Here is a 272913-nt window from a genome sequence, read left to right on the forward strand (position 1 = left end):
TGGGGGGAGGGGGGGGGGGCTTACCAAAAATGGACGTAGTGCGAGGTTAGGTTGGGAATTAGGGGGGGGGTGGCTTCTCACCTCATGACCTCACAAGAGGAGAGAAATCTGACTGGGTTTACCGAAAGGTGGAGAAAAAAAGAAAAAGTTTTTTCCCTTATACTTTGGGAGTCTGAAGTCTAGACAACATTTATGGGAGCCATATTAATGTTGGAGAAAACGTGAAAAGCTATTGAAATTGTTTTGACATTAAGTATACTTGTTATCAACACAGTAGACTTAAATATGTGCAATATTTTATAATATAATTGATCTGCATCAGATTGACCCCCATCGTGGAGCTGTTGCCACCTCTACCTTCCTGCCAGCGCTGAAGCAGTTTACATGAGCAGCACTAGATGGCAGTAGTGCTCTTCTGCTCCCCTACTCTCTGCCTCAGCATCATTATAAAGAGAAAGATGCCTGCTGGAGCTCAACTCTCACCCACTCGCACCCCAGGACATTTGCCTATTATAAACCATTGCTGGTCATTGTGAAAAAAAAAATGGAACATTGAAGGACCAAGCGTGACATGAAAATTGAAGTGGAGGTTATTTTGGGAACACTCAGTCAATTGGCGATAGTGTTGAATGAGACATTTCTGCGGAGGTACATTGTAGTGGATAGGCCCACCACAAAAAGAGCTGCAGCTTCCTACAGTACAGTATGTTCCCCCGGGGCCTTCAGGGGCAACATGTGGGAGTTTGATCCACCACCCATCAACTGAAAACACATCCTGGCAACAACAAAAAAAACTGATGACCCATTTCCCTTCAAATCTTTACATTCCTTCCTGAATCGCCCGGTAATTGAATTTTCCATCCTGCCCGACAGACGTCCAGGCTTATACTGAGTGAGATACTCCAATCATCTCAAAGGATCAAGTCAGCGCCCATCTATACAGGCTTTGATGTTCATAATGAGCGCTTCCCTCTTTTGCTCAGCCCCGCAGCTCCGCACTGTATGTTTCTATAAAGGCTTTAGGATTTGAATGGCTGTGCGTGGGTTGCTGGTGTGGCACAGGGGAGGGGGAGCAGAACCAAATATGCTTTTCATTAAAGATGAAAGGGAGGGAGAGCTTTTAACTGTCTCAGACGTCTGTTTATGCTAAGTGTTAGGGTTAGTGTGTGTGTCTGTGTGTGTGTGTGTGTGTGCGTCCACATAAAAGCGAAGTTTGCCTTTGACCCCTGGTGATGTGTGGTTACCTGGAGGCTCCTCCATGCAGTGTGACTGCTACTGCATGTCTGGGGCCTTTTTTTTTTACTGCATCCACAACAAGGATATGAGACTCGATGCCGTGTCAAATTGCTTAGCACCTTCCATCCAGACGGATGTTAAAACGGAAATGTGTAAGACAATTTATGGGCTCAAATCCACTTGTCGCTTCTCTCTGTAAATCCGCTGCATCATGCATATTGAAGCTGCTCCAGGCTGTCTTTCACATATTCAGCTCAGCGGGTGAACAAATCCTATGATCTGATGTCTGTACCCTGTAGTGTATTGATTTAAAGCTCCAGCTATTAACATTTTCTATATTTATGACGCATAAAATATATTCTTTTTTAATACAGGAGCCTAATTGAGACTACGACATTTTAATGTCCTTTCTGAAAGTGTCACTCATGGTCCAACTGTTCAGTTCTTAAACATTCAGCACTTTGGCTTCAATTTGGTCAATGGTATTCCTTTTGGAGTTTTTGACCATGAGTGCCGCTATGGAGCAATGTTTTTACGAGCAGGTGATCCCGGTTTTGATTGTATCGGTCACACAAACAAGGATGCATGCACAAATGTGCGACTCTACACACATTCTGTCGCTGATGGTATTATGCATTTGTTTTTTTAATCAACAGTTGGTGGCAAAGACTTGCTACGTAGCTGCAAAAGGCAGGGAGGAAGAAAGGAAGATAGCACTACTACTATCTAACAAAAACCATAAAGGAAATGCATTCAACACATTTGTTAGGCCTCAAGCACACACACACACAATGGGTTTTTGGTAAGAATGAGGAGTTGGTGAAGACCAAACCAGAACGGAAAGTAGTGTGAAACTTGAACTTGACATTAATCTGGTGGACTGAAATACAACTTCTAACATTATGATATGACAAATAGTTCAATTAATGAAGCTTTAAAAGCATTCAGGAAGGTTTATAAGTAGAAGAGATGCGAGTGTGATTAAGCTACTAAGATCCAAAACTAATTTCTAGTAAACAAGATAAACAAGAAAGACCTACAGAGAAGGAACAGGCATTTGACCCTGAGAATAGACTTCCATGCATTGTCGGAACACTTGTCTGTGGTCATGGTGCTAGGTAGAGCCCCTCTCTAAAATTGAAGACGAGCTAGAAAGGGAGTTTTGAAAAAGCCAGAACGCAATCCACATTGATATATGACTGCGGTTCCATTGTGTTCAGTTTCAAGAGGAGACTTCCCACCAGCTGCCACAACCAACATCGGAATTCCATTTGGATAAACAGGTGGACCATGTCAGTCTGGTTCAGGATGTTTTTCCTCTGTAAAAGCCCAGCTGTGTGATTTAGGCCGACTGATGATGAGTGTACTTCATGTAAATCATGATACATCGTAGTTAGCCCACCATACGGGAATGTTCGGAATGTGCAGTTTGTCACATAATTCCAAATGAGGACATGTGCCGAACATTATATATACAGTACACACACACACACACACACACACACACACACACACACACACACACACACACACACACACACACACACACACACACACACACACACACACACACACACACACACACACACACACACACACACACACACACACAGATGCGTGCCGGTGGTTTTCAGCTGGAATTTGGGGCTCCAGGATATTATAGTGGAGAGTGAGAGAGCCAGATGACTATTTGGATGTGCTCCTCACAGCTGCACACAGTACTATAAACTGAGAGAAAACACAGACACACACACACACACACACACACACACACACACACACACACACACACACACACACACACACACACACACACACACAGTGATTAGATGGGGAAATTTGACCTGTAATGGAACTAAATCCTTCAGATAGTCAGGAAGAAAATACATGGTTGGGACCTTTGACAGTATCTCTTTCCTCTTTGTCCTGTATCATACATTCAGCAGACTGAGGCCCTGGAACTCTTCCTGGTTTCCCCCATCACCTGCCCATATATTCACACCTGCTTCCCCTGTCTCTTATCAGCCACACACTACATGTGGCAGACTCACTATTTTGTTCCTTGTCATTTCCCACTTCGTCATGGGTTGTTAGTTACCTTTGTACCTGCCTGTCAGCCAATTGACCAAGATCTGTATCTATGCCTGTATGTGCCTGTCTGCCAATGCCTGCCAGTAAGACATCTCTCCAATACATCTGTCTGTCTGCACTGGGGTCCAATCCCAGTTACCCTGCTCTAAAAAAAAAACATAACAGCAACAATGTGCCAGAAAGTTTATTCTTTTGGGCATTTTTTTTATGCTTTATTGATTGTGCAGAGAGACAGAGGTGAAATGGGGCAGAGAAGGGAGTGATATGCAGAGAACGACCGCGGATGGGAATCGAACCCGGGTCTGCTGCTGGGCCCGGCCCGGGAGGGGGACACCTTACCAACTGAGCTAAAGGCGCCCCCAGAAAGTTTATTCTTGACCTCTATTATAATTAAAGTGATTATATCTTACCTTTTCTGTTGATTCTAGCGCCCCCTATCTGACAAAAGCGATAGTGTTATTTTCATCACTGCCTCATGTCCTCAAGATATTTGCTAGCGTGTGTCGGCTGTGCGTGATATATAATATTGATAGTTATTTTTTGTCATTGGTGTGTTGCCGCTTAGCATTTCATACAGTGTGTTTCTAAATTGTTCATTTTGGTCGCCATTATGATAAGCTTCTGCTCAAAACTGCATTGCTCCTTCCTAGCAGTAGTATAGGTTATACAGTAACTGCTGCCCATTAGAAGTGAAGTGGCACACAGCCTGGTGTTACACAGTGCAAGCCTGTTAGCCTTGACTCGGGGCGACACACCCACACACATTTTAGAGGTTTCACTTATGGTGTGAGTATAGCTCATGGGTTGTATATAAAAGAGGTGTAGCTACAAGCTAAATACTAACACTTTTCACTCATTGGCCATATGTTTGTTTCTTGAGTATACCTGCCTATTTTTTAAATATAAATGCTATGGCACAGTTTTGTCCCATAGTAGTCTTTGCCTTGTGTAGAGAGTAGTGGTTGAATCAAATGTCTTTTAATAGTATTCAGAACAGACTTTGGGCTAAGAGGCTAAAACATGTGGGGACAGACTGACAGTATTTCCAGTGTGAGAGAATGCAGCTGTTCTCCAGTGAGTAAGTTGCTCCCTCTCTCTGTCCCACTCTCTTTCACCACCTTGTTTGCACCGGAGCTCAGTTTAACATTGCTGCAGGTTTCTCATGAACAGCATAGCGTTTCTTCATCCAGAAGAATGAGCACCTTGTGTTCGCGTGTTCGGGGCGAGGCTGACCGGACAGGAAGGCCAGGAGAGAGAGAGAGAAGGAGAGGTTACACGTGTACAAGAAGTGTGTGTGTGTGTGTGTGTGTGTGTGTGTGTGTGTGTGTGTGTGTGTGTGTGTGTGTGTGTGTGTGTGTGTGTGTGTGTGTGTGTGAGTGTGTGAGTGAGTGCAAGCATTGCGTGCGTGTGTCACTTATTTACCTATCCAACAGTGGACCTGGGTGTCCACTGCAGAAGTGAATGGAGTCCCATCTTTAATATGTATATATCACTCAGGGATTCAAGTCCCCTCTTGGCAACTTTAAAAGAAAACATTAATAATTAAAATGACCAGAAATAGTGGTCCACACTTGGTCAATGTAGACCAATAGTCCACTGTTGGTAACGAAGGAATGTGTGTTTGTGTGTGCGTGCGTGCGTGTGTGTTAATGAGAGAAAGAGAGAGATAGTCAAAAGAGAGGCAGAGGGAGGGGACCAGCAGCAGCCAGACAGTGTGTGTCAGCAGCCACATGGCTTTAGCCCAGTGTGTGTTGTGACAGCAAGAGTCTGTGAGTGCATGTGTGTGTGTGTGTGTTGAGGAGAGGCAGTGAGTGAGAGACCCTAACGACAGGCGAGACAGAGAGAGAGAGAGAGAGAGAAAGAGAGGAAACAAAGAAAGGAGCTTCCTCTTTGGATCCCACTCAGACTTTCTTTCCTTTGTGTTTTGGGAATTTTGTGAGACTGTGGCAGCATTTTACGCTCCCATCTGGTCTTAATGATCAGCAGCAGTCTGTGTGTGCTTAGTCCTGCCGTGTTACTGGAGCATCTCACCAACCAACCAACACTCACACACACCCAGCACTCCGTCAGGTAACGTAGAAGCTTCACATGTTTGAAGATTAAAAGGGAGATTCTGATTGTTTTCACACTGGCAGCCTTTTTTAATGATGCTGAGGTGTGTGTGTGTGTGTGTGTGTGTGTGTGTGTGTGTGTGTGTGTGTGTGTGTGTGTGTGTGTGTGTGTGTGTGTGTGTGTGTGTGTGTGTGTGTGTGTGTGTGTGAAACAAACCGTGTGCACGTGTCACACAGTTGGCGGGTGATTGTCTGCTTCTTCCTTTCATGTGCTTGACATGTAAACTGCAGTCTGATCTGAAAGAAGTTAAAGACTTGCATTTCATGTCCTGATTTGCAAACTATATTGAATCATTCTGAAATTATAGTAGTTTCCAAGCTGTTGATTCTGAGACAAATTACCAGAATTGAGTAGTAATGCACTAGATAACGTGACATTTCAAGTATAGGAATTCTTGACCTCATGGGTTGAAGTGGATTTAAGAGTGACATTTGGTTACATTTCCCAGTGATTGTTACATTGTGCGATACAGTGTGATATCTTTGAGCAATGCCAGTGACGTACAGTACTTCCCAAAGGGTTTTCATGAGCATGGGGTATAGTTTTGATTGGAGGACGCATATATGGCATATTTCCATGGTTGGGATAACATGTGTTTCTGTGTTTTTTAATGTGATGATAGCCTTATCCAAGAAAGCACAAAAACAACCTTGGTGCCAAACCTTATTAATGACCGGTTGCCTCATTGCAAATCATTACGTAGGAGATGTTTGCTTGTCTTAGCGTGGAATGTTGTGGCTGTTCCCTTGTCTGTAAGTTGAGTGTGTCCTTGGCTTATCGGCAGCACTAGACACAACTGCTGAAGCCCGACACATTCAAGGCAGGATTGATCAACATGTTGGATCACATACACAGTGCAATACGTTTTAAAATTGCGGTTTTGTGTTTGTTAAAGGGCTCACCCGTGGAGAATTATATTCAAGTCTCCAGAGTATCATTCACCTCATGGGTTTGGTTTGACGGCCCACAACTAAACTGTTTACTGCACTGTCACTGCTCTGTTAAATCTGGTTTCTAGCATCACAATTGATAGATCTTTGATAAACACGCACACGACCTACTCAGCACCAATATAGTGGATTTAAAATGATTTGGCGGAACACAAACCAAATTTCAAACAACATGTTATTATGTTTGTCATATCAACTCTATGATAGCATGTCGATTTTGTTTTGTTTTATAGCTTGTGTTACTGCCCATGTAACTAGAACATGCAAACCTCGGTTGCTTTTCAGTTTAATATATTACAGAATGGCAGCCATCATCTGCTTGGAATAACAGTGAATTGTTTTACTTTAGGGTTAGGCTATACAGAAAGGATATGTTAAATATAGCTTACCAATTCAACTCTTCATACGTAAGAGGAAGACTTTTGTTATTTCTATTTCAGAAGGTCACATAGTCTCACTTGAGCTGATCCAAATCACGTGCTTACATTTTGCCAAAAGCGGCCCTCGATCATCATGATATCTCCTGCCTTGATACAGTTGCTTGCTCCCGATGGTGGAGGGAACTTTTAAGCACTGATGGACTGTTGCTGTATACCTGAAGGATTGAAGGTAGAGATGGACAGGCTAAACAGCAGAGCCTTGGCCCCAGTCTCCTGGTCTTCCCAACCTATACCCTGCCCTAAAACACTGGCTGCTTTATAGGCCGATGGAGTGAGGGAGAGAGAACGAGAGAGCAACCTATACAGGGCTTGCTGTTGTTGTTTGAACCCCCCCGACCAAAGCAGAGCTGGAGAGGGACACACATTTTTCGGGGGGGCCTGGCAGAGAAAAAAAAAAACGGCTGTGCTCCCGAGTTCCCAGACCACAGCAACTCTCCTAGCTAGTGATGATAATAAATCCTTTGTTATGTGGTGAGCCCATTCTGTTGAGAGCATAATCAGGCCAGCACAGAGGCACTCTATCTAACCCCCCCCCCCCCTCCACCCTCAACCCCACACACTACATCCATCCAGTCCCCATTCTCTCGCTGCCTTTCCCCCTGTGTTGGCTCTTAATGCCTCCTCTGGGTGCTCTCTGTCTCTGTGTGAGCTCCGCTACACTGCTGTAAGCGGTACTGGTGGTGACCTTGAGTGTGATCATGCATTTATTTCTTTTTCGGTTCCAAGAAAGACCTTGATATTCCATCACCCGAGGACTTTAAGCTTATCGTTTCAGTGCAATCGTGGCATGCTGCTTAGTGGAAGGCCCGATGGGAAATACGCAAAATGTATGAAGGACAAATGAGGCCAGTGAAGGCAGTTGTTGGTTGGTTAGAACTTAGAAGTGTGGAGTGGGAGTCAGAGCATCATAACATGAAGGCAATTTATCACAAGAGCCTCTCATTTACAACCTCAGGGTCTGGATGGTGATTGTTGCTAAGCATGGAGCAGTTTGAGAGGTAATTGATCTCTGTGTGTAAACTGAAGTGGGGTGGGTCCACTTTGGGTCCACTCATTTCACCATGAAGGTGCAGTCAGCCGTGAGCAGCAGAATGAACAGAAAATGTAAAATAATAATCTCAAGTGATGGATGTCCAATCTACTAGATCTGATTTGATCATTTCTCTGATAGAGAAGATGTAAAAAATATTGTGCACTGAATATAAATGGTGTTACTACACAGCCTAGGTGCTGTAAACTGGTATGTAAATAAAGGGTAACAATGGGAGGCCACCGTAGCTGGCAACATGCCTGTTTACTAGAGCCCAGGCTGTGTATTAACACTGGGTTTCTTTCAATACACACTCAACAGGTACAGGTAGCAGATCCTGAGGAGATATTCACTGATTTTGACAAAAAGTGCAAAGCATGCACCCATCAATATCTTTATAATAACAACGTAACAAATGACTACATACATCAAGTAATGTGAGAGGTGAAGAGCCCACCCAGAGAATCACTGGTTCTCCTCAGTTCTACAGGGGTTCACAGCCTCTGTCTTGTTTCAGTATCACTGCTCTCGTTTCTTTCATCGGCAAGATGAAAGAAGCTCTGATTTAAAAAACCCAGCTGTGCACTACTTGCTCCGCACTAAACGGTGGGCCAACCATCCAGCTTGCGGACACAGTTGAGCATTTTGCAGTGATTATGGACTTTCTTTTTTCGGAGGGGAAGAAGTAGTGAGTATGAGCGCCTCACCAGGACATCAGAGGTTACTGTAGGTCAGAGCAGGGTTGCACACTTGTCCCATATACAGTTTACTGCTCACTCCACTTTGTTGTTCACACAAACAGCTGTACAATCTGCTGCCTCACCAACAGCTGCAAGCCAACACACAAACAGGCAGAATGCATGTCATCTGTAGAGACTTTATGACCTCTGAAGAATTTCTCTCCCTTTTCTTTTTTCCCCGTGTTATTTCCTCCCTTCATTGTCTTTGTCTTTTATCCACGGCATGCCTTCAGGACAGCGAATTACTCCTCACTCACACTCCGACGTTAACACTCTGAAGGAAAGTGAGACATTTTTGGCTTATCAATATTGCAATTTAAAACCATCCTACTATAGGGAATAGGCTGCAGCTGCACACACACACACACACACACACACACACACACACACACACACACACACACACACACACACACACACACACACACACACACACACACACACACACACACACACACACACACACACACGCAACAGTGTTTACTCTGAGGAGTTGCCCTGGTAACAAAGGATTTGGCAGAGGCAGCAGTCTGGCGAAGGGATGATCTCATGGTGTTTTGGCTGCTGCTCCCATCTTCACCTGGCTTATTTGGAAACACACACGCACGCACCCACACACACACACACACACACACACACACACACACACACACACACACACACACACACACACACACATACACACACACACACACACACACACACACACACACACACACACACACACACACACACACACACACACACACACACACTCTCACACACACACACACACACACACACACACACACACTCACACAGGCTCTTTGTGCTTGGCTGTTTGGATGGAAAAATCTGTGAGCAACACTGATTCACTATGGTGTGTCATTAAACCAATGATCCTTGCAAAACACCTAATACGCTACAGCCTAGAAAAGATAGGATATAAATAGCAAACCTGGCATTCAACAATGTATTACTGTGAATACTATCTCTGATAGAATATACTATTTTAAATCAAACAAAAACCTATAAGGGCAAATAAAGTGAAAGCAACAGTACACCAAATGCTGTACAATCAATCAAATATATAAAACAAAGAATTCTATGTAAAACAGAATTATGAAAAAAGCAGTAGAAAGTGAAGTGACATCATGCATCCTATAAACATGACAGAGAGAGAGAAAAAGAGAGAGAGAGAGAGTGCTGGCGAACACAGAGAATGTGTGTATTCTATTCAGAAGCGATATTATGCGTGTTTTCCAGTGATTGACCTCCGTGAAGGAACTTACATGCAGTATATGTTTCCAGAGGGCTGCTCAATGTCCTCACGGTGTAACCAGGCAGGGCTATAGTGACAGGACAATACAAAGAGACACACAGAGAGGGGCTGTTCCACTGTTTTGGCCTGTGAGCGAAACACGTCTGTTCTTTGGATCAGTCTTTCTATCTGACTATGACTCACTGGGATATCCCACGCTGCCTTCAGCAGCCTCCCCTTTAGTTTCCCTTCCTTCCCCCGTCCCCACCTCTTCCACCCTCACTCCATGAGAAACAAAGTTGACCACCACCAACGCTCATTACCCTCATAGGACTGATATGAACTGCTTGGGTTTTGGGAAGTATTAGAAAATGGACCCTTGATGGATTGTAAAGTGCATTCTTGGATGAGTAGATGGTGGTGAGACGGTCGGGAGAGCATCAAACTTAAGAGGAGAGAGAGAGAGAGTGGTGCGGTGAGTGACGTTTAGTGTGACTGTATAGTCGATGCGTTTTTTTTTGTATATCATGTATGGATGGAGGTAGGAGGAGATACGCATGCTGTCGTGTTTGTTCTCCACACAGGTATACTAGTGCCTTACCGGTGAACTAATAATACATGACATGAGGCTATATTAGCTTTTTATAATGCTGTTCAAGTCAGGTGTGATATGATATGAATTCATTTGTGACATTTATTGCTGAATTGATCAATATTGTAGTAGTTGTCTGATTCCCATGCACACAAACAAGCATTGGAGTTTCACAGGGGGAGTTTCATGTTTGTAGGACACTCATGAATACTGTTCATGATTGTGGAAGAGTCTCCCACTCAAAGATACTTGACAATTAATGAATAAGTTAGTTTTCCATTTTTAGCTTAATACTTAATTAAATGTACCGAATGCCAATCTCATTAAAATATGTGTACTGTATATGACAACAAAATATTCAAGCATGTTGACTGTCATCCTTGAATATTTTGTTGGCTTATCGTCATAACACACATAAGTGTAGTGATCTACTGTTTAATACTATAATATATTTTGGCATTCAAATCTAGTCTACAATATGTCAAACATCTTTACATGTTGTGGTGACAAATGTGAGATTAAGTGTACTGTCACTTTTTGATAAATCTTTAACCAAAACAATTCATAAGGTTAATCCACTGCCTCTAAATCGCCAAAAGAAACCATTTAGGCAGCTTAAAATAAACTAAGACCACTTTCACTAGTCACAAACATGTTTTTCAAACAAAATAATGTATTAAACATACAGATAAAAATCCCAGTATTGGTCTAACATATCGGTCTACCTTATGACCCCCACACATATGTTCCTCTCCCCTGCTCTGGTGTGTTGGCTCATGCAGAGTGAGTGAACCTTGGTGTGGGTCCATGTAGTCCTGTATGCAGCAGCAGCAGCAGCAGCAGCAGCAGCAGGCCAGCAGTGCTCCCACTCCTCCTCCTGAGGATTACTGATGTTGAAAGAGCTTCTTTGTCCTCGCCGAGCATGGAATGTCTGACCAGCTCCACGACTTTTGGAAACACTGAGCCAAAAGTCAACGGACGGAACCATCGAGCAAATGGAATACCACTGGAATACCACATTCCCAGTCAGTCAAACACCAGCCATTGGTTTCCATGTTCAATCCCCCATGCCCCAAAGTGAAAGTCACATATGACATTTACTCTCGATACTGTGTTCAAGGTGTTTTGATCTTCATTACTCTCTGAATGGGCCAACGCAAGTTCTGGTGGTCTGTGTGCTGCACTTCCATTCAGTCAGACATAACTTGGTTGAAAAATCAAATGGCCGTTAGAGGAACTGCTTTCTATTCAACCTTGAATGCTGGGCCTAAATTTGACAACTGTGGTGTCATTTGCAGGAACACAGTCAGATTCAGGAGCTCCCATTTTAGTATTAAGTGAGGTATAAATGCAAGGATTTCATACTTTGACTTATCTCTCTTCATAATGAATAGGTCTACACAATAAATCTGATCTTTTTAAATATGATATGGTCATGTTCTTCATCCTCTTCATTCTTATCACCATATTGTAAGTCTTGGCTCTGAGTGTTTGCTGGCGCAGCAGCCAATTGCCATTGTTGTTGGTCTTTAGTCTGGAGGTTAGATTTGTTTGAACACAGTGGAACTGGAAGAACACATCTGTGGAAATCTCCATCCATCATCCATCCATCCATCCATCCATCCATCCATCCATCCATCCATCCATCCATCCATCCATCCATCCATCCATCCATCCATCCATCAATCTTCTTCTGCTTATCCGGGGTTGTGTTGTAGGCACAACAGCTCTAGCAGGGGAACCCAAACTTCCCTTTCCTGGGCCACATGTACCAGCTCTGACTGGTACATGACTGGTACATGACTGTACCAGTCATGCTCTGACTGGGGGGCGTTTCCAGGCCAGTCTGGAGATATAATCTCTTCAGCTGGTCCTGGGTGATGGATTTGCCTGGAACACCTCCCTAGGTGGTGAGCGGCAGTGGCGAAGTGGGTAGGGAGGTCGCCTCTGGAGTGCAGGGACGGAGGTTGAATCCCCCGCCTACCCGCTAAATGTCGAAGTGTCCCTGGGCAAGACATTGAACCCCAAATTGCTCCCGATAGTTAGATTGCACCCTGCGTGGTAGCTGCTGCTATCGGTGTTTGAATGTGTGTGTGATTGGGTGAATGTGTACGAAACAATGTAAAGCGCTTTGAGTCTGTGAAAAACCAGGGAAAAGCGCTATATAAGTGGAGTCCATTTACCATTTAGGTAGGACCCAGAGGTACTTGAACTCCTTCTCTTGGGGTAAGGACTCCTGTGGACATGTTTCAAATATGAAATACTTAAAAGTCTACCTGAGATATTTGGAGGTGGCTCCCTCACAGAAGCCCACAAAGGCTTGCTGCTCAAACGATGGACTTTGTGCAGCATGTGGAAATAGTGAGCTAATCCGACCTGATTGAGTGGGGGGGAGGTGGTGATGAATCAAATTTTAAATAATTTACCGTTACAAGCAGAGGTGGCCTTTTAACAAAAAGTACAAAATTACATTTTACAGCTGTTTCCACTCTTATTCTTGAGTGAATAGGCAGCCAGAGAAACATTGAGTCACCTCAGCCTGCCACCACTGACTCCAGCTCCAAGTCTTTTAGTCACAGTTACCATTCTGCTGTGTTGGATCAGTGGTTATGAACACTGACAACAAGTATTCTTTAATGGAGACATTAAAGGTATCATTTTCACTGTCTGTCACTAGAGACCTTAATGCGATAATGACAGGCTCCCTGAACCTCAGAAGTGCTACGCTGCAGTTTCACACATCCCTCACAGCTTTGATAATTACAAACACACAACAACATAGAGTCAGCCAGCTGTTCATGCCGTGTCATTTGCTCTGTTGTCCCTCACTATTTATGTTTTAACCTGTCCTACGTAATCTGTGGAAAGTCAGTTGAGGATCATGCTATTTTACAGCCCAGTACAACCACACACTTCCACTGTTAGACAGTAAAAAACACCTATCAATAGTATTCATTGAGAAAGGTGAGAGTTAGCCTATATTTATTAAACGTCTCCACCAATTTTGTTCCATTCTTTCTTGGGTTCAACCACATTTTCGTAACCTCTCATCTCCTGCCACCCTGGTGTGTACAGTATGTTTGTTTGTGTGTGTGTGTGTGTGTGTGTGTGTGTGTGTGTGTGTGTGTGTGTGTGTGTGTGTGTGTGTGTGTGTTTGTATACCACTTTGGGGCAGATGGTGTGTTTAGCTGCCGGCTGATGATGGCGTCTCTCCAATACTTGGCGTTTCATGCCAAGACAATGAATCTGTGTTTACTCATGCCATCAGGCTACGAGGGATACGCCACTATCTCGCTGTGCATAGATCTGCATTTTAATGTGCGGTGGTAAGGCTGATAGTATTATCTGTGGAACAATGTTATAGCCTGCTGCTTTGAGGAAATCATTCAGAACAAAACGTGATTTGTTGTTCAAACCAATACATTTGAATGACCTGACTTTAGTGAAAGTCTTCGAGTGAAAAATGTTTAGCTCTTCAGCTGCTACATGTGTTAAAGCTTCAAACTGTGGACCGAAAACTATCACGATGAGCCAGCCAACATTGAACTGTTAGCTAAGGTCAGCATCAGAAACAGGAAAATATGACAAGCTGAGCTAACTAGCTTCTGGCGGTCACTTAATGTTTAACAGACAAAATTGAGAGTGGTATCAATCTCCTGATTTAAAATAGATGTGTTTTAGATATTGAAAGAACGTCAGTTAGTTTATCATGTACGTAGACAGACACATCTCACGAGAACAATAAATATATAAAAATAACACCAGAATCAGGTTGTTTCAAATAACAGTTTTGTGAAGATAAAAAGAAGGCCATCAGCTAGAGGTCATTTGTGTCTATCATTTTCTCTTAAGTACCAGTGCCACAATTTGCTGTAATCAGAACTCAACTAGTAAAATGTAGATGTCTGAGCAGATGTGATAATGACATAGTACATCAGTAGTGTTTATATGGTTGAGGCCAGTCCTTTCCCACAGCAGAGGCAACCCCTAACCTTGGCATCTGTCACTAACAGGAAACGGTCCCTGGCTCAGCTGGCTGTACAGGAAGTCTACATATAGTGATACTGAGAGTGCTGGATGAAGCCCCTCTCTATGTCATCTTCTTCCCATATCTGTCGCACACTTCCTCTTGTTTGGCCGGAACTCTTTCTCTCCGTCTGTCTTTGAGTCTAGCCAAGTGCCTGAGAACATAGCATTTGTGATGTATTTCTATATCACTTTGTTATGTACATTATTGCAAAAAAGCAAATGTATTCTTGTCAGGTTTTTGTCTTCCCTATAGAGTAAATAGTCTGAAACCAATCTTGATCATTTGACCCTGCTTTCATTCATTCTGATATGGATCCGAGATATGAGCTGTAAATTGCCTATTTACTCATTATTGTCTTCTTAGATAGTAGACATATTGTGGTTGTACAGTATATACAGGGCTGTACAGTGCGACAGTTTTGATCGCATTTGCTACTGAAATTGATCACGTGCGATGATGAATACAAGTCCAGTCGCACCAGTGCTAATGAGCAGATGCTGTCTGTTTGAGACACAGAGGAGCTATGCACAATACTGCTTAGAGGGCTCTACATTAACACTCTCCAAATGCGGGTGAATGTAGTCTTAGGCGAGTAAGTTATTAAGTCTACCCTCCACTTTGGCTGGTGAAAGATGTGTGCTCGGGATCTGTGCTTGTGCTGCGATTATAGCGTCTAACTTCACCAACGGTTAAAAACAGGAAGGAGACGGCTCTCTTTACATTAACGCAGTCAAGTTAGTGCGTGTGCAAACAGAACATTTCCTGTGCGCCTTCACAATAAAAGTCGGTTACTAGCCAAATGCGAGTTGACTCTTATTTTGAAGCAGGTAAGAACAGGAAGTTAGCGCTTCACAGCCCTGAAGTCAACCATGGACCTATAAAGAAAGCAGTCAACAGCAGTAACTATCTATGATTTAAACAAAGATTGACACAACCTATTTAACTTGGCCTAAATTGTATAACTATGTTTACTAATTTATTTAATAGGCTATATGTTCAATGTTTTAAAGTATGGTTTTCATTAAAAGAATGAAATGTTCTAAAAATGTTTGTTATTATTAGCCTAATATAATAATGATATGTTTATAAAAATATATAGGTATAGACGTTATTTTTATAGTTCTATGAGGGGGAAATAATTCTGAATCAGCAAAAAAATTGCCATTGGCAGGTTAGACTCTTTTGTCTAAATTGCAATCAGTGCATCCCTATTAATTTTTCTACAATTATTACTGCACACTAGGATATCATATTCATTGAGAATCTCAAATAAAACCAAGATGACATGCTCAAAGGTAATTAGAGCTAAATGCAAGGGTTAGGGTCATGCAAGTTTTCGATCATACTTTGTGTGCTACCAAATTTATTTTTGTGCTACTGAATTTTTTTGCTTGCTAGCACCAGTGCTACCACTTTAAAAAATAAGCGTACAGCCCTGATATACCTTATATTTCTCAATTCTTCAATTACACGTTTCTTGAACCTTATTTGATGGATGTGTATCAAGATGAGATGTTGAATCTCATAAAGGAAAAAGCTGTTGCTGTTGTTATTGTGGCATATGTTTCTCAAAGCCTTGACGCCACAACTGAGACCGCCACTAACCAGAGCTATTCAGGATCAGCCCATAACTCTTGTAAATGCTATGTTTAGGTCTGAATGCCACAACCGGAGCAGAGAATACATTGATGCCTATGCAGCCCGCTATATATTATGGGGTTGAAGGACATGATTAGTCCTCCGCAAACTCCCATAGATGGACTTCCTCCTGTGTCTCCCACCAAAAAGTTGTTGTGCTGCAGGGTTCCTATTGGATTCTGGAAGACTTCTAAAGTCCTTTCCTGGTTTTCCTTTGAATAAGATGTATATTTTATATTCCCTGACATCCCCTGTCTGGGTGCACCTGAAACATTCCATGAAATCAAGAAATTCCAAGACTAATGCTAAGAATGAGGGGTCTGTCCTCCGGTCAAGCAAGATGAATCAATGGTCAACTAAAGACCCACTTTGACGTTAGGTTCACGTTATGAACAAACCCTGAGGGTTGTGCGTACTTTTCTAGCGGATGAAGTCTGCCTGCTGGGTGTTGTCAGCTTGTGGTTTTCATACATATTTGTTGTGCCACCTCCTCAAAGACATAAATCCACTTTCAGCTCAGAGCTGTACAGTATGTCTGCCTGGCTCTGTGTTCCAGACTTCTTTAATTGATGTTGTGGTTTTTCCAGATTTTTTTAACTATCTTGCCATTGTTCCTCTGATGTTGCGTCTAAATCCATTACTTCATCTGGTTACTTTAGTTCACAACACTCAGCTGAGTCATGTATATTCAGCTGAAAGAAGCACTTATCTCAGAGAATCTTACATCTGTTATAGAGCCGTTTTAAAACACAAGTTTTATACACATCGTGTGTGAGGTATGTAGTGTTTGCCTGAAATGGAGACTATGGTGAATCCGCCCTTTTTCCCATGGCGTAGATTTACTGCATTTCTGTGGCTTGTGTCTAAAAACAGAATGTGTCATTTGGATCTGGCCGCCTCCATCACAGCAAAACAAAGTAACACCAAAGCACCCTAGACTGCAGTGTACGGACTGCAGAGAGCTAACCCGAAACTGACCAGCATCAATCTTCGAAGATCCGTCATTCGCAGATGATGATGACTACTAGAGGAACACTGATTCTACATCACACCTGAAATGTAGCTTGAGATGCGCCATTCAAAAATAACCACGTATAGCAAGTATTTCTCTGTTTTGTCCTTGAGTGTGAAAAAAAAGAAAGGCAAGAGGTTTGAGAGAATGCAGATAGAGGCCATGACATTGATAAGAGAATGGAAGACTTATGAAGAGAGAGAGAGAGAGACTAATGTAGTGAGATAAACAGAGAGACAGACAGAGAAATGTGCAAGGGATAGAGAGAGAAAGATGTGTCTGCAGAGGGAGGATTATCCAACGGGCTTCATTATCAGAACACCTGGAGAGTAGAGCAGTTTGGTGGTGGTGGCTGCAGCAGCTGTCTGGAGTAGATAGAAGCAAGACAGAAGGTATATATCAGCTCTCCCACTGCCTGCTGTCTGTCTTAATACCCCCCCTCCATCATCCTGCTATCATCCCTCTCTCTCTCAGCTGTGTAATGTAGTGTCCGTAACAGGGTCAATAATTAATGATGCCTGAATTCTATTGAGCGGCTTAGGTTTCAGGTTCCTGGTGTTTTTCGCTGTCACACTGTGTTGACTTACTTAGACACACGAATAGAAGCAAGAAATAAAGGTTGAGTTAGCTATTCTGCAGTATGTTTGTCTTCAAAATGGCCTTTTGTCAACATCAGTGAATATCTCCTTACAATCTGCTACCTGTATTGTACGTGCTCTGTGTGTGCCGCGAAAAAATCCTGTGTCACATAACAAGCGTTCTCCAGAATTGCTGACTGTACCTTTAATGTTAACATACGTGCATGTCTGTCCATGACAGGTCAGAGTAGGAGAGGAGGGAGTTTGTTTCATTATACACTTAATAAAGTTGATTAAAGTCAAAATGACAAGAAAGGGACAAAATACAATGTCAAAATTAAACTTGACAGTTAATGATTGCGGTAAAGCTGGAAAGATCTAGACAGATTCGAACTTCCAGTATCAATAACACACAAGTAAAATATTGTTAAAACACAAACTATGCATCTCCAACTGCCAAATTTACACCTCATAATTGTTTTTAATTGATCAACACAGACATTGCCTATAAGTGATTCAGCATTGAATGTTATATGTCACCTGTGTGTTATGGGCTGCAGTGATTTTGGACCAGGGCTTTATAAGGGATCAAGACTAGAAAGATATTTAAGGTTTCTCTTTCTCTACAAGTGGTGTTGTGTGCTCTGCTATTATTTGCACACACAGACCTCCATAAAGCAGCCAGGTGTGTTTGCGAGGGAGTTATTTGACGCACCTGAACAGCCTTTTGACGCCTCCTTCCTCCATTCATCTGAAGTAGGCCTACATCCTTATAGCTGTTGTCAAGTCTCAAACATTTTTCCGTTCATTGACAGAGTGCCTTGCCCGTGGCTACAGACTGCATCTATTCTCAGGTCAAACAACTAGAACACATGACTTTGTTCCTTAACTTCAAACAGTGACCCCTGACCTTTCAGGGATAGAGGGTATGGGCCCTGGGAACCCTTAATGCTACCAAGCGCTGATGTAGAAAGTAAGTTAGTGCATTTGATTTATTAAAACAATTTCCAAAAGGACTATATGCTGTACACTATGTCCGGTTAGAGGAAAAGATGAAACATATTGTTCAATGATTGGAAAAATGGAATAGAAATACAACAGCTATATGATTGGGACTATACCGAATGAAGACTGCGCCTTCTCTGAGCCATATGCAGGCCTATATATAATGTATTAGACATGAAAGGGATGGTAGTTGCACAATCTCCTCTGATCGGTATGAAATGATCCGTTCTTTTCACGCTCCTGATTATCCCACACACACACTCTTTTCCTAAGCCTTTCCAAATCACCAGCGTGTTGTCCCAGAGGCTGCCGCTGGACAGCACGGCAAACCTCTTCTACACACACACATACACACACACACACACACACACACACACACACACACACACACACACACACACACACACACACACACACACACACACAAACACACACACTTCGCCGAATAGTCTGGCACGCTGTCAATTGGTGGTTGCTCTGACCATCCAACATTTACATTGGTCTTGGGGAAGATATCTTTTCAACCACTGGACTTGATGATTAAGGTTAAGGTTAAAAATAAAAAAGATTAGGTTAGATTTGCTTTGAATATTCATGCTCCCCAGAGGAGATATGTTTTTCATTTTGGGGATGCGTTGACCTTTTGACCTTCTAGCACCACCACCATCTAGACAAAATGCTTATTTTGCATAATAGATATTTCGTAATCTAGCCACATTACAAAAAAAACTTTACCACTTGGAGATAACCCGGTTGAATTATTCTCACTCCACTGCTTTAGAGTTAATAGATAAACAAAGTGGGTTGTGTTGGTGAGATGAGTCATGTTTGTCTATGAAGATATACCCTACATATGACTTGTTTTTATACAGTCATATGAAAAAGTTTGGGAACCCCTCTCAGCCGGCATTATAATTGACTCTGCTTTCACACAAAAAAGATAAAAGTGGTATGTCTTTAATTTACCAGGAACAGTTAAGTACTGGGATGTTTTCCAAACTAAGATTTTTTGAAAAGCAGTATTTAGTTTTATGAAATTAAATAAAATGTGAAAAACTGGCTGTGCAAAAATATGGGAACCCCTGTGGTCTTGCTGATTTTAATGCATGTAACAGCATGTAAAACTGAGGACTTTAAACACAACATTGGTTGGATTATGTTGTTAAGCCTTGAACCTCATATAAATGTCTGTTTAATCATGAGAACATGTATTTTAGGTGCCCAAATGCAAGTTCCACTTCTCTTTGACTCTCTGCAGAAGTGAGACAGAATGCGATCATCAAAACAGCTACCAAAAGATCTTAAAAACAAAGATTATTCATTGTCATGGTTTAGGGGAAGGCTACAAGAAGCTTTCCCAAAGGTTTCAATTGTCAATTTCTACTGTAAGGAACGTTGTCAGGGAATGGAAGGACACAGGCACAGTTGCAGTTAAACCCAGGTCTAGCAGACCAAGAAAAGTACAAGAGCGGCATATGTGGCGGATTGTGAGAATGGTTGCACACAACCCAAAGATCACCTCCAAAGACCTGCAAGAACATCTGGCTGCAGGTTGTGTATCTGTACATGGTTCTACAATTCAGTGCAATTTGCACCAAAACATCTATATGGCCGGGTGATGAGAAGGAAGCCCTTTCTGCGCCCACGCCACAGGTACAGTTGCATGGAGTATGCAAAAGCTCATTTAGACAAGCCAGCTTCATATTGGAAGAAAATGCTTTGGACTGATGAGACAAAAATTAAGTTATTTGGTCTTTATAAAAAGCAGATGTTTTGGTGCAAATTGCGCTGAATTGTTGAACGATGTACAGATACACAATCTGCAGCCAGATGTTCATGCAGGTCTTTGGAGGTGATCTGTGGGTTGTGTGCAACCATTCTCACAATCCTCCACCTATGCCACTCCTGTTTTTTTCTTGGTCTGCCATGCCTGGGTTTAACTGCCACTATGCCTGTGTCCTTCCATTTCCTGACAACGTTCCCTACAGTCGAAATTGACAATTGAAACCTTTGGGAAAGCTTCTTGTAGCCTTCCCCTAAACCATGACAATGAACAATCTTTGTTTTTCAGATCTTTTGGGAGCTGTTTTGATGATCCCATTCTGTCTCACTTCAGCAGAGAGTCAAAGAGAAGTGCAACTTGCATTTAGGCACCTAAAATAAATGTTCTCATGATTAAACAGACATTTCTATGAGGTTCAAGGCTTAACAACATAATCCAACCAACTTTGTGTTTAAAGTCATCAGTTTTACATGCTGTTACAGGCATTAAAATCAACAAAAGCACAAGGGTTCCTATATTTTTGCACAGCCAGTTTTTCACATTTTATTTTATTTCATACAACCAAATACTGCTTTTCAAAAAATCTTTGTTTGGAAAACATCCCAGTACTTAGCTGTTCCTTGTAAATTAAAGACACACCACTTTTATATTTTTTTTGTGAAAGCAGAGTCAATTATAATGCCGGCTGAGAGGGGTTCCCAAACTTTTTCATATGACTGTAGCTTAATTCCCTCAAAAAAGTGATCGACGTCAAAGTGTAATTTCACCTTTAATTTCTCTTTCTATCCTTGACATTATTCATTCCATCTACATTCTTATTATCTATAGCTGTCGGGTCTTGTCTAGTTTTGCTCCGTGCCTCTACATTTTTCCATTCATAATCCCATAATAAAAAAACAACACAGGTTCCCTCATGTGTGAGGAGAGATGCTTGGCTGCCCAATGGAAAACAATGGCCGCCTTTCTGCCCTGGCATGAGAGGGAGAGAGAGAGAGAGAGAAAGAAATGGAGGGATTGAGACTTCTTTATGTGTCCGGTGAGAGTTTGTGGATCTGAGAGAAAGGAAAGCTGTTGCTGTCCTCCCCACAGTTTGACTTCAAAAGGCTTTGATGTGGTGGGAACCAGCACCCATAGTCACAGGAAGATACAGTATTGGAGTTCAGAAAATGAAATGCAACAGCAAAGAAGGAACTCTTTTCAAAACATAAAAAGTGAAACATGAATGAGGCTTTCCTCACTTTAGTATTTTTAAAAACTTTCAGAATCCGCCGGCTAGCTAACTAGCTTACTCAGATGGCTAATGTGGCTAGTTTGAGGTCAGAAGGTCAGCAAGGTTAAAGGTACAGTGTGTAGAATTTATTGGTGTTTTTTTTTCAGAACAGAGCTGGTAGAACTGGAATATAATGTCCATAAGTAGCCTATGCTTTAATTAGTGTATAATTGCTTGAAAGAAGTTGTTAATGTTATTACCTTGAGAATGAACCTTTTGGAGCAGGGCGATGAGGCCGCCATGTCACGTTTTTATCAATGTGTATCAATGTGTCTTTGACCCTGTTTCCACCTGGGATTAACATCTGCTTTTTTGAAACTGGTTACAAGTGGACAGCTCTCAGTCCGTGTGTTCCCACTTGTATTTTCAAATGTGACTTCTTTGTCTACTTGTGATCCGATTCCAAACGCGAGTTGACTTTTATTCTTAAGCAGATAAGAACAGGAAGTCGTTGCCTTGCAGCTCTCCAGTCAATAGCAGCGATTTCCGTGTTTTCAGATTTACGCAGTGAAATGAAAACAGAGGACAGAAAGCTTGTCATTTGCAATACTGGCGGGTGCAACTAACGTTCATGAGGCTTCTATAAAAGCTGCATTTTCAACATTTCCGCTCAGGCAGGGGGCGGCAGTTGAGTAGGAGGTCCCTAATGTGGATAAAAACCACATTGGTGTTCCCACTACCAAATGAATGCGGACACAACGGTCACAACGGACGTAAACCACCTCCGAATGTGGTTTTTGTGATCCGATCTCAATGCGTCTTGAGAGTGTTTTCACCTGTAGTTAGAGCTTTATTCATGTGATCCGATTACAAAAGTCAGATGTTAATGCCAAGTGGAAACGGGGTCTCAGGTCCTTGATGTTAGCTCATTTAGCTAACATGTTACAGGTTATAGGCTAATACTACTCACAGATTTTAGTTGTTCTTATTAGGTCATTGTGACAGTCTGGTGAGATTCTATTATGTTTCGCATTGTCCCATGAAAAGACCCAAACCAACAAAGAAAGTATCCAACATGCAAAAGCCCAATATAGCCTATATTGTTCCTCTGTACCATAGAGCTCCATTGTTTTGCAGATACATTACTTTATTGTATACAATTGTATGATTAATGATGTGATGCATCAGCAAGCGCCTATACTAAAAAAATCAACAAATGGGCATAGAAGACATGTTGCAGGTTATTCATAGTGGCTTGTTCAGTCAGCGATCATTGTTGTTGCACACCAGGGTGCGTATTTAGACTTCTCCTCCTTCCTCATTCAACATGCTCTCCATTTGAATTCTGTCCTTTATGTTACCAAAACCATTTCACTCATCACTCCCTCTTACTCCCTTCCTCTTTTCTTCTTCTTCTACTAGCTTTTGATCACAGCACACACACACACACACACACACACACACACACACACACACACACACACACACACACACACACACACACACACACACACACACACACACACACACACACACACACACACACACACACACAGGCGCATGCACATATGTCTCTCTGTTATCTGGGACTTTGGGGCTGCCAGTCAGGAATGTAGGTCTTAGTTTAGAGGAGCAAGCAGCAACAGGTCCACCTCCTGAATGGGGAGTTTGTGGTGGATAGGATCCTGCACCGGTAGCTTAAGACAAAGGGACAGAGATCAGGACAAAGAGGACAATTTCACTTGGAAAGAAGCGATTCATTTGAAAACACTGTAGTGCTGGATTTAATCTGCAGTCGTACAGGTGTCCTGGTCAATCGAGCTGGCTACATTGATAGGATTGGGTCGGTTTAAGCCTGGAGCTGCTATACAGCATTTGCCATGGAGGCTATGCATTTTCTGGACAACTGGAGAAAGGTAATGATCATATGTATATAGACAGCAGGGTGGGGGGGGGGGGGAGCAGTTTCTATAAATGACAGAGTTACTTATTGCACCAAAGTGTGATTCTCAACATTTATTTTTATTTTCTGGCTGTTTAGTGAATTACTATTTGAGGTTTTCCCCAGGCTCACTATGCCGAAAACTATTTTCAAAGCATCTGCCATGCAGGAGAGCAAATAATATGAGGATATTGCAGCGGTGTTTTGTTATCCTGAGGCTAGAACCTTATTCCCCCATCCCTGCTGCACAACATTGTTAGGCATGCAAATGACTCCGGGTATATACTCAGATTCCCTGCTATAACAGTGTGTTTTCTAACCTTTCCATGTGGTTTTTCTGTTATTCCTCACAGCCATATGTACACTTCTCAAATCTGATAGAATGACTTCAGAAGTGTTTTCTCTCACACGTATCTGGCCACTTACCGCACGTACCAATATAGACATGATGACATATATTTATAGCTGTTTGTTCGGTGCTGCCTTGATGGAAGAATACCCAAAAATGACCACGTAAGAAGTGAGGAATTTGTGCACACTGTGTATGTGTGAGAGAGAGAGAGTGTGTCTGTGTGTGTGAGAGATAGTGTGTGTGTGTGTGTGTGTGTGTGTGTGTGTGTGTGTGTGTGTGTTTGAGAGAGAGAGAGAGAGAGAGAGAGAGAGTGTGTGTGTGTGTGTGTGTGTGTGTGTTTGTGTGTTTTCATAGAGAATGAGAGACAAGAGAGCAGCCAACCAAGGTGGCTGATTTCCAGTGAATGCGTCAACTACCAAGAGATTTAAGTGTGTGTGTGTGTGTGTGTGTGTGTCACTTCCTCAGAGCGTGTTGTGCTAAATGCTGTCTACCATCTGTTCCGTGTGTCTGTGTTAACGGCATTAATCACACCTTGACACATCAGTGTGCACGGCAGAGAGAGTGGGAAGAGGGGGAATCCCACTAAATGTGATTGCATTCTCTGAAATGATTATTGAAAAAAGTTTGAGTTTGGGACATTTTTAAAAACTTTATCGCGTCATTCAGATGTGTCAGAACGCAAAAACAAAACACTCCAGATTTTGATACTGTAATGAGAATCTGAATCAGAATAGGAAATACTTTTACAGTTGCTACAATTAAGAATAGAAACACACGTAGAAAAAAACAAGTGTAAAGAATATGTGCTTAGTGCCCGAGTTATAGCCAACAATACAATCTAAATAATAAATCAATAAGAAGTAAATAAGTATGTACATATTTCTTCATTATGTACACAATGTTAGTAATGGAAATAACTTGAGTATATTATAGTTATGTAACGTGTATAAATATAGACATCAGAAAAGTGTAACAGTGTAAGTACTGGAAACTAACTAGCCGCTGTTTGTCATGCAGTGAGATGAGGTCATCCGTAGCAGGTTTTTGTTACACATGGCGTGGCTGATATCCATGTTCTCATTTCCTCCCTTAGGATCTTAATGTGTCGCAGGCAGACGTGGACATGGACCGTCTGAACAGGAACATGCCAGAGTACGGACGGCAGACCCACCAGGTGTTGCAGGTGAGTGAGTGTGTGTGTGTGTGTGTGTGTGTGTGTGTGTGTGTGTGTGTGTGTGTGTGTGTGTGTTGCTGTCTGTGTGTGTCCGTGTGTGTGTGTTTTGGGAAGGTTGGGGTGGGCTAAAGAGGGAGAAAGGGAACGAGAGCCTGAAAGAGACTCATTGTTTTAACTTGGCAAAGATCACAGAGAAACAGAGTCATCATTCCCTAGCTGTGTCACTTTTTGTTGCATGTTTCCAGCCTGAACCCATTCACACACACACACACACACACACACACACACACACACACACACACACACACACACACACACACACACACACACACACACACACACACACACACACACACACTCATACGGTGAGAAAGAGCGCTCTCTTCTTCTGACAACTGTATCCATTGATGTTAAATGTCACCACATGCACTATTTGTTGGCACCAAAACCTCTTGCATGGATGACATAGTTGCAGAGTTGAGGGCCGCAACAGAGTGGAGAGGGACGCGTCTTGACAGCACATGTCAGTGTGTTGTAAAGAGAGGAATCTTCAGCCTCAGCCAGTAATTAGACAGGGCCCGGAGATTGGACGTCTGCGTTTCCCACCTGCTGGGTTTGGGACAATCCTATCAGGCCATTTTTAAAGGGATGGGGCTGAGTGGGCGTTTGTTCTTGAGCATTTACACAGTATGGGATGTTAGAGAGAGGGAGCGAGAAATGGAAGCACACTGAAATGAAACTTTAATGATTCCTGTAGGGAAACTGGGGCGATTGCAGAAGACACCGCAAGCAAAAACAGGAGTATAAATAACAAAAAGAGAAAATTGGAGCTATTTAAATGTAATCGAGCACATTTCCAACAGTACCAAATGTGTATTGTAAACACATTGTTAATGGTGACACAAAGTTTTTCTCTGCGCTGGTTACAAAACCAACCACTAACAGTCAGACTTGCAAAACAAAGACATGTTATCTAAACATGTTAAACCTGCTGCGCTTAGTATATCATTTTTGTGTAAACATGTGTATATTCAAGTACAATATGCATCTATATTTTACCATATTTTATGTGAAAAACTGGCTCGGGAATGACTTTCATCTATGTTTTGGTAAAGTTTGGTAAATCAATCATTTTTCCCACCAATATTCTCTTAGCTTTACAATATAGAGTCTGCACAAATTGCGATCCACAATTTGGAACTACATTTTTAAACTATTCTACATAGCTGATCATAAGCATTAGCTTGCAGTAGGCAGTCATACAATTGAGACATATTTTTACTTATTTGTTTCTTCAAAACATTGTCCTTTAAACTGGCCTCTTGCTTTTGGGCTATAGCTATCTGTCGCATTGCTGGTTGTTTTCACACAGAGGCTCTATCTATGTGACGTAACTTCGGCTGCATATTGGATTGTGGGTGAGAATCGTCAAGAAATAATGCTGATATCCACCAATTTCCACACTAAGAATCACGACCAGATGTAGTGAGAAATCTTTGTTTGTTTGTTTTTAAGCATGCTGCATTTGGCCACATGTATTGTGACATCCTAAATCTTTTTCGGCTATACTAAATAACAGGGGGAGTATGGGGATTGGAACACAGTCTGAATGTTCAATTTAAGACAGGAAGTCGTGTGGCTTTGTCAAGCAATGAGTTGTAGATGTTTCATATTTTTTCCACTGTTAATTTTGCACCTAAACTGCCATTATATTTTCCTGCTCTTTCCACTTAATATTTCACTTTGTAAGTGACAAATAGTCAGTCCTGTTGTTGTCAAGGAAGAATACGTTTTTCAACTATCTACCTGGAACGAGAAAACAGCTAAAAAATGTATTTTTTTTTAAATTCACAAAATAATGATGCACAGCCTTAAAAAAGTAAAAACATACAATATACTGTGACAAAGAATAGGCCTATGTCAAATGTTCAAATGTAGAAAGACATCAGACCTGTGCATTAAATAACATTGCACGCTCTGTATGTAGACACGGAGAGGAGGCTGTTGCAGTGTGCACCACATGGGAGCAGCAGCACACAGCAGATGAGGCAGAATGAATCCTGCAGTGTTTGCCCCCCCTCTCCCCTCCCCCTCCCCCTCCCCCCCTCTCCCCCTCTCCGGCCCCTCCCCTCTCATCCCAGTGAGCCTCCCTGTGCCCCCCCCATAGACACTTGCTATATCTGAGCAATCCTCTTAGTCTTGACCCCACTCCACCGACAGCATCACCACAATCACATAATCCTATTAGGACCCACACAGCTATCTAACCAGCTAAGGGGACACAGTCAATGATGGCATACAGGTTGTCAATAAGAAATGTAAAGGCTCAAAAGTGGGAAGAAAAGATGCGGTTGGATTGCAGGGGTTTAAAAAAAATGCAAACCCATTGCTTGTCTTGCATCTGAGTTAATTTAACACTTCAGGTCTGGGTACTATCGGATAATTCATTTTTTCACATTGTATTGGTATGCACTTATATTTAATTTGTATTAATTTATTTTGAATCAACCAAATGCTAATGTGAAAAATACTGTCAATTCTACTAGCCCACTTGAAATGCCCTTGAAAATAAAATGTTAAATTATGCATCACTTGATATGTCACAACTCAAATTTTAGGCCCTGAAAACATGGTCAGTATGTTAAAGCTACTTGTGCAATTGTCTGTCTGACGAATAACAAAAGATATTTCCTGATGGCTGTCCTTGTGTACAGTTTTCTTTAAAATGCCACACTAAAATGATCCTATTCGCTCTTTGGTTTAATGGACGTTCCTCAGCAGGAGAAATAGGCCTTAATCCTTGTCTTTAGGGTCAAACCTAATAAAGTGAAACTCATGTGACAGAGAGAAAAAACCCAACAACATAACATATTTTCCTGCAGAACTCACCCCTACACTGGGAGCATAATTTAACAATGCGGAGATGACTATAAAGGCAGAATTGTCTTAGTAAATGTGGCACATAGTTGTGTTGAAAAGTGCTCATCACAAGTTGGCTCACTGAACACCCTCCAGGAGAGCTTCATGTTTCTTAATTGCGGAGTGCTGCTGTTGCCATGGAGACGTCCCCTTCCCCCTTTTACTGAGCCGAGTGCACATGGCGGCGCTTTAGGCAGAGCTACGAGGGGGGAATGACACACACACACACACACACACACACACACACACACACACACACACACACACACACACGTCCCTCAGTGTGTAGATGAACATGTACACAGCCAGAGCAGTCAAGCAATGGAAATGACCTGTTACAGTGACAGACAGACTGCTCTTCGTCTTCCCAGAGTGGAGAATGATCCTCTCCCTCTCTTTCTTTCTTTCTCTCTCTCTATCTATCTCTCTGCAGGTCTGATGCATTAGTGAAAGCTGAGTCTCATCTGTCCCCTGCTATGCCACCATATTCACGTTAGTGGTGTCATGCACAACCACTTAGTTCAGCTAATGGACAGCAAATGAGTGCTGATTAGGTCCCATTCACTGTGTGCAAATAGAGACAGCGGATGTGAGCCTCTTTCCGTTCAAAAGTGTACAGTAGATTACACACATACGTACGTCGCAATGTTTGGAGAGCTGCGATTGACATTTTCTCTGTGGAGGTTTTCAATGTAGCCTAAAGGTGTTCCCTGTCAATGTATGGCACTGGTAAAATAGGATAAGATGATCTTTTGTTTGGATCAACATTTTTACCGTCTTGGTTTTGTTTGTAATCTGTATCTGACATATGTTTAGTTGGCACAACTGTTATCGTTTGAAATTCTTAGTGTGTAAACATTTTGAGGTCTTCATACATAAGATAATAATAATCCAAAACTGCCATTAGTGGAACATTTCAAACAGTAAATGGTATTAAAATGGAAACAAAAACAAACCAAAAATGGCCTTTTTATAACCACCCTCATTACAGTCAAAAATCCCCTTCTGTGATTTTATGTGTACAACTTCTTCCATAAATGCTTTTTTTTTCGGGCAAAGGAAATGGAAAGGCCTGTCTGAATGGTATACACTAACACAAACCATGTTGTATTGATCCAGACCAAACCCTACTATTTGTTTTATGACCTTTGACCTCCTCCTCAGAGCACTCCGCTGGACCTGATTGAGACGGGGAAGGGGCTGAAGTTCCAGGCAGAGCGCCCCCACCTGGTCAGCCTGGGCAGTGGACGCCTGAGCACAGCCATCACCCTGCTGCCGCTGCCTGAGGGTGAGACACGGCACCTTCACACCACTTAACTGACTGTTTGATGCACTTTCTGTGTGTGTGTGTGTGTGTGTGTGTATCCATGTATGCGCCATTGCAGGCTGGTATACAGGGAGATTCCTCGATTAGAGTGTGATGTGTGATTTTCTGTCCAAGGATTGTATGTGTGAGTGTGTGTGTGTGTGTGTGTGTGTGTGTGTGTGTGTGTGTGTGTGTGTGTGCGTGTCTGTGTGTCTGTTTGTCTGTGTAAAAGTGTGTTTGTTTTTCACATACCGTATATTCCTGTCAAGTTTTCTGGGTCTAAACTAAACAATGACATGAAAGAAAAAGTGGAGGGTTAGGAGAAGAGTTATGTCCATATAAAATCCATAAATAATCAAAGACCTTGAGTGCCTGGACTTTGATTATTTATGACTGTTTTTTTGGTCATAACTCTTTCTTCTCTCCGTATCTAAAACCATGTTTCATCATTTTAATAATCATTGTTAACAATAAATGTATGACTGTAGTGTTATAACGGTCATGAATCTGTCTCAACTTCCCCCATAACCACCACTATAGTACTGATCCATTCCACAATATGAGCTGTACGTAATCAATCAGATCAATCAAATTATAACTATATTGTTATTGTTATTATATGTGTATGTATTTATGTATATACAGTATATATACTGCATATTTATATACATATATATTGTATGTATGTACATGTACATGTATGTGTATATATATATATTTATTAGAGGTGGGCATAGATTAATTTTTTTAATCTAGATTAATCTAGATTAATTTTGGAATTAATCTAGATTAATCTAGATTAAAATGTCTCATTTGAATTCATTCATAATATGTGTGTGCTCCTAAATAATGACTCAAAGTAAGTCTTTGAGAACGTGTTTCTCAAGCCAGGTGGCGCATCAGACCAGGGGCTCATCTGCTTGAGGAAGCTGTTCTACTATGATAATTGGTGATGAAAATAAATAATGTTCAACAAGATGTTACTTAGTAACGCGTTACCGGCATCGGACCTCTTTTTTCAGTAACGAGTAATCTAACGCGTTACTATCTCCAAACCAGTAATCAGATTAAAGTTACTCATCAAAGTCACTGTGCGTTACTTTTTCTGTAATTTTCCTTAGTGAAACATTTTACATAACTGCACAAATGACTGCGATTGCGATTTTATGTAAATAAATGTGCACGCATGTGTCTCTAAACGCTCCAACTGCTCCAACCGCTCCTCTCGTCTTTTTGGTAGCGCCCCTCTCTGACATGCAGCGTGTGTGTGTGCGCCTGTGTCTGTGTCTGTGTGTGTGTGTGTGTGTGTGTGCAGCAGCAGCATTACGGCCGAACTGTGGCGCAAAACAAAGTTTTCCCCCCGATGAAATATAGCGTCTGCTAAGGGGATATTTAGGATTCGGGTACGGTGACGTTGAAGAGATAGAAGTGTTTAAAACTTGGAAACTTATAGTCACGTGGCGACCGGTGGCCACACACACCCACCCTGCGTTCCAATACCCGATTGTGTCGTGGGCAAGTGATGGAGAGAGAGAGCGGCGGGTGTGTGAGAGAATAAAGGCTCCTCAAGTGTCAACAACGGCCCCCGGCTATTATTATCTCCCCTGAGCCGAACAGGAGGTGGAATAAGAGATTAACGGCGATATTTTTTTTATCGCCGATAAGAGTCTTGCGTTAACGCAGCACGTTAACGCCGATAACGGCCCACCACTAATATTTATATATATATATATAAATATATATATATATATTTGTCCTTTAAAGGTGTCCAATCACCCCTGATGCGTATGGACATGTGTATTGATTTGATGTGTGCTTATGTTTCCTCTGTCAGAGCACTTTGTATACTATTGTAAGGTCCTATACAAATAAAGTTATTATTATAATTACTAATGTATTATCAGAGGTGGAGCACCACCACATAACTTGTTACTAACTAACTCTTCTCTCTTTTCCCCCAGGGCGGACCACACTGGGTCATGGTCCTACAGACATTCACATTGCAGGCCCTGGGGTGGCTGCCCAGCACTGCTACATAGAGAACCGGTCAGGGGTCATCATGCTCAACCCCTGTGGGAACCTCTGTGCTATAGATGGCCTCCAGGTCACACAGCCCGTACGCCTCTCACAAGGTAGGAATCAGCTCAAAAACTTAGTACACTACACAGTTGTACCCAATGCTTTCTGTTGGTGCACTTTTATAGCACTTAACCTGTGAACCACTGTGCGCCCAGACTGTCAGAAACATTAAAATCAGCAATGTAGTTTGTGTTTAAGGTCACTTATAATGCTATAATTTTGAGGTTCAAAATTGTAATTTTGGTTTCAATACTGTTTTCATGGAGTAGTGTCCAAAAAAACAACCAGCCTATGGCTGAAATCCCGTGATGTGCTTATCACAGATGGAGGTAGTGCTAAGTTTGGTTGGTAATGAGGAGGTGTGGCTTCTCCCCTTATGATATCATGAGGGGAGATAATTCTGACTGGGGTTTTTGATCACAGGTTTTCAGAAAGGTTCAGGGTTGTTTTTGTCTTCTACTTTGAGAGTCCCATATTGATGTTGAAAAAGAATGAAATCATGCATTTTGCATAATAGGTGACCTTTAATAATTATATTGCTTCCGCTGTGTATAGATTTCCATTTTCTCCACTGTAGAACAAACCATTACGGGAAACCAATGACTAGATGTCCAATGATCTGTGGTTTGTGTGTAAGCACAGGCTGTGCTTTTAAATAGCCATCGATTGAAGAACAGCCTGAGGTCCCTCTGCTAATGAGTTAACAGAGAGAGCTTTTGCCATGCTCGGGCATACAGATATTGAAGGAACCGGAGGGAAAGATGAATTGATTTCAGATCCGCCACAGCCTGGGTAGATCTTAGATTTATGCACTGTGGAGAATTGAACAATTTCCATTTGCAGTGGGCACCTTAATATTGTATTAAAACTTGTGAACCTATACCTCAAAGGCTCAGTGTGTAGAATTGACTGGCATTTGTTTATGAGCAGACGTGGTAGAATATTAGCTATAAGTATGTTTTAATTAGTGTATAATCGCTTGAAAATACATATCACCTTAGAATGAGCCTTTTATATCTACAAAGGAGCGGGGTATGCCGCCATGTTGCAGTGCCATGTTCCTACAGTAGCACAGAACCAACAAACTTAACGGAGAAAGACTTAACGAAGAAGAAGTACGATAGAATAAATAACTAAATACCTCTTTACCTCATCACTTGAAATTGTGGAAAGACTTGAGGCAGTGGTGGATGATGCCATATTTAGTAACTAGCTTATTGTCCTTAACGGCCACTAGGGTTGCAAAATTCCGGGAATTTTCAAAGTTGGAAACTTTCCATGGGAATTAACGGGAATTTTGGGAATTAACGGGAATAAACGGGAATTTACTAAATTTAAAGCAGCCCAAATGCACTAAATTCTCCTACCTATGTTATTTCAGTCCTGGCAAACGTTCTAGACTGTAAAAAGCAGTTTTTTCAACTAAGTTTTAATATATTTATGAATATTTAATTTCAAATCAGATTTTTTTTTAAAGTTTATTGAGATACCCAACTTGATATCATAAATTGATTTTTACTAGACCAGGTTTACAGAGGCTTAAGCTTTGATTTTAAAGAGATCCTATTATACTACTTTTCTGGTCTTAATTTCTTGTTTTACACTGCTATAGAGCAACCTGACACGAATCACATCACAAAAAACTATGTAGATTTTCGGGAAGCTCTTTCTCTTATTTTGGCGATCCAGCACGTCCTGTCAACACTTGAGTGTGTGTGCTTCGGCAATCTCCGCTCACTCCGCCTGTGCTTAGGGGATCTCCGCTCCCCTCCCCCCCTCCTGCAAACCCCACTCCGTTGTGATTGGTTACCTTCCTTCCGGAACACTTTCAGTGGCGGGAAGCGCGAGCATGGACCTATAAGGGCGCGAGGCAGACGCGACCAGGGAAGTGACAGCATTACCATACATGGAAACATCCGCGTGGTGACGTCACGAAGTTACATGCGACGTCACGAAGTTACGGAAGGGTTGACCGCTCTGAACCGCTCTGAACACGTGACTTCTCGACTGGCTAGAATAGTGTTTAGTGCTCTGCACAGACACCCCAGACGGTCAGCAGGGAATACGTTGAAATGCATGTAAGTCATTATTTGATAATTTAGTATGGTTAAGCATGACTATGAATCATCATAACAACGTTTATAGGTCATAAAAGTCAAAAAGCATCATAGGTCCTCTTTAAATATAGTTGGGGACAATATATTTTAGCATAATCTTGACTAAAACAACCAGATTTTATGCAAGTACACTTGGCAAATTGCACATAGCACACATCCTACTACAGGGGTACTGAGGCCACGTCCCCTACATGCTCTGGGCATTCCTCCATCACATGGTGGGGGGGCATTTGACTTTATTTATTGAATGGGTGGGGTCAGACAGATGAGTAATAATTTACTCAACATTCATCTTTTTGTTGTTCAGTGAAATTATTGATTGTTCATAAAATAATCAACTTGATAAAGTTCTTTTTACAAATAAATCTGTTCAAATGTAATGTTTTTTGATTGTATTATTTTGCATGGATGTCTGCCTATGACCAAACATAGTGTTTAAAAGTTTAGATTTATGGTTGGTTATGAAAAAAAATCATTTAAATTACCGCCATTTTGTTAATTCCTATAATTTCCAATTTTGAATATTCCCAAAATTCCCGAGCGAAAGTTCCCGTGGAAAGTGTCTGGAAACTTTCCGGTAATTTACCGGAAACTTTCCACCCCTTTGCAACCCTAACGGCCACCATTGCTTCTTTAAACTCTCTGAAAGGGAGGGGTTAGCAAGGGAGCGTTGACATCTAGAATCTCACCTCTAGATGCTACTTAAATACTCCCAATGTTACACACTGTTCCTTTAAATCTGACAACATTTGTGTGGTAACTGCAATGGGCTTCTTTTGTTTCAAATTCAGTTGGACTCCATTGTAAACACGTATCACGTACAGTTGCTACGCCCCTTTTTCCCTACACTTCACCAAGTACAGTGTTATAATAATATAGACAGAAATGAGCTTGGGAGTGACTCGAGATATTTCATTATACACCAACATTTGTCCGAAAAAAATACTGTACATAACATAACTGTACAGAATACTGTACAGTTTGAAAAGGCAAACCCATTTCAATTTGCATCATAATCCTGTCAAGTGCCGCTCAAACAAATCAGAGAGGAAGTTCAACTGTAGAGCGTGCAACTGTTTTGATTTAGTCATGGAGATTTGAAGAAGTTTACATCAGAGCCTCAGTGTGTTATGAGAGTGAGTTAAAGGGACACTAGTCATCATTAGTCACAGGATGTGAACTCCCCTCTGCGCTGCTGTGTAAGCAAGCACACACTGTGGTGTTACACTGTCTGTCATTCACAATCTCATTCCTTTACCAAAGATGCTGTCTGCCCAAGCACTGTACACTATCCCTGCGCTCCAAATCACATACGCTTTTCTATTTTCTATTCGACATTCGATTTTTAAGCATGCTAAATCTGACCACAAGAATTGGGACATCCTAAAAAAAAAATTCTACCATATACTGAATAGCAGGGAAGTATGGGGTATTGGAACGCAAGGTTAATATTGACCAATACCATTCCTTTCTAAATGCTCTCTGCATCACATGTGTCCTGCATGACTTTGTGTTGTACAGTACATATGTGTCGTAGAACATGTGTGTTGTCTATCACTGTCCTCCCCTGTCTTTCTGGTATTTCAACCTGGACGCCATAGCTTTGGGTAACCTGAGTGGGGACATAAGGCTATTTATACTGGCCCTCCCACCACCAGACAGATCCTACTTTAGCCCCAGAGGGGGTTTCAGGTTGAAGAATGAGTGTCAGGGTAAATCACAGTTCACCGTCAGAGAATGAGTCCTGGAAGAGTTAGAACGTATACTGTTGGAAGAGTGGAAGTAGTTGTGGCAAGAAAAGGGTTGTTTTTCAGTGTTAATGGGAGATTTTGTAGAGAGCTTGTTGTCAAAACCAGTGAATATCTCCTCATGATCCGGCCTATTGTGTGTGTGCTAAAAATACATACACCAGCCTAGGCTCTGTAAACTGGTATGTTGCAAGCTACTGGTGGGCCCCCTTTGTTACATACCAGTTTACCAGCCTGTGTATTGATTTAACACTGGGGGTTTTTCAGCGCACAGTACAGGCAGTTAGCGGCTCATGAGGAGATAATCACTGATTTTGACAGTAATTTTGAATTCAAGCTGATTTCATTCAGGCTGATATGGATCTTATTTCAAAGCAGGAAGTGGAGCAGACATTATTGGTTACACAACATTTTTACATACCAATCCCATTAGTTCCTATGTTCATTATATGAGCAATCGTTGCATTACACTGTTGAATTACTGTATGGTCCACAGGATGCATCATAGACTAGACGCTGATGTGTGTCACAGGTATTCTACTGTCTGCAACCTGTATTTTTACTTTGCAAATATGTATTTTTTTATAGCTTCCACTTGAAAGCCTTACAATTTGTATAAGTAGCAACAAGTCAGCATTGTTATAAAAATGAAAAAATTCTGGATTGACAATATAAATGAGAAGAGATAGGCCATGTCAAGACTAAGCCAGTTTGTTCAAAGCGAGATGAGCCGATGTTTTAAAGGGATAAAGGTTGCTCTGCTTGGTTCAGCCTATCAGAGGGAATGCGAGGGGAAAGGGAGGGGCCTTAGCATTAATTGAAGAAGACATTAAGACCCGACCGTTTTTGGCTTAACATCTGAACCCATTTACACCAGGAGTAAAGTAACAACTGATGACACGATTAGTAGACACCATAAGGTACCTGACGATGCTAAATAAAATGTCCTGCGTATATACCATATTCAGAATAGTGGAACAAAAACAAAGTTGAATGTAACTTTTGCTACTTCAAAAAGTTTAAAGGTGCACTTCACCAATTTTACACATCAAATTCAGTTTACTCATCATCGCTCCAGGGGGCCTATTCAGCCTTATAGTGTAATGACTTCTGTGGCAGTGGAGGAGCTTTTCCAAACCCTGAAAATAACCCTGATGATGTTATAGTGATGTCAGCAGGGTTAAAGCAGCAGAGTTTAAAAGATGTGAGTATTTACCAGGCTGGGTAGGGTCATAGGAAAAAAGTACAGTCAAGATGTGTTTTACTTGATGGAAATATTTTTTATAAAATCACCAAGAGCACCTTTAATAGGGTGAATCATAGATCTGAAAATATTGGTGGTTGTGCTTTCTTTTTTTTTCTTTTTTTTACTAGTAACATCAATCAGGATTGGAAACAACCTATATCTAACAATATGTGTCATATTGGGTTCTCAAGATTGGTCAAATATTGTGTTTGAATAAATTTTTTTCTTTACTTGAGTATTTCAACTGATCGTCATTTTATACTATGTTTTACTTTGCATTTCATTTTTTCTGTATTTGAAACGTGTGCCGGTTATTTTGCTTATAAGAGATTTACAACCCTTTGTTTTATACCCTATAGATTAAGATCACCAGATGTTTACTTGTAATGCAGAATTTTAATTAAATGTGATTGATTGGAGGTTCCTAAAACCAGTAAGCAACAGGCTTAAAAGTATAATTTTGCTTATTTTGCTAAATCTTGAAACGTGAATTGTCAATTGAATTTGATTTAGCCCAGAGATAATACACAACATGCACACAAGCAGTGCACAGTGAGGTCAGTGCTTCAAACAAACAGACAAATCATACATGCCACGCAATCTATCTTGATATTCCTTTCTGAGGTTAATGTGCCTCAAGGGAACACTTATCGTGAATACTGCTTTGATCTATATTTTTATGGCTTCCAAATACAGGTCTGCTAATAGCTGTAAGGCTTCACCTTTGTTCTTTTATTACACAGATATAAAAGTAGGATGTGTGAGAGAGAGAGACACACCTTGACATGCTCTCTCTCACTCAGTCACAGGTCAGTGGATGTTAACCACAAGAGTAGCCTAATGCGTATATTCTATTCAGACCACAGTCTTCTCACATTTACATATTCAATAAACCAAGCACTATTATCGATCAATCAAGTTAATTTATTGTAGATTGAGATGTAGCCTATATGATTGTATGCTCTTCTCCAGTGCCTCCCCCACACACACCCTCCCTGGTTCTCTCTCTCTCTCTCTCTCTCTCTCTCTCTCTCTCTCTCTCTCACGCTCTCGCTCTCCACTATCAAAGACATGCAGACTTGCAGTGGAGGATCCTCCATGGGATGATTGCTATGTAAACTCCTTTGTGTTCATAATAGATGCTGTTGAGGACAATTGTCAGTTCTGTGGACAGAGAGAGAGACATTTGTTTCTCCCAGTTTCAGCATATTTCAGCTTTGTTTAGGTTTTTATTTATTTGTTTTTATTTTTTACAAACAGCTTTAACATTATGGAGAGGATTTTTTTAGGCTACAAATGTGTGTAGGCTATACAGGAAAAGAGCGGCAAATATTTCAAAAATACAAATCTCTCATTCATTGCACAGCTCTGACTCAGGATCCCCACCTTCTTTCTTCCTTTCTTCCTCCTGCTCCTCCTCCTCTCTGGTGTCTCTCGCTGACAGCCCTAGCTCTCTCTCTCTCTCTCTCTCTCTCTCTCTGACTGTGAGCCAGCTGTTTCTCTCACAGAGTCGTCACTATGAGATAGCGTCTCCACTTGCCTGACGTCGTGAATAGCGTGGGGAGAACTGGGAGGAGAGACACAATGGACAGCTCAATACAATGACTGTAGACTCCCGCACTGGTTTGAATGCAGTGGGATATACCAACGCATCAACGGACGAACGCGTGTTTTTTAAACAAGAAGTGGGCAAAGCAAGACAGCATATTGCCTTTGTGAACATTCAGATATCTGCAGCTCAGAATATATTAGGAGGAGTCCATGACGGGGTTATAGGATTATCATAACAATAGCGCGTCGCCCCGGGACAAAAACCCCATAAACGCTCAGTGTTGCTCGGACAATAATTCTTCACAGAAACGGGGAAAGAAACACACGTGGCTTTGGTTTTTTAAAGGAGCAGAGGCGATGAGCACAGCGGAGGGAGACAGGAGTTTCATTTACTGGAGTTAAAAGTAAGTTGGTTTGTCTTCTTCACTTGTTTTCTAGTGGGTGGCTGGCGTTTGCTCTCAGCACTTTGTTATTTATTATGGTGGTGATGGTGTCATTAAATGACGGACTGGGTGCTACAGGCTATTTATGTCACCAGTGATGTCTGCGTGTTTGGGGGCACCATCATGTGGAAATGACATATTCTTGTATGTTTATTTCGTTGTCCTGCGAGGTATTTTTGGTCCAAACGCAAGCTTTCGACAAATTCCAATTGAAATATCTGTCAAATGTGACATTTCCATGTCCATATTGGTAAAGTACGTGTTGTAGAGCATTACTAATGGTTTTACATGAATGAATATGAGGTTCTATTTAATTCGGCATGCAGACAAATACACATTATTACTCAAGCTTTTTGAAATATCTACTTTAATTGTGTTCTTCTCTGTTTTCCGTTCACTAAAATCACTTAGCCCGATGTGGCCATTAAACTGCGTTATCAAGTTAGCAAAGCTCTGATTTCAGTTATATAAAGAGCTTCTTCTGCTAATTTCTTACGCCGAATATATCAAAATGACCTTCTAACAATATTAAATTGTGTAGGTCTTCAAGACGTTTGCACATTTTTGCTTAATTGCGAGGAATGCCTTAAACCGCCACCTTTTTAAACGGTGTTTGGTGTGTTGCTCCACACACATGCAACATGAACACCTGCTCTAACTTTGCTGTCTCCAGCCGCTCAGTCCCCTGCCAGTAACTTCCCCCCTGACTCCACGTGAGTTCTGTTAATAGACTACAAACATATACAAGTCTGCCAGGTCTGCAGATACCCCCCATGCTGCCTGGCATGACCAGAACTCACTGTGTCTGTCTACTGTTACACACGCTATTCCTGGTTGTTCCAATGTGACCTAACCACCAGGGCTGCTAACTGGAATAGAATAGAACGGGGGCCGCAGGGTCCATGGGTTCTCTCAACAAGCAGTTTGATGGATTCGTGGCATACAGTATGAGTCAAAGAAAAGTTTCAATTGTACTGATGTCAGCCACATAACGAAACCATGACCTCATAGGTAGAGATGCACAAGATCCGATTCCAATATGTTTCGTGATCCTATCGGTAGATACTGATACTGTCTGATATCATAATTGTTATACATTTCTCTGTTGGTAGTGATGTCATGTGTAAGGTTGAGAAGGCTCAAGTAACACAGCAGTTCTGAACACATATAGAAAACTGCATGAAGGTTTAACCAAACTCTTACAGAAGAACACCAGAACTCAACTTTTGAATTGCTAAATTATTTTTAATGTGTGCTATATCACATGGTTATGGTCTTAAAACTAGTAATAAAGATAAAAACAGACTATAGAATTCGGATCGGTATCGGTACATGGATCGAAGTTGTCAGTCCGATATCCGTTAAGTGGATGTCAGCCGTATCGGACCCGATTCCCATATTGGATCTGATCGGTCCCAACCCCTATACATTTCCATCCTACATTCATTACTCTACAAGTGGTGTCATTCTCTGTCCTGCCTGTTCCACACCTCCTCCACATCTGTCATCTGTGACACATAGCGCTGACCCCATTGTAAAGAGAGGATGTGAGGAGCCCCCCTCTGCAAACAATCCACATCAGGCTGCAGTGAGTGTGATGTGGAGCTCCCAGTGGGACAGGCTGGAGAGCACAGGTCAGAAGTGTGTGTGTGTGTGTGTGTGTGTGTGTGTGTGTGTGTGTGTGTGTGTGTGTGTGTGTGTGTGTGTGTGTGTGAGAGTGTGAGCAGGGTGGGGGGACCTTGGCACACAGGGAAAGGGAAGAGACTGATAGCAGCTGGTGTGCATACGCCGGGCCGGTCTGGTGTGTGTGTTCCTGTGTGTTGTTGCTGACACGGTCTTTTACCATACACATCCTCCGACGACTACACCGAGGTCAAGGGGGATGTGTACGAATCGGACAGTGGTTAAATACTGCAGATATTAGTACAAGATTCCTGGGACCAAGGTTGTGTTCACACTGCAGGCCTTAAAGGGATAGTTCAGTACTACAGAAGTTGGGTTGTATGAGGTACTTACATATAAGGTACAGTTAATATGTTACCTTATGGAGATGGTGCAGTCACTATAAGGAGTTAATAGGAGATTTCACTGTAGCAGAAGTCAGCATTGTACTGTTTCAGACAGGGCCAGAAGAAACATTTTTTCTCTATACATTCAAGTATATAAATGCTAATATACAGTATGCATATATAAAGGAAAAAAAGTCTAAATTTATAACAATTTTCGTATTTAGTAAGTGGCCTGCTGTGTCTAAATGAATGTATCTGATTCTATTATTACACTGACAAAGAGTAGAATGAAGGAAAGTATTTGAAAGTGGACGGGTCACATAATCTGTATATGTGCTGCTGCTGGTACCTAACCAGGATGTTGTATCAGTGCTTCCCTGATTCAGATCTCAGCATATAATGTGTTTCTCAATGACTGGTTTTGTTCCATATCCAGTAGACTCTGTTTTTCAGACCAGGGCAGCAATCACAGACAAAAATTATAACTCTTAAGTTTAATGGTCAATGTTAGAATTTATATGGCGTCATTACTCTCTCAACATTAGCAACTACATTTTCGTATTGCTCTTTGGCAGATAGGGGTGGGAACGAACGATCCAGATTTCTGAGATTTCTCAAATTCCATAGTCCAGTTTTGAATGATTTTAAACATGGAAGAAAATTCACCCACCCTGGTGTTTTTCTGCCCGTTTAGAATTCTTGTGGCTGCATAGAAATAAAGGCTTATTAAAAGTTCAAAGCAGTTACATTTTTGCATTTTTATATATGTTTTGCTCTTTGAAATCAGAATTGCTGTATAATAATTATGATATCCGACGGACAATATCAGTATTGGCCCATATCTGGTCCAAAACCCAGATATCGGAATCAGATCAGAATTGAATCACTGCATCTCTTTAGACAGCCTTTACCACATTGTACTTAAAAAAGCAGAAATCTAATTGAATTATTTTGTATAAATGTATTTTTGAAGCATTGTTGCCTTTATTTGATAACATTGAACTGTCAGAATAGGAAATGTAAGGGTAAAGACAATAAAGGTCCCACCACGACAGGGACAATAGCTCTGTCTCTTTCTTTTCATTCTATAGTGCAATGGATTTGTCCCTAGGGAAGCCATGATAATGATATGGGTAGTTGTGCAGCTAGTTATAATTCAAAGCATTTTATTACATTTTTTGAAACCTGGACGTGCCTGAAGCCAGTAAGCAACAGGTTTGAACGTAGAATTATGCACATTTTGCTAAATCTTGAAATTTGAATAGCCAATTGCATTTCATTAAGCCTGATTATACTGTAATACATAACATGCACAATAAGGGAGCACTGGGAGAAAAGTAACACACCTTAATGTTCAGAAGCATCCAGAAACAAGAACAGACTTGGAAATGAACACCAAAAAAACTCTAATTAGGCCTATTGGAGCAACAGTCTACCACTTGTTTATAGCACAGTTTGGTTTAATATTGATTGATCCTGGGGCCTGCAGCCATCTGCCTCTGGGAGCATGTTTAACAGCAGGGTTAAAGTTGTTCTGACAAAAGGGGGAAAGGGAGGAGGGGGCAGGGAACATCTGTTCGGACAAGCGCTTACTAACAGGCCTATGACACGTTACTGTGGTGAGTGTCCACTAGAGACAGCAGCTGACAGCCTGCTACATCTGCCCTGTTTGAATGTGGACGCTGTGAGCATGGCAAAAAGTGTTTTAAAGGGGCACTACACACATTTTACACAATAAGTTCAGTGTAATCATAAGGGGAAGGGCGACTCAGACTGTGAAAGTAGCTGTATAATGTCTCCCGTGGCTCTAGAGTCTAGAGACAGAATAAGATAGTAACCTGTTGCATCATGGGAAATTAAGGAGTAAGGGGTTTTGAAAGCAGCTGTAGCAGTTTGAAACTATTGCATAACACTGTCAAAAATCTGAAATGTGAAATTTATTGTAAATTAATTAACAAATTTCACTGATTTATTAAATAAAACATATTTTTTCAAACCAAACTATTTATGTAAAATATGATGATATGGTCACAGTTTGTAAAATGTCCCCTTGGGACACATCCTATTTACTGGACTTTTGTATGAGAGTCAGACCCACATTTCAATTGAATTAGCGGCCCAACATGAACTCCAAATCATGTGTTTGTGAAGCTGCTGCCCAGAATCAACCGCTGTCTCCGGGTATGTTCCATCGTGGCCTCTCTCTGGCGTCGGACTGCTCTGCTTTGCACATGTGATCGCTTCTTCCCAAATCAATTCTTACAATCCTTTATTTGTTCGGACGGTTCTTCCCACATGACGGAATTGTAAGACCCCCTTTCCTCCCCTGTGTACTCCTTTAAAAAGCGCTCCCAGACCTTCCTCTGGTATGTGTGTGTCTGTGTTATATGGCCTCTAGAAGTCATTGATTAACTGGTGGGCTTGACTCCTTGGCCTTTTGCTGAGGCTGTAAAACCCATCAGCTTTTCCATAGCAACCTTCATCCATAGTTTTGGGCATCTCTTTGTCTGCGGCTCCTCTCTGCGCTCTAGTGACGTACCATGCTGCTGGTTAAAGAGCGCCGCCATTGTTTGTCAGTAAACAACAGTGAAATCACAAAATGAGCAAAGCTTTACCTCACACTTAACTAAAGAGTGAATCAAAAGTCGCAGTTCGTTGGTGGGGAGAATGCATTTGACTCATGGGATGAGTGAAGTCTAGCCAAGCCCCATGAATATAAATCTTTTAGGGTGATTCTCTGCTATTTGAATCACAGGATGCTCTCAACATGGTATCAAGTCAAAAGGGTTTACACTACCCAACTACAACTTTTTAAGCTGTTGTAGAAGAGCAGACTATACCGTATGTGCTGTAAATGACTTTGCATATACATTCTAAGCTCTTCTCAGATGGGTTATTGTGGAGCTGGTTGTTGATGGATGTAAAGGCACACTATGAGGAATGGCATTTTTTTCTTCTTTCAAATGAAAAGTGGAATTCTGAAGAAATAAAATCAAGCACTGCTCATTGCTCAATCCAACACACTCAGGGCTTGTGCTGCTACTGCCTCACTCGGCCTGGTAAGACCCAGGATCTTCTTGTGGCAAATTTAAGCTAATGTTAGCAAACTTGATATCAGACTGACTTTAGGATTTTGTACACGATATTCTAGCACGTCACAGATAAGTGGCTCTTCAGGAGGAGAGGAGTGGTTGTTCCTGTCTCTATGGTCCCTTTTTATTTGATATCTACAGTATCAGTCATGTTACCTCGTCATGAAGCGACTCAAGTCACTAACTCTCATTTTGTTTTCAAAAGTCAACGCATATGCATTTAGCAGTACACAGTAGGTTAACTAACCGTTTGTCATGTTGATCTAAGAAATGAGTGCAGATTTAGGAGTTATTATTTCTGTAAGCTGCCTTACATCAAATTGCACTACAGTATACAGTAACTGCTTCTGTCTCATCCATGATTAAAGTCCATTTTTTTGTGACCACACAGTGTTTGTTTCTCATATTTTTCCGGCTCTAGCACATGCAGGGTAGGATTTCTCAATTTTTACTCCCACCTACCAAGCCTATAATTAAATCTGTTGTTTTTCAACTCCAGACCTGTTTGAATGGCTAAACCAAACAGAGATATGGTCTGGATCCAGGCCAGTATACCGAAGATGATATCTCCTGATTTCCACTCTGTAAATGATAGAAAACAACATTGCAAGTTAGTGCGCTTTATTTGCTCCAACTGAACAAAAGCCATCCAGAACTCTCAGAATCTGGTTAAATTTTCCCTTGGAAAAACTTCATGAATAAATGAAGTTAATGATTGTGGTTAAGTTTGGAAATAAACGCAAGGACAAGATAGTTGGCATGGCTGGTTGTAGTAATCATCAACTTAAAAGAGAAGAGTGCTACCAATAGAACGGTCCTCAAAGAAAACAAGACTTGACAGTTCTGCACTCAATGCTTGAAAACCAATATTCTTCTTTTCCCCTCATGTCTGCGTGTTCTTTTTTGCACCTTTTTGCTCTGCTATCTGGATGACAACAGTCCTGTGAATAAAACACTCATGAGATGAAATATCACAGCTTCTGACAGGCCGGACGGCGCAGAGGGAATACAGCTTGACAGCGGTCATGAAGCTACAGTATAGCCCACTCATACTACCATGTATTCACTGAACAGCATTTCTTTGTCATATCACAACAACGTGCAAGCGTTATTTTTTTGTGTCACTCCGCCAATCAGCTGCTCGACTCAGAGCTATTGCAGAATATTCAAGAGGCACAAGGAAACAAAAGTAAACAGCTGTCTGGCGGCAAACTAAAGCTGTGGGGAAAAAATCTCAGTTTAGTGTTCAATTGAACCGATATTTATTGTTTAGGTAAGTATTTATATACGTGGAGAGAAAAACACCTTTTTCTTCTGGCCCTGTCTGCAACAGTACAATGCTAACTGCTACAGCGACATCTCCCCTAAACTCCTTATGGTGACTGCACTGACCGCCATCTCCATAAGGTAACATATTAACTATGCCTAAGTACCTTATACAACCCCACTTCAAAAATACTGAACTATCTCTCCTGACTGTGTGCATACACCATAGACTGCATAATAATGGCATGAACTCACTGTGCTAGTATGTGAAGCAGTCCTTTGGTCTGACCACCGCCGGTTCTTCCGATCTTAATCTTCTGGCCAATGTAGTTGAAGCTAAGCCGACACACTGGAAAGATTGAATGTGGTCGTATACCAGAGCGAGAGGGGGAGGGGGGGTGGGGGGGGGAGAACCCAAAGATGTTATTAGAGAAATGATGGAATATTGGCTCAGCACTCAAGACAAATATCAGATAGACTGAAAAGACCAGGGGCTGCTGCTAACCACTTCTCCTTTTAATGCCACACTATCCCTGGAGGCATGATTTGGCATTAACGCTGTTTGACCAAAGTGATCCCAAAGGAATACTCACAAGGGGCAAAATGATCAGTCCTGTTGCCTCTGGCGTTCAACAAATAGTTTCCCCCCTGATTTTAACTCCGATCTTCACCTTTTTGTTCATCTTCTTCAATAATGACTGCTGTAACACAGGCTTGCAAAAAAAACATCTCCTTAATGTACTACAGTATATCAAGAAAAAAATCGCTTTCATATTGAATTAATATCAAGACTTAAAGTAACTATGTGGCTGACAAAAGCAGCTTCTTTAACTGATAAAAGGTAAATCGGTGGAGTGGAGTGGCTTTAAGTTTCAGTTTACCATACACACACCTTTTCAAAATGACCTTTAGGAAGTATAGGAGCACATTCTTCTTGACTGGACTAATCTAGTGCATCAGTGAACAATTGATGGTGCAATGAGGTGATTTCTGATCAAATGAAAAAATAAAGTAAAGAAGGTTCCATACTCCGACCATGTTGTTTTGCGTTTCTTGGAGTTCATTAGTGCTGAAACCGGTAATTAATTGATCGCTAACTCATTTGTTAACTGACTATAGCTAATTCACCCCGAAGAGATTGACAATCAATTTCTTGTTTAAATAATGTATGAAGCAAGACAATGTAGGGCCTATTTAAATTGCTACTTTTGGCCTAAATATAATTTGGAAACCCAAAGACGATTTATTTTCACTTAGATTAATAAAGGACAAGTCATATTTGAGCAGCTGGAATCAGAGAATTTGACTTGAAAAAATTACTTATGGACTTAATTCTCACTTAGGCTACATTTATCCTCATTTACCAATTGATTATTTGGAAGAATAATTTACTGACGATGAAAGTTATAATTAGTTTAAGTCCCCTAGTCAAATTCTCCCACTACAAATGGGTTGAATTTAAACTGAAACAAAAGCAACACTATATTGTTCTATTTACGTACATTATACATCTTCGTCTATAGGCTACTGTAAGTACATCTCACCTTTAAGGACACAATGTAAAAAGGCCCTTGTGTTTTTGCTGACTTACTAAATAGTACTAAATATAGGTTTCCACCTTGGCTCAATCCTTGTTTTTGCATTACAGTATGAGCCACTGTAATCCACTTAGAGAATGGGGTTATGGTGTCCTTGGGGCGAAGGTATAGTGCCGATGACGTTTTCATATGGAAAGCTTTATGCAGATAAGAAAGGGCCGATACATTGCAGAACACACAGCATAGTGAATGATAGCTTGCAACTATTTTAATCTAGCCCTTTTTAAAGCATATTCCTTGGTCAAAGTAAAGGCGTTGTGGTGGCACAGTGTGGGGCGTAAAGATGCTGTTCTTGAAGCGATATACCCAAGAGTGCACTCACTGTGATGAAGGCAGTGATTAAACCAAGCCTAAGTTAAGGAGAGAAATCCTCCTCCTTCCCTAACACCGGTCAGGGAATCAATCTAGCTGATTAACTTGGGGGGAGGTGGGGGGTGCATTTTTACAGCAAACACACACACACACACACACACACACACACACCAACATTGACTGTCCTTCCTCCGTATGACTTCATTGCAATTATGAAAATGGCCGTGTGTCATATTTTCCCGTTGGAAGGCACAGCCCGTTGATTAAGCAGATCTCAGTTTCGCTGAGCTCAGCCCGGGAGGAAAGTAATCCTGGACCGCTGGTTCCTGGAAGAATTCTCACACACTTATCCCTGTATCCCTGTTGTTACGAGGAGAAGAGATACTGGTGTGTATCAAATGACTAAAGCCAACGTGGTAATGCCAGATGTTGAGCTGATATCTTTACTGCCACACTTGAAATTAAGCAGCAACCGCACTGAACCAAATCTCAGCTAATGAAAGGTTGTGAATATTAAATATATACAGTATATATAATAAATGTTAATAGTCCAGACCTTAACGTCAAAAATACAGGGATTCAGCATGCTTATTCGCTTAAACAGTCAACATTTTGGAAAATGTGTATTGTTTAAATGATCAGTGTTTGGAATGTATCAGCATTTTTCAAAACAGAATCGGTAGAAATGTGATATTATATCCATACTTTTTAAATTATTAAAACATGTGTATTACCCCAGAATGGGAATTTAATATCTACATTCTACATCTGCCATTATGCATCGCCATGTTTTTACAGTTACACAGAACGGACAAACCTAACAGCCTTACGTGTTTTATAGGTGTCCTGGGGGAATGCACCTGTTGGAAGACAAAGTACTATAGAATAGATAGCTAAATACATCTTCACATTATTAATTGATATTGTGGAAAGACTTGAGGCAGTGGTGGATGAGGCCATCTTTAGAAACTAGCTTCTTGTCCTTGAAAGCCACTGTAGCTACTCAAAATTCTCTGAAAGGAAGGGGTTAGCAAGGGAGCGTTGCAATCAATAGTATCACCACTATATGCCGCTAAATACTCCAATATTACACACTATACCTTTAATTTATTTATAGAACCCAAATCATAACAGTTTATCTTATGACCCTTCTCATATAGAAAGTCAATTTTAAATGTGCAGAGAGTTAACAAGAGCTTGGTGATGGCAGCCAGGGAAACTCCCCTTTAACGGGATAGAAATCTCACACAGAACCTCTGGGTGGTTGGCCGTCACCCTTGACTGGTTGGGTTGTCTGCATACTAATAAAACTTTAATATTTATTAGTAACACAAATTAAAGTCATGCTGTTTGTTGTTACTCTATATATACACTGGTATTTAAAGTTCCAGTTAAGTTTTGTTTTTAGAGCGTTTGCCTCTTAAATGTTAAAGGGGCATTCCAGCTATTTTAACACATCAAGTTCAGGTTAGTCGTCAAGTGGAGAACTACTCAGCCTGTGAAAAGGGTTATGTATAATGTAGTTCTGGAGAAGCTTAACAAAATTCTGAGATGCTGAAGTCTGAAATGCAGTAAATATAGCTGTGGGGTTTGAAAGTTTTGGGCAATTTGGAGGCAGTGTGGATAATTAACTATGCTGTTGATCATGGGAAACCAGTGTTACTGCTAGAATTTATTTTAGACCCGGTGGTAAGAGCTGATACAGAGTGGGCCTATAGTATGCACACATAAAAAAAATTCAGTAGAAATTTACCATTTGGGATGAGCCTCTTTTGACAGCGGCTTAAAAAGACTGCATTGGTTTATGCTTTAAATATCTGTTTTTTATTCTTATTTTATTGGAATCTGTAATAATATCTCTGCCTGTGGTAACAATCAGATGAAAAACTGCTTTCTGCTATCTAAACAGTATGAGTAATGGCACTCAAACTAATGTAGTAGATTGTTTCACATTTATTTGGAAATACACTGAATACCAAGTAGCTCAAAATATGAACATTTCATTTATTTTCACTGGGAACAGTTTGATGGATGCCTGGAGTAACGCAGTCAAGATGTGTGCTGTTGTGTAAGAGCTGGAGTTTTCAGGAGACTGTCAACAGAGGCAACAACAGAAGGAAGTTTAGCCGCGCTGTGACTCTCAGACGGTTAATGTGTTGAATTTAATGGACACCCTTTGAATCTATTGTCATGGTGTGATATTTCTTCCTGTCAGGTGATCGGTTTCATTAATTGGCCAGACACAGAAACACATGATGACACTTATTTTGTTGTTGCCTGTGAGCTGAGAAAAAAAAGCAAAGGACCTGCCTCATCAAATAATACGTTTCCCATTTAAACTTGTTTTAGCAATTGGCCAATACAAACTTCAAAGTTGCACTATTGCAACCCTGATTGTATGTAATGTGATCACACATATTGCCAAACAACTGACTCTTCTCTTTTCATGAAACATTTGAGCGTATTTCAGCTCCTTGTTCTTTGGCCCACAACTTGACTGCTTTGGTTGAGTCTTAAGGCTCTCATTAATCTGTTTCTAAGTAGCAATCGGCTGGTTTGAAACAACAATAAAACTCGAATTAAGCTACAGTTTTTGTATGAAAAGTGCTTAAAATTGCCACAGTAGAAAGCCACATGTTTCTCCCTGTAGTTGGTGGAGACCAAAAGCAGAGCTAAAAGGAAAATGTATAAAGGACTTGCATTCAACAGTTCGTCACTAATGCTTCACGTTAGCCATGTAAATATTATGCTGTCGTGATATGTCATTGTGGTGTTTTTAGTTTGCTCGTCTGGTCTGCCCCCAATTCTTCCTCACATTGATGGAAAAGAGAAAGAGGCCCATGACTCCAGTAAATCTGTGTTCCCACAGAGACCAAAATTGTCAGTTTCAGCATTAAGAAATTGAATAGAAACAGATTACACATGCTGATCTTAATCTGCAGAAACCCATTCTGTGGTATTCTGCAACATTTGTCCTTCATTTACCCCAAAGAAGGCTGTTAGCACTAGCATTCCATTCATTGAAACCAATGTTGCGAGCTGTAGCTCAAAAGTGCAAGTTTTGAAACACAATTTCCAAATGCCGAAGGGATCACCACCATCTTCCCAGCTTGGGGGAAAGTTGATCAGCAGGGAGTTGATCATCCATCCCCCCCTTGGGTTCACCTTACCTGCCACATCAGCTGATTAGCTTCTTATGATGACTGATCACCCTGGAGAACACATGACCTTTGAACAGGATGCCTCGCAGGTTTAAACCAGAGTTAGCCCAGACCACCTATGGAGACGTCTGCTCCATAGGGTAAAGGCGAAAGAATTTGTGTTGAGCGTCATTGTACTAACTAAGTGATGTCTGGACAGCTCAGGGTAGATCAACTCACAAAAAACCCAGTCAAGTTATGTAGATGTCGGAGAAGATTAAGTCATAAATGTATTGAGCAACAGTCAAGACATGCCAGAAAAACAGACTCATCCCAAACATATTTCACTGTAAGACCTTCCAGTCTAAATAAAGGACTTAGTGGTTTTGAGGTGTGGTTCATTTCTCTGCATGGTTAGGGTTCGGCATCTCTCTGGTCTCATAAACACGCCCCCGCCCTGCGCTCTGTTTAATATAAAAAATTACGTGTCTGCAGCAGATCTGCTCATATCTGGAGATAAGGTGGGAAACCCCCCATTTGTGTGTGTGTGTGTGTGTGTGTGTGTGTGTGTGTGTGAGGGGAGTGGTGTTTGAGAGAAGAAACAGATGCTATTTCCATTAACCCACACAATTGAGATAAGCTATTGACAAGCTCCTGTCCTGCCTGCTCCCTTTGCAGAACATTTTCATTTGGTGATCTTAAAATGTGTTGGAAATGTGCCATGGAGGACGTCTCTTCGTACATCAGTCACATCCCGTTTATTGACTTAACTCCAAGTGCGTTCATTAAATTACCTTTCATTCCCCGCAATTGCGAAATGAAGCACTGCAGTTATTCTATGTCAACACGGTGTGGGCTGCTCTATAATGAAAAAGGACATGATTTATGACCCTAACCAATCGCTTCCCCTCCCCACTGAATATGATACATGGCCCCGTTTAGAGCATCTCCATATCCCGGACAGTTCCAGGGACCTGGCTAAATGCTGGCGTGTCTCGTGAGATCATAAATCTACACAGATTTTGTGGTGCTCTATTGTCTGCCTCTCCCTGAAGTGTGTCACCTCGCTGCGGAGAGCATCCATCATGATAAGTAGCTGCGTGGGGTCGTAATGGGCTGAATTGACGAGTGCTAATTGGCATCAAGAGACTGCTCAGTAATGAATGCAAACGGCAGCGTTTCCCAGACAGCCTAAACCAGATGGATGTGTTCAGCTACACCCCCCCCCCCCATACATTGATGCTAATGGCATCGGCTTTGGTTTGTGATTCCAACACAAATGAGTTTTTCTTTTAAAGGTCAGTTTCCCTTGTACTTACTGCCTGTTTTCCTTGGAAATGTCACAATATGTGAGTTATTGTAAGTTATCAGTGAAAGGGCAAATATTCAAGAATGTTAAATGTTGAGATATGTTTAAGGACTGAAGATCAAAAGGGATGGAAAAAACGGATTCCTGGTCAGGTCAGGTCAGGCAAACCTACTCAACTTTAAAGTTTTAAATCATCCTTAAGATTTCAGTCTTGGTTGATGTGAAGCAGCTGCAGCAACAGTCATGCTCAGTTTGCATTAGCAGTAAATAGAATTCTTCTGACTTTTTCCCCCCTTGATACATCCCTGTCTTAAACCACTTGTCGCTACCTATTGATCTTCGCTATGTCCATAGTGTGCACTAATGCATCTGGAACGCCTTGTGTCCTGCTGTAGACAGACAAAAGTTTGAAGTCCGCAGGCACTGATGAACAGAGCGTGCATGTCCTTTTGAGTGCTTAGTTTTAATTGTCTCAAGCGTAACTCAACAGCCATGTTTACTATGATTTAGATACAAGAACTGTGAAGACAAAATTAATTATTTTTTATATGTTCAGAATAGAAATTATACATTTTTTAGTAATAAAAATAATCAGCACAAGGATCAATGATGAAAGTCATTGTTAGTTGTAGCTTTTGTGGAAATTAACGATTCCAAGCAAATTCGAATGTAAGTTTCTCAAAATGAGCCGATCTTAAATGTGTGAAGAGCTAATAGAATGCATACAAATATGAAAATAGGAAACTACTTTCTGTCACTGTTTCTGGATGAGCATGTGTTTTTGTATGTGGGTGTGTACAGTATGCGTGTGCCCTCTCCATCTCTAGTCACCATGTGCTGATCCCCTGTGGCCTCTTTTCTTCCAGTGCATACACACGCACACACACACACACACACACACACACACACACACACACACACACACACACACACACACACACACACACACACACACACACACACACACACACACACACACACAGAGGCCGCCGAAGTGTAGGGTCAGGATCCCTATAGGGCAATGAGTGTCAGCTGCCAGGAGCGGTTTGTGCAGCGAGAGCGGTGTAGAGAAGTAGTGATGTCTTCCCTCATCCATCAGCCTACAGCAACCTTTGCACTGCTAGGGCCTGCATGTCCACACAGTAGCACGACATGGAACAATGCTGTTTGTGCTGGCTGTGATTTACTGACAGATACACTACATGATACTGTATATGTTAGTCCAGTGCCTTCATGAACGCACCCTCCTAGAAGTTCAGTCACCACAAATACTGTACATGTGGTGTGATAATGCAATGATCCGTTTCTTGGGGTCAGCCCTATGTTACCAGTTCGATGGTCCCACAGCCCTATGGTTCCACAGCCCTATGTTCCTGAAATTGGCGATAAATTTCAGGAATTACAGCTTGGGGTTTAGTGCAAGAAGACCGGGAGAGGTTTGAATAGGAGTGTGAGTGATACCGACACACAAACACAGACAAACATACTATGCTCAATTATATAGTTGGATTACTTAAAAATGTGGGACTATCGGGCTGTAGGACCATTGGGCTTTGGGAACATAGACACACTCCGGTTCACTACAACAACTACATCATTAACTGAAAATAGCTTGGCGACTTAAATGTAAGAGGAAGCAATGTGATACGACAAAAGAGTGCAAGTACAACTAATACAGCTTTACATTAGTTGACTTATGATCTGCATTGGATCCTAAACAGGCCCATAATGGCCATTGTTATCCCTCTACGAGACACGTTTGTTGTTTGACAGAACAGCTGAATAAAAATGACGCAGCGTGCAACAGAGCCGCCAGCAAAAAAAAACCCCACTGAGCTCAGAGTAAAGAGTTTGTCATGGCTGTGCCAGTTTTGCGTTGCTTGAAGCTACGTTTCTTTTAACCAGCATTTTAGTTAGAAGTGACTGAATTGATCCCCAGCCTGGGAGATCATGTTCCTGCAAGTCAGACAGGCAGGAGTGTGCAGCGTGAGTCAAGGAGGTACAGGAAGGAATCCAGAGGAAACAGGAGCTAGGTGAAGGAGTCAGATGACTGCATGTAGACACATAGGCTGAGCTGACGTGGCTCTGCGGACCACAGTATTAACATCCTGATGACTGCTCTCATATATTCTATTCAGCAACTTTTTATTTTGATTTTTTTTTCCTTTCATGACCAGACTGATGGCGCGCTCATTTTTCCAAATATCGACAGAAAAAAAAAAAAAAAATCTACTTTTGGAAAATACCAACCAAAGTTATGTTGAGGATGGTCTCGTAAACCACTGAAAAGAACGCTGATGGAAATTTAAGAAAAAGGACTCTCCATTTCACTCCACACACAGAAACTGACGGTGAATAAGAACAACTAATGCAAATAAGGAAAATGCTGCATTTGGACAACTCATGTAGGCATGTGGCATTTATTTTACCAATATCAAGTATCAATTTAACTGGTATTTAGCACCACCACTGTACTAGTCAGCAGTTCTTCATTAGCTGATGAAGTCCTAACTTGTGTGCAGAATGCGCAACTGTTTGCACAGGATTGCAGAAAGAGATTGGAGATGTCTGTTAAACATCATATGTTGTTCCAAAGGCCTTTGCTTGTGTCCAGCATCAAATTGTTCAGATACTTTTCTCAGTAGGAGAACCACACTTTTAAACCTTTATTCGGAGAGCCATGATAAAACCAGTCTTCATGCTGGGGTGGCACGTCACACACCAATGGAAGTTCTGAGCAGCTTTAGATTCCTCCCCAGTCCAAAGACATGCATGCATTTTAGTTGAACTGACGGCTTTAAACTCTTTCTAATTGTGAATGTGAGTTAATGGTTGCCACTTAATGTGTCAGCCCTGACTGCCAATCTGCCCTAGATGTATCACCCAATGTCAGTAGGGATAGGCCTGCACACTATAGGTGGATACAGATAATGGATGCACTGGTGTGAGTAAAATATTAGTACATATTTAAAGAAGAAATAGAGGAACACATACTTCATTCACAAACCGGTCTGTGAGCTGAAGCACGTCAAAATGGATCACCAATTTTTCCACCGTTGTTGCTGAGCCATGCCCTTGCTCACATCTTGTGATTAAATCAGGTGGTTTCTCTCAGGGCTGGTAGTGTGTATCTGTCCAAAATAAAGAAGGCTGTCTGCCTCTCTGTGTGTCTTTGTTCGCACATCACCGTAGCCTCTTGTGTAATAGGAACATTTCCATCTAGGCTGTACCTTTTATAGGCCTTGTGTTCTCCGTTGACGACAGACAGGGATCTTATCTCTGGCGCGGGCCGGAAGACCTTTCCCTACCTAATCGTAGCAGGACAATGCTGCTGTATTGAGAAAGCAATAAACATCAGATTGCTCGTCTGTTATCGAGCTCATGGCACCCGAGGGGGGGGGGGGGGGGGGGGCTGGATTAGTTTGTTATGTGCATTATGTGCTTTGACATTTCAAACCAGGATGGTAAGTGGATGCGATTGATGCTACCATGATAGAGAACGAGTGCGTTTGTTCACTCTGAGCAGCACCATGTAAGTGAATACAGGGCCTGATCACCGTGACCATCAACTCTGTCAGCTCATCACTTATGGCTGTAGTAATAATCTGTGCTGGCTGCTTTACGCTTACGCTTACCTGTTATTCAAAATGCACTTTTCCATGGTTTGTCAACATTAAAGGTGAAGTAAGTGATTTATTTATGTTAATATAAGTGTTAAATCGCTCTTTATTCATACAGTGATCACTTACATAATGTGCGCGTTTCATAAAGCCAATCTCTCAGTCAGCTGCTCTGCATGTAATCGGCAAATAAACTTATTGGAGGATCCCGAAATTTTTATCCAATCACAAGAGAGAACGCTACAAACGCACACCCGTCTCAGTCATGGTCTCACGGTGCACGCCAGAGCGACAGATGGGTGAATGTTTATGCGCCCACAATGGCGGAGCAGGTAGAAATCCTTCCCAATGTCTGTTTTGAAGGTTTTTATCATGTTTTATCACACTTATGGATCTGAGAGGATGCTAGATAACTCGCTGCTTGAAGACCGCAGTGCATTAATGTGGTGACGTATAGGGACGAGCGAGGGGACTGCTAACTGCAGTAACTGACAGAAAGTTAGCTAAAAAAAACATTCCGCTTACAGCACCTTTAATATGGGACCTCTGTGTGATAAGAGGAAAAACAACCCCTTTCTCTTTTACCCCATCTCCACCTTTCTGTGTTCAAAAACCCCCAGTCAGATTTCTCTCCCCTCATTTTATCATACGAGGGGAGAAGCCAGACCCCCTCATTACCAACCTAAGCACTACCTCCACCTGTGATAAGCCACACACCCAGATACACCTGTATCTGTCTGGCAGTTAGATTCAGGGCTGGCTGGGCTTTTTGGAAGGTGGGGCTTGGAGGAGAAAGACACTTAATATTGAATATTGATTCGTGAAGCTTTGAAGAGGTATAAGTGGCCTGAATTGAGGCGGCATCAGCCTGACGAGTGATGATGATAAGTGAGATGATGTTTCCCCCGAAACCCTACGCGGAGTTACGGTGTATGCTGTAGCCCAGAGACTGACACATTTGCCAAAGCTAACGGACATGTAACTGAATGTCCTTTAAATAGAAGATTGAGTCCGTCATCACTTTGTTTACCTACATTTTAAATACCTACCCAGACAGCACTTTTAAAGCATCTTATCTCCTTAATTGGATGGATTTCCTGTAGAAGCAGGATGTCAGGGCGAGCCACCATCAGATCCCACTGGGTCGGTAAACCCAATGGGGATTTCATTAAACATGAGACGACAGACTTATTTGATGTTAGGGGGCATTTTGCTAATTAAAATACAATTTACACTTCCGATGGAGTTTCCTTCTTTCCAGAAAGGGAAGAATATCTTGAAGTGCATCTACAAAAGTGTGTTTTCATGCACAAATTTGGTTTCATTTTTTTTTTTCTTTATACAATACAACAAAAAACGCCTTACACACAATAGACTTACAACAAAAACTGAATACAAAAAAAGGAAACATACTAGCTTGATGGTGGATTGCCTGAACATAAAAAAGTTGGGTTTTCAAAATGATAATTATTTCATATTAGTTTGAAGCCGATCTCAAAGGTCTTCCATATCGGATGTAATTTTCCTCCTTTCAGTTTATCAGCTCAGAATGTCATCCATCATTCCTTTGACACAGTGTCAAGGGCCTGTGTGCCCCCGTGCTCTGTTTTGTGGCGTGGCTGTGTCGATGATGGATTTGCCTGACTCAGCACAGCCTCTTTGTCTTGTTTGAGCACTTTGCACTGATTTCCCCTCTGACGCTGTCACAACGGCTCTGACGCCTGTTTATTCACCTTGTTTACCTCTCTGTCCGCTGTTAATGACTGTCATCTGCGTCAATGCTTTGAAAGAGCCACACACACACAGTTGTTGGATCATTATTCCATTGGGCAACGTAAAGAGAAGAGTTTGACATTTTGAACGTTTTTGTATTCACTTTGTTTTTCTGAGATCTGAATGAGAAGATTGATACCACTCTCAATGCACCTGTTGGAAGAAGAAGAAGTACCATAACTAAATATATATTCACCTTGTCACTTGATATCATGGAAAGACTTGAGGCAGTGGTGGATGATGCCATCTTTAGAAACTATCTTCTTGTCCTCGAAGGCCACCGTAGCTTCTGAAATCTCTCAGAATGGGAGGGATATATCAATCTAGAACTTTAACAACAAGATAACGGCAAAATACTGCAAAATTACACACTGCACCTTTAAGCTTAGCTAATTGCTTTCTGGCGTTAACTTCATATGTAGCACACAGACATGAAAGTAGCATCAACCTTGTCATCTCACGCAGCGTACATACTCTCGGCTAACATACACTCTCAATGAATCTCACAAAGGTGGTTCATTCCTTGAAGTTGTCTTTCCTTTGTAAGTTCCCGTGGGTTCTGTATAACACAATGCTTATAAATTCTTCATGTGCTGTGTTTTGCAGGCTGTATGCTGTGTCTTGGCCAGTCAGCGTTTTTCCGCTTCAACCACCCTGAAGAAGCCTTCAGGATGAAGAGCATGGTGCCCCAGGGAGGAAGTGTCTCCACCAGGGACTACAGACTGTGTGCAGGTACGGTATGACCATAGCTGCTCGCATTACACCACCTATTTTAGCCGACTGTATTTTCAGCCCGGTTTCCACTCAACACTGCTAACCTAAACATCATGTCAGGGTTTTCTTCCGTCCACCAACATGGGCCCTGTGTGGGTGAATACACACTGATCTTTTGTCAGGTAGTAATAGTAAAGGCCTAAAAAAAGACCATTTCCCTCCTGAAGTTACTACAGCCGGGCCTGTTATGTGTGAATGAATGGGCCGGATTGTTACAGAGCCCAACAGAGGCAGTTTATTTTACAGGTGGATGTTTGCATAGCGGTAAACCAAACATTTTTTCTCTTTTTTTTTAATAGCCTAGCAAGGGTTGGGGAGGGAGTCTAGATACACAATGTGGTACTAGAACAGTATATTCACTTGTTGGTACAATACTAGGCCAATTTATTGTTCTGATAAGCTGCAATGCAACTAGATTTTCTAGGCAAATTAAATGTTTTCCCCTCATTACTTTAACGACAATAGGTTTCCTTTACTATTTCATTAAGACCTGTAAAGCCCCTTAAACAAAATGACAGAGTTGGTTTCTATGACGTTTCCACTCTGACAATATAACATGATATTATTTTGAACACAATTGCATTCAATTCAGGCGTATATTGCTTATTATGCCTGTTAGCAGCTCAGTTAAAGGACAGTATAAGCATTTAGAAAGCAAGCAGTACCATTTAAACCCTGCGGCCCTGGATGGTGCCCAGTGGGGTGGGGGGTGGGGGGAGTTCACACCATGCAAGTTTTATGAGCATCTCATTCCTCCGCGTCTCCAGGCAAAGTTTTCAGCGGCTGAGTATGTGTGTGTGTGTGTGTGTGTGTGTGTGTTTTTGTGTGTGTGTGTGTGTTCCGCCCGGAAGCCACACAACTGCAAGTGTACCTTTTCTTGGCCAGCTCTTGACTGCTACCATGGATGTGTCATAGCATCTTGTTATTTCCCCTCCTGTTGACAGTGCCCTGTCACTGGGGGATAAGTATAGCACCACACAGGCACGCTGGCTGGCTTCCTGATCCAGTAATGAAAGCTTTCCGTTGTTTAGAAACCTACCAATTTCCCTCCAATTATGCATTCCAGAATTGCATTCAGATGAAAAACCTGCTTATACCACTCCCCATGATAATCGTGGGCATATCTGTCATATCTACTTTGAAAGAGTACAAATTACATTTGTTGTTATCTGTGTATGAATTTCAGGCGCAGGGGCTATTATGGAGGGCAAACCCAGCTTAAACCAGTTGACCTCCTTATGTACTATGGAAAGACATCTTCCAGCTTTACTGTTTGAAGTGAAAAGGATATCAGTTTATAGTAGGCCTACATGTATACATCTTGGAGGAACAATGTGCTTTTTTTGAGCTTCCTTTTTTCGCCAAGTTGACTAGAATTAAATATTTTGGAGTACACACGCTTGTCACTGTGTGTAGTGCCAGGGATGTATAAAGCAAAGTGGATAGCATTTTTCATGGACAAGTTCCAAAGAAAGTTGCTTACTGGGGTAAAAAAGAGGAAAACATTGCACAAACTTTTTCAGCTTCAATGTGAATTTCATATTTTTTTTGAGAAATCACACTATAGCTGCCTGGCTGCAATAAAAAAAATTATGATAAACATAACCATAAAATACAACTCAGTGCTCTTTCTTCCAATATAAATCTGTATCTCTGTAATAATACAGAATTACCTTTACACGTGCCACAATGTACAACAATGATATAACTCTTAGAGGATGAGAACTAAGCTGTATTAATTGGTGGATTATCAGGGCTTAATTGCGGTGTTTAATTCCATCTCACCTGAATAAAGAGACTCTCAGTTAACATCAAAGGGGACAATTACATTTTCATGAAATGTAATATTAGGCTTATTGAGCTCCTGTATATTAAAAAGAATGCACTTGATAAAAATGATAAAAACACACTACATTTTGAAAAAGTCAGTGGAGCAGCTTGTTGTAAAAAAATTTTTATGTTAGCAAAGGAGAAGATCAACAAGCAAATTAATTTGCCCTGATGGGATGTTTGTGAATAGTGCTCACTGCACCTACTACCTGACTGTAATGTAAAATGTACATTTTAGGATACTTACTGTGTACTAGTATTTTAGTAACTTTTGGTAGAGGCTAAGTTATTTTATTAACTAGTGCTTAGTTCTTTTGTATCATTTTATAAAAATCATTGAGTTGGAAGAAACTGACATTTTGAAATCAGTCTGAAAAGGACCAGTTGTCTTTCAATAGTTGCACCCGTTAGATTTGAATGAAACTAGACTTTTTTATTTATTTATTTATTACAAATGTTTGTTTCTTCACCTTACTCCATAGGCATTAATAATGTCAATGTTTCTGTTTTTGATCACTTGAAACACGGCATGCTGTGCTGTATCTTTGGGATGCCGGTCACATCCACCTGTGTGTTTTGTGTATTTCTTGTGAGCTTTGGCGCGCTCAGTGACGCTCCACTGACCAGCTGTCTCAGGCCCAGACATCTTTCAGCTCTCCCACCTCTTCGCTGATTGGACGTTTCCTGCTCCCTCATTGCCAGGCCAGCAGACGGGCTTTGTGACTCTGAGCTGCTTACACTTAAAGTGGCCCACCACGGCTGGAGTTACAGTATCTCTTTTCAGGGACTATTTATAAAGCTCTGGTTCCATTCTGCTGTCCGTCTGTCTGCCATCCCTGCACCCTCCATCTCCTGGGTTCCCCCCCCCCCCCCCTCTGGTCTCTTCCTACACCCCACCTCACTGCCCTCTATCTATGTGTTAGCCTAGCTTTTTCAATGAAAGGCCTTCATCTCCCTGTGATTTGGCAGCTCTATTTGTCACTGGCTGCTTGACAGTCTGCAAACAGGCCTGGACGCTTGTTGTTGCAGTATGGCACCACCACATGTTGAATCAATGATGTTGAAATGATTTTTTATTTTTTATTATGCAATAACATCAATTTTTAATCATAAAATAGGGCTAGACCATTTTGGACAACAAACAGAGGCTCTTTTTAACAATTAAAGCAGTCAGCACCTCTTTGCTAATGCCTGAGTGTACTCACTTTTTATTTTCATAGTAATAAACCCTATTGGATCACTGAGACAGAGAGCATTTGGCATGTTACCTATTAAATATCAGTGGGTTCTGTTTAAGTTTTCCTTTCCAAAGTTCTTTGTATTGATTGTTTTTTACACTACTAACGTTAAACAGCACCTATGACTGTGCAAGTACTTCAAAACTGCATAGGTTGTATTATAGCCTATTATTAATACACATAATCAAATTTAAATAGACCTTTGTTTTGAACATTAGAATACTCTAATACATTTATACTATTTCAATATTGCTACGTACTCAGGATCTGAATACTTATTCTGGCTTATTTTCTACAGAACTATAAAATAATAATTTATATCAAAAAATAAATTCTAATCAAAAACCCCATCATTGCAACTGGATGACAACATTCTCTATTCTTTTGATCGCTCCATAATCAAATTATTTCAGAATCCTTGTGTTTCATGCATAGACATTGTATAAAAATATCACCATAGTTATAGTGCCAAAATGTGTCGTCCACAAGGGTAATTTTATCCGTTGAGTTATTTTCCCCTGTCTCATCTAAAAGTGACACAATCCGGATCATAGAAATAATAACAAGGACAGGCCATAAAATCCACCGCTGTGACTCTTTGGAACAGCACTGTAAATCAGTAGTAGTTCTCACATCACGCGAAGGAAGAAAGTGTAAAGTTAGCCATAACACGGGAAATAAGACGGTTTCACCTTCAAAATAAAAATATGGGAGCTGTGATTTGGCATAATGAAGACTAATTCACAGTAAATATGTCCACAATGACGTGACATTACAACGTAATGAGTATTTGCTCTTTTTGCTGTGACAGAATATCATCGAATTGTTATCTACTTTGACTTTGAATAAGTTGTGATTTTATTGTGAAAGTCTGCGACCGGCAAGTCGTGTTTCTGTACTATTGAATTGACACCAGAGGTACCGGAGGAAGCAGCGGTGCCTAGCACCCCAACACCCCGGCTGAAATATCACCTCGGTGGTGAATCTTTATACCTCCCGCTGTGTGTGTGGAGCCTGGCACGGCACGGCTCCGTCACACCAGGTCTGTAACCGGTGTCCGGAAGATGTGGGCTACAGTGTGTGTCAATTAGCAGGTGAAAATTGACCGGGTCGCAGTTTTATTCCTTCATGTGAGTAGCCCTAATGCTTGAACAGGTCTCACGCCAAACCTCATTAAGAAAACTGTCTTTTTAACGTTCATTTGCTTTTCCGGGAAAGTGCACACATCGTAGAACATTACTGCACACCAAATGCGATTCATTGGAATTTCAGTCCTTACTCAGCTTCCTTGTGATGAATGAATATCTCTGTTATTCGGAGGAAAAAAATATAATTTTTCGCCCGGGTCACAATATCACAATGTCTTCTGATAAGGGGGAATTTAGGGAATGACAGATGGACCAAACGTATGTTTAAGCAACAAGAGCTTATTGACGATGGAATCGTGCCGAATTGCAGATGTCCTCACATGAAATACAATGTCTTAAGTCATATCATAATAGACGGATAGTTTTACCCGGCACACAGGCTGACATTAAATTCCCAGATATTTAAATGAAGCGTGGCATGGGTTACTCAAGGCGATCGTCTCTACTCTATCTCATGACATCATTGCATGGGCTTTCTCTCAGCAAACGGTCGCTTTTATTTCTGTCACCCCCCCCCCCCCCCCTTGATTTCGACCATACGAATCAAGCCAGTTTCTTGTGTGTTTGTGAGACACAGACACGACATTGACATGCGTGCGGTGCTCACCGAATAGCCTATAATGTATGATTGTGAGTGACAGCCTGCGGACCTCCATGCTGTAGTAGCCTATTTGCATGAGCATGTTTTGAGATTTAATTGTTGCCTGGCTGTCATGAAGGCATCAGAGCTTCATTGTATGGCAGAGTCATTACAGGGGGGTGGACAGGGGGGGGGGGGGGACGGACAGGCAGGAAGCTGCTCCCATCTCTGTTGAACAAGCACAGCCAATGCATTATTTGTGACGCTTCTATATTTTAAAGCAGTTTTGCTATTGGGACATGTTTTGCTGATATCATCTTTACCAAGATAGAAAACTAAATTATTTGTATCATTCCTTCTCTGTTCTATGTCATCATTTCCCCCATCCGTCATTTTCTTTTTGATTTCTAATGTTATTGGACTTGCCATCTCCATCCTTCTGTTGTCCTCTTTTACCTATTGTGTTTTCACTGTTGACTCCACACTGCAATTATATTGGTTTCCATTCAAACAGACACCAAGTCCATTTAAACAAATGTCAATTAGCATTAATAAAGCATGATCTGTGCTTTGATCCCTGCCTCAAGGCCAAGCTGCCGATTCTCCCACGTGTGTTTCTGTTGTAATAATCTACTATGCTGACATCAGAGAGAGATGGTTAAGATTAGATTACTCGGCCTGTGTCCTACGTTGCTTTCGGGGCACACACAGTAATTGGGTTATGTAGGCACATTTTCTCCTGATCCCTATCTATGCACAGGCCTGCCTGTCTGTTCATCTCCACTGCTGTGTCCTCCTCACGAATATTCCCTCATTTGAATGGCTTCTATGGAAAACTTGGTTTTGATGTTCATTTTGATCAAATCTCAAATTTTAGGCGAGAGAGAAGGTTTCGACTGGATTGAGAAATACATACTGTATCATAAGGTTTTGAGGACATTTGTTAAATTATCTGAAGAGGTGAGGGACTTTTACAATGTATTTAGAATTGTCTTAAGAATAACAGATGTTGATGTTCAGCCTGACCTGATGGGGAATCCAGAATGTCAACCAATACATTTCCCGCACAAAAACGCATACTAACCAAAACAGCACGGAAAGAACATTTTCCGTCATGAAAACACCACAAATTAGTTATGGAAAGTCATGAACAAGTCATCAAGGTCAGTGCTTTTTTAGGAAAAACCCAACCATTTATTAAAAAGATCTGAAAATGTGAAGCACCACCTTAAAGAGCAAAGGATTGTACTGTTTGTTTTTTGTTGCTTAAGATACAGGTCCATGAGTTTTAAGGTTTATGGGATGCCATGACATTAATGCTTTGAGACAGCATTTATGAATGGTGAAAAGTTATCACCAAAATAATCTTGTCGGTTTGAAGAGCATTTATATTGCAAATTTGAACTTGGGTGCACAAGAGATTAATCACTGTATTCTATTTTGTAGCCATGGTCATTTTGGTTTCATAAGACATGTTTTATAAGATGTTTTTCTGTCTTCTTTCCGTCAGACACAGAGAGCTTGGTCAATGGGAATCACCGGGCGGGTCCAGCACAGTCTCCCCCAGCTGCTGGAGACAGAGCTCAGTCTGAGCACAGTGCCATCGTCAGCTCTATTGAGAAGGACCTCCAGGACATCATGGACTCCCTAGTCATGGATGACCCTCAGCCTTCATCCTCGGAGGGCAGAAACCCTCCTGGAGGCCAGCCCATTCCCTACTCCCCTCTGTCGCCCATGGTGAATGGAGGGGGCCACTATCTGCTGTCCCCTCCTACCAGCCCAGGGGCCATGTCCGTGGGTTCCAGCTACGAGAACAATTCCCCTCCCTTCTCTCCGCTCTCCTCCCCCTCTGCGGCCAGCAGTGGAAGCTATACCGCCCTGTCTCCTACTGGAGGACCCCTTGACCAGAGCTCTTCTCTGCCACCAGTGCCTGTACGCTCCTCTAGCTACAACTTCACCGCCCAGCCTCTACCCGTACCCCAGCCACGGACCGTACTGCCTCACTTCGGCACTGGTGGTCTGGGCCAGAAGGTTCAGGAAAGCCCCAGGCTGCAGAGGAAGGTCTTAACGGAGGCTCCTTCCAGCCCCAAGCCAAGTCGTAGAGGACTGGGCCACGATGGATCCGAGAGCCACCGACAGAACCTTCTGTCCTCCAATGAATCTCTCAGTAGTAGAAACATTGTGCCAAGTAGCCCCAGACTCACACCCAAATTCCCTACTTGTCTATCCTCGTCACCTTCCAATCCAAGGACCAAGACAACCACAGTGCTCCAGGAAAGGCCTGCTAGCCCTTTCAGAGAGCAGACCAGTTTTGCCGATGGCTCTCTATCCTCCAGCCCCTCCAGGCAGCTTTCCCAACCCAACAGAGCCTTCCAGCCGCCCCTGGACCCCATCGTCCACATCATCCAAGGATCGCCACTCCAGCAGCATCCACGGTCGCTGCAGCCCCCTGAAAGTCCTCGCATGGCCAGGAGAAACATGGAGCTGAACGGTGGCGGTGGTGGAGGAGGGGGCAGCAGTATGAGAGAGCTGCCACCTCTGAGCCCCTCCATGGCTCGGAGAGGGGTCCCGGTACTCCCCGGGGCGCTCCCTGGGACCATCCCCAGCCTGAGGACTCCGGATAGTCCCTCGGGTCTGGCAAAGTTTGTCCCAGAGAGTCCAAGGCTCCGACGCAGGTCCGGATCCACGTCCGAGGAGCCGCTGTGCAGCAGGGGGGTCCGGGCCCGCAGTCCCTCACCTACCTCCATGATGATGGAGGGTGGTGGTGGTGGGGGTGGAGGAGCACGGAAGGCCAGCTTTGGGAACACTCTGTCCCCTGCTTACAGTCTGGGTTCCCTGCCCGGCTCCTCCCCAGTGTCCAGCCCCAGGACACACAGGAAGATGTCTTCAGGCCGACCTCACCCCGGCATGAGGGAGAGGAAGAACAGCATCACAGAGATCAGCGACAACGAGGACGAGCTAGTGGAGTACCACCGCCGACAGAGAGAGGAGAGGCTCCGAGAGCAGGAGATGGAGAGACTGGTGAGTACTGGGCACTGCTGTCGTGTCAATTACAGCTATTTTCTTTTTACTAGGGACTAGGACTTAGGGTCAAATGTACAATTGATTTCTTTTGACCCTAATCTATCTCCTATAAGAGTTTTTCAGGTTTAAAGGCGCACTATGTGGTTTCAGGGATAGTGCAAACTGTGTACATTTGCAGAGCCCGGAATTAGTTTACAAAACATATTTTCTCGACGTGTCATTCATAATATTGAATAATTCTATCTAGGGCTGTCAAGCGATTAAAAAAAATTATCTAATTAATTACAGGCTCTGTGATTAATTCATCTAAATTAATCGCATACTTATATGACACCTTTATGCCTGTTTATAAACAACTGTAGGCCTATAGGCGACCGTTTGTTTCTTTCTCTCTATCTCTCTCAATCTGTCTCTGTCTCTGTCTCTGTCTCTGTCTCTGTCTCTGTCTATGTCTCTGTCTCTCTCTCTCTGTCTCTCGTAACTTCTGTCTCCTCCCCTCAGCCAGGTTTCTATATGAAATACATTTCGGAACTACTAGCGCCGAAAAAACCCCACAAAAAAACAAGCAGACTAAATGACGCACACACTCACACACACACAAAGGAGGAAAAAAGACAGGCATATCTAGGAAGAGTGAGAGGGGGCGGTAGTCAGTTTGCGTGAGACGATCGCAGAGCAAACAAGAGTGAGACACGAAGGAAGATTGAGAGATAGGCTTACTGTTTTGAACCTACATTGTTAATTAGGCACCCACTAAATCAATAATGCACAGACACTGCGGAGAATAACATAAGACGTATTCCTACCTTCATGCTTATTTGCCCGGAGCAGCCCATAACACATCCATAGAGCCCTCGGCCCCTTTCCCCTGCTTCTTTCCTTACTCTTTAATCCTGTGCGGGCCGTCCCCACAAGCTACAGATTCAGCTCCGCTATCGTATCACCTCTTTTGCACCGGGTCAAAGGGCAATATAGAAGTGCCATTGACTGCAGTCATTTTTTTAATCGTGTTAATTTTTCTGTGATTAATTAATCGAAATTAACGCGTTAATTTGACAGCCCTAATTCTATCATCATAAATCAAAATACAATTATTTTGAGGCACCTGGGACCAAACCTAAGTCTAGAATTTGTTTGTAAATAAAACTGTGGGCCCCGCGGCTGTAAACAACAACATAATGACTCCTTTGAGATGAGTTTGATGACATGATTATATATTTCATTTGTCAAAGAAAAATGTTCCATAGTGATGTGTGGGAGGATTCCACAGAGTATTGTCAGGCAACTGATTGCCTCACGCACTTTCTTAACCATTTAAAAATATTTCATTCTTTTGATAATAATAACAATAAAATAAAGGCTTCAGTGTAATTTAAATCTGTATACTGATCTGGAGTTTGAGAACCTCCCAATGGTTGCAGTATCTTTATGTCTGTTTGGAAAAAGAGGAGTAACCTATCCCAGTGAACTGTCTGTAACTTGGCTGTCTGACATGAGGTCTCTGGGTGCCCAGATGAGTCCATAGCAACGGCATTGTTTGTTGTTTCCTAACTGAACAGGGTGTGGGGGGGGGGGGGCAAGACATCTTGAACGTGTCTGCCGGTCTGAATGAAAACCGTTGAGACAAAGTCCCTTTTAAAAAAGCCTTTATAGGACTCTGTGGCTGCGTGAGAAGGTGTTTGTCCACCCAGCTTGTAATTACAAAATGGGTGTTTTTGAAAAAGTGTGGTACTGACTGAGTGAAGGCAGCTCAGTTGGATAGAACTGACACGACATGCCCTCTGTCTCTGTGTACTAGGCCATGTTCTGGTGCCTCCTTTAGAGAGGCATGCTAGTTAAACACTGTGTCAGGTCCAAACACACACTGTGTACACAGTGGACACAAAGAGACTTAGTGGTGTTATCAAGAAAGCTAGGTCTATGGATCAAAATAAATAGCACAGTTATATTTTTTCCTCGGACATAAGCAGTTATTGGCAAATGTATTTATTTTTTTAAATGCTAGTCAGCTCACCACAGATGCAGGTAGCCAAAAGGGAACCCATATCAGAGATAACCTGGAGTTAGGTTAGGATATGGTCCAACTACAAGGATGTACTGTAGATTGTGGGTTTTAAGGGTTAAGTGCCTAATTTCGGAACTCTACTCTGTGCATTACTCAGAGGTCTCATAGCATATCCAATCAAAATGTCTTAATGTCATTTTTTACATACAGTATAGTTTACATCTCCATTGTTTTTTCTGTTATCCAACAGAGGTCCACTGCCTCCCGAGAATGATACAAGTTTTTCCTCGAAATATTGGATTGATTTCACCCCTGTTATTCTGCTCAAATAGTCGACACAAAAACACCATACAACCTGCTGCTGCATAACAAGGCCACTATTGGAGCTAGATTCAGGGTTAAGGTAATGGAAAACAGACCTTGACATGTGGCAAATCTGAACTTTAGGTGTTTATTTCACAAGTAAGTAAACCTCAGAATTACACTGACATGTTGAAATAGGGCAAATACAACACAACATTTTTCGCTTCATATTTGTCACTACATAACATTTTTTGATTAACTTAATATTGTTTATCTTATATTTCATTTTTTTTCAGTGGCTTTTAAAGAACACAATTGACCACAAACCCAAGACCATTAGGAGTTAAACATAGACAAGACATTACAACCAAAACGTTAAAAAGATGGCATTAGTAGAAAGTGTTGTTGTGTAAATAATATACACACACTTCCACAATAGAAACATTTCAAGGAAGTTATTTTACGCTACGTAATTCTTGTTCAGCAAATTAAGAAAAGTTCAACAAACTCTTCAGTTGTTACGTGTTGTTCTGTTAATCTTAACATATCAATGGTAAACACCTGAAGCATTTTAATTTTTCCTGATCATCCATATAAAGTAACTATTAAGTTATAGGAACAAATTAAAGTGCTAGGCCGCAGACTCAAGCTCTATTACTGTGTAAAACCTGCTTTTACACTGCCAAAGAACCTAAATAGATGTCATCAGGACAGGTTCAGCACAGAGTTTATGTCTCTTCCTATGTTCTGCAAACATTTTCACCTTTACATCATTAACCCAGGCAGCAAAAAAACAAAACAATAAGTTGTCATTTCTTTGAGTGATATGGAATAAATTCTATTTGCACCTCTGCTGCCCATATTGGCCTTCACATACCTCAGTCTCAGTCAAACTGTGACATCTATTGTTCCTGTTGAAAGGTTATTAGTCAAAACAACCTTTGGACTCGTACAAGTTAAGGGAAAATATTGACACAAGTTATGTGCAAATAGCTTCTTGGCGCATAAGGTTCACGAACACATTTGTTTGGAGTAAATAATAAAGGCGTTCAGGGCCAGGAGAAAGAGGGCACACACATGCGCACAGTACACACACACACACACACACACACACACACACACACACACACACACACACACACACACACACACACACACACACACACACACACACACACACACACACACACACACACACACACAGGCAGGAATCCTTAGCAGCAGCCAGTTTTGCTGTTGTAAAAAGAAAATCGGAGGTGGAAAACTCTTGTAGGAGGAAGGCAGGGTGTGGAGCTGCAGGGCCTTGTAATTAGGCACACAGTTGACTCACTGTCATGACAGAGTTTTTTTTCTTGCCCCGGAGCGGTCTGCGTTTTAAATCGTTTCACACACACACACACACACACACACACACACACACACACACACACACACACACACACACACACACACACACACACACACACACACACACACACACACACACACACACACACACACACACACACACACACACACACACACACACACACACACACACACACACACACACACACACAGCCTACTGCTACTCATTCACACAACTGATTACCCCAAAAAACAAAGTTATGTGAACAGCGACTCTGCGAGAAGTTTATTATTCGGGAAAGAAGAAGAGTTTTATTTTGAAATCTACAAGGAGTTACACAACTCAGAGGCATATAGTATAGACAGGCTCACTGAATAGTATGAGGCTGATATTAAGCTTTAGATGGTGTTTAGCCTGTTGCTTTTGTTTTGAATGCAGTTTAAAGACCTTGTATAATTGATTGATACCCTTTTGGCTTTATAGTGCTTCACCTGAAATATTGATTTTGTTGCATTCAGCCGTTTTGACACTTGGGGACACATTCACATTTAACACAAAGAAACAATAGTATCTTATCTGATTTATCTGCATTAAGCTTATATTGGCTGGTCCAACGCTTAAGTGGACCATGATGGGAGATTTCTTCTTTGATTGTTGGTGCCTGGCTGCTAGTATTTGTATTTAGTTTTTTCTTGCAAATCCATCATGAATGGTTGTGCTGCTGAAACACACACACTATGCAGCAGGAGACTTAACAGTGTCAGTCAGAAGAGGCTCGAGAGCTCTTCAGCCCTTACGTGTTTTAAAGTGAAGTTCTTTATCCTCAGTACATAAAGCAAAGTGCAGACCAAGGCTGAATGGAGATGGTTGAGTAGTATTATTTTGAACTCCAACTCCACTCCTGCTTCACAATAATACGACAGCTGAGTGCTTTTGAAATAAAACATTGCATTGAACTGTTACTGGATTTTTTATCTTATTTTGACTGGTTGACTCGTGTTTTTCTAGTCCAGCTAACTTCAGGGACACAGTGGTGTATGGATGGAGCCAATTCTTTGTTCATTCCGAAAAAAAATCAAATAAAAAATAAAGAAACTTAAATTCCAAGTTTTGATCTTTGAACTTTGAAAAATCTAACACTGTTTTGAAAATAATAAGATGGGTCGGAAAAAAACCTTTTCAAGTTATATTCAGTGAAAAAAATATTTTTTTTTCCTACTCTTCTTATTATTTTGGTTAAAGTTTAGAAAAGTGCACGATCATCATCTGCAAAGCGCCCTGTGAGCTCTTTACTGTAACACTGTCTGTGTCTGGTGACGTGGCTCCTTGTCCTATGAAGATACGGTTGATAGTGATTATTTGTGTTCACTGGACATGTCAAGTGACACATGCTATAAAGATGCACTATTAAAAAGTGTGTGGTCCACCAGTTTGCAGATATATCAGAGGGCAGTGTTGACAGTGCTGTGAGTGCACACTGCACATGAAAAATGGAAAAGCTAATGTCAGCATGGCTGGGCATTCATGTTATAAATGCTGTCTGCATATTGCACACAATAAATATGTAGAATAACTGCTCTTTCTTTTTCCCCGGGGTTATTTTTAGCTGGGCTTGGTTTGTAGTCAAAGCAACCAACTGCAATGAAATGCATCAACATATTTAGTAAGGGGAAACAAATAACATCATAAGTCTGCTGCAGTGTAGACTCTTAGCTAATGTTGTGTCACAGATAGAAACGGCGTGCATTGTTAAAGTTGATCTGAAAGCATTGGATTGTGGCCGACACTTTACTTCTATGGCAACCTGCACGTCAGCCAGCGTCGCTTACCAAGTCTTTTAAAATGTCACTTTCCCCAAAGGTCAGTTGATTGTCCACTTAGTTATGATTGCAGCCAGGTGTGACTAAGCTGCTTACTTCATTATTCAAATGCCTTAAAGGAATAGCTCAAAAATTTAAATTTTTATCTGACCTTTGCCCATTTCTGCTTAAAAAAATACACGCACACTTACAGGATCGGTTTCTTTCGCCTTTTCCTTGAGCCTGAGAGTGATGCAAAAAGCTAAAAATTTTAAATGTTGAACTATTCCTTTTAAAACTGTCATGAAAAAATGAAATCTAATGTGACCTCAAGCAATACAGCAATAACATCCCCAAGCTCTCTGATTCTTGTTAATGTCGTGGTTTCAGGGACTACCCCTTAAACAGCTTTTTAAATGATGCTTCATTGGTTCTTTGAATCCTGGAGGTGAGCCCTCTGTCTACTGTGTTTCCCTGTGTCCATCTGATCCAAGCTGCCCGGCCTGGCACTGCTCTCTCCACATGGCCGTCTGACTGACACGCTGGCTTGGCAAACCAAGCTTGGCAAATGAAGCCAGTCGCCGCGTGCTACGTCTGTGGCACACACACACGCACTCACACACACACACACACACACACACACACACACACACACACACACACACACACACACACACACACACACACACACACACACACACACACACACACACACACACACACACACACACACACACACACACACACACACACACACACACACACACACACACACACACTTGACCTCATCTTTCCTATGCCGTTCAGTTAAGATTACACCATTGTTTTTTTAATGAGCAGGTTATGTGTAATTCTCTGTAACAGATTGGATCACCAATACAGTTTGTGCTGTGAAGAGGCACACAGGGAGTTTGCCTTCTCTCCAAAAGCACAGGGCTACATTATGTCTTTGTAAAGGACTCCTGTTTGACTCCCTCACTCTAATGAGCTAGCTGGAGTGGTCTGTGTGTGTGTGTGAGTGTGTGTGAGTGTCTGTGTGTGTGTGTGTGTGTGTGTGTGTGTGAGTGTCTGTGTGTGTGGCTGGGAGTAGGGAGTTATGTGGACAAGGAGTTCTGTTGTTGCGATCCCCGCTGGCTGCTGCTGCTGGAGGTTGCTGAAGGTCACAGATTGCTTAGTACATCTTTCATAAAGGCTTTTTCCCAGACACTCCAGTCTCTTTAGAGTCATGTCAGTTTTTGTTGTTGGTAGAATTGCTCTTGAAATATCCGTTATAAATAGTAAGCCTTAGGCAGAGGTTTCATACTGGCAATTTAACTCTATAAGACCTTTACCCTCTAGAACCTAAGCATTGTTTTAAAACTTCACCAAACATGGGATATATCTGTAAAACTGCTCAGCCTCTGTAGCAGATGAAGACATGACTTTAAAAACATTAAAAAGCCTAATCCTTGGCTTCAACTGTGAATCACTGGCTTTGCCCTTAATTCATTAAGAATAAAAGAAATCAATAAACCATAACATTTTTTATAACATCAAATTTCTAAGCCTCTGTAGCCCATAAGAATGTGATTTGAAAGCCAAACCCTGTGCCTTCACATCTTTTTTTAAGATCAATAAACAACAACAAACAAACTATAAAATATTACTAACTGTGTAGCTGTAAATCATTGCCTTTCCCCGATTTCACCGGTCTTAAAGGTATACACGCTCTAACATTGCATCCAGACTGAATGGGTTACAATTCAAACTCTGGCCTTTATCATCATCATCATCATCATTGTTCAGCAGTCCACCACCATCAACATGACTCAGAACAGCCTCTCAGGGTTGGAATCTTTTTGCTACTGTCCATGTGGATCAGCAGACCAACTATAACCTCCAACAGAACACCGTACACTTACAGGCAATCTTTACAGAACACCACCAAATATACCCCTCTACTGTGGGACACTGAAACCTGCCCACCTAGGCTGACAAATATATCCTCCTGCACCTACACTTGGGAAAACCCACTGACCCAGGGGGCCGAAGTTTATTCATACCGAAGGGGAGCCTTTGCAACTTCTTTTCTATAAGGAAAAAGCCAATTCATTCATTTATATAACCACATGCTCCACCGGCTGCGCATCTTCGTGCATCGTGCACTAGTGGCTACAATAATTTGCATGCAGATTACAATATGATTTCTCCAGGGTTTTGGTTTAGCACTAGACAAACTGGAGTGGACAAGACACTTGAGTTGACTCTCTGGCTCTTTTTTTTTTTTTTAAATATCTGGGACAGTGAAATTTGCCCAGTAATTCAGTCTTGAGACAGCACCAACAAATATGCCACGTGTGGATTTTTTTCCACCCAACACCAGTGTCAGATTAGGAGCCAGCACTGTTGCTTTTATTCCATGCTTCATGAATGTTGAATCGATCATCAGAGAACATACAGCAGTTGTTTGAAGCTTTTAGGCCGATCATATTATGTTCATATTTTCAATAGTAGTAATCATTGTGCTGTTTTGTGACCTCTCCACTAGAGGGGGTCCTTTAACTGTGTCCTCCTCACCGCTTATGGCTTTACACGCAATGCAACTAGTAGGATGAAACTTTCATAGAGAGTAAATGAAGCAAAAATATTAGAAACATCCTTGAACATACTGTCCTCTCTTTCATTTATGTATTTCTTAAAAGTACTTTTTGTAAGTAGTTCTGTTTGTAGTTACACATTGTATATTTTCATATCTGAATAAACAAAATGAACAATATACTGTTTTACTGTTGTTTTACAGTTATGCTTACAAACACTAGTCCAAAGTTGGGTACCAGATGACTCAAAATAACTTAGTTTTGATTTCGGATGATAGCATGATTCCACACTAAGAATGACATGTAGAGTAAATATGTTTTGTGAACTAACTGCACTCCTGACATTGTATAGTACACCTTTAAGTGTTCTTCCATCATCTAAACTAAATTGATTATAACATGTATTTATTATTGCTTCCAAAGTAAATTTCAAAGTCCCGACTTAAATGTTATCAGGGTAAGCCAAACCTTTTTTTGTCAGCTGCCTGCTTCCTGTTGTATGGGTCAATATCCCTGTAGGGTGCCTTTTGGTGTCCCATGCACAAACTAGTGAATTACTGTCTTAATTCAGCTTAAAAATAATATGAAAGAGGTTTGTTGTACTGGACAATGGTTTTCCATCCTTGACAAAACATTATTTGGCTCTTCAGATACATATTTTAGATTTTATTCAGTTTTGTAAAAGAGGATATGTGCTATTTTCCCTTGTCCCTCGCAGTGAACATTAATTTACAATTCAAGTAAAATGTGGTCTAATCATACAAATTATCTTTTTTTTTCATACAATTATATACAATAGTAATAATATTCAACTAAGGTGTATTTATAGTTTGAACACACATTTCTAATTTTAATTTATTTAAAAAAAAGAAGAAGTTTGTTTGTGTCCCTTAAACATTGTCCACCCTGTCATGTTGGAGAATCCGTCCAATTAAGAAAAGGTCATCCACTCCAGGAACACCACAACACCAGTGATGAATGCATTTCATTGATGGGGAATGTAAAAGGCTGAGTTTAGTGTTTAGATTACTTTCCTACATACACATTTTCTTTGTAAAAGTTTGCTTAAAGGTTTGTCCGAAGCTTAACATGTCAACCCTGTCGGCATGAAATACACCATAACTGTTGATAATTCAATAGTTTAAAAATGTGTATGTTTAACTATAGACATTTCTCTTCAACAACCATACCAGCCAGTTATACAATCTTAGTTAGTTATTAGCTTACATGCAAATTTAAGATCAAAATGTCCACCCTGTCATCATCCTCAATTGTCCACCCTGTCATGTCTTGCATTGGGTAAAGTGGCGACAGGGTGGACATTCCCATGACAGGGTGGACATATCAATCATTTTAAATGGGAATTGTAAATGATGATACATGCAAGACAATTGTGTGGACACAAACACATATACAAGCTAGGTCATTATTCTATATTATTGCTTATTCCTGGTTGGATCTCACTGTATCATTGCCTTTATCATTTGGTCACATTGAATTATTGCAATTTGCACAAATTGCTCGCAGTCATGTGATTGTCCACCCTGTCATCTTGACATTTTTAGATTAAAAATCAGTCATACTGTAAAATATAATAATATTTAATCCAGTGTATAACAGCTAAGTGAGGGATGGGATAATGTGCACAAAAAAAACTTAACAAAATATCACATTTACTTTCCAAATCAAAGAAATCCAGTTGCGACTTGTATGTGTTTCTTTGAAAACGAAGGGATCACATACATTAAAAAAATAATAATTATAATATGAAATCAAACAAAGTCCTTGTGTAGGAAAGGGACATCATACCTTTTATAAAATGTAGTTTTCATCTTAAAATTCAAATAAAAAACATGTTTAGCAGTAATGTACATTTCCACGACAGGGTGGACATATCTTACACTCATTCCTCTGAAAACAGGTCATAATTAACTAAAAATAGGTGTGGGAGCTCCGTAAATATATATTTACACAACTTCAGAGTCCACTATTTATGATAAAGCATAAGGGATATGGAAATTTAGGACTAAAATTTTAAAGTAATGTGAGGGTGGAAAGGCACCCTACAGCGATATTGACCCGTATATCAGTTTTTTACTGGCTCCTGGAAAGCCCCCGACACTAGTTGAGTTGACTATAGTTGTCTGCGGTTCTCTTTTAAATGCATCACAAAAACACTTCAAAGGGTTGCCTTCTATCAGCTGCGTTATGAAACAGTCAAATAATGACTCAGTTTTATTCAGCAAACTTTGTCTAACTTAAATTAACAGTCAAGGCGGTTATCTTGCACTTTGAAGTTTCCCTGCAATTGAACAGCGGAAACCCAAGTCACTAGACCTTTTTGTGCCCGGGATTACATTTATCAGCCTATTTTAAAGCAAAGCCCAGCAGCAGCCAATCCAATGCATTCAGTGTAAAGTTCTACTTATGTCGTATGTGTGAAGTTAGCAACTCCTTTTTGCTTTTCTAAGAAGCAAACCAGAAAGCCACCTCCCACTTGACAAAATGCCTTCTTACATTATGATCTCTAACTCCGCCCCTTTCTAACACAAGAGGGTCCTGGGGTAGGGTGGGCTGAGGTGAGGCTTGTGTGTGTGTGTGTGTGTGTGTGTGTGTGTGTGTGTGTGGGGCCCTCCGTCCGTCCCAAAGTAGCACAGCCACAGTTGTGAAATCACTCTTACAGTACAGGAGTAGCCGCACGGAAGCAACATCTTCCAGTCCTTATACAGTTGAGTGTTTGTGTGTGCGAGTCTGTGTGTGTGTCATGGAGCGGTATTATCTGCTGGGCGCTGGTGGGACCGTACCGGTGCTGAGGCGAGGTGTGAGCAGGGAGCAGGCCGCGGTCTATCTACTCACTCTGGCTGAAGAAAAGCCTGCACTTCTAAACAGCGTGGCAGCACTCATGAAGGTAACCAATGCTGCTGCTAATATTAAGAAAAAAACTCTGCCGGTTGGATTAGAATAGGCCTATGATGGGGGTCTTTTGGTTTGGATTTTGATAATACATTATACTGTACTGTGTGCAAAAAGGCCTGTTGCCTTCATGTGATGCTGCGGTTACTAGCTTTGTGAGCTGGCTCGGTCGTTAACAAGGGGAGCTTTCAACCACGCAGGCTGCTGCTTTTTTTTACATGGGAGATTTTTAACGAGGCGGGCTTGAGAAATATAGTAGCCTATGTAACGTGTTTTTACAGGTAGGTGGAAAACTTGCAGTGTAGTTGTATGGTAAAGGCAATCAGTAGAATTCTGTGATATTTGATAAATGACAAAAAAATTATTTTAAGCTTCTTTCCAAATCAATATATTAACATATTTCACACATATGCTACAGACATAGTTAATAAAGTGCCAGAGGGTTGATCACGGAGCTGGTTCACTTAGCAAAGATTGAGCTTATGGCAGAGAGAGGTCAAGTGGCTGTTTCAGTGCTTACAGAATACCATAGTAAAAATTCAGCCAAATCCATTTACAAAAACTCTTTGTAGATTCGTCTAAAATATACTTTTCTTGTCAAATGTAGTTGTGCCTTCAATTGTTCTAATAATACAATAGTTTACATAGAGCTCCTTGGATAGTAACTTGGCTGCTGTTTAGCATCCAGCACTCTGACAGTTGGGCCTGTGTTTGCTTGGTACGGCTGTTTACTCTGGCTGTTAAGTGTATGCTCTCTGAATCTCCTCGGGCTAAACATGGATATACACACAACAGTACAGCAGTTCACTACTGTACCAAGCAGCTATTGAGTCATTGCATTGGGGGGATATTGATAGCTAAAGGGTAGAGTCAGCCATTCTGGAGAACGCTTGTTGCCAAAATCACTTTTTGTCAAAATCAGTGAATCTCCTCATCACTATCTGCTACCTGTCCGTACTGTACTGTTGTGTGCGCGCTGTAAACATATCATACACAGCCTGATCTCCGTAAACGTGCATGTTTCAAGCTTCGGTGGGCCGGTCCTAGCCCATTTGTTGTTTACACACCCTTTGTTTACCTACCAGTTTACAGAGCCTAGGCTGTGTATTAACACCTTTAGTTTTTTTCAGTGCTGCATACACAGTGCGGACAGGTAGCAGATTCAGAGGAGATATTCCCTAAGTTTGACAAAAAAAGTGATTTTGACAACAAGCGTTCTCCAGAATCATTGCCTGCTACCTTTTAATCTCATAATATCTCACACACTGCAAATTGCTTCGCTTGACGAAGCTGACGCAACTGACTGCACATCTTGCAGTCTTTGGTGGTATCTCTATCTCTTTCCTTTTAACAATAATCAAACCCTATAAGCCCCTCTCTTTATCGTGAGCGCCAGTGTTTTGGAGAATGTCAAAATAGGACTCCCATCTACATACATCTAGCCTTTTAATCACTAAGTCTACTATAGTCTTTGATGCTCTCTTCTGTCTTAACGCTGGCAGTGTTTGTCATGGAGACTGGAACACTTTGAGAGGGATGCCTCAGGGGGGCTTGTTGGATCCCAGTTGAAAAGAGGATTCAGTGGGTTTTAAATGCCAGCGTGCGCACGCACACACACACACACACACACACACACACACACACACACACACACACACACACACACACACACACGCGCAACCACTCCCCAGTTTTCATGTTGAGATCAGTGAGAGTGCCTGATCGACATCAACGGTGGACGACCACCACCGCGGCTTATTCTACAGAGAGGTCGTGCTACCGCTAGAGAGATAGCTTGTCCTAGTCCCCCACTGCCATATGCTTTGATGCCTATGTGCTCCACAGGGGTGGGGGGAGGGGTGGAGGGTAGAAAAAAGAAAATACAAGTATTTCTTGTTAGGAATTATCTGTTTGTTCCTCCTCTGGGACCTGCACTACCCCCTCCCTCCAGAGACTCCCCGCTTCTGATCATGAATGGGATTTGTTTTTTGCCGTTAACGGGAGGAGCGCTCGCAGATGTGGAGAGATATAAGGGCTTTGTTGAACTTTTTAGTTTAGTGTGTTGGAGACTTGTTGTTTACGCCTGTGAACGCGGCAGAAGTAAAAAAAAAATATAAAAAATACAGCTGCACCGCACACAATAAAATAACTGCTCTGATCAAAGGTACACACGCACACACACACACACACACACACAGGAATTGGCCCCCAGGGGAGTGGGACATTAAAGGGCATGAGAGAAAAACAGGAGACACTGGGAGGACTGCTGACTGCTGGGAGGAGAATTATAAGGAGAGTAAAGAGAGTGTGGAGAGTGTTCTGACTAAATGAGGACAAACTCTGGCAGAGAGAGGAGTGAGATGTAGCTAGGCCGGTGTCACATTAGAATAACTGTCTGTAGTGCATACTGTACATAGCAGAATGAATGAATGGGATTACTCCTAATGGCTGCACGCGGGTCGTAGAAAATATTGTGTTTAACAAAACAAAATGTTTGCATTATCTAAAATACTACAAAGAGGAGACAGCAGTTGGCTCAGTCATACGCCATAATGGTTCTAAAGCAACAGTCTTCTTACAGATTCAAGGTTTAACTTGTAAGCAGTTAAACTTAAAATAACATTGTCCTTTATTCGTCACTTGTGGGCTTTTATTATAAATCTTATCTTTGTGAGGTTTTGGTTTCATATGCAATGTTTTTATTTGTTAATTTTTTTTCCCGTATGCATTGCCTGTTAAATTGGTTTTGCTAGGCGGGCAGTTGAGCAACAAGTTGTCTGCTGGGACCTCTGCATGACTTGCATCTCTTTAGTTGTTACAGTCCACTACTATGTTACATTCCCAAAACATTTCTTAATTTTCTATTGCATATCCATTGAATGTGTAGCAATGCAACTCGATTAATTAGACTTTCCTTCGCTTTTCTCAGTTGCCTAAAACATGTAGTACACTTATTTCTAAGAAAAAGAATCGAGGTGTTAATTTTTTTAAACACAGGGTTGCCAAATTCTGAACTATTCATCATAAATGGTGGCAGCTTTAACCTCCAAGATGTCTGTATCTAGCCCAGTTGTCATGAGAGCCACCCACACTAGGTGAGACGTGCAGGGCTGTGGAATGTGTGAACTGGTGTCTGGGGGCGGGTGCCCTGGGAACCAGGCATTCCTCCACAAACCCGCGGTTGTCTGGAAGTATCACCCCCCCCCCCCACACACACACACACCCCAGTGTAGAGGACTTTGCCCCCTGCACTAAAATCTTTTCATAAATTCTTACATGCATGGGATTTACACTAGCCCTTATGTGACCTACTGGCTGTGGGGTTTCATTGTTTTACTTTTCAAAAATATATAGCGAATACACTGTATATATAGATAGTGTGGAATAAAAAGACACACTTGTAGGACACACTCAAATAGCAAATATGATGGTCCTATTATATAGAGGCAAACGCTGAGTCAGTTGGTGCTATTTAAAATCTGTACTGAAAAGCTGACATTATAAAAATGGGTCTGAGGAAAGTTTGTGTGTGTGTGAAATATGACTTGAGTGTAGGACTATACTACTGCTTTGCCAGAGGTGTTTGGCAAACACAGCTAAACTAAGCTCTGTGTGTTTGTGTGTATCCCATTGCTGGTGGTTTCAGAACTTGTGACTTGGCTTTTCTCAGAATGCCCTGGTGATACAGCAGAGATACAGATCACTTTCCCTCAGAGCAAAACATTACATCAGGTGGACAAGGACACTCTCTCAAACAGTGCAGTACATGAAGATGCATATTGATTCCTAGATTTCATACTTCTAAAAAGTCAGTAACCCACATGCACCATGGTTAAACACAGGTAAGGTCACATATTATGCTCATTTTCAAGTTCAAAATAGCAATTTTGGTTTCTACTAGAAAAGGTTTTCATGGTGTAGTGTCTAAAAGAAACCTTTTTATTTTCTCAGTGCCATTGCTGAATCTCCTATTTTCAGCCTCTGTCTGAAACTCAACTTTTTCGAGCCTGTCTCTTTAAGCCCCACCTTCCAAAAAGACCAGTCTGCTCTGATTGGCCCTGAAGCTAACTGCTGGTTTGATCCAACTGCCAGTTACTGAGGGTGGAGGTTACAGTGCTAAGTAAGGATGCTAATGAGGGGGCTGGTTTTTTCTCCTTATGATGTCAGAAGGGGAGATAAATCGGACCGAGGGTTTTTGAACCAAGGTTTTCAGAAAGGTTAAGGTGGAGAAAAAGAGATATGTTTTTTTTTTCTCATAATTTGGGAGTCTCTAGTCACACCAGGGACCCATGTTAATGTTGAAAAATACAAAAAATTGCATTTTAAATTATCCTATAACATTAGATATGCTGTTTTTCCAACTTTTCCCAGCAGTTTCCCCTACGACACCTTAATGAAGTTCACAAATGACTCGCAGCATGCACCCTAGCCTATTTTGGCCACAGTCTTCTTGTCAATGTAAAACCTGTTTGTTTAGCAAACGGTAAGGGAAGATAGCAGTGTCTAACCATGGAAAGAAGCTTAGATATGAATCTGTATTAAGCCTCTGGTTCGAATGGGAGAAGCTCCTTTGAACTGCAGTTGATTGAATGTTGCCATGGAGCTCCGTCACTGTCACCCTGTTCCCCGCCCAGAGGAGGGGGGTTTGTTGTTATGGTGGTGTCATGGAGGTGGAGGAGTCTGTCTGTGTGTGTGTGTGGGGGGGTGGGGGGGGGGGGATTCTGGCTTTTAAGGGCCAGTATTTGTTCAACTGTCTTTTTGCCAAGCTGTCTTCTTGGCTTGCATGTGTGTGTGCTTCATTTCAACGTTTGAGCTGTTCAACCACATTGTCCATCATGAGAGTGAGTAAACCCACATTTTCAATCTTTATTCCAGTGCAGAAGAAAATGACTTACAACAGATTTTCGGCAAATGATAACCTAAAGTTAAGGCTAGACCACAGGTAAAGTTGATACTTTTGAAGATTTTTGGCTATTTTGCTTCCATAATATGTCTTTCTTCATACTAGTATAAATCAGAGGTCTCAACCTTGTCTGTTTGCGTCTTTATATTTCTCCTATACAACCAACAGCATTTATCTCAACATTAGTTTTTTTTCTCCAATACTCTGAACCAAAAATCTCAACTTCTAAAGCACTTACATCAACTAAACTTTCCATAAGCACTCTAGCACTATTTCTGAGGGTTATTAGAGAAGGATTTCTGTATATCTTGTCAATTGTATGATTTATGATTCTTTTTCTTCAAGAAAAAAATTATGCAGAAAATGCAATTTTAAGACCTGTACATAATCCTTTTTTAATTTATAAAATGAAAAAAGGCTGTTTACAAAATCTGTTCTTTAAAAACCGTGGACACTTACATGTGTTGGAAAATGAAATAAAGATTTGAACTCTAGCTTAATCAGATATCTAGATTTTTGGTTTTTTAAAAGCTGCAAATATAGCCTATGCATAATCAGTTAAATATTGCCATATCTGCATCTTTATTCAAACAGTTCTTACATAATTGTAATAAAAGTAATCAACTGGCAACGTTGCATTTAGATACAGTCATATGAAAAAGTTTGGGAACCCCTCTCAGCCGGCATTATAATTGACTCTGCTTTCACAAAAAAAATATAAAAGTGGTATGTCTTTAATTTACTAGGAACAGCTAAGTACTGGGATGTTTTCCAAACAAAGATTTTTTGAAAAGCAGTATTTGGTTGTATGAAATAAAATAAAATGTGAAAAACTGGCTGTGCAAAAATATAGGAACCCTTGTGGTTTTGTTGATTTTAATGCCTGTAACAGCATGTAAAACTGATGACTTTAAACACAAAGTTGGTTGGATTATGTTGTTAAGCCTTGAACCTCATAGAAATGTCTGTTTAATCATGAGAAAATGTATTTTAGGTGCCTAAATGCAAGTTGCACTTCTCTTTGACTCTCTGCTGAAGTGAGACAGAATGGGATCATCAAAACAGCTCCCAAAAGATCTGAAAAACAAAGATTATTCATTGTCATGGTTTAGGGGAAGGCTACAAGAAGCTTTCCCAAAGGTTTCAATTGTCAATTTCGACTGTAGGGAACGTTGTCAGGAAATGGAAGGACACAGGCATAGTGGCAGTTAAACCCAGGCATGGCAGACCAAGACAAAAACAGGAGCGGCATAGGTGGAGGATTGTGAGAATGGTTGCACACAACCCACAGATCACCTCCAAAGACCTGCAAGAACATCTGGCTGCAGATTGTGTATCTGTACATCGTTCAACAATTCAGCGCAATTTGCACCAAAACATCTGCTTTTTATAAAGACCAAATAACTTAATTTTTGTCTCATCAGTCCAAAGCATTTTCTTCCAATATGAAGCTGGCATGTCTAAATGAGCTTTTGCATACTCCATGCAACTGTATCTGTGGCGTGGGCGCAGAAAAGGCTTCCTTCTCATCACCCGGCCATACAGATGTTTTGGTGCAAATTGCACTGAATTGTAGAACCATGTACAGATACACAATCTGCAGCCAGATGTTCTTGCAGGTCTTTGGAGGTGATCTTTGGGTTGTGTGCAACCATTCTCACAATCCGCCGCATATGCCGCTCTTGTACTTTTCTTGGTCTGCTAGACCTGGGTTTAACTGCAACTGTGCCTGTGTCCTTCCATTCCCTGACAACGTTCCTTACAGTAGAAATTGACAATTGAAACCTTTGGGAAAGCTTCTTGTAGCCTTCCCCTAAACCATGACAATGAATAATCTTTGTTTTTAAGATTTTTTGGGAGCTGTTTTGATGATCACATTCTGTCTCACTTCTGCAGAGAGTCAAAGAGAAGTGGAACTCGCATTTAGGCACCTAAAATACCTTTTATCATGATTAAACAGACCTTTATATGAGGTTCAAGGCTTAACAACATAATCCAACCAACTTTGTGTTTAAAGTCCTCAGTTTTACATGCTGTTACATGCATTAAAATCAGCAAGACCACAAGGGTTCCCATATTTTTGCACAGCCAGTTTTTCACATTTTATTTAATTTCATAAAACTAAATACTGCTTTTCAAAAAATCTTTGTTTGGAAAACATCCCAGTACTTAGCTGTTCCTGGTAAATTAAAGACATACCACTTTTATCTTTTTTGTGTGAAAGCAGAGTCATTTATAATGCCGGCTGAGAGGGGTTCCCAAACTTTTTCATATGACTGTATCTAATGTTAAAGCTTGTAGGCTACACTATTGACCTGCTGTGTCTCGCCTTCATTTAAAAAAAAGAGACGCTATTTGCTTTATTCTAGGAAATATTTCTCAGTCACTCACCAGGCCAAACCAGAAATGCTTACATATTTGCAGAGACTCATTGAACTGTGTGATTTATTAGACCATGTTGTTTAAGTCAAAAATCCTTCCAACTGGGACAAGGAAGCTTGGCATCTAGTAAAAAGGTTTGGATTAACACACTGACCAGTTGTGCCACTTTATTGCTCTCATAGCCTAGAACACCTACTGTAATACTAAAGGATACTTAGTGCCTTTTTTCCAGAAAACCCCCAACAGCATTTTAAAATACCCCTTTGAGAAATCATAGAAAATATAGGATTTACACAAATCTGTCAACATGCAGTTACTTGGGAGCATAATTTGATCACGGTTTGCACATGTCAGGCGTCAAATGTGATTTATGTTGTGGCAAAAAAAACACATTTGATGTTATGAAATGTGTCTGCGGTCCTGCTCCCCATCCATCCTTCATACAGGTTGGTTAGCCTTAAAGGCTGTCTGGAAAAATCAAATGAGACAATGACGGTAGGCGGCTTTCAGTCAGCTTTTCTTGACAAAGGCGAGACCAGCTCTCTAATCTGTGTGTGTGTTTGGGAGCAGATGTTAGGTGGGAGGACCTGCAGTGGGTGTAGTTGAAAACTTGCCAGCAAATGTTTGAAGTTTTTTTTTTTTTTTTTTCACTCTTTTCTCATGAATATCCAGCAATGTTCCTCAGCCCAAAGGGGGTCTTTTACTCCCACCCACTCAGTTAAAAAGCGGTCCCCAGATTACAGGTTAAGAGAGCTAATGGTGGGGCTGTAGCTCCTAATCACACAGATGCTCTCTGCAGTGGGAAAGCTGTGCTGAGATGATCCACCATGCAGGGCATTTAGACAGCATGTGGGTGAGAAACTATCTGGCTGCCAAGTGTTCCCACACCACCACAAACAGATTGGGCCCCAACTAGAACACAAGAGCATGAAGTAACACAGTGTTTCTTTGGTTCCTTCGTTTTGTTGACAAAAAGCAAAACTCAATGTTTTAATAGAGAGGGTGTCTGATGAGTTATAGTTCAAGGGACATAGTCAAAGCTGATTCTGACGTATTTGGTGTGAATCGCCAGTTGTGTGAGCACAGTATTTGTTTAAATTTGACTGTTTTATACCAGATAAGTTACAAAAACGATGGATGGATGGATAAGTTCATCTTGATGGTAAAAAAGCTGACACTAAGTTCACAATCCAACTGTGTTTTAGCATTGACCATTATAAAGTTTGAAGTCATTTTGCTGACTGAACCGCTTCTTGACATTTTTATTAACACTTATTACAGACCATCTGCGTAATGTTCATATAGGCAGCAACAGTATCAGTAGCTCCTGCCTGCCTGTTCAAAACTGTGCTTTATCTTACATTATTCATGATCATTTTAACAGCCTCTTGCAGATATATGCATTTGAATCAATGTACAGTGTACAGTACAGGAGCCAGTGATTTCTGTATTGTATGTCTGTAATGTAGGCTGACCAGTGAGAGCATCTCCCTAGCACTAGTTTAAGTCTTTAAGGGCCAGCAGTGCCTAAGAGACACTGTGTCTGCAGCACACTGGTACAGCCGCACACAGCAGCTGACACTCACAGTTCAGAGTTCACCCTGTAGGCCCGGTCTGCCAGGGCCCCCCATAGGTGGTCTGACCCTCTCACTGTGACAGCTGGACAAGCAGTCACCCAGGCCGAGTCCCACACAGCACCCAGGGGAGAGAAAGCACAAGGGGGAGAGAGAGAGAGAGCACAAGGGGGAGAGAGAGAGAGAGCACAGGGGGAGGGGGGGGGGGAGGAGAGAGAGAGAGCACGGGGGGCATGTACTACTCTTACTGAAACCTAGGCTGGGTAGCAAATATATATCCTGCAAATCATACTCACTTCATCACAGTGCTAGATCACCGTATGGGGTTTCATACTGGCATTAATGTTGGTGTGGTTATCTACCAGAGAGAGAGAGAGAGAGAGAGAGAGAGAGTCTCCCCACCAACCAGCACACAGACATGAGTTAGCAGGGATGCTTTCCTCTGTTTTACGGATGTGCAGATTTTGGCCGTTTCACCTTATGTGAGATGGGTGTGTAAATGTTTTTTTTGCACCATGTTCACTGCAAACAATATGAGCCTATATTTTTCATAATTTGTAATTCATAGAATAGGATTTGTGCATCTGCGGTAAAGGACTTGGAAAGGTGTAACTGTATTGGTTTTGTGAAAGGTTACACGTTTTCAACTACTAAACCAGTCTATGAATTGATACTGTAAGACATGTGTGACTAGTTTTCTTCAACTACAAATTAGTTATCTTCCAAATGTACCTCCATACAAGTCAAAAGAAATAGGTAAAAGAGAGTGATCTATCAAATCCAACTCTGATGTCCCTCTTTGCTTGTGTTTTTTCCACTAGGAGAGACAGCGACTGGAGACCATTCTGAACCTGTGCGCTGAATACAACAAAGGAGATAGCCCAGGCCTGGATCCTCTGGGCCCGGGCAGGGCAGGCTTCCCTGGGGGGCAGAGTGATGGACTGGGGAGGAGGCCTTCCATGGAGAACGTGCTGGGTGGAGGGAGCCAGCTGTCCGCGGCCGCGCTGCGTATGGCCCAGAGGCAGAGAGAGAGTGATGAGGAGAACCTGAAGGAGGAGTGTAGCAGCACAGAGAGCACGCATCAGGAGGTGAGGACATCTCCAGCTACCGGCAAAACAGCAGCAGCAGCACTGCTCAATGGAGACAGACAGGTCAGAGGGAACAACGCTAAACTTCCCCCAGCCAAGCCACGCAGTCTCTCATTCTCTCTGCATGCCACTGTAAGAGCAGCATGTGCAAATAACGTGCCTGGCTTTGCTTAATCGGTGGTTTCTCAAAGTGAGGTTCAGGGACCGGCAGTTGGTCAGAGACAGTGACTGCATACATTTTCAGCGGATCTAGTTCCAGAAGTAAACTTACCCATTCAAAGCCTCCAGTTCAACAATTCTTTACATCAATATTTTTAATCATGGCACAGTATTATATTTGTAAAAAAGTTGTTCCATCTATTTGTGTCAACACGGGACATACATTTCATTGATAGATTATGTCACAATCCATTAAAGTTTGAGTCAGCGATTCTGGAAAATGTTTGTTGACAAAATCACTTTTAGTCAAATCAGTGAATATCACCTCACAATCTGCTACCTATCCGTACTGTGTGTGTGCTGCAAAAAGAAATCAAGTGTTAATACACAGCCTAGGCACTTAAAACTGGTATGTAAACAAAGGTAATGTAATCAAAGGGGGACCACTGTAGAAAGCAACATGCCCTTTTACAGAGCCTAGGCTGTGTATTAACACCAGATTTCCTTTCAGTGGGTTCAGCGCACACACAACACGGACAGATACCAGATTGGGAGGAGATATTCTCTGATTTTGACAAGGGATTTTTTCAGAATCACCATTAATGCACCCATTCCTTTTACTGCAGAACTGTTGAGACTTAATACATTACACAGTGAAGTGTGGGCCAAGTAATCGAATGATGGATCTGCTGTTAGTTAACATTACTGGCTGGATATTTAAAGTGTCCTTTGCTCCGCACTCCGTTTGTCAAGTCATGAAAAACAACAGTACACGAACATCAAGAGAAGCTGTTAGTGTTTCAGAATGGAAGTTTGCTTTTTCATATACAGTATGTACTGTCAGTATGCGCAGATCTATTGTTTGGAATACAGGTTCACATGCATGCATGCATGCAATGTGAACCTCATGCATGCTATTTGGTGTTACATGTCAGTGTTCCTGCATGACCAGAAACAAAACAAGCTTCAGGGGTGAAGAAGATGATGTACAATGGTGTACAAGAGTTCAGAAATATAAGATGTTGTCAAAGACTTAGCTTGCACAGTGGTGATAGGCCAATGACGGTAAAAAAAACAAAAGCTGGGAGGTTGTGTCAAAGCTTAGCTCAGTAGCTTAGTATATGTTGGATACATACATGTCATTTAATTTGCCGAAACATAGGGTTTGTATTTTTTCAACATTGCACCCTGTTTTGTCCCACTTCTCAGGAATCACTGACATGTGTTAAGGTGGAGTCAGCAATTCTGTAGAATGCTTCTTGTCAAAGCACTTTTTGTCAAAATCGGTGAATAACTCCTCACCTTTAGCTACGTCTGTACTGTGTGTGGTCTGTAAAATATATCCAGTGTTCTACACAGCTTAGCCACTGTTAACTTGTTTGTAATAAAAAAGAAGGTATATAAACAACGGGGCCCACCATAGCTATAAACATGCTTGCCTAGAACTTTCTTTCTTAAACCCATGTCCTCTGTCCTCGCAGCATGAGGACTCTTCCGGTCCAGGCAGCGCAGCAGGCCGGGTGGAGCTTGGTTACCTGGAGGACGAGCGTGTTCGCGTTCTCTCTCGCATCGACGAGCTGAAAACACGGCTGACTGAGCTGGAGCAACAGTTCCAGGAGTCCAAACAAGAGGTATGGGGCACAGAAAGCAGCTGCTAATGGAAGGATGTTTGCCTTTCATTGTAAACCCAGCCTACACTCAAGTTAAACATCTCCGTTTGCTTATTGACGTTAGACTTCCATGTGTCCACAGCAGCAGTAAAAGCTCGACAACACGGTGCAGGTCACAGCATCCTTACTATGTGGTTCTGTTAATAATATCTTTAAAAAAATAAAAAAGAGCTTTCAAAAACAAGTTACAATGAGATTCACATTCATTTGAAAGAACAATGAGCCAACAGTCAATATATTGAGAAAAAAAGAGTTTAGCTGTGGAAAGTTTGACGCAATCTAGTTATTGATGTCTTCAATGCACAAGTGGATGGGCGCTTTAGTGATTGGTGTCATTAGACTAAGTGGAAATATGTAATTGCGTGTCATCGGCGTAAAAAGGACAGTTGATATTGTGTTTCCTAATAATTTGACCAAGCGGAAGCATGAAAATAGAGAATAGCAATGGCCCAAGAACGGAACCCTGTGGAACTCCGTATTGTAATGATTGGGATTTTCAAATTTCCACACAGAAAATACCTTTTAATATAGACAGCCTGTGGAGGCCCTGGAGCTCAGGCTTATGCAATGGTCTCTCGGTTCACCTATTGCACTGTGTGACTTTGTGTGGTGTGCTCTTCCAGGCAGAGATGGAGCGCGCCTTGCTGCAGGGCGAGAGGCAGGCGGAGCTGGACCAGATGGAGGCAGAAAATGACATCATCACTCAGCTGCAGCACAAGCTGGACGAGCTGGAGAGCGCCATCCAGAGGGAGAAAGACAAGGTACAAGGAGCAGCTCACATTGGGAATCCAACAATTACATTCATGTATGCGGGATTCAAATGTTTGCTGAGGTTATGTATACTTCTTTTTATGAAAAGAGAGAAAACACACACATACACTCACTGCCTGTGCTTGTACAGTCTCCTAAACAATCTTCTCTGGTTCCCCTCTGGTTCGTCACTGTCGGTGTCTTTACATGAGTCGACCTTCCTGTCTCTCCAACAAGCGTCCTTGACTCGGAGAACTGATATGTTCTGTTATTTTATACAAAGGATTACATTTAGCTCCTTGGGTATTCTCTCGCATGTTTTCACCTTGGCGCTTTGCCCTGTGGTCACCTACCATCTCTTTTTCCTCCTTAGTCGGACTGCAGCTCACTAACAGACAACCAATAACACGTAATCCTTTCTCTGCTTCCTCAGCACTCACACTTCCTGTATCTCTGACCCACTTTTCTTCACTGATTCGCATGACAGACCCTGCGGACCAGGAAACCCTGTTCGGGCTCTGTAGTCTTTGGTTCTGTAGTTCCGCAAGATACTTTGAATAAGGTGTTACTGTGTTATGTGATGGGAGGAACTCTGAGCATGTTCTCTGTAGTGGTTTTAGGGGGCTTTTTCTTCTTTTTACCTACATGCACCACATTTAAACATAGTAAGGAATTGGGACACTTAGCAGCTTAGTTTCTTGACTCTTGGTTGTTAAAGTGTTGTTTTAAATGGGGTCTTGTAAAAGTTTTTGTATGCAAGTTCCCCAACAAACTGTAAAGGTGTCACTCAGGCTTGTTTTATTGGAGGGTTAAGTCATTGAGCCAGTGGCCCATGAAGGACTGCTTTGATCCAGTATCTCAGCTTTACCTTCCCCTCCTACTACACCATAAACCTGGGTTGGAACTTTGTGTCCTAGAACACAGGTTATCATCGTTTGGAATGGAAATGAGGGGGAATCCCAGGCATTGGAAGAAAATGAGAGGATAAATTCCCCCTGAGCCTGTGGTTCTACTACTGACGATTAGATTTGACGGCATTAAGGTGTAAAAAAAGAGCGGCGTCTCTTAGAACTACTCAAAGCTTCACCTAAGCTTCCCCTCGACTGTGAAAAGACAGACAGAAACCCTGCTTGGTACGTTAAAGAGAAACTCCTAAAAGACATGGCCCCCTTTTCAGGTTAACACGCACTACAATATATACACAGCAGGAGAGCGCCTGTCTATGCTGTCAGATTAACATTGCTCAGGATAATTGTAATTGATCTATTAAACTTTCTGGGGCCATTAAATGTAGCTCATTTGGGGATATTTACTGTTAATAGCAGTCAGTGGCACACATAATGATTATAGCATCATACAGTCAACTAGAAATAGAAGTATCTATTGCTTATGTAGAGATAAGGGTTGTTAGAGATGGCTGTATAGGAGAAATATACAGACACAAACAGACTAGGTCTAGTCAAATAAACACCTAACTGTACATTTTGGACCTTTTGTCTACTTTATACTAGTATGACGTGTTAGGGAAGCAAAATTAGACAGAAATCCCAAAATTGACTAGTTCTCTGAAAACATTATGTTTTTTTTGCTTGCAGAATCTCACATTAAATTATATTTAATTGAAATGTATGCATGTTAGGAAAATCTGAGAGTTTAAATAATCTTTTCTTGCTAATTTAATTTGTGAATCCCAGACCGTGCAGTTGTAACATCCCAACAAATTCAGCAACTACTTCCTGTGCCCTGCCAAGCCATTCAAAAAAATTCTTGTCACGTGTCTGTTGCTAACACCTCACAGCTTTTTTACATTTTATTTGCACGGTGTGGATTTTGAGCAGTGTGTTTCTCTCTCTTTCTCTCTCTCTCTCCCCTGGTCCATCCATCCATGTGTGTTGGGTGTGTGTCGTGTCTTTTCCAGGAGAGGGCTAATGTTGAGGCCGAGCGGCGGGCCCTGCAGAGCCTCCAGGAGGGCTACTCTGAGTTGAAGAACCAGCTTCATAACTGTCCCGAGTCCCTGCGCGAACAGTTGCAGGAACAGCTCAAAAGGGTGGGTCGTCAGTCCAAACAGAAGCACCTAGACCAAACAACTACTCATTCTGCTGTAGCCCCCCCTCCCCCTTGAAACTACAAAACCTCATCCAAACTATCACCACACACGCCTTCCCAGAAATCCCTGGCACCATCCGCCCGGCTCACAAAAGCACCACATTTAAGTTAAGAATCTGTAATATATAGTGTTTTTAAAAATTAGAGATTATTTTTTTATCAAATCGTGTCAAGCCCATATTGTTTGCATTCCTCTAACTATGCGCTGTATACTGCCCTACTACTGTATGTGCCATAGATTAAAATAGGCAAACGGGCAGCTAACAAGAGCGGAATATATAGGGAAGTATTATATGCCAGCGCGCAGCACATGCACATAGTGCTACTGTCACCTTTTAACCCTTTAGCAGTGGCCCACTATATATGATTTACTCAAACACATACACAGGGTATTTATGAGAAGCCCCATCAGTTTAGGAACTTTCCCACCTCCACACCACACCTCCATGCTACTGATGCCCTCAGGTCAACACAGGAGCACACTAATGACTCCAGGCCACTTAAGCTGCTGGTGATGCATTCTGGTCAACTGAGTGTCATGTTATAACGTTTTGGCGTGGCGCTGCATGTGTGAATCTGATCTGCATCTCTTCTGTGTTTTATCCTGGCTGTCATCACTTGTGTATCTGCTCACTAATCAATTAACATAGGCCCTGACTAGACCCATTCTCTGCCTTCCCTCACTCTCATCCTGTGACTCTTTTAAAAGGAAGACATTTTTGTTTGGTTTACCACTTAGAAAAAGGAACCGCTTTCATCTTCTATCTTTTTGTTTGACTCTTATTTATCTAAGTTTGATGCGATATATATATTGCAGGTATTTTATGTTGAACAGGTAGTATGTCAGATGCTCTGTCTGCAGAACAGTTTGTTCACTCCAATCTTGGGTAATAACAAGTAGATTATGGTCAAACTATGTAAATTGCTTCCAAGGTGTATGACTTGATTTAACACTTATGTTTGATATTATTCATTTTCCTTCCCATATTACGTGGGACTGCATGTTGAATTGAAATGGCAGGCTATCGGCTCCTGCACAAGTGCTACAAAGACTCTCAAGAGCCTTCAAACTCAAACACTCTTCTCCCAAGTGTTGTGCAACTTAAACCTGTCAGCAACTACAAAGTGACGTAGCAACAATAGGAAGAAACTAACACATGAGATAAACCGAGGAATACAGAGTAGTTTAAATATTTACATTAATGCCAGCACAGTTCTTATATCAGTATTTTAATTATAGATATATTACAAATATTTTGCATTTAAAAATGTATTTTTCATTAGGTTTTTGTACTATAACTTTTTAGAAGTGCATTTTTTAGTTGCATGGTCTTTACTATTTAAGTAGAACAATAGAAGTAAAGTAATGGAGGGAGAAGTCAAGCGACATTAAGTTAAAATAGGTCTTCCAGTTTAATGTTTTTTCTATTTTTATTTAAAGGTGATGTCAAGGATTCTGGAGAATGCTTGTTGTCAAAATCAGTGAATATCTCCTCAGTGCACACACAGTAAGGGCAGGTAGCGAATTATGAAGATACACTGATATTCTCTGATTTTGACCAAAAATTATTTTGACAACAAGCATTTCTCCATAACGATCCCTTGCCTCCTGTGTCCTTGTACATCTAATCACACACTCACACACACACACACACACACACACACACACACACACACACACACACACACACACACACACACACACACACACACACACACACCAGTAACTGTGCTGCAGTGGAAGCATGTTTTCCATGGCTGTCTGCTTGACTTAGCACGGTGTTTTCCCCAAAAAGAGCTTCGGCCACGCCAGGGAAAATGTTCTTGACTATTTCCACTTGAAAAGAAATCAAAATGTTTTTTTGCTTTGCTGTCAGCGACTATGCTCTGCCTGAGAATAAATGGATGGCTTTTAAAATGAGCGAAAATGTACACAGCGAGTTGTTGTTGTTGTTGTTGTTGTTGTTGTTTGTGATGTAACCACTGGTGTTGTGTGTATGTGGATCAGGATGGAGAGGCGTTGGAAGCAGGAACCAAAAAGTTTGAGGACCTGGAGTTTCAGCAGCTTGAGAGAGAGAGCAGCCTGGAGGAGGAGAGAGAGACCATCAGTCAACAACTGCTCCAGGAGAGAGCAGAGTACCACAGCAGTGTAGCCAAGAGAAAGGTGAGCTAACACATGACTGTACTATGAGAGCCAAGAATATACTTATCATGGTTTGAAGAAGATGTTTTGTGTGTGTGTGTGTGTGTGTGTGTGTAGGAGTTGTAAGGAGCCTGTGGCAAATATTTGACCGTGTAAGCAATGTTGAGCTTCAGAATCATGCAGAATGGAAATACAGTGTACACTCAACTCACACAGCCTCAGCCATCTGGAGACAGTTTGCTATAGGTTCTGACTGAGGCAACACCAGTCAAGGAATTCAATAATTCCATTATTTACACCCACACAATGCCACCACAGGCTATTCTGTTTTTTCCACCACATGGACGTTTTTAAAGTCTGTGGAGCTGAAGTCATGGTGTTTCGTAAAAGTAATACTTTAGGCCCAATCCCCATAAGGTTTGCGCAAAGTTGACCAATTCCTATACAAAAAAAGCCTTGTTGTAAATAGCACGTAATTCACAAAGACCAGCACTAATTGCCACAGGCAGTTATAGTGGTGCTATTGTAGTCCCTTGTATTATCTAGGTGCAATTTCTCTCTCCATTTTGAAATGAAGCAGTTATGATGGAGCTCAGGATTATTCATCAAGTGCTGCTTGATTATAACAATGTCACCGTATAAACCTGTGATCTGTGTGTAACAGCCCACCTGTGTGGATGTGAGGCAGATTATAAACATTGATCACATCAGATTCTGGTTCATGGTCTTAATGAATCATCCGCGGCACGGTGCGTTCAAGCGCACAATGCTGCCTGAAACACTGGGAAAATATTTGCTTAACACAGAAGTAGGACAAACCGCCACACTTCATGGGTTGGATTAAGGAGTGCATATTATTGTTAAGGTGCTAAAACGGGGCTGATTGCGGGTGATATTTCTCTGCACATCATGGAACTAATAGCACGTGCAATCCATTCTTTGTGGATTTGGCCCTTTGTATGCTATTGTCAAAGCTTGCATTCTTACTATGGTATGTTGTCTTATTCAGGACAAGGTGTCTGCACTAGAGAACCAGGCCAGTCAGCTGGGCCTGCAGTCATCTCAGGAGTGTGAGCGTCTGGCCAAAGACAGGACCCTCACTCTGCAAATGCTACAAAAGGTAAAACCACTATCCACTTCAAGTACACACTTTGTTGTATAAAATGTGTGATTTTTTTTTGTAAGGAAATTAACAGCTACGAGTACTTTCAGAAATCTTTGCCATTGCTGCCCCAACCCTCTGGAACTCCCTCCCCCCAAACTCTATAAACTCATTCAAAAGCCAACTCAAAACTCACCTCTTCAAGAAAGCATACGACCCCTGACTCCACCCATACCACACCTGACTCTATTTAATTTGTTTTTGTGTTTTTTTTCTTTTCTTTTATGTATATTCTATGCAATGTAAAGCGTCTTTGAGTGACCTCCAAAAAAGCGCTATATAAAACCTATCAATTATTATTATTATCTATCAATGTGCAGTTTACAATTGTAGTGATTTTGGCCCTTTAAGGGTTGCTCCCCGAAAACAACTCACAAATGTCTTTACTTTCCAGGAGAAGGAGAGGCTGTCGGCCCTGGAGAAGAGATACCACAGTCTGACGGGTGGAAAGAGCTTCCCCAAAACCTCCACTGCAATGAGAGAGGTGAGGGATCTACTGACCACTCTGTGTGTGTGTGTGCGTTTGTGTGTGTGTGTGTGTGTGTGTGTGTGCGTGCGCCTAGGGGAGCTTTGATGACTCATAGCTTGTTCCTCACGCCATTTATCCCTTTAACTGGCAGTGACTTGGTCTGAATGTTTAACTATGTCCATCCATTGAACAGGCCTAGTGTAATCACACCAATCTAAAGCTTTTGACTGCTATGTGACAAAACTAATCTTATAATGGTCATGACGTTAGTTGACTATACGTGTGTAACTCAAACATGTTGTCAGTCGTGGACAACCTACCATAGTAAAAGCTGTAACAGAGGGAGGCAAATTGAAAGAACAAATGCTTCACACTTTCCCTTTATAGTTCACATATTGTGCTGATTTTCAGGTTCAAATCCCTTTAATATTTCTCACAGTGCCTTTGCTGAATCTTAATCTAACTGCCGGTTTGAATCTAACTGCCAGTCAGATTATATGGGGGTATCTGGGGGTGTGGCTTATCACAGGTGAAGGTTATGCAAACTTGGCTTCTTATGACATCATAAGGGGAGACAAAAATCTGTCTGGGGTTTTTGATGAACATGTTTACAGATAGGTGGAGGAAAAAAAGGAGAGGGGTTTGTTTTTCATTTTGCATAGTAGGTGACCTTTAACTTGTACCTAGTGTCTTCTGTAGGCATTACAACGCCCTTATTATTATTCCTGAATGGTCAAATACAGGGTTTGCTCCATATCAGCGAGGGCGAGCTGTTGTTGGGGGATGTCTTCTCCTCCCAGAATTCCCTCTGTCCAGCCTCTCCTCCTTCCTACTCACACTCCTCCCCTCCCTGTCAGTTGGTCCCCAGCAGCCCCACAGAGGTAACCAGAACTAATAACTGTCCCTGCATGAAGCCCAATGCTACTGCCCTCTGTTCGTCTGTGTGACTCACCCCTAAAGGCCACCCGTTGCACTGTTAGCTAACCCTTACCCACTCTGCCTACCACTTATTTTTTTCCAATAGCACATAGTTTTTCTATAACTACTGTATGTTAAAGGCCTACTTCACCGGTTTGAATATGAAGGTGTATTGAATTCTGAGATCCTATGTAGTATAAATGTGCGAAAAAAATTGAAATCGGTTCATCCTAGCCTGAGAAAAGGCAGAAAGAGTGTTTTTTTAACCCTATATTTCTCTTTCTCGTGACATCACAGAAAGAGAAATATAGGGTTAAAAAAAAACTTACTTTGTAAATATTACTGTGATGTCTTTTACTGTGACATCACAGTAATATTTACAAAGTATGTTTTTTTTTAACCCTATATTTCTCTTTCTGTGATGTCACGAGAAAGAGAAATATAGGGTTAAAAAAACACTCTTTCTGCCTTTTCTCAGGCTAGGATGAACCGATTTCAATTTTTTTTGCACATTTATACTACATAGGATCTCAGAATTCAATACACCTTCATATTCAAACCGGTGAAGTAGGCCTTTAAAGGACGAGTCAGCACAGTAGCTTTCAGTTCAAGTTTGGGTTTGTCTGTCCCCCAGCCCAGGGATGTAGTGGAAGATGCATTAAACCTAGATCAAATCCCAAGATGCTGTCTTATACATTTTTGTTCCAATCCGATTCTGAATTTGGATATCTGTCGATACTGATAATGAATCTGATATAAGAGCCATTTTTTCTTGATTATTAATTGTATCATAATATTTTGTATTTGTTGTTTGGTATTATGTGCAAGGTTACATGAGGACCTAGTAAAACACACCAGCAGTTGTTCCTGGGTGAGCTTACCCGGACAAAGGCATTAAGAAATACTATATCAATATAGAATTCCTTGCACCGATGGTCTTGTTTGCTGTTACCTGTCATTTATGATTATCATAGAAAGAAAAAAAAACTTTCAGAATTATTTAAATGTTCCTCGTAGCTACTTTAACAGGTGTAATGACATCATTTCAAATGCAAGAGCAAATTGGCAACTCTGTGGTGAAAAGAGATTGACCTGATCAGACTATGGAATATGGATCGGTGAAGTCGGTCCCATATCCGACAAGTGAAATACGGCCCGGCTTCTGTCAATCCAGGGTACATATGGTTATCTCAATGCTTTTCAGAGGTTGTTTATTATACCATTGTATGATGATTACCAGCCAGAAGTCACAATTTCATCTTCTCATTTACCACTACATCACTGGTTGTTGTAACAGCCAACACAAGCACCTGTATTTGTGTGTGTGTGTGTGTGTGTGTCAGCTAGTTGTAATGCTAAAGTTGCACTCCCTATTGCTTGGTGTGTTCTTGTTTGTGTGTCAACGTGGGCAGTTTGCACTTTTAGGCTTTAGACAGGTTAAATACGGGCACCTGTATGCGTGTGTGCGTGCACATAAGAACTATGGAACAGTGTTGTGCTCATGGCCCTCTCATCCTGTGTGAATGTTGTTGCCTGGCGTGCTGGCTCTCAGGAGTACATGAAGCTGTCGGATGTCTATAAGCTGTACGGCCACCATGACGGCGGCAGCAGCAGCAAAACCACCAATCACAGCCGCTCCTTTGCCGTAGATGCTGCATTAGCTGGCGAAGGCGAGGTACCATCACTTTCTGTCTGTCTCTCTATCCTTATTGGTTTCTGTCTGTCTATATACTCTCTCTCTCTCTCTCTCTCTCTCCTTCCATTTCCATGTCATGTTGCTCCCTCTGCTGGTTCTGCTCCTAATCAAACTGACTGTACTGTTGGCTTGGCTCTTTGCTACACTAGTCTTTGGTGTGAGCAGCTTGTTGTACTCTGTCTGAAAACTGGATCTATGACTGCATCATGTCTGCAATACACAGGCTTCAATTAAGGTTGGACTGATACATGCAATACATTTTTATCAGGATAATGGTGTTTGTATGAATATCTGCTCTCAGAAAACTGTAAAGAGGCATGCCCAAAACATTCTATTCAATCATTCGTTGTAAATTGAGTTAAAGTATTATTACCAAATCAAGCTTTTTAATAAGGGTATTTTTGGAATATTTGTTTCTACTTTCTCTTAAAAACATGCATGAAATGCATTTTGAGACCTGTAGTATTTTTTGATTTATGAAATGGAAAAATGCTTATATTGTCTATAACTATAGCTTTTAGATTTTTAAAGAGATTCAAATGTACACATGATTATAAGAATATTGCTAAATTTGCACATTCATTCAAACATTTCTGAAAAAATTGCAATGCCTAAAGTAATTGTTTTAATGCAAGTAATACATTGAAAAAGTTTCATATAATGCAAATATATGAGCAAAGTGATCTCCAGATCTAATGACATGTGGCGGCAGAAACCCAGTACAATTATAAATACTGCACATATGAAAGGTTTGTCCACAGAATGGCAAGTGTTTTATGGGTGAACAATATAGCAGTCCAACCCTAATGTCCACTGTGTGTGAAGTGTGTTGTCCTTTGCTTTGTGTTACAACCCTCCTTGCCCTTCATGATGCAGACGGTCACACAGTCTAAACTTGTCGTGTCTCCCTTACGCTGCTACCTGTCTTGCTGACATGTATGTCTCTCTTCACTCCTGTCTGTCTCTCTCCTCTCCTCTCCTCTCCCTGCTCCTTCTGTGTGTGTGTGTGTGTGTGTGTGTGTGTGTGTGTGTGTGTGTGTGTGTGTGTGTGTGTGTGTGTGTGTGTGTGTGTGTGTGTGTGTGTGTGTGTGTGTGTGTGTGTGTGTGTGTGTGTGTGTGTGTGTGTGTGTGTGTGTGTGTGTGTGTGTGTGTGTGTGTGTGTGTGTGTGTGTGTGTGTGTTTGTGTTGCCTCATGGAAGGAGTATGTGACAGTGGGCCAGTTAAGTCAGATGTATGGGATGCCAAAGGTGGAGTCGTCTCCCACTTCCCCACTGCGCCAGCCCCTGCAGTGTGGAGCGGTAGACCCCGTCTTCTCTCCTCACGGTTCCTCACTGTCTCTCTCTCTGGAGGTGTGTGCTGTCTTCCTCTCCTGCTTTTCCTTCCTTTTGTTTACCTGCTGTCACCAGTTCAAACTAAAATAGTTAATAATGTACATTAACAGCACACCAGATAATCAGAAGTGAACATTTTCTAAGATATATTCAATATATAAACAAACTTTCCTCACAGGAAAATTGGGATCCATGGAACACTGTTTGAAGTTAGAAAGCTTCCTGAAAAGTTATTGTTTCACTGCAGGGCCCACAGCCCAAACATATTCACTTATGTTTGTTTCCAGGGTCCTCAGAATAATTCTAGTGTAGTTATTGCCTCTAAATATGGGGTTAGTGTGTCGGAACAGAACTCGAATAAATCACTTTTAACATCTTGACTTCCACCCTGAGAAACATCCCAGCTGTGGTAGCCGAACAGCTTGACATGGCTATTATGGGCATGATGTTCATGTTAGTAACAGCTGTATTATGTAAGCAGCATGTCTCAACCAACTATTTAAAATGTTTTTTTTTCGCCCCAAAATCAATAGAGACAGATGTGTGGAAAAAAAAGTCAAACAACAATATACAATCTGTTGTTCTTTCAGATAGCTGATTTTTATGACTGCGTGCATTAGGGCTCCAAGCACGGCCAATGTGAAAGAACAACATAAAAGTAGATTGGAAACTTAAATGTTCTTGTGAGAAAATTGGGTCATTGCAGCAGCAGCAACATAGAATTAGAATAGAGACATAGGGAATAAAATAGGGATATATCAGCCTGGAGGGTATAAAGCCTAATGCAGCTGACTGTGTTAAAGATATTAAAGAATAATTTTAGTATGGAGGGGGAGGAAGAGAAAAAACCTTAATTACAGCTTTTGCGGATGTATAAAGCAAATCTTTCGCCCCCCTTTTGTGCTGTCTTTGGATGCTTTCTAATCTGTTTTCTTCTCTTTCTCTTTTTTTCTCCTATATTCTGCCTTTCCGTGCTACTCCTCCACTCTGTGTATGCTCTCCAGTACCAGTCTGAAAGCAGCAGGCCTCAGCAGCCCAGGCTAGATTTAGAGCAGTGGTACCAGGAGCTGATGGCTGGCTCCAGCCCGCTCTGTGCCCCACCTCTACCGGCCAAGTCACTGTCGGGCCGCAGATCTGTGCTGCAGGTACACAGGGCCGCTCTTCTTCTTCTTCTTTCTCCTCATTTCTCATTCCCACTGTGCTGCTATTCCTAGTGCCAACCTTCAATGAGCTCACATCCAAGGAGTATGTGTTTTTGTTTGTTTGTTTGTGTGTGTGTGTTTAATTTGAGTTCAAGACCTTAAAAGGTTTGGTTTTAAGGTTCAGGTAAGGTTTAGGTTAGTGTAAGGGTTTGGGTTAAGCATTTAGTTTGTATGGTTATGGTAAGGGGAATGCACTATGCCAATGCGTGTCCTCACAAGTAGGCCGTACAAATGTGTGTGTGTGTGTGTGTGTGTGTGTGTGTGTGTGTGTGTGTGTGTGTGTGTGTGTGTGTGTGTGTGTGTGTGTGTGTGTGTGTGTGTGTGTGTGTGTGTGTGTGTGTGTGTGTGTGTGTGTGTGTGTGTGTGTGTGTGTGTGTGTGTGTGTGTGTGTGTGTGTGTGTGTGTGTGTGTGTGAAGGCAATACAGAAAAGGCTGTAACTTCACATCATATTCAGTCCCGCCCACAAATGACTAGGCCCCTGAAAAGGTCCAGTCAATTGGGCCCCCTTTACTCATGCTTTACTTGTGTCGATGTGTGTGCATGCACTCATTGCTACATGAACACACACATGTATTTGGAGAGATATTAACTATCCTATCAATTATTAAGTTCACGGGAAGATGAAAATCTGAAGCCAGGCCACAGTTGCATGCTGGGGCTGTTTATGGTGACTGGCACTTGCTCTGGTGTAAAACATGAAGTCAGTTTATGTGTCAAGTTTGAAATGAAGACGAGAGCAATCGCCTGTGGCCGAGAAAGTTCACAGGAAACTTCAATCACCACTTTAGTTAAGTTACAACCCTTTGAAGCCATTACTTTGAACATCAAGTCATTCCACACAGATAAATCCTATAGAGTAGTACATGAATGATGCATTTACTCAAACTGGGGGTCCTGCTCAAGCAGCTATCTAAGAGAGAGACTAGTCAGCTGCTCTGTTTGTGTGTGTGTGTGTGTGTGTGTGTGTGTGTGTGTGTGTGTGTGTGTGTGTGTGTGTGCGTGCGTGCTCAATTGCAGCCTCACTCGTGTTATCTGCAGTTTGTTTGATACTGAGATTTATCTTGCTGGTTGAAACTTGTATATTAAATCCAGTGTTTTATTTTAACTTCATTGTTCGATAGCACTCACAACATCATGCTAATCATGCTTTTTTTTAACCATTGTTTTCCAGCAGGGGCTTGCAACTCATCCATGGTGGATTGAAGTTGTATTACTAACATCACCATAACCATCTCCTGGGTTTGTTTGGACACACATCATCGGTGCGTCTTACCTTTACTTTCTTTTCTCTCAGGTGTTCCGCTCTAAACTGGACAGTGACCCGGGCCTGTCTCTCCATCAGCCTAAATCAGGCTCTGCATCCCCTCTGCAGCACGGGACAGCTACTCTGGGACGCAACACAAGCTCAAAGGTAGACATTTTACATTTTCAAGGTGTAGCGAATATACAGCTGTGGAAGAAATAAAGAGACCATTCCAAATGTTCAGTATCTCTCGTTTGACTATTTATAGTTTATAGTGTTTGAGTAAAACATGTCTACCAAATTTCCCCCCCAAAAATATTTTCATTACAAGCATTTCCATTAAGTAATGTAGAGATAAAGATTGAAGAACAATCCAGACTGGTCTCTTAATTTTTTCCAGTGCCGTGTTCATCTTCTTTGAACATTTCAACACCCTCTCAGTCAGATTTCTCTCCCCTTTATGACGCCATGAGAGCAGAAGCCACACCCCCTCATTACCAACCTAACTTAGCACTACCTCTATCTGTGATAAGCCACACCCCCAGATAGCCTTGAGTCTAAGGGTGTATTCACACATGCTGTGTTTAGTTCGGTTGAAACGAACTCAGGTACACTTCCACCTTCGGTGCGCATCTTTCAGACAGGTGTGAATACAGCAATCGCACTCGGGGGCGGACCAAACAAACGCTCCGAGACCCAGCTGAAGAGGTAGTCTCGATGCGCTTCAAAACGCACTCTGCTGCAGTTCGTTTGTGGTGTGAATTTGGCCGGACTCGATCCGACCCAATTGCAGGAAGCACTGCGCCTTTTCTTTCTTTTCTTTTTTAATAAATCGCCATCAGCTTCACATTATGGGAAAGTGTTGTTGTCGCCATTGTTAGGAAGATTAGTTGTGGTTTGACCGGGAGCCCCGAGCGAAAATATTACATTTGATAATGATGCGTGCGGATCAGCGATCAGATGGAGAGGAGCGTCTCCCGTAGCCTACAGTGCCAACAGGTTCACGCTGCGCTTTGCATGAAGTGTGTGTTTTTATTGTTCTTCCCAACGGGACCGTCAATACTGTCCCCGTGTCAGTTTGGTGCTGAACTGCGCCGAACTGACACCCAGCTGATACACAGCTTAATCAGCTGTGTTTCAGTTTGAGCCTATTCTTCACGCGAGTCGCGCGTCCAGCAGCAAAAATACAGTAAAAATTATGTTTCACATCGTAGGCTAGAAGCCACATAACGTGGCATTGTCATAGGGCTACATATTATAAACATATGAAACAACAATAATTAGATTTTTTTCTTCTTTATTTATAGGCTAGATGTAGGCATTTTTATTATTTTTAACTCCATATTATATCAATGATAAATTCGCAGTTTTTACTTCGTTCTTCCTGCTTCTCTCCACCCCAGAATGTCTGTCCAATGAATGAATGACCTTAGATCACGTGTGGTTTTGCTTCGTAATGCTGGTTCACTTGCAAAAGGGGCAATATGAAAGTGGACCACACCAAACAAAAAAATCCAAATTCTATTTGGTCTGGACCAAAGCAAGTGAACTAACGGACTTTCCATGTGTGAATACACCCTAACTTGCAGTTCGATTCAAACCAGCAGTTACATTCTCTGCCAATCAGAGCAGCCTGGGCTTTTTTGGAAGGCGGAGCTTAAAGAGACAGGCTCTAAAATTGTGTGTTTCAGACAAAGGCTGAAAAGAGGAGATTCAGCAATGACACAGTGAGAAAAAAATAAAAATTTGGACACTATACCATGAAAACAGTTTCTAGTAGGGACCCTCATGACAATTTAAAACACAAAAATTAGCATAATATGTGACCTTTAAAAATAATCCAAATTATTATGACTACCCCAAATAAACCTTTTTTGTGCGATCATATCCGAATATTTGGCCTGTACCCTCTGACCCGACAGAGCCACCTGCTGGCGGCCAACAGCACCGGCAGTCTGCCCAGGAACCTGGCTGCAACACTGCAGGACATAGAGACCAAGAGACAGCTGGCTCTGCAGCAGAAAGGTGAGCTCACCCACTTTACAAACAACAACACTAGCTCCACTATTGACTCATTTACACATTATTCCATAGTAATTCAATACATGCTTTTCCCACAGTCATCATTCATCATCTATTTGAAAGGTTCCCCCGTCTTGTGGGTGGAGACCTTCTAAGGCTGTGCATCATAAATCTAAGGTGTGGCAAGACAAATGGACAGGAAAGCAGAGAAATGATGCATTAGATGCAGAAATTCTTAGGACAAGAAAGGGATTTTCTTTTCTTTATTCCACCTCTTCAGGCCTGTCAAAAATATTGTCCCTTTAAGATTAATAAGAGCAGTCACAGCAGGCCCAAAAGGTCAATGCTTTAGCTAATGTTGCGAAAATATACAACTGTTCAACACTGGTTGACATATTAAATTTTTGTTTAGGAGACCAAAATAATTACATTAATAAATAATTGTTTTTTTATAAAGCATTATGTAGCTTCAAGTGCATTACAGAAAATGGACATACATTGTAACGTGTTTCCCTGCTCTTCTTCATGTTAGGCGGGTGTGTGTGTGTGTGTGTGTGTGCGCACACACAAGACATGGGCGTGTTTAGAAAGAGTTCTGTTCCTGGTTCCGCTACATTGCTGGACTAAATGGATCAGAAAAAAGCAGTCTGGTGGTGTCTAAGCTCAGCTCTCCCACAGTGCTGCGCTGGAAGCCTGAGTTAGTCTGCCTCTGCCATTCTTCTCCTTATGTCTCTCTGCCTGTCTGTCTGTCTGTGTGTCTGTCTGTCTCTCTTCCCGCATTGCTGCTCCACAGAGCTCCAGGCCTGCAGACAGAACATCGTAGCAGGTAGACAGAGCACTGCTGCATCAGGGTGTTGGTTGTGTTCAGCGTCACTCACAGCCTACTGCTTGCTTGTCTACTCTCTCCCCATGAAAGCAATGTCTCTGGAATAAGCTCTTACCAAGTGTCAACACAGAAACTGCAGTGAATCATTTCTTGTTCAGACGTCGCCCTGCCTGTGTTGTTGTTGCTCTAAAAGTGGAGTCAGCGAAATCTGGACATCGTTTGTTGTTAAAATAACTTTTTGTCAAAGTGAGTAAATATCTCCTCATGATTCGCTACCTTTCTGTACTGTGTGCGTGCTGAAAAAGAAATCCAGTGCAGAAACACAGCCTAGAAAAACAGCATGTTGCAAGCTACGGTGGCTTTGTTTACCAAACCCTCAGTTAGCATACCAGTTTTCAGAGCCTGAGGCTGTGTATTAACACCAGTTTTCTTCCGGCCCACACACACAGTATGGACAAGTAGCGGATCGTGAGGAGATATTCACTGATTTTGACGAAAAACATATTTTGAAGCGATCTCCAGAATCTTTCTCTACCATTTTTAACTCCTAAGAAATGGCTAAATTCACCTGTGTATTTCAATAATCCAGTAATTCAAATAAGTCTACACCTCAAACATTCTAGTCTCATAGAAGCCTTCAGTCAGTCTGGCGGCAGGTTACTGTTATTGATGTATCCATCAAAGGTAAAGTTTACCATAACTTTGACACTTGGCAGTTGTTAATGCCAGAGCCTGTCGTCTTCACCACCTTAAGCCTCCTCTCAACTCTTTCTCCTCATCTGCTTTTGTTCTCCATACCATCCAACCCTCTTTTCTCCTTCCATCAATCTTGTATGAATGATCTTTGCTGGTGGAGAATACATGTGGCATGTTCAGTGTTCAGTGAGCTCCGTATCAACCCGGGTGCTGGCTACTCTGTTATTAGGTGCACACTGCAGCATGGATTTGGTTGATACGTGAGCATTTGAGACAACTTAGGTATTTGTGGTGATGGGATTTAATGTTTTTCAGTTTTTTTTGTGAACGATCCTGGAGCTTGTGTTAATACGGATAGAGCACATACTTGTATAATGTATGTGTGGTGCATGGTTTTAATTGGTCTTGTACTGTACTGTGTGGGCTGGTGCTGGAAGTGGTGAAAGAATGCTTGGGATGACCTGAGGCATGCGGGTTTAAATGTGGTGATATCTGTAGGGAGAAAACTATGGAAGAGTGTTAGGGCCACGGTAGGACGGGGAAAAAAAATATATAAATATTTCATTATGCATTTTGACATGTCAAGAATAAAGTGGAAATACACTTTTGTGAATAAAGACAAAATACAATGTTGAGACTGGGGCAGAACATATGTTGACAGATTTGAGCTTTGGGTAATCTGCAGACAACATCTTTCCAACATTACCACAGCCTTTACCTGTAGAGTTTACTCTGACATTGTATGTCCTGTTTATTCACTCATTTGTATTTCCACTTTATTCTTCATAATGTACAAAAAAAAGTCCTCCGTTAATTTGTATCTCCCGTGGGCCTAATACTCTTCTGTATAAAGGACATGAAACTGGGCTGACTAGTGGGTGAAGTTACTCTGCAGCTTGAGAGTTTCTTTTCTCAATTCCACTTCTGTTGAGAACCAGAACCAATCCAGTGACCAGCGCTCCCTCCCTAACCCTCTCTCTCTCTCTAGGTCAGCAGGTGATAGATGAACAGCGGCGGCGCCTGGCGGAGCTCAAGCAGCGTGCGGCGGTGGAGGCCCATTGCCAGTGGGACGCGCTGCACGGTTCTCAGCCCCACCTCCTCACCTCGTCCTCCCCTTCCCCCAACTCCTACTCCCCTGTGCTGGCCTACAGTCACCACCACCACAGCCACCATGGCTCTTCTGGTGGAGGAGGAGGTCCTCCCATGGTGCACCACTCCATCCTGCACCACCAGCCTCCCTCTGCAGGAGAGCAGCCCTATGACACGCTCAGCCTGGAGAGCTCCGACAGCATGGACACCAGCGTCTCCACAGGCAACAACTCGGCCTGCTCACCAGATAATATGTCCAGGTAAAGGCAGCCCACACACGCTAATACTGACCACGCTAATACTTTATTTTTTATTTTTATGAAGGTAATCTCTTGAGACACGGGGTCTCATTTACATTTACAATAGAAACATGTTGATTCCACACAAACCTTTTAAATGTGAAAGCCACACAGACAGCAATTGGCTGCTCACACCACTTACAGTCTGTGTCCACAGGTCGGCTCATTTGGAGAACATGTGTCAGCGTTGCCATGCTGTGAATGTATTACAGCGGTGTTAAACCACAGCGTGTTCCCAGCACCACCTATTGCTCAAATAGCTTTTACAGCTCTCCAGAGTCCAATTCCAAAAACAATTAGTAATGTTTTTTTTTTTTTTTTTTTTTTTTATTATTAGATGACTGTAATGGGATTTGTGGATACATGAGGGAGTGGGAAAGCAGCAAGATATATGAGCCAACTTGTGGCCCAAAATGTGTCATAGCATTGAGTCAGTAACACTGTCTTGGTTTTTGTTATTATTTCTAAAAGGTAGTTGTTGTTCCACTTCCAGATGATGGAGATAAATCTATCCCCTCTCTAATTAGTCCGGGTTACGTTAACATGTCTGCATGTGTTGCTGAAATGAATCATAGCTTATATGTCAAACCACACTGAGGAATCGACACACTTTAATGGGCCTGTTAGGAAATATTTCCATAGATTTTGGTTTGTCATTACATACTGTAGCTGCTATGATTATAGCTATAATTTAGCTTTATTTGGGGAAAATATATTGTTGGGGTCGGTGAGCACATAGAGACAGTTAGAAGACGTCTCCACACACACAGATCATCATGGTATGATAACATGCATTTTAAAATGATTTAGCTTGCTACAACACTGTTATAATTCGGACAGTATGAAACCAATGATTGCCTTCTCCTGAGATGACGTCCGTCGTTAAAAGCATCAGTTAAAAGTTAAAATGCAATAAATTACATTTATAAATGACCTTCCATTTAGTGAGCCTTTTTTAATTTTTTTATTCTCAAGCACTGAGGAACCAAAAACTACAGAAATTTAAAAAAAAACTTTGTATATCATTGCCCCTCAGATACAGTTTGAATGGTTAACTGGGCTGATTTTAGTTGTGAGTTGTCAGGATGCTAAGCTAATTAAGCTAACACTGCTTCATTGTGTTTGACACTGACAGTATCGGAGCAATGGACACGCTGCGGATCGAAGAGATGGAGAAGATGCTGAAGGAGGCCCAGCTGGAGAAAGCCAGACTTATTGAATCGCGGGTAAGACGACGCAGTGTGAGAGCTGGACTATTCACAATCCATATACCTAGTGATGGATGGATGGAGAGTTCTTGCCGGGATATGAAATTACAAAAATAAATAAATAATAATAATAATAATACATTTTCAGGTCAGCAACTGGAGGCTTTCATTCATTTTTATTGGCCTCCGATGTTTCAAATGTCTTTGTCTCTTTGTGTCCTGATGAAGAAGCCTAGACGGAAAATAAAAAGACCAATAAAGATCATGCATTACCTCATTTGCACACTCCCCTCTATACACTTGAGCTAATAAATAAATTCATCAGACTAGAAATGTTCTTATTGTAACTTGTATGATTCAATGCTGAATTTATAAACACACTATTAATAAGACTCAAATAAATAGGAATAAATATAGATTTTGCCAGTAGAAATGGCTCATGTGCTGTCACTGGGGTTGAACTTAATTGCAAAGAGTGTTAACTCTTATATTACTCGTATACTTCCATACGTTACTTTCTGTGTGGAGGATTGGGGAAAAACAAAATCTTTTTTCTACAAAAGATAGTGATCAGAATCATAAATAGAACTGATTATCACGAACAGACAAATCAATTATTTATACATTCAATTAAATTCACAGGCACTCAAATTGAGCAGAGTTGCAGATTTTGAAAAAGCATCTCTGATCTACAAAGCAAATGTCAGCATTAACTGAGAGGGAACTGTATGTTTATATAGACCAGAACAAAGACTTGTTTTAGTATGGAGTTCATTTGTGGAATGGTTTTTGAAATGGAAAGTAAAGTGGTTTCTGTTACCTTCTTTCATTGCTCTGTTCATGGTATATTGAGCTCAGCTGACGAAAACAATCAAGGGTAGGTATTATAAGCTAAGGCTTCTTTAGCCTAGACATTTTCCATCCTGTTTTGTTTCTTGTTAATCTTTCGTTTTCAATGCTAGAAAATTATCAACTTGATGTTACTATACATCTACGTTTTTACCAATTCTGTTGTCTATAAATTGGAAAATGACCCTACTAAACTAAACTGAATAATGCATATCACACAAAAGGATATTTGTACATTACATACAGTGTAAATGCAGAAACAAAACTCAGTACAAAGTAGGTCACGGAGCTGATAAGGCTGATGCATCAGACACTTAACCATTCAAGGGAAAAATCTGTTTTCTTGCTTTTCCCTCTCATTACATGGACATAAGAGAATGTACATGTATCCTCTGAGCTAATGATTATAATCTCATAAAAAATCTGAATTTGACCTGATCAAGGACTTTGATACTTTAAGCACACTCCTACATACACCTATATTGTGTGTGTGCGTGGCTGTCTACAAAGTTGATCCTTACTTCTTCAAACGGCTATAAGCTTTCTGTTTTATAGTCCATCCATCCTCGACACTGTTGGCTTCACAGCTACTCTCGGCATAGTAAAGCCTGCACAGAATCTTCTGAAAGTCAAGCTGAGATCTGAAGGAGGGAGCGTACATACATTGAGTGAGTGAAGGCCTTCCACAGATCAAACACATGTTTAATGTACGCTGCTTGTCCCTGTAGGAGCGAGAGAGCGTGGCGCGCCGTCAGATGTTGGAGGAGGAGAGGAGACGGAGGGAGGAGGCCGAGCACCGGCTGCAGGATGAAACCTTCCACAGGCAGCAGCTGGTGGACAGGGAGGTCAAGATGAGGTCCAAGAACTTCTCCCAGGTCAGTCGCATAGGACCCAATGCGGTCTGTATGACTTATAGATATGACTTTATAACTGTCTGCTTGATGGTGGAGTCGGTGATTCTGGAGAACGCTCCTTATAAAAATGACTTTTTTGTCAAAATCAGTGTACTGTGTGTGTGTGAGGAAAAGAAAAATCCAGTGTTACTTCACAGCCTATAGGCTCCGTAAACAGGCATGTTGCTAGTAACAGCGTGGCCCCCCTTTGGCCCATCACTGGTTTAATCTAAATCTTTTCACGGACAAGACAAAATGATTTGAGGTTGATTCGGGTCATGTATTCGTTAGTTCATTTGCACTCCATCAAACTGTCAAAGAGAAAAGGTGCCGTAGTTCTTAATCCTCCTGTGTGTTTGTGTCTGTGCCCAGGCCCGACCCATGACGCGCTACCTGCCTATCCGTAAAGAGGAGTTTGACCTGCGCTCCCACGTGGAGTCTTCAGGCCACAGTGTGGACACCTGCTACCACGTCATCCTCACTGAGAAGATGTGTAAGGGCTACCTGGTCAAGATGGGAGGCAAGATCAAGTCCTGGAAGAAACGCTGGTTCGTCTTCGACCGCCTCAAAAGGACTTTCTCCTACTACGTCGGTGAGAAGTGTTGAGACGTAACGTTATTATATGGATGTGAATGATCTGGTGCTGCACACAGTCTGAGGGGAGGTTTTTACTCACTGTACATCGACGCGGGGACATAGTAGCTCATGGCCATTTGCATCTCTTTAAAAAACAATAAATCGAGATGTTGGATACAGCCAGCGTTAAAACATATTAGTGTCCAAAGTTTTTACAGAACTTATTTTGGATACAGCCTTTTTTTTTTATTCAATAAATCAAAAAATACGAGGTGCAGGGCTTAAAAATGCATTTTCGTCATGTTTTTTAAGAACAAAAAATCTCATAAATCAGACCATTAACAAAGTATTAACAAATCATTTTGGAATAACCTCCAGAAGAGTGATTTTGGAAAGTTTTGATGATGTAAGTGCTTTACAATTTGAGATTTTGGGTTCGGATTACTAACGTCCATTTAAGAATGTTTGAAATTGACAGCTGTTTTTTGTCTGCAGTTTCTCGCCTTAAATCCCCACCTTTCCAAGCACACAACAAGGTAACAAAGGTTAGATAGTGTATTAATACCCAACAGTAGTTAAAATACCTTGAATTCAAAAATCCCTTTCTAGTCCTGTTTGGAAAGTTTCTCCAACATACTTATATTGCAAGGAGCACGGTCCCCTGTCTTAGAGCCTTTTCTTGAAAAAAAAACATGCAATACTTGAAGCAGAATAAAAATCACCCATTTGTGTAGCTTGTCCATCAGTCACACACTCCTACTGTCTACTGTCAGGCGTCAGAATTAATTTTTTTATTTTAGCTCAGCACGAGCTCTTCAGTCACCGACACTGGAAACTTGACTGTTTGACAGTTGATTGGTCTCTGGTCAGTTTCTACATGGAAGTTTTTCCACTGGTCAGGTGTTTATTTCCTCTGTGGCAGCAAAAACACAGTAGACACCGAGATACACACACTCACCTATACAGCTCATTACAGTAACTCCATAACTCCTAACTGGACTATGAAGAAAAAAAAAACTCACTAGCCGTGCAAGATCCAGTCTACAAACTACCCATAATGCAACGTTTTCTGTAGGAGCCGATGTTACACTAGTTCGCTCTCTTTTTCAAAAGGAATATGTGATGCTGTGAATTCATAAATGTCTAGCCCTCAAATATGATACTACGAGACCAGTTTTTCGAGTGGGATATCAAGGAAAAAGTGTTGTATAGTTTATGGTGCATTTGGTTGGCTCTGCTTTGTTCCAAAGGAAACTTGTTTCTAGCCAGAAAGAGGAAATAACTATAAACACATATTATGAAGCAATGTTTGTCGGCTGCTGGTCATTGCTTTGCAGTTTATCCTCTTCATGTCACTGTGATGAAGTACTCACATCCTCAAACTTTAAAATTTGCCGTCAGCCAAATGCATTATACTTGAAAGGACTCACGAGGTAAAAAATAAAGGCTCTTTTGAGTGTTAAATTGTAATATTTTACTGTAGACTGTTACTTGTGCTTCAATGTGTAAGTAGCATTTTACTATTTCATACATTGTTGGGTAGTTGAATGCCTCATATTAAATAAGCATATGCAGTATAAAGAATAAAAAGAAAATATACAGTATGTTTTCTATACTTCCCCTACGACACGTATAAAGGAACTTAAAACAGAAAATACTCCAGCAAGTTGAGTGCCCTCACGTTTTGTATTTCAGCACGGCGCTTGCTTGGGGTAAATTCCAGCGACACAGACGTCAGCATAACATTACAGCGGCAGATGAATTGAAATGTCGTCGTCTCAGGTTGTAAAAATGCGTAGCCGCCGCTGCATTAGGCAAAATGAAAAGCATTCAATATGTAAAGAGGAGGGTTGAGTGACAGGCAGAACGTGCTCCATCCTCCCAGACCTTGAGCACAGCAGCAGCAGCGTCACATGCAGAGTGCTGGTTGTAATTGAAATAGCAAAGCGCTGCGAGCTCAGGGGACAGGGCCTTTGAAGTCCTTTTTAGAAGGTTGTGCTTAAAGCTGCTTATAGAGCGTACAGCTTGGTTGAAAGGGAGCCAGGGGTTGAGGAGGAGGTGTACCGAGATTCTTTTACTTTGGCGCTAGTTAAAATGCACACAGCACAGCGTGGGGCTCTCAGAGGAAGCCTGATTGAGATGCACCACCACTTGCCCTTGTCTATTGACCTTGGAACACTGTAAGAACTGGGGGAGGTGACGAGTGTTAAGTCACTCATGGAGCGGCTCGTTTTTTGCACTTAATCAACCCTCTCCACCACAACCAGAGTTTTTGTGGTGCTATCAAGAAAAATGAGATGCAAATACAAGGGCTGTTTGAATGCTAAAGAGATCGTTAGCAAGATAATAGCTGCGTATTAAAATGGAGAAAAAAAAGTGTTATTCCTCGAAATGAAGCACTGGCTGGCTTTTTCTACCTAGTACTACTCTTTAAGTTAAGGCTTGTGTGTGTGTGTGTGTGTGTGTGTGTGTGTGTGTGTGTGTGTGTGTGTGTGTGTGTGTGTGTGTGTGTGTGTGTGTGTGTGTGTGTGTGTGTGTGTGTGTGTGTGTGTGTGTGTGTGTGTGTGTGTGTGTGTGTGTGTGTGTGTGTGTGTGTGTGTGTGTGTGTGTGTGTGTGTGTGTGTGTGTGTGTGTGTGTGTGTGTGTGGAGGAGTGTTTGTGCCTGGAGGTAGAGATAGAAGAGGGTGTTGAGTTCCTCCAACCGGTTCCTCCTTTTACTGCAGTTCTGCAGTGGCTGATGAAACAAAGTGCAATGATGTACCAGAGTAGCGTAAGAATGCAGTCAAGTGTGAAAAAAAATACAATGAAGAGCCCTCCGTTGGTTTTAAAACAAAATAAGAGAAAAAAGGAAAAAAAAGTGCTGCGGTTGTCTTTTTCCATCCATCATCGCAAAGCACAAAATGGTCATGATCAAAGTTTGATTTAAAAAAATAAATTGTAATGCTAGTATGGCTTTTTCTCCTCATTCTAGGTGACATGGAATTGACGTGCCACGGCTTTTTCTCGCCAAAAAAGTCTGCTGTTGTCATTATATGTTTAAATCTTTGACTAAACCCATGTTATCTGCCTTCCACACAGACAAACATGAGACCAAGCTGAAGGGTGTGATCTACTTCCAGGCAATAGAAGAGGTCTATTACGATCACCTCCGCAGTGCCACCAAGGTAACGCTGGAGAAAACACAAACATTATTTCTCTATCTATTTATTTCACACTTTTTTTTGTTTGCTTATTTTCACCCTGCATTCTCTTTTCATTTCCAAACATGTCTGTGCGCGCACTCTGTGGTCTGCTTCTTTCTTTTTCTCTGCGCCGTGTGCTTTTTGCTTTGGCCGGCCGCCGCCACAGAAGGGATTTTTCAACTTGAATATGACCAGTGTATGTATCCAGCACACTCTCTTTCTGTTCACACTCCTAACCTGACTGAACCCCTGTGTGTCCATACCGTAGACTGTGTATTGATGCTTGATCACTTGAAGTGTGGTCGTATGACTTACTTATGCATAGATAGTGGGTAACCTTATGGAGATGGTGATCATTGCAGTCACTATAGGGAGTTTGGGGGAGACGTCCTAACCTAAAAAGTGAATATCTGTTCAATTGTATGTTAAATTGCAAAAAATAAATGGCTGTCTTCGGGTTTCTGTGCATCATATGAGTCCGCTAATCAGCTTTGAAAAACTCCCACATTTACCATGCAATTGAACAGATATTTATTTTTTAGGTAAGCATTTATATACTGTACATACTGTTTCTGATGGCCCCCTCTGAAACATTACAAGGCAACAGATACATCTCCACCAAACTCATTATAGTAAATGTGCTGACAGCCATCTCAATTAGGTAACACACTAACTTTGCACAAGTACCTCATACAACCCCACTTCAAAAACACTGAACTATCCCTTTAAATTACCTCAAAACTTAATTAGAATGGCTAATCCTGCTTGATCCCTCTGTCCATCACAAGAATGTTATTATTGTGTATGCATTTTTTAGTGGAGAAAGTACCTCACTATGGTTTATTTTAAGTATGAAGTAGAAATAAAATCCAAGAAAGTAGTTGTAGTTAGACATGGGACGATAAGTACATTTCATTCTAATCAAACAATCTTAAAAATTCACTTTCTTGTGGGGGATGCAATGGGCATGCCAAGCCTTCAGCCATGGCAACAACTTTAAGATTCAGGATTGACTGGAAAGATGCAGGCCCCCTTCAGTACAATTTTAAAAAGTATGTATGATAGCATGCTACACAGCTTTTCAAGTCACTCATGTGAAAATTTTCCAGATTATCCCAATAATGTAGAACTCACCAGGATAAAATCAATATATCATGAGTGTTTTTTTTTTATTATGGAGATTTGTGATCAAATCTTCTCTCCTCCCATCCCTAGTTGTAGTTTTTGTTGTTGTTGCCATATTTCTCTTATTTATGATCAGGGCTGCTTGACGTTAGCTTTACACATCTTGTCATTTTTCATTCTTTTATCTTCCAACATAAAGCTATTGCTGCTGCTGCTGCTGCTGCTGCCTCCTTTGTGTGTTTGTGTGTGTGATGGCCTGTCGCAATACGCAGCACTCGCACTAACCGTGTGGCTCTGATCACCCGTGGAACTTTGATTTGACTTGTCACTTCCAATGTCACAGTACAGAGGAAAAACTTGAAAGTCTGGTGCACTTAAATAAAAGACAGAAAGAAGAAGGAAAAAGTGAGGCATATGAGTGGTACATGTGTGTCAGGGTGAAATAAATTCTTCAGGAGTCTGGTCTACTGCTCTGCCAAAAACATAACAACAATGTAATGGGGACGACACCCATACAAGTGTATTTGTTGATGTACTTTTCTTTATAGATTATTTTAGATCATTCTCATATTTTGTGTTTTCACACTTTCGTTGACGGTTCCAGTATTTTTAAATGCATACATACTTATGATATACGTGTAGTTATCTCTGAGGCCTTTATGCTTCTCTGAAAGTAAACTCCAGAATCCTCAGACGCTTGTGACCATCAATGATTTTCAACCATGTCTTAAGATGGCGTAGCAGCAATTAATGTAAAAAGGGCAGTTATTACATTAATGCCAATAACACAATCATTTTTCTGTTTATAATGTAATGTAATACAAGCTGATAATGTAGTTACTTGCCAATAACATTTTGAACCAATAATTCTGAACCAGTATCTTTTTGCTCATAATGTAACAATTTATTATTGGCTGGTTGTAATACTAAGGGTACATATCATGGAAGTGAATCTTTATAGACAATATATATAACTAATATACTTATATCACTTTATTTATTACATTATCTGCTTCAATACATTTTTTTTAAAAGATTGTTTAAAACATGGCTAATTATGTAACAACCAGCCAATAATGTAGGCTCATAATAACGTATTATACTATGGGCAAAAAGTTGTGAACTTATTGGTTTATAAATGTTATGTTACTGGCAAGTTACTACATTCTGTGCTACTGCAGACATTCAGTAGCATCTGTGATTCGGGGATTAAGGAGTCATGGAAGTCTGACCCTAGATGTCTTTGCTTGTCCGTCTTCCAGAGCCCGAACCCCTCCCTGACCTTCTGTGTGAAGACCCACGACCGGCTCTACTACATGGTGGCCCCCGCTGCAGAGGCCATGAGGATCTGGATGGATGTTATAGTCACAGGAGCAGAGGGATACACACAGTTTATGAACTGAAGAGACACACACACACACACACACACACAGTACAGAGAGGAGTTGACGAGCAGATAGTTTCGGCAGGGACCCTCCCATCATCATCACAGACTCTTCAAGCCCCTCCCTGTTTCCAGTCCACAGTAGCGGACACACACACACACACACACACAAAGCCTTCTTTGTTACGTTTCATTTTTTTCTTCTTTTTGATTTGACTATGTAGATGTTTACCCCTCCACACGTTTTTTTTGTTCCTACGTGATTCTGTTTGGATTGAAAAAGGGAGCCCGCTTGGAGGACACACACCTCTTACACACATCTGTATATAAACCAAAATGTTATATCTGTCAAAGACTTAAAAAAGAAAAGAAAAGAGAAAGCATTTCTATATTGCCAAATGGAGATCTTGTAGTGACTGCTTGTTGAACCTTTTATATTATTTGTTTCCTTTCTTTCTCTTTTTTTATTACTTTATAGAGAAAATTGCCAAATGACATAATGCCAATGTTTTGTTTGAGTGTTCCATCACAACTGTGCTCTGTTGAGACCGTAAGGATCTTCAAATCAAAAGGTTTAATCAATTTAGAAATACGTTTGAAAAAGAATCTTGTTCAAAATGTATAAATAACAGTTTGTCACAGTGAAACACGGTAAAACATTGCATCCTCCACTCCACCTCAGTGCTGCTCTTACTTAGACTAAAGATCAACACTAAATCAAGTGTTGAATATACAGCACATTTAAAAAGGTATCCACAGCTTCATGCTAGTCATTCACATAGGCTTACCAAAGTGGTTGGAGGTATATTGTTAAGACTTTGACCCGCTACAGCTCAGGAGTTCTCTCTGCAGTTCTGTCTATGGTTCAACCAATAGGCTGAGGTTTTGAGCTGGTACTGATATTAGCATTGAAGATGCTTAAAAAAAAAATAGTATATTTAAAGGTTATTTAAAATATTAAGAAATTGCTCCACTAAATCCAGAATAGTAAAATACTTTCAGCATTAACACATTACTTTGACATTTTCAAAATATATCTTATTTGCGTCTTTAAATGTCAAAATGTGCTTAAAAATCTGATACGACTCCCATATTTGTAGCCTACGGTCATTATGAATCTAGAGCCGGGGAGAGCTTAGCTTAGCACAGCACTTAGACTGGAAGCAGATGGAAACAGCTAGCTAGCCTCTGCCCAATCGTACCTAGCTTCATTCAGAACTCACTAACAGGTTATTTTTTTTACCTTTTCCACACAGCCAGGCTAGCCTTTATGCTAGGCTAAGCTAAAAGGCTCTACCCCATATCTAACTCGGGAGAAAGTAGGCTAAATACATTTGTTTCCATAACTAATGTTATCTATAACTACTTCTTAAAAGGAAACGAGAGAAAACTTTTGAGAAATACACTTCTTTAACAGTTTTGAATCTGGATTTATCAGTTAGTCGGATGGTTTTCACTCGCTTCCAGGCTCTGTGCTAAGCTAGGCTGAATATGCCTTCGAATATCCTCCACATTTTTGATTAAATGAAAAATGTGGTCAACTCATACCAGCTGGAGGTCACTCGCTAAGAAAACCTCTAGCCTATAGTTGTCTAACCATAGCTGCCACATTCTCAATGTATTTGACTAGGTTGAACATGAATATCTCACTGTGTTTGTATGATGCTGACATGTAACCAACTCAAGGTGTTAACTGCTTTATGTTTGCGCACATGTAGAAAAAAAGAAGTGGCGCTAATCCATTTGCCTAGTAGCCTTTTAGCTAACACGATGATGCGACTACACAGCTGGGAAGCACCATCATCACTGCCAGCCTCAAGCAAAACCACTAGAGGGCGCTATAGAGACCATACCAACACAGGACCACGCAGAATTTCAAAGAAATACGGACTAATGCAATTCTGAACTGTGCCTTGAATATGTGTTGTTGTCGATGCCGTGAGTGAGTCCAACATAGCCTTGCTGGAAGGATACAACCGTATGATTGCATCAATGTGTGTTGGAGCGGTAATACAGTGCGATAGTTTGGCATGATGTTTTATGCAACACTATGGGGACATCTGAGCACAGTGGGGACCTGCCAGTTTAATTTGATTATTTAAACTCTGAATGTACACAATATTTGGTACATCTGTTTATTTAAAAAGGACCAGCCTACCAATTTCACATGTCAAAGTCAGTTTAGCTAGCTGTCGGGGCAGTTGTATAGTAAGCTATACAGTATTCTAGGACTTAATACACTATTGGTTGCATTATGGGAAATGTAGGAAGTTCAGTGTCTTTAGAGATTGACCTGTAATGCTTAACTTGTGACCCTTTAAAAAAAAAAAGTGCAGACGAATAAAAGTCCAACAAGGATATTAAACTTAAAAAAAACAGCTGAACTCAGGAAAATGTGGGTAATATTTTGTACATTCAGTCGTGAGGGTTGGGGCTTTTAATTGGCAAAAGAAGCATGTTCAAAACTATGGCTGTAAACAGTGAAAATGTAGCCTACAAAAAGACAACATACCTTCTTGAAATGTATTAACACTTTAAAATATGATATTTTAATCAATTGCAGCCATTGCATAAACATATTTTAACTTTCTATATATATATATATGTATATAGAAACCAGTTGGCTTAATTCCATCGCCAATGAAAGTCCCTCAGAGCTCCCTCCCTGCTGTGAATCCCCACTGTGAGCTGCCTGAAGCCTGTGTGCACCAGAGCGCTTCAAAAGAAAATCTTGTCTTCACTTTTGACCAGGCTTTGTCGTCAAGTGTGTATCATGACATTTTAAAAATCCATTGATCGTCCTTAAATATGACAGTTAGTGGACAGGTGCCCTGTTCTGTTTCGGTAGGGATCAGAGGACCCACTACGCTGTGATTTTTTTGCAGCATGTGGAACGGGTGTTTAGTTTCATGGTTCGGTACAGTGACGATAGTTTATGGTTGTGGTGCCTGAGATAGTGACACGTTTACTTCTGAAAAAGGAAAAAAAACTAAAAGAGAAAACTAGTGAAAAGACCTTAATATATTCTGTCCCCCCTTGCCTTTAATTTACCTGCACAGTGAACATGTGCAGACCAAACTATTCAACTCTGGCAAGGCTGTTAAATCATTGTCTGTTGGTAGTAGGAGGAAGTATATATATATATATATATAAAAAAAATTACTGTTGACGTTGTCTATGTTGAAAAGAAAGTAATCTAAATATACTGTAAAGAGGATGCCTGAAGTCTGAATGAAAAAAATATCTTGAAATGAAACAGTATTGTATGGAAAGAAGTACAGTTTTTACTTATTTTTGTCATTTTAGAAGATTTTATTGTCAGTTACATTTCAAATTGTATGGTAGTGATGTATCAATCTACCTTTTTTTTATTGGTACAGCTGAGCACACACACACACACACCCACAGAATAGTTCACTTAGCACTCATGAGACCGTACTTTTGTTTTTCTAGAAAGTAGATCCTGTTTCAAACACACACACACACACACACACACACAATACTCGGACCATACTGTGTTATTGGTACCCTGTATACGTCTCATGCGTTACTTTCACGTATGAATAATATGGATTTTGTCAAATCTATTAAAAAACAGAACTGTTACAGAATGCCTGCTGAAATTCTTGAACTCAGTGGGTTATATAAATGTGAAGCTTCTTCCAGTTTTGAGGAGAGAGACTGCAGTAATAGTAACTGGATGGATTCTCATGCTGATGGATTATTGCTTTGTTACTTAAGAGATGTAAACAGAAGGGCAAGGACAAAAGGACAGCATATTGAAGAAGAACAATCAAAAAAGCTAAAAAGAAAAGTAAAAATCCGTTTGTAAAATTAGACACACTAAAAAAAATCCCACATTCCCTCACAATGAAACGCAACTAAATATGGAAAAAAAACGGACTAAGAAATAAAAAATAAACATCTAAAAATGTCTTTGACACGGTCACACACGTCCTGTCACGGCTTCTTGCATGATTCTACAGCTCGTTGATGACGTCACCTGGAAAAGAAACGCAGTCACTCATTTATCTGTCGACTAACACACGCATACACTAGCAGATACCTCAAATTAAAAGACAGTCACATTCAATTTTGTCTTCAAATTCTAAACAATTGGCTAGTCAAGTTGAAACCGCATGGGAAAGAAAATTAGGAATTGGGTCAAGTGAGTTTGGGGGAAATTGTCAAATAACAGAGCGTTTATGAGTAGACAGGACGACAATTCAAGCAAAGTAGTACATCCTGGGCCTGTGGTACTTCTCACTGCAGTTTGCATCTTAATAATCCTGCATTCTTGTGACAACATGAAAGTCAGCCCTCAGAATACAGACAGCCTCACATTAGTACAAGTTACATGTAATATGTTTAACATACAGGAATTAATTATAGCAATGAGGTTTACAATAACTATCAAACAAATTGTTGAAACAAATATCTATATATATATATATATATATATATATATATATATATATATATATATATATATATATATAGTAATTGAATGGGATCCTGAGGGACCAAAGAAAAATGAATGAATAAATAAACAATGTAAAAAGGGTAGGCGCAATAAGCTAAGGCTTCAGCCTACACCTTTTCGATCAGAACTATTTATAAGAAATAATGTATAAATTGACAACTTTGTGTTTTTCTTTTGTGTTTTTTTTATTTTTATTTTTTAACTTATGTATGTAATGTTATGAATCTGTTTGATCGAAATAAACTAAACTAAACTAAATGGTTCAAACTAAAACACAGACATCACAGAGTCAATGCAATGTGTCTGCAAGCAAAAAGGAAAACAGAAAATGCGGTAATTACTTTAATTTACCGAGTTCACCAACTCTTTGCTTGTAGTTAAAATGTTGATAAAATGACTCCTACAGACTTGCTTTTGTGACAACTGCGTTGATTGATCAATTCATGCCGTTTCGGTTCACGCATAATGATGTCATAATCAAAAACAAATGGTGTAAACCAACAAACAACTCAGAGCTTTAGAATGTGACTTACTCTCTGCACAGGGGGAGGTGTAGTCAGTGACCGCCACATCACCTGAAAAATGTCATTAGAAACAAAGTCAAAACACTGAGCCTGGGCCACCGTCACACATGGCTCTCACATTGAAGACGACTCAAACATAATGTTGGTGAGAAAGTTTCAGAGTAAAGAATGCCAGCGCAGCTCTTACTTGTCTGATAGTAGTCGTAGACTTTGACCACGGCTGGCTTCAGGTTCCTGACAGGCTGGTCCTCCTGTAGTGTCACACTGTAGATCTTTGTCTCATCCTGCTTCAGCTGAAACCACAAACAACAGGCCGCTAATGATACTGCTGTGTCTTGTACTACTTTACATTAAAAAAGGGTCACATATAAAGCTAATTTTCAGGTTAAAAATTGTAATTTGGTTTTCTACTAGAAACTGCTTTCATGTTGAAGTGTCCAAAAAACTGTTGGGGAACACATATTAAATGTTCAAAATTAGGTGACCTTTAACTAGTATTATTTGATGTGAACACACACACCCGTGTCAGCGCTTCTTACCCCATCTAAGTAGATGTTGAAGAATCCTTCCTCCACGTCCACACGCTTCACTGAGCTGTCGCTCTTCAGCTACATAAAGCACAAACAGCCATCAGTATACTCCAGCTAGTAAAATACTGTGTATCACAAAGGGATCAGCTGCATTGCTCATGGTTAAATCATGTGTATGGAGTTGTGGATGTACTGACCAGCTTCAGAGAGCCCTTGTCCAGAATGTATCCAGACAGCAGCTTGATGTTGATGATGAGCATGTTTGTTTCCTCCCTCCGGCCCTGGTACCTGCGCAAACACACATGTTTCTCTTTATAAATAGAGCTGGGCGATTCATTTTGATTTTGGCTTCCCCAGATATTCAAAATAAAACAATCATTTTCCCAACAAAAAAACAAAGGTCTGTATGCTGGCTGTTGTATGTAAAGGTCATCTCAAAAGGTCAAAGCATTATTTAAACAAAGCAGTTTTCCATTTGTCTTCCCCTTATAATGAAAAACAGCTGTTTCCAGTCACAGTACTTTAAAAAAAAGGTGGAGACAGCAATTCTTGAGAACGCTTGTTGTCAAAATCACTTGTCAATCAATCTTGTACTGTGTGTGCGCTGAAGGAAAAACTGGTGTTAATACACAGCCTAGGCTCTGTAAACGGGCATGTTGCAAGCTATGATAGGCCCCTTTGTTTACATACCTTTTGATTAAATGCCTGTTTACAGAGCCTAGGTTGTGCATTAACGCCAGCTTATTTTTTATTTTTGACAGTGAGGAGATATTCACTGATTTTGACAAAACATGATTTTGACAAAGCTGTCTCAAGAATTGCAGCTACTTTTTTTTTGTGTAATATTACTACACAGCTTGCTGATGCAACTCCACTACCATAAGTGTCCTTACCCAGGGAAATTCTACACTATAATCCAGAATAATTACTAACAGTAAATACCAATTTATTTATCACCAGTCAGCGTGCAGACACAGACACACACACACACACACACACACACACACACACACACACACACACACACACACACACACAGTACCTGACGGTCACAAAGAGGATGAGCTCAGGCCGGCTGATGTTGCACTTGGCCATGCTGAAGGTGGAGATGTTGAATGCAGAGAAATCAGGGGGAGGGGGGATGTTGTAATGCATGGAGATCTGTGGGCGAGACGGACCAAAACACACACTGCTGTGAGGTGACACATACCAGCATCTATGCAGCTCTGTGTAATTCACATGGCAGAGATGCTACATTTGTCACTGAAACCAATTCACTGCCTAACTACTAACCCTTTGTCACTGAAACCAATTCACTGCCTAACTACTAACCCTTTGAAGTAATTGTACAGATTGGTAAATGATTCACTAAAGATAATTTACAGTGGAACAATACACTTTTACCAGAGAAATGACAAAAAATAAGAGAACTGCATTTTATCATTTTCAAATTTTAATGAAGTGGCTACGAGGAACTTAGTGATTGTAGCGCCCCCTTTGGACAAAAGTGGGAATGTGTTTACAACACCACCGCCTGCTGTCCTAGAGATCTTTGCTAGCGCGTGCTGGCGGCTTGTGTATTTCTTAAAGGAGGCAAGTGAAAGAGAAACGTCAGGATGCAAGGCCATGAGGTAATGTATATTTATATATATATATGTGACTATATATATTAAATGAATCATGGTAATTAAACATGCTAAGCAAAAAAAAAAGAAATCTAAATCTAAACTATACTTTTAAACAATTGAAAAACAAAGTTAAATAAATATTTAATTAATTTCTGTTGTCAACTGTTATAAAATATATTTTTTGCAAATTACACCAATCACACAGTATATGTTATGTTGTAAATTTAATTGAAAAAAAAGGTTATTTTGACAACAAGCGTTCTCCAGAATCGCTGACTCCACCTGTTGTCAGTGTATATTTACTGTGCGTTTACCAGCTTTTAAACACTGACTTCATTTGGGTTTTGTTGTTGCTTGTACCTGTGCGAGCACACAGCTCTTCCCCTCCGCTCTGAGTGTGTACTCTCCGGGCATCTCAGTCAGTTTCTGCTCCTGGTACAGCAGCCTGTTGCTCTGGTCCACTGTGAACAGTGTGCTGAGGCCTCCCAGTGAGGTGACCGTCACTGCAGTGCTGCCCTCCGCGCTGTAGGTGGCAGCGGCGTACTTAGACAGAGCCTGCAGGGCCACCACAGTGTCCTGGGGAGCACAGGGGTTCCACCAGTCATTCAAAACAGTCAGGCCATTGCCTCCGGGCAAGCCCACATATACAAAACTTATTGTAAGGAGATCATTACAATTCTATTCATGGCCACACAAGGGGGAGTTCCACTATGTCCTAATCTGTTTGTTGCTTTTTTCCAGTTGACTCCAAACTCAATAGTACAGAAAAGAAGATGGTTACATTTTGTCTCCTTAAAGCAAAATCCAACGTCCTGGATAGTAAAGGGTAAATATTGGACTCCTGAAAAGATCTTGTTCATGACAAAATCACATTCTTTTTTTAAAAGCAGGGGAGGAAAGGGGCTTAAATGCCACACATTGACCTTGTGTGTGTGTGTGTACCTGTGTGTGTGTGTACCTGTGTGGAGGAGAAGCCTCCGTATGGGTTCTGCTGTTGAATGAGCCAGCGTACGATGCTGGATGAGTAATCCAGGTTGAAGTCCGGCAAGGGCGGACCGGACAGGAGGGCCAGCAGCACGTACGAGGTCATCTCCACCTCCAGAGAGTCCAGGCTTTTCCCAGAAGCCCCTGCTCTCTGCCAGTGACGAGTGCCACCTGCCACAGACAACAGATTAATAAATTTCTATAAAGTGTCTTTACACACCTTTTTAAAAACAAAAACTTTTATTCTAATTAGTTTTATCAATGTAAAACCAATTTCAATAGATAGTGATTCTTTAAACCACATTGCATATATTCTTTGTATTATTATCACAAAAATCTAAAAGACTTAATGTTTGAATTTAGATCGAATTTTAGTCTTAGCAAAATCTTGCATTGTTGAAGGAGCCTAACGGCCTCCACACACATCCTGCGTCTACCTGTGGAGCGCGTCGCCTTACCTTACTGCTGCCTCTCTCGTGTTTTTTTTCCAGACACACATACAACGTCTCTCCCTCTCTTCTACATAGAGATTTCATTGGTAATTCCCATTAAAAATGAAGTTCTTTCGTGTCATTTATGATGCATAGGATTTATATTGAGTCAAATATTGAGTCTGGACAGTAATCCGTGCGCCCCATTGCCATTTTTTTTTTCTTAAAATTTTCGCTTGTTGGAAGTTTTATTTTGAAAAGGGACACACCAGGAAATGGTGAAACTACAGCGAAAGCTGCCGGTATGAAGTCAATATGACTCTCAGCAGAGTATTTATTTATCAGTTAAAGCAGAGAGAACCGAGAGAGACACGCGGCTCTCAGAAAAAAATAGGAGAGCCTCCTGAGGTAAAGGGGAGCGTGGCTGCAGACGTGGCTGCAGACGTGCCTCTGACGCGCATCAGCAGTGCGTCTGAGGTTGGATGTGTGGCCGCTTTAGGTTGATTACACGGTCGGTGAAAAAAAGGCCGTGAGGCCCATGAATTTCACTGACCCTGTGTGTGTGACCTCTGGTGCAGGTATGTGAGCAGCTTGCTCCTCATGTCGTGGTCTCCAGCCAGAGTGAAGGTGTAGGAGAGCAGGGCTGTGGTGTACAGATTGTCCATCTGACGCACCACTGCCTCCTTCAGACAGCCCATCACGTCATCGTCCTGGGAACAACACAGGGAAGACTATTAAAGGGGCAGTCAGTTTGTCAAAATCAGCAAATATCTCCTCACGGACTGCTACCTGTACGTACTGTGTGTGCTAAAAAATATGTAATATGGTGTTAATACACAGCCTAGGCTCTGTAGACTGGTATGTCAACAATGGTTATGCAAACAAAAGGGGCCACCATAGCTACCAAAACGAGTCTAGGACACACACACACACACACACACACACGATCATGAGTGCATAGGCAACAACACATGACAACAAATCTACCAACATTATGTTGGCCACCCAAGGACATATTAACTTTGTTTGAGGCTATTTTAAAAGGGATCAAGGTTTCAATTGATATTAACCCAATGAATACAACGTGTTAAAATCTCAAAGCTGCAGAATGAGTATGGATCATATGTAAAGGTCTGTGGGTGAGGTGGTTGTGAGACTCACTGTGACGTTAGCTTCCAGCTCCAAGAAGGCTGCAAAGATGTAGGCCGTCAGGGACACATCGTCACTCACTCCTCCCTGTTGGAAAACATATCATTGTTACGCTAAACCAATATTATAATATCAAATCATAATTGAATTCCTCATACATTAATCCTCGTTAAATCAAGTATACAACTTTTACTACCAGCTTTTGCTAAAATAATTTGTGGCTTTTTTGTCTCACTCTCCGGCTCAAGAAAAGCCGACAGATACAAAAAAAAAGCACACACAGTTACAGGACCAGTTTCTGGGCACCTTTTATTGTAGTGTGAGGCAATAAGCTAAAAATGATCAAACGTTCAAATATTCCTTTAATGCTTTTAATTAATTTCAGTCATTTGTTAATTGAATGCGTTTATCAGTGATGCGACAGGAGAGAAAATGGGAAACAGGCATACAAGATATGTGTCTAGTCTCACAGAGTTTACAACCCTGTGCTCCATATCACATTGTATGATGTTTTTAATTCTGTAAATACATTGTATTACTTGATTGTTGAGGGGTTTGTTGATAACTTGAACCTTTTAATTGTGGAAAGCTCTGGGTGTGAACTTGAAAAATAGCTGTATAAATATTTTGCTCTATTCATCAACAGATATTAAACATGTCCTACACGGCTCTGAGGCTTCGATATCCTGGAACAATGCGTGTGCCTAAAATGTCTTCTGGCTTGGTGACAAAATAGATATCATTGGAAGCATTTTCCCTTTATTGCACCTCCACACATTTTAGGGAATAAGCTCTTGATTAGAAACTGAACTAAACTGCGCTCAGATCAGTAGTCTAACTCTACTATGCAATTCTACTTTGGTGCTTAATACACAGTTGGTTCAGCTTCTTTTTTTATAACACAGCTCAGAAACTCTGCAAATAGTTCCTCACGATTTAAGCCAATGCTTTGTTTGTCCAATGTTTTTTTTCTGATAGGAATAATTCACTCAAGTGGAGCTCTAAGTGATGGTATTACCTTCATGCCATTGTGGAGGAGTTTGCCCACAGATTTGATGCATCCATCGGTCTGCTGGTGACTGGACAGCCACGTCCTGGCTTCTTCTATGTGACTGGGCTGAACGAAGATGTATGGCCGCGCCGCGCCAAACGACTTCATCACAAAGGCGGTCAGCCTGAAAGGACACGCACATGAAAAAAAGAAAGAAAAATATATATATATATATATGTGGGCATAGATTAATTTTTTTAATATAGATTAATCTCATTGAATTTTGGAATTAATCTAGATTAAAATGGCTCATTTGAATTCATTCATAATATGTGTGTGCTCCCTAAATAATGACTCAAAGTAAGTCTTTGAGAACGTGTTTCTCAAGCCAGGTGGCGCATCAGACCAGGGGCTCATCTCCTGTTTCCAACATGCATCACAAACTGCTTGAGGAAGCTGTTCTACTATGATAATTGGTGATGAAAATAAATAATGTTCAACAAGATGTTACTTAGTAACGCGTTACCGGCATCGGACCTCTTTTTTCAGTAACGAGTAATCTAACGCGTTACTATCTCCAAACCAGTAATCATATTAAAGTTACTCATCAAAGTCACTGTGCGTTACTTTTTCTGTCATTTTCCTTAGTGAAACATTTTACATAACTGCACAAATGACTGCGATTGCGATTTTATGTAAATAAATGTGCGCGCATGTGTCTCTAAACGCTCCAACTGCTCCTCTCGTCTTTTTGGTAGCGCCCCTCGTCTCTGACATGCAGCGTGTGTGTGTGTCTGTGTCTGTGTCTGTGTGTGTGTGTGTGTGTGCAGCAGCATTACGGCCGAGTCTAAGCTGAACTGTGGCGCAAAACAAAGTTTTCCCCCCGATGAAATATAGCGTCTGCTATGGGGATATTTAGGATTCGGGTACGGTGACGTTGACGTTGAAGAGATAGAAGTGTTTAAAACTTGGAAACTTATAGTCACGTGGCGACCGGTGGCCACACACACCCACCCTGCGTTCCAATACCCGATTGTGTCGTGGGCAAGTGATGGAGAGAGAGAGCGGCGGGTGTGTGAGAGAAGCTTCGCTCCTGCAATAAAGGCTCCTCAAGTGTCAACAACGGCCCCCGGCTATTATTGCCCGACCAGAGAACACACGGAAGGGGGTTCACCCCGACGGCGAACAGCCATCGGCCCTGGAGGGAACCATCTCCCCTGAGCCGAACAGGAGGTGGAATAAGAGATTAACGGCGATATTTTTATCGCCGATAAGAGTCTGGCGTTAACGCAGCGCGTTAACGCAGCACATTAACGCCGATAACAGCCCACCACTAATATATATATATTTGAACTAGAGGTGGGCATAGATTAATTTTTTTAATCTAGATTAATCTAGATTAATTTTGAAATTAATCTAGATTAATCTAGATTAAAATGGCTCATTTGAATTCATTCATAATATGCGTGTGCTCCTAAATAATGACTCAAAGTAAGTCTTTGTGCTCCTAAATAATGACTCAAAGTAAGTCTTTGAGAACGTGTTTCTCAAGCCAGGTGGCGCATCAGACCAGGGGCTCATCTCCTGTTTCCAACATGCATCACAAACTGCTTGAGGAAGCTGTTCTACTATGATAATTGGTGATGAAAATAAATAATGTTCAACAAGATGTACTTGTGTTTACAAACTGTTTATTCAGTTAAACATGAACTTTGAACTGTAGGCCATAAGAGGTAACGATGAATTGTTTAGGGCTGCAACTAACGATTATTTCAATAATCGATTAATCGGTCGATTATTTTTTCGATTAATCGATGAATCGGATAAAAAAAATAAACATTTGTAAATGCTGCATCTTTATTCAAAAACTGAACATTACTTCAAATTCACAGTGCACACTGAAGTGTCAAAACACCAGGTTATTGCTCCAACGTCCCGGAACTATTAAAAGTAATATTAAATGATAAAAAATTAATAATAAACTTAACTGGGATAACACAAAAAAAAACATACAATGTATGATATACATTTATACAGTATAAGGGATGTCCATGGTAAACCAGTCAACCGATAATATTTTTAACCGGTAAATACTAACGGTTAAAAAAATTAAATCATCTTAATTTCTCTCAGATGACAGGAGAGTTAATTTGTATTGATATTGATACCATTTTCAAGACTCCTTAACGATCCAAGTCTTTATTGATATCAAAATTGATAATTTTCTATTATTTTGTTGAAATAGAACTTGTATTATTGCTTTAATTGCTGATATGATCATAGCTCTAGATAGGACATTAAACAGGTCATAATTCCATTCCATCTTTACTATCTATTTTATCTTGCTGGGAAAACAAGTTTCGCCAAAATCTCAAATTTCTTTTTTTTTGTGTTGCATTTGAACACATCAATCATATTACTGAGCCGGCCTGAACACATCACAGTTGACATGTTTGCTACTTTTTTTAAGCTAACTAGCTTTATATCCTTCCGATTTTAACATGGATTTAAAATCTGGATCACTATTTTTAACTGACGGGACTTTCTACACCGTTCGGTTGTATGATTACTGCCGCTGCATTGAATGACTGTTGATGCGCCGATGCCGATTCTCCGAGCACGTCTGCACACCGTCTGCAGCAGCAGCTGACAGAGTTTTTTTGGACTAGACGGATACTGAGTTGATGGAGTTTTTTTTAACCCAAAGAAAGCAAAGGTACAACACTTTTATATAGGCCTGCAGTCCAGTGTTAGATATGACCAAAATACAAGCTGTGGCCGCTCACACTATAGCTTTCCCGCACGTGAAGCGAGCCTTCACGTGCGGAAGGGGGTTCACCCCGACGGCGAACAGCATCTCCCCTGAGCCGAACAGGAGGTGGAATTAAGAGATTAACGGCGATATTTTTTTTATCGCCCGATAAGAGTTTGGCGTTAACGCAGCCGTTAACGCCGTTATCGGCCCACCACTAATTTGAACGTTTGATCATTTTATATTATATATTTTTTTTTATATAATTTTCTTAGTAAACCAATCTACCCATGTGTGCATGTGTTAGTAACCCCCAAACGAACCCAGCCTCAGGACATAACAGCCTCCTGTCTCACACCAACACAATCACTGTGTGAGCAACACAACATGTTCCTCTGAGCCTCACTCCAGCACAACAGAATACAAACACGCAGCTAATGTTCACGTAAACATCCCTCCCCATATTGTTAAGTGTGTTATGGCCACATAAAGGAAAAACATTCAAAAACAAACAGCTGCCTTTAGACAGATTTTGCCCTTGTTTTGTAGTTTACAGATAATTATTTATTCTCGTAAAATTAGGACTTTATTATCGTGATTTCATTATTTATTTTTTCTCAAAGTGCCCCTTATATTCTGTTATATATATTATAGACAATGCACTACACATATTGTATGGCACTATTATCAGTATGGAGGCAGTCAGCTCTGCTTAACCGCCTCTAGATAAAAAAATCAAATAAAAAAGCTGCATCAATACGTTTTTGCTCACTTTTGGGCAACAGACCACGTTGCAAGCATAACTCTGACACATCAAACTCTATAAAGTATGAATGTCAAACTGGTGCGTATTAAGATAATTTTATCTACACATCCAGGAGTGGGCATCAAGCAACATTAGCATTCACCTCGAGTCACCGTCCTGCCCACCTGAGGGACATAGGTCAATACTCTCCACCAACAAACAATACCTTGAACTCTGACTGCTAAATGCTCCGCTATGCTCACCAGCTAACTAGTCAATTTATCAGAGCATCTTCTCTAATAACAAAAACATCTGTCTGTGATGGATTGGGGTTGACGACAGCAGAGTGTATATGTGTGTGTGTGTGTGTGTGTGTGTGTGTGTGGGCCTAAAAAAAAACAATGAGCTTTAAGAGTCTCTGTGGGTTCATCTCTATATAATAATTTGAGCCATTGTTCAGATCAAAATATCGACTCCTACAGCTTTGAATACAATACTATACATTCGGCTCACACTTTGTTCCGAAGTCCTGGTATTATTCAAAGTGATTTAGACAATTCCATCTAATCTCCTGTTCAAATTTTAAAATGTAATGGAACACTTGACTTGCCCTAGTTTCTCCACATCAAACACACACCCACACACACACACGCCAAGTGCCAAACTGCCCAGCACCCTTTTTCATACAGCAAAAGGTTTTTTTGTTTAAATTCCCTGAGGCTCTGTGATTTAAGCCCATTCATTGCAAAATATTAATAAATCTGGCAGATTATTCCACAAAGTCAAATTATTAGGACGTGTGCGTGCTGGTGCCAAACACCTCCCACTGTGTCTGCATGTCCTCTTTATTCTCTCGTCAAAAGAAAATGTTCAGTTTAAAAACAGCCACGCTCCAAATCAAAATGTTTAAATGTTCTATAACCGGCTGATGCAACTGCAGTGTATCATGACTTATACAAGTGTGACATGTTATTTTGGTACATGTGTTTGACATCAGGTTTTTAGTGACAGGTGTGTAAGTGAAGTTAACACATGGGACAGACAGTGTTATATTTCTATATTTATATCCTGTATGTGAAGCACACTCATTATGGTTACTAAGAAAGGTTTACTGACCAGGTGTTTCCAGACTCATCGTTCTTCCCAAAGGCGCTGTAGGATCCGATGTCATGCTTGTAGGTGAGCTCCCTCTGATATCCTACCACACACACAAACAATATACAAAGCAAAAAGAAAAGGAATTCAAAAATGTGTTGTTCCAGGACCATTTTTAAAAGTTGCAACTGTATCTGAAACAGAAGGTAGTTACTAAAGATGGCATCATCCACCACTGCCTCAAGTCTTTCCACAATATCAAGTGATGAGGTGAAGATGTATTTAGGTATTTATTCTAAAGTACTTCTTCTTCGTCTTCCAACAGGTGCATTTTCCCAGGACGCCCACTATATACAAAAACAAGTACGGCTCTTAAAGAAGAGTCAGTGATTCATCAGTGAATATCTCCTCACTATCCTCTACCTGTACGTTCTGTTTGTAAGCGCTGGAATAAAATATCCAGTGTTAATACACAGCCTACAAAGTATGTTAACAAAGGACAGATAATCAAATGTGGCCTATCATAGCTTGCAACATGCTTGTTTACAGAACCTCGACTGTGCCTTAACACCAGATTTTCTTTTGTAAATGACTTTACACACTGCACGTCTAAACTTGACTACTGGAAAGACTTACCATAACAATATCTTCTGTAAGGGAAAAGCAATAATAATGGACGTTAATTTTCCATCACAGAAAGAGAGGGACTACAAAAGGGACAACTCACCGCTCTCCAGAAAGCGTGTGGCCTTGTCCTGGATCTCCTGTGTGAGCTGGTTGGTGCTCTTCAGGTAGTTGAGGATGAAGATGTTTGGAGCAAACAGCACCATGTTCTGCTCCCCACAGCCGTAGGGCATGGCCAGAAGCTTGTCCAGGTTCTCCATGGCACGGCCCATCAGGTCACCTGCAGAGGCAACGGCTCAGTGAGACACATTTCACCATTACACCCCTGACAACAGTTTGTATTCTTAGCGGGTTTGAAATAGAGAACGTTAGGGACCGAGAGGATATAAGTAACTCCCGATACTGTGACGATATTTGGGACTCAATAACAATAATATCACGATATTTGCGATTATCGATGTATTGCGAGAAATTTCTTCTGCGATACATCTGTGTAACTGAAGAAGAAGAAGAAATACCCATTAAAAGCCAACATTGATGTATTTATTCACATAACCATCAGATTTGTTAGTGTGCAATCTGTGCATCACAAAATGGCAAATCGCACATGGAAAAAAATAGACAACTAATTGCTTTGTGTAACTTTTAATAGTGACCTTCAATATAGCAAAAGGGGAAATCTGTTTGCATGTTGTAATAAAATATCGATATCTTGTGTTAATTGCGACGATACGTCCCGATATCGATTTTGTCCCACCCCTAGAGAACATAGTGTTAGCTGGTCCATCAGATAGTCCTCATAGCTAGATTTAAAATTTTAAATGACAGAAGACTTCTAAGTGTCTCCAAATAGTGCCACTGACCCAGTACAGAGACGGAGGCCCTGGCAGATCCAGCCACAAAAATCTCAGGCATCAGCAGGGAGATTTTCTTCTCCACAGGCCCCTCTGGAAACACAGAGAGAGGATAAAAAGACAGCACATGAAAGAGAGCTTTTAAAAAAAAAAAAAAGTACAGCATTTTGGGTGATACGCTTAGTCTCTTTACGAGTTGATTAAGGAGATTGACACCTCTCACTTGTCTGCACCGTTAATATGAAACCATTTGCAGCTGGTTGGCTTAGCACACTAACCCCCAAAGAACTGGCCTGGTGAGACCAACCTGATCTTGCAACCTATCATTAGTTTTCTCTCCCACAGATCAGTTTGGCATTTCTCAAATCTCCGTGTGGAGAACGGGCCAATCAGGACTCGCGTTCTGACCTAACATTCTTCCCTTATAGAGAAAGGCAGCTTCTGATTGGTTCATGTAGTATTCAAACTAGCCTTGTGAGACCAGCCATATACACAAGCTTCACATTAGTCTATCCTTGTTGACGTCAATGACTACAAGAACCAATCAGAGGCTGCCTTCCACTAACAGGTGGAAAGTGGGGAGGGCCTGGTCTGACATTGGAGGATTTCCAGACTGATCTGAGGGAGAGAAACGAATGTGAAGCTCATGAGATCAGGCTGGTCTCACCAGGCTACCAAAGAACCACAACATGACATTTAGTCATTTTGTTTTCTGTAAGGATTATACAAACTATATACAGTATATGTTACATTTTTGTGAGCTTTAGAGGTGCTGGAGGGTGATTGTTTTAACCTTTGGATTAACAGTTTTCCTCCTGTTCCCAGTCTTCATGCTAAGATAACAGTCTCCTGGATTTGTGTGCTCATGTTACACCAGCCTCTGTTCTCATACATAGTTATCTCTGACAAACATAAATCAAGTGTCCCGGTTTCACTCAGTTCTCAGTGAGAGGCCAAAGATGGCCGTTGACCCGCAGTCTCAGATAACAGATGCTGATACACTAGCCCTGCGTCCCAAATTGTATACTTTTTCTTTTATTATACTATAGCATGCTGGTTTGCATACTGCAAATTGGATGTATTAGGGCATCCAGGTATTTTTAGGATACTACATTTGACATGCATGTATTGGGACATCCTTAATCTTTTTCCGGCATACTAAATAGTATGGAAGTACGGGGGATTGGAAGAAAGGGTAAGACTCACCTGCAGGACAGAGCAGAGCGTTATGGCTCACCATCTGTGGGGTTCCTTCAGCCTTTTAGAGAGACGAAAAAAGAAAGATTAGCAATGCTATTGTCAGCCATTCTGGAGAATGCTTGTTGTCAAAATCAGTGAATAGCTCCTCACGATCCGTACTGTGTGTGCGCTGAAAAGAAAACCCAGAATTAATACACAGTCTATACTCTGTTAAAATGTATGCAAACAAAGGGGGCCCGGCGTAGCCTGACACATGCCAGTTTACAGAGCATAGGCTGTGTGAGATATTTTTTAATTAATGCAATGAAAAAAAAAATCCAAAGCAACAGAACAATCACTACTGAATAGTTAACATACAATAAGAGTACATTAATGAACCATTAGTTATTGCCTAGATATTGCTTATTAACTGTCATTGAGATTTTGGTTAGTTAAGCATTACCTAAGCATAACCGATGGATAGTGCTTATTCAGCATCAATTAAGCAGTTTAACTGTTACTTAATGCTTATTTAATATTCCATTTAAAAAAAAATTCAGCATTAACTTAGAGTTCATTAATGTAGCCTTATTATAAAGTGTTACCAATAGGTGTTAATTTCAGCCCTGATTACGAGTATTAAAAAAAAAAAAAAAATCACCCTACTCTACTGTAAGTCATATGTTTTGTCACACGCTGCTGTCATGTCAGTGCTGTGTTGTGCCGGTCACTGACCTCCACCAGCAGTGTGCGGACCACCGTGTCTATGCGTCCGGCGCTGGGCACAGTGGCCACCTCGTTCCCACACAGTGTGTCCGTCTTGAGGGCCTCTGCACTGACCTTCAGATCCACCTGGCCTGTATATGTACACGCACACACAAACAGACAGAAAGACAGGCTCTTACTCTGAAAAGCACGGGACTGTATTGATTAGCGCTCGCTGTCATGTCACACACTGTCACAATTTTTCTGCATACGGAGGCAAAAAAAACTGTTCCCCTTGTGCGGTTCAATCCCAACTCATTATCCTCCACACTCTACCATGGCATGCCTCTGTTTATACCCCATCCTATTGGCCCTCATTAAGCCCCATTTGTTGCCTTATTACAGCGCTCCATCTCCCACCCCCCTTCCCTAGCTTCCACAGCCCCCACAATCCTTCACACAAACAGAGAGAGGACAAGTACAGATGGGCCCCCTCCAGGGAGAGGTTTCTGACTGTTTCGTCAGAGATACTACCTGACTTGTTAGTACAAGTGATTGTCAGCATTCCTTCGGGGGGGAGTGAGAGTGAGAGAAGCGCAATTTGACATTCATCAAGAGCCTCGTTTTCCCCAATCGCTGCCGATAGGAATCCTCTGCTTTTCGGGGCCAAGACAGCTCAACAACAGCAGCGGCCCCATTTTTTTTTTCCGTTTAGCTTCCAGCAGTGCAGACGCAACAGCTGTCAGTGCCCCGCCGCGACACTACATTAATTAGCTTGTTCCGTCTCATCTTTGTCTGTGAGTGTTATAGTGTGAGTTTGGTATTGGCAGACAACAAACAACATCAGTGTTTAATTAGAAAGATGTGAGGATTGCTGGGTTGGATTATTAGTGATTGCTTGGTTGGGTTGCATTATTAGTGATGAGAGGCAGGCAGAGCAGAGCGGGGGGAAAAATGGTTTGAACACTGTCTGAATCAGTATGAAACAGATAGTGTTCAAACTATTTTTTGAAGGACACCGATAGACGTCGAAACAAATCTATTTACATGTGTTGCTTAAAGTCTATGGGATTTGTAGTGAATGGTCAGAAAAATCGGTAGCCTATCCATTAACATTTCCGATGTAAACCAAATTATTATTGAATATAATAATAGATATACATTATTAATATTGATTATTCTTGAAATTATTGTTTAATTCATGCTGACTTCACCACCAAAGAAACATATGTTAAATATAACAGTTGATTGGGTAATATCATGGGTGCAATATTATTTGTAAAAACAATATATATATAATATATGGAATAGAATTGAGGCAGTATTATTTAGCTATCTGAATAATTAATACCTAGGGCGGCTGGAGTTACAATCCATGAGAAGGTCCTGCTGTCCTCCCCGCAAAGACACACACTGTACTGGCAGCCGTCACAGTTTCTGAAGGTGAACTGGTCTGAAGCAGCCAGCACAACATTCACCTGCAGACACAAACACAGACAAACACCATCAGTCTCACAAAGAGAAAACTGGAAAACATTACATATGCAAAGATAGAAGTGAAATTTAAATGTACTAAAAGGAACTTTACAATGTTTATGAATCAAATTTTTCCTCAGACGATCCTAAATGACCAGTTAACAGCATACGTGACGGGCGGGCGTACGGAGAACAGGGGCCTATCATGAACCAGTAAAGAAAAAGGAAAAAAAAAAAAAAATCACATTATTTTTGGCCTATGAAGATCAAGGGGCCTATCATTCACCAGTAAATTTTTGTTATTTTTGTTTAAATAACATTGTTCGTGGCAACGCAGATCAAGGGCCTATATTGAGTTGAGCCATTAAAAACAAAACGAAGAATTCAAAGAGAGAAGTAGCTTTGGGATAAGGGATTATTAAAAAAAAAATTGGAATGCTGAATGACTGGATTTTTTAAACCTGAATATTTTTGTTTCTGCTTTTTGGTATTTCTGTGTCTCCAAATTATTCCAGAAAATAGCTCACATAGGACACAGTTGATTTAGCCTTAGTTTTCTTCTCTAAGTGCACCAGATTGATGCATTTTACTTTAAAAAGGTTCAAATTTTTCTTCCGGGGGAGCATGCCCCCGGTCCCTCCCAAAATGTCCTGGGACCCCACCGCTGTCTCCTCAATAACTTGGAAAAACACTGTAACCAACCATGTGTGTTTGGTTATTAAAAGTCATTAGACCAGGAGGGGGTTATTTACATGTTACCTCAAGTGATTGTGTATTTCACCAATAGAGATATTGTGGTGTAGACAAACATGGCTTTAACGCATCTGTATTGTAAGACCGCCGCCTGGGGGGGCCTACGAAACCTCTCAGCCCCAGGGCCTAGTGGCAGGTAAAGGCAGCCCTGTACGTGACCATCAGCGAAAACAAGGCTATTTTTTTTTTAAATCATTCATCTGCTTTGGTGCTTGTGTCGTAATAAACTTAAAGTTCCTCGTAGCAAAAACTAAATAAATTGTTACATTAAAAATGATATACGTGTGAATTAATCTATAAATCAATTCAGTGTCTTAGAGCTTTGATATTTACCATAATACATTTGGAGAGATAGTTGAAGACTGTGGCCTTGAGGGTGAACACCTCCCCACGGATGACAGAGTAAGGCAGGGTGAGGCTGACGAAGAAGGGCTGGAAGGCGGTCAGACCGGTGTTGGGCGACACGCCGAAGCCCGCAGGGGACACACAGAAGGCCCCGGCTGCCCACTTAGTGATGGTGTCTGGGACCGTCTTCTCCACATCCACTGACCCATTGGCTCTGTACAAAACACACAAGCGACCAATGAAGTGAAGAGATTCTATAAACTCGGCAACTTCAATGACAGTCTGTGCAACACATGGCAGCCATGTAGCATATATGAAAGGCTGCACTTAAGGCATAGCATAGTTTTGACGCAAAATGCCAACGTGAGCATGCTAATGTGCTCACACAACGCTGATGTTAAGCAGGTGTAAGGTTTACCATGTTCACAATCACAGTGTACACTGTTAGCGAGCTGGGTTATCAAAGTGATTGCAAAACATGCTGAAGGGGAAAATCAATGTCCCAGATTTCGGGTCAAAACCCTGTTGTTAAACCTTGAAAGTCTGTACAAGCTACCTACAGCTGATGAGACGTTGTAATTAACATTAATCAGGGTCTAAAGACATGCTAGTGGCTTTGCAAGGCAGTGCTTTGAGCTAATGCTAATGTCAGCTCCTACAATGCTGACAATAGCAATGCTAACATGTTTATGTTAAGTTGTTAAATCTAAATATTCGCCTCCTTTTTTTTAGCATGCTGACATTTTCAAATAAGCACACAGCACAGTTTAGGCTGTCTGGAAGTGTTAAGTCATAAACCAAAATCTCAATGATTACAAATAGCAGGGAACATGAATGTTTGAAACAAATTGCATAGCAATCCATTAGTTGTCAAGATATTTCAGAAAAGCCAAACATGTCAGCCTGCTGGTGGCGCCGGAGGAAAAGTCAGGGTGTCCTAAATCCTCAGGATTAATTCCCGGAGGACTAGTTATGTCTGTAAAAAATGTAAATGTAATCCATCCAACTCTTGAGATATTTCAGTCCAGACCAAAGTGACGGACCAACAATGCTGTTTTAAAAACAAGAATACCATCCTCCGAGAAACACAAATGACCGATCTAGACTGAAATCTCTCAACAACTATTGGGTTGATTTTTGTCTGTCTGACACTGCCAGCCCTCACGCCAACCCACTAGCATAGATAGAAAAAACACTTTAACACATGACTAAACATGTACTGTATTAGTAGCTAGACATTAAATTAATCATGAGTTAGTGGCACAGCATTTGGAAATATGTAATTTCACAAAATAAGTTCAGAATCCAATCAAATAAGGCGGTGGTTTATTTGGATACAGTCATCAAATCTGTTCAAACCGGTTTGAACCACACCCACACAGTCCTGGTGAAGTAGATCAGCTGATATTTCCTGGTGTTAAACTCCCAATACTTAGTCAGTAGTTATAGTATTAAATAGTTTTTAAAGAGATGCAAATGTATACATAATTAGTTATTGCCTAATTTGCATATGCAGTCAAACAGAATTTTTTTTTAATGTAAAGTAATCAACTGGCAGAGTTATCATGATGATATTTATCAGCTCAGATGACCGTTCATTTTAGTTAGTAAAAATAGAACATGAGCGGAATTGTATTAGAAAAAAATATGTATATAATACTGTATCTATATTATGTGTTGATCCTTTACATAGGATATGATATTACCCCACAGTAACTAGGTCCCAGATCCAGGTCTCGGGGAAGAAGGTCCTGACGGTCTCCTTCTTCTCTTCTTCCCCTTTCATCACACCACCTGTGTTCAGTGGCATCATGTTGAAGGCCATGGGAACTGGAGAGTCTAAGACATCTAGAAACATATGGGGGGGGGGGAAAGATTACAATTATGTAACTGAACTTACCCAACAGAAACCAGCTCCCAGATCCAGGTCTCAGGGAAGAATGTTCTAATAGTCTCCTTAGCCTCCTTGGTCTCCTTGGTCTCCATGGTCACCTCACTCGCCCCGGTCTCCAAATAATCGTCCACCATATAAGCGACGTGGTAATCTTCTCAAAAGCACAGTTTTCACCTTAACATTACTTAGATTTATGTTACTTTATGTTCAGGGGTTCATATAAATGGACAGTGGAGTCAAAAGAAAATACCAGTGGCAAACCATTGAACATACCATAGTCACGAAATCTCCATGAATGGCAGTCATAAGGTTTTTTCACATCTGAGTTGGTCACAATTTTCACTCCAATTTCCTAGAGGGGAAGGGAGAAAAGAATGAAAACAGAAGTAATTGAGAAATAAATTAAAATAAATATTAAATAAAATAAAGATAGGGATACATGAAGAGATAGCGATAGAAAAGGAGATGGAAAATAATTGTAGGAGCCAATGCAGTGACTAAATAGATCGACACTGATATGATCAAATGTATCTACAGTGCATACGGAAAGTATTCACAGCGCTTCATTTTTTCCACATTTCGTTATATTACAGCCTGGAATAACGCTGGATAATTTTTATTTTTAAATCCTCAATTCTACACATAATACCCCATAAAGACAAATTAAAAGAAAGTTTGATTGACATTTTTGCAAATGTATAAAAAATAACAAAAACGAAGAAATCACTTGTACATAAGAATTCACAGCCTTTGATGGGGTTGAGAGGTTTCTTAAGCTTAATTGGAGTCCACCTGTGGTCAATTCAGTTGTTTGTACATGATTTGGAAAGGCACACACCTGTCTATATAAGGTCCCACAGTTAACAGTGCATGTCAGACCACAAAACAAGCATGAAGTCGAAGGAATTGTCTGTAGACCTCCAAGGACAGGATTGTCTCGAGGCACAGATCTGGGGAAGGGTACAGAAAAATGTCTGTTGCTTTTAACAACAGACATGTTGTTAAAAACGGTCCCAATGAGCACAGTGGCCTCCATGATCCGTAAATGGAAGAAGTTTGGAACCACCACGACTCTCCCTAAAGAGCTGGGCGTCCCTCTAAACTGAGTGATCGGGGAGAAGGGATTTAGTTAGGGAGATGGCCAATAACCTGATGGTCACTCTGACAGGGCTCCAGGGTTCCTCTGTGGAGAGAGGAGAACCTTCCAGAAGGATGACCATGGCTGCACCACTCCACCAATCAGGCTTGTGTGGTAGTGGCCAGACGAAAGCCACAGCCCGCCTAAAGTTTGCCAAAATTTACCTGAAATACTCTCAGACCATGAGAAACAAAATGTTACGGTCTGATGAGACAACGATCAAATGCTTTGGCGTGAATGCTAAGCGTTATTTTTGGAGGAAACCAGGCACCGCTCATCACCTGGCCAATACCTACAGTGAAGCATGGTGGTGGCAGCTTCATGCTGAGGCAGGGACTTAGAGACTAGTCTGGATCGAAGGAAAGATTAATGCAGCAATGTAGAGACATCTTGGAAGAAAACCTGCTCCAGAGCGCTCTTGACCTCAGACTGGGGCCTAATCATCCTTCAGTACAACGACCCTAAGCACAGTGCCAAGATATCGAGGGAGTGGCTTCAGGACAACTCTGTGAATGTCCTAGAGTGGCTCAGCCAGATCCCAGACTTGAAATCCCATCGAGCATCTCTGGAGGGATCTGAAAACGGCTGTGCACAGATGCTCCCCATCCAACCAGGTGGAGCTAGAGAGGTTCTGGAAAGAGGAATGGGCAAACTGGCCAAAGATAGGTGTGCCAAGCTTGTGGCTTCATATTCCAAAATATTTGAGGCTGTAATTACTGCCTAAGGTGCCACAACAAAGTATTGAGCAAAGGCTTTGAATAATTACTGTATGTACATATTATCCTTTTTTTCTTTATTTTTAATAAACATGCAAAAAATCTCAAACGTCGTCATTATGGAGTATTATTTTAAGGATTTTGAGGGAAAATAATTAATTGAATCCAGCGTTATTCCAGGCTGTAACATAACTAAATGTCGAAAAACTTAAGTGCTGTGAATACTTTTCGTATGCACAATATATATTTAATTTTCTAAAGTATACACCATAACACATGTGATACAAGTCAATGTCCCCTCCTGTAGTATATTCTTTAACAGCTTAAAAAAATAAACAATTTCTACTTTAAAGATGCTGAAGACGTCGTTCTTGTGACTGGGAGTAGGCCCAAAGTGCCCAAAGGAGCGCTTGGTTCGACCGGCTACGTCCTCTTCCACCATCGCTGCTTCTAGCTCCACTTCAGGCTGAGGCAGCTCTATCTCAGGCATGGGGATAGGGAAGCAGGGATATGGCTCATTGTCTTCAACCTCATAGTTGTATCCTGAAAGCTTCTGCAAAGGCAGCTGGCTGTACACCTGTGAAGAAAACACATGTTTACGTATATGAGAGACAGTCCACCACCAAGAACACAAAGGTCTACTTATCAATACTTCTAAATACACGGCACTGATAAATACCGTGTTCTGTTCGTAATAACGTTTCACGCACAAATCGGCAATTTATCAATATTTTCGTACCTAAATTTCGTATTGTGAGAACAAATTTAGAACTTCCTCACTCAGACCATGTGTACACATACATTATAAAGGTTTGACTGTCTTAGAAAATGTAAACACACACCTTTTAACTAAATACATACATAGAACATTAAAACCACACCCATAAAAAAGGCCTTTAGAATGTTTAACTGTTAATTTAATAATACATTGAACTATAACTATGAAATTGATGCAATTATAAATTATTGTATTTTTCATGATTAAAATATTCAACAATAAAAGCAGAGTTCCGAGTACTAACTTGCAGTGCAGCATTATGAGAATGTCCACATTATTATATAAATAATTTTTATAAAACGATGTGTCATACAGATTCGACGGTGAGTTCCTGCTCTGTCTGCAGTAGGAGGACGCTCTGGTCGATGGCCCTCACAGAGCACAGGGAGCCTGGGGAGGCCTGGAGGCTGAGCCTGGTCTTCTCTGCTGGAAGCTCCTGCAGCGAGGAGAACTTCAGAGAAACCTGCACAGGAACACACCAAGGCAATAGTGTTTAGAGCTGATGAGAAGACGTCAGGTTAGGTCACATGTCTTCTTTCACACCAAAACGTTCCAAAATTTACATTGAGGTGTTTATTTGAGTAAATCTGGTCTGTTTTGTGTCTTAATATTTCTCCTATATTAGTTCACATGCGGTTAAGTGTCTAATTTATGAGACATTTTGTTCTTAAAAACATCCTGAAAATGTATTTTTAAAGCCCTGTACATAGTATGTTTTGATTTATAAAATGAAAAAATGCTGTATCCGAAATGTTTTCTGTAAAATCTTTTGACACTAATATGATGTAAAAATGTAATTAAGATTTCTACATATCTATTCAAACATTTGTTTTTGGTGTAACGTAAAGAATCTAAAATACAAATGTCTTCACCCTTTGCGGTATATCACAAGTGTTTCGAGGATTCATTTATAGTAGCTTTTATGTATGAGGAGGTCCTAATGGGTTGTTAATGTGGTACCTTATTATTGAGGCAGAGCTGAATGGGGAAGTCCCTGCTATCAGCCACAGCCTCTCCACTGGGCATCACGGTGTAAACCACAACCTGGGCAACCGGGGCCAGGTTTGTCACCTGGCGGAGGGATATCGACAACTCTCCTTTGTTGACTGAGGGTTGAAACAGAGAGACAAGGAAAGGTGACATATGGTGAAATGAGCAAAACAATTTAAGTTAACCCATTGATGACTATGGCAATCTAGGATGCATGTCCTTAATGCCTGAGGGTTTTCTGAAAAAATAGTACCAATTGTCAAGTCTACCAAAACCTTAATATCTAAGCCTGTGTAGCACATAGAAACATGAAATAAAATACATTTAAAAGTTAAGGTTCACAGGTTTTATTTAAACATGCTCCCTTAGCGCTTACAAACCAACAAATATTTCAAAAAATCGTCAAAATTAGATGAATTAGAAAATTATTAAATATTGTTAATAAATAGATGCAATGTGTTGTGTGATTTTCGTCAGTAGTCTATAGTAGACCTTGATTCTGCGCACCAAACGCCACTAACTGTTCTGTCGCCGACATAGCTGGCGTATTTTTTTTATTATTTTGTTTTATTTTTTGATTTTTGATTTTTTTGATTGACATGATTTTCGGCAAACCACACAACTTTTGGGTGGTCACGTGGTCTTAAAAAAATCACCAAAACCCACCTCATGTGTATTTCAACCAATGACAGTGCATTCTATGCTGGGAATGCCATGAAAATTAAATAAAGTAATAATGCTGCGCGACGCAGCATCAGGCAGGAGAGCCAATGTGGCATCGCGCAGCAGCCGTCATCAATGGGTTAATAAAATATATACTGTATTCACCCAATTTGACAAATCATAAGTGCATCTTGTTAAAACAAAAATATTTACTGCAAAAGTGCAAATAATTATCTGCTATGTTGAACTGAAGGTTAATGTAGCCCGTGTACAGTAGGTGTGTCAAAAGTTACTAAGACTAAGCAAATGAGCTACTGTTAGGATGGCTCTTAATGCACTTTTGCTTTTATTTGATGGACAATGAAGAGTCAAACTGTTCATCTCTAGGAGCCAACTCTTCCCACATAAGTCATGTGATCCCCGTTTTCATTTTTGAAAAAGGGTCACAAATACACCTGTGTTGATGTTATTGAAAAGGCTCAGTCATTTCCTAAACAGGTGGCACTTTCGTTGTTGCTGACACAAGGAAACTATGCAAAGGTTTGAATAAGGTGAGCTAGTGCCCCTTCACAGCAGTCGTAAGCCGTCGGTGGGGTTTTGACAACATGAACTTCAATGGCTGTGTTCATGGTAATGTGTCAACCTTTGTAACTGTGTAAAATGGCCTGACTGGGCTTTTTGGAAAGGGGGGGTGAGGGGGGGCTTACAGAGCGTTTCAGACAGAGGCTGAAAAGAGGAGATTTAGCAATGGCAATGGTTTTTTGGACACCACACCATGAAAACAGTTTCTTGTAGAAACCCAAATTACAATTTTAGGAGCCAAAAAAGGAGCATAATATGTGACCTTTAAGTTTTTTTGAAAACATTTTCCTTTACCAGTTCCTGCTTTGACAGCCACTGGGAAACGGCCGTGCTGCACAATTGCACCTCTGGACAGCACCTACATAAGGGAACATAACAGGAATTTGAATGAGATAGTGAATCGCTTTCATTACTGTGCAACTAAACCAAAATAATGTGGGCAACATGTATTTTTTAAAACATGATGGATGTCACCAGCACAAGTTCCAGTTCACTCACAAAGGTATGTGATGTGATCACCACAAACACCATTCCAACACCCAAAGTTATTATTATCATTATTATTATTAACTATTTAGTATGGAACAAAAAAGCTTTAGGATGTCCAATTTCTTATGGTCAGATTTAACATGCTCTAAAATACCCAAATAGCTACTACATCCGGTTAAGATTTTTATTGTTGAAATCAGCATGGTTTTTTGGGCGATTCTGACCTACAATCCAGGGCACACCGGAAGTGATGCGACACCGACGGAGCCCCCGTAGGAAAACCAACAGAGACACAATGGATATATAAACAAGAGGCAAGATCAAGGTGAAATGTAATGATGAAATAAATAAGTAAAAGTATGTCCCAATTGTATGCATGCCTACTGCATGCTAACTTGATTCTAATTTGATGGTCAGCTTTAGTATGTGGAATAGAAAAAAGAAAGTATGTGATTTGGAACGTAGGGCAAGTTAACACACATTACAAGAATCTTACCAGGTAGAAGAAGTCAAGCATTTCCTGTGCCTTGTTTAGCTCAGCACCCTGGATGATGTACTGAGCGAGCACAGTGGCGTCTTTGTCACAGGAGAGGCTGCCGCTGACCTGCATGAGCTTCAAGAAACTGCTGCTCTTCGAGTAGAAGGCTGCGATGTGGTGGGAGGCCGTCCTGTACTCCGGTTTGCGCACATCACGGACATATGGCTCGACCAACTCAGTCTCTCTAGATGATGCCTGTTGACACCACAGTCCAAAATGTACATATAGGTGTTTCTTCTACTAAAGATGGTCTGTTTGTGTCCAAAAATCTCAACTTCAGATAATTTACATCAACTAAACTTTCCAGAATCATTCTCTTACCACTCAAGGCCATACAAGTTGTTCTTTAAATCATGCTGAAAATGCATTTTAAAGACCTGTATATACAGCATTTTTTGAAAAAAGGGCTGCATCCAAAATATTGGAGACTAATATGTTTAAAAAAAATGAAATACAGATTTAAGACTTTTTATCCAACATCAAGATTTTTGTCTTTAAAAAAAGAGATCAAATTTACCCATCATTTTTTTAGATGTTGGCAAATTTGCATATTTATTCAAACATTTATGAAAAAATAAACTGGCAAAGTTGAATGATGATATCTACGAGTTAATTTTTTTACCCGATTCACCTGCGGAGTCTCGCCTTAATAATTAAGGACTGTTGTTCAACGTGATCAACACGATAAAATCTTTCAATAATTAGATATTTATTGTATAATTGATAAATATTTAAATGGTTACTCATAGGAAGCCCTCAAACTGAACTAAATTGACCCTGGTGTAAAAAGCGTAGAAGTCAGCCAAGCCGTAACCAACCAATAGATTCATAGTGTCCTTCCAGAGGGTAGTGTCCAAAGAGAATGAAGCCATGCCTTGCAGGTCTGTAGTGAGCGTTTCCTTTTGGGAGGCACCAATAGACAGGTACACTGCTTCATTGGTCACAGCTTTGTTGTCTGGACCGACCACTTTGACCTGCAAACAAAGTCAGCCAAGTTATATCAGTTCTTTCACAGAGGAACAATGACTCTAATTTTCAATCCATCCATTTGCTGTCAAAACAATTTACGCAAAAGGGTCAGGAATGCCAATAGGCTTGGGGAGTCCGTACAAGACGTTTTGGGAATCCATCCATTATTATGCCTCCGCACTGGTGATAGCCAAAGACGGGAGGCATTTGGTTTCTGGGTTGTCCACCCATCCGTAAGCACAGATATCTATCCATCTGGGACATTCTTGTAAGAGCAATATCTCATGAACGCTTTGCACAAATATCCAACTGATTCAAGGATGAACTGATTAGATTTTGGGAGGTCAAAAGGTCAAGGTCACTGTGACCTCATTCCTCAGGAACACAATTTCTCAAGAACGCTTAGAGGGATTTTTCTTCAGAGTATGCACAAATGTCGACTGATTCAAAGATGAACTGAATAGATTTTGGACATCAAAGGTAACTGCAACCTTACATAATGTGAGGTAACAGTGACTTTGTACCATTTTGTTGCGTCTTGTATATGTACTGTATACATTAGGAACTTTTATCTTCTTCATAGCGGTAACTACCACCAGTGGACTTTCCCCGTGTCAGCAATTGTATCGAGGCATAGAACCGCCAGACAGTATTTCTAGTTATTTAAGATATTTCAGTATGAACCAGAGTGGTGGACGACCAATCAACACTGCCATCCTTAGAGCCACACCAATAGTATGGATACAAAGAAATATCCATATCCATTGAGAGCAGCCCATATATAGACACATACATATCTTACTCATTCCCCAAGGGAAATAGTATATCATATACAGTAGCTCCCAATAGCCATTAAAGGTGAAGTAAGCGGTTTATTTATGTTAATATAAGTGTAAAATCGCTCTTCATTCATACAGTGATCACTTACATAATGTGCGCGTTTCACAAAGCCGATCTCTCAGTCAGCTGCTTTGCATGTAATCGGCAAATAAACTTATTGTAGTATCTCAATTTTTATCCAATCAGAAGAAAGAACGCTACAAACCGACACACGTCTCACTCATATATAATATATACAGGTCCTTCTCAAAATTAGCATATTGTGATAAAGTTCAATATTTTCTGTAATGTACTGATAAACATTAGACTTTCATATATTTTAGATTCATTACACACAACTGAAGTAGTTCAAGCCTTTTATTGTTTTAATATTGATGATTTTCGCAAAAAAGTAAAGAAAAAACAAAAATCCCTATCTCAAAATTAGCATATTTCATCCGACCAATAAAAGAAAAATGTTTTTAATACAAAAAAGTCAACCTTCAAATAATTATGTTCAGTTATGCACTCAATACTTGGTCGGGAATCCTTTCGCAGAAATGACTGCTTCAATGCGGCGTGGCATGGAGGCAATCAGCCTGTGGCACTGCTGAGGTGTTATGGAGGCCCAGGATGCTTCGATAGCGGCCTTAAGCTCATCCACAGTGTTGGGTCTGGTGTCTCTCAACTTCCTCTTCACAATATCCCACAGATTCTCTATGGGGTTCAGGTCAGGAGAGTTGGCAGGCCAATTGAGCACAGTAATACCATGTTCAGTAAACCATTTACCAGTGGTTTTGGCACTGTGAGCAGGTGCCAGGTCTTGTTGAAAAATGAAATCTTCATCTCCATAAAGCTTTTCAGCAGATGGAAGCATGAAGTGCTCCAAAATCTCCTGATAGCTAGCTGCATTGACCCTGCCTTTGATAAAACACAGTGGACCAACACCAGCAGCTGACATGGCACCCCAGACCATCACTGACTGTGGGTACTTGACACTGGACTTCAGGCATTTTGGCATTTCCTTCTCCCCAGTCTTCCTCCAGACTCTGGCACCTTGATTTCCGAATGACATGCACAATTTGCTTTCATCCGAAAAAAGTACTTTGGACCACTGAGCAACACTCCAGTGCTGCTTCTCTGTAGCCCAGGTCAAGCGCTTCTGCCGCTGTTTCTGGTTCAAAAGTGGCTTGACCTGGGGAATGCGGCACCTGTAGCCCATTTCCTGCACACGCCTGTGCACGGTGGCTCTGGATGTTTCTACTCCAGACTCAGTCCACTGCTTCCGCAGGTCCCCCAAGGTCTGGAATCGGCCCTTCTCCACAATCCTCCTCAGGGTCCGGTCACCTCTTCTGGTTGTGCAGCGTTTTCTGCCACACTTTTTCCTTCCCACAGACTTCCCACAGAGGTGCCTTGATACAGCACTCTGGGAACAGCCTATTCGCTCAGAAATTTCTTTCTGTGTCTTACCCTCTTGCTTGAGGGTGTCAATGATGGCATTCTGGACAGCAGTCAGGTCGGCAGTCTTACCCATGATTGCGGTTTTGAGTACTGAACCAGGCTGGGAGTTTTTAAAAGCCTCAGGAATATTTTGCAGGTGTTTAGAGTTAATTAGTTGATTCAGATGATTAGGTTAAGAGCTCGTTTAGAGTACCTTTTCATGATATGCTAATTTTTTGAGATAGGAATTTGGGGTTTTCATGAGCTGTATGCCAAAATCATCAGTATTAAAACAACAAAAGACCTGACATATTTCAGTTGGTGTGCAATGAATCTAAAATATATGAAAGTTCAATTATTATCATTACATTATGGAAAATAATCAACTTTATCACAATATGCTAATTTTTTTAGAAGGACCTGTACACTCCATGGTCTCACTGCCGGTGCACGCCAGAGCAACAGATGGGTGAATGTGTATGCGCCTACAATGGCGGAGCAGGTAAAAATCCTTCCCAATGACTGTTTATTACTTATGGATCTGAGGTGATGCTAGATAACTTGCTGCTTGAAGACCGCAGTGCATTAATGTGGTGACGTAGGGACGAGCGAGGGGACTGCTAACTGCAGTAACTGACAGGAAGTTAACTAAAAGAACCATTCCGCTTACAGCACCTTTAATGAGAAGGATTACCTTTCCCTCGAACGGAATGCCAGTCTTGAAAGATGATGATACATCCTCAAAGGTGACAGTTCGGATGTGACTGCTGAAGCTGGTCCGTCCAAAGCCTTTAAGTACGACCCCTACGTGGTAGTAAACATACAGATCTCAGCTCAGCAAGAACAAGTGCTGATTACTGTATACATGAAGATTTGATGTACTGTCTAAATCTGTATATTTATGTATTGTACCGTGTAATATTTGCAACAAAAAAAAAGATTTCCTTATGGGACACTAAATCTATTTCTACCCATTGAACTGTACGCACCATTCAGTCCACCTACCTGTGCCAAACTCCTCCATCTCAGCATTCACCTCAAAGCCGTCATCGTACATTGTTTTGGTGAGGGAAAACTCGGCCATGTTCACAGTTTGCGTAGCACAACCACTTTTATCCGTCTAGAAAATAACAACAAGAGTCAATCACAAACAAAGGCAAACATAGAATTGAAGACACTGAACTGCAAATAAAAGCCATACAACTTTGTTTTAATCTGGAACACTCACCGTCATTTCATATGTCTTGCAAAGAGCATTTTCTTCGGTGCCGGAACGCCACCAATGACGGAAGATGTTTCTACAAAACTTTGCCTTGACTGAACCCACAACTGGCTTCCCATAGGTGTATCTGCAAGACGTACAAGGATACAATCGATACTAAAGAAAAGTATCCTGATTATAGGCAGGGCTCTAGTGGATATTAATCACGCTAACAGAGCAAGCTAGTCGCCTCACTTTAGAACATGAACATGGGGTACTGATGCTGCAGATGACGATACAGCAGGAGTTCATTTGAACAAAATGCAAAAGGGAATAAGTTATACTGCTAGTAAAATATCTCACTGCTTGCTAGCTTCATCCTAGGCAGTTTCCCAAATGTTAAATATTGTAAAAGGAACATTTAAAATCATTAACAATTGATAGCCAATGCTGCAGAAGGAAAAGTTTTACACTATGTACACAGTATGAAGTTCTAGGACAGGAGCGGAGCGCGGAAAGTCAAGCAGTGCTGGCCCTTAGATACCAGTAAACTGTTCATGGAGACAAACTTTAAGTGTGGAGAGTTTCCCCGAGATATTTTTGTTTTATGGCTAATTATGCAAAATAAATACATTCAATCCTAAACCTTAGCGTCATCATTTTACCACTCACTTTCCACAAATCCTTAGCGTAGCCTCCTTGTCCAGGATGCTAATCACACTGGGAAGGTGAATCTTGACCTCATACTTTGGAAGAACTAAAAATTAACCAGAATATTTACATAGATCAAACATTCAGTTGGTAAAAAAAACGTGAGACTTCCAAAAAAAAATGTTTTAGCATCTAAGTGCAGCAGACCGTATTCTTTGATCTCGAAGCTGTGGGATATTTTCTCTCCTTTGTCGGTCCAGGCGTTGATGGTGTAGGAGCCTTGAGCTGCCTCAGGTATCATGGGGTGGGAGAGGTCCAGGATACCGCCATCAATGGCCTTCTCCAGCCACTGGGCAATGCGATTTGAACTGGGATCCTACAGAATGACAGGAGGCAAATTTGTAAAAAAAAAAAAAAAAAAAAAAAAAAAAAAAGGCTAGGTTCAGGTCTGCTGTACAGAGAAAGTGATGAATTGAATGCATTGAAAACAAAACCTTAACTTCAAAAAAATATTAGAACAAGTATTGGCACTGAACATTTAAATACTAGCATTAAAAGAACACTTAATATTTTACAGTCATGAGCGTGCACACTCATACAGCCACTGCTTTCATGAGTTTATCTGGAACTCCCAGATCACAAAATGTTAAGTCGGTTCATCTGTACATTTTATTATAATTATAAAAAAAATTAACAGAGGCTTGAGATGCATTGATCCATTCTTTTTCGGTTCTGATCCGATTCAGGTATCTGGGTTTTGAATATTGGCCAATGCTGTCTGCCATCATAACTGTTATACAACTTTTTGATGGTAGTGATATTTTGTTGGTATAAAGGCTGAATTCAACTTTAGAACAAAAAAAAAACATACACAAATGTGTAAAGGTTTACTCAAACCCAATTATCTTTAACGTGTGCTATAGCACTTAGCTTTTCCATCAGTTTAAATAATTACATTTATATCAAAAAGCTAATTTTCAAAGACAGAATTTGGATTTTTAGTTTTTTTACCAAACAAGAATTTGGATGGTTTCAGGGATAGATGGCGTCAGTCCATATCCAGTAAGTGGATAGCAGCCATATTGAGCCAAAACAATTATTTAATGGGATCGATCCTATCCATAGAACTTTGCTAATACTAGCACGAACCAGCATAATGCTGCATTTGATACTTCAACCCAGTCTGGTTCTATGTGACGATCACTAGTGAAACTTGCCTGTAGCTCCACCACTTTGTACTGAAAAAGAAAGAAAACACAAAATAGTTATAGAAAGGTTGATTAGATGCACACAAACATTACACAATTAAACCCCGGACGGAAATGTGAAAAGAATGATGTATAGTACATATTGAATATTTATTCAAATATGAGAAGTTTGCAATCACCAGCTACAAAGTCATACAATGTGGATGATATTTTTTTATTCATCCATCTACACACACATTTTCCAAATCTTCATTATTTCCCATGGGGACAATATAAAACAGTCTTTAGAGTTAAAAAGGGACTGACTACTTCTTGAAATCTGCCCTTGTCAGATGATACATTTGAACGAATTTCACGTTCCCTGCACGCGGCCGTGTTTTCAGCCTCTCAACACAATCGGAAAAGGCCTTGAGGCCCGTATTGATTCAGATGTTTGGGTCAAATGCAGTGTGTGCCAAACGAACTCTGACAGCATGTTTATCAGACTACTCCACACGGCGCTTCACACCCACGCCGTCTTTCTTAAAATCAATAAAGACAGAACCTGCTTTTCGCCTCCCACTCTCCCTCAACCTAAAATAAACCTCTTCACATTCACTGGCTGCTTGGTAGAAATCACACTAGAGTACAAAGTTTCTCCTGGTTTAAATAGTGACACGCATCACACATAGCATCACATGATTGGGAAGGGCAGAAATTGACACAAACACTTACCACTCGACCGACAGGGATGAAATTGGCATCCATAGAGACAATTCGGAACTGGACTTTAAAAAAGGGAATGAAAAAAAATTAATTTAAAAAAAAATGCATTCTCTAAATATAAACACACACGCACACAATAAGCAACATGAGTAAGGCCAGCAGAAAATATAGCAAATAAACGGGTTCTCATCTTTTTATAGTAAATGCACCAACATATGGCATTACTAACTAACATTAAACATGATTTGTCTGAAACTGCACAGGCCTTAATAATATATTTTTTGTATATCATATGTGAATGCACTCAGACTCTGCAGAGAGCTCTTGAGGAAACCAACAGTCTTCTGTGCACTTGACTGTAGAAATGTTTCCTAAAGTTGTCAAGTCGTGGCTCAGCATTATGCAGATATTGTAAAGTAGTCCAAAATAATGCAATTGCTGCTGAATTGGTAAGCAGTGCAGTGAGAATAATTTGGGCTGTGTGAACAGTTACAACTGAAGCAGGGAAGCTAGCCTCGTTTCCACTGAGCAGTACAGTTCGGTTTGGTACGGTATGGTTTGATGTTTTTCCACTCCTGGGGCCGTATTCACAAAACATTTTAAGGCTAAGAGTAGGTCCTAACGTGCTGATTTAGGAGTAACTCTCAAAAATAAGGGGCGTTCCTAATTTTAAGACTCCTAACTTTTTAAGATAAGATTAATTCACAAAGCATTTTAGCGCTAAAACTAGCTCCTAAATCTATAAAAAGCTAAGAGTCCTCAAGAGGACTCCTAAGTCACTAAGAGTAATACACAGACAACCATTTGATGGCATTTGAGAGATTTAATGATAGTGAGCTTTACAAAAGGTACCTTTAATAACTGCGAGGGTTTAATGATCTTAGTAAAGTTATATTTAGAAAGTATCATTTATATTTATTATATTCATATAAAAAAATATTTATTAAGTTCCTTTTCTTGCAGTTGCTTTGGGTTTACGATGCACTGAAAGTTACTGTTGGTGTCACGTTTGGGTTTAATTTCGTGCTAGAGTAGGCCTATATGTGGCGCTTCGCAGCTTCTCCTCCGTTCCACAGGTCCGCTGTCTGTATAGGTGCGCGTCTCGCCTTTTTCCTTCCTCTTGCACTTAACGATTTCGCCGGCTGTTGTTTCTAAATTGTGAATTTCCTGGTTTGTCGCTGTCTGACTATTGCTGCATAGTCCACTGTTGAGAGAAATACAGTGAGAGTGCATGGCGTGCAGCTGTTCAATGAGGATATTTTTTCCGATTCAAATCATTGTAAAATTTTAAATAAATAGACCTATGTGGCGCTTTTGTAGGTTAATAGTGAACGAATGTGTGGGAAACCCTGCAGTATCTTGGTTTCATGTTAATTCAGTGTTACTTGTCATTAATTGTATATAAAAACTCTTAACTTTAATACAGCACACAATATGGATATCTCCCACAGTGTTTCTATCAAATTCACTCTTAGCTCTTTTTCCCTTTCAGCCAATCACTGTGGGCATAGAAGGTATGAACATGACGTCATCTATAGCAACAGGGTCAACCCCGCCCCCTTATTTTAGCTTAGAAGTCCCTTCCATTCCTTTGTAAAAGTTGGTCTTATCAGCTTTGTGAATAGGTTTTAAGAAATTACTCCTTACTAAGAACTTTCAGTGCTCCTTAGGAGTACTCTTAGCGCTAAGATAAAATGTTTTGTGAATACGGCCCCTGACCAGTACCTTTACTTGGTAGGATGGGTATATGACGGAATGCATTAGCTGCGGCAGCTATGTACAGTCAGATCCATAAATATTTGGACATCAAAACAATTTTCATAGAAGCAGTTCCTTAATTCTCTAAACCCTTCTCAAGTGACACGGTATGCTTATTTTGGTACCCTTCCTAACTTTTGACGGTGGAAACACACATAAGTCCCGTACCGCTCATTGGAAACGAAGCATAACACTTTAAATGTCCTTTAATGTGGTCAGGGTTTTAACAGTAACCACAATATATGAGAGTTACCAGTCTGTCCAGGTTTGTAGATGGGTTTGTCAGTCTGGATGATGTGGATGAAAGCGGGAGGCTGGATGAGGATTTTGGTCTGCTTGCTCATGGAGGCGCTCTCACCCTGAAGAGTGACACTGATGGTTGCCACGGCTTTGGTGGCCAATGCAGGGACCTATCACACACACACACACACACACACACACACACACACACACACACACACACACACACACACACACACTATTCAGCATGAGAGGAAGGGAAGGGTGCAGGGGAGGGAACTTTAAGTTTTGGGCAAAACTACAATTTGTGCCCAGTGGACTAACACTTTCCTACGTTTTCCATCCTCTGAATGTATTTGGAGCGCAACATCTGTCCACTATAATGGTTTAGCGCAACCGCTTGGGAACAAATCCATCTGAACTGTGCTATAAATTGAGCAAGAACAGACCTCCAATTCACAATGTTAATTATGAAATGATGTCATACTGGTAGAGCATATGTTTTCACTTGCTAATGGAGCTGCTATTGCATAACAGGGACTGGAACCACTTCCAAATGTTGTGAGGGGCGAGTGCGAGTGTGTGTGTGTGTACAGACTGAGGGCATGGGGTAGGGGGCGTTCTCCAGAGGAATGTAGGTACATAGCTAGCCTCTGGCAGAAAGCAGCCTTTATTTGGTTGCAGATGGACAAATGCCAGAGCAGGCCTGCCATGCTGGCTAATCATCTGGGAGCGAAGTGAAACTAAGTGCTATTGTCACAGAGCTGATTGGGGTCGGCAGGTCATTTCGCATCGATACGGAGCACGGCCCCCAAAGTTACATAACGGTGTGACACAAACCAGAGCAGTGATTTAAAGAGAACATTGGCACAGGCTGGGTAATAGCCATATTACCACACCAGTATTTGTGCCATTCATTTAGGTCGAGGAGAGGAAAGAACACTAGGCACTTAAAGAGTTCTGGAGACCGATTGTTGTAGAAATAATTGTGTCAAAATCAGTGAATATCTCCGGTCAATACTGCATGTGCGCTGAAAAGAAATCCAGTGTTAATACACAGCCTATAGGCTCTGTAAACGGGCATGTTGCTGGCTCGATGGGCCCCCTAAGCAAAAGACAAAAAGCCAATTGGCTCTATACGTTATATTGATCAAAACTGAAATACGACACGCCCCCTCTGGACATTGCAAACTGCACCATCCAGCATGTGTTAAATGAAATCAGACCTGGAAGCTGAGGCAGCGGTAGAAGTCTTGTTTGACAGCCTGCTCCAGCAGCAGGGTGCTGCCTGAGGCCATGTCCAGGGTTACAGTCAGAGAGAGGGGCTCCGTGGGGCCGTGGATCTGAGCACAGAGGGTCTCCTGCTTCCCTCCAGTCACCTGGGAGCTCACCGTCACTGCGTATATACTGCATGCAGACAGATCACAATAAGTCACTGTTTGTTTAGAACCTTTCATACAAGAAATGTAGCTCAAAAGGGCTATAGAATATAAAAATTAGATGCCTGCATTACAAGTGAAATAAAAATGGAATAACACAAAATCAGATGGAATGCTATACAAAAAAAAGACAACAAAAACACACATCTTACATCAGTTATTGGAATCCTATAATTGTATTCTGCCTTACTGCAGCTGAAATTAATTAGTTGTTATTGGCGTCAGCTGTTTTTAAAGGTCACATATTGTACCCATTCTCAGGTTCGAAATTGTTGGTTTCTACTAGAAAATGTTCTCATAGTGTTTCCATAAAAACAACTTTATATTTCTCACAGTGCCATTGCTCAATCCTCTTTTCAGCCTCTGTCAGCCCCGCCTTCCAAATAGCCCGGTGTGATTCCATTGGCACCAACTCGTACCGCTTGTTTGTTTTCCCCCCTCCTACTTTGGGAGTGTCTAGTCACACTGGGCACCCATATAGATGTTGAAAAACCACGAAAAAGTTAATTTTGGATAATAAGTGACCTTTGCGTTACGCTATGAGGTGGAGGTTAACACTGGAAGACTCACTCAAAAGCTTTCTGACATTCAAGCAGATATTTTTGATTTGGTATTCTTAGAAAAATTGTTTAAACAACTAAACAACAAATGGAAGCTATTGTTGATTCCTGTTTTTTTCATGTATAAATACTAGCCTGGTGCTACCAGACCATCGTACTTCATTTCATTTGTACAGAAGGTCTGGAACTGCTCTATTTGGCAAACGTTCACTCACTTAGAGGCGGGTGTCTGCCCATTGGATCTGCCCAGTGCCACTCTGGATCAGCTAACCAATCGCATGGTCGCAGCATTCAACTGAAACTGGAGCGCGACTTCAACGTCATCGTTCTCAGCCACTCGCTCTGTTCGCTGATTGGACGGCCGAAAATGTTCCTGAGCTCAAACAAGTGAATTCACCGCAGCCCCAGACTGACTACTGAAGGGGAAATGAAATTTGGGCGGAAGTAGGTAGACGGGCGGAGCCAGGCTATATAAATACAGTAGTACCATGAAATGTGTGCCAACACATCCACTATATAATTTTTTATAGGTAATAATTTGGCAGTGCCGTATTTACGACTTGTTTATGCTGCCCTAAGTTGCCAAAAAGATCCTTAGTTATTGCAGGTGTAAATGTTCAAGTGGACCAGCGATGGAAAGTGCATGTACTGAAGATCTTCTTTAATAGTGTAAATCTACTTTCTGCCACTATACTAATACTCCTTATTTTACTCAATTTAAGTAGGAAATATTGTACTTAAAAAGTACATTTTGCCTATAATACTTCCATACATTTACTTAACCGATTAAAATACATTTCCTTTAAAGTATATTATTTTTTGCATTGACATGCAACTCAGTATTTGGAATGTGATGATTTAACGTGGTTTTCATAAATCACATGGAAGGACATCTGAACAACCATATTATGACTACCAGGCGTGCTGCTGAATATTGTGTGTGTTGGAGGCTGTCTGGCACACAGGGGTCAGCTGCTGCCAATGAGAAGTAAAGGACACATTTAATTGAGTTTTAAGCTTGGAATATTGATGCCATTCTAGCCAGAGAGGGTTGTTGTGTTGTGGGTGATAATGGATAAAGTTGTTTGACTCAAATGCAAAACTATGTGGGGCATTGTTAAGTCAGTGCTGATAAGACAAATCACAGCAAAACAAAAGGTCAAAACACAAATCAATTGAAGACGGGGGAGTTTGTGTTATGACTATCTTGGTAAAAAAATAAGGATGATATCTGTTCGGACTGAAAGCCTTAGACAGCATCATGGAGAGCAAATACAATGTAGGCCTACCTTTTAAATGGATAACTGTTTACTCACTACAATAGATTATTTAGTGGATTAACCAAACAAGCTCTAATCATTGTCTCACATTGCTCCACTTCATATGAACAGCTGTGAGCAGATAATAAATTAAATGCTGGATAAGAAGTGGCAGATGGACCCCAACACACACACACACACACAGAGTCGTGTTTTCATCACTTCCGAGGACATTGCATATAGAGTTGCATTCATTTCCTGGAGACTTGCCCTAATTATAACCACTACTTGCCTAACCCTTAAACTAACCTTAACTTACCCTCACGTTGAAGCAAGTCTTCACCCTGAAAATCACACACAAACACAGGGCCGCCCATAAGGGGCAGAAAGTGGGAAGGCTTTCTAGGGCCCAGCCACTTTGGGGGCCCATGTTCTTTGGAAGCCAAGAACCTAACTAATGCTGGGTTTACACTAGAGGACTTTTAAAATACTTTGAAAAGACGGAAGACTGAAACCCTCTTACATCTAAAGACAATCAACTCACACCTGAAGACAACTAGTCATTAGTTTTCAGTCACAGAGTGAGATTTTGAAAAGACAGGGGGCCTCATATTGCAAGACTACAACTAGATTCCTTTTGAGATAAATATTATTTCCGCAAACGCGATTATTTAATTTAAAAAAAGTGAATTCAATATTCCGAGCGGGGGACTTCCTTTAGTTATTTGACCAGCTTTATTTGCTGATCTCATCCCCCAATAACTTTAACTCATACCCCTAAATTTGACGGTAAAGTGTTAAGGTTGCACGGCTGTCAGCCTGGTTCTCCAGCCGAGGCTGCTAGGAAAAAGTGTGTTGTTAAATGTTGCAACTATACGTAGGCCAACTTTATAGTTTTGAGGGTAGGTTGGTTTGGTTATTCATAGAGCCTTTTTTTCTTTTTTGTGTGAAGAATTTGTTGTTGATGTTGCCATTTTTAAGCGTTATTTATTTCGACAATACCACCAAAATATTTAAAATTATTTATTGTCATGTGCAGAAATACAAAAAAGTGCAATATTTGGTGCAGTCAATTAGTGTAAATGTATCTTATACCAAACTAGTAGCATAGACAACGTTCACATTGTGAAAACTTTTAGTTTGCTTTAGTGAATGAATACTAAAGAAGAGCAATGTCTCTGTGTGAAGTGATTATTTTGCATTGACTGGAGGTTTTCAGGGGCCCAGCAATTTATGTGGGGCACACACACACCCACACACACACACACACACACACACCCACACACGCGCGCGCGTGCGTGCACACACACACACACACACACACACACGATTGCATAACAGTATATCCTAGGACCTAAGGCAAACCACTGGATTTTGTGTTGTTGCAGCCAGTAGGATTATGCTAGAGTGTGGTCCTTGGTGACAGCAAACATACAACAATACGAGCTGGCAGCGCATTAATTTGTTTTCTAACTTTTAATCACATGCGCTGCATGCTTCTCCTGCAATCACTGGATGCAGCGCGTGCGTTCAGCGTCCACCGGCGTGACGCACAATCCAAACTTTTGCCAACAACGTGAGATGCGGCAGTTTATTAAATAACATAACTAAACAAAAAACTTATTTGACTTACGTTTCATTGAGGTGGGCCGATGTCGCAGTTCGCAGGAGCGCTGCTGACGCGATGATGAGGACAACAAACATTTGGAGGGCAGGTGCCATGTCTGCTGCAGAGGAACTGAGTCGGTGCTTTTTCACTAGCGAGGACGCACTTCTTTAAGCCTGGATGCCCCCACTGCCTGGCCAGACTGAGTGAGAGCGGCACAACAAACTTTGCTTAAAGCGGAGGTGGAAGTGGCTTGCTGTTTAAATACCCACAACCCACCAGTGCACTGCCACCCCCTCTCTTCCAACCCGAGTCACTCCCCCCAAGTTCGTTGGACCTTTGCAGCCTCCTCCCTATCCCCAAAGGAGTTTCACTTCCCAAAAGTTGATTCAATAAAAGTCCTGACATGCACTGCCGAGCACTCCACTCCTCTCCTCTCCTCCAGTTTCTGAAGAATTTCAGGAAAAAAGTGAGTGTATGTGTGTGTGTGTGTGTGTGTGTGTGTGTGTGTGTGTGTGTGTGTGTGTGTGTGTGTGTGTGTGTGGGTGTGTGTGTGTGAGGGAGAGAGAGAGAGCGTGAGTGAGGGGGGAGTGTGGGGTTGGAAAAGGTGAACATACAGGAGCCATTGTCCAATACTGGCTGATGACCATGCACATTCAACACTGTTGAGCAACATCATTCTGTTGGACTTATTGAAGACAACACAGATAACACACATACTCTAAGATAGAGGATTGTGTGTGGAAGCGGGTCAGTTGAGGGCCCCTGAGTTGTATGATAATTTCTTTAATAATAATTTATTAGTCACGACTCTTTCTACGTGCACAATGCAAACACAAGGCGTTTAGCCCACCAATCCTCAGAAAAATAAACGTTTACAGTATGTGTGGGCAACTCTGCATGAGGCTTCATTTAAACAAATGTGGGACATAAAAGTGGAGTCAGCGATTCTGGAGAGTGTTCATTTACAAAATCACTTTTTTTTGTCAAACTCATGATTTGCTACCTGTCCGTATTGTGTGTGTGCTGAAAAAAAAATGATAAAAAACTGTTAATACAAAGCGTAGAACTGGTACAAAGATTATGTGACCAAGGTGGCCCACCGTAGCCAGCAACATGCCCGTTTACAGAGCCTAGGCTGTGTATTAACACTGGATTTTATACAACAAGCTTTCTCCAGAATTAGGCTACTGACCCCACCTTTAAAGCCACTCTAGCGATTCAGTAATACATTTCCAATAAGTCAAATGACTCACATGAGATAAACAGTGATCAATGTTGATGCAACAAAGGCCAATACATTCTCACTCTAGCTGTATCCACTGTTGCTGGGTGTTTGGGCTGAGGGCTGCAATGGTAAGAAAAAGACTTAGCACTCAACATGTTTTGTAGCCATCAAGGATACACACATCCGGCTGAGTGTACACAGAACTTTGTTTTACTTCTACCTTTAATATTTGTCAAGCTCCGAAATATAATTCCAGAATCAATTTGATAGCGCCTGTTCATTGCTTAGACAAACTCTGTAATGGAAATTTCTTTTTAGTTTTTTTTTTTTTTTTTTAAGATTTTTTTTGTCATTTTTACCCTTTATTGATAGTGTAGAGACAGAGTTGAAATGGGGCAGAGAGGGGAGTGACATGCAGAGAACAACCATGGGAAGGATTCGAACCCCGGTCCGCTGCTGGCCGAGGCCCATGGGGGGGACGCCCTACCAACTGAGCTAAGGGCGCCCCCTTTTTTTAGGTTTCTTAATATAAATATTTATAATACACTTATGGCCTTTTTTATCATTCTATGTGTATGTCTATTTCACAGACAATAGTTCTGCTTCATCGTTAGTTCATCGTTGAAAACATAGTGGTGTCAGCTGAAGAGAAAGTCCCAACTCTCCTGTAGTCACTTTTACGATTTAATATCTAACCCTATGTTCACATATGGTTATCATAAAGTTATTTGGCTATGCTGTAATACTTGTATCCCATAAGTGTCGTACAATATTGTGTGTGTAGCACACGTTTAAAACACTGATCTCAGAATTGGGTGGCAATACAATGTGTTTTACTTGTTGCCCATTTCCTGTTCCTTCCTTGGCCGAGCTTCATGAAACATTTTGGCTTTAAGTTGTACAAGTCAATTCAGCTACGGGTCCAGAGAAAAAGAAAACGCGAGCGATTAGGTCATACAATCGTCATTGTTCGGTTCTGAAAGGAATTCTGAGAGATGAAGTCCGAGGGCACAGTAATAACATCTTACTGCCAAAGCTGCCACTGAAATCGATGTTACTAGTATGACTGATTACAACTATAAGAAATCCAAGTCTCCAAAAACGGTCTTCAAGGCCGATTAGACCGGCTTCGGAAAACTTTGTCAACGGACCTTCCACTTTGTAATTCAGACTTTCTTCTGAAAAACCTGCCAAGCCCAAGCAACAAAACATCATCACCATCGCCCACCTCCTGAACTCTCTTTCCACCTGAGGTGACCTCTGACCCCTGAAGAACTTCTATCACAATCCAGCTCCTTGTCCCTCTAACAAGCAGGATCCAGTGGGCAGATAGAAAGAACTGGTTCTACCTGCTTCGTTTGACACCATCACCAACAAGTTATGCTAGATGAGTGATGGTTGAGATAACAGACACTAGAGATTAGTTCATTTAACCTTGTCTTAAAGAAAGGGGGAGGTGACGGTGGCATGTAGTTACACATTTTGCCACTAGGCGGCAATGGCGGTTTATAATGATGCCTGTTGTAAAATATAGAAAACCTAGAACAAGATACAGACCAGAGGGGTATAGTACGAAGCGAGATTAAGGGCTGAGCGAGGTCTGTTGAGTCTAAAGCCAGAGTTTTCAGTTGCACGAAAGGTGGCTCTCTTTCTACCTGGCTAGATCACAGTGGTAACAGAGGCTGCACGGCTAACCTGCTCAGACCAGTTTTTGTTCCAGAGTTTGAACTTAAATTCGGCTCTTAGAGCGCTGCCTTTTAAGGAAACTGCACATTTTGAAATCCCGCTGACCTGACTATATTGTCTGAGCGATACATTCTCACTGAGAAAACTAGTTAAATCAGTAAACGTATTGATCAGTAAGTTAATGAACGAAACGAAGCCGTGACATAAGGCTTATCCTACAGTAGAGTGAACTGTCACATCGCGCTGGGGCTTTTTGCCACATGCATACAGTAATAAGGGGTAGAACGTGGGATGGCTTTCTATGGCCCAGCCACTTGGGGGGCCCATGGTCTTTGGAAGCCAGGAACCTAACTAAGCTAAACTTTATTTTTTGATTTTTAGATATTTATGTCAATATCTATTCAAAGTTGGGTGTTTACACAGAGCTGCAGCTCCGCTTACGGCCATTTAAAAAGCAGTAAAAAAGCAGAAATGTTCAAACTGTTTCAGATTGAGCACAGTGGAGTGTAACTGTTCCAAACATAATCCATCCTATAAACCCTTTGTGTGCCAAATGGTGACAAGATTGGGTTTTGATATTAAACAGTTTTGTCTGGATTATATTTCCTGAGTCGTTCCACATGTACATGCTACTTGTGTCTGGGTGTGGTTGTGAAAAGTATTTGGACCCCATGAAAAAATAGGTTGGGTACCTTTTGTAGTTCTTCTACATTCTTATAAAGAGGACAGGCTAGTTACTCTGTCATTGTCCTGAGTCTACAAACGGTTTAAATTCTCTCTCCCCATAACGTACATTTTTGTGAAAAAGAATTTCCCTTTGATAACAGGACTATAACTTCTAAAGGCTTTGACATAAGTCTTCAGGTTGACACGGCCAGCCATGTCTGACCAGTTTTTCACAAACCTGGCCAATTGACCAACCAGCGGGTCATACCACAATACTGACAAGCAGCATCATCCTGTTATAAGATACAAGGCACAAAGAAGTTGGAAATAATTAAAGGAACACCTTTGAGTTCAAAGATTAAGAACTTTTTGTAATGATTTCAGTATTGTTTTCACTTTCAGTACTTTTGCAGTGATGAGAGCAGAATGAACTAAGCCTAAATGTTGCAACCAAACATAGGCCAACTTTATAGTTTTGAGGGTAGGTTGGTTTGGTTATTCATGTAGAGAACATGGAGTTTTTTTTTATTTTTGTGTGAAGAATTTGTTGTTGATTTTGATTTTTAATTGTTATTTATTTCAACAATACCACCAAAAGATTTCAAATGATTTATTGTCATGTGCAGAAATACAAAAAAGTGCAATATTTGGTGCAGTCAATTAGTGTAAATGTATCTTATACCAGAAGCTAGTAGCATAGACAACGTGCACATTGTGAAAAAACTGTTTGCTTTAGTGAATACTAAAGAAGAGCAATGTCTCTGTGAACTGATTATTTTGTAGAGATCTGTTGATCTGTTAAACAATTGTGTGAGTGTAAGGGAATCAAAATAAATTGGTAGGTATGCTGGGCTAAGTCAGAAATGTGCTACTATTTTTAAAATAACTGTCCCTGCAAGTCCCTGGTTGACAAGATAGTTATTCTCTCTACAAATACATGTATGTGTTTATTGAGGGATGAGCGCACTCACACACATTGATACGAGTAAAGCATGGGTAAGGGGGGCCCATTGTCTGGATGTTTTCAGGGGCCCAGCCATTTGTGTGGGCAGGCCTGCATACAGTTACTGATGCAGAAAATGTAAAATAGCCTAGACCTACTGTACGCAGCGCCACTTGCTCTCACCTCAAATGATTTTACGTGGCGATCTACACACACTGGCTCTTAATGAAGCGTTCTATAAAATCATAGGTTGCAACATTATTTCACTGTAGGCTTCTTTTTTTTCAGATTACAGTTGGGACGTGACAGGTGACAGCTGTCACAGTTCAGACATCGCTGCAGACTCGCAGGTTATGCTTCTCACAGTAGATTCATATTTGTCCGGAAAATACAGACTACAGGTTTTGTATCTAGGCTATTTATTTTATTGGTATTTGTAAGATGCAAATAAAGGGTTATTAGCCTAAATCAAAATCAAAATTGTATTAATTTTGATGTGGCCCAAAACTAAAGTGATTTACCACATATGCTATTCATTAGGGGACAGTGTCCGACTTAAATCACATTCTTAAGTGTAGGACTATCAATTAGGCTAAATGGTGTAGTGTTTAAATCCGAGTTCAACCTTTAAAGCCACTACAAGTAACTTTGTCCGTTGGCGGCCCCTTTGGACAAAAGCGGTAGTATTTTTACGACGCCAGCTGTCGTGAAGCTGTTTTCTAGCTTGTGCCAGGCGTGCGAGATTCAAATGATCAGGAAGCAATATAGTGCATGTCCGTGTGTTGAAAGTGTGAGGGCACCGGACTCTTTTCGTCTCCGTGAGAGTGGTTAGTGACACAGCATCAACTAATGCCAGTCAGTGCTACACACACCTGATTGCAATGAGTTGATGCAGTGTCACCTCACTGAGCTGAAAGATTCCATGTCCTCACAGAAAGCGAATGAACGAGAGACGGCATGCTATGTTGTTGTAAATAATGACTATTTCAGATGAATAATGGTCATCTGATGATGGTGAGGCAAAGAAAACTTTGTTTTAGTAGGCTACCGCTCATTCATTTAGGAGTAACAAGGCAGTCTAGTTCGCTCCCGTGAAATTGTGTATACGTTGCTTGGCAACGCTCTCCCGCCCGTCTACAACTCTCCCTTTTAGCTTTTCTTCATTACATTCTCTTTTTTTTCTTTGATGGTTCAGCCCCATTATCAGTCATTATGACAACAAATAACTGTCTCAAACAAGGCTCCCGCTCCCCTTCCCTCACCTGGAGGGATAGGCTTCTCAAATCGCATTGCTGCAGCACACTGAAATCTGCGACCAATACGGATATTTGACCATAGAGCATGCACGCGCAAACCGAAAATCGGACTGGGTGTGCGACCAGACCAAACGCAGTAATAAAAACGATATAAAAACGTCTTTCTTTGCACTGATGGTCTCGTTTGCTGTTAAAGGTAATTTATGATTATCAGAGGAAACATGAGGCTGTTTAAAATATATTTAAATGTTACTCGTAGCTGCTTTAATTGCTTTATAATGTGACGTTACGCACTGCGAGAACGATCTGTAAAATAAATGAATCAATTCAGTAGCATAATTTTCTGACAGCATTCCACTCTCTCCTTATTTGCAGTAAGAGTTTTTTTCGGCTGTTTTCTGCTGTTCTGTCATAATTCAGACTGACAAACTCTTCCTCTTGAGTAAATTCAGCGACGCACTTTTTTTTTCTTTTTTCTACTCAGCTGCTCGCAATCAGTCCATTTGTGTGAAGTTAGCAGCACAAGATCAGTCCATTCTGTGCAGAAGCAGTGTCAAATGACAGTGGTCAAACTCCCCCTTTCATGGGGACGCGCACAGAGCCTGAAGCTGAAACCCTCGTTCAACATAGGAGGTTGATAACTGCCTTTGTGATACCGGTCAGCTCTAAGCGAGGGTATGTGTCATGTTGAACCAGATCAAAAAAAGAGAGCCGGGCTCTGTTGAGTTTGCTTCGTAGTATTATACCCCTCAGAGAAACACACAACTTTAACCCTGCGTTCCAAATCGCGTAGCCTACTTTTTTCTATTCTACATACTACAGTTGACGTAGGGCATCCGGGGAATTTTTAAGCCTACTAAATCCAACCTCAAGAATTGGGACATCCTTTTTTGTCTGCCATACATATTAGCAGAAAGTATGGGTATTGTATTGCAACGCAGGGTAAATAAAATGACAGGAACAATAAAGTTGTTAGCTAAGCCAAGCCCAAACTTTTGGAATATGGATCGCAAAAAATAAAAGACCATAACCATCCTCTGAGACAAAGGAGAGGCTGAGATCGAGGAGAATTTCTGGCAGGATATTAAAACATATTCTGTTTGACGCGCCACACTCCCTCTGGTCATTCCGTCTGGAGGCAGAGGGCAGATGAGTGGACACAATCATCTTCGCTTCACACGCACATGGTCCGACCTTTCCTGTCCGTAAATACCAGAACAATTGGCCAGTCATCACTACAAATGCATGGGGCGAATGTGTTGAGTTTTTCCATTTGTTTGCCACTAATACTAGAGGCAATGTGGTGACAGTTAGGATGTCTTCCCTCCACCTCAACCTCCTCCTTTATCTCCTTTCATCTTTTGTCTCCTCCTGCCTTTGATGTCTGCTGCTCCAAAAATCTACCACTGAATCAGCCTGAATGGAACGGAAATTACACTGATGTGCTTGGGTGCAGTGCATTTCTTATTCTGGTAACAGATATATCCACACTGCTGCACTTATAGTTTTATCTGAGAGTCTTAAGGCGCTTTCACAACTGCCGTGTTTGGTTCAATTAACTAAGGGTCGTGCACCAAAGCGGACCAAACATACAGGCCGAGACCTTATTAAAGAGTTGGTATCGGTAGGCTCTCAAATAAACTTTGGTGTGGTTCCTTTGTTGTGAGACAGCGAGTGGACTGAGTCCAACCCAACTGCAGGAAGCACTGTGTAACGAGCTCCCATAGCCAGCTACGCCATGCATTATGGGATGAGGAAGATGATCCACTTCTTCTATTTTTTTTTCCTGCATGGACATTCTGACCAATTGTAAAACAGTTCAGGAACTATATTATTGCTCCGCCCCAGACACATCTGACCAATGAGTGAAATGAATGTTCTCACGTAGCTTATGTCGATGCATTTTGGTTCACTTCAGGTGTGAAAGAAAACCGGACCTGGTGAAAAACCAAACAATGCAGCATTCTCACATCTGTTTGCGAGCCAAGAAAGTTAACTATAAGTGGACTATCGGTTGTGAAAGTGCCCTTAGTTAGTTTTAATCTTTGGTCTTAGTTATAAACAGACCGAGGTCACAAACATTATTCAGGACAATGAAGGTGGATGCATGTTTTGAACCAATCAGGGCTCCAGGAGAAAGGTAGCACTCAAGATTCCACATGAGCACTTTACATGTCAGGAGGGAGATTATTTAGGGGCCTAATGGGAAGCAGGGGAAACAACGAGTGTTTAGGCCTAGGTAGCAGTAATAAAATGTAATCAGGCTGGCAGTTTATGGGCCAATCATATGGCGTTCATAGAGGCTTGAGTGCAGTCCAAAAAATACTGGCAGGAGGTTTTATAACTTTCAATTGTTCAAATAAGTCTATTTATTTATTTTCTCTTTCTTATTTTACCCTCTCCCTCTTTTCTCCTCTTCTTGCGATTTTAAGGACAATCCCTAAAACTGAAAAATGCAAGGTCTTCTCCAACGATGGCACTAAGGTCTTCTTCACTGTTGTTTTTTTACTCTGTGTACTTGGGTAAATGTTACTATTACGTGTTCAGTTTGACTTAATCCAAATGTTACTGATATGATTTTATTCTTATTTGGCCAGAGATTATTCCAGTTTATGAAGCATTGCTTGTTTTTTTGCAAAAAGCTCAATGGCTGCAGGGACTTGGCGAGTTTCGTCAGACTAAAGAGTTAAAGAAAAGTTCTCCAGAAGACACTCCCACATCATCTTGCTTTTGGTCAAAGGTAAGGGGACAGGAGAGGAACAACCTTGATACCCATTAATGTAACAAATTCCAGTGCGACTTGCAGAAATACCCATGTGTCTCGTGAATAAAATCATATCAGCCTAAAAAACTGGCACAATTTGAATTCTAATGAATTGAGAAAGTACATTTAAGCACACAGTATACATACACAACTTCAACACATGGACACATACTAGTTTGGATTGTATCTGAATGTGTCAGAATTTTACCATAGTCGATGAATCTTTTATGGGGCCCAAGAGCAAACATTTGCTGTGGAGCCCCTTTTGACCCCCATCACTTTACCCAATGCCCTTTGTGTAATGCACATATACTGTATCAGGACTGGGTTGACTGTTTACGGTACACCCAGAAATCGAGCAGAACTACTTGGCAGAAACAGCACCGGACCCCAGGTTTTCTGTGTGTCAGTTACATTAGTTTGCAATGTAATTTCTTTAGACACAGCTCTATTTTCAAATATGCACCATGTGAGCACAATACAAATTGAAACAGTAGTTCTTAATTAAGGACACATTATTAGTTCTTAAATTTAGACTTTCACAAATTGATAAAATTACGACACAGGTTGATTGGATGGCAAAGCAGTGTGTTGATACTCCAGACATGGATTTGACTAAATCATGCTGCCCTATACCTATGCTAATATAGTGACAATGTTCACATCCCTAAAAATTAAATACAGATAAACATTGTGCACTTTGGTACAAAAACACTGCACTGGCGTCATAATGTAAACTGAATGGTGTCTCTGTGTGTGTATGTGTGTGTTGACAGCAGCAGACAGGAGAGGGCAGCAGACATTGGGGCTGGTATATAGCAGACTGTTTGTTTCATGTCTCTCATCTCCAATCCGGGGGGTGGGGGAGGGGTGGGGGGAGGGAGGGGCTCATTAAATCTGGTCTCCCCTATCGTTCCCCCGGCTGATGAATTCTTTATTAAAACAATATGTTCACCCTCAGCTCCCTATACAAAGATATCATATTAAAAGTTCAATTAACTGGGGCTTGATGATCTCAAACAAGATGATCTATTGCTTCTAAAAGCTCCCTGTGCACTCCAAGTCCGCTGGAGCCTTTTTCCAGGGCGATAGTAGTACACACATGGAAGAAAAAAAAAAAAAAAGAAAAAGCACAGGGAAGGAACATCCACCAGTGAATAACAAAGGGAAGTCAAGACGCAGCGCGGGGATTTAGATGTTCAAAGGAGCAGCTTACGCCTCTGGGCCTCGCAGGGCCCCTCTTGAGTCGGTAGAATGAAATCTGTTGTTTAACAAGCCTTTTATTGGAATCCACACTTCTACCAAAATGTTGAAGATCAGGGACAAACAGCAATGCGTAGCGGCGGCAGTACATAAGCCAAGCAAGGAGCACACAATCCCAGAGAATTTGTGTCAGTGAATCCATATCAGACTATATGATTCCCATATTGGTATAACAAAAATCCACGGGGTTGTGTGTGTTTGTCTATGTGTGTGTGTGTGTGAACAGAGCTGTAGCAGGGGTATGTTGAGCTTCAGGTGGTGGATATAGCAGAGAGCCGGCTACCTTTGGTTTCCCTCTCTTCTACTTTTGGGCAGTGTAGTTTCTAGAGGTTCATCATGAAGCACCACCCTTGGTTTGTTTGGGTGCTCCCTGGAGACCAAGGACACTGCCTTTTAGCTTCAGTATGCTTTGTATGACTTGTGATTTAAAGGAAAATTCCCACTTAGAGTCTCTTGCATTGTTTCTCAAATTTTGCGAAACACTCCAAAACACTGATAGTTAGCGTTTGGCCTTAGGCCTATTTGTTTTTATTTTTAAATCATACTGACCTTTCTCAAACCTGAATCGTCAAATACCACTTTACTCATATCAGAATCAATTAAATTTTACTGTGTCCAGTGAGAATGTTTCTTTTAATTAAGTGCCTATTGTGTTTTTGCATTCCATAAGTACTGTAAGTCATAACAAGACCAATGCTGTGGCTCAAACCAGGTAATTCCATTATGCCTCGTTTCCACCGAATAGAGCGGGTCGGATCGGAGCGGTTCGGTCCAGGTAGTTTGGCTTTTCATTTGCTAAAAGTTGGGTAGGGTACGGTTTAAGCGCACCTAACCGCTCTGAGCCGCTCCCGATCTCAGTACTCCTCCGTAGGGGTACTAGCCGCCTGAAAGCGGTCCGAAAATGCGGAGCGACACACCCCCGTCATTTGATTGGTTGGTCGAAAGAATCATTTCCGCCATGTGTAGTCATCTCGGCAAGAGTGAAGAGAGTCTTGTGTTTTGGTGAAAATGTGAGCACAGCACTGTTTATTGTGTGGTGTTTTTCCTCGTCAATAAATTAATCAGTTGGTTACACTGTGTCCCACTGCTAGTCACGTAGCTGCCGCAGCCAGCGCTGTTCGCTCGTGAGTTGCACCGAGCCGTTTCTGTGTGTTTTCGCCAAGATAGTAGGCTAGTAAATACACGTTCACAACAACACGGGGGGAATAAATAAAGAAGCGGCTGGTTTGACCAAGCAAAAACGAGAGACAGCTGGCTTGACCACAGTTGGTAGAAATAATAATTTCCGCCGTGTGTAGTCACCTCGGCTAGAGCGAAGAGCCGTCTGTGTGCTCACAACAACACGGGGGAAAGCGGCTGGTTTGACCAAACGAGAGACCGCTGGTTTGACCACAGTTGGTAGAAATAATCATTTCCGCCGTGTAGTCACCTCGGCTAGAGTGAAGAAGAGAGTCTTGTGTGTTGGCGAAAATGTGAGCGTAGCACTGTTTATTGTGTGGTGTTTTTCCTCGTCATTAAATGAACCAGTTGGCTACACTGTGTCCCACTGCTACAATGTCACGTAGCTGCCGCAGCCAGCACTGTTCGCTCACTGTATCAGTTGCACTGAGCCGTTTCTGTGCTCACAACAACACGGGGGGAATAAATAAAGAAGCGGCTGGTTTGACCCAGCAAAAAACGAGAGACCGCTGGCTTGACCACAGCTGTTCCACAGCCCGATAGTTTGACCCACATTCTGGCGGCGGCTATCGCAGTCCAGCCGAAACCCCGCCCTACCCGTAAAGGTAGGGTCATAAACCCCGCCCTACCAGTAAAGGTAGGGTCGGCGGTGGAAACAACACCGAGATTCTTAAAAGTGAGCTGTCCCGCTCTGAGCCGCTCCGACCCGACCCGCTCTACTCGGTGGAAATGAGGCAGTAGTACACTTAAAGGTGCTGTAAGCGGAATGGTTCTTTTAGCTAAGTTCCTGTCAGTTACTGCAGTTAGCAGTCCCCTCGCTCGTCCCTGTGTCACCACATTAATGCACTGCGGTCTTCAAGCAGCGAGTTATCTAGCATCATCTCAGATCCATAGGTGTGATAAAACATGATAAAAACCATCAAAACAGACATTGGGAAGGATTCTTACCTGCTCCGCCATTGTAGACGCACAAACATTCACCGATCTGTTGCTCTGGCGTGCACCGGCAGTGAGACCATGAGTGAGACGGGTGTCGGTTTGTAGCGTTCTCTCTTGTGATTGCATGGATAAAAATTTTGGGATCCTCCAATAAGTTTATTTGCCGATTACATGCAAAGCAGCTGACTGAGAGATTGGCTTTATGAAACGCGCACATTATGAAAGTGATCACTGTATGAATAAAGAGCGATTTAACACTTATATTAACATAAATAAACCGCTTACTTCACCTTTAAATGCAGTACGCTGTATTTATTTATTTGCTTAATGCACATATTTTTAGAGGGATTGCTAACAGGCTCACAAGGAAAATTCTAACAGGTTGCTTACACTAAGCTGGTATACGATGATTACCGTGTTGCCCGTTTTAGGGTAGACTGCTAGCATGCTAACAGATTCGCTGATAATTAGCAATTAGCACACACATTACAGTTATTGTTAGTTTTGGTCAAAAAGCAAATGATTGGGCAGAATTCTAACCGTGGCCTGATGATGTTGGTGCTACGTGGAAAGTTAATGAGTCAATAAAGGTCTTTCAATCAATTCTGCTCGGAACATGAATAACTGAAGCAAACGTCATGGAGATCCATCCGGTGGTTGTAAAGATGTTTCTCTCTGAGACAGATGTCAACCTCAGTTAAGTGATTACAAATTCATCAGGAGTCATCCTCAAGGCACCACGAGTGTCTCTTTAAAATTGCATGGCATCCCATGATCGTTGAGACATTTCAATCTGGAGAGACAGACAGACTCAAATTGCCATCTCTAGTGGCGCGTAACTTGTTCGGCTGAAGTAACTTGATATTTACTTTAGAACGTGTGTCAAACCTTTACAAATAAATCTTTGTGTCTTGACTTAAGCGATAATACATTATAATAAATTACACAATTTACACTAGAAACCAGTTCTCATCTTCTTACAGCAGGAGCTCAATTTGTCAAGTGTTTTCAGAAATGACACAATGGCTTCATTTTTTTCTCTCGAAAGTCATGTAAGCTGGTTGTAATCCAGAGGTGGATGTACTGTATATAAAACATCAACTGAGCAATAATTTACATTAAAATATTAGATTTCAGTGCATAAAATATTACAATGTTTTTCCTGTTCAATGAATGTTGCAGTTCTTGTTGACTGTTGCGGCTGCTTGTTCCTGATTGGTTGCTTTGTCTAGGGATGATGACATAAGCATGCCTGGTGAAAGCCCAGTGGAGCAATGACATATACGTAGTAGAAACACTACTTAAGAGCCAACAGTGCACCGAGGGGCAATTAGTTTTATTCTATAATCACCTGACTGTAACAAGACACCAACTAACAGCAAAATGCATTAGGATGCTTCTCCATCTGACACAGTGTTGTATGTTAGAAATATAGCATTTTTATACATATAAAAGTGAGAGTGAAGATGAAGTCATTGTGACTCATTTTGTTTTGGCAGGCTTCGGGTTGATAGCAGAACCCTCACTTTAGGCCTACATACTGCATTGTCTGACTCAATAAAACAAATATTTCCCACTTATTTGTTGGTTTACATCCCTTATTGTGAGGTGATATTAATTATTAAAATATTAAGAATCTCCTTTGACATAAATAACCTGTTTAACTATATACCCTCAACATGTTCACTAAGTCTTTTATTCAATGGTGCTGGTGTGTTTATAAGCTACACTAAAAAAAGGTGTGTGTATGAGCTGTATAAACTCACATGGACAATAAAATGGTCATTTTCATACTATGTGTAAATGCGCTTTCATTTTATGAACAGAGCTTTTGCTTTTTGTTCCAACCCGTTGTGTCTTTCTTCACGGGGCTCTTGTGTATCAATGATATTCTGTTCTCCTCTGGTCCCTTGCCATTCGTGGACTCCTCGCTTGCCTTGAATCAGCCCTCGGGGGCATGAATTAAGTATTATTCTGAGTTGAATTTCAAGCAATGCTCCATTGTTGTGCCCCCCTCTACCCCCTAACCCCCAATCCCCCAACCCCTAACCTCCCCATGGAATGAATCTCCTTCTGGTTAACCTCAGTTTGACTTACACACCACCAGCAGACCTTTATCTTTGTATGTGGCTCACCTGCATTCAAAAAAACAAAAGCCAACCCCCCCATGCCATGCTACTAGTCTGGCTGTGTGTGTGTGTGTGTGTGTGTGTGTGTGTGTGTGTGTGTGTGTGGCTGTCTGTGTGGAGCTACCACAGGGCTCCTGGTGGAGGTGCTGAGGGAGCCAGGCACACAGAGAGAGCGTTGTGTTTGAACTACACATAGTAAAACACAAGCTCCCTTCAGCTCCACCACATCAAAGGCAGAGGATTACCAACAAGCCTGCTGTAATGAGACCACGATGACTTGAAATCGCGGGGACCGGCTCGGTACACACTCTTACACACACACCCCCATAACCGCAACACTTGTTTTACGGCAGACTGCTGGTGGAACACCCCGAAAAAGACAACAGTAATCTAGTAATGTGGGTTTTTTTTTCTCTGGGTGTAAACTCATATACCGCTCTGCTCTGCCTTGGATGGCTTCTCTGTATGTGTGCGATCCAGCTAGGAAACTGAACTAGAGTGGGAAAAAGCTAAAGGTTGAATACACTTTTTAAAGGTAAAAAACAATTCAGGGAGTCAGAGATTCTGGAGAAAGCTTGTGGTCAAAATCACTTTTTGTAACAATAAGCCAATATCTCCTCACGATCCTCTACCTGTCCGTGCTGCACTGTGTGTGCGTTGGCCAAAAAAAAGCCAGTGTTGATACACAGCCTAGGCTCTGTAAACTGGTATAAACAGATGGTATGTAAACAATGGGGGCCCACCGTAGCTAGCAACATGCCCGTATACAGAGCATAGGCTGTGTTTTAAGGCTGCTTTTTTCAGCTCACACCCAGTACGGACAGATAGTGAATCGGGAGAAGATATTCACTGATTTCGACAAAAAATTATTTTATAAGAAGCATCTTGTGAATTGCTTACTCCACCTATTAACACGTAATAATCGCTTTATTAAATCACACCTCAATTACCTCAATAACGGTCCAGTATGAACATCAGTGTCTCTATGTAACATACACACACACACACACACACACACACACACACACACACACACACACACACACACACACACACACACACACACACACACACACACGATAGGCACTATTATAATACTAGACATGTGGTTATGGGATGCTGCACACTACCTTTACCTAACACCAACCCCCTAAAGAAAACCGTAATATAATGGCACGACATTTTACCACTACATTGTTACAGTAACAAAGACTGCAAGTGAGATCCATTTTGAAATCTCGTTCTCTCACACTCTTAAACTGCACATAGTAGTGGGGATGTGAATGTGGGTTAAATGTGTGGTGTTCTCCTCAGTAGGGACACTAATGTACACTGGTACAACGTGTCCATTGTTCGCTTTTCTAGAACGTTTAGTTAAGATGGAAATGTGAATGTAACTTTTCTCTTACCTATTTTTTTAGTTTTATTGACAATGTGGAGGTATTGACGTCATGCTCAATGTTTCATTTTGACTTAACTGTTGTGTGTGTGTGGACCCCAGGAAGAATAGTTTGTGCTACGCTGGGTAAAAAAAAAAGAAAAAATAAATTCTGACTTTAAAAAAATGATAGAATCAGTATTCCTGCCAGTGACAGAAGTGCTGTGCATAGACATAGTGTTTTTCTCTCCCCTCAATCCACTCTGGTGACACTGGTGGATGGCCTGTCTCAGCCAATACACCTACTCACATGTCCGCATCAGTATGTCTAATTCAAGATGCAGTAAAGTACACTGTGTGTGTGTGTGTGTGTGTGTGTGTGTGTGTGTGTGTGTGTGTGTGTGTGTGTGTGTGTGTGTGTGTGTGTGTGTGTGTGTGTGTGTGTGTGTGTGTGTGTGTGTTTGTGTGTGTGTGTATGTGTATGTGCCAGTAGGTTTTGGCATGTTGCCTTTAATTTGATAGTGACAGTCGAGGCACAGACAGGAAATGCAGAGAGACACAGAGACACAGAGAGAGAGGAAGACAGAGAAACAAAGGTGCTCTGATTATTTTTCTTAACAGAAGCCCTGAATTCAGCTTGCCCTTTATTCTCAGTAATGTGCTCATTTATGTGGAATTGATTTCAAATGGAGCAGTAAAATCTGTTGTGTTTAGTCTAACAGTGTATTACTGATCGGCTACACCGGCATCTCTGAAATAAATGTGCAATAAAACAAAAATACACTGCATTTCATATGATTTACTGAAACAAACCTAATCTCTCCAATGGATGGGTGTTTTCTCGGCTGTTTTTGCTTGACTAGAAGAGTAATCCCTTAATTTTTTGCTCTTCCTTAAAGGCTATTTTTCCTTGTGTAAGTATGCCGTAGATAATGTATAACCTGAGGTTTCGTAGCACAGTTCTTATTTGGTTTGTAGCCTATAAATGAAATAGATATGGCCGGACCTGCTTGTGAACCACCCCTAGCAAAAAGCATCACTTACTTGCCAGCCCATCTCGTCTCAGTTGTGAGCAGCTGAATAAAAGAAGAGATTTTCTTTTCTCTCTTATTAAAGTGATTGATTTAATTTGACAATTGGTGTGAAAAGAATGTTGTGCTATACAATTCCAGTTGCTACAACGTGTTAAAACATTTTAAATATTTCATTGTCATTACAATTGAGAAAGAAAACATAAAGATGAGGATGCAGGAGTTTATTTCCTATTTTGTGTATTTAAATATGCAAAACATTTCCTCTGATATGTCAATTTGCGCTTTCTGCATTTTACCTATTTTTTCCTTTTCGTGTATGTCTTGGGGGGCGGTGTGTTTATTTTGCAATCTATAAAATTACAAATTTGCGGAACACGTCAGAGCATCCTTAGAAAAAATAAAACAGATTCCATAATGAGACATATACAGTTATCGTCCTTTCATCTTCTTAAAAACACGTTCATGGTCAATGTAATGGGTTAATTAATTCATGTTTATTCATGCATGCTGTTGTAATTTGCACTCGTGAGCAAGCAATGTTGTTGTATTAATTACAGTTTTCAGACTCATTGTAAAACAAATATGGAAAAGCTTGCAGTGTGTTTAAGGTTGTTTTGTCTTCTATAACGAGCACTCCCTGATAGACTGATAGAATCACAGGAAGCGTGCGATGAAAGCAAAGAGATGTGTGTGTGTGTGTGTGTGTGTGTGTGTGTGTGTGTGTGTGTGTGTGTGTGTGTGTGTGTGTGTGTGCGTGTGTGTGTGTGTGTGTCATGGGGGATTGGATTCAATTGTCTACATTTGCTATTCTCTCAATGCTCCCCTGTGCACAAGTGTTATCACCACCGTCTCTGGGTCTGACATGTTCATTAAAGGGTTCATGTGTACGGCAAATTAATTAATAAGCATTTTGTGTGTGTGTGTGTGTGTGTGTGTGTGTGTGTGTGTGTGTGTGTGTGTGTATGTATGTAATTGTGTGTGAGAGTGAGAGAGTATTGTTGTATGAACGCTGTAATTACAGGCTGGTTTTTTGACATTCCCTCGGTACCCGGCTCCCCAATCGCAGACATGAGAGAACCAAGTGACGTTCTCCTCGGGGAACACTTATCAAAACAATACTCTAGCTGTCAGTCAAACTCAGCCCTGCATCTACTTTCACACACACTTTGAAGTCACCACTGCCTTTTCTCTTTTTTTTTAATCCCCCCTTTTTCTCTCAATGTAATCCCATTGTAACTGCAAGGGATCGCTTCACAATTCACAGCCCATTTGTCCATATACAAATACGACACCTCATCAACAAATAACAATATGTTTGGGAGCAAAACCGACTCATTGAATGGGAAGGCTAACGGGCTTAGAGCGCTGGCTGGCACTGCCATGCATCTCTGCCTCTCCGTGTTGCCAATCCCCCCCTGTAAAAAGTTAATGTAAGCAGGATTCACACAGGGAGCAAGCTGGTGATGAAATTATGGTGTAACTGATACCAATGTGCCATAGTGGAGTAGTGCAAGGGCCTGCCCAGCGTCTTTGAAGGAAGGCTCTTCTCTTCTCTTCCCCCCCCCCCCACCCCCATCCCACGATGCACTGCTGCTGTGGAGAGAGAGATGGCTCCATGTAGGCTATACGGTTGTACAGTATAACAGACGGACAGATGGAAGGGCAATACTGCAAAGAAAGCAGGCAATCGTTTTTTGTTTGCCCGCCGTACATTAAATAATGCCTGCAGGGTCATGGATTAATTTTCATTTCACGATTGCACACAACATTGAAATTTTGAGGACTATATACTGTAAATATGTATGTACATTATGCAGTGTGGGAGCTTGTTTGTGTGCCAAGGTCGCAAAGATTTATTTTTTTCCTCAGCTTCAAATATTTGTTTATTTCTACAAATCTACAATTCATGAATATGGAATCAAAAACTAAAAAGTGAAATGTGTACTTCATTGATTATAATTTGATATATGATTGAGTTAATAATTCAAAATGAGTGTTTTCTATTTCCTTTCTTTTTTTGGAAGGATCACTCTTATTTACTTACGACGATTCCTGGTAAACATTGTAAGGGAAAACACAGTGGAATGCATTAAAGAAACATGCGTTGTTGACACTAAACTCATCTCAATGAGGGTTTGGATTTGTTAGAGGTCGTAAAATAGATTCAATCTAAAATTCTTGCAGGGGCATTGCACATAGCCTATCAGCAACAACTTTTGCATGATCCCCGCGACCTGCGATGATTACCAATTCATGCGCGACTAAAGAGGAGCATCATGCATAATATAAAAAGTGCCCCGTCTGCATAAAAATAGCAAGAAGACGAACACTGTAAACAATGGTGGGTCTGCCGAGAGCTCTTCAGGGGGAGGCCGCGAAAAAAAAACCCACGGCTACAGGGATGCCAAAAAAGCATGTTTTTTTTGGAAATAAAGAAAGGTTGAGTGCTAGTGTTGCCTATTACTATAGCAACAGGCAGAACCTGGCTGCTTCAATCAGCTTTTTGGCTTGTCGGTTGGAGGCAGAGGATAGGCAGAGGAGGCTCCAGACCAGGCAGACATGCAGAGCCACACTGCGTTTACTAATGAGGACAGTTAGTTAGTTTATGTCTGACCTCCACACATCCTACCTGTCATTTCACGCTACACACACACCCTATGCACACAAACACGCACACACGCACACACACACACACACACACACACACACACACACACACACACACACACACACACACACACACACACACACACACACACACACACACACACACACACACACACACACACACACACACAGACAGGCAGCATTGGGGTTAGCCACAAGGAACACACACAGAGCCAGAAAGACATTAGATGCATGTGATTACAGAGAGACTACGTGTCCATCACCTGCTGTGGTAGAACACACACTCGTTTTTCACATCACAGATGGCTCATCGGACACATTTCAAAGGGAAAAGAGTGGTTCACACACACACACACACACACACACACACACACACACACACACACACACACACACACACACACACACACACACACATTCAATTCACTTTAAATGGTTGTCAACAGAAGAGCAGCGGCTCATTAGCCACTGTCTGTACACTTGACCACACTATCTGTCCAGTTTACTATGACAAATTTGTTATCAATCAATATGGAACCAAAGCCTCTAATTGACAGTCTGCTATAGTTAGAAGATGTTTTTCAATACATCTTAGCGATCGATCGATTAATCGGTCAGCCAATTAATCGAGGCAATTGAAGGCATTTTGAGATAATCGGCATCATCCGGTATTAGATTTTTTTCTATTTCAATATTTATAGATGCCTGGACGAAAATCCAGAAGAACCAACTGCAATATTTTAGGAAGCATTTACCAGGGAGGGCCATGTGCAATTAGAGAATGCACTTTTTATTTTTATTTTTTTTCAAATATTTGTCTGTGTTTACATTTATTAAATAATGTTTGTTTAAGTTAAATTTTGTTTCTGATTTGTTTTTATTGTTATGTTTTATCAAATCACCCTCCCCTCCAAAAAACACAACAACAATAATCAAGTCATATCAGCATTATATATCGGCCAACCTCTCTAATTATCAGTATCGGTCATAAAAAAAACATACCGGTCCAACACTAATACATCTTGTGAGTTATTTAGGTATGTGTTTTATCCTCGCAGTCCTCACAGTTGTATTGGATGTAGTCATATTGTTTTATACAGTGCATTAAAGCTCATGTTTAAATGAAGCAGCCGTTGTTAGAGGCCTGTTTACAGTAATGATCATGAGTTGGAGCAGAGTGGGAAGTGGCAGGTGAAGATTTATGGTGAAGCATAGTTTGGTGTATGTGTGTGTGGTTTTAATTAACTCATTTTAACTCTAGTAAGGCTAGACACAATAGGCAAAAACATCTTTTTTCAAACTTCCAAAATTTGTATTTTGGTGTTTAACGAAACCATTTTCTCTTATTTCTTTCCCCCAATGCGGAACCAAAAATCTCCCCTTCTAAAGCACTTACATCAACTAAACTTTCCATAATCATTCTCAGCACTATTCCGAAGGTTATTACGGAATGATTTGTTCATATGTTGGTAACTGTCTGAATTATGATACATTTTGTTCTCAAACACATGCTGAACATGCATTTTTAAGACCTGTACATAGTTTGTGATTCATACAATGAAAAAAGGCTGTATCCGAAATCTGTTCTATGTAAACACTTTTGACACTAACAGTGAAATAATGATTTGACTCTGACTTTATCAAACATCTAGATTGTTGAAATGTTTGCACAATCAGATAGATATTGCCAAATGTTCATATATGTTATTCAAACATTTCTGAAAGAAAATTGTTTAAATGCATAGGCTAAAGTTAACATTGAACCCTATTCACCTGCAGTGTCTTGCCTTAAAGGTGTAGTCAGCGATTCTTGCGAATGCATGCAGACCAAATCCCCTTTTGTCAAAACCAGTTGCTTGCTAACTGTTCGTACTGTGTGGGTGCTCAAAAAAAACAACCATGGTGTTAATACACAGCATTATGTAAACTTTTTTTTATATTAGCGCACACACAGACAGGTCGAGGATCATGAGGAGATATTCACTGATGTTGACAAAAAACTATTTTGACAACAAGCATTCTCCAGAATCACTGACTTAACCTTTACCATAACCCCACTTTGCACTACAAAAAGTTAGAATACAATATTATACAGATGCAAGTAGATTTAAACACATTTTAAGTTCACATTGATGTACAGTATTTGTCAACAGTAATAACCTCTCATGTGAAGACCTATTTTGTATAGTTACATCTGTGTTACACAATTTGTTATGGATTTTCCGATGCCTCCATTATAGTCGAAAAACATATTAATAAACACTCAAAACTGCTTACAAATACAAAATGGTCTCTTATGAACAGTTTATTAATTGTTCATATGATGCTTATAAATGCTAAATTAGGGGGATAAGTGTTAAACTTATATTAACATGGTTCAAAATGTGAGTTCTATTCATCATGCTTGTGACATTATATTTGGATTTGTGTGTGTGTGTGTGTGTGTGTGTGTTTTAAATTGAGTTAAACAATGTGGTTTGCATTTGATGCACTCTGATTAATCATACTAATGTTTGGCACTTTGGAGCAAAATTCTGCTCCAACTCAGCTCTAACAGGTGGATTTTCTTTAGCCTTTAGTGGGAAATAACAGTCTCACTATGTTTGAATGAGTTTCCTTTCCATTTCCACACTCCACATAAGACCTGAATTGAATTGTTATAAAGGCCTAGGAAAATGAATAAGATAAGTTATAGGTATCTCTTATACGATATTGTACATAGTAAGGATGGGTCAATGCAGAGGGGAGAAGTCTCCATAGGGGCGCATTTCTTTATGAAACATTTTGTGTTGTACTTTATAAACACCTAATAACAGCCATTATTGTTCTACTCAGCTTACCTTGCAGTCAGACCAATAGCCATAAATAAAGAACATACTCATAAATTCACTTATTTAAAAAACAACAACAACATTGCATTGGATTTTACCCTCAAAGTTTAAATATGCTTACTATGGCATATTTATTTGTGAAATGTCCTCACAAGGTGCAGTAGATGAAGTGGTAAACTTAATTATCTACATTAAAAGTTTGTTAAAGGGATTTAAAGTAGCTTTAGCTTCCAAATGATTCCTGTTAATAAACCTTCCTATTTTATACACACACTTTTGAACTAAATCCATGCAGGAGCATACAACCAGGTGGTAGCCAAAAAAACTGATGGAAGTGATGTTAGCCTACATTTGGAAACCGGGGGATAAGGTGAAAAAATAAAAAATTTAATTGTAATTGTTTTTAAGTGGCTGTTTGTCTCCCCACACACCACTGGTTCTAACATACAGTCAAGCAGTCCCGGTTGGTGCTGCTTATTATGTGTAATGATTAGCAATCAGTGTAAGAATGATAGCTGGCCAATAGAAATAATAAAAAAGTTCCCCCAGTTAAACCAATGGTGTGGACACATTGTTACTGCGCTCAGCGAATCCCCTGCGGATCTGATGCAACAGGGCTGCAACTAAAGTTACACCTTCGAACTGCAACACGGTGTCCTTCCGCCGCGGCGCTGCTGGAAACTAGTGCGTCCCACAACCGTCTCACTCCTTTTGCGCTGTCTCTGTTTAGAAGCGTGTTTATGGTTTAACATGTTGTTTAACTATTGGGGAATATGCCTGGAGTGTAGGTTGCTATATGTCCGTGTTTTCATGTAAGTTTACTCACTCTTTCTAGCAGACTTTTACTCATTTAGATTCATTCAATTAGGCAACATTATTTTAATACTTTTTGCAACATAGGAATGCCCACATAAAGGACACAAAATCATCATGTCACTTTACAACTAAGTAATGCATTGTTTACAATGTTAGTAGGCTATTCCCATAAATAATACAAATACAACAAGTAAATTGCTTAAAGACATGTTGTCAGTGGAGTGAGAGAGAGAGGAGCAAATAGGCTGTGGTCGCTGGGTAATGGGAAAGTCCCCAGGTTCATGACGTAACGGCCGGGTGAACTCTGTAAACTGCGCATTGATTCCGTCCGCCGTGATCAGGTCCGGGCATCAGGAGTTGCAGAAGTAGCGGATTTAAAAACTTTCTGTGTCTGCTAGTCTGTGCGTCGAAATAGGTACTTGACGAAGAGTCCCTGACTTCCAAAAGGGGAAAAAATATGGCTTTTTAAAAAACTGTCCGTTTTTTACCTCATCGCCTTAAAGCTCCGCGTGCTTTGCTCTTTCGCAACGCACTTTACAAGACTATTCAGAAACTATGGGGTGAGTACAGCTGCTTTCTAAAGGGAGAAAGTTAGTTATTTTAGCAAACAAACCCACTCAGACACACATTATATTTAACAATGTGTTTTTCAGCCGTTAATTTACGTCATTGACAGGTCTATTTTTATCCATTATTGATAGCCTATTTTAAAGGGACCATGTCAAAGTTACTTTTTTATGTGAAGAAACAAGTACATTTATTGACTTTTTGTTGTTACAGTCTTCAGTTTACAACAAATGTTATTCTACAACTACAACATTCTGTAAAATAGTTTATATTAAATGAAAGCTAAGTTTAAGTATACAATCATGTTATTCCACAAATGTAAGAAGTCTCTCATGTAGGCTGTTTTTTATTTTATTTTCCTTGTGATTTGTTTTTCAAAGAATTCTTATTAATGTTTTGCACCTTATTTTTTGCTAATTGTGGTGACATGAATCAGTAATGACTTCACTGCATAAGCTGACAGGTGAACTGGAAAGAGAAGGATTAAATTTGAACTCAATTAACTCAAATACATTTAATTATTTTGAGTTATACATTTTTTGTTAAAATTTAAAATTTTAATAACATATTTAATTTTTTTTTTAAATTAAATTATATATATTTTGGTAATTTTTAAGTGCTTTTAAAGGACACAATCTGGGATTTTTTTAAAGGCAAAATCAAAAAATTGTCACATAATAAGTTAATTTTTGTCATTTCCCCCCCAAACAGGTCTCCAGGTGTTCCGACAACTGCTTCATCCAGCCAGTGCACGGTTTGCGCTTTTCAACAATTTAATCGGAGCAGACGACACAATGGCGGCATCGATCCTTCGCAGGAAAATTCCTCCCATTTCCACAGGCGAGCTCGGCGCTCCCCCTCACCGACAGGCTAGCCTCGGCCAATCACGGCCGGGCACGGGGGCGGAGTCAGCGCAGAGGCAGCACTTAATTGGTGAGTTGTGCCAAGACGCTTTTTTATTTTTCCACATCCCGAGGTCGGAGCCGCAGTGCAGCACGAGGGGCTAATGTCGTACAGTGAGTACAGCTAAGTGGATATTTATCCAATGCAGACCATGCTGTTCAATCATTTTCAGATGATCGGTTAGTTTGTTCACTTGGATTTGTCGGATGTATATTTGCTTGACTTTTCAACTTTTTTTTGCATTTATCCTTCTTTACCTTGCGTGATTTAAAATGATTTTTTCCTGAATTTTTATTTTTCATTTTTCAGATAATCTACTCAAACAGCTGAATGAAAAAAAAATTGGATTGCTTTACTGATAATATGATGCTAATTTTTTCTTCTTCTATTTTTCATAGGTGATGGTCATTCAGATTGGATGACTGAAAAAGTTGATTTGTCTTCATTTGTGTCGACGAGCGAGTCTTCTCCCGGCTCATCCCTTCCAGCGTCGCCGTTAGAACAAGATGTCAAGGTGCCCTCGGATCTGGAGGTCATGACCTCACTACTGCAGGAGGAGCTGGCTCAGCTGGAGGACTACTTCCGCTCAGAGTCCACCTCCGCCACTAACAACAAGTTGGACAAGTCCTCAAAATGTGACAAGGGCGCCCAAGCCATGGGCTCCCAGTCTTATTATCAATTACCCTATGGCTCGTACGGGACCGGCCAATCAGAAAGTAGCCCCGTGGTGGTTACCCTGGCGACGGGGGAACTGGATCTGGCTGGCTTCTGCGGCAGTGGTCCCATCGGCAGAAGCAAAATTGCGCGACCCGCTCCGTACAACTATCACCACCACCGCTACCACCACCACCACCACAACAACACGGGGCGCAGGAGCCTCAGCGAGGCTGTGAAAGTCGGGGAGGAAGTTGGACTGGAGACGTGGGGGGGCTCCAGGGGAAGTTACTCAGGGAGCACAGAGCTGTCTGTGAACCACTATTCCACCCTCAAGACAGTCAGTAAGAACTGCCACGGCGGCAGCAGCGTCAAGAAGGTGAGAGAATGTGCTTTATCGTTGAAGGAAGAGGAGAGCTATTGTTTTTCGGAAGGAATGTTTTGCAGCGAGGAGATCGCTCGAGGGTTTTGTCTGGGCGGCTCGTACGACAGCCACCACAAGAGAGAGGGACAGTTGATGCACAATGTGAAGGTCAATGTAAGTTATGAGGGCGCGGTGGGGGGGCTCGAGGTGTTGCACTGCAGCAGCAAAGACGCAGGACTTTCTGGAAGTATTCCCCAAGAGACAATGGTGGCTAACGACGGTGGCTACTTCCACCACCAGTCAGCCATGGCCGGCACGGAGCCTTACCATAGCTTTATAGGTGACCTGGATCACCACCAGCCACAGTCACAACAAGCACAGGCATTAGAGCCCCAACACGGCCACTACCTCTACCCAGAATGCCTTGCAGACCAAAGCTATGAATGTCTGTCCAGAGGAGGAGGGGAGGGAGAGGGGTCACTGCTGGGCGTCCCCATCCACCGGCCCACACAAAGGCTAAAGGATGAGCTGTGTAACGTCAAGCCAACGCTGGGCATGGGGGTCGGGCTGGAGCCCTGCACTGGAGAGAGGAAGCAGAAGAAAAGAGACCAGAACAAAACTGCTGCTCACAGGTAACCATTCTTCTTTTCTGACTTCCTTTTTTTGAACATGGCTAAACCTTTATACACATGTTATAATGGATGTTGTATTAAAATATTTGTTCTGGAAAAATGTATGTAAATATGGTTCTTAATAATAAAATGTAGAAAAGCTAGTAAGGTCAGTTTTGTTTAGAACTCTGAAAGAACACTTTTAAATGGCAGCAGTGTTTCATGAAGCAGCCTGTCCACTGCTTAAAATGTCCCGCACAGAGTGGGAGAGATATGGAAAGTCCCTCTCTCTGCCTGCCAAATTCAGCCCCACCTAACCTTTTTCTATATGTCTGCTGTGTGTGTGTTTGTGTGTGTGTGTGTGTGTGTGTGTGTGTGTGTGTGTGTGTGTGTGTGTGTGTGTGTGTGTGTGTGTGTGTGTGTGTGTGTGTGTGTGTGTTGTCTGGGTGTGGGTGTGGGTGTGTGTTTGTGTGTCTGTCACTTTCTTTCATTAAAAATGTTATGCACATCCATGTTGTTGCTGGTCCAGGATAAAAATAAATATTCATAGAAAAAAAGTCCACACAGCAGCTAAATGCAAAAAAAAAAATTAATTGCTTTTTGATTGTGCAAAGGCACAAACAAGCTTCCGTGTGTGTGCCTTTTTCACAACATTTTTGGGAGCGTTTAGCTGTTAAGTGAACTTTACTTTCTTTATTTATTTCACATATGTCAAATTAGATAAATGTATTAAAGGGTTTTATATATATATTAGTGTTGGAAAGAAAAATTATCAATTGATGAGTGATGAGTGCTGCAGTAGGTGAAATAAACATCCCAACATGTTATCCCAGGTAAGGGATCATGTCTTGAGTGAGATATTCAAATGTAACTCAAAGGTCACGCTCACACAACATCACTAGAACATAATGCAAGGCAGCAAAAAACAAACAAAAAAAAGGTGTGTAAAACCAACCAGTCATTTTCTTTTTTCCTTTGCTGTGCAGGTACAGGCTGCGTAAGAGGGCGGAGTTAGACACTCTGGAGGAGGAGCTTCACGGCCTGGAGGGACAGAACCGGGAGCTTAGGGACAAGGCCGAATCAGTGGAGAGAGAGATCCAGTACGTCAAAGATCTACTCATAGAGGTCTACAAGGCTCGCAGTCAGCGGCTCAAACAGGACGGCAGTGCCTAACAGAAAACACAACAACAACCGCCCAATCGCTGACCTCACCTCTGAAAAACCCTCCCCCCAAAAACCAGCACCAAGAAAGCAGAAAAATCAAAGTCACGTAGAGTACCAACTGGCTTTTGTTTTCACTGAAAAATAAATGGTAGTTGCATGATTTTTGGTAGTCCTTTTCTATAAAAAAAAATAAGCAATCTATCTTTTTTTTTCAAAATTCTATATAGTTGTTCCAAGAGGAATGCCAAACAAAAACAGACCTTTTCTATGAAACACAAATCAAAAGGGTGACTATAGACTATAACGAGCCTTAGTGAGGTGGCTTCTAAGAGGAGATGCTGAACTTGATCGTGACCACTGTGATCCAGAACTGCACTCACAAAGCCTTGAGTGATGACTGATGAGTTTTTGCGATTGATCGTTTACAAAAATGCTCTTTGGAAATGAGTAGTAGTGATTGACTTTTGCTTGTGGTTTTTGTGACACACACACACACACACACACACACACACACACACACACACACACACACACACACACACACACACACACACACACATGGGCAGCATCGAGGGCAGATCCATACTAAATATATATATTTTATTTAATATTTTTAATTTTTACTTAATAATAATAATAATAATAATGTTCATTTATCACTTGCTTGAAAACAATCAACTGAATAAAAGGGATCGATGGACAAAAAGTGTGTAACATGCTCTACAAAATGTTTAAAATTTTAGAAGTTTTGTATTGCTGAAAATGTCGAGTATGTGCACTTCTTTACCCCCACTGGAATACCCAATGCATGTTTGATTTTGGGAAAAAAAGCATGTGTGAGTGTTATTTGAAGGCAATATTCTGTTAACTGCATGGCTTCAAGATCTCCACCGCGTCAATTTAACCTTTTATTCTTCTCATCAGCTGACACCCCCCCATACCAGTGTCACATTCACTGGCTTATTTCCTTCTCTCTCTCTCTCTCTCTCTCTCTCTCTCTCTCTCTCTCTCTCTCTCTCTCTCTTCTCTCTCTCTCTCTCTCACACTCTCTCTCGGCTGTATTTTTGCGAACAAACAATCACCTGTCGAAACGCAACAATAAATCGTTGTTGGGTAAACGGTAACGGACTTCATGGGATTTTTTTTTTTTTTTTTTTTCAATTGGTCAATTTGATGTTATCTGAAATTCAGGTCCTCCTTTTACTAACATATGTCAATGTCAAGAAATTCTATAATCAGGTCAATTAACAGCCAAATAAACCAGTTTTATCAAGTGTCATTGACTGTTTGTCACACTGCATGCTGTTGGTGATGCATTCATTAAAAAACGCCTTACAACCCCACTGTCTAAAATTGTCATGAAAGTGCACCCAGATTCAGAACAGCACACACGCACAGAATAAGAAGAAGAGGGTGGGATTAGGAGATAAACAGAGAGCTAAATGAAGCCCCTCCCCTTATATTCTGTGCCCTGCCCCATAACTGCTGCTTCTTCCAGCCTTCCTTTTTTGGCTGCAATGCAGTCAACAGTTCCAAGGGATTTCCCATGATTCACCACTGGACGGCAGTAGCCTACATCAATGCCTGGGCTTTGATTGACACCTAAACCCATCTGCAACAACACAGCCCTTTTTCCATTCAGATTTAGTTGAGCTATAGGATTGAGTCATCTTGTCCACACAGAAATATACAATAAATACTAATTGGTAATTCTAATGTTATTTTTTCCATAATTGTACTACTATGTTCCTGTACTATGGTGGAGCCCAGGGCTGGACAGAAGAGCCATATCGGAGCTCTGGCAGTCAACAGACAAACATAAGTTGCGTATCTCATCTCCCAGCTCAGCCCAGTTTGAGTGTGTGTGTGTGTGTGTGTGTGCGTGTGTGTGTGTCTGAGTGTGTGTGTGTGTGTGTGTGTGTGTGTGTGTGTGTGTGTGTGTGTGTGTGTGTGTGTGTGTGTGTGTGTGTGTGTGTGAAATCTCTTGGTATCTCTCCTAGCAGCCTTTCAAGTGCATGAGGCAATATCACACAATACTTGCAGTGGGAGGAGGAGGAGAGCGAGAGAGATGCAAGTAGACTTATCAGAATAAGAAAGTACTGGGGTTGACAGAATGCCGTTAAATATATTGATTCGGGTCTTCTTTCTGTTTCACTGTTTGTTTGATTCAGATGCAGTGTGAAATAAAAAATAAAAATGGATTGTAATGCTGAATTAAGATAAATAACCTGATTTTGCAGTGTGTTACAAGTTCTTCACTAGGCGATAACACATTCATTTGTTAAACAGTTTTAGATAAGATGGGATCATTTAGTTATCCCCTTTTTACATACTTACATAATATAACCCTCAAAAGATATAGTAGAAGATAAATAGTAACTTCAATCACATACAGCATCTAAGCAAATTATACGGTTTTAACCAATGAATCCTGATATTTGAAACACAACAACATTCCAAGTGAAAAATGTAATCAAGTTCAAGTCTGATTTTTTTTACATTTTAATCACACAACTAAAGCCAACTTAAAATGTACAAATTAAAACTGCAGAGTGAAATATAAAATGATATATTACACACACATCAACAGCCATCCAAGTGTAAAATCCCATGTAAGAAGAGAAAGTGGAGCGCTATATTTAAATTTACAATTTAAATTATGGAATTTAAAATCATATGCGAAGACATCTTGCATGAATGGCTTCCCAAAGAGCCTTCAGTGTCTAAGGGACAAGTTAATCCGTTTATTTTGTGTGTGCGTTTGTGTGTGTGTGTGTGTGTGTGTGTGTGTGTGTGTGTGTGTGTGTGTGTGTGTGTGTGTGTGTGTGTGTAGAATACTCCTGAGAGATTTACTGGATATAGGGCTCCTTTACCACCAGGTGGCGCTCTAAGCTTAGAGGAACACTGCACTGAAGGATAGGCATGTTCTTCTTTTTTGGAAAGATGGGATTTGCACATTTACCTACCAACAAACAGCTAGTTTTAGTATAGCTGAAATAATTCCAGTCCTGATGCTCTAGTGTGCTTAACTATATATATTTGGGTTATGATTTAACGAAGATCCTTAAAATAATGCCATTAATCCAGTGGCAGGGGTGTTAAGGAAAACAAGACAAACTAGTGATGGAGGAGGTATTCAGATAATTTAAGAAAATAGAAAAATACTCCACTACAAGTTAAAGTCCTGCATTTAAAATCTTAGTAGTACAAAATAATGAAATGGTCCCGTGAGTTTTTGGTTCATTATCACCTATTATTTACTATCTATGATTATCACTGATGCATTACTTCTGGTGGAGCAGTCCAGAAATGATTTGTATTTCATGGTATTTTACTTAGCTCTTATATCTTTATTCCACTTATATTTAAAGTTGTGGAATAAGTGATGTGTAAAAAGTAAAAAGATATTTACAAAAGATAAAATAGTTCCCCCATAAAGGCGCACTATGCAGCAGTTTCAGAGGAGAGGGATTTGTTTACATTTGCAGAGCCTGCAGTTAGTTTACAAAACATATTCTCTCAACGTGTCATTCTTAGTCTGGAATAATTCTAAAAACCAAATTATTTTTTAGGCACATGCTGGAACCAAACGTAAGACTAAAATCGATTTACAAACAAAACTCAGGGCCCTGCTCGGTAAATAACCACAGTGAAACAGTAACTTTTTTGGGTTGCTTTCTCAATTGTGTATTCAGTTATGAGAAGAATATATCTCTAATAAATGTTTACTTCTCTGAAACACTCAAAGTTACATAGTGCACCTTTAATAAAGTGGATGTCTCAAGAAGTAAAGTACAACTGTCTCAAACGTGTAATGAAGTACAGTATATAAAACTATAAATGATAAATAGAAGTAATACATTTACCACAACATTATACACATACAGTCTAGTACCCAGTCCACTGAGTGTAAAGGGAACCCCGACAATACATGTTTTAACATTATTAAAGTGTTGAAAAAAAAACTGTTTAGTCAACACTGATCACTGAAAAGCAAACCAGGTATTTGTGTGATCATACAGTATAACCTCATCCAACACTGGGCTTGTGTGTTTGGGTTTAATGTCTTTCAAGGAACTGTTCTGTTGTTCCTGTCATTTCAGTATGAAGCCATCCGGGACATGCTGTATTTCATGGAAGTTCACCTTGACATCATGGGTTGATCAAATATAAATGTCCACCGGATGGCAGCACTAGACCTAAAGTGTGTGGACCAATAACAGTAAAGCCATTGAATTAACAGGAATAGAATTTCCTTCCAGGGGTCGTGAGAATGCCAACAGCATTCGATTAGGCAATCAGGACAATATTGGTAAAAAGTGATAGATGGACAGAACAGGTGATTTTCATCATCATTATCAGCATGTAGAATACTTCTTATGAACCATACAAATTGCAGTTAGTAGGCTTTTTTTTGACTTAAAGGAAATGATGCAATACAGATTAATGTAAATCCTACTCTCCAACCCTGGAACAATACGGCCAATTAACCTAATTCATTAAATAAAGCTTGAAGCTTCATTGTTGACCTTGGAAGAGTTGATGAAAGAACATCAGTTAAATCTCACATCTATGTCCATGCCTCACTATCCTTTGTGTGTGCCCTGAATAAAAAAAGAATTTGGTGTTAATAAACAGCCAACGCTCTGTAAATGGACATGTTGCTAATTATAATGAGCCCCCTTTATTTACATACCCTTTGTTCTCAAATACTGGTTTACAGGGCCTAGGCTGTGTATTAACACCAGATTTATTTTTCAGCTTGCACACACAGTACGGACCGGGAGCGAATAGTGTTAGAGATATTCACTGATTTTTAGACAAAAAGTTTTGTCAATGAGTGCACAATCACACAATCGGTCAACTATGAATGACCATGTTCAAAAAGATAATGCCATTCCTTGGAGTGGTCATACTGTATGATGGCTAAATAAATAAGAGTGAAGACCAAATGCAACATAGGACTTTATTACAGGTGGGGGAGGACAACGTAGGAGAGGGGATGTGATGCAAGAAGGGAAGGGGGGCTCACACACGCACGCAAGCACACACACACACACACACACACACACACACACACACACACACACACACACACACACACACACACACACACACACACACACACACACACACACACACACACACACAGACTCCCGTGATGATGGAGAGCAGAAAATGGCCTTCAGCTCAGTTACAGGCTGTGTACAAAGCAGCAAGAAGCCTTTAAATACATTATGAGCGGCTTGTGTATGTAGCCAGTGTAGCAGTGGGGGAGCTATGCAGCATAGTGTGTGTGTGGGGTGAGAAGATGCTAGCTGCAATTGATGGGAGTGAAAGGGGGCGTGAAGGCGTAAAGGTGAAGAAGACCCAAAAAGTTGTTTAAGAGCTTTCTGAATTCTAGCAGAAGTTTAACTTTCATTATAGAATATTAAAGTAGCTACAGTACAAGAAGCTTTCAGTTGTTTGTTGTTGATTCTAGCAGCTTCTTAGGACAAAAGAGGTGTGAGGGAATTTTGGGTCTTCAGTTGTAATATTAATGATAAAGATTAATAGTTCATATATGCATATCTTGTGTGTCTGTCTCACATACTCTAGGTCAGCCTTGGAGCCTGTTAGGAGACACTTAAGTCAGTTGTATAGATAAAGTCTCATCTCCTAGAATATTATGGTTCACTGTGTTCAGCTCTGAACCAAAACATTGGTACGCTTGGTGCCCGATCTGGGGAGATAGCGCAAGGTTAATACACAGCTCTAAGCATGTGTCTGTCAGAATTGAAGTGCAAGTCAAGAGAGTTGCAGTCCGGTTCTCCTTGGCCAAGTCTGTAATAAATATTGCTTCATAATTCATCCAAGTCTCCTGAAATATTCTTCCATTTGAGTTGACCTCCAAGAAATTCCTTCACAAGAGGTAGTGTTTTTTTAGGAAGCCAGCACCTGCTGTCTTGAAGATCGTGCTATGAGCGTGCATTTGATTAGAAAGTGATTGAAAGAAAAGACGCCAGGATGCATGGTAGTGAGGTATTGTATTTATATGTGACTAGGGTTGCAAAATTTCGGGAATTTTCAAAGTTATAAACTTTCCATGGGAATTAACGGGAATTTATGGGAATGAACAGGAATTTTGGGAATTAACGGGAATTTACTAAATTTAAAGCCAACCAAATGCACTAAATCCTTCTAACTATGTTATTTCAGTCTTGGCAAACGTTTTATACTATTTATGAACATTTAACTTTAGATTTTTTTAAAGCTTATTGAGACACCCAACTTGATATCATATATTGCTTTTTACTAGACCAGGTTTACAGAGGCTTAAACAGTGATTTTAATTATAGTTGGGGAAAATATATTTTAGCATAATCTTGACTAAAACAACCAGATTTCATGCAAGTACACTTGGCAAGTTGCACATAGCACACTGCTTACTGCAAGGTTGACTGATGCCACGCCCCCTACATGCACGGTGCATTCCTCCATCACATGGGGGGCAATTTACTTAATTTATTGAATGGGTTGGGTCAGACAGATTAGATATATATTACTCAACATTAATCTTTTTGTTGGTCAGTGAAATTATTGATTGTTCGTAAAATAATCAAAACTTGATAAAGTTCTACTTACAAATAAATCTGTTAAAATGTAATGTTTTTTTTATTGTGTAAGTTTGCATGGATGTCTGTCTGCCTATGACAAAACATAATGTTTATATGTTTAGATTAATGTTTGGATATGAAAAAAAACATTTAAATGACCGCCATTTAGTTAATTCCTATAATTCCCAATTTTGAATATTCCCAAAATTCCCGAGCGAAAGTTCCTGTGGAAAGTTTCCGGAAATTTAACGGAAACTTTCCACCCCTTTGCAACCCTATATGTGACTATGTCAGATTAATAATGGCAATATGACAAAGGGTAAGCAAAGTAAACTTTAACTAAGTCCTCACCATTAACACAGAATGTTCTGGTCTCCCTGCCCTAAATCATTTTGTCTAAATTCCCAGGAAATAGTACCCATGCAGAGGCACTAATAAATCCTAAAAGAATAGCTTTATAGTTATTTTCACTGATGGTCCTCATAGAAGGTTTAAATGCATGTATAACTTCATTACATAATCCTTGAAAACAGACATTGTAACCTGCATTGTAAGAAATCAGTAATCTTCCCTGCCTTTTCTTTAGGCAACCTGATGATCATTGGAATAGTTCCCATCCTGACACCTGGCTAGTCTGGTGTTTTAAGATTAAGCAATAGGCATGCGTCAAGTTCAGATTTGCCTGTTCATCTTGCACAATCCTAGTATAGACTTGGATTTAACCTTTATAGCCTACACCTTTTGTAAGAGGTGAGGTAGGCCTCGTAGAGCCTCCACTATTTCTTTGGCATACAGACTACATTCACTCAACAAATGTATTTAGCCAGTTTAAATGTATTTACAATGCTAGTTACTTAGAGGACTTAAATTAAAAATAAACAACATCTCACTTCAGGCTTTTAAAGGGCCCTCCACCCATTGGGGCCCTTGGTAGTCCCCCCCCCCCCCCAAACCCTCTTCTGCACACTGTATGTTTGCAGGATGGAAAACTACTGCTGCACTGCTCTGACTAGATTGGCACCCTGTGAGCGTGTTGCACCTTTAACCACAAGGCAAGCACATCATTGACGTCAGTGCGGGTCATTCTCATCAGCTGTTTGAACATCCTGCTGTTTATGTGGGCTGGGTGTGTTAATGACTCATTGGCCTGCATACCACATTGCATCACCTGTCTGTTCAAAGGGCCTCATTAAGACAAACAAATAAAATAAATAAAAAGCACTATGGTAACTATAAACTAGGGGAGAACGGGGTAATTTGTCACACGGGTTGGTTGTCACAATCGTTATATCTCGGAACCAGAAGGCACTGTCTGTGAAATTTTGATATGTAAATATCCAGAATTGGGATCAGAGGTCACCTACATAGTCTTCCTTGGAGTTAGACTGCTGAATTTGAGGTGAGACGACTGTTTGTGTTTTTCATGTCAAATTGAAAATATTTAGCTCCTCAGTATTTTTCTTCTAGGCTTTTACACAATGGGTTTATAACAAAACACTTGTTACCCATACAAAGTGTGAAGGGTAAACTATAGTTTAGATTGTGGTTAGCAAGATAATTAGTTGTCAGATGGTTGTTGGCCTTGATGCTAGCAAGAAATTCAAGTTGGGGTTGGTCGTCAAATTTTTTGGGGGGTTGGTTGTCACATGTTATCTCAAGGCTGCAGCCAGAAAAGGAACCCAATAACAAAATAAATTGTCAAGCTGTATCCTCACTGACACCCCAGAGAAGGAAAGAATAGAGCAGGAAAAGGCAGCTAGCATGCAAAAGAAAAAAGGACAACAAAATCAAAACAACCCAGTGCATCCCAAGCTAGACCAGCTGCCAAGGCTACAGTAAGTTATGTAGGCCTATTTGTCAACTTGACAATGCAATTAAACTTTCAAATTTAGTTCTACTTTCTTGCCTTCTTTTTAAGATTATTCCCATTAAGATAACATTGTGACAAACAACCCCATAGTGTTTGACAACCGACCCCTTGATGGGGTTGTTTGTCACAATGTGTAAGGGTGTCTTTGATGATTAATTTCTTCTTTATTACAATAAGATAAGAAAAGTGAGGGGTACACATTTCAAGCCAACACCTTAAGCTTCAATTTAATGTAGGAATGACTATTGAAAGATGTTTAGGTGATAAGCAATTCTCACTAGAGTAAAAAGTGTGCCTACTTACCCCGTTCTCCCCTACATGGTGTTATGTTAAAAAAAAAAAAATGAAAAAAAAATAAAAGAATGTTCTCTTATACAATGCGAGTTTTCGGAAGAGAACATCGTCATGTAATTACAGCTTTCATAAAAACTGAAATGTGGAACCGGTCTGATGAACCTAAGCCTATTTTTTCCCTCAGGGTAAGACATTCTTTTCTACCCCACCTGCTCTTTAAAACCTACAGCCTACAGCCTAACATGCAGGAACACATGCAAACTCCTTCTACCTGGTTCAATTGGATGTAATAGCTCCGCTTTATGGAATTGTTGTTCTTTCTGTTGTACAATTCTCTTAACTTTGATTAATTTGCTTTAATCTCAATACCAACTTATTTGTTTTTGCTTACTCTGTCCTCCTCCCCCCATTTGTTTGTTGTAAGTTTCCTCAGTGTAAAGTGGTGAGTAAGCCCCGACCTTGGTACATAGTCTTGTTGAGTCATTTAATGTTAGCTTATCTTTCTCAGGTCAATGTTGTTTGCCATCAAAGTTTGGGACTAAGAATCAAACTGAAAAACAGCTCACATCTGCTGCAACTAGTCATATCGACAGTGAAGCAGCAAGCCCAGACACATCAGTGTACACATCAAAGAGACTGGCAGATTGAGGAACTGCTCTGATCGCGCTGAATGACATATTTCAATTTGTTGCAAAGGTTCCCCGACCACATGATGGATTCATACAAAGTTGGTTCACACCGTGAATTCATTTGTTCTATAACATTTACACTGCCCCGTGGCCACTATTATGCATTTATTTTTATTATTTATTTATTATTCTTTCGGACAATTCCACCAATACACAATTTTCTCTTTCATATCTTCATACATCTTACTTATTTAGAATAAGAAAAGTGAATATTTTTCTTAGGTGCGGAAATACACTGTTTATCATCAATATACATGTATGTCAGGCTGTCTATTTGAACGTTGTTATAGGCTATTAAAGGCCTACTTCACCGGTTGGAATATGAAGGTGTATTGAACTCAGAGATCCTATTTAGTATAAATGTGCCTGAGAAAAGGCAGAGAGTGTTTTATGGTCTCACTGTCTAACCCTACAGTTTCCTTCGTGACATCACAGTAAGCGTTAGGATTAACAGGACAGCTGGGCCAAGGGAAGACTAAGGGAAGACTGAGGGAAGAAAAACCTCATTCATTATATTATAATAGTTATTTTATAATGATAGAACACTGGTTCCGTATGGGTGAAGTATTCCTTTAAGTGTTAGAGGTGGTTATGAAAGTTCCATTCACACGGCTATTATATGTAAAAGTTTGACATTTCGAAGCGATATAATATTATACATACTATTCATTAATCATTTATTCAACATAAACTGACATGTGCTTGATACCTTTCACTAGACTGATGTTAGATTATTGTTTTGTCAAAGTTGACTGGCTATTGTTATTAAAGGGGGAAACTCTTACTCGCTAGTGTTTTCAAGGTGCTTTTGCAATCAGAAAATGTTAACCAATCTAAAACGTATCCACCAATAAAAAAATAAAAAAAAACAATGTTTACTGAAACCTGACCTTTATTGATGTTTTGTGGATACAAATGTACATATTGTTACAGGTTATGTGAGAAACTGACAACCAATAAACACCACCAATTAAAACATTATGCATGGAAAAGGTATTTTGTCTATGCTTGCTCAAATCTCATAGCTAACCAAACACATACGTATGATGATGATGAATTGGTAGTTATTAAATCCATAGCTTTAGACAAACAGTACCCATAATCGCTAACCCATCTGTACACATTCAAACAAAACACTAAATAAACTAATCTAAGCCCTTGAAAGGCAAAACATGGTCCACTAAATGGTGGATTAACTATGACGTCCCTATAAGGTAAATCAATCGACTGCCCTTTCAGAATGAGCTTGACATAAACACATGAGCTTTGATTTGTAGTCACAATCCAGTGTGAAAGATCCCAAGAACACCAGAGGGCTGTACTACTACCAAGACAATTCGACATAGCCTGGCTTTCATTGCGTTGGCTGGATTGACAAAAATCCCCAATGTGGGAATCACTTTAGTTTTTGGGCCACATTAAAGTGACACTAAGTTTATTGATTACATATTATTCTTGATAAATACCAATAGAGTAATTCATTTCAAAGTCTGTGCTGTCTGTAAATATTTCCTACAAGAGTCCTGTGCAGCAGTTTCAGTGAAACTGCTGCAATGTCATGTCATGAGACTAGTCGTGTAATCTACCTGACAGAAATGAATTCCAAACCTTTACATTGATGTTCTCATGATGGTAGGTGTGTACTGCACCTTACCAGAGAATCAGAAGAATGTATAGCCTAGCACATTTCATATCCAAGTAAAGGTCATAGTGATGAATCATGGCCTGAAGTCAAATAACTTGTGATTATATGGAAAGCTTCTGTAACAGCCAGCGTGTGTAAATTGCAAGGGGAAAATTACGCACATGTTCAGTAGTTCAGGCAAAGCAATACGCAACTTTGTGAATAGCGCTGCATACAGTGTTCTATAGTTTCTGCAGCGATAACTGAATGTGAGCAAAATCCACATCATGATGCTACAAGTTAGCCCAAGTTTGCTGCTATAACTTGTTCCCTAAGTGAGAATCTGGGCCTACAGTATATCACTCATAGAGAAAATGGTCAGTTCCACAAGATATCCAAATGAGTAGATTCATACAAAGGTGATGCCATTTAAAGGGCAATTTCATTCCCAAACACTGAACATTACCTCAACGTACCTCGCTAACCTATTCATGTCTCTTTGTAGTACAGCCCTTTGATGTATAAAATATAGAAATAATATACAACTACTCATTTTAAATACACCTTTACACCTAATAATACATATTTATATTTTGATTCGGTGAACATATGGTCCAATGTGTGTTTTACCTAGCTCAGCACAAAGACTGAATGCAGGGTAAAGGCAAAGTCATGAGGAAAAGTTATTCCTTCTCACGACACACACATCGTCTTGTTTACATGTTGTTTAGCCTGCTTGCGTACTGACTGTACATCCAAGAATGACTTGGTTTTACTTACTGGGTTTGTTTAGAGAAAGGGACGGGTTCAAAGCTGAAAACGTCACTGTAATGGATAAGACGTCCACTCATTGAGCTAAACTAGATTAGCTTAACACATGTGAAATGCTCCTCTTTAGAACTGATATTCTCCTTAATCTCCCTGTCAGAAAGCAGGCAAACTATTTAACTAGAGGTAATGCATATTCAAACCCAAATCTACCTGCGTGTGACAGTGTGAAGAAGACTGCATTAGACTGTAATTACCCACCACCATACAATGCTTACTAAAAACCTGCAATGTCCTCTAGAAGGGCAATCATTTCAGAGATCTAACTACTATGGATCTAAACCAGTGGTGAGGGAAAGTGTTCCTTTCTTAGGATGGTATGATCTTTATTCACGTGATAGATTCTTGAAAAATTATTATACAAAATTCTATCAACATAGTTATGGAATCACTGTTGGTTTTGTATATAAAGAGCAATGAACTACAATGTGTGGCACTGCTGCCTTAATATTACAATTAAACCTTCTGTGTTATGTCAATTTCCCTCCTTTCTGGAAGGTTTTGTATTCGGATGCCATGCTTTTAAGTAACTGGACCCTAAAAACTGACATGCATTAGCCATAATTCCCAGCTATGCAATCATACTTTAAACAATATCCTCATTAGATGTTATATCTGTTCATCCACAGACACACTAACTGAGGACTACTTGTTACTCAAAATGTAACAAACAATGGAAGTTTCACAGAAACCAGCCATTTGGCACCTGTCCTTCCTGTGCAGCTGACAATAAATACCTGATTGCAAGTCAGGCATTATTACTGCACACAAAAGCTCAGATGCTTTACATTTACAGGCCTGGACTCATTCTCAGATAGAGAGAGCCCCACTTATTATGGTCTCTCTCTAAGAAAAATCCAAGCCTGAACCAACTTTGAACATTACTGTCGGGTCTCCAAAAAGCCCTGCCGGGCCCATGTACCAGGGGATTGACCCATTCTGGGTCGCACACTCTGGCCCCCCTGAAGAATATGAGAGAGAGAGAGAGAGAGAGAGAGAGAGAGAGAGAGAGAGAGAGAGAGAGAGAGAGAGAGAGAGAGAGAGAGAGAGAGAGAGAGAGAGAGAGAGAAAATGTGTTAGTCATCAAGAGTACATTGAGAATATCTGCATGAGTGTCTTTGTATGCCTTATTACATGAGATACATATAGATTTTCAAATAAGGTAATATTGGACTTAAATCTATGGAACAGCAAGTCCAGGTGTTCTTAGTGCATCAGCAACATGTTCATCCTACAACATGCTAACAGCTGTTCAACCAGTCTTTTATAACATATCATTATGAAGCACTGCTGCCAAGACCTGCTGTGCTTTGACATTTCATAGGGTAATTCTAAACGATCGGACTTTTTCTGATTGTATGTATTTTTTCCATGTGAAAATGAGAAGGAAAAAAAGGCGTGCTACCATGGTGTGCAGGTAGCTGCCCATCTTCAGCAGACACTCCAGGGTTTCCATCATCTGCTCCTGGCGGAGTGAGTGCAGTCTGGTGGGTTTGAGGGATTTTCTGCCTCTCCGCTCAGACACAGCGGCTTTCAGAGCTACTGCTGTACACTGCAGGACACTCATACCTGACAACAGATACACACACAAGGACACACACACACAGACATACATTTTTGGACTACTGAAAAGCGTGGTGTGTAGACTCTCTTTGCTTATGCCAATGAGTTTTATTTTGGTTCAATTCCTAAAATAAAAACACAGATGCCAGTCACTTTGTTCTGATGCATTTTCTTCAATGCAGAAGAAGAATATAATGCTTTTGAACAGCTTACTGTAAAAACTTAAATGTCATCTGTGGAATCTGATTTTTTTTTAATAATAATAATAAGACCTATTTTATGTCTAATTTACATCATTACTAAAATGTGTTTTAATTTGAGATAATTAAATTACTATAATATTTGAGGACTTTTTTTTTCTCCAATATTGTATTGATTTATTTTTAACAATTTTGCACATACAAAGTCTTACACATTAATCAGCAATTTGATGACCCATTTAATCCAACTGTTAAACACTTTGTAAACATCTGTTTTATAAAAGAAAAAATGTCCAACTGTTCTGTATGGAAGGATTTGTAAAATATGAGTACTTACCAGAGTTATCAGTGGCTTCAACATCAACATACAAACCATCCAGCATGGCGTGTTTTAGAACCTGAAAGAAAACCGACAGATTGGTCACACAAGACACAAATACATGCACGGACCAAGATTCATTTCATTGAAATATATGGAATATAGCGACATATTGCGATATGGAAACTTGAAATTAAGACTCTGCATACAGCCACAATGTGACTTAATTTCAAACAGGCTACACATTCCCTTTCACCTTTAGAAAGGAGACACTATTAGCTATACTTATCCACTTTGTTCTCTACAACACACATAGCATGAGTTACACACGCAATGTTCACATCCAATCACCAAGACATGACACACTGCTGGCCTCTTAACCAAACCGGCTGCCCAGGTTTTGGTCCCAGCTTCTCATGTCAGCCGTTTGAAGACTTTATTTACTAACTCCAACAGAAAGCGTTGAACCATTAAACATACACCTAAATAACCAGTTAGTCTGGATCAGTGGAAAACCATATTGTTGTCAACGTTGACAAATAGTCATGTTTCTTATTAGAAGTAAATATGATCTGATATGTGACGTGCTTGTGAACTGCGAGATGCAGAAACATATTATAATAAAAGAGGATCGGTGAAGTGGTTTCCCCACACATTCATTCTATTTTAAAAATGAATAGGTCATCTTTTCAAATAGGTCACCTGACCGGTGAGATGTTCATTTGTGGCCTATTAGTGTAATACATCAAATCCTTCAAAAGATGAGGTACAGTATTTACTCATGTTTTGCTTAAAGGAAAAGTTCAACATTCTAATGTTTTAGCTTTTTGTCTCACCTTACGGCTCAAGAAAAGGTGACAAAAACCGTTCCTGTAACTGTGCATGCATTTTTGATTTAGTGAATGGGCAAAGGTAAGCTTTGCTCAAATACTTAGGGTCAAGGGTAGCATCTCTGCTGTCAGTCAAAATATTATGTTATGTCGTTTTAGAACCAAGACAATCATGGGCAATTCCTGGTTATCTTCCTGTATTTGATTCTAAAATGACATAACGTGTAAACATATAGAGCGCAATTTAACGTAGCAAATAAACAATTCCCAACAGTCACGGGCAATGACTAAATGGAGACCCAACCTACAATGTGAGCACCGAGCATTGGAGTTTGAAACAAGACTCCTACCTCCAGCACTCTGATGTAGCCTTTCTCTGCACTGAGGTGGAGGCAGGACTTCCCTGTGTTGTTCATCTCATTGACGTTGGCTCCCAAACGAATCAGATCTAAAACCATCAGGTGGTGGTTGTGCTGTGCTGCAAGGAGGAGCGCCGTCTGCACAGAAATGAGGGCCATTATCATTAAAGTATGGATAATCTAATTGTGACACAGCATGCAAACATATGCATGTCCAGAATTTACAACAAAAAAATATGCTTTATAATACCACAAGATGTTAGACATTCTTAAATGGAAGGCACAAACAAAACTCTATCCATCCTTTTTTGGTCCATCAATATATTAAATATATATATAGGCTACTGTGTCTAAAAACTACAGAAAAACAGTGAAATATCAACTAATTGTCTCTGTGTCATACCATTCCATCAGAGTCTTTGAGATCCAGCTCATTGAGTGCAGCCATCCTTTTGGCGATGGCGTAGCCCAAAGCCCTCTTCCCCACACACACCACTTTATGGAAAGCTCTGGAAGGACACCCACACACACATAACAGACATCTTTAGAAAACAAGTGCAAACATGCAGCGGATCAAAAGTATAGCAGGTATTTACCAAGTCTTTACCCAAGCCCCATCAACTTGACATTATCCTTTTGTTTGTTTACTGTTGTGCTCCTATGTAAAGCACTATATAAATTGAATATATTATTATTATTGTTATTATTACCTGCGTTCTAAAGCATGTAGTCTAAAAGAAGTAAGCTGAGAAAGGAGAACTTCATTCTGAGATGCCTGCAGGCTTGGGTTGGATCAACAAACTGAATCACAATATATATTTAGTGTTTTAATATTGTAAAGTCGCTAATGTGATCAGACTAGTTCAGGCCTGGTTTTAGGGGTAGGGTTAACCACAGACCTCAAAAACAGGTTATGGATTCATTATGAAGAAGACAGACATTTGAAAAGAAACGCCATTAATTACACTGATCATATAATTAATTACAGCACATGTTGTTACAACTCTCTGGGTTTATGGGGTCCTCTTTCTTCTTTTTTATCCTTTTATTAAAAAAATTCACAATTTTTACTGAAATATTTATCTACTCCGTCTCTGATCGATTGTTGTCTGCCACGTCCTAAATTAGCACATGTGATCATTTCAAATGTAGCCTCACTGAAGAAAGTTCTCGTTTCATCAAAAATCAATGAAGCAGAACCAGACATTGTAATTTTTTAAATTCCAAACATTCTATGTTCATATGTTCATACATACGTGTGTGCAAGTATTATCGCACATTAATTTGCATAGGCTACAATATTGCACAATGTAGCATACAGTACATAGCTGTACACACTATTGCACATTAATTTGCATACATAGCTGTATTTATGTGTGCATATAGGGTCACAGGCCTGGTTGGTTCTTAGCCACATCCCAAAAATGCACCGCAGCATCAAGAAATGTCCACACTTCATATATTGGTAATCCAGGACGTGTACACATACTTTGCTGTGTAACACTTGTGGAGCCCGCTTCAATAGGTGTTAGTGCTGCATCACTTAAACATGTACACTGACATATTGCAGACACTCAGACTTACGTGCTGCCCTGCTCATCGGTGGCCAGCAGTACGTCGTCACAGATGTCACTCAGCTTGCTCTCCTCTCTCTGCAGCTGTGCACTGAAGAAAGCATCAGTGTCCAGGCTCCAGGTGGGGCTGGGGGGATCAAAGTCCCCCATGGTGGAGGAAGGCTGCATGAACCCAGGGAAGGGGCTCATGGCCTGGGGAGACTCTGCCGGGCCCGGGGAGAGGCTCATGTAGGACTGGGGACTGGGGATCATGTCGTCACTGTTGTATCCTGCACCTAGTGTGACAAGACGTGGCAAGTCAGGAGCTGCTGTTGTCCACACATTTATTAGGCTTGTATTTGAAAAAGGACTAACTAGCCTAACCCCTAAACCTACCATATCTGCCTTCTTTTTATCCCTTTATCTATAAATGTCCCAATTTGTACCAATTGTTAAGAATCCTGATCCATTGCTGTCTGCCACATCCTAAATTACATTCATATTTGTGGACCGTTTAAAATGAAGCCCTAACTGAAGAGAAGATAATAACCTACTAATTTACTCACACATACAATTAAAATCAAGAAACAATGCAGCAGAACGTCTTCTGTATTCCACCCATCTTTCTTCCTTGTCAAAGCCTGCAGCCTACGTTACCCATAATGTAACATGAGTGAGTCAACAACCTTGTGATCCACATCACATACTTTTTCTTTTTTACTATACTACATATCCTGCCGCCGTCCATATGTTGTTTTTCGTCACTGTATTTTATATAAATTATATGTTTTAAAGTAGTAACGAGATAAAGGTGGATCTGATCCCTGTGAATTACCAGTTGGAGAGTACTGAGGAGAGTGGTAGGCGGGGCTGCTCCTCAGATCCTCCTCCAGCACCTCCACTATAATCGCCAGCTCCTCCTGGCTCTTTGAGGGCAGTTTTTTCTGAAGGCAGAAGTGAGCCAAAGTATGCGCAGTTATTTTTAAGAGCTCGTCAAAACTGACATGTCATTTACAGTGTTCCTTTAAAACCTGCATTCTACTGTACATACTGTACACCTTACCCTTGTTCGGCTTGCTGGGCGGGTTCTGACACGTTTTCCTTCTCCTGTGGAAGAAAACGTCAGGTTTAAGTCACACAGCTCGTGAGCCACACCTCTCTTTATACCACCAAGAACATACTACATAGGGCAGGGGTGGCCACTAGGTCGATCGCGATCGACCGGTCGATCGCGAGGGTAGTGTGGGTCGATCGCGTGGCATTCTAAAAAAAAAAAAAAAAAAAAAAAAAAAAAAAAAAAAAAAATACTATGAAAGAGCGAACGAGCCGTGCGAGCATGCGCCGACGTTCGGTGGAGGGAGAGAGGACACCACTTTCTAATTTGACATACAGTACATATCAGTTTGTTAGCCAGTGAGCTAACCACAGCTAATCCAAGTCAAGGAAGTGGAGAGGCTTCTACACTGTGACAAATTCTACTATGTAAAATACAGCCAGAGAGAGGAAGACTGTTCAGACAAACACACCACCACATATTCTAGTGGGGCAGAAGTGATCATTGAGAAGGATTTTTTTTGTATGACTCTATAAGTCTGCCTTTAAGATAAACCTATGCATTTGTGTATATTTCTTGCTCTTTTAAATTAGAATTGCTTAAGCCAGTGGTTTTCAAACTGTGGGGCTGGGGACAGGGGGGGTGCGGATGAATATCGGTGAGTTTGTGTTTTTTATATTAAGATCACGGCATAGCTGGACAAGAGTTCTTCTGCTTCGTTCCTCTCACTGCATTTAAATGCATTCATTATATTACAGAGAAATAGGTCTCGTTAAAGAAAAAGAGCACCAAGCCCAACCCAGAGGACCCTGCATAAATTTTTTTTTATTTTTAATTAATATTTTTATGGAAAATCCATGTGTCTTTCTTCAATTGCTTCTAATTCATCAGACCCAGTGTCTCCACATTATTTGTTCACACAAAATTCCTCATATTTAGCCTCTTAATTTTCCTCACAAAGTGCACCAGATTCATGCATTTCACTTTAAAAAGGTGAAAAAAAATCTCACGGGGGGGGCATGCCCCCGGACCCCCCTAGGAGGGTCTGGTTCTCTGCTGGCTACTATTTTCCTCCAGCAGGACATTGGAGGCACTAGCGTGGCACTGGATGTGTGAATGACATTTAACTAGGCAATAATTTGGGTAAGTCTGTCTGCCTATCTTTCTCACTCCGTTGCACACTCAGTCACTACTATTCATGCTTAAAGGAAGAAGGATTAAAACACTGGATTAAGATGTTAAAATGTATTAAAAAATGTGTTTAAATTTGTAAAATAATTAAAAGATCTTTCAAAACACACAAGGATTTAGAAAAAAAATTTTTGGGGGGGCTCCGCTGAAATTTGTTCTCTGAGGGGGGGCTCACTCTCTCACACTTTGATTATTGGAGACTTTGGTTGTATGCAGCAGTTTTTTCTTTTCTATACTGGAAAATACCTTTAGGCTGCAATTCTGCAGACATGTTTCCTCTTAACTGAGAACCGTACCGTACAGAACAGAACTGTGACTTAAAAACCGAGGTACGTACCGAACCGTGACTTTTGACCCCTAATAGTAGGTGGTAGCTCACTTTGACTTGGTCATTTTAAAAGTAGCTCACAAGCTGAAAAACAGTGGCCACCCCTGACATAGGGTATGCGCTATTGAGGGAAACACATCACTCATAATCTAAATGACTAATAATTGTCATAGCATACTGACCTTTGACCGTTTTGCCGTGGATCTCCTGCATTCACACAATCATGTGATGTAAAAAAAATAAAGAAAAAAAAGAAAGAAAGTTGCAATCAGTATGAATTGTCTTCCATATAGCTACTTGTGATTTTGCATACGAAAGGCACTGAGTGATTAGTTTGAACATCCTGTGGAGGTATAAAGCTATAGTGCGTAACTTCTGTTGTCCCCAACAGGAATTTTAAGTAATTACAACAACACTGTTGGCGCATCCACATGAGGTAAGCCTTTCGGTGATTGCGCATATATTTTATACCTTCGGCTGTACGTCCAGGTTTTTTCTTAGCAGTAGAATCAATAACATAAAAATTTCTTGGGATTTTTCTAAACTCCTGCGCCAGTGTCGGATAGCGACACCAGTTTGTAAATGCTGCCATACTGATATACAGAGAGTTTTGTGGAGCTGATAGTCTTAATCAACTTTGTGTCAACTCATTTGGCGATGGCTTAAATGCAAATGACATTCATATGAAAAAGTTACACACTATAGCATAAAGTCTACAGTTCAGCTTATATAGGCAGGTAAAAAAATACACTATTACGTAACTGAAATCTGCTAATTCATCCATATTAAGACCTAGAATGTTCAAATTATTCCCACAGTTTAGTGGATTACCAGTTATGGAGGAAAGCATTTATATCAAATAAGTACACAGAATATAAGACAAACAATATGTGGGTTTTCTCACAGTCCATAGACGTGCAGGTCAAGTTCACTGGTGAATTTAAATTTGCCCACAGGCGTAGGTTAAATTGTGATTATTGAAATAGCACTGTCATTGGGAAAAGTGCTATTATCTTAAATGGGTTGTAGGAAAAGTGGCTGAAAGAAGAACCTGGTTGTCTTAAAGTATACTAAGCTTTGTTGAAGTTATAACTGGACTGAAATTGTATTATAGATGTTCTTTCTTCATTTCGATATTACGATTATTTTTGTGTTTTGACATCTCGGAGAATATCTTCAGCAACACCGACCATTATTTTTTGTCACATAAAAAAAAAAAAAATACCGGATATTTCTCAGGTTCCCAGCCTTGGGTTTCGCGGATGTTCCTCAGGAGATCTCTTACTGGCATTTTGACCCGGACTCCAAGGTAGACCTTATCATCATCATAAATGGAACCTGGTGAGGAGACAATGGATCATCAACATTTATATCATCAGCTGATGTTTAAAAAAAGAAAATAAATGTAATCTATACACAGTATATAATATAACATTATGGAGGGAAGCTGTTGTGCCCCATTGTATGTTGGAATAGGGTCGTAACATCAAGTAGTGTAATACCATGATATGTAGCTGTAAGAAAATACTATTATTACGTAATATGAAACCATGTATTTTTCTCACTGTAGTAGATTATTGAACATGCTCAAACTGGCCTGAAATATTGCTCCCAGTGGACTTGCTAAAGAGTAAACTCAACAGTGACAATGAAGCTGAACAATTAAAAGGTGGCGAATAAGCCATACTATTATGTCCACAAGTATGTCTCTATTAGTTATAAAAATTGGGGAAAAGAAAACAAGAGACATCAAATGCAAAAGCGTTCCCAGCACTGCAGAAATAAACATCAGTTGTGATGCTCTCTGTGTCTTTATAGTCAAATAGCCTACCAGAATTGCAGTAGTTAGTAACATATTTTGATCATGATAACCAAATAGGACTTTGGAAATAAGAATGTACAGTAGGAGTATCTATGGGCCTAATAAAAGCATTTGACACCATAGATCATGAAATAGATAGAGAGAATAGATAGATAAATATGGAATAAGAGGAGTAGCACTGTACACACATGGCAATGTATTTGTAAATAAAGTAAAATATGAAGCAAATATCAAGATAGATATCCTAATAAATAATAAAGAGTCAATGAAAGCCATTTCTTTGGAGTGATTAGAGACTACCAATTACAGGGAAACACATAGGCCTAGCCTATAGGCTTAGGCCTATAATACAAGTGAAAACAAAATGATCTACAGTAGGCATTGCATAGGCCGCCCATACACTAATATACATTAGATATATTAATATACATTTTGTAAAAGATTACATTGTCTGTATTTCTGGGGAAACAAGCACAGAACAACTAACTAATCCTATTTTTATATTGCAAAAGAGAGCAATAAGAATCAGAGCATAATATTATGAACCAACCAATAGCTTGCTTTCAGAGGAATTTGAAAGGAATCTGGATAAGTTTCTGCACTGAAGGCCAGTCTTTCTTTTGGCCTGAAATAATGCAAACATTTACTTTAACACAGCCCCGCCATAACCTGCATTGGAGGTTATAGCCTTCAGATTAAGACTGCTCGAGAAAGAGCTGTTGAAACTTGCAGGTTGTTTTGCAGTGTGTAGTATTTTGTAAAATAAGAGTTGTACGTCTGCATAGTCTCACCAACACGTAACACGGGCCAACACGTGCCGAACAGTTTAAATTAAATGAACTTTGAGCTGTCCTACCTTTCTTACCGCCGCCCACATCTCGGTCAGTTAACCCAGGAACAGGTGTGTGTTGCTCGGCCCAGCCCGCTGCAGTTAACCCGGGCAGCGGAGAGAGAACCTCTCCGATGTCCGCCGTATCACCACTCTGCTTTGTGTTCTTTCGATTGAACAGTCCTCTCATATTGCCACGTTAACACAAGGACTGTATGGAAAATAATGTTGAAAGTGAACCGTTAAAGGCCAAAATGTGGTGTTAAGCCTTCTAATATCTGTCTAAAGTGGAAAAAGTATACTGACCCAGTTCCTGTGGCTGGACTGACGTAGCTTGAGCCGAGCACGCGCTCACAGAGTAGCTTACCACACCTGCCTGCTTTCAAACTGATGGTACCGTGCATTATATTGAGTAATAAGACGGTGGTGGTAGATAGACATGAGCGTGACCACGCCTCCTCCCCGAGGCAAGGTGTTCATTATACGCACACACAGCCAGAGCTGGAATATAACAAAGATATCTGTCTACTCAAGAAGCCTACTGCACTTAACAACAATTTAAATAATTGCCTCACTATTTCTATTTAAGCTATACCCTACAATATATATATAGTAAGTAACTTGTTAAACAAAATTGCTGCACAAATGTGTATTGTAGAGGGGGTAAACAAAATAAAAACATGCTGGGGTAGAGTACCTTAACTTAACATAACCAGAGAGTGCTCTTCACAATGTAAACTAGCTGTCGGGAAGAAATAAAAAACTAATCCGTGTGCAGGCTTTCATGAGACATCACCGAGTATGCAAGTTACACCCAAGTGAGCTGATAGTTTGCCAAAGCAAAAATAGTTTGGCAAATTACAGCAAGCCCCAAAATGAGTCGTAGCATCAGTCTTTACCACCACCACTGTGTTTGGTCAAGTTCAATTGCAGTATAATGGTATTTAAACAACTGGGACAGTGCACCACCATACACATGGCCAATATTCTTGAGGAGCTCACTGGACTTCAGCTGAATCTGAATAATACTTAGGCTAAAGGTGAAATAAGCGATTTATTTTATTGTTAATATAAGTGAGATCACTCTTTATTCATACAGTGATCACTTATTTGTGCGCGTTTCATAAAGCCGATCTCTCAGTCACCTGCTCTGCATGTACGGCAACTGCTAACTGCAGTCACTGACAGGAAGATAGCTTAACAGGCCATTCCGCTTACTGTACCTTTAAGGAGAACAGTATAAGTCGTATAGTCGTAAAATTGGATGCATCCCAAAAGTTAGTCCACACCTTCTAGTTTCCTCGCCAACCTTGCTACCACTACTGGTCAAGACCTGGTAAAAAGAGACAGAGGCCACCTGTGATGGTCGGTCTACTTCACTGTTGATTGTTCAAAATTATGATATGTCGGAAAATAGCTCTGATTGGAATGTCAAACTTTTATGGTTGAGAATCTCAACCATAAAAGTTTGAAATTTTTACGTCGAGAGAGCGTGTGAGGAGTAAAATATTTGAGAAATCCAACCTGCCTAGTGGGGCCTCTTAAGGTATATTGAGTACTGCAAAGGAGCCACGTCTGGCAGTATGGCTGGGAGGCATTCTAACAGCATAACTGCGAACCCTAAGCTCTCTTAAATCATTGCTCACCTGAGAGAAGTCATATTATCAAAGCCATATACAGTCTTGCTGCATTGTGGAAGAAGCGTTGCATAACTTCTACATTGAACAAGAAATGTCTCAACAATGCCCAAACCTGGGTCTTTCAGCATTTAAAAACATATTACATTAAAATGGAATCAGTTGGCCCTTGGTTCTCTTTAATGGGTTCTTTTACAGCACAAAGGCTAGCCTGAATCTCCAAAAAGCGTAAGGAGAGCTTGTTTATTGCATTCAGCAACCTGATGGATCTGAAAACAATGCTAATGATAGCATGACAGAACAATATGGTCCCTAAAACTAACACAATGTGTTCAAAGACACTGAACAGCTATGTACAGCAGCAGTGAAATGCAGTGTTGGTTGATACTGTAACTATCAGGGTTAGCCTACATACTGTATGGCAGCATTTCACATACTGTACATGCAATACATTCCTTTAAATCCACAAATCCAGATTTCCTTTGCACCATGGCTTTTGACAATTTGGAACTCAACTTTGGACTAAGAACAATGCAAGAACCTGTCATCATCTTGAAGCTTTTCACTGGAAACCAAGTTGGCCTTCACATTAAGGGCACCAGTAAAATGCCAATCCCTGAGAAGAAAAAAGTTAATGGTTTGCCTGTGTCAGGGTATAGCAACCACCATCTTGAGAACTCTGGCCGGCCTCAGACATTCAACAACAGTGCTGCACTGATTCACATCCACACTCCAGGAAGAGTCCCGAGCCAAGCATGTTAAAATGCTGTGAATCTCCCTGGTATGCCTGGCAATGCATGTGCAGAAACAGCTGTTATTCTCTCTGAAACACAAGCCTTTATACTGTACTTTGTTGCATTGTTGTGAATCCAAAGACAAACCTTTCCACCTCAGCCTGTCATAAAAACATTTTCGGTGGATAGGTTAGTTAATTTATTTTAAATGTCAGTCGTTTACAGCTCGGATTTTGATGCATACATTTAACAATGCACATACAAACCCAACCCCATCCCAAAAAGGGGATATATATTTAATTTAAAAAGCATATTTAATGCTGGAGCAGGGTTCAACATAACTTTTTTTTTCCTACTGGCCCGCCGGGCCAGTGGATCCGAGTTTTACTGGCCCCTTGTATATTTTCACTGGCCCTGCACACACTTTTTTTTTCTTCACAATTTAGTGTCAATAATTATAATACCTGTATTAGAAAAATAAAGAAAGATAACCAGATCTAAAGGGAATATCTATACTGTAACAGTATATCTATACTGTAACAGTATAGATATTCCCTTTAGATCTGGTTATTTTTCTTTTAGTTAATTATATGAAATGTTGATATTGCTCATACACATAATATAAAACCAGGCAAACATATTGAATTAGAAGCCTACAACTGAAAGTATGTTGAAAGAGTGGGCCAGTATTTTAAAGTCCAGTAGTTTGATGGTTGTTTTTATTCTTGAATTTGGGCAGTTTAATGAATAGTTCACCTGCAGAAGTCATGTTCAAACATAAAAAAAAAATAAGAGATGAAGGTCTGATCATTCTTTGTGGTGTGGTAGGCTGTTTTTATTACTTTCTCTATATGCATTAGGGATGTGAATGTGTCGACCGAATGACCGGTTTTCCACTTGCGCTCAAGTTGACTTTAAAAATAGAATAGAAATCCGAAAATCAGTGGGTTATGCCGTTTTTTTAATGGGAGATTTCACCGTGTATGTGAGTTCACGTCTGGTCGTGAGCGCGCTGCAGGAGTGTCACTTCTCCATGAAGTGTCAGCTTCACGTAAGAGTCCGGTGTGGGACCATTTTTTCAAACTATTGATAAAAAACGATGCAGTGCAAAATACGCAGCATAAGTTAAACGCTCGTCTAAGACTATGACGTTAAATCACCTTAGAAACACACAAAACACACAATGCCTTCGTCCGATCACAGCAGCGTTTCACCGTGTGATCTCGCCAGTGAGTGAGCCGCCGCGCAGATGAACTGTGGTTTGTGGCTAAAATAATAACCGGGGATATTCTCCCCGTTAGCGATTTCAATGGGAAAGACTTCCGCGATCTGATTGAATGTCTCGAGCCTGAAAACACAGTGCCAAACTTCGCGACTATAGGAACTGTACAGTGAGCGGAGTCCCTCCGTTCGTTTCTGTCTACAACCGACACAATCACCGGAGACGCATTCACAGCGTTTAAATAACGCCTCTCATTTGTATTACCATTGGGGCTTGGATGCAAATACTGTAACATTACGGCGGCAGATAAAGGAAAAGCGCAGTTATCATTTTCTGCACCTCAACCTCTGCTGTGGGAAGAAAGAAAGGGGGCAAAGCAAGTCGATTGATTTGTCGACTCGCAGGCGGACGGTAGGCAGCTCTGCCAACGGAGCGAGAGTGCACCCGCTTCTTGCTCCGCCTGTCAAAACGCCCACGCATCGGTTGTCCACTGGCCTTTCATTAAAAAATATATTTTATATTAGGTTTATTATATTGAGTCTTAAATAAACACTGCTTTCATGACGACTCTCAACGCGCATTTCAATGAACCATGATGTAGTCTACAAAAAGATACTGAACTGTGATTGGCCAGTCACTGGCCCGGGCGGGACAGTGACTGGCCAATCAACTTGCCCTGCACATGATTTTACTGGCCCCGGGCCATCGGGCTATACGTTATGTCGAACCCTGCTGGAGTGGAAGCAAAGAAGGGAGATGTTCGGTCATGGGAATACTTACTGGGCCGCTGCTGCTGTTGCCTCTGTTAAAAGGAGCATCTCTTAACTTTTTTTAAAATAATTTTACTGCATTTATTTTTTTTATATTTAGCCTACTTCTAAAACTGCAATTAGCGTTTTTGTAACTTTGGGGGATCAGAAAAAAAGTAGTGGGCATTATATCAGCTTATGAGTCCAAGGGCCAGTTTCAGAGACATGGATTAAGCCTAGTTCTGGACTAAATTGCACTTTCAATGGACAATCTCCTTTCAAAATTCCATTTGACCTAAAACTAGGCTTAATCCATGTATGTGAAACTGTCCCTAAATGTTTTTTTAGTTGCTAAATGCTGTAAGCTAGCTAGCTAATACTCAAAATGGTATTGAAAGAGTCTCTGAGTCTTTTTTCAGTATCACTCTCTCTCTCTCTCTCTCTCTCGCTCTCTCTCTCTCTCTCTCACACACACACACTCCCACTAGGCATTTGGATTGATGAGAACTTTTAAATGTCATAAGACTAATCCTTTAAGTACATTAAGACAATAGATTGGTTTCTTCTATAGAAACACAACCTGTTTCCCTCTGCATTGTATAAACACACCCTATTGAGGAAACCTTTCTGTCAGTATTGGACTATGGTGACATTTTATATGCGTGCCTCAGCTGCAAATCTGAAGCCCTTGCATGCCATCACTCAGCACTCAGATTCATTGATAGTTATGATACTCATCGATGTGCTTAGCTTTACACTAAGGTTGGCTGAATGTAAATGTTTCATTTCATCCGATTTCCCTGCCAACTGTTCTTGTTTGAAGTGATTCACATCTTATTACTGACTGGGGACTTTTAGTTACTTTATTTTCATTGCTGTTTTATCTATGCTTTTATATAAGTATCTTGATGTCTGTATTCTTTAAACTATTTTGCCACTCACTCTGCTTTATTGTAAACGAGGTCCCTAAATCATCATAACCTTTGTAAAATAAAGGTTGTGATTGAATGAATGACTGTGAGGCCCTTTCAACATACATATGGGCCAGTGGACGTGCATGTTTTAATTTTAGATGGACTTGAATGTGTCTGTCAAATCTGCAGAAAGTGAGATGATATTGTAACAATTGGCTGTTACGCAGTGACAAAGTTGAATTATATATCCATTTGACACTTTACATAGTGTAGCTAAATCGCTCTGTACCTCTTTCAATCTGCATTATTTGGATATAATTTCCGTCCAATAAAATGGATGATTAACAATAATCTAGACTTTTAGTTAGATTTGATCATTCATAGTTTTTAATCAGTGGCTCTGTAGTCTGGCACCAGAGAACAGGCTCTGCAAGTGTGTTCAATGCAAGAATAAAAACAAGCGAAAAATAAGTATGTTTGTGTAAGTTATGTCTCGTCTGACTGTAACACCATATTATTTACAAAAATAAATATATATATGTATTGTTTAAAAAGAAAAATAAGTGAAAAGATTGCACACAGAGAGATAGATAGTTTGTGTGATGAATAGCGTTGACAAAAGCCCAGCAATTATCATGACTTACATACTCAGCATTCTGCCTTTACTGTAGGCCTACATCTATGTAGCATGATTATGAGTGACGGAGAAGATGACTGTGTTGAGGGGTGAAGGCTTATTAAACTGACATGGTTACAGACTCTTTGAACTTGAAATGCTAGACACGTCTTGCTTTTGGAGGCAATTTTGTTCAAACAAAAGCACTGTTGGTGAAGGGCTGGCTGTTATTTTTATGGCCTCTTCTCACGGTTGATTTCACACGACATGTTTTCTGAGAAAGAGTTCAGTGGGATTCCACAGGGCTGTCAAGAGGAAATGATCATTGGTGGAAAGAAATACTATGATCTTTTAATCAAGTTGTGCGAAAAGATTATGAGCAGCAAATGAAAAAGTACTTTATTTAAAGTGAGACACTGTGAAAAGGGTAAACAAGTGTTACAAATCTAGATTTGTCATATGAAATAAATCCTTCTGCCTCTGAATAATGCTTAGAATAAATTATTTTTGGTTCATAGTATTAAAAAAAAATTATTGTTAATTAAAAAAAAATTTGCTTCACACATTTTTCCCCTTGTCTTTGCTTTTAGTGAAATATTGCACGGTCTGATCTTGAACTCAAACCAGACCAGCATGTATTTCTTACTATAACAAATCAACAGTAACGTCTGTTACGTAACAAAGGCAAAGCAACTCATTATGTGATAGGGAGCGCAGAGCCTTCAGCAAATGCACAACAGGATTTATGTTTACTCTGGTGCCCCCTAGAGTGCAATGAGTGGAGGTATGAAGTAGCATTAATTGTTAAAGGTGAAGTAAGCGGTTTATTTATGTTAATATAAGTGTTAAATTGCCTTTTATTCATACAGTGATCACTTACATAATGTGCGCGTTTCATAAAGCCGATCTCTCAGTCAGCTGTATCGGAGGATCCCGAAATTGTAATCCAATCAAAAGAGAGAACGCTACAAACCGACACCCGTCTCACTCATGGTCTCACTGCCGGTGCACGCCAGAGCAACAGATGGGTGAATGTGTATGCGCCTACAATGGCGGAGCAGGTACAAATCCTTCCCAATGTCTGTTTTGATGGTTTTTATCATGTTTTATCACACTTATGGATCTGAGATGATGCTAGATAACCCGCTGCTTGAAGACCGCAGTGCATTAATGTGGTGACGTAGGGACGAGCGAGGGGACTGCTAAATGCAGTAAATGACAGGAAGTTAGCTAAAAGAACCATTCCGCTTACATCACCTTTAAGTGCATTCCCCCTTAATACTTTTAAATGTTGTCAGAAATGGGCTTTTCGTGAAATGACAAGTTGAAGGCAGAGTCAGTGATTCTGGAGAACGCTTGTTGTCAAAATCAGTTATTGTCAAAATCAGTGAATATCTCCTCAGCCTATAGAGCCTATAGGCTCTGTAAACTGGTATGTTGCTATTGCTACAGTGGGCCCCTTTGTTTACATACCCTTTGTTTATATACCAATTATTTTAATTCAAGCTCTGAATGGTCTCTATCCATCCCATATGTTTAGCTTGATTGCAGCCTTATAATAATAATACTAATTAAAACTGCAAGCAGTGATGAACGGGCCCTCGCCCACACATGCTGCAAGCCGGAAGCGCGGAATTGTCCGCGACGCGCTCGATACGGACGCGAGGACGACCTCAGGCCTGGGCTCTCAGCAGGCGGGCGAAGTTTGGAGCGCGAGGGACAGCGCAGAGCGAAACTAGAAATTCCCGCGGAGATATTGAAAGTACAAGCCCCCCTTCTAAATCGGGGAAGAAAAAAAATCACGGCTGACCCCTGTGGTCCGAGAGACTTTACCGTAGAGCAACATGAGCTGTACATGTCTGACAAATGATAAGTCAATCGGAGTCAGGGGGAAAGGGGCGTGGCCTGGCAAACATAGCATCGGTGAATGACGTTTTTCGCATTTGTGGCGCCCCCTACGGGTCAACCTCGACAAGCTTAGAGGGACACGCTACCACATGTCTTTTGCACGTATCCTGCAAGTTTCATGATGATAGGACCTACGGTTAAGGAGTTATGGCCAATTTGTGGATAGGCGGCGCCCCCTATGGGTTGGTCGCGATAAGCTTCGAGGGACATGCTACCACATGACTTCTGCACATACCCAGCAAGTTTGATGATGATAGGACCTACGGTTAAGGAGTTATGGCCAATTTGTGGATAGGCGGCGCCCCCTATGGGTTCGTCGCGATAAGCTTCGAGGGACATGCTACCACATGACTTCTGCACATACCCAGCAAGTTTGATGATGATAGGACCTACGGTTAAGGAGTTATGGCCAATTTGTGGATAGCCCCGCCCCTGTGGCGCCCCCTATGGGTTAATCGCGATAAGCTTCGAGATACATGCTACCACATGACATCTGCACATACCCAGCAAGTTTGATGATGATTGGACCTATGGTTAAGGAGTTATGGCCAACGTGTTATTAAGCCCCGCCCCTGTGGCGCCCCCTACGGGTCAACCTCGACAAGCTTAGAGGGACACGCTACCACATGTCTTTTGCACGTATCCTGCAAGTTTCATGATGATAGGACCTACGGTTAAGGAGTTATGGCCAATTTGTGGATAGGCGGCGCCACCTATGGGTTGGTCGCGATAAGCTTCGAGGGACATGCTACCACATGACTTCTGCACATACCCAGCAAGTTTGATGATGATAGGACCTACGGTTAAGGAGTTATGGCCAATTTGTGGATAGGCGGCGCCCCCTATGGGTTGGTCGCGATAAGCTTCGAGGGACATGCTACCACATGACTTCTGCACATACCCAGCAAGTTTGATGATGATAGGACCTACGGTTAAGGAGTTATGGCCAATTTGTGGATAGGCGGCGCCCCCTATGGGTTGGTCGCGATAAGCTTCGAGGGACATGCTACCACATGACTTCTGCACATACCCAGCAAGTTTGATGATGATAGGACCTACGGTTAAGGAGTTATGGCCAATTTGTGGATAGGCGGCGCCCCCTATGGGTTCGTCGCGATAAGCTTCGAGGGACAAGCTACCACATGACTTCTGCACATACCCAGCAAGTTTGATGATGATAGGACCTACGGTTAAGGAGTTATGGCCAATTTGTGGATAGCCCCGCCCCTGTGGCGCCCCCTATGGGTTAATCGCGATAAGCTTCGAGATACATGCTACCACATGACATCTGCACATACCCAGCAAGTTTGATGATGATTGGACCTATGGTTAAGGAGTTATGGCCAACGTGTTATTAAGCCCCGCCCCTGTGGCGCCCCCTACGGGTCAACCTCGACAAGCTTAGAGGGACACGCTACCACATGTCTTTTGCACGTATCCTGCAAGTTTCATGATGATAGGACCTACGGTTAAGGAGTTATGGCCAATTTGTGGATAGGCGGCGCCCCCTATGGGTTGGTCGCGATAAGCTTCGAGGGACATGCTACCACATGACTTCTGCACATACCCAGCAAGTTTGATGATGATAGGACCTACGGTTAAGGAGTTATGGCCAATTTGTGGATAGGCGGCGCCCCCTATGGGTTGGTCGCGATAAGCTTAGAAGGACATGCTACCACATGACTTCTGCGCATACCCAGCAAGTTTGATGATGATAGGACCTATGGTTAAGGAGTTATGGCCAACGTGTTATTAAGCCCCGCCCCTATTCACATATTTCACATTTGAAGACTTCCTGTTGATTTTGGGGCGGGGCTTCAAGAGGCTTTTTTGTGGGGCCTGCAAAGATACATTTGGGGTTGTAATTTGGTGCAGCTAGGTATAACACAGCCTGAGCTATGATGAATTGAAGTTTCATGAGGTGCGTATTTACGCGACACTTTGACCCCCAATAGATCCCTGGTACTGGGAGAAATTTGAAATCTTTTCGCAATTTAACATCGGGCAAGGGTCTTTTGTATTTGAGAAGTGGTTTGACGTCCCTGGCGTCAAAACTCTAGGACTAGTTCGTCGAAATGCGAAAAGATGTAAAGTGGCGGTTTTAGGCACTAAATCCAACATGGCCGACTTCCTGTTGATTTTGGCTAATGACATATAAATTGCATTTATGTGCGCCTTGGGCCATTACATGTTGTCCTGTAATTTCAGGCATCTAGCCCAATTTTTGAGCATGCATTTGCTGAAAAACTGTTTTTGGCCATAGGGGGCGCAATTTTTATGCACAAATCCTGAACCACTGATACATTGCAATTTTTTGCAGGTCTGACCTGCCCGCAGAGTTTTACAACTATTGTACCAGGGCAAGTAGGGGAAAAGTCCGATTTTAGATTCCAAAGAATAATAATAATAATTAAAACTGCAAGCAGTGATGACCGGGCCCTCGCCCACACATGCTGCAAGCCGGAAGCGCGGAATTGTCGGCGACGCGCTCGCCTTCTGCACATACCCAGCAAGTTTGATGATGATAGGACCTACGGTTAAGGAGTTATGGCCAATTTGTGGATAGGCAGCGCCCCCTATGGGTTGGTCGCGATAAGCTTCGAGGGACATGCTACCACATGACTTCTGCACATACCCAGCAAGTTTGATGATGATAGGACCTACGGTTAAGGAGTTATGGCCAATTTGTGGATAGGCGGCGCCCCCTATGGGTTCGTCACGATAAGCTTCGAGATACATGCTACCACATGACTTCTGCACATACCCAGCAAGTTTGATGATGATAGGACCTACGGTTAAGGAGTTATGGCCAATTTGTGGATAGGCGGCGCCCCCTATGGGTTGGTCGCGATAAGCTTCGAGGGACATGCAACCACATGACTTCTGCACATACCCAGCAAGTTTGATAATGATAGGACCTACGGTTAAGGAGTTATGGCCAATTTGTGGATAGGCGGCGCCCCCTATGGGTTCGTCGCGATAAGCTTCGAGGGACATGCTATCACATGACTTCTGCACATACCCAGCAAGTTTGATGATGATAGGACCTACGGTTAAGGAGTTATGGCCAATTTGTGGATAGCCCCGCCCCTGTGGCGCCCCCTATGGGTTAATCGCGATAAGCTTCGAGATACATGCTACCACATGACATCTGCACATACCCAGCAAGTTTGATGATGATTGGACCTATGGTTAAGGAGTTATGGCCAACGTGTTATTAAGCCCCGCCCCTGTGGCGCCCCCTATGGGTTAATCGCGATAAGCTTCGAGATACATGCTACCACATGACTTCTGCACATACCCAGCAAGTTTGATGATGATTGGACCTATGGTTAAGGAGTTATGGCCAACGTGTTATTAAGCCCCGCCCCTGTGGCGCCCCCTATGGGTTCATCGCGATAAGCTTAGAAGGACATGTTACCACATGACTTCTGCGCATACCCAGCAAGTTTGATGATGATAGGACCTATGGTTAAGGAGTTATGGCCAACGTGTTATTAAGCCCCGCCCCTATTCACATATTTCACATTTAAAGACTTCCTGTTGATTTTGGGGCGGGGCTTCAAGAGGCTTTTTTGTGGGGCCTGCAAAGATACATTTGGGTTATTAATTTGGTGCAGCTAGGTATAACACAGCCTGAGCTATGATGAATTGAAGTTTCATGAGGTGCGTATTTACGCGACACTTTGACCCCAAAAAGATCCCTGGTTCCGGGCTAACTTCCTGATCTTTTCGCAATTCCTTATCGGGCAAGGGTCTTTTGTATTTGAGAAGTGGTTTGACGTCGCTGGCATAAAAACTCTAGGACTAGTTCGTCGAAATGCGAAAAGATGTAAAGTGGCGGTTTTAGGCACTAAATCCAACATGGCCGACTTCCTGTTGATTTTGGCTAATGACATATAAATTGCATTTATGTGCGCCTTGGGCCATTACATGTTGTCCTGTAATTTCAGGCATCTAGCCCAATTTTTGAGCATGCATTTGCTGAAAAACTGTTTTTGGCCATAGGGGGCGCAATTTTAGAGATCAAATCCTGAACCACTGATACATTAAAATTTTTTGCAGGTCTGATGGGTACGCAAAGATTTTCAACTTTTGCATGACGGGAAGGGGGTCAAAAGTGCCAAAAAAGAGTCGGAAAAAGAATAATAATTAAAACTGCAAGCAGTGATGACCGGGCCCTCGCCCACACATGCTGCACGCCGGAAGCGCGGAATTGTCGGCGACGCGCTCGATACGGACGCGAGGACGACCTCAGGCCTGGGCTCTCAGCAGGCGGGTGAAGTTTGGAGCGCGTGGGACAGCGCAGAGCGAAACTAGAAATTCCCGCGGAGATATTGAAAGTACAAGCCCCCCTTCTAAATCGGGGAAGAAAAAAAATCACGGCTGACCCCTGTGGTCCGTGAGACTTTACCGTAGAGCAACATGAGCTGTACATGTCTGACAAATGATAAGTCAATCGGAGTCAGGGGGAAAGGGGCGTGGCCTGGCAAACATAGCATCGGTGAATGACGTTTTTCGCATTTGTGGCGCCCCCTACGGGTCAACCTCGACAAGCTTAGAGGGACACGCTACCACATGTCTTTTGCACGTATCCTGCAAGTTTCATGATGATAGGACCTACGGTTAAGGAGTTATGGCCAATTTGTGGATAGGCGGCGCCCCCTATGGGTTGGTCGCGATAAGCTTCGAGGGACATGCTACCACATGACTTCTGCACATACCCAGCAAGTTTGATGATGATAGGACCTACGGTTAAGGAGTTATGGCCAATTTGTGGATAGGCGGCGCCCCCTATGGGTTCGTCGCGATAAGCTTCGAGGGACATGCTATCACATGACTTCTGCACATACCCAGCAAGTTTGATGATGATAGGACCTACGGTTAAGGAGTTATGGCCAATTTGTGGATAGCCCCGCCCCTGTGGCGCCCCCTATGGGTTAATCGCGATAAGCTTCGAGATACATGCTACCACATGACATCTGCACATACCCAGCAAGTTTGATGATGATTGGACCTATGGTTAAGGAGTTATGGCCAACGTGTTATTAAGCCCCGCCCCTGTGGCGCCCCCTATGGGTTCATCGCGATAAGCTTCGAGATACATGCTACCACATGACTTCTGCACATACCCAGCAAGTTTGATGATGATAGGACCTACGGTTAAGGAGTTATGGCCAATTTGTGGATAGGCGGCGCCCCCTATGGGTTGGTCGCGATAAGCTTCGAGGGACATGCTACCACATGACTTCTGCACATACCCAGCAAGTTTGATGATGATAGGACCTACGGTTAAGGAGTTATGGCCAATTTGTGGATAGGCGGCGCCCCCTATGGGTTCGTCGCGATAAGCTTTGAGGGACATGCTATCACATGACTTCTGCACATACCCAGCAAGTTTGATGATGATAGGACCTACGGTTAAGGAGTTATGGCCAATTTGTGGATAGCCCCGCCCCTGTGGCGCCCCCTATGGGTTAATCGCGATAAGCTTCGAGATACATGCTACCACATGACATCTGCACATACCCAGCAAGTTTGATGATGATTGGATCTATGGTTAAGGAGTTATGGCCAACGTGTTATTAAGCCCCGCCCCTGTGGCGCCCCCTATGGGTTCATCGCGATAAGCTTAGAGGGACATGCTACCACATGACTTCTGCACATACCCAGCAAGTTTGATGATGATAGGACCTACGGTTAAGGAGTTATGGCCAATTTGTGGATAGGCGGCGCCCCCTATGGGTTCGTCGCGATAAGCTTCGAGGGACATGCTACCACATGACTTCTGCACATACTCAGCAAGTTTGATGATGATAGGACCTACGGTTAAGGAGTTATGGCCAATTTGTGGATAGCCCCGCCCCTGTGGCGCCCCCTATGGGTTAATCGCGATAAGCTTCGAGATACATGCTACCACATGACTTCTGCACATACCCAGCAAGTTTGATGATGATTGGACCTATGGTTAAGGAGTTATGGCCAACGTGTTATTAAGCCCCGCCCCTGTGGCGCCCCCTATGGGTTCATCGCGATAAGCTTAGAGGGACATGCTACCACATGACTTCTGCGCATACCCAGCAAGTTTGATGATGATAGGACCTATGGTTAAGGAGTTATGGCCAACGTGTTATTAAGCCCCGCCCCTATTCACATATTTCACATTTAAAGACTTCCTGTTGATTTTGGGGCGGGGCTTCAAGAGGCTTTTTTGTGGGGCCTGCAAAGATACATTTGGGGTTGTAATTTGGTGCAGCTAGGTATAACACAGCCTGAGCTATGATGAATTGAAGTTTCATGAGGTGCGTATTTACGCGACACTTTGACCCCCAATAGATCCCTGGTACTGGGAGAAATTTGAAATCTTTTCGCAATTCCTTATCGGGCAAGGGTCTTTTGTATTTGAGAAGTGGTTTGACGTCCCTGGCGTGAAAACTCTAGGACTAGTTCGTCGAAATGCGAAAAGATGGTTTTGGCGGTTTTTGGCACTACATCCAACATGGCCGACTTCCTGTTGATTTTGGCCCTGGACATGAAATTGCATTTATGTGCGCCTTGGGCCATTACATGTTGTCCGGCAATTTCAGGCTTCTAGCCCAATTTTTGAGCATGCATTTCCTGAAAAACACTTTTTGGCCATAGGGGGCGCCGTTTTTGAGATCAAATCCTGAACCACTGATACATTGAAATTTTTTGCAGGTCTGATGGGTACGCAAAGATTTTCAACTTTTGCATGACGGGAAGGGGGTGAAAAGTGCCAAAAAAGAGTCGGAAAAAGAAAAATAAGAATAAAAATCGTACCGATTACAATAGGGCTTTCGCACATGTCTGTGCTCGGGCCCTAATAATAATCGCACCGATTACAATAGGGCTTTCGCACATGTCTGTGCTCGGGCCCTAATTAAAACTGCAAGCAGTGATGACCGGGCCCTCGCCCATCCATGCTGCTCGCCGTCCTGGCCGTCCTCGGCGCTCCGGGCGACCGCACAAGAGAACGTGCCTCTTCGGAGCGCGCGGCACAGCAATACCTGTCGCCGGAAGCGCAGAAGTTGCCGCGACGTGCTTGATATGGATGCAAGGACGACCTCAGGCCTGGACTCTTACCAGGAAGGTGAAGTTTGGAGCACATGGACCATTGCAGAGCGAAATTACAGCGAAGCGCGACGTGTGCTTGTGTACGGTCATTACCGTGCGAAAGGCCGTGATTTGCAGTAAATAAACGTCCACATGTGTCTCCAAGTGTCTCTGTAGGCTATTTCAAAGGAAATTAAGCAAGTACACTAATTATAACATTAATCAATTATAGGTTTGCATCACAGAAGGCATATTGGCCTATAATAATGAAAAAACACCACCTATGTGTACAGTTGTGAAATGTTTTGAATGAAATGCAAACCTCAGTTAATCATTTGCTCTTGTTTCTCTGTCCTGAGATTCACACAGACTGAGTTGTCTTGTTTAAATGTTACAAATTGAGCTAATTAACTGAACTCCAATTTTTTTTGAAGTTGCTGCAGAAGTTATCTCAGCTAATTGTACAATCAAACATCTAATTTTATATTAAGGTGATTGTATGCAGAATGCTCATGCCAGAAACAGTGTTTTTGTACGGATTAATAAATAAATATTAGCAGGTTCTCAATAGTATTTCAATTTGGGGGAGGGGGGGGGGCGAAAAAATGTCTGTCCCCTGGGGGGGCATGACAGAAAATAATTGAGAACCACTGGGCTAAGCGAAGTCTTCAGTCCCTTTATTTGTAATGCAATACTGCCATTTAGTGGGAGTAGGATGTGTAGATAAATGTATCCAGCAGATGGCAGTCTCTTCCTACTTAATGTAGGAAGAGAGTGCCATCTGTATAAATAAGCTTCCATTCACAGCATGCAGTACCAATGGGTTGGCCACTAGTCCATGCTGGCTGCTCGGAGAAGGCAGCATCCTGGGGGCCATGTTTTATGGGCGAATATTGCTAAAAAGAACACTTCCTTTTGATTTTGGGGCGGGGCGTCAAGAGGCTTTTTTGTTCGTACTGGGATTGTACATCGCTGTATGAAATTGTGTGGTTCTAAGTACAACACAGCCTTAGTTATGATCAATCAAAGGGTTCATGACGTGCGTTTGTGATGGTTTTTGGCCAATCAGGGGCCAGTGCTGCAAGACGGTTATTCCGGATAAATCGAGCTTTCGGGTATATCATCTTCCATGTCGGAGGACGTACCCTATCATGTTTTTTTTTGCACAAAAAGTTGTTATGAGTCCACTTTGCTCTGCAATCCTGCAGAGTAATGTGGAGTTCTGACTTTTTGCGCCGTGTTGGCGAATATTGGCTCCCAGCTCGTCATAGTTATTCGGAATCAAACAAAAAAATTATTGGTATATCTTCCATGTCTTATGAGTGTCCCTAGAGTTTTCGTTTTGCTAAATATGTTCCTGCTAGGAGTTAAAAAATTTTGAACTTTTTGAGGATTTTCGAGTCAGAAATTCACATATTTCACTTTTTAAAAATTCCTGTTGATTTTGGGGCGGGGCTTCAAGAGGCTTTTTTGTGGGGCCTGCAGAGATACATTTGGGTTATTAATTTGGTGCAGCTAGGTATAACACAGCCTGAGCTATAATGAATTAAAGTGTAATGAGGTGCGTATTTACGCGACCTTTGACCCCAAAAAGATCCCTGGTACTGGGAGGAATTTGAAATCTTTTCCGCAATTCCTTATCGGGCAAGGGTCTTTTGTATTTGAGAAGTGGTTTGACGTCCCTGGCATAAAAACTCTAGGACAAGTTCGTCGAAATGCGAAAAGATGTAAAGTGGCGGTTTTAGGCACTAATTCCAACATGGCCGACTTCCTGTTGATTTTGGCTAATGACATACAATTGCATTTAGGTGCGCCTTGGGCAATTACATGTTGTCCGGAAATTTCAGGCTTCTAGCCCAATTTTTGAGCATGCATTTCCTGAAAAACTGTTTTTGGCCATAGGGGGCGCTATTTTTGTGCACAAATCCTGAACCACTGATACATTGCAATTTTTTGCAGGTCTGACCTGCCCGCAGAGTTTTACAACTATTCTACCAGGGCAAGTAGGGGAAAAGTCCCATTTAGGATTGCAAAGAATAATAATAAAAATCATACCGATTACAATAGGGCTTTCGCACATGTCTGTGCTCGGGCCCTAATAATAAAAAGAATTAAAACTGCAAGCAGTGATGACCGGGCCCTCGCCCACACATGCTGCACGCCGGAAGCGCGGAATTGTCGGCGACGCGCTCGATACGGATGCGAGGACGACCTCAGGCCTGGGCTCTCAGCAGGCGGGCGAAGTTTGGAGCGCGTGGGACAGCGCAGAGCGAAACTAGAAAGTCCCGCGGAGATATTGAAAGTACAAGCCCCCCTTCTAAATCGGGGAAGAGAAAAAATCACGGCTGACCCCTGTGGTCCGAGAGACTTTACCGTAGAGCAACATGAGCTGTACATGTCTGACAAATGATAAGTCAATCGGAGTCAGGGGGAAAGGGGCGTGGCCTGGCAAACATAGCATCGGTGAATGACGTGTTTCGCATTTGTGGCGCCCCCTACGGGTTAACCTCGACAAGCTTAGAGGGACACGCTACCACATGTCTTTTGCACGTATCCTGCAAGTTTCATGATGATAGGACCTACGGTCAATGAGTTATGGCCCCGCCCCTGCGTAAACGTTTTAGTCAATGGCGGCCATGTTTTTGAACCTATCCTACTAATATTTTTCGGAGACGTGCGTCATAGTCCCCCGGGGCTTCGTGAGACATTTGGTGTTGATACAGTAACACTTGAAAAAGTTGTGGATAAAACCCTTTTTTTCAGTTTATGCTAATTAGCCGAAAATAGTTCCGGGTTGACTCTTATGGTCCAAGAGGCTTTTTTGTAGAGCACCCTAAAATACACCAGTGTGAGAAATTTCAAGTCAATCGGACTTACGGTGTGCGGGGCGCGGCCTCTCAAACTTTCTTCAGTCGGGGCTTAACAGCGCCCCCAAGCGGAAATTACAAAAAAATTCCTTTGAGCGAAATCGTAGAGCACCATGAGCTGTACATGTGCAATCAATTTCAAGTCAATCGGAGTCGGGTGACTTTTGTGGCGCCCCCTATGGGTTAATCGCGATAAGCTTCGAGGGACATGCTAACACATGACTTCTGCACATACCCAGCAAGTTTGATGATGATAGGACCTATGGTTAAGGAGTTATGGCCAATTTGTGGATAGGCCCTGCCCCTGTGGCGCCCCCTATGGGTTAATCGCGATAAGCTTCGAGATACATGCTACCACATGACTTCTGCACATACCCAGCAAGTTTGATGATGATAGGACCTACGGTTAAGGAGTTATGGCCAATTTGTGGATAGGCGGCGCCCCCTATGGGTTGGTCGCGATAAGCTTCGAGGGACATGCCACCACATTACTTCTGCACATACCCAGCAAGTTTGATGATGATAGGACCTACGGTTAAGGAGTTATGGCCAATTTGTGGATAGGCGGCGCCCCCTATGGGTTGGTCGCGATAAGCTTCGAGGGACATGCCACCACATGACTTCTGCACATACCCAGCAAGTTTGATGATGATAGGACCTACGGTTAAGGAGTTATGGCCAATTTGTGGATAGGCGGCGCCCCCTATGGGTTCGTCACGATAAGCTACGAGGGACATGCCACCACATGACTTCTGCACATACCCAGCAACTTTGATGATGATAGGACCTATGGTTAAGGAGTTATGGCCAATTTGTGGATAGCCCCGCCCCTGTGGCGCCCCCTATGGGTTAATCGCGATAAGCTTCGAGATACATGCTACCACATGACTTCTGCACATACCCAGCAAGTTTGATGATGATAGGACCTACGGTTAAGGAGTTATGGCCAATTTGTGGATAGGCGGCGCCCCCTATGGGTTGGTCGCGATAAGCTTCGAGGGACATGCTACCACATGACTTCTGCACATACCCAGCAAGTTTGATGATGATAGGACCTACGGTTAAGGAGTTATGGCCAATTTGTGGATAGGCGGCGCCCCCTATGGGTTGGTCGCGATAAGCTTCGAGGGACATGCCACCACATTACTTCTGCACATACCCAGCAAGTTTGATGATGATAGGACCTACGGTTAAGGAGTTATGGCCAATTTGTGGATAGGCGGCGCCCCCTATGGGTTGGTCGCGATAAGCTTCGAGGGACATGCCACCACATGACTTCTGCACATACCCAGCAAGTTTGATGATGATAGGACCTACGGTTAAGGAAATATGGCCAATTTGTGGATAGGCCCGCCCCTGTGGCGCCCCCTATGGGTTAATCGCGATAGGCTTCGAGGGACATGCTACCACATGACTTCTGCACATACCCAGCAAGTTTGATGATGATAGGACCTATGGTTAAGGAGTTAGGGCCAACGTGTTATTAAGCCCCGCCCCTGTGGCGCCCCCTATGGGTTAGTCGCGATAAGCTTCGAGGGACATGCTACCACATGACTTCTGCACATACCCAGCAAGTTTGATGATGATAGGACCTACGGTTAAGGAGTTATGGCCAATTTGTGGATAGGCGGCGCCCCCTATGGGTTTGTCGCGATAAGCTTCGAGGGACATGCTATCACATGACTTCTGCACATACCCAGCAAGTTTGATGATGATAGGACCTACGGTTAAGGAGTTATGGCCAATTTGTGGATAGCCCCGCCCCTGTGGCGCCCCCTATGGGTTAATCGCGATAAGCTTCGAGATACATGCTACCACATGACATCTGCACATACCCAGCAAGTTTGATGATGATTGGACCTATGGTTAAGGAGTTATGGCCAACGTGTTATTAAGCCCCGCCCCTGTGGCGCCCCCTATGGGTTCATCGCGATAAGCTTCGAGATACATGCTACCACATGACTTCTGCACATACCCAGCAAGTTTGATGATGATAGGACCTACGGTTAAGGAGTTATGGCCAATTTGTGGATAGGCGGCGCCCCCTATGGGTTGGTCGCGATAAGCTTCGAGGGACATGCTACCACATGACTTCTGCACATACCCAGCAAGTTTGATGATGATAGGACCTACGGTTAAGGAGTTATGGCCAATTTGTGGATAGCCCCGCCCCTGTGGCGCCCCCTATGGGTTAATCGCGATAAGCTTCGAGATACATGCTACCACATGACATCTGCACATACCCAGCAAGTTTGATGATGATTGGACCTATGGTTAAGGAGTTATGGCCAACGTGTTATTAAGCCCCGCCCCTGTGGCGCCCCCTATGGGTTCATCGCGATAAGCTTAGAGGGACATGCTACCACATGACTTCTGCACATACCCAGCAAGTTTGATGATGATAGGACCTACGGTTAAGGAGTTATGGCCAATTTGTGGATAGGCGGCGCCCCCTATGGGTTGGTCGCGATAAGCTTCCAGGGACATGCTACCACATGACTTCTGCACATACCCAGCAAGTTTGATGATGATAGGACCTACGGTTAAGGAGTTATGGCCAATTTGTGGATAGGCGGCGCCCCCTATGGGTTCGTCGCGATAAGCTTCGAGGGACATGCTACCACATGACTTCTGCACATACCCAGCAAGTTTGATGATGATAGGACCTACGGTTAAGGAGTTATGGCCAATTTGTGGATAGCCCCGCCCCTGTGGCGCCCCCTATGGGTTAATCGCGATAAGCTTCGAGATACATGCTACCACATGACATCTGCACATACCCAGCAAGTTTGATGATGATTGGACCTATGGTTAAGGAGTTATGGCCAACGTGTTATTAAGCCCCGCCCCTGTGGCGCCCCCTATGGGTTCATCGCGATAAGCTTAGAGGGACATGCTACCACATGACTTCTGCGCATACCCAGCAAGTTTGATGATGATAGGACCTATGGTTAAGGAGTTATGGCCAACGTGTTATTAAGCCCCGCCCCTATTCACATATTTCACATTTAAAGACTTCCTGTTGATTTTGGGGCGGGGCTTCAAGAGGCTTTTTTGTGGGGCCTGCAAAGATACATTTGGGGTTGTAATTTGGTGCAGCTAGGTATAACACAGCCTGAGCTATGATGAATTGAAGTTTCATGAGGTGCGTATTTACGCGACACTTTGACCCCCAATAGATCCCTGGTACTGTTCTAACTTCCTGACCTTTTCGCAATTCCTTATCGGGCAAGGGTCTTTTGTATTTGAGAAGTGGTTTGACGTCCCTGGCGTGAAAACTCTAGGACTAGTTCGTCGAAATGCGAAAAGATGGTTTTGGCGGTTTTTGGCACTACATCCAACATGGCCGACTTCCTGTTGATTTTGGCCCTGGACATGAAATTGCATTTATGTGCGCCTTGGGCCATTACATGTTGTCCGGCAATTTCAGGCTTCTAGCCCAATTTTTGAGCATGCATTTCCTGAAAAACACTTTTTGGCCATAGGGGGCGCTATTTTTGAGATCAAATCCTGAACCACTGATACATTGAAATTTTTTGCAGGTCTGATGGGTACGCAAAGATTTTCAACTTTTGCATGACGGGAAAGGGGTCAAAAGTGACAAAAAAGAGTCGGAAAAAGAATAATAAGAATAAAAATCGTACCGATTACAATAGGGCTTTCGCACATGTCTGTGCTCGGGCCCTAATAAAAATCCTAGCGGTTTCAATAGGGCTTCGCACCGGTCGGTGCTCGGGCCCTAATAATACTACTACTACTACTACTACTACTACTACTACTACTACTACTACTACTACTACTACTACTACTACTAATAATAATAATAATAATAATAATAATAATAATAATAATAATAATAATAATATATTTTTCTTTATTTTCCTCATGCTCTTCATATAAACACACACTGAGGTTTTGCCTGGATATAAAATGTACTGGGCTATATAAATAAAGCTCTTCATGAGGCCTTTCACACTTGAAAAGACACTGATTTATTGTTAGAATGAACCTGAACTAGTTTTTTGTCCATCACCAAACTGCTTTCTGTTGGACTCCACAACACCTTTATGGCTACCTTGTCAGGGAAGGAAATCAGTCAGAATATTTGGGGTGTTTGCTTTTGAGAAATGGTCGGCAACAGGTTATAATTAAAAAGTGTACAAAATTGTCGGTTGAAAATAGCAAAACAAACAGCATCATTGTTTTGTTTTGTTTGGCAAAACTTAATCAAATTGAAATTGAGTTTTTGACTCTCTTCTAAAAGAAATATTATACTAATTATAAGAGACCCAGCAGGGATGCAGCAACCATAGCCACACTTAATTCATTCCACACCGTGAGACATGAATTCAGGCAAAGTCTAAAATGTTTGTTTCGCTACAGGCTTGTTGTCAATGTCCCGCCCTGTCAAGTATGACACTGTGACTGATCATGTGAGTCCCCCCAACCATGGCTGCTACCACCAAACTTTCAGCCTCTCTTGCATCATCTTCTTATCAAACTCCATTTTAAGTGATAGGTTGCTGTTGGTTTTCAAGCAACGAGCAAACGATTTGTGTCCAGCTCTCTGGTGCTGTCTAGTGGTATAGAGTGGTATCCCATTTCACTACTATTATTACTTAGCTTTTATTTTTTATTTCCATGTAGAGTATTCTATGTCGTCTACATTTAATACAACTTTAATTTTTGCATTCTTCTTTATATCTATATGGTGCACCTTATTTCTATACTTTGTATCTGCACTGTGTCTGTGCACGACATTTGTGTTTATTTGTTGTTTACTTGTTTCTATCATACATTTTCTTCTTCTATATTGCATTGTTGAAAGGAGCCTGGGACTTAAGAATTCCATTGCCAATGATAGATGCTGTAATAACTGTGCATATGCCAAAGAAAAAATCTTGAATCTAGTAGGATGGCCTAGAGGTAGTTCAAGTTCAAGTTCAAAGTTTTATTTGTCACATGATTGCAAAATTAGCATTTTACATACAGTGAAATTACAGTGAAGCTACGTCGCTGGTTTGATGATTCGATCCCCGGGACACCGGACAGAAGGATGTCATTTGTAACACTGGAGCTGTTGGTATTGCATATACGGTGCACACTACCACGTGTCCTTGAGCAAGACACCTAACCCCAAAACTGCTCCAGGGGTGTGGCCACGCTGCAGACCTTTGTCTAGGTCCCTGTGCGATGATCCCCTATATGTAGAACTGCATGTGTGTGTTTAGAAATGTAGGAGGAGTGATCTAAATGTAATTCTGATTGCCATGTGTGTGACTCACCTTGTATGTGTGTGTAATTGACAAAATAAAGATTTACTAACTAGTGTTCCATTATCTTTTTACAAGGTCTTTCTTTGCAGGATCTGTGGTTATGCGAACCTACCACCAGATGGCAGTAGTGCATAAGAATGAAACACACCTCCTTTACAGGATGGGCAGGCCCCTCTGAGAGTTTTTTTTCCTGAGCAGTGTCTTGGATGCGTTGTTGAGGGTTTGTGCAACTTATGTCGATATGTTTCTTCCTTATTCTAATCCCTATTTTAACTTTGTTTTAATTGCTCTGTTGCTAGTTTTTTTTTTTTACTTTGCAGGGAAACAAAGATCTTCTCTTTCTCTTGGTGCGCATAGATAGAAACAGTTAAATAGGCTCATTATTAAATGGTGGGTTTGCCCACATGCAAACATCCCCGGCCACACAATGATACACAAGTTATGACTGATATTAGTCAAATAAAATGAGACAATATGACTCGATTGATAAAAAAGGGAGTATTGTATGCACCATTGTGCCTTAAATTAATAATATGAATAGGAGGACACAGTGTGTATATGTGTGTGCATTTGCTTTGTGTGTGTGTGCACGTGTGTGTGTGTGTCTGTGTGACTGTAGAAACTGTACAAGCCCTCACTTGCGTAAAGGCAAAGGTAGTTTTTTTTCATCAAATGAGTTTCTGTGTAATGAGTGTATAGCCTTCAGTGCTAAAAAAAATAAATACTTTCAGTGCTTCTGTGTCACAATCGCCCGTAAAAGTGCCTTCCTATCCTCTGGCTGAGCAGAACCCACACAGTGCTATCTGCTTGTTGTTACTGGAATTATCCCTAATGGGATCGTGGTGACTGTTATAACAAAACATAACATTCTTTAGTTCCAATACTGTATGCATGAGGTGTTACACAACATTTATTCTTCAAATATTTAACCTGGAAACGTTCACTTAAGAACATAAAAAAATACCACAAAGGCATGGAGTAAAGTCCAAAGTTCAAGTGTGTGCGGATAGAACTTAGCCAGCTCATCTCATGTGTTTATGGTGTTGAATTCGTAACATTATTATGAATGGAGTATGCCAAACACAGTCAAAATCAAAGCGCGACACGGGCAAAACTCCTCACTCCCACTAAAACCACCCACCATTGAAGTGTGACTCACTCACGCAGAAATACTCTGCACAATTTTGTGCAAAACAAAAGTTACGACTAGAAAGATAAACATTTTTAAACCATTACGCAGCCTTTTACTTTTTTTGTTTAAATTCAGAGCACTTCTGCTGCCGCCTACTCTCCTGACCTGATCTCACCTGATCAATGCTTTTCACTTGGGAGCAATGAGAGCTAAAAGTTACTTTTCCACACGTTTTAATTTGTTAAATTCAGTATTAAGATAGTGGGACAAGCCTGTGCAGTGTGAGGACAAGCCATGCCCTCCATTCATGTGACTGTCTGCTTGGCCAGGGCAGTTTCTAAGGAAAAGCTGATGTTTAACCAAGATAAACTGAAAAAGCACCTGGCACCAGTTACCCATGCTACTGCTGCGTAGAAACCGAAAAGGGAAGTTCCATTACTTCCTGAATATGGCTGATGACATTTTGATGAATGTCTTGATGGCTTCAAGAGATTTTGACATTTTTCTTCATATCAAATGTTATAGGCCCTATGTATGATTCTTAGTATTTTTCGTTGGGGCATTTTTATGCATCTGTGCCTTTAACCTAAACTGCAGGATAGCTTGCCTCCCTTTGCTTGATGGGAGTTCAGCAGTATTCACAGAACTGATCCTACTGCAGAACTAATCAGATGCAGTGTCAGGGCCAATATTAAGATATTTTACTTACAGTAAGTAAGTGTAGCAACCCTAAAGAGCAATACTTTGTTACAAGTATGTCAGCATTATCAGTCAAAAGTATTTTAAATTGCTACTGAGGGTCCTTTTTCGAGCTGTAGAAGGTCAAGGTTGAGCAGATTTGGTCAATTTCATATATTGTTGCGTAGTTTAATCTATGACAGTACTCTATATTTTATTAGATATGATCTTTTATTTTTTAAAGGATGATCTTATAAATAGCAACTTGTGCAAGAGGGAATTTTGTATTGCTTTTTTATCTTTTACTGTTATTTTACCTATTGATTGATTGTGTGTGTGTGATACATTTTTAACTTATACTATATTTGACACCAACCTGCCAAAGGGACTAAAGATGTGGATGTGCCACAGGCTCTAATCTGGCATGTTTACACCAGTGTTCATTGATATAATGCACTTGCCCTGTTTTAAATCAACAGATCTGAAACTTTGGCTGTAAAATGTGCAACATTTCCCACTACAATGTTGTGAAGTTAAAAGTAAGGTTAACAGGAGAGACTGAAGTAAAGTTCAGGTACCTCAAAACTCAACTTGACCACGACATGCAGAAGGTCTTATATACATGCAGGTATGTCCACCATGACCTTGGCCTGGTAAGCCCATGGATAGAGGGGTTGATGTTTGCTCAATGATTATACAGACATGCAGTCATCTGTGTTTATTTGATATGCTGCTCTTTGTCATATACTACATATTAACTTACAACAAGAAAAACAAAAAACACACCATCCATGAATGATTCAAACTCAGAAATTAGTGATGAGATTTACGTAATAATAACACAAGCCATTTCACTGTGTGTACAAGGTAAATATTAACCTGAACATTCAACTGAAGGGACTTTCCAGAATTGTTCAATTTCTTTCTTTGGACCGATACATTCATTGCACTGCATTAAAAGTGCCACAAACACTGGCTGTTTTCCATCTTAACTTATTATGGAGTCATGTGATGTGAACTTATGAACTTGCACCTTTTAGGCGTTAAGAGTGTGACAGCAGGCTGCTTAACACTAGCTGCTGAATATTCTTTCGTCACCTCTCCACTGTTTGAACACTTATTCTATGGGGGCAGCTGTGCAAGCACTTTGCAAGCTTTCTCCCAGTCTAAGTGATTGTTCCAGGCCCCTTCGAGCTCAAGTCCAGACCCTATAGCACAGGTGAAGGGGCCAGCCTGCGTGTGTGAGAGAGAGAGAGAGAGAGAGTGTGTGAGTGAGTATATGTGAAAGGTGAAAGTGAAGCATCAACCCACCTCCCCCCCAGCAGATTTATTTGCTCTGCAGGCCGTGGCGTGCTTCAGGACCTTTTAAAGTCCTGGCATGTACACACAGATCAAGACCAAGCAGCGCCTGGAAGATCCCCTACACACACTCACACACACACACACGCACGCGCGCGCGCACACACACACACACACACACACACGCATAGGCACACACACACACACACACACACACGCACACGCACACACACACACACACACACACACACACACACACACACACACACACACACACACACACACACACACACACACACACACACACAGATCACTTCACTTTCAGCCTCTCTTCCACACCCTCTGGCCGACTACCTTGCTATGACTACTACTATCTACTCACTAAGACCAGATACATTATTTATGGCTTTTTGCATATATTAGAATGTTTTATCTCTTTGACAGGAGAAGATTTTACTAATTGCACAGGTTGACGCTGAGACATGCCGACTCTTTTAGATTAAACCTCAAGCAAGCTAAGATTGGAATAAGGAGTGAACACATCGACATAATCAACATGTTAGTAATACATACATTTCTACATCAGACAAACAGCCCAACAACATTAGCATTTACTTGCAGTTGTGTTTCTGACAGCCTGACACCATTGTTCACTGTCTGCATATACAGTACGGTTGATTATAGCAGTGAACTGCGACAGTAAAGCTGTGTTGTATAACAGGAGCTAAAAGACCATTAAATCTCTGTCTCGGAGTCTTTCAAAAAGATTGACACTGATTGATCATTTGATCCGCTGCTCATATAAAAGTATTCATGAATGCCTTTACTTAGTTTAGTGATATTTGCCCTGGTTGAATGCAGCACTTGAGTTTTTGTAAGGCCTCGTAAACCCTGACAGGAATTAGGGTTTAAAGAAAAACAATGAGTCCTTGTATTTTTTTGTCTCCTTGCCAAGACCTGGATGGTTTAAAAGTACATCTTAAAGGAGAATTCGACCTATACCCTAATATTTACTTTCAAACATATCATCATGTCATGTTCGCTCTCCATGCAAGTTATTTTCTAATAAAATAGTTTTCCTTGACGTTGTTTGTCTACCAACGGATAGTGTCTTGTAAAGCCTGGTGATTTCCAACTGAATGAACACTGAATGTTCTATGAGACTTTGACATGACAGCAGGTTAGGCAGTTGGGGACCTTAAACGGGAATTAAACGGTGTACTGTGGTATGGAAAGCCTTTTGAGCATTTATTATATCCTTTTTGGTGTCCTTCGCAAAAGGCCTCAGACAGTGCTAATCGTCCCATGCATACTATGATGCTATCTGACTTGACATGTTCACTCTTTGAAGCCTTAAAGGTCCAGTATGTAACTTTTGGTGTGTCAACAAAGTTATCTTTTTGTAAGGTATTCTCATAACTGAATAAACAAACTTTCCTCACAGGACACTGTGATCCCTGGAACACTGTTTCAAGTTAGAAAAGCTCCCTTGAAAGTTACTGTTTCACTGTTGTTGTTTACAGCAGCAGGGCCCACAGTTTAATTTATAAACATATTCTAGATTTACGTTTGGTTCCAGGTCACTCAAAATAAGTTAGTTTAGATTTATATTGACAGAATTATTCTATACTAAGGATTCCATGCAGAGAAAAGATAGTTTGTAACTAACCGCAGGCTCTGCAAATGTAAACAAATCCCCCTCCCCGGAAACTGCAAAGTGCACCTTTGAGTGCTGTCTTTTGACTTTATCAATTGGGCTTTTTTATTTTTTTATTTTTTTACCAACGATTCATTCCTTAGTGAGAAATGGAATGTCAACAAATCTGTTAAAAATACAGATTACATGGATTCGTATTATCTAAAATGATCCATGGATGAGTCAGACCACATGTCATTTTTTCAACTCAAATCTAGTGAGGATTAACTGTCCTGAGGGCCCTTGGTGTCTTGCAGGCACTTGCAGGACATGCGTCCTCAGATAACGATCCATTGTCTTTGTGTAGGTCACTAGTGAAGCTACTGATGGAGATAGCAGCCCCAGGCCAAGGGGCTTAACTGACGACAAGGCTCTCACCAGAGGTGGTTCGTAACACACTACATTTACTCCGTTACAAATACTTGAGTAACTTTTTGAATAAATTGTCATTTTAGGAGTAGTTTTATTGCAACATACTTTTACTTTTACTTGAGTAAATATTTGAAGAAAGAACGGTACTTTTACCCCGTTCCATTTGGCTACGTGACGGTCGCAAGAGCCATTTCTCTCATGATTTCTCTCCCCGGGGACGTCTTCAGCCAACATCTCTATCACGTGACTATTTCAACCAATAAAAACCACATTACAAAAGCTTGCCAATCAAATGCAGCCACTTCAGTCACATGACAAGCGCTGGGCTCAACCATGGGCTCAACAATGTCCGCGGACTTTTTTAAAGGCTCCGGTTCCGCACCGATGTTGTGTCCGTGGCCGTGCCATGTAGGTTAAACGCATATTTTACCGACTATCTGGGTGAGTCGAGAAAATGGAAGAAACCGCTGATTCCGAGGAGCAATAGCCACACCCCTGGCCTCAAATACAAACTCACACACTCGCAAGCTCTCAATCACACTAACTCACAAAATAACAATCACACACTCACAATCGCATTGACACAGACTTCCACACACACGCGATTACAGAGACACTGTTCTTCTTTGACACATGTCCTGTTCTCCCTGTATGCCCCAGTCTGGCTGTGTGAGAGTCTGAGAGTGGTCTCTTTTTTTAGCCTCTTTGTAGTTTCATACGTTAAGTTAGTGTGCCAGCAGGTTTTGATGTGTAACAAAGTTTAATTTTGTGTGTTTTATAATTTTGGGGCTAAACCCAACCTAGATAATTTTCTCAGGGCCTGTGACATATTGTAGGAATTAGTTTAAAAATGTGTATGTGCAAAACAATTGCAACAGTGTTATAAGTGTAGGCTATTGGTTTTAATTAATATAATTTTGGACAAGCCTAATTTATTATAATTTTATTTGAAGGGTGATGTATTTAATTTGGCAGATAATTAATTTATTATTGTTTGAGTTCAAGGGTTATTCATTTGATTTTTAAATACCTTATTTATTGTTTTATTTAAAATTATGTTATTTAACATATCTTTATTTGAACATTGCTGTTTTATATTTTGTTCGTGTCTATTCTGTACCGTTTGTTTTGCTCTGTATATTTCAAAAATAAATCTGGAGTAATTCAGTAGGCCTACTTGTACTCTTGAGTACTTGAGTAGTCTTTTCACTGCATACTTTTTTACTCTTACTCGAGTAATTATTTTTATGAGTACTTTTACTTCTACTTGAGTAATTATAATCTTAAAGTAACTTACTTTTACTTGAGTACATTTTTTGGCTACTCTGCCCACCTCTGGCTCTCACTGAGAAATACTGTACATGTTGCCTTCGAGGCCAGATTTGCAATTTTTCTGTCTTCCCCCCTCACAAACACACACACACACACACACACACACACACACACACACACACACACACACACACACACACACACACACACACACACACACACACACACACACACACACACACACACACACACACACACACACACTCCCTCTCTCTGATGCCGGTGATCTGCCTTGATTGACGCATCTCAAGCAAATTCACACTGCCAGCAAAAACTCCACATTATGAGCAATCCAGCTCTCCCCTCTTGAAAAACCTCTTTGCATCAGCTATCTGCATTATGTAAGGCACGCTTTGCATCAGTCACTGCACACATTCAAAATCAAGTGGCACACAAATGTCTAGTCACACACTAAAGTCTAGTCACATACTGTAGTAGTGGAGTAATGGATATACTGGTATTGCCACGAAGCCTGCTCTGATATTGTAAGTCTGGGCTTTTTTCTCTGCTCCGCGTCTTACATTGCTTATCAACAACAGCATGAAGGGGCAAGGATGTATTATGCTAAAGGGAGATGATGTAGCTAGCCCTCCTTTCGTTGACAGGAAGAGGTTTAAAAATGTATTGAGGACTCACAAAAACATTAAGGCAAGACACTGCATACAAAAACATGTTTTTCCAAGCTTAGGTCGATTTTGAGTTTTTTGTATAATCTTCTTCCATAAGATGTCTTCTTTCCTACTTGGACGCATAAAAGGTCCAACATATATATTAAGGTGTTTTTATGACTAAAAATGTTTTGTTTGCGTCTGTATATTTCTCCTACACAAGTATCTTTTATGGCCATTATCTCAACATTATTGTTTTTCAAAAACACAACTTCTAAAGCATGTACATCAAATAAACTTCCCATCGTCATATACAGAAGGATTGATTTTTGTGTGTGTTTGTTTTCTGATTTAAAATATATTTTGTTCTTAAAAACAGGACGAAAATGCATTTTAAAAGATCACATTTTCTGCCCTTTTCCACCTGCAGTCCCCAGTTAAGATGTGTAGCCAGTGTAATCAATTATGTGTTGGCATGGTGTTTGCTTTATTATTATCACTGGCACTGGATGGCAACTTTAAAAGAATACAATAATTGACATAATGCCATCCACAGGCAATTCATTTCATCGGTTTGTCACTGACAAATTAGATGTCATGTAGATGTCATCAAAAGGCATGTACGTAGGAAAAAAAAACGTTTATTTAGGCACCGAAACATGCAGAGTTTCTGCTTGTGGTATTTGTGCGTTCCTGGTCAGTGAACCTTGTAGTATATGCAGGTGTTTCCCTCCTGATAGAACCCAGGCCAGTTTCAGGCTCATTACATTTAGTCTGCAGATTTTTGCTGCTGTTCTATGCTATTGTTCAACTTCCAACTGGTGTCTGTTTTGTTTGACTGAGTTGGCCTTTGCAGGAGAGATGTTCACCTAAGGCAGTAACTAAAGCAAAAACAACCCATATTTGATCACCTATAGCTTAATGGCTGCTCAGCTGTCTCTACTGTGTGTAGTTTGAGCAGAAAAAACCCTAATGATGAGGGTCTTAAAGGTGAAGTAAGCGGTTTATTTATGTTAATATAAGTGTTAAATAGCTCTTTATTCATACAGAGATCACTTACATAATGTGCGCGTTTCATAAAGCCGATCTGTCGATCAGCTGCTTTGCATGTAATCGGCAAATACACTTATTGGAGGATCCCAAATTTGTATCCAATCACAAGAGATCGCTAGAAACCGACACCCACATCATGTTTTATCACACTTATGGATCTGAGATGATGCTAGATAACTCGCTGCTTGAAGACCGCAGTGCATTAATGTGGTGACGTAGGCACGAGCGAGGGGACTGCTAACTGCAGTAACTGACAGGAAGTTAGCTAAAAGAACCATTCCGCTTACAGCACCTTTAAAGAATGTCAAAGGCTTTGTTTCCACCTTGATGAGAAGAAGAAGAAGTACATTAGGGTGAAACGTTTCTATTTTTGGAAAAACAATTGGTCAGTGTTGGCAAAAAAATGTCAGCCGTCAACATTCCACATCGTATTCTGTTTGTCCCCTAATACAATTTTTGGTGGTTGTGGGTTATAAAAATTACACAAATATTTTTTTATTAAATAATTCTATTCAAATTAAGTTCTACCCCAAGCAATAATTCAATCAAAACAGCAAAAATAATTGTGCAACAACAATCACCGTTAGATCTCCTGCGAGAGGTCCGGGGTTCAAATCCCAGACGAGCCCCCAATTTAGGTTACAGTCGGCCCAGGGGAAACCTGAGCGCCACATGAAAGCTAAATATCTCTCTTTGATAAACTGACTTACCTATCCACACAAAAAACTGTAATGTCACATCCTTCAACTGATTCACAGTGTGAAAACTAAAACAAAACAACACCTCCGTCTGGCAAGGATGAACAACAGCAAATACAAAGGAGAGCAAACTTTTATGTGGCATCCAGGTTTCCCCTAGGCCGAACTTTACAGTGTTCAAATAAGTCAAGAAGAAGAAATATACTAGAAACACACACACACACACACACACACACACACACACACACACACACACACACACACACACACACACACACACACACACACACACACACACACACACACACACACACACACACACACACACACAAAAATATAATTCATGCATTCCTAAGTAAAATCCAGTGATATCACAAAGTAATTCTGAGTAGGCTATTCTGGAAAGTGAGCATTGTGTCACTTTAAGTATATTTTAATGATACCACTTAAAACTGTGGTTTTACTGGTTTTACTTCAATAAATTATCTGGGTAGTTGTGTCCGTAGTTAACTGTCTTACAAGCCTCTTTAAAAGAGGAAGTTTCACACACACATCACAATGAAATGACCGCAAACGCAACAACTGCCTATACTGTATCAGTGCTTCATCCAAACACCTGCCTGAAACAGCTTTCAATAAAGCCTATCATCAAACAATATATTGATGTGTCGTTTTCTGTACGATTCTAAATTGAAATTGAATCTTAGCTATTTTTGAGCAAAACCTTTTGCATATGGAACACACAAAAATACTTGTTCACCAGACAGGCTAGAATATAAGTATTTTTTTCCATTAAGATTGTGTTTTGTGTGCATTGTTTGCTCTGTGTGTAGATTTGTGTTCATTTTTCACACATGAACACAGTCACCACAAACAAATGATAGTCCTGGCAAGAAGCCTGAAAGCTTGTCCTTTCGGCAAGAGGGTGCCACCAAGTTCAGTTTAGAGTGGAACTTGACAGATGTCTTTATCCTCTGTTTTCCAAGGAAAGCACTTATCATCTGCTGCATGTGTGTGTGTGTGTTTGTGTAGGGGAACCACTGTGTTTTTAGAGTAGCGTTTAATTTGGCACGCAAGGACTGTCTGTGTCTGGGTTTGAGAGTCATACATTAATTCAACAATGATGAACGAATAGACGTTTTTTTTATTGTGGTACAGCAGACTGTGACAGTTGTCTGTCTGGCCTGGGGCTGTAGTAAAAGACAACAGAGGCATATTGTTGTTTTAAACCTTCTCTTTAACTACCTCTGTTGTATTTTCATTTTCCCCTAAATATTTAAATGCATGCGTTCAGCTTTATCTGTAACCAGATTGACATTAAACATTTCGATTACTTTCATTAAATCGATTATTTGTATTACATTTTCTTCAGAAATGTTTGAATTAATATTTAAATTTGATTACTGATTATGCATACATTTGCGTCTTGTTAAATGTATTTTTTTTATGCATTTTTATGCTTTATTGATAGTGTAGAGACAGAGTTGAAATGGGGCAGAGAGGGGAGTGACATGCAGAGAACGACCGCGGGCTGGAATCGAACCCGGGTCCGTTGCTAGCCGAGGCCCATGGGGGGGCGCCCTACCAACTGAGCTAAGGGCGCGCCCACATTTGTGTCTTGTTAAAGAAAAATCGAGATGTTGGATAAAGCTCAAATCTTTTTTTCATTCATACAACATAATGAGAGTCCAACGTTTTTACAGGACATATTTTGGATACAGCCTTTTTTAATTTTATAAATCAAATACACTATTCTGAGGCACTTTTCCCAGCTGAACTGGGGGAACCAAATCCAAACTCAAAAACTTTAAAAGCAAAGATCTGTGAATGTCTTGTATTAAAGATACAGTTTTGACATTGTCCTTTAATGCTATAGACCAGGGGTGTCCAAACTACGGCCCGCGGGCCAATAAAAAGCGGGCCGCGGGCCGCAGTTTAGAAATATAATGTAATATGGCCTTTTGAAAAAAAACAAAACAAAAAAAAACGTTTTTTTTTTGTTTGTTTTTTTGCATTTCTTAGTTAACCCACTAGTGCAGGGGTGTCAAAACTAATTGATTGGCCCGTGGCACATTTTACAAATATAATGTAATATGGCCCTTTTAATTTTTAACTAATTTAAATGCACTCATTATATTACAGAGAAATATGTCCCATAAAAGAAAAAGAGCACCAAGCCCACCCCAGAGGACCCTGCATAGTATTTTATTTTAAATTACTATTGTTGTGGAAAATCCATGTGTCTTTCTTCAATAGCTTCTAATTCATCTGACGCAGTGTCTCCATTTTTTTTCATACTAAATTATTCAGCTTTAGCCTCTTAATTTCCCTCTCAAAGTGCACCAGATTTATGCTGATGATTTATTTCACTTTAAAAACTTTAAAAAATCTCACGGGGGGGGCATACCCCCGGACCCCCTTGGAGGTTCGGGATCTCGGCTGGCTACTATTTTCACCCAGCTGGACATTGGATGCAAAAGCAGAAAACAATGGCATTTAACAAGAGGGGGAATGTATCTGTTTAATGTGCAAGTAAAGTGTTGCCGTGAAGAAGGATTACAATTTACGAAGACACTATGAAACTAAACATCAGAGCAGCTACATGTCCTGATAAATGTGTTATTTTTGCAAAGTGGCCCGGCCCTTCATAGATTTTTCTGTATGTGGCCCTCAGTGAAAAAAGTTTGGACACCCCTGCTATAGACCCTTAGGTGTGTTTTTCGACTAGCACACACACCTTAATAACATGTTGATTCAGCTCTATTATTTCAGCTGGAATATTTAGCTACATAAAAGCTTGTTGTCTCTCACCAAGATCTTCTGATTACACAGTACATTCAATGCAAGCTGGACCAATTCTCTCCTCACAAGCCCAAACAGGTCAGCATTGGCAAATGCCACAGCCAAGGCCAACCATAGGGCTCATATCACTAAGAAAAGTCAAGGATTCATTTCAAAATGCTGCTTAGTATAAAATGCTTCCCGAACAAGCCCTAACTTATCAGTGAATTCAATGGATCATCTGATCACACCAATGTCTTCATGTTATCATTAGCAACTCATCAAACACCCACTTCAAATGGTTCTTAACTAGCTCGTTAGGAATGCACATTTTACAGTCTTCATAGGGAGTCTGATGGCGCACTCACACTAGGGCCGTTTGCCTGTTCTGTGCTGCAGGAACATTCAGCACGATTCCCCCCCTCCCCACTCCTCCCGCTGGCCCGTGCTCACACTGCTCGTGGCCTGGGCACGATTGCACCTTGCCTACGTCACCGTGCGCGTTTAGGATTTGGAGCGTAGTCTACTTGTAGGCTATACGACTGTTTGTGAATATTTTCATCCGGCCAAATTTGCATCATTCCACTTCACATTAGAGCAACGAGAATCCTTAAGCTATTTTTTTTTAAATGTAGCCTTGACGTAATAGGTCGCAGTGAACAGTCTCATATTTGTGCAGCACGCTGTTTATTATTAATATAACAGCCCGTCATCAGACCAAACGTACCGGATGGTTTTATACACATCGATCGCTCCATCAAGTAGGCTAATCCAAGTCAGACCTTTTTGTATGGGCAGAGATCGTTTTTTAAGTGTCTTTATAAAGTTTATTGTTAAACCTTAGTGTAGGCTACTGTTTCCTTATCACCGGGCCGCGGTGTGTTGTTTTGGGTGCGTCTCCACCGCCATGCGTAAAGGCAGTTATGACAGCTGACGAGAGGAAAAGGAAAAAAATCATCTGACGAACGTGAGTAAACACGAAAACCTTTTTGCTTTGCTTTCTGTGCTCACCTATTTAGCTCTCTCCCTCTTTTATTAGCCCACACCTAGGCCTGCACACACGTTAATTCTCACACATTTTATGTAGCTACAAGTCCAATTTTTCTCGTAATATCTGAGAGTAACATAAGACATTTGATACAATTATCATGTTTGTGTTAAGTACATACAGAGGTATAAGGGTTATCATATTTTTATTTTTATTTATTTTTTAAGATTTTTTTTGGCATTTTTATGCTTTATTGATAGTGTAGAGACAGAGTTGAAATGGGGCAGAGAGGGGAGTGACATGCAGAGAACGATCGCGGGCTGGAATCGAACCCGGGTCCGCTGCTGGCCGAGGCCCATGGGGGGGGGGGACGCCCTACCAACTGAGCTAAGGGCGCCCCCCAGGGTTATCATATTTTTTAAGTGTTTCTGCATCTGAAGGAAAGATTCACTGATTGTGACATAAAGTGATTTTGACAACAATTGTTCTCCAGAATCGCTGACTCCACTTTTAAAGTAAAGTTACAAATTTATGTTTAAAGGTTCAGTAAGCGAAATGGTTCTTTTAGCTAACTTCCTGTCAGTTACGGTAGTTAGCAGTCCCCTCGCTCGTCCCTACGTCACCACATTAATGCACTGAGGTCTTCAAGCAGCGAGTTATCTATCATCATCTCAGATCCGTAAGTGTGATAAAACATGATGTGGGTGTCGGTTTGTAGCATCAAAACAGACACTGGGGAGGATTTTTACCTGCTCCGACATTGTCGACGCATAAACATTCACCCATCTGTCGCCGACTGATCTGTTGCCGATTACATGCAGAGTGGGTGACTAAGAGATCAGAGTTATAAAACGTGCACACTATAAGTGATCACTGTATGAAAATAGAACGATTTAACACGTATATTAACATAAATATATCGCTTACTTCACCTTTAAGTTTATGGATAGCAGGATAGCATAAATAAAATGATGCATAACTTGGTATTATGGGAAGAACTAAAGATCATCTTAGTGTGTGTATCATGGTGGCAGTACTGTTTTTTCTTTTAAAAAATGTTTTTACTCTTGTAGTTATGATTCAACTTATTAACTACTGAAACTAGATGCACAGGGGAGATTTGTGGTAAGAGAAGCTGTGACACCCCAGGGGGATTGTTGGCCATCTTCAGGCTGTTATAAAGCACGCCAGTCATCCCGCCACTTTGATTTCTACAGTTGAACTATAAGATATTAGTGGGATAAGCAGTATGCACTGGGAAAAATGTAAGTACAACACATTGTGTTTTCTTTTATGTATTTACAAAATATACAGTGATTGTAAAACCCTTAGGACAAGACAAATTGTTTGATTTGAATATTAAATTTGCTTCGATTTGAAGAAGTTGCTTAAAGAGCCTCAGCCGCAGAAAGTTTTTAAAATCTGAAACAAATACTGATTTGTTCAAATATTCAAATACAAATAACTTTATTTTTCCCGTGAAGGGACGACTGGCACATAAAGACAGAACAGAAATAGGGTTTTAGAATTGGTGACAGAAAAAAGGTTTCACCTTTTTGTACATTACATGTCTTCATATTATGTTCAAATATTGACGACGCATAATACTAATTTAAGATTTCAATAAATACTGAACATAAATGCTGTAGGCCAAAGGTTGTTGTTGAGAGAAAGCATTTGATTTTACTTATATAATTTGAATTTTCAACTGCTGTGTTGTAGCCAATTGTATTAAAATCTCGTAATTCATTTGACTAACCGGAAATGTTAACCACACGCTGATGAATGGATGTGCTCAGTCGACTTATAATGTACCGCTTGTTTAGAGTAATGACTTAGAAGTTCAATTCAGGATTCGAGGGATATTTGTAAAAAGAAAGAAATAATAGAATATGCAAACTTTTCCTGATGTGAACTGATGAGAGGATCAGTATTCAAGCTGTTGTGTCGTACACTTTTGGAAAGAGGAAGGTGGTCATTTGGAAGTTGGCTGCGTGTTGCTATTGGGCTGTAATCTTATTATGCAAAATGAGCAGGCCTACTGCACACAGCTGTGGGGCTTCCTCTTTTTCTGTCTGTATGTGTTCATGTGTGATTGTTTAAAAACAGAGAGAGAGAGAGAAAGAGAGACGACCGACAACAACATCTCCTGTTCATTTGACTTTAACTACAAAGATCCATATGAAGCCTTCATTTTACCTTTGCAATTAAGGCCATTTGTTTCCTGGTGTTTCCGTGTTTCGCATGGAGCTTACTGTCCCCTTTCTCATTAAGGGGACAATTTAAAATAGATATAAACAGATAGAAAGTGCTTAATTTAATGTTTTTATGTGCAGTTGTAACTTTCAATCTTTGGAAAATTCTTTCTTTTTTGAGGCAAATGTTAAGTCTAGTCGAGTCTACTATATCCTCGACTGAATCCTACTTAAAGGACAGAGACTACTATGTGTCAATAGGCAATTTCACATCTGAGCGGACACATATTGAATGCGGGGTCCCCCAAGGTTCCATTCTTGAGCCTCTTCTGTTTAACATCTACATGCTCCCACTAGCTCAGATTATGAATAAGAACAAATTATGCTACCATAATTATGCAGACGACACACAAATTTACATAACCATATCACCAGGAGACTACAGTCCGATACAAGCACTGAGTAAGTGCATTGAACAAATCAATGATTGGATGTGCCAAAATTTCCTTCAATTGAACAGTGACAAAACTGAAGTAATTGTCTTTGGTGCCAAAGATGAACAATTAAAAGTCAGCGCACAGCTTACATCTGTTATGCTAGAAACCACACACCAAGCCAGAAATCTTGATGTTGTCATAGACTCCGACTTGAATTTCAAGAAACACATTAAATCAATTAATAAGCATACTACCACCTTAAAAACATATCAAGAATTAAAGGACTTATGTCTCAGCAAGATTTAGAAAAACTTGTCCATGCATTTATCTTTACTAGACTTGACTACTGTAACAGTGTCCTTGCAGGCCTTCCAAAAAAATCTATCAAACAGCTTAAGCTAATTCAGAACGCTGCTGCTCGAGTCCTCACTAGGACCAAAAAAGTGGATCACATTACCCCAGTTCTGAGGTCTTTACACTGGCTTCCTGTCACTCAAAGAATTGATTTCAAAATACTGATGTTGGTTTATAAAGCACTAAATGGTTTAGCGCCAAAATACATTACTGATCTGCTGATACGTTATGAACCGTCCAGAGCCCTTAGGTCGTCTGGGACAGGTTTACTTACAGTCCCAAGAGTTAGGACTAAACGAGGAGAAGCAGCTTTTAGTTTTTATGCACCAAATATCTGGAACAAACTCCCAGAAAACTTGAGGTCTGCTGCAACCCTCAGTTCTTTTAAATTGAGTCTGAAGACTTTTCTGTTTCCATTTTAACCTGTACTTTTTATTTTGTTTGAATGTTTTACTTCTTTTCATTCGCTTTTAAATGTCTTCTAATGTGTTTTATATATTTTAATCTTGCCCCTGTAAAGCAATTTGAGTGGCCTTGTGTTTGAATTGTGCTATATAAATAAACTTTCCTTGCCTTGCCTTGCCTTGCCTATATAATAGTACATTGCAGTGCAGTATTGTAAACTGTATTATAGTTTAGCACAGTATAACTCACTCTTCACTTATCCCTGATCCAAAAGGGGACCTTAAACTTCCCTTTCGCAGGCCACACCGATCGACCATTCTTAGGCCAGTGTGATTATATAAGCTCTCCACCTAGTCCTGGGTCTTCCCTTAGGCTGCCTACTTGCTGGTTGTGCCTGGAACACCTCCCTAGCGAGGCGCCCAGGGGGCATCCTTACTAGAAGCCCGAACCACCTTGTTTGGCTCCTTTCTATGCAAAGTAGTATACTAGTATTAAGCAATTGGAAACTTTGAAAGGTGTTATACAAATAAAGATTATTATAGCATAGAACAGTACAGTACAGTAACTGAACTCAGTTGAAGGCACCATGGACTCTTTGTATGTAACTTACTGCTAATCCATGCAGAGTCCCTTGCCCTGATAAGCACCACACCCCTGTTTGCAGGTCCTTGTTTCCTTTGCCAGGAATCTGAACAAATCTTGTCATGGTGGGCTGTGTAAAAACTTTACTTCCTTGTCCTCCTAGTTCCACTCAAGATGGCACAGCTGTGTATGACAGTTATTTTGTATTTGATGACCTGAATTGTGGTGTGAAACCGTTGCAGCACACTGTACAATTCTTGAGAAACTGAGAAGGAATATGTTGTAGCCTAACAAATAGCATATTTACTGAACAGAGTTTGGGTAGATGTTTTGAAGTGGTTGGAGTCCTTTCCCCAAACAGCGATTGTGCAATCACAGCTCAGGAACTGTAACTAGCCTTTTCACCACCAGAAGGGGGGTCGGGTGGCGGGTCAGTTGTCCGTCAGTTGTGTTTCCAGACACTGTTAAGCTCCATGGACTTTTTATTACTGTTTGTCTGCAGAGAGCCAAATAGCCTGTCTGACCTATGGAGTCGAACCAGTGATCTGCAGATAGGGGTCTGGACTACGTATAGATACTGTCAGGACACCATTGACCTAACAACAGAGGTTAAGTAGAGGGCAGCAACAGCAGCAGTCTGGACAACAAATCAAATCAAATCAGTTTTATTTGTATAGCCCAAAATCACAAATACATTTGTCTCAGTGGGCTTTACATTTCAAACAGATGTCCATCCTCTGTCAATGCTAGTGATGGGACCAACAGTGCATAGATTATAGTCGTCACAGTAGCACGCTAGTGACTGGAAGGACATTCAGAGTAATAGAAGCTAAGGAGGGGGTGCTCTCTGCCCCAACAGTCATTGTGGTGAAAGTGTGCATAATGATTGAATGATTGTCTTTCACGTGTGCTCATCTACTGAAATGAAAAGAAAATACAATTTGATTAATTATTTTGTGGTGTGACCAATGAGTGTTGCTAATTCACAGAGTCGGGAAAACCTTGCCAGAGCTATCCTGTCATAAATACCAATGTTTGCGGTGAAAAATGCTTATGCACGTTTCAGCCAGGTTGATGCAAGGTGTGGAGCAGCCTTTATAAATGAGGCCCCAGGGCCCTGCGCAGTAGCAGGTAGGAGCTTGGGTGGAGCTTAGACCTGAGTCTTCTGTTTAAAAAACAATACCAACAAATCAAATCAGTTTTATTTGTATAGCCCAATATCACACATAGACATTTGCCTCAGTGGGCTTTACATTCCATACAGTATGACACCCTGCCCTAACACTCTTGCCACAAATGCCACTATGTAAAATTCAGGCAGAGAGAGGACGACTGTGTAGATAAACACACCACCGCATATTATAGTGGGGCAAAGTGATCATTCAGAGGGATTATTTTTGTGTGACTCCATCATTTATATTTTCCTTAAAATGTTGCATAGTCAGCCTTTAAGGATCAGTTTATAAGACCTTAACATTGCATAGGGTTAATTGATCATAAAGGGGGTGGTTAAGAAAAAAATGACTGGAGGCCTGCACTTGTTGCAGCATTTGAAACAGTTTTGCATTATTTCTTGCAAACACGCAATTTAATTTGTATGTAGCTTGACTGCACGCCACTGCAGGCTTACCATTGGTTCAACCGAGCACCAGCAATCACTTCCTCAATCAGGAGTGCACACTTTTCATCACATGAAGCTTGTGTGATGGCAATAAATTACACTTGATTTAAAAGCCACAGGATGTTGTCCAAGCCACCAAAAGAGAAATGTGCTGGATGAACATCCTATGTTAGTTCCTGTTGGCAGAGATTTTACCGGTGAACACACCAAACACTCAGGCACAATTAAATAATTCAGAATGGGACAGGCTTCTGCTCTCTATGGGAGTCTGTTTTCTGGATTTGGAGTTACAAGATAAGCATTTCATTTTTCCAAAATAAATAATGTACAGCTTTGCAACTCTGCCTCAGAAAAACTGGAATGCTAGAGGGCCTCATAATAAAACGCAGAGTGCTTGGTATTAGATCACTAAACGACTGAACTTGTGACCCTTCTTGCATAATTTTTCACTTACACAAGATTGATGTGAGTGTCACATAGGGAGAATAGCGTAATTTCTATTTCAACATTGACAGAGGCACCTACCATGAAATTGCTCACGCCTACTACTGACGTTGATGTCGTCAAGTGAAGTCTAAATTTAAATGTGCCCAAAACTTTTGTTTAAGACCAAGTAACTGTAAACCTAATGAAGACGTCCAAGTTGTCAAATTTGTAGCTGTTTAGTGCAAAGTAGATTATACACATATTATACACACACCCACATACACACACACACATATACAGTATATACAGTATCTCACAAAAGTGAGTACACCCCTAACATTTCTTCAAATATTTCATTATATCTTTCCATGCGACAACACTGAATAAATGACACTTTGATACAATGTCAAGTAGTCAGTGTACAGCTTGTATAACAGTGTAAATGTACTGTCCCCTCAAAATAACTCGACACACAGCCATTAATGTCTAAACTGCTGGCAACAAAAGTGAGTACACCCCTAAGAAAAAATGTCCAAATTGGGCCCAAAGTGTCAATATTTTGTTTTGCCATCATTATTTTCTAGCACTACCTTAACCCTCTTGGGCATGTAGTTCACTAGAGCTTCACAGGTTGCAACTGGAACCCTCTTCTACCCATTCATGACGACATCAAGGAGCTGGTGGATATTAGAGTCCTTGCGCTCCTCCATCTCCCGTTTTAGGATGCCCCAAAGATGCTCAACAGGGTTTAAGACTGGAGACATGCTTGGCCAGTCCATAACCTTTACCATCAGCTTCTTTAGCAAGCCAGTGGTCGTTCGGAGGGGTGTTTGGGGTCGTTATCATGTTGCAGTACTGCCCTGCGGCCCAGTTTATGAAGGGAGGGGATCATGCTCTGCTTCAGTATGTCACAGTACATGTTAGAATTCAATGAACTGCAAATCCCCAGTGCTGGCAGCACTCATGCAGCCCCAGACCATGACACTCCAACCACCATGCTTGACTCTAGGCAAGACACACTTGTCTTTGTACTCCTCACCTGGTTGCCGCTCCACACTCTTAACACCATCTGAACCAAATAAATGTATTTTGGTCTCATCAGACCACAGGACATGGTTGCAGTAATCCATGTCCGTAGTCTGTTTGTCTTCAGCAAACTTTTTGTGGGGTTTCTTGTGCATCATCTTTAGAATAGGCTTCCTTCTGGTATGACAGCCATGCAGACCAGTATGATGTAGAGTGCGGCGTATGGTCTGAGCACTGACAGGTTGACCCCCCACCCCTTCAAGCCCTTCAGCAATGCTGGCAGCACTCATACGTCTATTTTCCAAAGCCAACCTCTGTGTACGACGCTGACCATGTGCACTCAACCTTCGTAAACTGGGCCGCAGGGTGGTATTGCAACATGATAACGACCCCAAACACACCTCCAAGACGACCAGTGGCTTGCTAACAAAGCTGAGGGTAAAGGTTATGGCCTGGCCAAGCATGTCTCCAGGCCTAAACCCTATTGAGCATCTTTGGGGCATCCTCAAACAGAAGGTGGAGGAGCGTAAAGGTCTTTAATATCCACCAGCTCTGTGATGCTGTCATAAATGGGTGGAAGAGGGTTCCAGTTGCAACCTGCAAAGCTCTAGTGAACTCCATGCCCAAGAGGGTTAAGGCAGTGCTGGAAAATAATGGTGGCCACACAAAATATTTACACTTTGGGCCCAATTAGTACATTTTTTCTAAGTGGTGTACTCACTTTTGTTGCCAGCAGTTTAGACATTAATGGCTGTGTGTCGAGTTATTTTGAGGGGACAGTAAATTTACACTGTTATACAAGCTGTGCACTGACTACTTTACATTGTATCAAAGTGTCATTTATTCAGTGTTGTCCCATGGAAAGATATAAAGAAAAATGTGAAGAAATGTGAGGGGTTTACTAATTTTTGTGAGATACTGTATATATATATCAATATATATATATATATATATATATATATATATATATATATACACAGTATCTCAGTATATATATATATATATATATATATATATATATATATATATATATATATATATATATATATATATATATATATCTATATATATATATAGTGAAGATATTTATATATTATAAGAATATGAAGATATTTATAAGAATATGATCATGCTGATGAGGTCAATGACTCATACACTCATCACATATGACACGATTGGCGTTATAAGGCTAAAAATTAAACTGATAAATGAATGACCTGAAGCCTTTTGACTATTTGTGGGTAAATCCTCCTCCACTACTGCAGTACTGTAGGGGAAATCCCATTACATTTCAAGACTGTGTTGCCTTATGTTCAACTGATTTCAGTTATTTCAAAAGAGGCCCCCTCTGTCACATTTCTCCTCATGCTCATACTTGTAAAAGGAAAGCTAATTGGTTTTCACTATTTGGCATACTGAGAGACCCGTTGGCCTGAAGTCTCCGTCAGGACACTGAAACAAAAGGATGATCACTGAATTATTCAAATGACCTTTAAGACAATAAATGGTTCCATATACAGCAGTGGTTCTCAAAGTGCGGGCCCGCATTGAATTATGAATTATTAAAAAAAAAAAAGAAAAAAAAAACAGTAACAGTAAAAACAGTACAGGGGTCGAAACACTTAAATATCCCTCCTAATTGTTTGTATTCATTCCCCACTTATTAAACTTGCGAAGTTCGGCTGGAGGATGGATGCTAACATTATCTGGTTTCTAACTCTTTTGCCTAAAGTTTAGCTAACAAACTAACGTTAGCTAGCTGCTGATAGCCATGGAACTATCTGCCTAGTTGACTGCTGATAGCCCACCCTGTTTATTTCCAATGTACAGTGTCATAATAGTTAACACTGCTGCTGCATCATGAGTAGTGAGTCCTACAAAAAAACACTCCAAAAGGTGATACGTTTTCAATGTGTAGAAAGTTTTGAACAATAAAGTAGAAAAAATATTTGAATGCAATACAGAATGCCTCAGTGCCTTGATTTATATTCCATTAGATGTGTGTCAATGGGAGCGAGTTGTCTTTTCCTTAACATTTCCACCATAAATAAATACAGAAGACACAAATTACTGCATAAAAATTAACCAAAATGCACAAAATGAAGTGTTCGAACCTCAAATTTTTCTGGGGGGCAACCCCCAGACCCCCGCTTTTAATGTGTGTTCCCCAATGTTGAAATGAGACCTAGCCCTTCATTTATTACTTTAAATGTGTTAATTACACAGTATTGGATGCTGACCAATACATGTAAACTGTAAAGACGCAAAGACGCTGTCCATTGAAATTATTTCAGTTTTATAATTTTTTTTCCTTCGGCGGCCCTCGGTCCAATGTTGGGTTCCTAAATTGGCCCTCAGCTATCAAAAGTTTGAGAACCCCTGATATACAGTATAGTGACGAGCTTAACAAACATCAGCAAGTACATCAGGTGCCACCATGGACATTAAAGAGGACCTATGATGCTTTTTGACTTTTATGACCTATAAACGTTGTTATGATGATTCATAGTCATGCTTAACCATACTAAATTATCAAATAATGACTTACATGCATTTCGACGTATTCCCTGCTGACTGTCTGGGGTGTCTGTGCAGAGCACTAAACACTATTCTAGCCAGTCGAGAAGTCACGTCTTCAAAGCGGTCTACCCTTTCATAATTCGTGACGTCGCATAAAAATTTGTGACGTGACCACGCGGATGTTTCCATGTATGGTAATGCTGTCACTTCCCTGTTCGCGTCTGCCTCGCGCCCTTATAGGTCCATGCTCGCGCTTCCCGCCACTGAAAGTGTTGCGGAAGGAAGGTAACCAATCACAACGGAGTGGGGTTTGCAAGAGGGGGGGGGAGGGTAGCGAAGATGGCCGATGCACAGGCGGAGGGAGCGGAGATTGCCGAAGCACACACACTCAAGTGTTGACAGGAAGTGCTGGATCGCCAAAATAAGAGAAAGAGCTTCCCGAAAATCAACATAGTTTTTTGTGATGTGATTCGTGTCAGGTTGCTCTATAGCAGTGTAAAACAAGAAATTAAGACCAGAAAAGTAGTATAATAGGTCCTCTTTAAACTGCAACCAACCGCATATCACTGAGATCACACATTTGAGCACGCAAAAAATAGTGCATTTAATAAAAAGTAGATGTTATTCAGAGTGAGTCATCTTTGCATCTTGTGTTGTAATGGCACACTGAATATAAAGTAAATCAATATAATGGGTTCCAATAAACATGCTTCCATACTATTTAGTATGCCAGAAAAAGATATAGGATGTCCCAATACAGGCATCTCAAATGCAGTATGCCATAAAATACTAGGAAACTAATACATCCAATTCCATTTTTTTTACAGTATGCAAACCCGCATGTAGTAAAAAATAAAAAGTATGTGATCTGGAACACAGGGTGTTTTATCCATCCATCCATCCCTCTCTCTCTCTCTCTCTCTCTCTCTCTCTCTCTCTCTCTCTCACACACACTCTATCACTCTTTCTCTCTAGCACCACCATCGGCCCAGGCCCGGACCAGACCGTACCAGGGGGTCAGAGTCAGAGACCCGGTCAAAGAGCTGCTGAGGAGGAAGAGAAGTCTGGAGCCAGCCACTACCAAGACAGCGCCCTCCGCTGTGGTGAGGGCGCCATGACACACTTCATATTAACTGTTTAATGATGAACTTCAAATGTGCTTTCACTCACATTGTTTGCATAACAAAACAAGGTTTCCCGGCTTCCTTGCACCTATATTTAATTGTATTTTATTAGTCATTAAGCGAATAGTGAGCCCAGGATTGTTTTATGTTGCAGCGGCTACAGTACGGAGCAATTATTGCTCATGGGGTGTGTGCTATCCTGCCAATTAAACATTTTAAACCTGTGTTTTATGAAATTTTCTTTTTACATACCATACAGAAAATATACATAGCCTACATAATATTGTCTGAAAAAACAAAACCACGAAACTAAGCATTTCTACCCTATGCTTGAGGGGGGGGGGGGTGGGGGGGGGAGGGGAGGCGGGGGGTTGTGCTTTAATCAGTTTCCATGAGGAACAAACAGTAAGATAATTTTCTGAGTTTCTTCTTAAATGTTCTGTCATGTCTTAATGACATGTTCCACTTCCGTTAATAGAGCAGTAAGGATTTATCCCCCATTAGTCTCTAGGCGGACATTCTTCACTCATCACAACTGTCACACAGTCAATGATCCATATGCTTCTTCTGCAGGGGCCCACTTGTAGAGATCAAAAGAAAAATGCACACATATTAAACCCCCCACAGCCACGGCAGACCAAGTTGGTTATTTTCCTAACTGGAACTTAACCAACAAATTACATACATAGGCATTTTTTCAAGCGCTGAAAGAAGAAAATGCCCCTGGGTCGCCGTCAGTATATACTGTATGTGAGCAAAGTCGGGACGCAGGGCCATTCCCAGAGCCAAAAAAGGGGGATTTTGTCCTTATATAATCCAGGTGTTTTTCCATGACAGTTACAGCCATTCCCTGCATGGCTGCAGGGCTGGGCACACAGCCCTTTATGCAAAATTAACTTGTAGCCCTTGCCAAAAGAGTCCTCCCACTTGCTATTTATTACGCCTGCCAGCCAGGGAGAAAAAGATAGACGCAGCACGTGCACCACACACATGGCACTAAGTGAAGTCGTATATTATCTATCCGCAAAAATGCAATTGACGATACTCTTTCTTTGGAACGTGAAACTCGCTTTTTTGACAAGTTAAATTGGAAATCATCCAAGGGGCTCTTTAAGCTCCCCCTTGGATTAATTTCTCTTGTGTACTTTTGACCTTAAATGTACCCCGGGTTTTAAAATAAATCTTCTAAATTGTCTTAAATCATTCTTTCACTGTGTTCACATTCCTCTCGCAATATTAAAAGGGCTAGTCTGAGTCTTTTGGGTAGATTGAGACGATAACATGAATACACACACCAGCATGGTATTCATTTTTCTTATTTTAAAGTTTAGATTTTTCATGCTAGAAGTATTTCTTGCCGGGGCATGGTGAGTTTCTGCGGGTTGCCTGGTGTTAGGAACTGGCTCTGGGAAAGACACAATGCCAGCATGTAGCCCCTGTAAAAACAGTAGCAGCTTGCTGTTTGTACACTTCAGGTTTCGCTCGGATCGAACAAACAACATAATGGTCTAACAAGTTAATTAGCGATCTTCAGAGTGAGCTTGGCTGGCAGGCATGGTTTTCCTTACCTTTGGATAGAGCCAAGACACATGTGGATAAACCACAGACCTGACTGTTGACAGTTTCTAGTGCAACTACTTTCTATTGAAGAACATAGTCCCTATGAAAAACTGTTAACATACCATTCTAAAATTTGAGATCTTTGTATTTGACATCACCTTATTAAGGTGCAAAAGATACATACAAAGATACATTATGTTGTATATAATGAATATTATATGTTATTCATAAACATTTAGGAAAGAAAACATGCAAGAATCAAATCTCCCACACCAACACTCAAAGTTTATTTGCATATTGTGTTCTACACAATTCACAGTAAATGTGACAAAAAGCAGACGCAGAGATCTTTCAAGGGCAAAAAATGTATCTGCGCGCGCTCGCATCTTCGGTCTCTCTGCCCAGTGTGCCCACCTAAAATTTCTACAGGCCCACCCTAATCTAACTGTCTAGAACCGGGCCTGCCTGTCAGAACGTATCGTACCACAACTGGTATTATGTTTGTTGTTATTTAAAGCGAGACACTGCAGGTAAATAGGGTAAAAGTCTAGATGTTAGATAAAGCCAGAGTTAAAGATCTTTATTTCATTTTCACAATATATCATAGTGTTGCCTTCTTAGCCAGGTCATTATTCTCTATCTCTATCTCAATTCATTTTACCTGGTTAAATAAAGGATATTGATATTGATTAACAACATACAAGAGTCAAACACTTTTTACAGAACACATTTTGCATACAGCCTTTTTCCATTTGTTATATCAAAATATAATATTAACATGTCTTAAACATGCACTTTCAGCATGTTTATAAGAAGTGTTTATCATAAATCATACATATGAACAAATCCTTCTGTAATTACCTTCATAATAGTGCTAGGAATGATCAGGAAAGGTAAGTTGATTTAGGTGCTTTAGAAGTTGAGATTTCTGGTTCAACATTTTGAACAAAAAAGGTTGAGATAATAGCCTCTAGAGATGGTTATATAGGAGAAACATACAGACGCAAACAGACATCCAAAACATTGACCAGTGCTTGAAACACTACGTTTCTAGCCTGCCGTGTCTGACCTTAAAGTGAACCTAAGGTCAGTCCAGGACCAAATAACTCGCTGTACTTTGTTTCAAGTAGGTGCTTTATATTTCGAGGAACAACCTCTGAACATGTTCGAAGCTGCAACATGTTGTTTTTAGCCCCAGTACTCTTTAACGCTTCAAGCTGGTTAATGTGACTTCTTGATTTATTCTATTATTTCTGGTCCACCAAGTCACATGGCCCTCAGCACTCATAAGTAAAAGTGACATTGGAGAGGATTTGAAATGTGTGTTTTTCTGTACTCTGAGCGCTGTAACTCTCCACATGCTGTCAATGCTGTTACAGTAAGTGGCTCGTCAGTGCATGCAGTGGTTCAGGCATCTGACAGCACATGCCCCCACTGCCTCTAAACATGCCCTGCTGGCTTACTGCAGCATTCAGTCTTTCTATCTGTCAGTGCTGTCAGTGCTGCTCCTGCAATTGCTCAATCCGACCCCCTCAATCCCAATGTTGTTTTCACTATAGATTGTGTACTGCTTATTTAACCCAGAGAAAAATGTTGTCCCTTTACCATTTTTTTGCAAACCAGATATGTGTTGAAAGTGTGTTGCGGTCACTGGAATCATCCATCAGAAAACCTACACCTCACTTAGTCAAATCAACTTTGTATCTTTCTGTGTTACAGTGGTTGATGCTTGCAGTGTACAGTTACACAAAGGGGAATTTTGTGATAAAAACACAGTCATTTTGGATTATTCCCCACTTAATCTGAAGCCTCATTTTCTTTTGTTACTAAATTACATTTGTACTGTACATATGGGCAGTTGAGTATTGTATAAGGATACACTTGAAAAGTGTGAACCTATCCTTTAAATGTGCACTTTGGGTGTGTCAGAGATATGACACATTTCCGAGGTATATTCTCATAACTTTGCTCGCAGGAAAATTGGAACCCTGGAACACTGTTTGAAGTTAATAAGTAGTAAGTTAATGGTTCACCATTGCTATTTAAAGCAGGAGAGCCCACAGTTTTGTTTACACTATAGTTTTCAATTTGGTTACAGGTGTCCAAAAGTAATTTTGTTTTGATTTCTGATGATATAATTATTTCATTTAACTTTTATTTATCCTCGAGAGACCAATTGAGGGGTGACCCTCATTTACAATGATCAAAGCAAATTCAAAGGAAAAACAACAATACATAAACAATATTCAATGCAAAAACATCAAATACACAACAACAGGTGAAGAGAAAAAAAACAATTGAAACATTTACATAGTGGTGAAGAGTGGCAGCAATTAAAATTAAATGGGTGAAACTTACATATTTAATACCAAGAAAATAGAAAAAATAGAGAAAATAGTTTTAGTAAACTAACTGCAGGCTCTGAATATGTAAAGAAAATCCCCCTTTTCTGAAACTGGATGGTTGACCTTTAAGAGTTTTAGAAAGTTGAATCTGTGTTTGACCACAACCTGGCATGTTTGTCTTTGGACATTCTGAGAATTGTTATTAATCTTCCTAATCTACTTCTATCTGTGTGGGTGTGTCTTTTGGACAACCTCAGCCTGAGTAAATCAAGTGTGTCAGTTGTGCCTTCAGGGAACAAAATATCCACTTCTGCTGCAGCTTGGAGGTTCCTGGGAAAAATTGCGGATAATGGGAGACAGCCATTGTTTTCTGTCCTGTTAAAATGCAACGTCTAAACGTGTAGATTACAGATATGAAATCAAGAATGTCCTTTATCCACTGAGAAACATACATTTAGTTTAGCTTAGTTCGAATTTTTGCAAACAAGTAGATATCAAATTCATATGTCATTGTGCTGAAAATCGCACACACTTCAGCTTTAGTTACAACTTAAAACAAATCTGAGATTCTATTACACACACACACACACACACACACACACACACACACACACACACACACACACACACACACACACACACACACACCTGTCGCTCACACCTGGACCTGATCGGTAAAAGTGTAAATACAGTATATTTATACATCAATATTACAGTCCAGCAGCAAACTGTGATCATGGTTCTACTACAAATTATTGACACGCTCAACTAACTTTTTTTTAATTGCTGTGATCTGTTGTGTCCTGTTCTAGGATGTAGCCGCGCACAACAACCAGACATCATACGCACAAGGTACATGTTTGTTCCCAGCAACTGCACATGAGTTTCCAAAACAAATCAATAAAGCATGGGTCTCTAAGAGAAATAGATAAATCAAGAATGCAAGGCACTCCACTTTAGCCTCCAAACACACACGCACATGCACCACTTTGAACTCACACAGACACTACTTTGTCTGACTCACTCACACACACACACACACACACACACACACACACACACACACACACACACACACACACACACACACATACACACACACGTCTGAGTGTGCAAAAGTTCATTTATTTCAGTAATTCATATTTAAAGGTGAAAATAATATCTTATACAGGCTCATTACATGCAAAGTGAGATTTGTGAAGCCTTTATTTGTTATAATTGTGATTATTATGGCTTACAGTTTATAAAAACCCCAAATTCAAAATTTCAGAAAATTAGAATATAACATATGATCAATAAAAAAAGGTTTTTAAATACAGAAATGTCGGCCCTCTAGAAAGTATAATCATGTATTAACTAAGTACTTGGTTGAGGCAGGAGGGGCCCACCCTTTTGCATGAATTCTTGCCTCAATGCGGTGTGGCATGGATGCTATCAGCCTGTGGCACTGCTGAGGTGTTATGGAAGCCCAGGTGGCTTATATAGTGGCCTTCAGCTCCTCTGTATTGTTGGGTCTGGTGTGTATCATCTTCCTCTTGACAATAGTCCATAGTTTCTCTATGGAGTTCAGGTCAGGAGAGTTGTCTGGCCATTCATCCACAGTAATACCATGGTCAGTCAACTAGTTACCAGTGGTTTATGGTACTGTGGGCAGGTGCCAAGTCTAGCTGGAAATTGTCATCTCCATAAAGCTTGTCAACAGACATAAGCATGAAGTGCTCTAAAATCTTCTGGTAGATGGCTGTTGTGACTTTGGATTTGATAACACAGTGGACTAACAGCAGCAGATGACATGATACCTCAAATCATCACTGATCCAAATGAAATGTTGCATTTCATTTTGAAATCAAGGTCCCACAGTCTAGAGGAAGAGTGGAGGGGCACAAAATCCAAGGGGCTTGAAGACCACTGTCAAGTTTCAACAGTCAGTGATGATTTGAGGCACCATGTAATCTGATGGTGTTGGTCCACTGTGTTATCAAGTCCAAAGTCACCACAGCTGTCTACCAGGAGATTTTAGAGCACTTCATGCTCCTGTCTTTTGACAAGCTTTATGGAGATGCTGAATTACTTTTTCCAGCAAGACTTGACACCTGTCCACAGTGCCAAAACCACAAGTAACTGGTTGACTGTACTACTATGTTTATTGGCCAGACAACTCTCCTGACCTGAACTCAATAGAGAAACTATTGGCTATTGTCAAGAGGAAGATGAGACACACCAGACCCAACAATACAGAGGAGCTGAAGGCCACTATCAAAGCAACCTGGGCTTCCATAACACCTCAGCAGTGCCACTGGCTGATAGCATCCATGCCACGCCGCATTTAGGCAATCATTTGTGCAAAAGGGGCCCAAACCAAGTACTTAGTACATATGCATGATTATACTTTCTAGAGGGCCGACATTTCTGTATTTAAAATCCTTTTTTTATTGATTTTATGTAATATTCTAATTTTCTGAGATTTTGAATTTGGGGTTTTCATAAGCTGTAAACCATAATAATCACAAGTATAACAAATAAAGGCTTGAAATATCTCACTTTGAATGTAATGAGTTTATATAATATATTAGTTTCACCATTTAGGTTGAATTACTGAAATAAATGAACTTTTGCACAATATTCAAATTTTTCGAGTTTCACCTGTATGTCTCTCTGCCAAGACCCACGCTCACACTCCTCTTTGAAAATACAGGCACCTTTTGCTCTGATGTTGAGCCGTCGTCGCCTGCGGTAAGCAATGGAGCGCTGCAGTGTGCAGGATGGAGAGCTCTGCCTACCGCCACCAGCACTGTGACCCACTGGTCCACATCAGAATACACCCAGCAGGACCGCTCAGCTCAGTGTCTGGCCTACTCAGCCACGCCCACACTCACTACCGATGTGTACATGCAGACCCTGTGTCCCAGCTACACCATGCTGACCTACACGCACACACCGCTGCTCACTAACTTTGGGGTGAGTAGGAAACTGTCCCTGCATTCCAAATTGCATACTCATTCTTTTTCCTATTCTACACACTACAGCTGATTATAAACATAATCTAGTTAGCATGCAGTAACTTGCGTCTTGCTTACATATCCGGGGCATCGCTGGTTGTTTTCACTTGGAGGCTTTGTCGATGTGACGTCACTTCCGGAGTGCACTGGACTGCGGGTCAGAATCGCCCAAATAGCATGCTGATTTCAGCACTTAAAAAATCTCGACCGGATGTTGTAGGTATCAGGGTATTTTTAAGCATGCTAAATCTGACCACAATTATTGGGACATCCTACATCGTTTTCTGCCATATTAAACAACAGGGAAGTATGGGGATTGGAACTCAGGGTGTGGTGGAAATTAATCTAAGATCAGAGGTCAGCTCAGGTTTGAAAGATATTTCAGGAGACTGGGAAGACTTATGCAGCAATATCTTTTGAAGCTTGGTCGTGGAGAACGGGAAAGCAGCACAAGTGAATTTGCCATTCAGTTCTGTATTGGGACAAGGACAGTAGTCCAACTAAATGTCTGTGTAAAAACTAAACTTATCATGTAAATGTGTCTTCTAACTGGCGTCAAAACTGTTCTATTGTCTGAAAGATGGATAGACACATAAGATAGGCAATGCGGGGGCGCCCTTAGCTCAGTTGGTAGGGCGTCCCCACACGGGCCGGGACCAGCAGCAGACCCGGGTTCGATTCCCGTCCGCGGTTGTTCTCTGCATGTCACTCCCCTCTCTGCCCCATTTCACCTCTGCCTCTTATACACTATCAATAAAGCATGAAAAATACCAAAAAATATATTAAAAAAAAAGAAAAAAAAGATAGGCAATGCGTTCCACGGAAAGGGCTAAAACAAACATTCTGCATGTGTTGTATCTGGGAAGTGTATTCCTGAGGACATGCTGAAAGACAATAAAAGAAGAAATTAGACAACACACACATCTGATAGAGAGTTCTCTTTGTATATTCAATGTAATTTGAGTGTTATTTGTGTGTTGTTTCAGACCATACCAGTGGCCCAAGCATCAGCTTCTACTCTTCCGATGGAGCTCCCAGAGTCGGCACTGACCTACCTCCCCTGGGCCCAGCCCCTCACCACTATATCCACCATGCCCGGCACGGGGGTCCAGTTTGCCCCCGGCTCTGCGGCCCTGCCCGGGTCCCCTCTGGCAGTGCACATGCCCCTGTCCATGTCTCTGACCCGCATCATCCCTCAGAGCGCAGAGCCTCAACCGCTTGCACTGGAGCTGCAGCAGCGTTCAGAGCAGCAGCTTGTGGAGCCCCAACCACAAGAGCATTCCCTGGATGAAGAAGATCCAGAGATAGAGCATGAATCACACAGCCTCCTGGATACACTTCTGGAGGAACGACAGGACGATGTAGACGGTGACAAAGACTTGTACAGCAGCTCCATCTTCATCGAAAATGTCTGAAAGTACGAGTGTTCCTCTGTCAGTATGAGCAGTATTATTTGGGGTTGTTTCTCAGGTGCCAAAATTAAAAGATAATTTAGGTTAATTGAAAGCTGGGTTTAAATTTGGTAGCTTAATTTATGAAAATCACTGTACTCGTCCAAATAATACCTGGGATTGATGCTGGATTCCTCGCCAAACCCCAGGCATGTAATCACTCACACATTTGTCTAATATGTACTACTAAAGCACAATGAAAACTGAATTTTGGGACCGGGTCTTGTGTTGAAACCCGTTGTAAACATCTCATCTTGATGCCTCTAATATTTTAATTGATATTAGCTGGAACATTGGAGCATTACCCATTGATTTAAAATACTACATTTTTACTCAAACTGTTGATGAATTGTTAACGATACATTATAATGTAGTTGAAAGCCAATGCAAAGACATGTTCTAAGAGTATGTTAATGTTCTCTATTTGGCCAATACAACATCTCCAATGAAGGCATATTTTATACAATGACATGTTACATTTATTTTTTTAACATTGTCATTCATGTATTGGACAATACACTGTGATCACTTAAGATGAGAAAGATACACTATAGTGTGTTTTAAACCATTTATTAAAAGTTATACTGCTTATAGAGTGAATGCTAAATAGGGGCGGTTGAAGTAAATTGTAACCAAATAGCATATTTTTAGCAATGATGCCAAGATCTCCACAGTTCATTTAGTTAGTCATTTGTTATTTAAACAAATAAGAGTGATGGTGAAAAGTACAAAAGAGAAGACCATAGTTGTAATACAACTTAATTAATTTAGTTGTTATTGCTAACACCTGTTACTGTTTGCAATGACTAAATACTGGTGTAGTGAAGGGAAAAAACACATTCTCTCTTTTTTTGTGGATTACGTTATTTGTAGTTGTTGTTTAAGAGTGTGTAAGATATGAATGCTTTTCATGACCTCTATTTGAATCATATTCATGCTTTCAGCTGTTTCTTTTAGGAAACGAAAAAAAGGAAATAGAAGACTGTACAGTTACAGTACAAGTTCTGTCAAGGACAATCGCATTTTTTCGGAGACACGGTTACCATTAATTGCAATCCATCTCCTCGTAGCCTCAAGGTGTTGGCATGGGGAATAATCATGTGCCCTTCACTGCTGTTTTATATTTAAATAGCTATTTAACTTGTATCCAACCAGAACATGAGATGCGTGTGGGAGCAAGTTGATCAAAGAGGAACACCCATTAAATAGTTAGGTACTGACTGTGTCACTATCTGATATACTGTCAAGCCATGGTGTTTTAACATAGAAAGATTGAGTTGTAATAGCTGACAAAAATAATGGGTTTAAAAAAGACCATGGATTTAGGAGCACTATTTGAGTCCTGCCAGAATTGATTTAAAAGTATGTCAGAGTCACAAACTGTACTATTCTGTAAAGCACCAAAACAATACAGAGAGTTCAGCTGTCAATATGGTGTCAACTGAGGCCAGTGAGCACATGTCAAGTCTTTTAACTGACTTTAAACTGAAATCGTCAGGCAAGATCATCCCTTTGCCATATCTTCCCTTTCTCCCAAATAAAAGTGTGCAAACAAGAGTGACATGCAGTACATTACATTTCCATAAGAAGTGTAAAGCTACGTGGCATGTAAACAGAGCAGTGCATTGTGGATATAGCAGGAATGTTTGTTGAAAAGGGGAGAATGCATCATGAATAAATGAATACAGAAACAGTAAAAAAGTTTGCATGCCGTTGTTCATTATGTCTTCTTGGCATTGAACTTCCAATGTTTCGGTTGCAGTTATATCTCTCTATGCCATATGGAGCCGCACACGTTGCAAAACCTACCTGCAGCTTTCAATTTGAGGAAGTGTTTTCGTCTAAATGAATCTTTTCTGAGGTCATAGTTCCAACAGTGATATGCAAGGTTATTTAGAGTGTCTGAAATCCCAGGGCTTTTAGATGTTGTTTGGTGCACTGAACCGTCTGCCACTGTGCTGACCCCAGTGCTCTTGCTCACTCTAGGCATTGAACTCCTCTTGCATCTATCCGGGGATTTCCCCCAAGGGAAACTGACATCGTGAGAGGGAAGCTGCTGCAACTCACCTGTCAAATACCACACCTGGAAGGACCTGTGGGATCGTATTGCGTTGGGGAGAAAAAAAGAAAAAGAATGTAGCGGGCGTGCTCATGTGATGGTAATGTGAAGAGAAGAAAAGTTGACTTTGTCTCTGTTTACTTATGCATAAAGGAAATTGTGAAATCATAACAAATGTAAAAGTACAAGTGACAACTGAAACTTGAGATTTTGCTAAATGAATAAATCTAATTCCGAGAGTGCAGAGTGCCCCTGCTGTGCCCCAGCGTCTCTTGTTTTCCTCTGCTCTTGTGAGTGCTTGTGTCTGTGTGTGTGTGTGTGTCACCTGGATGGATCCCTGTCACCTGCACACCTGCCTACAATCAACTCACTAACTTTTAGTATATCAACCTATCGTGGGAGTTAATAAAAAATCAGAAGTCTGATTTTGACAGACGTCATGTGTTAATGTGCACCGCCTCTGAACCTTAAACACTTTCAAATCTGTTTTTCATTCTCCCTGGCTCGCTTATAAAGTATACTTGGCAAATGGTAAATCCCATGACACAGTCAGTTAGAAAGTACTGCCATTTTTTTGCAAGTTAATTACAAAAGTGAACTGAAGCTCCCATGTGGATCAAAGAAGGGGCAGTTGGTCCTCTGCTTACTCACTGACACGGTTTATGTTCCCATGTCCTCGGGGCGATCCAGGGATGTAAACAGTGTTGAAAGGTAATGGGTTACACTCATTGCTTATAATTGTCTGTAGTTTCTCAATATATTCTTTCTCTCCATGGCTCTAACACCCCCCCCATTCCATCAGCCCACAGTTTATTTTATTATCTCATGTGGGGCAGCACTGACTGCACTGACTGACGAATGTGTTAGAGTCCCTTTAAAGGGCTCTATCTTTGGGCCAAGAGGCGTTGCAGGAACAAGCCTGTGCAGAACCTTTAGTACGCATACAGGGCGGGGTCACACAGAGCTCTCGCCAGGTTCCTTAATCATGGAAAGGTTGCGCCCCAGGTTCTCAGAAATCTGGCACCCCAGGAGGCTGAATACACATGTCAATCAGTCCTAATTGGAATCCTTTATTACTAGAATGCTAAGAAGTTTTTAGTAACCATTGCTAGGGTCCGCGTAGCAGTCACCTGCTTAGATAAAAATAGATTATTTTGTAATCCAGCCATTATTTTCTCATGCATTTTAGTTAAGAAAAGTGCGAGTAGATAATGGGACCGGAGAAGTGTGTCGACTTTGTCAACACTTAGTGGATAAGAGTTAATTTTCCTTCTCAAGTGGTTGAAGTAGTCTCTTAATATTCTAAATAATCCTGTTTACACATTTTTTTTTTTTTGCATTTAAGGAACTTGCCCTTGAGTGTTCTAAAAGGCGCCCATGAATAAATTGAGTTTTACAAACTCTTGAAGTGTAAAGGCCTGTCTCTGTTGCTATACAAGGGAATTTGGAAGGTTTGTATAGAAAAAGGATCAATTGGAGTGAACTTTGGGAAATGGAGGCAAGCAGTATTAGCTTTATCATCAGAGCTCTGTACACCACCCTCCCATCACCGAAGAATCTCTAGAAGTGTTTTAGCCAAGATCCAATGCACTCAAACACATCATGGCAGGATGTAAGGCAAGTCTCCTACACCTGGCAACAGAATCAGGTTCTCAAGCACCGGGCATCGGCACTTGAGAACAAGCAAAGTGTAACCAACTCCTTACCCCCAAGTGCAATGACAGAAAAGGCCAAAACATCCAGAAGAAGCCAGAAACAGGTCACTTGTGCATGGCCCATGAGTGGAAGATGTTAGTGGATATCCGCCAGAAGCTCACCAGGTCTGCTTGGCGGAAGCAATCTCAGCTGGGAAACCTTAGATAGCTACTACCAACTATCTCTGAAGGCCGCTTACATCATAGCGCTCACACTTTACACTTCTGTCGCATTCACCCCATTCACCCACACGCATACACCAACGGCATCAGCCATCGGGAGCAACTTGAAGTTCAGTGTCTTGCCCAGGGGTACTTCGACATGTGGCAGGAGGTGGGGATCGAAACACCAACCTCTACTGCAATCAGAAGACGACAGCCCTACCCACTTGGCCACAGCCGCCCCTGGGTCATGCCACTTCAGTGATTCTGCAAAGTGTAACCCATTCAAGGATCAACGTGGTGAATCTGAAGAGCAGGGTGATCATGTGTTCCCTCCTATCTGGTCTTGAGAACACCTACCTACTGTAAATTCTTACTAGAAGTGCTCACCATATATTGGCTCAAGGGGTGAATAACATCAAGTCCTGTGTTGACTGATTGTTAAATTCACTCATTAATCATTTGAGCTTCGGTAAGAAACCTTAGGTTAATCAGTGAGCCAGTGGTCAGTGGATCTTGTCACCTTTGGACACAACCAATTTGCAGAATTTGGCTTTTTCTTCATATTAAGTGGATGACATGAGAGAAGGTATCAAAAGGACTTTTCCTTGATATTTTTAGAGAAGTGCAGTGCAGAAACACCACAGTAACAATAAAGCTTGGGAATAGAAAACAGTGGCAAAAATGAAATGATACCACCGGTTTCAAAAGGGTTTCCCTGAAAAGTAAGTAAGTAAGTAAGTAAGTAAACTTTATTTATAGAGCGCCCTTCGCAGACCAGGGTCACAAAGCGCTTCACAATGGGAAGCAACAACAGATTAAAATTGTACATACATTTAAAAGGCCAAGACAATACAGTGATAAACATAGCAGCCCCAATAACAAATTAGGCAAAAGCCTGTACAAATAAATAGGTTTTTAGTTGACGTTTGAAAGCGTCAACAGACTCTATTGAACGCAGAGAGATGGGAAGATTGTTCCAGAGCTTGGGAGCAACAGCCTGGAAGGATCGGTCACCTCTGTTCCGCAAACGAGTACGTGGAACCATCAGCAGTTTCTGCTCCACAGACCTCAGAGCCCTAGCAGGGGTGTAAGGCTGAATCAGATCACTGATATAGGATGGAGCCTGATCATGCAAAGCTCTAAAAGTTAGAACCAGAATTTTAAAGTTGGTCCTAAAGGACACTGGCAGCCAATGCAGAGCTTTTAGAATAGGGGATATGTGAGTCCTCCTATTAGAGCGGGTCAGAATTCTTGCTGCAGAATTTTGCACTAACTGCAGGCGAGACAGCTCCTTCTTGTTTAGACATGAAAACAAACTGTTACAATAGTCTAAACACAAAGACACAAAAGCATGAATGATCAGCTCTAAATCATTTTGTGACACCATTTGCCTGAGTTTAGAGATGTTCCTCAACTGAAAAAAGCAGTTCCTGGTTAGCTGTTTGCAGTGCTGCACTAATGACATGTCTTTGTCAAAAATAACACAGAGGTTTCTTAGGCTAGGTTTGACAGACTGGCCTAGGTCACCCAAGTACTGGTTAATCCCTGGAATTAATTTATCAGGGGCAATAACCAGTGTTTCAGTTTTATCTGAATTTAACTGGAGAGAGTTATCACTTAGCCATTGCTTTATTTCTGCTAAGCAAATAACTAAGGAATCAGGCCTCTGGAACTCAGTTGGTTTGAACCTGCAGTACAGCTGGATATCATCAGCAAACATGTGGTACGAAACATCAGAAAATCTCTGAATGACTCTTCCCATGGGGAGCAAATAATACAGGACCCAAAACGGAACCTTGAGGGACTCCACACAACAGATCTGCTGACTCAGACCTTATCTGGTTTGCTGTGACACTGAAGCTACGTCCAGATAGGTAAGAGGAGAACCAATGTAGAACTGACCCTGACAGTCCTACTTCATCCCTCAGTCTTCTCAGCAGGATCTGGTGGTCGATGGTTGTCAAAGGCTGAGGATAGATCCAAGAGAACTAGAACAGTGCATTTACCAGAATCAGCGGACATCATGATGTCACTGGACACTTTCAGTAAGGCTGTCTCTGTAGAGTGGTGTTTGCGGAAACCAGACTGAAACTTCTCGTTGATGTTATTTTGATCTAGAAAAAATGACAGCTGTTCAGAGACCACCTTCTCTAAGATCTTGGACAGGAATGGCAGCTTGGAAATAGGTCTGAAATTACTGAGGTCTGTTGGGTCTAAGCCTGTCTTTTTAAGTAGAGGCTCCACTATGGCATGCTTAAATGTACCGGGAAACACACCAGCAGTGAGAGAGAGGTTAACCATTTTGGTAACCCAGGGAGCAATTACCTCAAACACTTTGGCAAATAGCCAACAGGGAAGGATATCGGATGAGCAAGAGGAGGGTTTCATCTTGGTCACCAGTGCTGAGATGTCATCAAGAGATACCGACTTAAATGAGGACCACAAGTTGGAGACAGGCTCAATGACAGCAGGGGTTCCACATAAAAGGGGAGGGATTTTCTCCTTGATCGACTTAATTTTGTCAGTGAGAAATTGTGGGGCAACAAGACATGCAAGACAATTAATCGAGTCAAACAATACTTTAGGGTTCTTTTTGTTTACTGTTACCAGTTTGCGAATATACTCAGATCTGGCATTTTTCACCATCTCATTGTACGAGGCCACAAGATCCCTGAGATGAAGTCTGTGCACCTCAAGGTTAGTGGATTTCCACAATCTGCAGTATTGGCAGTGATAATACGCCTCTGAGACCTAACTTCAGCGGGCTTAGACTCAGGGCTGATGACAATGATCACTCAAATGAACGTCATGTACAGACACATTCAAAATGTCTAGGCCAAGTGCAAAAAACAAATCTAGAATGTGGCCTTTCTGGTGCGTGGGCTCAGAAACATGTTGCTCAAAATTAAAAGCTTCAGTCAATGTTTAAAGTTCCATTGCGGAACAAGATGAGCTGTCATCAATATGAAGGTCAAAATCTCCAAGGATTAAAACAGATTCCAACTTTATTATGGAGGATAAAAAGTCACTAACAAAAACACAGCAGCAGGACCAGGAGGACGGTAGATGGACACACAGTAAAAAGGGTTAGAAGAACCCACCATTATCATCTGGGACTCAAATGAAGCAAAATCCTGGGTCTGTGTCACTTTGCAAGTACAACTGTCCCTATAGACAACAGCCAGACCCCTTCCACGACGACATGGGTGGGGCTTCCCCACGGCAGAGCAGTCAGCTGGACAGAGTTCATTTAGGTGAATAAACTCTTCCTCTCTCTGCCATGTCTCCGAAAGAAACAATAAATCCAGCTTTTCTCGTGTGAAGAGATCGTTTAAGGAGAAGGATTTATTTGAAATGGACTGTGCATTGAACAGGCCGATATGCAAAGTTGATGACATCACGAAGGCACGAAAACCCAGGGGGATTGATAGTTATTTATTTCCTCTACACCAAAATGTGCCGATCCTGTGCTGATGATTACTGCTTTGGCTATTTGCACGTTTCATTTATCTCACTGTTCATCACTGGAGGACTAAAAAAGGCATAGCATAAAGAGAGGGAACCAGTCCAGTCATGCTGAGGCCTGTCCTTCCTGCTCGGCTCACAGAGAACACCTAATGGGAAGGTTATCCTTAAACAGCCCAAGACGCCACAGATCAAGATAGCAGACCCCAAGTAAAAAGGGTGTGGGGGTCCAAAGGAGCCTTCACGCTATAGTTATCTCACATTATGACACTTTTTCAGCTGTTCTCACAAACAGATCTATCTCTACAGTTATCTAATGAGAGGGGCGATGCAGGTAGGAGTGCCAAGGCCAATAATGTTGTGACTAGGAAGAATCTACTGAATGTTTATTGTGGTAAACCTGTCAGCTAAACACTGTTTTAAGACTGCCTTTTCTTGCGCTGTTCCTAGCTCTATATTAGGTGGAGCGCCTCTCTTGAGCCCCTGCCCTAGTTCCCCCGAAGTCCCCTTAATCAAAAATATACAAGTTGGTTTTATGTTTTCTTAATATAGGCCTACTTATTCCTTTTAATTATTATAATGATTAATTTACATTTGTTTGCATGTGTGTTCTAAAGATTGAAGATTAGGCTAAATGTGATGTCTGTGTGAATAGCTGTAGGGTGATACAATTTGTAGAGAATGGACCATGCCACATTTAGGAAGTGAACATACTGGAAAGGTATGATCTGTTTGAATCCCATTATATTGCATCCTTACTGACGGTCGTTCTCACAAACACATGACTGTTAAAATGTGACTAATGAATCAGTCCAAAAAATTGAACATTGACTGCATTTGTTTTGTGAAAACATGTCAGATCTGTGGTTTGCGTGTGTGAAATAATGTGTTTCAGTAGAATATAAACAGGTCCCATGTTATGAAAAAAGAATGTGATTATGTATGGCAGTGGTGAGACAACTTCAGGGTGGGAAGAATAGTGCCTTTTGGTTGGGTTGGTGCCCCTATTTTTTCTCTCTTTTTGTTTTTGCTTGAGCCACTGCCCCCCAAAATGTCTATGCACAGCTGGCAGCCATCACTGATTACACTAGGTAAGTCAATAAATCAGTAACTTGAACTTTGCCAAGGGTTGTTCCTTAGAAAAAGCTACCAGACACAGGAGAGAGAGAAAAAAAACTATAGAGCTTTGATTAGCTGAATGGAGTTGTAATAGTTTTTCATTTAGTAGAATTGTATTTATATGAAAACTATGACTTTAATAGTGTCGACGAACCTACTTCACAAATAGAAAGACGGCACTACCTGACATGAGGTGTGTTCTACCTGCACTTAACCAATGTTTGATGTGTAAATAGGGCTTTCCTGAAACTTTCTCAGTACGGCTGCACTGCGTGCCAGCTGCCCAACCAGTGTGTGTGTGTCTGTTATCAGCCCTGGGTGTGTGTGGAAAAGAAAAACACAAAAAAACACATGAATGAATTTAAACAGCCCCTTGATTTACTCAACAAAGAAACACCCTCTGATATGAATACACACAGTCACGGGTGAAAGGGTCACTCGCACAATGCAGTGATATTTACACCACTCAACATCCTCCTCTTTTTTCTCAAAGCCAGATAACGTTTCATTTAGAATGCCAAAGTTTAATGTGTCACTGGAAGGAAAAAGAAAACAAGAAGAAAATATATGATCTATCCTATCCATTAAAGCGGCAACGAGTAACATTTAAATATCTTTTAAACAGCCTCATGTTTCCTCTCATAATCATAAATTACCTTTAACAGCAAACGAGACCATCAGTGCAAAGAAAGACGTTTTTATATAGTTTTTATTACTGCATTTGATCTGGTCCTACACCCAGTCCGATTTTCGGTTCACGCGTGCATGCTCTATGGTCACATATCCGTATTGGTCGCAGATTTCAGTGTGGCGCAGGAACGCGATTTGAGAAGCCTATCACTCCAGGTGAGGGAAGGGGATAGGGAGACCAGATCCCAATTCACTAGATGTGGGACAAAAACTACGTTTGTGCGGGACAATGCGGGACAAAGTGCCGTTTTTTTAGCAAAATAAACTCGTGTCACCACCGGTAATGCCAGAGACACGGCTTTCTATATTAAAAAAACACTATCTTTAGATCAGCGCGCAGCAGTTAAGTTAGCTACTGTTAAACAAATAGAGCATTAAGGCTGCGGCTTCACATTAGCATTTCACTTGACAAACGTGAGTTGGCTTTTATTTTGAAGTAACAGGAAGGTAAACGCTGAAGCACTGCAGGCAGCACCTTCACAGAGCCACTGAGCCCAGCAGCCCGCTACACACACACAGACAAACACACACACAGACAAACGGAGACTGCTGTCTCCTCACAGCTATCGGATAAATGCCAGATTATAAAACACGCATTTAAAAAGGGGGGCTCACTTTCAATAACAATGCGGGACAACGTCTCAATTTGCGGGACGTGTGAAAAGTAATGGAAATGCGATCTGGTCACCCTAGAAGGGGAGCGGGAGCCTTGTTTGAGACAGTTATTTGTCGTCATAATGACTGATAACGGGGCTGAACCATCAAAGAAAAAAAAGAAAATGCAATGAAGAAAAGCTAAAAGGGAGAGTGATAGGCGGGCGGGAGGGCGTTGCCAAGCAACGTATACACAATTTCACGGAGTGAACCTAGACTGCAGTGTTTACTCCTAAAATGAATGAGCGGTAGCCTACTAAAACAAAGTTTACTTTGCCTCACCAGCATCATCAGATGACCATTATTCATCTGAAATAGTCATTATTTACAACAACATAAACACATTACCTCATCGTGATCCATAACTAACTGCCGTCTCTCGTTCATTCGCTTTGTGTGGGGACACATACTCGTTCAGCTCCGTGAGAGGTGACAATGGATCAACTCATTGCAATCAGGTGTAGTTGATGCTGTGTCACTAACCACTCTCACCGAGCCGAAAAGAGTCCGGTGCCCTCACACTTTCAACACACGGACACGCACTATATTGCTTCCTGATTATTTGAATCTTGCACCCCCTGCACGAGCTAGAAAACAGCTTCACGACAGCTGGCGTCGTAAAAATACTACCGCTTTTGTTCAAAGGTGTCGCCAACGTGCCGACTTACTCGTTGTAGCTTTAATTGGAGGATAGCTTTACCTGGCACCCATTTTTGGGAATCAGTAATTATTAACAAACGACAATAGCGTCAGTGTGTCTAGACACAAAGGAATTGATTCAATACTTGTGATCATAAAACTTCAAAGGAGTATCTTGAAGGTTTACAGCTTGCCCACCGTCACTGCTCCATGTACAGAAGATAACATTTAGACATTTGGAGCCTCACGGTGGCCATTAAACCCTGCTGTTATGATTTCATCAATGTAGCTTTAAGAACATCTCCTCTGCGTCGGATTGAAAGTCAGGCATCAGAGTTAATTATTTATGGACTTTGACAAAGTTAGCCCAGTGTCCTTACCTTTACCCTTAACCTTAAAACATACTCTTAACCCTCAAACACGCTTTGAAGAAGTGAGGACTAGCCAAAATGTTCTTACTTTCCAAAAATGTCCTCATGATATGATAGTTAAAAGCTTAAACCTGTCCCCACAAAGATCCCTGTACAAGTACATTCACACACACACACACACACACACACACACACACACACACACACACACACATGCACACACAGCTCTTTTAAAAGCCGAGTAAACAGTGGTCTACTAATGTATCAACACAATGTTTCATAGAGACAAAAAAGTCTTGGAGAAATGAAATACTACGCACAAATATCTTTGTTTGTGTCGGCATGCTGAAACATCATCGGCAAATGAA

General features: G+C 41.1%; 5 protein-coding genes across 12 annotated transcripts; 3 read left to right on the forward strand and 2 right to left on the reverse strand.

The window, feature by feature from the left end:
• The first annotated feature begins 10176 nt into the window (after positions 1-10176).
• phldb1b (pleckstrin homology-like domain, family B, member 1b) lies at positions 10177-118750 on the forward strand. 7 transcript variants are annotated; one of them, XM_080053882.1, is made up of 23 exons: positions 10177-10314; positions 25075-25164; positions 29239-29362; positions 31342-31512; positions 57290-57415; positions 63764-65274; positions 85902-86231; positions 87809-87958; positions 88621-88758; positions 90666-90794; positions 92862-93017; positions 94006-94116; positions 94553-94642; positions 97098-97220; positions 101070-101186; positions 102941-103043; positions 103834-103866; positions 105551-105911; positions 107086-107176; positions 108736-108882; positions 109273-109492; positions 112555-112640; positions 115046-118750. In XM_080053882.1, exons 2-23 carry the CDS (start codon positions 25105-25107, stop codon positions 115184-115186), a joined length of 4518 nt encoding a protein of 1505 aa, XP_079910008.1. In that variant the 5' UTR covers positions 10177-10314; positions 25075-25104; the 3' UTR covers positions 115187-118750. The 7 variants fall into 7 exon arrangements, with proteins under 7 accessions (XP_079910008.1, XP_079910005.1, XP_079910007.1 ...); XM_080053879.1 differs by lacking the exon at positions 10177-10314 and adding an exon at positions 23354-23603; XM_080053881.1 differs by lacking the exon at positions 10177-10314 and adding an exon at positions 23354-23603 and having other exon boundaries at positions 85902-86168.
• Positions 118751-118888: 138 nt separating this feature from the next.
• On the reverse strand, positions 118889-158307 carry LOC307271429 (alpha-2-macroglobulin). 2 transcript variants are annotated; one of them, XM_080053887.1, is made up of 36 exons: positions 158086-158307; positions 154421-154601; positions 153208-153364; positions 151206-151258; positions 150501-150521; positions 149491-149659; positions 149305-149389; positions 148660-148780; positions 148437-148551; positions 148126-148235; positions 145022-145177; positions 144162-144398; positions 143471-143534; positions 141902-142047; positions 141255-141404; positions 140510-140740; positions 138583-138661; positions 138122-138263; positions 136404-136629; positions 135193-135319; positions 133872-133993; positions 133164-133215; positions 131967-132050; positions 131207-131383; positions 130501-130582; positions 125915-126071; positions 124909-124983; positions 124301-124457; positions 123291-123487; positions 122693-122908; positions 121747-121865; positions 120902-120992; positions 120714-120782; positions 120362-120467; positions 120184-120225; positions 118889-119170 (listed from the first exon to the last, which is right to left on the reverse strand). In XM_080053887.1, the coding sequence occupies exons 1-36, from the start codon at positions 158172-158174 to the stop codon at positions 119148-119150; spliced, it is 4428 nt and encodes a 1475-aa protein (XP_079910013.1). In that variant the 5' UTR covers positions 158175-158307; the 3' UTR covers positions 118889-119147. The 2 variants fall into 2 exon arrangements, with proteins under 2 accessions (XP_079910013.1, XP_079910012.1); XM_080053886.1 differs by lacking the exon at positions 138122-138263 and adding an exon at positions 138316-138460 and having other exon boundaries at positions 158086-158306.
• A 22856-nt stretch (positions 158308-181163) lies between these two features.
• On the forward strand, positions 181164-186609 carry atf5b (activating transcription factor 5b). The gene is made up of 4 exons (XM_080053561.1): positions 181164-181358; positions 182077-182298; positions 182667-183918; positions 184884-186609. Exons 2-4 carry the CDS (start codon positions 182160-182162, stop codon positions 185068-185070), a joined length of 1578 nt encoding a protein of 525 aa, XP_079909687.1. The 5' UTR covers positions 181164-181358; positions 182077-182159; the 3' UTR covers positions 185071-186609.
• An 8781-nt stretch (positions 186610-195390) lies between these two features.
• Positions 195391-207423, reverse strand: LOC307271327 (uncharacterized protein). Its single transcript, XM_080053745.1, has 12 exons — positions 207317-207423; positions 207038-207221; positions 205585-205697; positions 204542-204566; positions 202850-202893; positions 202622-202730; positions 201818-202082; positions 200637-200742; positions 200225-200371; positions 199063-199123; positions 198368-198531; positions 195391-197924 (listed from the first exon to the last, which is right to left on the reverse strand). The coding sequence occupies exons 2-12, from the start codon at positions 207198-207200 to the stop codon at positions 197844-197846; spliced, it is 1278 nt and encodes a 425-aa protein (XP_079909871.1). The 5' UTR covers positions 207201-207221; positions 207317-207423; the 3' UTR covers positions 195391-197843.
• Positions 207424-243860: 36437 nt separating this feature from the next.
• pou2af1 (POU class 2 homeobox associating factor 1) lies at positions 243861-261653 on the forward strand (the record flags this gene model as incomplete). The annotated part of the gene is made up of 5 exons (XM_080025205.1): positions 243861-243909; positions 253186-253313; positions 258052-258091; positions 259935-260197; positions 261225-261653. The coding sequence occupies exons 1-5, from the start codon at positions 243894-243896 to the stop codon at positions 261651-261653; spliced, it is 876 nt and encodes a 291-aa protein (XP_079881331.1). The 5' UTR covers positions 243861-243893.
• Positions 261654-272913: the final 11260 nt, after the last annotated feature.

Source organism: Ammodytes marinus, assembly GCF_949987685.1.
Source record: "Ammodytes marinus genome assembly, chromosome: 3".
NCBI lineage: Eukaryota > Metazoa > Chordata > Actinopteri > Uranoscopiformes > Ammodytidae > Ammodytes > Ammodytes marinus.

Excerpts from the sequence above, each read along its gene's own strand:
- atf5b (XM_080053561.1), top strand. The coding sequence starts at position 182,160 with ATGGCGGCATCGATCCTTCGCAGGAAAATTCCTCCCATTTCCACAGGC. Across the intron at positions 182,299-182,666 it reads GCAGAGGCAGCACTTAATTG|GTGATGGTCATTCAGATTGG; the intron begins GTGAGTTGTGCC and ends TATTTTTCATAG. Across the intron at positions 183,919-184,883 it reads AACAAAACTGCTGCTCACAG|GTACAGGCTGCGTAAGAGGG; the intron begins GTAACCATTCTT and ends TTTGCTGTGCAG.
- LOC307271327 (XM_080053745.1), bottom strand. The coding sequence starts at position 207,200 with ATGAGAGGACTGTTCAATCGAAAGAACACAAAGCAGAGTGGTGATACG. Across the intron at positions 202,894-204,541 it reads CCACGGCAAAACGGTCAAAG|GAGAAGGAAAACGTGTCAGA; the intron begins GTCAGTATGCTA and ends TTTCTTCCACAG. Across the intron at positions 200,372-200,636 it reads TCAAAGACTCTGATGGAATG|ACGGCGCTCCTCCTTGCAGC; the intron begins GTATGACACAGA and ends ATTTCTGTGCAG.
- LOC307271429 (XM_080053886.1), bottom strand. The coding sequence starts at position 158,174 with ATGGCACCTGCCCTCCAAATGTTTGTTGTCCTCATCATCGCGTCAGCA. Across the intron at positions 154,602-158,085 it reads TCGGCCCACCTCAATGAAAC|TATATACGCAGTGACGGTGA; the intron begins GTAAGTCAAATA and ends GTCTGCATGCAG. Across the intron at positions 126,072-130,500 it reads GATGAGTCTGGAAACACCTG|GCTGACCGCCTTTGTGATGA; the intron begins GTCAGTAAACCT and ends GTGTCCTTTCAG.
- phldb1b (XM_080053879.1), top strand. The coding sequence starts at position 23,568 with ATGGAGGCTATGCATTTTCTGGACAACTGGAGAAAG. Across the intron at positions 94,643-97,097 it reads CCTCCACTGCAATGAGAGAG|GAGTACATGAAGCTGTCGGA; the intron begins GTGAGGGATCTA and ends GCTGGCTCTCAG. Across the intron at positions 107,177-108,735 it reads CCAGACTTATTGAATCGCGG|GAGCGAGAGAGCGTGGCGCG; the intron begins GTAAGACGACGC and ends TTGTCCCTGTAG.